Raw genomic sequence first — 288,358 nt, 5'->3', positions numbered from 1 at the left:
AGCCTTTCTTCACCAATGTTAGAGAATCTATGCCTATAATATCTATGTGATTTGTAGAAATTCAACTGGTGAAGTGATATCGCAATCTCCCGATCAGGTGAAATTGCATCTGTGGAATTTGTTTATCACTAATGTAACTCTTAAAGAAAAATATAGTGGAGGCAAATCCTGTCATGTTTTGGCATATCTGTTTCTTTCATTTGGACCAGTGTTTTAGATTGCCATACTACCTTCTAGGACTATGTGGGCAGGAACCAGGAGAAAGGAAGTTGTTCTCAGTGCAGCTCCAGACAGAGAAAGAACTTGACTTATTAAACTGTGCTCCCGTTTGAAACGATCCTGCCTCAGTTTGATGCCTAGCATTAAGGGTGCAGCGATCATCATTGAGGATTCCTTCATGGGAGAATTTCTCATATGGCGGAGCAATTGCTTAATGCATAGAGGGAAGTGGGTCTTTCTCCCTCCCTTGATCTGGAACTAAAATAACAGGATCTTATATGCAGACATGCTCTCTGAAGCTGTAGGCTTATGTGGTATGTGAAGGACTGGACAAACATTCGAAAAACTTGGAGGTAAAAAAAACAGGTTTGTCCTAGGCTTTCTCCCTCTCCTATTTTTTTTCCAGTGGAAAAACTAGGAAATTAAGGGAACACTCTGGGGGGCGGGGGGGGGGGACCCTCAAATTAAATTGTTTTCTCTTTTGGAATGAGTGAAATGTTTTAACACAAGGATTTTCTCACTCACAATGGATAGTATGGAAAAATCTGGAAATTTGGGGAAGCACCAAAACAAAATCCCATATGAAATGTTTTTTCCCCTGTTGAAATGGATGAAATGCTTTTTAATATTACTTTATGCACATTCATGTGTGTTGTTAGGTCTCAACTGACTTATAGCAACCCCAGTAGGGTCTTTCAAGGCAAGTGAGAAGCAGAAGTGGTTTGCCATCACCTTCTTCCGCAGTTAGGGTTGCCAGCTCCAGGCTGGGAAATAATTGGAGATCTGGGGGTTGGGTGAAGCTTGAGGAGGGTGGGATTTGGGGAGGAAAAGGATTTTGTCATGCCCCTCGCTATTTTCTTTGTTTAGGTCTCAGTTATACCCTTAGGTAGAATGGGCTTAATTGTTTTTGTATAGTATTCCTTGGGAGGGAACTTTAGTTAGATCCTGTCTCTTTAAGAAGCCCTCTAGACTGAGGCAAGAGCACTACAGTATTTTTTATCAGCTCGCAGTCCCTTTTTTACAATTTGTTTTAGTCTCAGGTGTCTGGAGGACTGAAGACATATCCCTGAAGTATAAGATGTTAGAGACCCATAACATTTTGAGCAATTAAGTTTCAACAGGTTCCAGGAATAACAGAGTCCAGATAGACGACACCGGGAGAACTCAGAAGAGACACAAGCAGAGCAGACTTTCTTAGAAGCAAGCAAGCAAGAATTGCTGCTTGCAAGCTCTTCAAGTGGTTTCAATCTCCAATTGTTTTCAGCAAGGCTAGTATTCCTTATTAGTCAGACTTCTTGGGAGGAGTTAGAATTCTAAATCCTCAATACTATTAAACCCTTTTTTGAACTGTTGCTCATTTGTCTTACATTCTGTTCTGGCTAAGTGCAAGGCACCTTATTCGTCCGCTTCAGGAACAGAACAGACTTCAATGGGCTATAATGGCATAGCCATGGGTGACCCACCCAGGGGGACATATGGGGTCAAATTTCCCCAAGCTGTGGCTATTTAGTCAGGAAAATCACCCCCACGCCCCTCTTCCTTTCCCCCAGGTCCATACACCGACTTCAAGACCTGGTGCAAAAAAAGTTGTTTAGTTGTAGTGGGGGAGGGTGGCCGCCATTATGGGGGGAAAGGACAGAAAACTCAGATTTTGCACCAGGCTACATTTTCTCTAGCTACATCTCTGCATAGAGCACACCTACCAAAGTGGCCATTTTCTTCAAATGAACTGATTCCTGTCGCTTGGACATCAGTTGTAATAGTGAGGTCACCAGCCACTACTTGGACGTTGGCAACCATATCTACATAATCTTCCTTGTTGGTTTCCCATCCAAGTACCAAACCAGCTTACCTGACAAGAGCTGATGATATCAGAACTTGCCTGTCTTCCTTCCCAGATAAGGTTTTAAATGCTGCAAATTTATGGCAACAGAAATTCTGAGGCCTCTGGTGGAGTGTTCTTTAAGGCAAGGGAGAATGTACAGTATATTATAGGCATGTACAGCATATTTTTTAAAGAATATGCTTATTGTTCACATGAAGAATTTTAACAATTAATGTTTTTTTTTATTTTTTATTTTTTTGTATCCCCACAGCAGTGCTCAGAGCAGCTAACCACAGATATAATATACAACAGTTTAAAACATTTCATCCTGAGCGACTACAAACCCAATCAAAGTATCCAATGTTTTAAATCTATCAATGTTATAAATACTAGCCCATTTAAAAATCATTATGTATTTAATGATGTAATACACTATTTAAAAGCTACTGTTTTCAATTGTATACAGTTTGAGTTGATATCCAGATACACTGGTAATGTTAGTTATTGTGGTTAAAATAATATACTTTATTCTGTGTAGAACAGAACTGGTTTTACACCATCTTTTTTAAAATTTATTTGATTTGATATACCGCCCTATCCCCGAAGGGCTCTGGGCGGTGTACAACATAAAAACGTCATACATAAAATCATCATAAATACAGTTATCATAAATACAATTAAAACAACGGTTATTTCATAACATAGGCATCCCACGAAACCCTTACTTAAACCCTCCCAAGGAAAAAGGAGGGGGGGAGACAGTGGGTCCTGATGATGTTAGGGAACCATGGGGCACAGGGGAGGGCACACTCAGCGGCTGGTCTCTCCAAAGGCCCGGTGGAACAACGCAGTCTTACAGGCCCTGCGGAAATCACCAAGGTCCCGCAGGGCCCGGACAGCTGGAGGGAGAGTGTTCCACCAGGCTGGCGCCAGAGCTGTAAAGGCCCTGGCCCGAGTGGAGGCCAGCCGCATCATTGAGGGGCCAGGGACCTCCAGTAAATTGGCCTCTGCTGAACGCAGAGGTCAGACCGGGACATATGGGGTAATGCGGTCCCAAAGGTACGAGGGTCCCAGGCCACGTAAGGCCTTAAAGGTCAACACCCTTGCTTTTAGATGGCCTTGCTTTTAGATGGCAAAAATTAAGATGCATGTTCTAAGGCAACATAAGACACAGGACTATGCTGCTGTCTCTCCAGTATTGGATGTATTTCCAATTTGGATGTATTTCCAATTTTTCTTATTGAAAAGAAAGACATAAATATTTAATGCTATAAATATGCCAAACAATACAATTTTATATATTAACTAAGTTATAAACAATGCATTTTGTGCTCTTAAATCAGTAAAATACGCCTTGGCTCAATGGGAAGGTAAACATTGCATTTGTGTGGCTTAAAATTTCTTCAAATTTTATATCTCTGCACAATCTGTGCACAGACCCGGGTGTCCCAGGGCAGGCCAGTCTTATCAGGTTTCAGAACCTAAGGAGGGCCAGTTGTGGTTAGTATTTAGATGGGAGACCACCAAAGAAGTCCAGTGTTGCTACACAATAGCAAAACCACATCTGAATATTTCTTACCTTGAAATCTCTCTGGAGTTGCCATAAACGGTTTGTGACTTGATACCAAAAAAGTAGTTACATACTTTTTTATCATCACAGCTTCATCATTTTTATAATCACCTTGTTTTTACTAACAAGCATGGTGTTTGTGTTCCAACACACACACACATACACACAGCCATACGCGAATGTTTTATTGTTGCTATTACTGCCACACAGATGGAAAGGAATAAGGGCCAGAATCCAACAAACTGTCCACACACTTTAGCATCAACTTAGAGAAGTTCTATGGAAACACAAAGAACAATTCTGCTTGCATAAGCCTTGCCCACTCTTTCAAGAGCATATTAAAATTGCTCTCTATGGCCCCTTCCGCACATGCAAAATAATGCGTTTTCAAACCACTTTCACAGCTGTTTGCAAGTGGATTTTGCCATTCCGCACAGCTTCAAAGAGCACTGAAAGCAGTTTGAAAGTGCATTATTCTGCATGTGCGGAATGAGCCTGTGTAATGTGGAAAGGGATGTGTCTGTGCACCATTTACCACAAACAAACAGTACTTATCAGAGATCCTTCCATCCCCATACAACCCTAATTTCCCCTCTGCTTTCTTCAGGCTTGAAAGAAGGCAAGGGCCTTAACTGGCTGCCACCACTCTGGTTTAGAGTTGCCAACTCTTGGTTGGTAACTACTAGAGATTGTGGAGGTGGAGCCTAGCGAGAGGAGGGTTGGGGAGCAGAGGGATCTCAGCAGGATATAATATCATAGAACCCACCCTCCAAAGCAACTATTTCCCTTAAGGGAACTGAACTGTGTCATCCAGAGATGAATTGTAATAGCAGGAGATCTCCAGTTGCCACCTGGAGGTTGGCAACTCTATTCTGGTTCTAGGGATTGACTGCAGAGAGCCCAGAGCAACTAAGTTTTTAGTCAGCAGGTGCCCTGATGTATGAGCAAATTTGAGCCATGAAGGACCCAGTAAGAGTAAAGAAGAAAACACCTACTTAAACAAATGCTATTAATTAAAAAGAACAGAAGTTATAACAATAAGACAGAATTAAAACCAGAGCAGTACAACAACAAAGGACAGAACTCACAAAGAAAAATCACCAGCTAGAAAACAGCAGTACTTGTGGTCTCCTTCACACTGAGTGTACATTCCCTTCAGGTTGGATTCTTGGTGATGCACATATTTCTCCCTGTGTAGCAGCCATCACACTCTCAGATTAGATAATCTCCACAGTTTCTGGAAGCTCTGAAAGTGAGACTTTTCCTCTCCCTTCACCAGGAGAATGAAAGGAATCAGCCGACACAACCCACGCAAGAGCAGTTTCTCCCATTCTTTCAGCCACCAATTCAGGAGGACTGAAAAGAATCTTTGTTTGTTTCTTTGTTTGTTTGTGTGTTTGTTTGTTGGGGGGGGGCTGAGTGTCTGTTGCTGGAATGATAGACCCTGAAGTGGACACAAAACTTACCTGCTCTAGTGAATTAATACTAGACCACAGATGTCACAAAACAAAAAGGCAACAGGCAACCTCCTGAGGTAGAGGTTGAACAAAAAGAACAAGGAAGAAGGCAAAATGGTGGCTAGGCTCAGCTAGGGATACATCACAGCAGGAGAATCCCGGGGGTAAACAAAACATTGTGGGAAGAACCCACTGCAATTCTCTTCATGAAGAAAAAATACATTTCCGCTTATGCAAAACCACATACATGCATGGAAGGGAACCCCTGGAAACAAGCCAGGATGTCTGGAAATTACTGACATAGTCTTTGCTAAATGTACATTTTATCCTCCTAATTGCTTGATTCAGTGTGGGACAGTACTTATATCAATTTAATTGCTCCGCGGTAGGGATGTTCTGTCAGCTACTGCCTCTCTCACCTCCACAGTATTATGAAAAACGTTCTCCCTGCAGAAATTCTACACAAACACACACAACTCTGGAAACATTAAGGGTATAGAACCCTTCACTTATATTGAGAGGTTCTTCCAGCAAAACTGGAGATGATCTAAGGAGCTGGAGATGAGCTGGAGATTTTCAGTTGAAGAAATTTACTTCTGTTGTGTTAAAACCCCTCTGTTGAAATATAATACAAGAGGCTACTATGGAATATCTTAAATGCAAGTTCTATATTTCAATTTCAGGCATATGGTCTGTGCTGCTGAACTGCCCATCATCCCATTGAGGCAGCATGGGCCCAGCTGGTCACCTGTGGGGGCTGAACAAGTATATTTGGGTCACTAATTGGAGCAGATCCAGGGATGGCAGAAGTAAAACAAGTTGCTCAACACAGGTCCATTCCACACAGCACAAAAAAGACATTTGTGGGACATCTTAAAAAGATGTGACTGCCTCTTTTCACTCCACACACCCAAAATAAGATGTCCAGAGGACATTTTAAAAAGAAGTGGCTTCTGGGTGGTTTCCAGGCAACAGGGGGAAAAGGCATCAGGGGGAAAAGAAGTTTTTTCCCATCCGTTTGTTTTGGTCCCTGGTCAGTCTCACCCTCAGCTTGCGCCTGACATTTTGTGTGCAGCTGAAGGGATTTTCCCTCCTGCCATTTGCTGAAAGTTGCCCCAGGACATTTGTTCTGCAGGCTCCAATCCTGGGTTCCTTTTCAGCCCCAAAAGTACATAGTTGTACTCAGCTGGTCCTGCTGATTCCAGCAATGTATAGATTTCCTTTAAAAAATCTACAGTGGCGTAGGCGTAGCAGCAGTGGCGTAGGAGGTTAAGAGCTCATGTATCTAATCTGGAGGAACCGGGTTTGATTCCCAGCTCTGCCGCCTGAGCTGTGGAGGCTTATCTGGGGAATTCAGATTAGCCTGTACACTCCCATACACGCCAGCTGGGTGACCTCGGGCTAGTCACAGCTTCTCGGAGCTCTCTCAGCCCCACCTACCTCACAGGGTGTTTGTTGTGAGGGGGGAAGGGCAAGGAGATTGCAAGCCCCTTTGAGTCTCCTGCAGGAGAGAAAGGGGGAATATAAATCCAAACTCTTCTTCTTCTTCTTCTATACAGACACACAGCTACACAGACACATATAAGAAAATCCTAGTCACTCAGAAGACAGGTTTGCTGCCCATTGGAAAGGATTGGGTTGACCTCTCCTCTGCAAGCCAACTTCTTCCTTACTGCACAGAAAAAAACCTGTTGGTCTGTGGAGGGAAGGACAACCCAATGCTTTTCAATGTACAGCAAACCAATCTTCCGAGCAGCTAAGATTCTCTTATATGTGTCTGCGTTGCTACAAAGATAGCTCCTCAAAAAATAATAAAAAATAGGTAAACTATAGATTGCCAGAATCGGCAGGACCAGCTGAATACAACTATGTACTTTTGGGGCTGAAAAGGTGCCCAGTATCAGAGCCTGCAGAGCAAACATCCTGGGACAACCTTCAGCAAATGGCAGGAGGGAGACCTTCAGCTGCACACAAAATATCAGGTGCAAGCTGAGGGTGAAACTGACTAGAGACAAAAACAAATGGATGGGAAACAAAAGCACCTCCTGAGCTCTGCATTCCATACAGCCTGGCTGGAGACATCTTGCAGGCAGCTTAGGGGGAAAAGGTGCATTTTCTTTAAAGGCATATTCAGCAGAAATAAGGATCCTAAGGACTGTGTGGAGTGTCTTCCCAGGGAGCCTTTTTTTTTTTTTTTGGCATCCTCAGGACATCTTATTTCAGCTGTGCAGAATGGAACAGTGAAACACAGGTGGAGCTAATTGGTGTGCACTCTGAGCCACTGAAGGGCTGTCCTCGAAACAGCCTATCATTCACTGGACAGCTGGGTGGGTCAGGGCACAGAACTTCCTTGGCACTATGGAATACCATCCAAACCCTTAGCTATTTGTGTGGCACATTAGGAGAAGGATATGTTCCCTGGTACCTGTCAGAACAGTCAATGTGCATGCTAGGAACAGCAAAAACAGAGAGAATGCTGGTCAAGACAGTGGCAGGGAGAAGTTGCCAAAATGCTGGTAGCCAATGGGCTGCCTACTTGCAACCCACAGTTAAGGCAGTAGTTGTGATGATAAAGATTATGATAAAACATAGTTTAAACCAAATATGCTTATCTTGCATGTTCATTTGCAAGGTGCTGGTACATTTTTTTTTATATTTTTCCAGTTCTCCTTGGAAAAATCCTTCAATTCAATTCAAACTTTGCTATCCGTGACCCTTGTTTGTTTTCTGTGATATCATTGTGGCAACAAATATATTTGATTTACATCAGCCACAGCATTGTAACATTAACCCAATTGGCTTTGTGACTAGATGAGATGTTCCATGTTATTAATCCAGGAAGAAGATGAAACAGCAGCCACGGGTTACAACAGCTGAAAACAGGGGGAAAGGCGGGCATAAATATAACTCTTTTTACAGTGAAATCTCAGTCTCAGAGGAAGACAGTGTTGTCTTCTGCGGCAAAAAAAAAATCCATCATAATTTTACTTTTGACCACATTGTATACAACAGGCATGATAAGAACATCTGTGTGCCAGGGAGCAGAGTGCTGGATCTCCTCATATTGCCATGTCCTGGCTTTCTGAGGCTGAGCTCCTGATTCCTGCTGTGTTCTAGCAGCAGGAGCTGCAGGTAAAGGCTTAGTGTTATGTGAATGTCCATGAAGCATAATCAATAAGGCCATGTTTTTTTTAAAAAAACCTTAGTATTAAACCAAGGAAACTGATTTAAAAAGTTCCCCATAACTTGAGGTTCAACACTTTTAAAAACAGAGGAGCTGCTTCCCTGACAAATGGCACTGCTTAAATCATATCTTAACTCTCAACTTGGTCCCTGTGATTGAGATAAGGTTCAAAATACAATGATTTCCACCCCCTTCCAGTAACGTTCATCATCTTATGAGGGCTCTCCACGATTCCTCCTGACAAATACAAAACTTGCTACCTGATTATAGCATCCCTTCTGAGTTTACAGACAAGAAAATAATCATGTACAAAATGTAGAATGTGCCCCTATCTGTACAGTGAAGGTAGGAGTGGAGGACACTAAGCAGAGTTGAGAAACCACTTGAAATATAATGGTGATTACAACATACTGAAAATGTGAACCAGCCAATCAATTGCTTCCAAAAAACACTTGCCATTCAACAGGGCTGAAGAAAAAGAAATAAATAACCCATCTTTAATCTGGGTCATTACATATTCAAAAGTTAGAATTGGATTCCACTTTGGAGAAGGTTGAATGGTAAGAATGTCAGCTTCTCCAACATGCCATTCCTATTGTACTCACTATTAATCAATAAGAAGAAATTATACCAGCACGAGAGATATTAGGGGAGGGGGTGCAGCCTGCAAGCAGATGTGTGGTGCATCTTTGGGCTATAGAAAAGTGAAAAGCCAGGTTTTGAAGCATGTATTTGTGTTTTATGAGGCTATTAATTGACTAAACTTTTTCCCCAATTGATCATCTGCCTTTTGCATGGTGCAATCAAATTTAAATTAATTTACATTTACATATGACCCAAACCCTGGGATAGGAGTTTTATTGGGTTCTAAACTGGACTGACTGGAATTTTCTACCAAAAATCCCAGCTCAGCGAGATAACAAGATGTTGCCTCCAACACTCCTCACTGCTCAGCATCTTCCCTTCAGTTCCTTATTTGGAAGTATTCCCAGGACCACCACATTGTTTATCTTCAGCCAATCAAGGAGCTTACCTCTTAGATGACTTGGCTCCTTCTCAGTGAGATTCCAGGAGAAGGGGGAGATCCTTGCCCTATAATTGAAGCAAGGATCTGCCCCCCAAATTTGTTCTATGTTCACGCTCTGTCATCTGCCCAAATATAGTGCCTTGTCATGCTTAGCCCTGCATGACAAACTTTTTTTGTGCTCCAGCTGGTTTTATTCCTGTGCTGCTATGGAGATTCCTAACACCAGAACACCATCACATATTTATGCCCATCTAGTTTGGAACCCCAGCAAGATTTGGCCTCTCCTGTGTTTCTCTTTGGATTTTCACTTTACGAACTATTGGCTTCCTGAATATATGGGACCTCTACCCAGGATTTAGTCCCATATGTGGGACCTGCAAGGATAGAAAGGTATAAGCCCTTGTTTTACCCTCCTACTTTCACTCTTCTTGGCCATATTCAGCAGAGGTTGCTATAAGAGGTGCCTCCAATCATACTTCAGAAGAAGATGCCACCCAGATTCTGATGCCCCTGATGTATGAGAGTGCCTGTAGATTGTAGATGATCATGTGAACTAGTCTCTTAGTGTCTATCTACTTGATATCATTTTCTGAATATTAATCTCTAGATTGCCAGTATAACGTTAGCAATTAAAAGTTCAGGGGCATTATCTGTACATTGGTATGCAGCTTCCCCATATCGTTACTACGTTTTTTAATAATCTCCACACAATGCAGCAGTCAAGTGATTTTGGAACTTTAAAAAATTAAAATGCATCTGCAGGAGGCCACTAATTTGTTTGGCGAAACAACAGGGGGAGATATCTAACCCTTTTTAATCCCTTTCCCCTTTCTTCTGGTATTAAGATCAATTAAATATGTATTAGTTGAACTGGACCGTCCCATCTTTGCTGTATCTTATTCTGTTTTAAGGCGCCATGATTTTTTACTATATGTTATGTTATTTTGCTTGGTTATTTTATTTTATTGTATTTATGAGAAGCCATGTTGTAAGTAGCTCCAAGCCTTTGCAAGTGGGGGGGGGGAGCAGTCTAATGATCAAATAAATAAATAAATTTGATCATTGTCCTCTCACAAACTATTGTTTGCAATGAAACATTATGAGAAAAAATGCAGATTTCTAAGTAGTCAAGTTAGTAAACGGGAAACGTGAACACAAACATGTAATCATATGCTTGTAAAACTAAACAAAACACTTTCTTCATTCATATCTAGGAATATATAGCCTAAGCCTCTTCAGAATCACTCTGAAGTCTGCACAAAGAATGGCAGATGTCATTCAAATGAAAATTCTGCATAGCATGGGGAACTCAGAGCTTCTACAAACATAAGAGTCTTGCTGGAGCAGATTAGTGATGTGTCTAGTCTAGTCTAATAGCATGTTTCACACAGAAGCCAACTAGAAGCAGAGGTGTACTGGGGGAAAATGGCGCCTGGGACAACACCTGCTCCAGTGCCCCCTCACGCCCCACTTACCCAAGTAGCCGGGCTGGCGGGCCAAGTCCTGGCAACTTGGCAAACCACAAGGTCCCCGCCCCAACTGGAGCAAGGCAGGCATGGCCTCCACTCCGATGGAGGTGGGGGAGGGGGCGGCAGCAGCCAGCAGCAGGTCCCGGCATTTTGGCAAGCCATGGGCTGCTGCCACCAGAATGCACTGGGGTTGTCCAAGCAACAGACTGAATGTGTCTCTTCTCTTTCAGTGTTGGGGGAGGGGGAGCAGGGTTTGAAGATCCAGACTTCTTTGTAAATGAGTAAAAGTGGGTTCTGTTTTCAGTGCACATCATCCCAAGCCCAGTCTGTAAACAAATTGCAGAAAGTTCTACTGTGGGCAGTTCTTATCAACAATATAATACCACACACAGGAGCTGGACTTTTCAATAAAGTTGGAGACTGCTTGAACATTCACTAGACAAATGGTAGCTACAGAATAACAGAATTCTGTGGCAGAATAAAGTCTCACAAATGCATTGTGACTTGAATTTTCATACACAAACACCATTTTATCAAATATATATAACAGAGAACCGATGTTGCACTTACATGTAGCAGTGGTTTATTGAGTAGACTTCTGTGCAGGCACACACTGCTTTAGCTTTAAAAGGCTTTAGCTTTAAAAGGCACTCACTCCCCCTCCTTTTAGGTGAGAACTTTCCTGTTCAATTGTAGCATTTAAAGGGAGGGGGAGGTGTGTTGCTCCCTCAGTTCTTCTTTTGTTGTCATGGAGGATAGACCTTTCCTCTGTAGCCCAGTTGTTTCAGGCCTTTTCATCATGGCTGAACCAAAGAAGGACACCACACTACTTTTAGCACGAAGATAGCTAAAACAGATCTTCATAAGACATCCCTCTTGTGCCTGGGAGAGACCTATATTCCCTTAATGTGTAAGGCCTGCTTGTCTTTGACTCCTTGGGCAAAGCAAAGTAGGGCCTCTGGCCCCAGGGTAACCTTATATGAATGGGCACTCAATCCATAGGAGGGAAATGATAACTCTTCTTCTATCTGATCAGTGCCTGCTGGCACTTAGGCCTCTGCTTCAACCCAAATGGCTAGGACTGTCTCAAAACCTCCAGCCCAAAAAGATGCAGAAAAAATGAAATGACAAGTACAATGAGTCCAAGAAGAGACCAGCACCTCAGGAACAAAGTTCACCTGACCTGAAGATGATTTGATGCCATTCCCTCGTAAGGTCTCTGCCACACCCAGTGTCTCAACCAAGGGGTGCGAGCCCCACAAGAAAACATTGTTCAAATCATTGGAATAGATGCACTCAGAACTGAGGCATTTGCTGTAGCATTCCCAATGCATTAGGACAGTCTGCCACCACCAACACCTTGGCACCAAGGATATCTGTGAAGCTACAATGACACAAATATGTGCATATTGCAGCTTCTCTTATCGTGACATCATAGTTTTGCAGACATCCCCCTCAAAACAAAAAAGGAAAAATAACATGTGTGCAGGATTGCTAGGCAAAACAAACTCGTCTACTTTTTGCACAGAAATTGCACATGGATGAGCTGCAAGCAGAGGAAACCTCCATGGGAAACCTTCCCAGAGACTCTGCTACAGCATACAAAATGACAGGCACAAACAATGAAACTGAAGGTAAGAGGTTTGGGTGGAAGAAATAAAGTGTTCCTGGCAGTGTTTGTTCACTCAGCAGGCAGGAAACACCTTCAACCCTAGTTGGGAGGAAAGATTGCTAATTTAGCGATTTTTGAAAAACCCAAGTTGAGAGAAATAAAACATTCTTAAGACTTGGGGGGGGGGGGAGCTGTGCAAACTTCTTCCCTAAAATAGTTTTAATAGTTTTAAAACATCCTCAAGATATTTTATTCCTACTGCACGAAAATTACCAATGACAAGTCATAAAAGTCATGCTGACCTTAACAGTGGCAATTATACAGTGAATTGAGATGTCATTATTTCCTCAGACAATTAAGATGATACAAAATTTCTTGTTATACAAGTTGCTGTTTCTATCTTGAGTTGGCAGGGTTTAGCACGGTAAATATTCAGCAACTACTGACTTTCCCACAATGCACAGAAATAGCCTTTAAAATCAATTACAACATGTGTGTTCTGAATCACAGATTTTATGGTAAATGGAAAAATAAGTCTAATGGCAGACTTATCAGAGACATTCTCGGTTACATCAGTTTGTTTGGGTACCACAATGTATGCTATAATCTGCAACATTAGTTTTCTGCTTGTGACTTTGGCCCTTCATCCACCATTGGACTGAAGTCAATATTTTTCTAATCCGCTTCCTCTAACAACAGAGAGGAGAGGATCAATCATCATTCTCTTCACATTAGATTTTTATTGAAGAGTTTTCTTCTCATCAATAAGAGCTATCCAGTGTAGCCCTGACTCCCTTCGTATTCTCTCTGCCTAACTTTCTTTACCTTCTTTCTGGCCCCAAATGTCCCACAAATCTCCTATCATGCAAAGGTTAGAGGTGACTGCTTTATCAAGAGTACAGCAGCTCAGCTATATTGACAAAGAGAACAGGAGAGAAACTGGAGATATATAAAGCTCCCAGGCCTTGGCCTTGTGAGCAATGCCTGTGGTTAAAGAACAGGGCTTTAAGAGGGTGACCCATCAGACTTTGTACACACAGCAATAACAGAGAATGTGATAAACTGTCACCAGAAGATGGTCTCAATTCCCTTGGTCTTAATGGTGGGATAACACAATAGGGTCAGACTAAAAAGGTTTCCTTATGAAAATTTTATCAGCAACTTTGGTAAATTGCTGTGGGAAAGGTGCTTGGCTCTCAGGCAGACCTGGAACCTGTTTTTACAAGGTACAGCTAGCAGGCATTGCATCACCCCTGCACGATATTAAGGGCACTCAAATTGAATTAACACCAAATCAGTCCGGTGCACTTAACAATACAAATGCACTTAAGGGATGCCTCAGAATGATTTGTGACTAAAGAAAGCAAAGAAGAAACAGCCTTCAAGACCACAGGGGTGGTGTTCAGTGTCATATACAGGAAAAGCCATAAGTAGAACTTAGAATACCGGAAAACCATGAACTTCAGGGGCTCTCAAATACCTTAGACCCAGCCATAAAGTAGATGGCCTATTTTGTGGTATGTAGAAAACAACTGATAAATAAATTACAGCCAATTTTCTTAGTGGTACTGTCTCCATTACCTCTGACAGCAGCAAACTGTCTTGCTAAAATGATAAGAGGCGAATAATAGAGTATCAAGTAGCAACCTAAGGAAAATCTTTCCAAGCTCTTCTTTGTGATAGCAATGACACAAAGATCATTCACAAAAGAAAATGGGATGAGATGTGGCAGCCTAAGGAGGGAGACAGGAAGACTCCTGCTAGTGAAGCCAACCCATTACTTGACTAGGGTGGTATTAAGTTCCTCTACTGCACTTCACAAAAGTTAAACTCAGATTCATGGAATCTTCTTACAACTAACAATAAGCATTAGGCTCTTTGGGACAAATCCTCACTTAGCATCCAATAGTACCAGGATCAGCATCTTTTAAAATTGCACAATGGTCGGTGGAACTGAAAGCAAACCATTCCTGATAGTCAAGATATCTCAAGATAAATTTAACATCCTTCCTGGTGAGTAAAATCACTCTGAGAACAAAACATCCATCTTTTTTTTTCTTCCTCCTCATTTTTTCTGGGGGAGACTTGCTATAGGACCACAGAAATGTATATGTAATGTTTATAGAGGCTTATATTAAAATACTAGCATTGTTTTATCTGATGGCCAACAAGTACTCTAGAATGAAATGTTTGGCTTGAATTTGAGAGGTCTGCAGCACCCTATGCGAAATAGCCCCACTGGATTATTCAATGGAACTTATTTTCAAGCAAGCATGCATAAATCTGCATCTTAAAGCTGAATCACACAAGATGCTTGAAAATCTAAATTCACTGCACTTCTCCTTCATATAGCAGACTTGTGCGAAGTGCTCTCAAGTCACTTCCAAGTTATAATTAACAGCCTTGCTCAGGTTTTGCAGACTGAGGGCCTTGGCTTCCTTTATTCAGTCAATCCACTTCATGTTGGGTCTTCCTCGTTTCCGGCTGCCTTCAACTTTTCCTAGAATTATTGTCTTTTCAGGTGATTATTGTCTTCTCGTAATGGGTCCAAAGTACGATAGCCTTAGTTCAGTCATTTTAGCTTCTAGGGGCAGATTAGGCTTGATTTGATCTAGAACCGGTGATTTGTCTTTGTGGCAGTCCATAGTACCCATTAATCTTTCCTCCAACACCACATTTTAAATAAATCAATTTGCTTCCTTTCAACTTTCTTCAGTGGACTTATGGGTAGGCCCAATTTGGATTGGCAGTATGATGTCACTGCTAAGGTTGTCTCCCTCCTTGGAGGGAGGGGGAGCTAACTTTTCTCCCAAATTCCATGCCTCATGGTAAAATTCAGTTTCTATTGACCCTGCTGATAAAAACTCAGTTTGTCTGCATGTTTCTCCAAGTGGGGTATATATGAGTTCTGAGCTCAGGGGAACAGTGCAGGGAGGCAAGATACCCCACACTCTTCTTCTGCCATCCCAGTCTGAATCTGGGCATCCTTTGACCTCTATTTATGAAGGAAAATGCATTGGAGATCCAATAACATATCTTTTGGTTTCTCATTTGGCTGGGCTCTTCAGGGTGCCTCTGGGCAAATCAGGTCCCAAATGGTAAAACAAAAATAATAGTGGTCTACTTCACAGGGAATTATGAAACTAACAGCGCAATTCTAAACAGAGCTATACACTTCAAAGACCATTAAAGTCAATTGTTGTAGAACAGTATAACTCTGCTTAGGAGCATACTATAAATAAGATAAGAGAACCTTGTTACCCAGTTTAACTATTAAAACAAGACAGTAGTAATTCTAATAGGTGACTTACCCAGTTGAAATATTTTAAAAAGTGAATGGAAAATGAATTTGAATTTTCAAAGTCAGAATACAAGGGGTTTTTTTAAATGCCTGTCTAGAGATGAAGAAGGGATTTCACTTTGTTAGGTAATTCTAATGAGTTTAATTTTGTCTAATACAGAAAGCAGCTATCATTTAGAACAGGAGAATGATGTGGGGATGATCTACTATCTTTTAAAATATAAGCCTAAACTAGTTAAATGCTGCCAACCTACATCCATGATTTGTAAAACCCAAACTAGGTTGTTTGACTGCTAATCTTGCATTCTTTGACTGTTTTACAGAAGTATTGAACAGGGAATTATGAGGCTAACAGTGCAATTCTTAACAGAGTTACAGACTTTGCAAGCCTTTTGTGTCTGAAGTGGTGAAATACTAGCCCCCTTTTGAAACAACAAAGGGATAGGAATTTTTAAAAGGTTTTGAGCCCTTGGTTGGGTCAAGGAGAGAAAGGCCGGTTGGAAGTGCAGAATTTTGAACTGGAAATACCTTTGCATGGTCCCAGAGGAGGGCACCTTCTTCACAAACACAAATACGAATGTCCCATCAGTTTAGATAAACTCCCATTAAGAGGCACAGATACACTCAAGTGAACTGGAAGGAGAATGTTCATAATGAGCATGTGGTCTGGGAAAGTAGGGTGTTGAACATGGCTTATTTTCCAAAATCAGTGTATCTTGCAAAGCCAACATGCAAGTGTTAAATCATACCATCCTCAGAGGTAAAAGAAACTTCCACCTATTCAGAAAACACCTGAGGTGAGCAGAAAAATATGATGGTAAATCAGAGGTGTAGCTCCAAGGGATGGGGGGGCCATGACCTTGCACCTTTTGAGACAGCAGCGCCCTGTAGGGGTGTGGTGAGGGCATTCTGGGGATGTGGTGGGGCGTGGTGGGGTAAGGCGGCGGCATTCCAGGGCAGGGCGGGGCGGAGAATGCATCAGTGCACTGGGCACTTTCTCCCCTTGCTACAACTCCCCTTGCTACAACTCTTGCTACAACTCCCCTTGCTACAACCCTTGCTACAACTCCCCTTGCTACAACTTATTCTATTAACTAGAATAAAAAGAAAAACCATCCTGTTGAGGACTGAATATGGTCCACAAAGTGAGAATGGTCCACAAACAGAAAAGGGGAACTGGAATATTTAAGCATTTGAAACTTAAGTTAGTGGTACTCACTTCATAATTTAAGAAGAGCCACATTCAGTTATCACTAACCAGAAGAGCCACATGACAATTGTATGTCCTGTTTGCCACCCCACAAAACATGCACATACAATGCTATAGGATAAAAGGTTTTACTTTTAGTTGCACATTTACTATTAACAGTTGTGTGTACAGTGCCTCAGATCACAGCCAGTGTCTGCTGATGGCAGTAAGGGGCTTTTAAGGCACAGGGCTTTGAGTGGCAAAGGTTGTTTGTCATTGCCCTACTCTGCAGATTTTTCCTTGGAGGTCTCCCTTCCAAGTAATGACTCTGCTTAGCTTCCAAGATATGACGAAATCAGGCTGTAACGTGCACCCACTATTCATAGTTACATAATCATTAATGTTAAATATATAACTATAAGCTTTTTAATTACCAGGTTATTTCTAAGCACGGAGGGGGGTTCTTCTCACCACTGTTGAACTTTAGCCGGTTCTTTTGAACCTGGAGTGAAGGGAATGACTTCTCTCTCTGCCTTGTTGCTCTCTCCTCAGCATGAAAAACAACAGTTCAGGAGAGCCAGTGAGACTGCCACAAGCTCATGGAGGAGAACAAGCAGGCCATGGAGAAAGGAAGGTAAAACCACCATCACTCCACTGTGGACAACTTGGTCATTTCCTACGTGACTGCCATAGTGGTGGTGATGGTTGGACTCTCCCTTTTCTGCAGCCAAGTTGTTCTGACAGCTGCCCAGGTTTTGTGATGAGACTGTAGGAACTGCAAAGAAGGCGATTGTTGTAGAAGATGGGCCCTTCACTTCCATCCATGACATAAGGCTTACAATGCACAGCTGTCCTCTAGTCTCTGTGGAAGCAGCCATTTCGGGGGGTGGGGGACTACCTGCCAACCACAAGACACATCAGAGTAGATGTGTGATATGAGATCCTCTAATTAGATCCTCATTAGAGAACAGTAATCAGATGATCACAAACCACTGAGTAAGAATCATTGAGCAAGGAATCCTAGATGGGTAGATTTTGTAGCCCAATGAAAATTTCCAAACTAATCTTCACAGGCCCCCTGCCTGTTACTATATCTAAGTATAAAACCTCAATGGCTCCCATAATTATAAGGAAAGTAGCAAAAAATAAAGGCCACCCACTGACAAAATAGGAGTTTTTAATAGGCTTACCTACTAGACTTACCTGATGATGACAGAGGATCTCATACCACCAATGGGAGCTTCATGCCCCTACTTAGCTGGCCAGCATGGGAACAAATTGTCAGGAAATCTAGGAGGGGGACATCAGCAGCATCTCAACATGCTGACATCACTCTTCATGCATTGGAAGTGGCATCAACATGTTGTTGGGGGCAGAGGCATAGCAAGGGGGGAAAGTGCCCGGTGCATCCTCCACCAGGCCCGGAAAGCCCCCACCACACCCCGGAATGCCCTTGCCACACCCCCACGGGGTGCACACCCAGTGCGTCACACACACACACACAACTCCTTGGAGCTACACCTCTGGTTGGGGGACACCAGGAATATTTTGGCATTAAGGCAGATCTCTTTGGTTAGAACACAGAGTTTAGTCAAATGCCAATGCATCCCAGGTGACGTACTGATGTCACTAAAGGACACACAGGGAGTGATATCAGCATGTCACTGGCAATAACATTATGTCACTAGTGAACGTCCTCCCATCCCGGCAAGATAATTCTCCCACTGGTTGCCAGGAGGGACCTGGGAGTTTCTGATCATACTCAAGGGATTCACTAGTAAAACAGTGTATGACTACATAAATTAACCATCTGAAAAAGAAAAAACTGAGTACTGAAAATGCTTCTAATCTAGAGGGACACAGTTAAAGACAGAAGGGGGACAAAAATCTGCCAATTCCTTATAACCCTTCATACTGTAAAGGTTTTGGTATTGAAAGGTATTGGCAAAAACAAGATCATTCTACTCTTTGGTTAGCATCAAAGTGGGGTGGGGAAGGGGGGAGAGATGGATATGCCACTGACCTGATCAAGAAAATTGATTTTTGACTAACGTCTAAAAATGTTCCAATGACCTCTGTCCTCCAGTCATTAACGTAAGGGGAAGCATTCTCAAGGAAGGATGAAACCACACTTCAACATGTGACTCAGTGCTTTGACCTCCCTCCTCTTATGTTCCACTTACTGCTTGCAATCTTTATTTATCCAGTTTCTGCACTGTGGAGTCCAGAAAGCCCAACAGATCTTTTTTCAAATCCGGTTTGCTGAGTTCAGAATGTCCATATAAGCATTGTCATAGTATGACTGGAGTATGATGTATTTGTAATGAAAGAAGTTCTCTAATAGCATGCTGGCATTTGAATGAAGAACTTCATTCACAGTTTATCAGGCTTTGTAGGCTGCCTTTCTCAAGAGAAATGTGGACTATACATGAAATGCAACCAAAAACAAGGTCATTCTTCATCATGTACAACTCTGGACTCTTGAAAAATGCTTTTACATCTCCTTTCTGCTCCGTCACTTATTATGGCAACAGTTTCAAGTTGTTCCCTTAACTAGAGCAAACAAAAAGTGCCTTTTAGGATTAAAATTGCCACAAGGTGACATATCATTGTCATTTTCTATGTAATGTACTTTTCTTCTTATTGCACCCCCATGTGGTGAGATTTGATACCAACGAACTGGATAACCAATGCTTGCTACCATGGAGGTGCTGCCAAAAACATTTATACCTCACTTTTCCCTTGGAGCTTAAGGCAGCTTACAGTTTCACTACCGATGACATCTAATCCCAAATATCTAAACAAACTCATTCAGTGGCTGTATGTAAATATTCTGGTAGGCACCATTATATGCTTGTGAATGAACATGTGCACATACATATGCACACACTTCATATTTTGTGGGTTTTCTCCTCTTTTAGATATCTTGGGAGAATAAACACCCTAAGACATATGGTATTCCAGTCCTCTCTGCCAAGTCAGCAAACAATCTAGATGCTGTTGACCTGGATTCTTATCTTATGCAATTACTAAAAGACGGTTCAGGATTTCCCTATGGATGTCTTAAAATACACAGTTCTGCCCAGATCCCAAACCATATTTAGCAAACAAACACTCTGTCCTTAATACAGCTTGTCACTCACTTGGGGCACTTAGCTTGACATCATTACTTAGACAAGTTGTACAGAAATTTGCCAGAATAAAAAGTTGGAATAATCCTAAACTGTGTTCTATAAATCAAATTTATTATGGTTTATTATCTTTGCATTTTATTCACTCCCTTGTTTCCTTTTTTTAAAATCTGCCCTTTTATCATACGTGTATTATTGGAGGGTCTGTTTTCATCTGATCTTGAATATCAACACATGTGGAATGACGATGTTATATAAATCAACAATAGACATAAGAAATAACCAGGGTTTGTTTTTATTTCTCTATGGTTGCTACTGTACCATTTCTACATAATAACAGGCAGTCCAGAGCCCTGTGACTGCCAGGGACCGTGCTACTGCAGCACTGCCTTGCCACTTGCAGAGGGCTTTTCAGTGGCACAGGGAGGCAAAATACAAAAAAAAACCCTCCTCCCCACCACCAAAAAGCTTTCCATTGGGCTTAATGGGCTTACACTACCTGAAAATACGGCATAAGTCCATGCCCAAGCCACTGCATATCCAGAGGCAAAGCCAGGGTGGAAACTGACTAAGATTGGCTCCACCCCTGGTCATGCCTCTGGAATGCCCTCAGTATGCTGGTGGGGCTGATGGCAGTGCACGGGCATCTCAGCATTTTGGTGGGCCACAATAGCCACCCACGAGCAGGTTTGCCTCTCTCCTGGGGTAAATACCCAAGGGAGGGCATTTCTGCAGGTGCAGGACCACAGTGCCTCTCAATAGCAATTCGGCCTCACTCCTTTGGATTGGGCTGTTAATCTGTTTCTGTGAGTCAGAGGCGTAGCTAGACCAGAGTGTCCCCGGTGCACACTCTGGCTTTTTCGCCCCCCCCCCACCGCGCCCCCTGTGGTGCCCCCCCGTGGTGCCCTCCGTGGCATCCCACCCCACTTACTTTGAAGAAAGGAGCAGGCCAGAGAAGAAGGCCAGAAGCCTGCCTGCGTTGCCTGGGCCTGGTGGGAACTACATTTCCTAGGAGCCCCTGGTAGTTCCCACCAGGCCCCTGGTAGTTCCCACCAGGCCCAGGCAATGCAGGCAGGCTTCTGGCCTGCTCCATTCCTAAAAGTAAGTGGCATGGTGTGCCACGGGGGGCGCGGGGGTGCTGCAGGTGGGGGAGGGGAGGGGAATTTTTACGCCCCCACGTGACTAGAAATGGTGTGCCCGGTGCGTTGCGTAACCCCCCCCCCCCCCGGTCCCCTGGTGGCTTCGCCACTGCTGTGAGTTCTACCTATCCCTAAAAGCACTGCTGTAGCATTTGGGGATTTTACAAAAATATTTGGTTTGAAGACAGAATGAATCAAGCCCTGCTACATATAAATTAAATCATCTGAGCCCATTCTGTGCACACATTAATCACTAAAACAGCTTTGGTTTTATTTTTTGATGCTGTATCTGTTATGCACACAAGCACATTGTCAATTATGAACTCCATAGAGAAAAATAGAAGACAAGTGATGCCTCCTCATAAGGAATGTGCATCACAAGAAATGGAGGATGGATCAGCTTTCCAGAACAGCAGACAGGGATAGAGGTAAAAGGCTTATACTCTCCAATGCCCCCTACAATGTCTGCCTGCTCATTCCAGGACCCAAGAAACTGCTAGAAGAGAAAAATAGCTGTAGACAAGAGAGTACAACTAATATCCACTGCGGCCACTCAGGAAAAGAGAAAGCTGGCCACAGTGGAATGATGGTGGTTTTATTCCCCTTTCTCCATGACCAGCTTGCTCTCCTCTGGGCACCTGGGCAATCTGCCTCACTTCCCTGAGTTGTTGTGCCTCATGCTGAGGAGAGAGCAAGAAGGCAGAGAGGGAAAACCTATCCTTCACTCCAGGTACACAAGGCCTGGACACAGTTCAGCAGTGGTGGGAAGAGACATTACATGGTCCAATGTAGTTTGGTGTTTTGAAAAGTAATAGTTATATCTTTGTTAATTGTAATTGTATTATTGTGTGTGCATGTTCATGATGGCACACAGGGCCACAGTCATGTTACTCTTTCAGTAATTGTGAATATGGCTTTCCAGAAGCCACAAAGTGAGTACCTCTGCTAGCGACCAATTTGAACACAAACTGATTTAAATTAACATGTCAAAATATTATTTCAATGGTGTTTTATGTTTGCTGCTGTTTCACACATTAATCAACAGAAGATCTTCAAGACACTAGAATTCCAAGATAGGTTAATAATAATATCCTTTTTTTGCCACCATTGGCCACTAGTTAAGGACATGCATTCTCCTTCTTGATCAATCAAAGCCATTGTCACCCAAGAAAGGGACCCAACCACTCAGAATGTTATGGGGAGTATGTATGTTATGGGGAGTATGTGTGCGCTTGGACTCTTGCATCCAGTGCACTGTTTGATTTTTTTCGTGGCAGTATAGCCATGCTTTGAGTTCAGTTGGACAAATTGTAAATAAGGCACACACAACAGTTTTGTAGGTAAAATGATTTGGCCATAGCCTAGAGGTATTTATTGACATACGGTGCAGGAAGCAAAAGGTGCAGCATGGGAGGAGTGATCCATGCAACTAGTCAGCCTGAGTGCTGTCCCCCAGTGATAACTTTTCCTCAGCTCACCTGCTGGAGGAAAATGACCATAGTAGCAAATTAAGGGTGGCCGGGGGGGGGGGGTCCAGTTGATGCGTCGAGTTCAGCTGGCAGTTCAGCTGGCAAAAGAGGGCCATTGTCGCGAGGTGCTGCCTTTTATAGGTGACTTCCCTGGCCCCCTGTTGACGTCGGTTTGTGCAGGCATGAAGCTCCCTTGACATCACAAACCCCCATCCGACGTGCATGCCCAGAATGGGCCTGACACTGCTGGTTTGCCCTTAGAAGAGCAAAGACCCCGAAGAGCCTTGTTTGGCCCTTTCCGGGCAGCAATGGCTGCTGTGGTGACTTGTGACAGCGCTTTACATTCAGTGTGGGTGGATATAAATCCACATTATTATCATCATCTAGGTCAGGGGTCCCCAAACTACGGCCCGGGGGCCAAATGTGGCCCCCTGAAGGCATTTATCCGGCCCGCCAGGCATGACGGCGAAGGCTCCATTCATGTGCAGTGGGGGCTCGAGGGAGAGGAGGAACCGGCCCCAAAGGCTGTTGATTGCAGTTACATGATGGCACCCCCAAATCTCCACGAATTTTCTGACCCAGAGTTGGAAACCTTACATGTGGCAATGCCTGCTCCGCCCTTCCCTCTCAGCTACTCCATGTGTTGCTCTCAGGCTTTCTGTTCCGCCTCACTCCCATTGGCATCAGCCAGGCTGGCGAATCGCTCGCTGGCTGCTAGGGAGGAAAGAACCCAGGAAGATACCTGATCCTGGGTTAGATGGAATGCTTCATTGGGAAAGTTCTGCTTTTTTTTACAGGGGAAGGAATTCCACAGCCTCCCCAACAATATTTGGAGCCAACCCTGTACTTGACATACTTTGGTCACTGTTCTAAAAATAGACCATGACAGAAAGGCTGAAAGGTGAAATCAAACATTTTACAATCATTTGTGCATAGGAATTTGTTCATAGTTTTTTTTAGTCCGGCCCTCCAACAGTCTGAGGGACAGTGAACTGGCCCCCTGTTTAAAAAGTTTGGGGACCCCTGATCTAGGTAATCAAAACTAAGGGTAAATAGCATTACTCTTTATGCAGAATATATAGGCAAATGACAACAACAGAAATTACTATCTGTGTATAACTGTTGGTACATAAGTATTGCTTTCCATAAGATTCTTATGGAGCCATTAGGAGAGGGGAAGCAAATTGAAGGAGATTTACCTGCCCAAATGCATGCTGGAATTACTCCTGATTCTCTTGGGAATTGATTTACAAAAATTGGAATTGGTTTGGGCAGTGTTCTTCCACCCATCTGTCCTCCCCCTGCATATAACAGTTGTGGAGTCAGTTTGTTTTATTCTGCAAGTTGCTTAAAAAATGAGGATTTTCAAGGGAAGGTGCTGTCATCATTGGTGTCATTATTGGTGGTGTCAGAGCACCCCCCTTGCTTCTTTTAAAAACTGTGCCAAAATATTGCTATAATGCTGAGTGTTGTAATGATAGCTCAAGCAGGTTCTCTGAATTTTCAGCTTTCATTTTTAAAAAAGTAAATTTCTAGCACCTTCCCTTGCAGATATGTACATTTTATCTTGTGTCTCTGCAATGGAATAGGCTATAGACTTACTTAAAAAAGTGAAAGCTAAGAATTCAGAGAATCTGCATAATTATCATTACAACACTATCATTACAATTATATCAATATTTTAGGTCCACTTAAAAAATTGAAATCTCTGTCTTGGGAGAGGGGTGGTGATTTAATAATAACAACCATCCTATCATTAAAACAGAGGCATGTAGGTGGATAGGATTGGGTGGGTGGTGGGAATCAATAGAAACACTACACACTAGGAAAAATAGGGCTTCCAGAAAAAGATTGGGGTAAAAGTGGTCTCTGAATTGCTGAAGGGGAAAATGGGGGGAAATTAAAATGAAGTAAAAACGAAAGGCACAAAAACACATGAGAAAATCAGAGGATAAACTGAAGCAGTATGAGGCCAAAACCAACAATAACAACAAAAAAAAGCCCATGTGGAAAGCCCCACCTCCTACATCTTCTAGACAGCCTGGAGGGAAAACTCTTTGTGGAAATTTGCCACAGTGTTTAATCAGAAAGAGACAGTTGCCTAGAGGCAATATGTATACACAAGAGCATGACAAGCTGCTGAACAGATTTTGTTCCACAGCATAGAAAAGAGAAGTCTCAAATAGTGGGGAAAATAAAATGCACAGCAAAGAAAAACATTAACTTGTGCATGAGTCAGGGTTGAAGTTACATTCTTTTTGTCACAAGCTCTCATGAGACTCATAGATTCCAGGATGTACATGTTTTTCATGACTCTGGGAAGCTGGGCGGGGGGGGGGGGGGATGATTCTAAATAGATGAATCATTTCCAAGACAAATACTTTAGTGTGTCATCAGGTTAGTTTCTGGTCAAGGGAATCAGACAGTGAGCCTAAGTTCATGAACCACCCTGATGTGATCAAAAATCAGTTTAGACAGCCATACAAAGAAATGAACAAATATCTCATGTGAGGAACCCAGGCTCAAAACACCCGATTTTATACCCTAGATAGAATCCAAATGTGGCTGGATTCAGTTTCGTACCTAGCCATTGCACGTTCTTTACAAACTTTCCCTTAGACTTATTTCTGCATTTGTTAAATGACCTCCCACAGAAAGGCTGTAGTGAAGAACAACAGATTGTTGTTCTGCCTCCATTTAGTTGGTATTAGTCTTTACACCAGGAGTGTCAAACATCCAGCCCCTTTAGAGGGCTTATCAGGCCCACAAAGCAACACCCCCCAACACCCCCCCCCAACTCCTGATCTGGTTTGGCGCATCTGATGCCAACTCACCAGTCCAAGCACCATCCCACTCCTGTTCTGTTGAGCCATCCTCATGCCAATCTGGCCTGGCAAGCCTGCTGGGAGCTTGTCAGCCAAGGCAGCCACCCTCCCTGTTGCCCGTACGGGGTCCAACAAAGTCACATTTATGTCATATCTGGTCCTTGTAATATAGATCCCTTAAAATAGAGGGTGGTAGTTAATCCAACACATTTCCCCCCAACCAGATGTTAAAACCTCAACAGTGCGTCATTGAGACTGGTATGGGGGTGGGGGTGGGGGGTAGTGAGGTAAAGGTTTCCTTTCCTTTCCTTGACTATTTTGCATAACTCTAAATCCAGCTTGGGAAGCATACCCATCCACATGACGCACACCTGATAATATGGTAACAGAAGGAATAATTTGAATTAAAAAATATATTCATCTAAAGAGGAAATAACAATACTGTTGAATGGGAGCTACTATATACAAATCAACCCATGCATTATTGTATGTAGCACCTAGAACAATCTGAGTTGTCTGCATTGAACTGGTCCCTGGGGATTTAAAAAGGTATCATGCTGCTTTTGCTTTTTCTCCTACTGGATTTTGTCTGCCTTTGACATTTCTACTACAAGCTTTTTTCCACTCTCTAGGTGAATTTTCCTTTTTTAAAATTTCAACCTTCAATAGTCAGGTGCTTGCTTTAAAAGGTTTTATTTGTGCTGAAAGAACCAAAAATATGAAACATCTACATTGCACTTTCCTTTTGTTGTGAATCTCTCCAGATAAAATACGACAAATGCAACTTAGGCTATGATCCAAAATTACTCAGTTAGATGTAATTTACTTTGAAAGGAGTGGGATTTTAAATTTTCTATACGTACCCTCTTTATGAGTGTACTAGTCTTTGGGTGAACTGTTTCTTGCATGGGCAATTAAAACTACCTTAGGATAAACTTCATTAGACTGAAGCCCTTATACATACACATTGAAAGGGTCTTGAAAACTACCAGTGGAACAGGGATGGCCACACTTGTAAAGGTACATTGTATTTCCAAACAGGAAGCATATGCAAACAGGAAGTTATATGCACTGACATACAATTATTTCAGTAGGACTTAATAAGCACATCCTTGTTTTATGTTGTATTCATGAGAAGCGAACTGGTTATACCACTGGGGTACTCTCATATTCTATAGGGAGGGAAATATATGCACAATGAGAATTAATAGGATAAGTACTAAATACACAGATGCACACATATAAGCTTGAGCAGACAGCTGGTGAACTACAAGGAAATGTTTTGCTCCTGTACAGTAAAGACTAAACCAGGGGTACACGATCTTTCTGTCCAAATACAAGTGCCCACGAAACCTCAATGCCTCCCTGTGAAGTCTTGACAAATAAGGGGGTTGGGAATTGAGGCATGTAGTATTCCAGAACCCCAGTTGTGCTGTCCCACGGAAGTTAGTTAGTAACAAAGGAGCCAGCATCTATGTAGCAATGATGAGTAAAAAAGAAGAGGCTTTGTCTTTAAGATGAAGAATTGCGGGAAATGTAGTTTAGAGGCACAGGAGTAGTATTAAGATTGGCTAATTATAGATACCTGTCCGTTTAGAATCCGCCTTTTTTCAGTCGTTACAGTTACAGTGTTGAGCTTGGTCTGATGAAGAACACGGATGTGGGTTCATGCTTTTTTCACAAAGGTTAGAAAAGATTAGACAAGATTACATAAGATGACATTTGATTAGAAAGCAAATTTACCTACATATTCATTCAAAATAAGGCAAGTAAGGTTTGAAAGCAACAGACTCAGTGGTGGGATCCAAAAATTTTAATAACAGGTTCCAATGGTGGTGGGATTCAAACAGTGGCGCTGCCGCACACAAGCACCTCCAGTCCCTATTGGACAGGGAGGTTGCTTTAGTAACCCCTTCTCGGCACTCAGAAAAAATTAGTAACCACTTCTAGAGAACTGGTGAGAACTGGTTGGATCCCACCTCTGAACAGACTACATAAGTCAGTGTGAAGTTGCACGTTTGTAGTTGTTCCATTTAATAAACTTGAATGAATATAAAGGACTGTGTTGAAATGTGTCTTGCTAAGATGTGACACTTATACCAGAAAAAGAAGACGCGAGACTGGTCTTCTTTGGACGGCTGTATACCAGTAGCAATGAAATGACCTCAAGGTCTTACCTAAAATTCAGCTGGCACCTGGTCAGGAAGGTGGTTAGAAGGATAATCCATTCCTGCTGCCTTCTTCCACACCACCATACTAGAGGAACTATTAGTACCTCAACGGCTCCCTTTGATTGCCTGGGTAGAGAACCAGCTATGTCTGCTGAGCAAGATGGTCTGGCCCTTCCATTGCCAAGCATGCGCACCTGGAATACCTGACCTGTAGTCTAGATGACTGCATGGATACCCTGTTATATCATTAATATACTCAGGATTGGATAGATCTGACCCCGAGTGAAATAGACAATTGTAGTTTTGTCTACCACACTCCCCACAATATCCACAAAAATTTGTTTATATATATATATATAAGTAGAAGAGATGCAGCAGAAGGTATGCTGTACTTGCAATGTAGCATGTTTGTCATGGCATATGGTGACAACTAAAAGAAAGATAGCTAAATCAGCTGCAATGATAAATTTGTGCATATAACCAATGCCAATGATTTAAAGAAGACGTGTGATGGGGCAAGCACAAAGAGGGAGTAATCTGCAAGTGATTCCATGCACAGCTAATCTGGTTAATGACAAAGTCATGATTATGAGGGATACATGTTGTCTTCTTCAATAATCAAGAATATTTAGTTTTGAGCTGTGCAGGCACACAAATGCCAGGAGTTACAAATGTAGGTTATTTACTAAGGCATGAGCCAACCATGATCAAGTAGGATAAGTAGCTACTGCATAAGACAAAGTTGCTGAACACAGTGTTCAAGGTGAACATCAAACAACAATAGTGAGATAGGTCATCAGCATAGGAATTTGGTCAAAGTAAACTGGCTGGAGACCACGTTTGCCTCACCTTGTGCAAGCCTTTTCAGTTCTGCGTTGATCTTCTGCCTTCTTTCCACTTGAATTCACTTCATGCCATTGCATTGTGGTCTTCCTCTGGCTCTTCTTCCTTCTGTTTTCCATTTAGACTTGTTCCTGTTCCTAACAAGATACACTGTCAGCAATCAAGCTTTGCATTAGACTAATTTTTCTATTCATTTTTCTTTTCTTTCCAGCTCGCTTTGCACACTGTTCTCCAACACTGCTTTTCAAACATTCCCATTTTCTGATTTTTCTGTAACCAACTGTTGATGCTTTACAGCAATTCAAAGCTGGTAGAGAAACAAATACTTCATGTTTTCAAGCCTGTGGATAGAAAAGGTTTTTAAAATCTTTAGGTCACTGCCTTGAGGGCTGCTTCAGACCAAATATAATTATATTTTTTATTTACTTAGAATGGTTTTATGCTGCCTTTCACAATAACCTGCCTGAGGCAATTTTAAAAATAAAACATAATACAATCACAGCACAATAAAACTGTTAACAATTAAAATCTCAATATAAAAAAAATCTAGCCAGGGTTGAAGCATAAAACAATGAGATGTAGAAAACAGGGGAAGCTGAGGCAAGGAATGATAATGGAATGATAATGTCATTACATCAAATACCCGGAAGTGTTGTCAGTGTGCTGTTGCGAGACTCTAAAATTTATCCCAAAATCTATGGTTTTACCATAGGTTTTGAGGAAATCCTGTGGTTTTACCAAAGAGTTCTGAATGAATCTGAGTGGTGGAAGGCAATGTGGCCAGAGGCCTTTGGTCTTACAAACTTAAAAACAGTGTAAATCACGTAAATGTGTATATTTATAGATCATGGAAATGTTTGGGAAAGTCCCTAAACTGATGGTTGATTTTCCCCAATAACCTTTTACTACCATAGAAGTCTGTACCATCTTCCTATTTTCAATATCTAATTTCTATTTCATATGTAAATTATTATTCTGAGATTTAATCCTAAATACACAAATTAGGAACAAAGTACACATTCTTACTGAATCAATATTGGTTTGAAGATACTAATATGTGGGCATGCAATACATATGATTCCCTTCAGTCATGATTACTGGCATTTAAGAATCTGATAATTACAACCCAAAGTTACATCTTTAGAATTACTTTATAGCTCCAAAATTCTTGATTTGGCAAAGCAGCTCTGTCAATGACACGAGGAAACTGGTAACTAAAAGTTCTTCCCTCTCCTTCAAAACACAGTGAAGAATAAAGATTAATGGACCCCCTAGTTTCAGGGTTCACAAAAGCATATTCCTCGCACTGAATTTTTTAATAAATCCACTTCATCTTAAAATACTGAATACTGCCCCCTACTACACTGGTCTAGAAAATGGGGGGAAATGTTCCCTCAATACCCATGAACCTGTCATTAAAGAAATGATGGCTTTTCTAGTTGGGGGATTACATGTTCCTTAATGCGGCAGGATGTATCACTTGCAGCAAACCTCTGCCGTTGCAGGCTAAGAAAACAACCAAAATATATTAAATAGCTGCAGTGGTTCAACCTCCATATTTCATCCTGATTTTTATTCTTCTGTGGTTTCTCACCATGGTCAGTCATGTCATGCCATTAAAATGAAACCCCCTAAGTAAATGACTGGGAGATTAAAAAACAACAACCCAGCACACACAGCTTAGAAAAAGGTAACCAAATTCCTCTGCCTGACAGGCTGTAAACAATGTCATAGAAGGACAATGTTTTTCTTTCCACTGTTCTGCCAAGTTTGAGAGGAAGCATGAGATTAGAAGAAAATATTTAAATCAAAAACTGAATCCTCAAGTGAAAGTTGCTTAGGAGTGCAATCCGAAGCAAAGTTATACCTTTCTAATCCCCCTTGATGTCAATGGATTTAGAAGGGTGTAACTTTGTTCAGGACTGCCCTGTAAATGCATCCTCCCTGTTCAGCTTGGAAAGCAGATGTGTTCTTGAGAGAAAGATATAGAATTGCTGAGTTAGAGGAAAAATTCTATTCGGAAGAAAACCACAGTTCAAGGTCCAGGCTTCATCTGACATTACTCTGCGGTGTTTTAAACAGATCCTTTCAGCCAAGGATACAACTGCCCTTAAGCACATCCTCTGTTTTTTTTAATGCAAAATTTGAGCTTCATTTTTCTTAATGGGGAAGTGCTTCAACACTCTCTTATTATTGATGGAACTATATTCTAGTCCTTTGTGGGGAAGGTGCAGGAAAAAGCAAAACATCTGCACTTTAAAATTTACAGTTGTATGTTGTAGTTTAGCAAGATCACGTTGTAACAGGTGTGAGATGGATGGAGGGTAAATATCCTCTTTATAATTAATTGAAAAATAATTATTGTTCATTCAATTTGTCCCAATTGGTACCAGACTTTTCATATTACACCCATATTTACTACTGTCATTCCAATATCGTTTGTTGTGTGTTAAGTGCTGTCAAACTGCTGCTGACTTATGGTGACTCCATTAACAACTTTGCTCAGGTCTTACAAACTAAGGGCCATGATTTTCTACCTCATCCTACTGCATTCAACTTTTTCTAGCATTATTGTCTTTTCCAGTGACTCTTTTCTTCTTATAATGTGACCAAAGAGCAACAGCCTCCTGTGATGGACAGCAACATTATAAGGAATTGTTCCAGTCATAGAACCCCAAGCAGGAAGTTTGAATATAATTCTGAGAATGGTAGTTGGGGAATTTTGACAGTTGAGAACTGATAGTTGACTGAGAGAAGAGTTAACAGACATAGCTTGGAGACAGGTATGAGCTGCAAGCTGTCTAGTAGAAGATTCTCCTCTGGAGTGAAAACCATTTTTAAGTTGTATTTCAAAAAGCCTCTTGAGTGCCAAATCTTTCTGGAAATAAGGATGCCATTGTAATTAGTGGCAATAGTGTCATAAGTTATAATTCTCGACAGAGATAGTGAGGGTTGGCGGGTGAGAGAACAAAAATTTAACAATTATTAAAACAGGAAGAGATCCATCAGACCTCCATTTAGTCATTTTAGTTTCTAGGAAGAGTTGATTTGATCTAGAACCCATTGATTTTTCTTTTTGGAATTTCACGGTGTGTAAAACTCTCCTCCTATACCATATTTCAAATAAATAAGTTTTCTTCCTGTCAGCTTTCTTCACTGTCCAACTTTCATGCCCATAGCTAGTAACAGTAAACTGTAATATGGTCTCCAGCAAGACATCATTACGCTTAAGACTCTTTTCTAGTTTCTATATGGCTGCTGAGAAATAGAAAATCTTGAACAATTTCAGTATCTTCATCATCAGGCCTATAATTCCCCAATAGTCATTATTATGATTTGGGATCCTGAAACCTTGGCAACTGTTTATTTCCACAAGAGATAAGAGTAAGAGAAAACAGGAACAAGGGTTTGGCAGGAAAATCAGTCCATTTGGCCTACCTGCAATAAACCATGGGCTAGATGCCCATGAGGGACAAGATTCCTAACTCTCAGCTGGGGCTTAGGTTTTCACCTAAGCAAGCAGAAGTTTTAAAAAGTGAACTCCTCCTTGGTTCTGGGTTCAAACACTTTATGAAGATGCTATGACTGGTGGAACCCTTAGGGGATGGGTGGGTTATTGAGTTGAATTAATAATAACAACAACAACAACAGCAACTCTTCATCCTCTGTCAACTTCAACTGACCTTTATGAGGCACATCAATAGTCATCTTCTGTCAAGAAGTCATCAGGCAGGCTGAAGTGCCTTTGATCCATTTAAAGTAACTGTCTCGTAATGTAACTTACCTAGACTTGTATTTATTTCATTTTTACTTTATTTTTATTAGATCTGTATCTCCTAACTATGATAGCTATTGTTCACATATATGTTCCAGTTTAATCTTTAGTAATAAAGCAACTTCCTGCTTAAGAAAGCAAACTCTGTGTCACATTCCTATCCACATGCTGAAGACCACCCTTACATGCTAAGGGCACACATACAGGGGGGAGCTCTATCCTGTGTACAGCTCTGCCCTTTGCAATTGCTGAGAGGCAGTCTTATCATGGAGTTGGAAAAAAGTATCGATATTTTTCAGGTTCAGGTTTATTAAACCTTTAATTTAAAAAACCCTGAAAAAGTCGATACTATATATCAACTTTTGGGGGGTTTCTGAAATTTTTGAGTTGTTAAACTCAAATCCAAAAAGTAAGCTTGCCTGTGGACTCCACATGGGTCTGGGAGGCAGCAGGCAGAATATGAATAGAATTTGAATATGAATAGATAGCCTTCTTAATGGCAGATTCTACCATAGAATAATTAAGTACATATTATAAATCAATGTTTAGATTGACTCTGTAAGTTTTACTGGGAGGGGGAAAGGAGATATTTGATATGAAGTAGGAAATTAAGAACTTCATATCTCTGCTCTTGCCTGATAGCTGGAGGATGATATCATCAAGCCAAATAGCCATGGAGCATTACTGTTATCAGTGAGTAGCAGTGTTCTCAGGATGACACACTGACAGAAAGCCTCTGAGTGCCATTTCAAATTTTAGGTTCAAAGGGAAAGACTTCTATAGAGATGGAGGCAGAGGCCTGCTCTTGGATACATTCAATGTTAAATCACAAAAAGCAGTGCATACTAAAAACAATAATTATGGGTACTTTTTAACCTGAAAATAACCAATGAATGAATGGTCGTATGAGGCTGCGAAGGCCATGGCCTTCCCATCTTTCCCTAAATTCTGTTCCTTCAGAGTTTAGGTAACATTGCAGACATTTTTTGTCACAAATGCACTGATGCTATAACCTGATTGACTGTATAACAAGAATGCACAGGAGTTCATGGACACATAACACTCCTCCAAATAACAGTAAGATAAGAGCTACATAAATGTAACGTGGGCCAGAGAATGTATGGCATCCTCTTTCTAATTCCCCATTATCCAGGAAGTCAGTAGGGCTGCCAACCTCATAAAACTGTCTGAGAGGCTACATTTGAAAACTGGCATCCATTTCCTGGTACCTACTAATGGAAACAGTTCAGGGTATTTTAATAGGATACTTTAAGAAAATCTGCCCCTTGCCTTACTGTCTCACTGGGAAGGAAGTGGTATGGAACACTGGGTGCTCCATTTCCTGGGGGTGGCATGTCAAGAGTAGTGGAAAAAATAACCTTCTGGAACAGACACAATTAGCACTTGCTTTTTTTAAAAAAGGTACTTCTTTTCTTTTCACTTATTAGAATGTACAAAGCTGCTTACCATTTCATTCATACATTGTGTGCAGGCATCAGTTTTTAATTTTATTTTTGTAATTGGCTTAAATGTATCAGAACTTTACTCTTAAGAGCCATTTATATAACCCTTTTAATGTGAAAAGTGTATAGGCTTTCTCTCACTTGTGTTACAAAAACAGTACATTGGAATGGCGATTATTTGCTCTTATATACTGCTGTGTAAGGAAAACTTGTGTCATTTGTTTACATGGGGTGATCACTAATATGTCACAGGGTCTGTTGTTTTGAACATCCACAATACATAATGAAAGCTATTGATTTTTCTCACAATATTTATTTGCATATATCGTACTGCCTCATTTAATCTTTCAAAGGACAGATATAGTGCTGAAAAGAATGTGGCTAGGGGCTTTGAACACTCTGAATAAATTATTTTGTTCCTGCCATGTTGCACCCTGCATGAATCACAAGATTCTGAATCTTTATTTTCCTTCTCTGTCCAATACGGACATTAACCCGGTCCTGTCTCATCAGAGAGTTTTGAGACTATATTAATGGAGCTAAATTTCTTTGGCATCACTGGTGAGTGGTTTTTTTAAAAACCCACAGTGAATACTATTTACTGGAAGTGAATCAATTTGGATTCCACCTGTAAATCTGCTTTCTAAAAATTCCTAAATAAATGCTGGCACTCTTATTCAAAGATGGAAATTTTAAATTTGTGAATGGATGCAACAGAAATACCATCCTGAGCACATTCTTCATTAATCTTCTGCCCCTGGTATATTCCGACATACTGAGCAGGAAGTGCTAAGTGTGGAAGGGAGAAGAGGAAAGCATGATCATCAACTGCTTTGCTGAACCCCAAAGCCCCACTATATTTATGATTTTTCCAACTGATGCAGCTTTGCTTATATAGATCAGCAACTACTCTATAAAGTCTGCACTATATAAAGCAGGACTTGAGTGTTGTGTGAAAACAAACAGCAGGGAATCATGAATGGTTTGCAGAGCACAAGCCAAAGGGCACCTTTTGGCCTCCCACTGTGCAACATTGCCATTGTCTGGGTGATCCAGTGCAGAAATCAATTGAACACTCTTAATGATGGCTTTGGAAGGAAATGTAAAGGGAAAAAAAGAGATTACAGGGATGAGAAAAGGAGCGACTGCCAGAAAATATGAGATGAATGCAAGAAGTTAATTGTACTGAGGCTCAAAACTTCTACATTAAGGATGGGGTGAACCCAACCTCCCCATATCTCCCCAGAAGACTTCCACCTTACCTCCCTCCTTTTTTCAAACCCAAACCTACTGAAGCAAGTAAGATAGAGGTGAGAAAGCTTCACTCAGCCAGGGACCTAGATGGGAAGACACCAGTTCAAATTTTACCTCTGTCACAAATTGGCTAGGTGACCTGAAACAAGTCTCTGCCTCTTAGGACGCCCTTTGTACAATATGTGGATTTTAATTACATTTATTTGCTACCTTCTCCCTCTTGGACACCTATTTGAACTTGATTTTCATGTGCTGAGAGGCATACCATACAATGCCTAGACTTTGTCAAAAGAATAGACTCCTAGCAGAGTCACTCAAGGTGGAACAATCACAGCTGAGATACCAGGCTAAGATGCATCCACGCCCTTCAGGGACCAATTACCACCTCAGCAGAAGAGAGCAGACAGTTCCAATGGTGATGGGGGAATCACTGAAAAGTAGATACTGGGCAGCAGCAGTAATAGATGATGACACTGGGAGAGGATCTTTTATAAACACCAGCACCATTTCAACTAACTCTGGTAAGTATTGCACAGAAGGTAACAATGGTACACCACTTCTGACCAACTCTTGCATTGAAAACTCTACAGTGAGACAGTCCAAAATGACAAAAGGTATAGTGTTGGAAGATGGAACCGCCAGTCAGATGGTACTCAACCAGCTACTGGGAAAAGCAGAGGACATCTACAATTAGCACTATTTTTAATGATGCGTTTACTAAATTGATATTAATTTTTTAAGTATTCAGACTTGGCAAAAACACTCTAATAATTGGAAACATGGAGTTTTTAAACATTATCTTTCTGCCTTGCAATTCATGGTAAGTGCCATGCACTGATAACTTCTTAAATTGTAGGTCCAAAAGTGGAGCTACTTTCACTTTGCCCAGCAATGTAAAGAACTCTTCTGAAGAGTGATTTGTGGCTTACATGGCATTAGACCTCTGAAGTCCAATCAATCTGGAATCAATTCAGGAACCTGCAGATAGGAGCTATCTGTTCTTGTTTATTCTCAATGATGAGAAGGGTTTAATTAATATAATACATATTGGTCAATGCTTTGCTTTTAAACTTTACCTTTTTCCCATTGGTCAATCAATAAGTATTTTAATCTTTTTCTCCTTTTAAACATGGTTTTAAAGTCTCTCTGTAAAAAGTAGCAGATTTCACAATCATTAATTGCTATTATCAGCCCTTTCATTTTCCAAACATCAGCACTTTCTATAAATTCCACTTTTATCCTTGCTCTAAATTACTTTACTCTTGTACATCACTTAGCTATGTAGGCACTTGCTAACAAATTAGAAAGGAGTCCATTAAACCAATGGCAACTGACCTTAAAAAAAATTCCAGTTGCTCTTAAACTTCCTTAATTTTGTCAATGAAAGGAAATAAGCCAAGATATACCACATGACAAATTGCACATTGCCCTTGCATAAGATTCACTTTACTCCTCCAATAGAACCCCTTTGGTAATTCAAGTCTAGTAGAATGTTGAGAGTTGGAGAGGATATGAGGGAAACTCCACAAAAAATAAGCACTTTCCCTTCTGTTTCCTTGGTTTATTATAGAATCCACTGTGGGACTCATGGATGTCCCTCTTGGTCCAGATGAGCCCCATTTTACTACACCTTATTTGCTAATAACAGAAGAGAACAAGTCTCTCTTTTGTAACCATCCATCTTGCAGCATCAACATCAGTAATTTGTATTTACCTTGAGAGATGTGAAACTAATAAGTAATCAGGGCTTTAATTAATCTAGAATCTTCAGTGCGGATGCAATCTCACCCCAGTAACTAGCCACGTTTGTTAGAAATTTTGTTTTTTAAAACCATTGTGGGGCTTCTGCATACAGCATTGGACTTGAGCCTAAATCTAAGTAACATTAAAAACAGAGTAGAGTAGTAGACAAAATGGTGGATTTTGAAGGACCATTCTTGGTTGATACGTCTGCTCATCTATGAAGCTGTTTGGGTAACCTTGGGCCTGTCTGTCTCCACCAAACCTTTTCCAACTGAGTTATGGTGAAAATAAAATGAAAAAAACCCCACCCCAAATAGGTTTCAACTCCTTGCAGAAAAGGTAGATTTCAAGTGTGATAAGATTAATCTATCTTCAAGTGAACATCTATCCAAATACTAAGCTCTTCAGTCTTTCTTCATTAATAAAAGACCAATTTAGAGTCAGTTTTTTGCTCTGTATCTCAGAATACAAGCTTGAATAGTATAGAATGATACAGTGGACTTATGAGTCCCAATACCTTCTCTGCCTTGTCTTGCTGCTGGTTTGATTTGTGTTGCTATAGCAATAGGTATGCCCTCCTTTTTGACAGTGACTTTTAGATATGGGCAGACAGAACATATTTAGATGCCCGAACTGAGTACGAGTGATGTCACAGTTTTTTATTTGGTCTATAACATAGGGATCATGAAGGAACTGAACATGGGTAATATATTCAATGATTTCACCTTTTTCACAGAGGAAAGGATTTCTGTTTACAGATTATACTTCCCTACCATCCCTATTCCACTGCAGCCTAAAATACTTCTAAAGTTTTGTCGAAAGCTTTCACGGCCGGAATCACTGGGGTGCTGTGTAAACAGTCCGGAAACCATACAGCCCGGAAACTACACAGCACCCCACTCCTAAAGTTGTTTCTGTGGGAGAGACCTTCGGGAATAACTTGGGTGGAGTCAGAGGTCTGCCACAGGGAGAGGAAATCAATAAAAATCCTCTCCAACACCACAATTAGTTATGATCCAACACTGTCTTTATTTCTTATGTCTTGTTATAGTTTCTGAGACCAATCAAGAATATTTTCTTCTGTACAATATTTGCATGACTAGTGCAGGAAGTAGAGAGATTCAAATCCAGTAGCCCCTTCACCAACAAAAGTTTCAGGGTATGTTTTTGAAAGTCAAAGCTCCTTTCATCAGACATCAGTAGGAATTAGAGAGCAATTCTTAGTGGCATAGAGATGGTAATCTAGTCCATCACAAAACTACCTAAGCTAAGAGGACTTCAAGATTTTTTTTAAAAAAAAATCTGACCTTCCATTGGCAGAGGTTATATTAAACTGGTAGATAGATATTTAAAATATGTGTAATATACTTTGGTTTTAATAGTTTTTTTTCATTTTGTTTTTTTCCCATTTTGTTTGTTCCATTTCCATTTTTTCAACTGTTTACCCATTCAAAAGCCTCCAGAGTTGTACAGATTACTTGGTGATACAGCAGCATAGATCTGATGGGCAGGGAGATAGCATCACTATAGTATAGAACAGGGGTCTGCAACCTGTGGCTCTAGAGCCGCATGCGGCTCTTTCAGCTTATACTGCGGCTCCGCGTTGCCTGGAGGTCAGAGGGTAGCGTGGGCGTGTCCCTCCAGACCTCCAGAGCAGCGCTGGAAGGAAAGGTGAGTGGACGGGCTGAACCAGAGGCAGCTCCGTGCGTGAGGGTCTGCTTTTCACGTCCCCTCCACTCACCACTCCTTCCAGCGCTGCTCTGGAGAGCTGGAGGGACATGCCCACGCTGCCCTCCGACCCCTGGAGGTAGGAGGGTAGCATGGGTGTGTCTCTCAAGAGCCTTCATCCCTCCTCTGCCATCCCCGCAGCCGCCATCCCCCCTCTGCCACACAGAGAAGGCGGATTCCTGCTCTGTCAGGCAGAGGGGGTTTCCCAGCCCAGCGACTCCACCTCCCAGCGCTGGAAGGAAAGATGAGTGCAGGGGCCGAACCGGAGGCGGCTCCCTGTGGTGACGCCTCTCCGGCTCAGTAGATCTTCGGTGTCGTGGAAAACGGGTCCAAATGGCTCTTTGGGTGGTAAAGGTTGCCGACCCCTGGAAGGACTCTATTTCTCAAACATGGTGCCTCATTCAGGACATGTTTTCAGGCTATGTACCTACTACTGGAATTGAGAGATAGGACTGGGATTATGTTGATGTTCCACCCCATCTTCCCTTTAGCATTCATACCAAGACTGTCTTGACAGTCATTGCCTTATCTCAGGTAATAACTGGTACTACATATTGTGCAGGTCACACTTGATACTTTGTTCTGGGAGGGACAAGTGTGATTTGAAGGTAGAAGGATTGATGATGGTTCCTTTGTCAGATTTTTATTTGCTCAGGCTTAGACCTACAGGCATCCCAACTCTGCAGAGGATCAGGATCTACTAAAATGACCTGGCCATGAACCGCAAAGGATCTGAATGGCTTTTTGGTTTCCCTAGGGCAGTGGTTCCCAAACTTTTTTGAGCTGCTGCCCCCTTGTCTCCCAGACCACATCCCTAGCGCCCTCCCATCTATTTCTTGATATTATCTATTGCAAATTCAAAGCAACTTCTAAAACTGTAAACAGATTTACATATTTCACAAATAAAAATGACCCAGTAAAAGTAAACCAATTTATCGAGCTGTTTCAGCAAAGGGTATGTTTTTCATCTCACTTGTTATGTCTTCACAGTTTTAATGGTATGGATGTGCTTGGGGCAGGGATATCAGCTTCTCAACATCAGGATGCAAGGAACTAAGAAGTCTTAGATGCCCACGTTCAATAATTTTCAATCTTGTTTCTCTGTTTTGCAAGAAGCTGGGTGACTGCACTGAAGCCCTGCTTTACTAAATATAATGTTGAAAAGGCAATAAAGTACATCTCAGCTTTGTCCCACAGTGCAGGATAGTGGTCAGGAAGGTCTTTTTGTAGCCAAAAGTCTTGATATGACTTTTTGAACCTTGGCCTCAGCTCAATGTCATTTGGAGTGAAAAGAGTTCTTCCTTCACCATTGCTGTCTCCTCACTGCCAATATCTATGAATGGATCAATCACCCAGTTTTGTGTTTTAAGTTAAAAAAATCCTGAAATCTGTCAGACATGCCTCTATGCAGTTCATCCAGGTGTGCACAATACACTTGAAGGCCATCATCTGGTTTGCTCTTCTCTACTTCAGAGAGACTCAAAAACTGGAAGAATTCATGACGAGCTATGTTACATTTGAATAACTGTTAACGTAGACAGAAATGTGGAAAGGACTGATTTGACTTTGGTGGATTCTGCACAGGATAATAATAACGGGTTACATCCATTGTTTTTAATCTGTTTTATTCTGTTTCTGTCCTTTCATGGGTGCCCATTTTCTGTGAAGGAAACAACCCATTTTCTTTCTGCTCCTTTGCACAAACCTGCTTTTTTTCCCCTTACAATGCAAACATGCAGGCACAAACATCCTGTTTTTCCTGAGTTCTGGCTGGCTGTTCCATTACCACTGTCCTCCTTCCCCCTGCTTCCACCCACTGCTAAGGGAATGCTTCCGATTGGTGGCGAATCTACAGCAACCCTGGGAGCCCAAGCAGGATCTTCCACTCCCATTTCTACAGTGTGGGAAAAAAGTTTAGGACTTTGAAACCACAACACATATAAACATGAAGCATGCAGCCCCCCCCCCCTTAATGTTGTGATACACATAATAATAAATTCTGTCCAAAAAGGGAACAAAGCAATACGTCCCATGCACATTCTGCTGTTGGTTATTTGGTGCTGAATAAACTCATACACCAGATATTCCACACTATATTGCCTGAACTTCTTTTTGGTTTTTCTGGAACAAAAATTGTAAGTTTCTTGTAAAAGTCATTTGCAAAATCCCCTTTGGGTCCAAAGAAAGGAGTCAGAGGTTGGCCAGGATTTTGGAAAGCATTAAATTGACCAGTCATCTCAAATAAACTTAAGTTGCTGCTCCCAGACATTCCCTTCATTGTGTTAAAAAACCCTCCATTATCTAGGGAACCAAAAAACAGCATCTACAAACATCTATGCCTTTCCTTCTACTTCACTTAGCAAAGTTTGATGCTTTCCTCCAGTCAACTTATGCAGCTCTTTCCCCAATAAAACAGTCACTTAATTTTGGGGATGATTGCTATGGGTGGAGGAACGCTCTTTGAAGGATTGGTGGATCCACCCTACTGTGCACAAGGGATAGTGCAGAATCCAACAAACCTCAAGGTTCTTTACAGAATTTACAGCTATCAGCTGGACACCACTGAATCTTGGGTGACACTAGCTACTATCTGAGTCTTTCTCAGTCAAATAACCTCTGTTTTGGATGGATTTTACTTCAGCCAGTTCTCCCTCAACCAATAGATTACCACATCCAGGCACTAGGGTAGTGTCAAGGGCCCTCCCACCAGCTGTTTATCCAGCAGGAGGAAGTGTTGAGTTTCATCAGCATATTAAAGGCACCCAACACAAACTTCTGATGATTTCAGTAATGTCAGTGAGAAGACTGAACCAAATAGCCCAGCTTCTTATCAGATTGTACCAAAAAAAATCCATCCTAAACTAGCCTTTTGCCTTCCCAATGCTGATGACACCACTTTTTCCTAATTGGACTTGAAGCACCTGCCTCTTTTGATGTACAAAAATGCCTAGAAGCTTCTTTAAAGAAATAAGTTTGTATTCTAATAGTTCACACAGTATCTACTTCATGAACTTTAAAGGAGAGGTTCTTGCAGTTTCAAGACAGTGGTGGGAGCCATTTCAGTTATTAAAAAGGATATTCTTTTGGGGGGGGAGGGTTCAACACCAATGGAGAAACTCCTCCCCTTTCAAATTATATATCTTTATAGTGCAATTCTTTCTGGCTAGCAGGAAGACTTCAGACACTTTTTCAAATAACCCCAGCTTTTTTATCTGTACCCTTCAGGGAGCCCTGCTGTGTGTATACGTGAAAGAGAAACACTTTGGTTGAAACAGGAGCATGCTTTGGATTTGGCTGGGCCTTCTCATGGCAAAAAAAGAGGACTCATTTCTTTTATATAGAGTGGCATTGCATGGCTCATGAACCTTTTCTCAGCTTGGACAGGAACTTCTCCTCACAGGGGACTGCTGGAGGAAAACACTTACAATTAGTTTTTACAAAATTAGATCTGCTAACTTGGCATTTAACTTTACTTATATAGCAAAGTGGCAGATTTCGATCCTAATTTATAGCAAACAGATCAGCCTAGGCTTTTCTTGAAAGGTCTTATTAATCACCTCCTTTTAAAATTTACTCTTAGTAACAATCTAAAACCAGATCAGTCAGGGTGTTCTCTCTTAGGGCTTGAGTAATTCGTTGGAATACCAACAAATCTAATATCCCAATTGCAGTGTCCATTGATCTCCCTACCTTACCTGGTGTGGTGACTAACCAATCAGACACGTATACAAGCACAACCTCCCATTGCATAAATACTCAGAAAACACCATGGCAGAATCAACTATGCTAAGCTAAAAAGTTTTCGTTTGAGGGGAACAATGCTCAATATAAATCAACTGTTCTCAAATTTCTTAAGTATAATATAGCCGCAGTCTCTTGGAAATGTTTGCATTTTCTATACTTTAATACAAGCACTGGAGCCAAATTGTGTGACTAGACACAATCTGAGTTATAACTTGAAAAATCAGGACACCATGTTGGATGCAACTATCACACTGTTCCTCTCAGAGCGGACAAGAATAGTTTTTCAGCACTGAAACCTGCTAACCAATATATGAGAAATGACATCACTCTACAACAACGAGAAGAATCCTGGCGTTAGGGTTAGTAAAGATCTTTGCTGGCCTTTGAATATAATGGGAAGCCACCAGTTATATTCACAGTAGTGTGTCTATATTTATAGTCTTTCATTTTTGACATCTATTCAATTCACAACCAACTATATATTTAAAACAGACTTAAAATAGTTGTCACCCATTTTTGAGAATGTTGACTCTTACTCAAATATAAATTGCTTCTTAGAAGAAGCTGACCAAGACAGACAGAGAGAGAGAGAGAGAGAGAGAGAGAGAGAGAGAGAGAGAGGTTATTTTCTGTAAGAAAAACAAGATGGAAAGCTGCAGGCATGTCCTAAGGCATGCTCAGAAAAACTACAGAAACTCATTCCTGTATTCACTTGGACTTCTAAATTTGCTATGCACTTCTCGGAGTTTATTTATTTATGTAGAAAACTCACCCATCACTGAGCCTCAGTAGAGCAACCAAACATAAAAAATGAACTCTACCTAGAAACTCTTACAATACCTGAAATGATAAGACTGCAATAACTACATATTATCTTTCTTCACTTGTTTTCATAGCCACATAGCAGCTATGGGGGAAAGAAAGAACAGTGCCATGAATGGAGAAAGGGCGGGCTCGACCCTTTTTCCCTAGCAGTTTTTTAAATGTGAGAATTGCACTGAAAGGAGAGTTATTTCACCAATTGTGCTGGTCCACATGTAGTGGTGAAATAAAACCATCTCATGCGACTTTCACACACACAAAATCTGCTTAAGAAGGAGCCTCTCCCCCTCCCCCCTATCCTCCCACACACAGTATTGTTCCAAGTTCATTTGGGCTCCCTTTTTTAAAAAAAAAACAGTTCTCAACAGCTGCTGTGTAGCTACAAGGAGTGTGGGAAAATGAGTGTAAGCAATTGACTCCTATAAGTGCCATTTTTGTGGTTCATATCAATATTCCCATTTTCAGCAACTGAATTTTCATCTTGTGTATAAGTAGTAGTGTCCCCTTCCTGCTGTCACCTACTGGGTCCTCCAAAATGTTTTTCTGAGCATCAGCGAATATACAGGAACAGAATAGGGGCTACAGCAGGGGTTTACACTGAGAGGAGAGAATTGCTGGAAATCACCTTCTCCTCTTACACAAATGAAAATGCCATGCCACAAGAGAAGCTGCATGGCTGAATGACGTAAACGCCTCTGACCAGATGAAGTATCCAAATGAGTCAATTGTCAAATATTAAAGACAGAATAATGATTGGCCACTTTTACAGTTTGTTACATGCTTCAGCCATGTCACATGAAAAAAATAATTATCCAGGGACAGAAAAACACTGGTCCCTAGGGAGCTGTACGCACAGGCAGCACTGCTGCAACGTCCTGTGTGGCCCCGAGCGGCATGAAGGTGCCACTTTCCACCTCCCTTCCCGAGGGAGGTTTTTGGAAAGCGCCGCCTTCCAATCGGCGCGGTGTGAACCACACCACGCCAAAGGCACCGCTTTCCCATCCCCCCCACTCACCTCGTCCTCCAGCGTCAGCCTGGAGGGCTACTGAGACCCACCCACACTGCCCTCCGATCCCTGGAGGCTGGAGGGCAGCATGGGCAGGTCCCTGCAGCTCTCCAGACCAATGCTGGAGGACAAGGTGAGTGGGGGGGGGGACGCAGAAGATGCGGAGCCACCTCTTCTGTGCTGGCCTCTGCGGGGGCCGCTCGCACGCTCCCGTGTGAACGGTCCCCTCTCCTCCACCAGCATAATTTCAACCGGTGGAGAGACGAAAGGGCCATCGTTAGCTTTTTATTGCTTTCTTTAAAAATAGTTACTATATTCCACTTTAAACCAAATGCATTTTCAGAGTAAATGTCAGCATGATAGATGAACTGTAAAAGAAAGAAGTAAATGGGAGTGAATAAGTTGTAGGAAGACAACTTTGGCCCATTTGGCACAACACAAATAAAACATGTTCAGAACATTAAAAAGGTATTTTGAGGTGGAATTTTGCAGCTTTCCCCCAAAAGGAAGATGTTTTATTTTTGCTCCAAACTGATTTTTTTTAAAAGCTAAACTAGCAACTTTTTTCCTAAAGTTTCTTTGAAAACATTTCATGCTTGCTGTGCAGAGAGGAGGAAATGTTTTATTTTTCCCACCTGACAATCACTTCCATTTCTGAGCAGCTCACCTCGCCCCCCCCCCCTTTTCTGCTGCTTCAGGATTATCTATGGCGCCTGCCATTTAAAGAATGTTCCCAAGGATGTTTCTTCTGCTTGCAGCTTATCCACCCATCATTTCAGTGTGTAAAGTATATTAATAAAGTTAGTTTTGACTGCCAATTCACACATCATTTGTCTTCTTTTTTTCAATGAGATACCTTTAAAGCTACGCAGACTTGTCTTTGCAGCCTTGAAGATATCTCATACCAAAAAAAGGGAAAATGACACGTGCGCAGAATTGGTAGTTAAAACTAATTTTATTCATGTATTTTACACAGTGAAATGGCGGGCAGATGAGCTGCAAGTGGAGAAAACGCCCGTAGGAGCATTCTGCAAATAGCGGGCGGCACAGAGAATCCCAAAGCAGCAGAAAATGGTGGGTGTGAGCTGCTCATAAAATGGAAGTGAGAGCCGGGGAGGGGGGGTGTACAAAAGAACCGTTCCCCCCAAAAACACTCCTCCCCAAGCTATGTGGACAAAAAAAGCCAAAACAGTTCTTTTCAAAACATCTACAAGAAGTTTTTATTTGTGTTGTATAGAATGGGCCTTTGTCTACCACAGCCAAAAAGGTCTCTTGGTGGTTCATTATCAGAAGAGGGTTCCAATTCATTCCATTTCGTCTTATGCATTTTTGATGAAGGAATACATAAGCTACATTACTGTCACATGACAAAACATTCTAGAAATTGTTTCTTGCCATAAAGGATTGGATAAGTACTTTTATCCAAATTATAATTCAAAACCACCATGGTTTATATTGAGAACATGGATATTCCTAATGATGACAACTGTTTAACTGACATATAACACAGTAGGCTACATTATACTGCGTCAAACCACAGGTCCATCAAGGGCAATATGTCCACTTAGACTGGTAGCAGCTCTCTGGAATCTCAAGTAGAGCTCTTTCACATCACCTACTACCTGATCCTTTTCACTGGAGATGGCAGGGATTGAACCAGGGATCTACTGCATGTCAAGCAGATGCTCTGCTACTGAGTCACAGCCTTCCTGGAGAGGAGGAGATGCCACACAGGATGACCCCATCCAATATATGGTATGTAGTAATGGACCAGCACAGTGAGAAGATGATAATGGTATCCAAGGGGTTGGTCAGTGAAATAGTTCCAGTTCTTCACCAGTACTGGAAATGACTCATAGATAAACCTGATTACTGGTTAAAACAAATAGATTGCAAGGAAAGAAAGAGAAAGTATCAATACCTGCCGACTGGGCTTGTTGATTCAGTAAAGCTGAATTAGCAAAAAACTTGGGAAAAAACCATATTCAGTTTTTTTCAAGATTTATCTGTAGGCAAACAAAAAATGTGAGCCAAATATTTTAAAAACCCATATCTATTTGGGTTATCGAGTTTTGGTTATTTAAAGTTTAACGAGCCTGTTTTCACAGAGAACCCTTTTAAAAAGCTTTAATTTTTTTAATGAATTGGAGAATCTTTTTCACACACACACCCCTTTACCTTGGCTGGGCCTCTTGGGTGGACTTACTGGTGGGCTCTGCGGGGATTGTTTAACCCTCCCCCCTTCTGCTTTGCTGAAGGCCTTTGTTGGGTTATCCCCACCCTCTTCATGCCCTGTGTGTGATTTCCAGGACAACTTGGAGGCATTCAGAATGGCGAATTGGAGCGCTTGCTAGAGATTCTTTGCTAGCCAACGACTGCCACGGCAGAGAGGAGGGAATGAGGAAGAAAGCTGCCAGTGGTCAATATGGTTTCAGCATAACTGCCAATACTGATCTTTAGCCAATCAGAGAAAGGTTTTATTCCCTGGGATACTTTCAAATTTCTAAAAAAAATTGGTGCCTGGTCAGAGAGCATGAGTTTCTGTGCTGGGACCTAAGCAGCCCATTCTGTTCCAGACAAAGGTTTTGAGTGATAGTTCAAGGTTTGCCTTTGGCTCCTGAGCTTGTCCTCCCTCTGCCTGGTTTCTGGCACAACTGTCATCACTGGATTACCTGCACATCGGTGTCCTACTGCCTGCACGGAGAAGACATCAAAGGGTTTGACTGAACTACTTTAATATTTGAAAAATTGTTACCTTGTTTAAATTTTTAATTGTTGTTTGTTTGATTTTCTTGCTTGGAGTTGGGGGTGGGTTGGGAGGGCCCAAGGGCCTAGGTTAGGTCTACAGTCCAGGTTTGACCTGGTTCTTTAAAAGTTTGTTTTAATTACTGCTTGTTTTTCTTTGTTCATACCCTGTTCTGGCTTTGTAAATGCTTAACAATTGGCTGTTGGTGTGTTTTCAGAATTTGATTTAGGGGTAGAGTTGTAGATACCAAGGTTGTGGGGACATCTTAAAGTTTCATAGTTGAGTCTTCCCCCCACATGGTTGTTGTTTCACTGGTGCTTTTTTGCTTGCTATGTTTTTGGGTGTGTTTGTTTGGGTGTGTTTGTTACTGGTCTTGCTGTAGCCTGGGTGGGCCTGTGGGTTTCCCCGCATTTGTTTATAGAGTTTTGCTGTTTTGCTGCAATTGCATTGTGCTGAAGATTTTTTTGCAGGGTTCTGATAGGGATGTTGTTCCAGAGAGGGGCACCAAATTTGCTGCACAGCTGCTACTGACTCTCACAGGAGCCACCCAATTTGATTGAAGTTTGGGTTGGGAGTCCAATTCTATGGACACCTAAATATAGGAAAACTTGATGCTCATAAAATTGGAACCCCCCACCCAAACTTCAACAAACTTGGGTGATTTCTGTGACGAGAGTTACCAGCAACTGTGAAACAAATTTGGTGCCCCCCTCTGGAACAACATTCCCGCCTCAGCCCCCCCTCCCCCAAAAAGATATCCAGCACAATGCAACTGGAGCAGGACAGCAAGCCCTATGTAAGTCTATGGTGGGAAAAAATAAACTTTTTACTAATGCACAGATTTTCCAATCTGAATTGACTGGGCTCCACTGTAGCTTATGGTGAACTTCTGGGGTGTCCTTAGAGGGGCATTTCTAAGTACAGAGGCCCCAAACTTGCAGGGTGGCTTTAGAATACTTTCCTGATAAGAGCACCCAAGTTTGGTGAAATTTAGTTCAAGGGGTCAATTGGTTGCATTGGCAAACTGTTTGGCAACTTGTAAACTACCACTTGTCCTTGGTTTGCAATTCTCTTATGCAAGGAAGAGTAAATAATAGTTTGCCTATTTGGCTGTAATAACAAACTATAATTGTATGGGGCCAAAGATAAACCAATTAGTTCATGACACAAAAGAATGATAGCGGAGTGTGTAATATCACAGTTCCATTCCATCATTTGGCACAGCATCTAAACTATGCTTACGTCAATCAAGGACTATAGAAATGAATACACTGATATGGGAGAGAAGGGGAGTGATTATCAATCTGCATGACAAGTACAGGAAAGACAACCTCTAGTAGAAAATTAAATTTTCCTCTTACCTTTTTGTCCAATTATTAAAGAGAACTAGGAAAGTAGTTTTCTCAAATATTATTAATTTACTGTATAAAAATGACATTAATTTACAGCATGAAAAACAACTTCAGACAGCTTGATTTTAGGCATGAAAATAGAAATATTTAAAAATTATTGTTTCCATTGAATACCAATAATTGTTCTAATTACAACATGTTTCTAAAGCCTTCACTATTTAGTGTGGTGAAGACGGTATGCTGAAATATAAATTCATGTTTCATTACAACAGGAAACAATATAGCAATCTTTGTATCTGCAGTTCCTTCACTAGTTAGCCGACTGTATGCTAAGTGTAAAAAGAAAAAGAAAAGAAAAAGGGTACACACCAATATTGAATCACATAAAACATAAGGATTTGCACATTCATTCATAGCAGTTAGACAAATTACCAAGACAAATTACACATTCTCATCATTTGGGATTTTTAAAATGTCTGAAGAACATAGAGGTTGTAATCTCTATGAAAAGGGGGGAGATTCTCATCTTCAGGAATTCCCACTGAATGAGCTCTAACCCGGGAAACTTTTTTATACCCTTTGAAAACACACTGCTAATAATCTAGGATTGCTGCCCTAGCACCTCTTCAATAGCATAGTTGTAAAAGGGTTTACAACATATAACTTAGAGATTTTTCAAGATCCGTAGTTTTCTTTTTCACCTTTTCTGAGGGCAGATGTTTTGACTACATTGAATTGCAAAAGCTATATTTCACAATTCTAAAAGTATTACAGCTGATCTACCTGTGAAAAAAGTGTTTCCCTATTCATACTTTACAAATTTCTACTTGTTCTTTGTGGAGTAGCACAAACAATTCAATATTATTCTCATTCTCCAAAGGTAATAATTTTGCAAATTCCTATAGTGCATCCCTGCTCTTTTAAATGATAAACTGTGACTCATTCATAGGGTCCTAAGGAATTGACCACAATCATCATTTAAAATTTATTGCCAAGACACAGTATGGAAGTAGATAATTAACGACACTGTCACTATAGTTTCATTTCTACAGGATAATAAAAACAAAAGCAGCCATACAAGTGGATGAGAGAACTGTTTCACATATGTGATTAGTGATGTTTTAATCTTTTTAGCAGTCATCAGTAAGACAGAAACAGCACCTTTTTATCACAAAATTTTGTCTTGAATACAAAAAAAACCACACCATGAAAAGAGATGAATTTCTTTTACTTATTCATTTGAAAGTGTATACAGTTGCTATTGCACTTGTGAAACCACCTTTAGAAACTAAATATAAAAAATACTTGAAATTTTAGAAGTTCCATAGAGTGGTTTTCAAGTACATTTCTTGGAAATTTGCATGATTTTTACTTATAGTGACATGTGTATTACATATGCAAATTTTATCTTCTAGGGCAAAGAGAACAAAGATAAATGTTAGTAGTCAGGACCCTTGGAATCAAACATTGCTCTTATCAAAGTACAAGAAATTACAAATTCTACAAAGCACAATGCTATTTTTCTAATGTATCCCTGATCCATAATGAGAAGCAATCTAACATATAGATTTTGCATTCAATATCCCTGTCAAAAACTACATCACACATCAAATGTTAATGGCACTGGGGAGTTGGGGTGATTAATACCATAACAAATGGTATATATTACAAATTTTTCTTTTGTTCTTTACTCACAATGACGCATACTGGCTAAGATTTAACCTTTAAGGGTTAAAGAGTTTAATCAATGTCAATGTCTGATCTTCTGAAGGCGATAAAGAACAGTCTGTCTAGTGATACCCAACAGAACATCACTTTGTCAAGCCACAAAGCGCCCAAAAGCTTGTCAAGTAAGTTACCAGAAACCTCTTTGTGGTTAGAACTCAGCTCCTTCCTGCTTGACCTATTATTTGATATTTGACCACTTGGTTGCAAGACACTTGCTCTTTCCAGCTGAAATGTCACTGGGGCATCTTGTCAGCTTTCCGACATCTCGGCCTGACATACAATTTTACTTTTGTGTGCTACAAGGCAGAAAATGCAGGGCAATGGCCTTGCTTTAAATTCTGTCAGCATCAAAGATGGGCGTCACTCTTGGGTCCTACCAGCAGACGCACACACGCACACTTACACGCGCGCACACACACACACACAAAAGGAGCCTACTTTGAAGGTCAAAACAGCCATTACTTTAAAGTCTTGCTGCTCAAGCGAAATATATTACCTGCAATGCCGGTTTGGGAACTGTCCTTATAAAACTACATAAACACATCATCTAAAAATCCTCCCTGCACAATTCTTTCTACTTCTCTTATCAAACACAGCCTTTGCTAAAAAGATGAGTTTGCAATGCCTGTAGGGACCAGGTTTGGCACTTAACTTGTTCAAACGGGCAAGTGGTATCATGTAGCTTTACAAGGAGCAACCTGACCTTCTCACATTGACCAGAAGTGACATTATTGTGCAGGTGGAGAAGCAGTCACATCATTTCTGTTTTGCACAACCTGCTTAAAGTTTGCAACTAAATGCTTGTCTTCAGTTGAGCTGACAAGAGAGAAGAGGGGGCTCAGTGAACCATGGCAGGGCTGCCATGAAATGACAGGAATCATTGGCATACATTTCAAATAGCTCTCTCAATCCTATTAAAGTATTGCAGCCCTGCTTTAAAACAGACAAGTATGAAACAACTTTGATAGATAGAGACCAAAATGGATTATTGATTTTTTTAAAAAAGTCTGAGGGAAAATTACCCAAAATATGTCATTCTTTAACATTTAAAAATATATTGCATAAAAATGAGCTTCTGTGTTAAATGAAACTTATTTATTGTTTAAAAATGGATGGTTTCACTATGCTGAAAGTATGAAGCAAAGAAACATATATACAGACCCACCCCCACTTTCACACACACCCCGCACTGAATAAATGCAAAATTAATGTCACAAAAATGCAGAGAGACTAAGCCACAATTCAAAGTCTACAGGCATCTTAATAAAATAGGATTTAATTAATTTAACACTTGAAAAAAAAAAAAACACACACACAACAAAACTTAATATCCATTCTGCATTGCTCGTTTGGTGCTGGCTGTAATATTTAGGGTAGAGGAGTAAGATGAAGAAGCCTGAGAATTAGGTCTATTGTGTACCACTGGAACAGATGCATCATAATCTGACTCAGCCTTCAATGGCAAGAAGTCTGAGACACCGCACTGGTCAAACTGGGATGCTGGTCTTGAAGCTGCAGGAATGTTTGTACTGTTCCGAGGTTCCTAGGAAAAAATATATATATCTCAAAATAAGCCACAGATCAAGTAAACAAAACAGATAACTATCTTTTCAGACATGTTAGTATTTTTCTAAGTAATATCGAACAATTAACCAGTCTTAAACCTCATTCACTTCAACAGGACTTCAGTATGGCTTGTTTACCTGTCTGCTGGATTTCAGCTATTAGTGCTTTTTATCAATACATTTTCCCATTGGATACATCTAAGGATATATTTTGACTACCCTTAAACTGTAAAAATAAGAACCAGAAATACTAATTTCACACTCAATCCTACAAGTATGACTGCATGTGGTCTCAGGCCTGTATGGCTGTGTTCTAGTAGCATTTTCTTCTGACGTTTTGCCTGCATCTGTGGCTGGCATCTTCAGAGGATCTGATGGTAGTAAAGCAAGATGCTTCACTTGCTTTACTACCATCAGATCCTCTGAAGATGCCAGCCACACATGCAGGTGAAAAGTCCAGAGAAAATGCTACTAGAACACGGCCATACAGCCCGGAAACCACACAACACCCCAGTGATTCCGGCCGTGAAAATCTTCGACAATACATATGACTACATGGTTTAGAATAAGAAGTCTCATACTGTAAAGGAAAACGTAGAAATCATATTGAAAGTTCACATTGATTATTATTAGAAGAAGAGAAGAAGAGTTTAGATTTATATCCCCCCTTTCTCTCCCACAGGAGACTCAAAGGGGCTTACAATCTCCTTGCCTGTCCCCCCTCACAACAAACACCCTGTGAGGTGGGTGGGGCTGAGAGAGCTCCAAAAAGCTGTGACTTGCCCAAGATCACCCAGCTGGCATGTGTGGGAGTGCACAGGCTAATCTGAATTCCCTAGATAAGCCTCCACAGCCCAAGTGGCAGAGCGGGGAATCCAACCTGGTTCCTCCAGATTAAAATGCACCTGCTCTTAACCACTACGCCACTGCTACTCTAATTATCTGCATAATTAGAAAAATTATGCTTATCTCTGATCTCCAGTTTTAAGTAGTTTTTCCCCATTCTCAGTCTGCAAGTTATTAAGAGTAGCTGGTAACTACACATCCCAGAATTGGATATGGTAATGCAATGTTTGCTATTATTTGATCCATCTCCTTTCTCAGTGATTTATGGAGCCATATGAAAATGTACCCATGTCATAGTTATAATTCCGTTTTAGCAAGATCCAGAAATCCAGCATTTGGGTTATAGTGATGCCTTATAATGGTGTGTTCTATTGATAAAGCTGGCAAAGAAATTAGAACGGGCAATTAAACAAAAATACCCAATAACAGCAACCACAGCTATCAAAGAAAATGTTACATAACATGCTACTTGCTACAGAAACACATGCAATTATACCCACTGGGATACAAATGCCACAGCTCCTGGTTTGCATTTGGTGGATTTTAAGACCATGAAATATGGGATTATGTGGGGGGAGGAGTAAAAGTTGCTGCAGGAGAATATTTGGAATTCTGCTTCTATTTGCTTCAGGTTTTTTGAGGATTCACCTCCCCTTCCCATTACTGCTACTGGGAGAGAGAAAATCAATGGCTGCATCAAACATCTAGTTCAGCAATTTTCTTTGATGTTGGCTCTTTGATTTCCTGATACACACCACAAGCTATCTTGTAGCCAGCTGCAATCATCAAGGCTTCTGATAGACCTTCAAGAACCACCAATATGGTAGCAAGTTCAAATGGTTACCCCAAAGAGATATTTAAAAAACAGTGGTACAAAGAGTTTAGATTATGAAAAGAAGTTAGACCACTGAACATATCTTCACGTACTACTACATTTTTGGCTACATTGTATTATGGCCTTGGTAATAATAATAACTTCATCATATTCATCAATAATAATGTTCTTTTCAGATTTTTGCACATCTTTTATGTGACACATAGCACATTTTAATTATTGGCATATTTATATAGGATATAATAAAACACCGGCTTACTTCAAACCCAGAAATATTACCTTGCATTAAAAAAAATACACACTGTATTTTAAATTGTGCTGAAGAAGGAAGATAAATTGGGTCATTTAAAAAAGAAGCTTCTTGCCTAAATAAATTCAGTAAACAAAACACTTGGAAAGGACAGCTCGGTTTACATATTTGTTAGCAGTCCCCCCTCCCCTCCCAAAATGGGCTTGTCATTCTGGTTAAAAATAATTTATGCTGCACACATTTTTCTTTTCCTCAAAACCTATCTTTTTTTTTTACTTTCAAAGAAAACAACTGCAAAATCCCAAGTAAGGAGATGAGAAATCAGGTTTCCTTGGAGAGTTGCACAAAAAAGTATGAAACTTAATGATTGGCAGCTAGTCAATAGAGTGTTGCACAAAAAGACTTCAGTTGTTTGGTAGAGACGATACTAGAGGGGGGCAGGCCTACTTCAGTTTTCAGGCCCACTCCACTCCACAACTCACAGGACACTAGAGTAAAATAACATCTAAATACCAGAATAGAAACTGGATTACTACCAAGCTTTGCTTAATGTAGGGGGAAACCTCTTGCTGCTATTAGTTTGAACCTAAATATGTATTTAAAGCAAATCTGAAGAAACATACCTAAGAATAATTTAAACTGTTTTCTTAGATGGTCTTCAAGATTATTTAGCTTTCTACAATGTAAATATAGCAGCAACAATAATAGCCTGAGAACTGCAAAGAGCATCCTGAATTGTGAGCCTACCATCTCTTGGTTTACGTGGGGTATTGTAAACCTGCTGTGGGTGAGGTAGGGTAAAAATCTTTTCACTGAGTACACACTAAATGTGTCTTTGATGCATTGGATTATTTCCTCAACATTTCCACTTCACATCTATGTTGCACATTGACAGAATTGTCACAGTTGACCTAAATGTGCTGAAGTATAAACGACAGTCTGAACTATAAACATGTGTTCATGCGATTCTTTTAGAAGCAGTGACTGGTTTGATATAAGAGCCCTCAGCACATTATTCCTTTACTCAGACAATTTTATTTACGCTGTAAATTGTAAATTATTCCTTTAAAAGTGTTACATCGATAAAATAAAACCAAAATCTAAAGCACAGTGCGCCTCACAATATATCTTGAGAATATTTATAGAACATTATAATTTGGCCATATCTTTCAGAATTTAAGTTGTAATATCATTATATACTTTAAAACAATATCAAAACAAAATGTGGAAAAAAATGCATTCTAAAGGAAGACCTCAACTAGACCCCTATTTTAATAGCAACAAGGTGTTTTAAAAAGACAAAGCTGCTGGAACTGGAATTTACAAAAAAAAAAAATTCAAAGAATGACAGTACAGACCAGACCATAATTTGCAATGGCATTAGCACATCTAAAATTCTATCAGAGCGTGTGCTATATCATGCCTTGGGTTTTATAAAATTCACTCATGAACTAGGAAAAGTGCGAGCAAATTAAGAAGTATTAAGAGTGGAAATTCAACATAAGCAGCATAAAGCTCTACGGATCTTAAACCAGGGACTCTGCCTGGGTTTCCAAGATAGATTACCAGGGTATCTTGGAAGCAGAAGAAACTACTGATTAGTGCAGCATAACAAAACCACTCGGCATAGTGGACCCAATGGAATACTGAAATTATAGCCAGTGGGAACCGTGAGATCTAAGGAGCCATTATGGAACTATTTTTTTTTAGTTATGCCAGCTCCAGGTGAGAAATTCTTAGAAATCTGAGGGTGAGGTTTGGGTAGGGGATGAACCTCAGTGGGATACATAGTCATAGAATCCACCCTTCAAAGCAGCCATTTTCTCCAGGAGAACTGATCTCTGTAGTCTGGAGATCGGCTGTAATTCTGGGAGATCTCCAAACTACCAGGATCTTCGTAACAGTGTTTATGAAACTGTCGAGCATAGGTGTCAAACTCGCGGCCCTCCAGATGTTCATGAACTACAATTCCCACCAGCCCTTGCCAGTATAGCCAATGCTCATGTTGGGAGGGACTGATGGGAACTGTAGTTCATGAACATCTGGAGGGCCATGAGTTTGACACCCCTGCTAGAGTATAAGCAGATCCTCACTCTCTGGAGGATGAGTGCTCACACTAAAGAAGAACTTTCTGTGACTCCAGAACATAGATTTTGAAGCCAGTGGAGAGTAGGCTAGCTGGAGTCACAGTGGAGAGTAGGCTGTTTTAGAGTCACAGAAAGTTCTTTTGCTGGAAATCTCCATAATGTAATGAGAAATAGTAAACTTTTCCAAGCCAAGCAGCAGCCAAAAATCAAACCTTTTTCTCTCATAAATTAAATTTAAAATTAAATTGTTACATAGAGATTAAACAGCCACTAGGCATTTCTCACTATTACAACTACTTAGGACTCCTTTTCCTTGACCCCACACAAAAAAACTGTTGCTGTCAGACACAACAATGCAAATTAGTCCAAACCCACATAATTCAGGCCAAGAAAAATACTGAACAACACAATAGTTTCTATGTGGTTTTTTCATTACTTTTTAATTTTCTCCAATGCCTTTTGAGCTTTACATAAGCATAAGCATAAGCATAAGCATTTTATTGTCATTGTGCACGCACAACGAAATTTACAGCAGCATTCCTCGATGCACACAATTTCAGACTCATACATCATCCTCACTTCCCCTTCCTCCACCCATCCCTACACAGCCCCAAATACATCAATATGAAGCAGCGGAGTTTAGCATAGCCACAGCTCTAGAGTAGAAGCTGTCTCTAAGCCTCTTTGTCCTAGTTCTGAGAGCCCTGTATCGTCTGCCAGATGGTAACAGTTTGAAAAGAGAGTGTGCTGGATGAGACGGGTCCCTCAGAATATTTTGGGCTTTATTTAGGCTTCGGGAATTATAGATTTCTTCCAAGGAGGGAAGAGGGCAGCCGATAATCCTTTGTGCAGTAGTGATCACCCTTTGGAGCGCCTTCCTATTCGCCACTGTGCAACTGGAGAACCATACACAGATGCAGTAGGTTAAGACACTCTCTATAGCACAGCGGTAAAAGGACACCAGAAGTTTTCCATCTAGTTGTTGCTTCCTTAAAAGTCTCAGAAAGTACAGTCTTTGCTGGGCTTTCTTAACCACCGCTGACAGTCTGTACGCCCAATGGGTCAAGTCCTCTTTAATCATAACGCCCAGAAATTTAAAACTAGCCACCCGCTCCACTTGATCTCCATTTATAGTCAAGGGCTGAATTTCTGAGCTATTCCTTCTATAGTCCACTATGAGCTCCTTTGTCTTGTTAGTGTTAAGAACCAGGTTATTTTCCCTGCACCATGAGAGCAGTCGGTCCACTTCATTCGGATAGGCAGACTCATCCCCTCCAGAGATAAGCCCCACCACCGTTGTGTCATCAGCAAATTTGATAATGGTGTTACTATGATAGACAGGAGTACAGTCATATGTATAAAGGGTGAACAGTAAAGGACTCAACACACAGCCCTGTGGCGTTCCCATATTTAGAGTAAGAACTGAGGAAACCCGATTTCCCAGTCTAACCCTCTGGGAACGCCCAGACAAGAAGTCCCTAATCCACAAACAGATTGAATGTGAGAGTCCAAGATCCACGAGTTTCGTCACCAGTCTTTGTGGCGAGATTGTATTAAATGCGGAACTAAAGTCCGCAAAAAGCATTCGCACATAATTCCCCTGATGTTCCAGATGCGTCAAAGCAGTGTGGAGGCTAATGGCAATGGCGTCCTCCGTAGATCTATTAGTCCGATATGCGAACTGATGTTTATCAAATGTATCTGGAAGGCAAGAACTAATATGCCTATGGACCAGTTTTTCAAAACACTTCATGATGATGGGGGGTGAGTGCCACTGGTCTATAATCCTGAAGATTGTCAGCAGGAAATCTCTTTGGTAGTGGAACAATGGTGGAAGCTTTCAAACAAGATGGGATGGTGGACTGGGATAGAGATCGATTAAAGATCCCAGTAAAACACCAGCCAGTTGGTTAGCGCATTCCTTTAACACCCGACCGGGAATACCATCCGGTCCAGCAGCCTTCCTTGGATTCACAGCCCTCAAAACTTGCCTCACCTCATGTTCCTCCACAGTGAGGTGTGAGCTGCAATCACCTAGTGGCTGTGTGTCATCTCCTTCTGATAAACCTGTTTCAAAGCGGGCAAAAAAGTGATTTAGCTGCTCTGCCAGAGAAGAAGAATCCCCATCTACAGAGATGTCATTGGTTGGTTTATGATTGGTGATTTGTTGAATCCCCTGCCACACCTGCCTCATGTTGTTATTATTAAAATAATCCTCAATTTTTCTCTTATAACTCATCTTGGCTTGTCTAATACCTCTCTTGAGACTGGCTCTCAAAAACAAGAGATTCTACAATATTCTGGAAACAATAATTATTACCCACATTTCCTCCTATCCCATCATTTAGTGGTAGAATTTTATATACTCTTTGGAATTAGCAGCTTGAAAGAAAAGGGGGTGATTTTATATTTTAATGAACAAAATATATGTGACCATATTGTGGATGAAGAAGGGACCCTCATCTGAATGGAGTATGTTTTCAAAAATAAAAGCTTATGAAAACTGTACATATGAGAAGAACCATATCAGTTTAATGTATGTAGTTTGTGAACGATATCCCCAGAGATCCATGTGTTGAAATTGCACACATGTGTGCATACATGACCACGATCAGTGATTCATCAGTATACAAAGCTCCACTGTCCCATGGACAGATTAATCCCCAATGATATAGCAGGGGCTATAACAAGTACCATCTCCCATGTTACTTATAGTACCCTTAGTCTGTTCTACAGACCCCAAGTGCATAAATGTCCCTTGTCTCACATGCTTACCTATTTCCAGAGCTAAGCAAGTAACTAACCCAATTTAGCTTAACCACCATTCCACATGCAGGAGTGTGTGCAGCAGGGAAGAAAGACTATAACGGGACAGTAGAGACAACTAAAGGAAATGAAAAGATTGGGAGGACACAAGAAAAAGGGCAAACCGGCTTACTAACAAAGGTTTCACCTTTCTCTGGGTGGCAGTTCTCAGGCACGGAAGGGGATGGGATAAGGTCAATTTACAGCAGTTAAGTTGTTCCTCTGACAAAACCCCTGAAGGCTCCTGAAAACAGCTATGGACCCCTCTGGAGTTGCTGGCAACTCTTGATAAAATTGTATAGAGTTTTAATACTTAGAGAGCCAAAGCAACCTATTTCCCCCTCCTTTATTTATCTTTGCTTAATGTACTCTGAAAGGAAATGAGTTACCCAAGAAAATAGAATGCATATAGACCACAAGGCAGCCCTTCCAGAGCTGCTTGAAAACTCAGTAAACATGCCATTCCTATAAAGGAGTTGTGAGTCTGAAAATTAAGAGAGGACAACAGACTAAAGGACTAGCCTCTCACAGTGAAATGAAGCTCAAGTCAATTTAGTACTAGAGAGGCTTACACAACACCAAATAGCTATTGAGATGGGGGAGGGGGGAGGAAAAGTTGACCCCTGAATTTTGGAAACTCCTATGTTGACAATTCACTACAAACAGAAAAAACTCTCCACATGAAGGAAAGAGAGAGAGAAGAACTGTGTTGTGACTGGGCTAGTTCTCTTTATGCATGGAGATTTTAAATGCAAAGGGACATTCAGAGTTGGAATCCACCAACTGCAGTCTGATTCAGAACCATCCATTTCATCACCCCAGGGCTTAGTCTCCTGTAAAGAAGCCCTTCATGGCACCAATATCCTATTGGAGATTAAGTGGGATGGGATAAAATTCCCCCCCATAGATGACTTGGGACCTTCAGAGATTTTTGCAGTTTACTAGAGCAGGAACACCTATAGCAATCCCGATGTGTATAAGTACATGTCAGGTTCTCACAGATGGGACTTCATGAACACTCTGGGCTCTCTCTTCTTCTTCACAAGCCTACAGCTTTCTTGTAAAGGAAACATGGAGCTGAATGACAAGCCCCCAATCTGGAAAATGCCATGCTTTCTTGTGTAGAATCATACGGTTGGAAGAGGCCTCAAGGGCCATCAAGTCTAACCCCCTGGCATGCAGGAACACACAAAGCACTCCTGTCAGATGGCTGTCCAGCCTCTGTTTAAAAACCTACAAAGAAAGAGACCTACAAAGAAAGAGACTCTGAGGCAGTGTATCCCACAAAGATTAAAATTGTCCCCTGACATGTACTTCCTCTCCTAGTGTAATACAATATATATCTAATATTTGCAATGAAACATCAGCTGTTAAGATGAGACTGTCTGTACAGCTTCCTCTCTTTCAAACCTGTTTGAGCTCCAAGGAGTACCTGTTCTATTTCTATCATACCGACTTATGATAAAACTAAAGCTGGTTCGAACAGCCAGCCTAATTTTAATGAGCGCACCAATTCTGAATATTTAGTTTTACATATAGTTTCTCTCTTCCAAATGCTAGCTTCAGTCGAATTAGTAAAAAGAAATAAAAAGAAGGTTCTGAAAAAGGAGATTTTGCAATAGTCTTCGAATAGTCCTTACAGGAAAACTATTCTTGTACTGATCAGTCAACATTTTTAATTTTCAGACTCGAAACTCCTTTATAGGAATGGCATGCCTACTGAGTTTCCAAGCAGCACAATTTTCGTCACAGCCTTGGAGCCTCATGAGATCCATGCTCTGGCAGAAAAGACGGGGAAAGGGGCACAGTGAGCAAGTGAGAGAGAGAGAGAGAGAGAGAGACTATATTTACATTCACTTTGCCAAACATTAGCATCTTTTTGTCCAATCATTTGAATTCAGAAGGGTTAGGAGAAAACAGCTTAGAGAACAAGGGTTGACACATACAGTGTGAAATCTTAAAGGTGCTTGAATGCAATGAGGGAGAAAGTGAGACTGAGGCGCATTTCAGCTCCCTAACTGCGCTGCAGCCCGCATGAACTTTGTGACAGGTCTCTGTCTCTCAGCCACACTCGAGTAGCTTTTGCTGACATTCAGCTGTCAGACAGCATCCCCTTACCATGCCCCTAACATGCTCTACAGCTTCACCCAATTAACTTGCTTTCACTTGACAATGCAGCAAAAAGCTTCATAATAGGTGGTCAAGGTGCATGGTGCCTGCCTGCCCTCTAACTGCTCACGCACAGCAAGATGCTTAACTATCTTCTTCTTGCCAGTTTGCTCAGAAGAGGCAGAACTATGATTTAGTCATCCCATTTTTGCTAAACTGTGCAGGGAAATCTGGGATTCAGTAAAACCCGCATTATTCTCATGCTCATTTTATTTTAAAGAAAGCGGAGAACCCAAATTTGACTGGCAGAAGCAGGTGAATTAAAATATCCGAGACAGTGAAATCTTTGGTTATTTGTAAAAATATATTAGACAGGCAGTCAAAAAAAAAGTTTCAAAGTCATTATTTCTAACCATAACGTTTTATGATAGGGAGAATAAAAGAGTTGGTTCAATTAAGGTATCTTTATGATTCAACTTTCCTACATTAGAAAAATCATTAGACATTTAGATGATTTACATACTCAGTCAAAAAGCAGGTAGTATTTTAAATAAAAATATCAAGTACACATAAAAGCACATTACAAAAAAGTGAATTAATTGCACATCTTTTAAGTGCATTAGGCATACAATTTAAGTTTCTGTTGAAATAAGTTTTTTGAATGAGATGTCACTATAAAAATTTACTAGCTATTATGGAACATCTAGGAAATTCCATTTTAACAGGGTTAACTGGTTGCAGCAATATCAATATAAATCATGGAACCATAGAAGCCAATAGATCAGTGGTGGCGAACCTATGGCACGGGTGCCAGAGGTGGCACTCAGAGCCCTCTCTGTGGGCACGCGTGCACAGAGTTCGTCATGTGTGGGGGAAATTGCCCCCCTCCCACATCTAGGCTGGCCTGGGCTGCTGGACTTGATGTGTGTGCACCTCAGCGAGCAGGGAGGACTCAGCTGCTGGGCCTGATGCCTGTGCTCCAGGTGGCTGCTGCCGGGGGGGGGAGGGGGCAGAGGCGACAGAGATGCTAGAGAGGCGCATGTGGGATTTGCTGGAGGCTACAGCAGGCTGGCCCCTGCTTGCAGGGGTTATTCAGGTTAAATTGCCGCATTGGCACTTTGCGATAAATAAGTGGGTTTTGGGTTGTAATTTGGGTACTCGGTCTTGAAAAGATTCGCCATCACTGCAATAGATGAAAGCATATAGTTCCACCCAAACTGTACACCTGTGGCAGTTTGAATAGGGTAAGGTATTGTACTGATAAGTATGCAACTCAATACACTGGAGGGGGAAAGTGCCTCTTTATTCTAGGCATTTTAGGAAAATGGTCCTGAGAAAGCAAACACCAAAATCCTGGACAGAATGAGACAGCCAATCAAAATTTGTGTATACCTATTGTCTCCTATGGGAAGAGAAATGGTTCCTTGTCTGTTCTGAAGGCAAAAAAAACTGTCTAAGCCACAGGTCCTTGCTAGAACTTTTGCAAACAGCAGGACAGAAGCAACAAATATGCTAGTGGCACCCTTTACACTTGTTAAAACAGGCAAATGGTTCTTTCTTCCACCCTGGACATTCCACAGGTATATATACTCCACTTGCTTTACTACCATCAGATCCTCTGAAGATGCCAGCTATTGATGCAGGCAAAAAGGAGAAAATGCTACCAGAACAAGACCACACAGCCTGGAAACCACACAACATCCCAACAAATATGCTCTCTTTTTTACGAACAGGACTACAAACACGGAGAGACTGGTAAGGAGGCTTTGGGAGTAGAGGCACAAACTGCAAGCCACAACTCATTTTTTTACCACAGCCTTGCTGCTCAATGAAGCTGTTCTACAATAAGTGGGGCTGTAAGTTGCAGATATTTTCTTCTTGTTCATGCCACAAAATAACGCTACGTGTGCTGTAATCCTAAACATTCACAAGGACACAAGAGATCAAGTTTATTTCAGTGTATTGTCGAAGGCTTTTACGGCCGGAATCACTGGGGTGTTGTGTGGTATCCGGGCTGTATGGCCGTGTTCTAGTATCTTTTTCTCCTGATGTTTCACCTGCATCTGTGGCTGGCAAGTTTATTTCATTCCTGAAACAAAAAACATTGAGTAATTATTTTGCACCTGAATGACTGTCTCTTTAGAGAAAGAGAGCCATAGTTGTTACACTGCGCCCTAGATAAAAAGCTGTTGTATGTAGGTAACATGTCTTGCAGCAAAGGCAATCTGGTGTATGCAAAGAAGCCAACAGGTGAGATTTCAGATGCCCTCCTAGTAGCTTTCACAGATTGGATGTTTATGCAAGCTTCAAATGCGGAAGTTTATTGGTATTCAATCTAGCAAGCAATGTAGTTCACTGGGTACCAAAAGCAAAATGGTTTTTACTCTGAGATAAGTGCCGTGTTCAGACAATTGCAGATTTACAGAAGTAGTTCGAAAAATGAGAAATAAGGCAAAATAAGAATCCCAATATTATTTTGTCCTACACGAAATATCCTGGAGGTTAATAGCAAGAACTGCTTAGTGCCAAGAGATTTCATTCAAGGCTGCAGAATGTGGGGAGGTGGGGGGTTCAGAATTTTTAATTCACTACAGTACGCTTGAGAATGCTGTCAAACATAAAAAGCTTTCTGCAAAAAACCCAGCCCCAGTTTGATTTAGATTGCATACACACAGAGAGAAAGACTTTTGGTTGAGACAGCCTCCCTTTCCTAGTGAAAATAGTGTAAGATTAATACAAATTACTTGCAAGTTGTTTAAAATCAGAAGTAAGCCAGAAAAGAGAATTTATTTTAAGATCACTGCTAAGAAAAAGATATTTGAACAACCCAAGAAGGGGAAAAGTCATACTTCAATTTCAGGTAATGTCTAACATGCATATACGTTTCAAAAGACAGACATTAAGCTTATCAGTTATAGCCATATATATATATAAAAAAACTTAAATAAAGTATCAATAATTAATTTAACAATAACCATGCACATTCAGCTCTACAGGCTGATACCAACTTTGGAATATCTTTTTCTTAAAGCTGGCAGTACAAACTGAATGCCACTAAACAGTGGAAATCAATGTTTTCTGCATACCAATTATACCCTAAGTGAACTAACATTTTAAAACAAATGGATTTTCCCCTGTTGATCTGAATGTCAAATGTTAAGATCAGAGAGAAATAATTAAAATGGGTGTGAAAGGATGTGGCTGGCAAGACAAGGAAAAACAAGTAACACTTCAGAAAGCAAAACGTGAATGTCAGGACAGTAGAACATCAATAGGTATGGTTAAAAGGCCACTTTGAAAACAGAACCTGGAGTATGCAGATGATCGTCTTTTCATATGGTAATCATCTTCAGAAAGACATAACTTGTTCTTGATAGCTTTGGGTTACTCATAATAATGATGGTTCGCTACAGTTCCCACTAGTTATTTTCTACCCCAGCCACTGGGGTAGATCCTATCTATCCTATCAATCTGCTGTACACTTTTTAAAAAAATAAACTACATCTACTTTTGGCTCAAGTCCAAATTACATGGTCCTTCCATTAGAAGAAAGAGCTCCTAAACTGAAGGAAGGTATCTTGTCAGTTCCCAGATCAGACAACAAACCACTTGAAAGTTTCCAAGGATTTTATTGCAGACATGAAAGAAACAGAAGAAGATAGTTCTGGCGAAAAGAGGCGACAAGCAGTTGATAATATGACTGGCAAGATTCCCAGCCCCACATGAGAACAGAGGGAGATAGAAAGGTCCAGCCTGGAGGCCCGTCCCAGCAGCAGAACTCCAAGGCCAGAGCTAGGAGATAGCGGTGCACCTGCAAAAGCAAAAGTCACTCCCGAACATTTCCCCTCCCAACAATGCCATACTGACATATCTTAGGTTAGAGTAAAACTATTTGAAAGATGGTGGAATCCATCCCATTGAAAGATGACAGCAATCAACTCAGCAAGGTGGCAATCTCATTAAAAACCCCTCCTTCCCGAAAGCAAGATCTTTTACTAAAACCTTCCGAAAGGACTTGCTCATTGCTCTCTTACAACCATTATTTTGAGTGTGAAACTGTGCAGTGCATGCTGTGCAATGCATACTAATTTATGTGATTATCAATCCGGTCACTTTATCAAATCTTTAAGATCAGAGCAATTGATGATACTCTTCCTGCAAAACAGCATGATTTCAAAATCTTTTCTCAAAAAGCATTTATATTAAAATGGGGTGGGGAGGGAAGCAATGAGTAGCATAGTGATTGGTGGACTTTAATCTGGTGAACTCATGAAGCCTGTTGGATGACTTTGGACTAGTCCCAGTTCTCTCAGAATTAGCTCACCTGTGGCGCAAGGTGCTTGTGGGGTGGAGGAAGGGAAGGTGATTTTTAAGCTGCTTGGAAACACCAAGGTAGAGGGAAAAGCAGGCAGAAAAACCAAGTCCTCTTTCTCTTCTATACTGTGACTTTCAAGAATGATGACTGCATGTATAAAATTAAAAAAATAATTATGAAGTTATCTGACAGTTCAGTACTCCTAATTCCCATTAGCAACCACAGAAGCAAAAACACTGGCTAACAGTGCATTCAACTTGACGCCCTTTGAACTTCCTGTCTTGTATGTTCCACCTTCACACACACTGTCAAGGTTTATTAAATTGTTCCACTTAGCTTTCCAGGATGACAACAATGAATCACTTGAGCCACATAATATATATTATACTGGACATTCTCACTTGTACTGCAATGTTGTGTGAATGTCTGTACAAAATTTTTATTGAAACTAATGCCAGATGTAGCTTTCCAAATGCAGAAGTATTTCAAGCAACAGAATAAGATTTCCTATGGGGGCTAAAAATGGCTGGGCAGTTTATCTATCAGGGATATGTAAATGATAGGCTATTAGTTTGGATCAGGGGGGCTAGATTATATTAGTAATCTTCAGACTTACCGGGCCTGAAATCCAGTGAAGTGTAAGCACATGGCTGCAAATAATGTGACAGTCATGGGGCAGGAAGAAGAAGAACCAGAATTATAACCTTACTGGTATGTAGACTGGGACACTAGGCAGCAGATCAAAAAGAATTGAGAGCAAACCAAGTACCCTGAAGTGTACCACAGTAGCAAACAATGCAAAGTCCAGAGGCATGGAGGAATCCTCTCTACCACTGAGTGACCTCATTTCCATATCCTGATGCCCAGAACCATACAAAGAGAGGAAGGGATGGCAGCTTCATTCTCTATCTCTACAAAACACATCCTCTCAAAAGATAGCAGAAGAAGACGAAGACGACGACGACGAAGACGAAGAAGAAGTTCCATATGTGCTAACAAGGAGGGGGTCCATAACCCATCTGAGGATCGTGACCAATGTGTTGGGGACATTCAGCTAATGAATCACTACAATATGGCCAATGTCCTGACCTAAAGTGGGCTGAATCAACAACAGTCTTTAATTATTTGAAGTTTAAGAGCAGAACGAAGGGCAAGGAAAGAAATTATAAATCTCATATTATACCCAGGGTTAAAATAACAGATCTGAGGTACTGAGAAATGTGAAGATCTCTGGGTTATATAGTTTCAGTGCTTCAGTGGGTGTCTTCAACATCTGCGATAAATGCTACATTTAATCACAACTTATATGTCATTCTCACCCCACTAGCTCATTTATGGAAAGTTTGTTCAGAGAAAACTGATTGAGCCAAAGGAACTGGGCTAAGCTGACCCTAAGCTGGGAAGTAAAAAAGAACCCATTCATGCAAAAGACTTGCTTTGAGAGCAGAATAATGTCTGAGGATATTCACGTAAGGTCCAGCGGCAAGAACAAGTGTTCCTCATAAATGGGAAAATAAACTAGTTCCGTATTTATTCAGACTCTTATTCAGGACAGATCCCCACATTTTCACCAGTGGATTAATTAAGAGTTTTTAATTGATTGGATGGGCATCCAAGAGCATGCTTAGGAGCCGATTGCTGCTGCCAACATGTTCATGGCATGCATGTATGCTTCAAACATGATTGAAAACATGCGGCTGACATGCATTTGCTGCACTCCTTGAAGTGGTGTATACACATTTGTACATCATACCACAGTAATCTAGAAACAGGAGAACAAAATGCAGAATGTTCAATTATATATTTTACATTATTTTTCCTTATTGAGATGCAGGAAAAAAAGAGAAAGAATCAAAGTAGCAGTAGCATGAAAGGCCATATGTATTCACTGAATTCAGATGTCACTTGAGTTTATGAACCAGTCTTTCTGAGCATGTCTAGGCTTTATTCCCCTCCAAACTGGTGCATAACCCCAGAAATTTCTGTGGTTAACCCACAGTTTAATGGATGCTTCTAGCTGTCTGTCTTGAAATAGCTTCTTCAAAAGAGGAGGAGGAAACACCTAAGTAAAAGTCTGTGACTCTGCAAAGAAGTAAATTTATCTACCTTTGCACAGAATACTTCTTTTCTTCTGCTCTGCAAAGCCAGTATAATTGCATCCATAGCTCTATTCTTTCTTTAAAAGAAAACTTTCTACATGGGGTTAAGCAGCCTGATCCAGTTTTCAGCACAATAGTTTCCTCACTTCTCATAGAGCTTTTATTCTGACTGCAGTGTAGGCAGTATTGTTGGTTCTATAGTGATGTGGCAGACACTGTCACTTGGAGACAAATGAGATGATGGTGAACTGGAAAGAAGATACAATAGACACTGCAAAGAGATAACAGAAAACTAAAAGAACTGGTGCATGGTCATGCATTTTGTCAGTACTGTGGCTGACATACACAACTACGGGACATTCTTCAATAGTTTTAATAGTCTTATTTTTACAACATTAAAAACACACTGACAAGGAAGTACCTTGTCATCATATTTACATCCAAAAGTTTTCAGACTAATGTTAGTATGTATGTTAATTGCAGAGAATTTGGTGCCAAAAGTAGCTCACTCAGAAGTGCCTTATTGCAATCCTATTTAGTTCTTCTACCACAATGAGCACAACACACCAAATAATAGGGATGAAGAGAAGAAGAGAGTTTTGGATTTATCTCCCCCCTTTCTCTCCTGTAGGAGACTCAAAGGGGCTTACAATCTCCTTGTCCTTCCCCCCTCACAACAAACACCCTGTGAGGTAGGTGGGGCTGAGAGAGCTCCGAAAAGCTGTGACTAGCTCAAGGTCACCCAGCTGGCATGTGTGGGAGTGCACAGGCTAATCTGAATTCCCCAGATAAGCCTTCACAGCACAGGCAGCAGATCCAACCTGGTTCCTCCAGATTAGAATGCACCTGCTTTTAACCACTGCGCCACTGTGCAGGATCCATTCCTGCACAGCCTAGGTAGGTGTTAATTGCTCAATTTGACCTGGGTTGGATGAGCGAGTTTCATACAGAATACTAACTATACAGTGCAATAGAAACAGACTCTCTACATTTAACATCTGCTCAGACCCTATATGGAACCATAGTTTAGTTAAGTGAAGGCGATTCTTGAAATGTGTACATTAACTGTAAGCGCAGCACTCTTTTTCACTTCAGTGACTGTTGTATCACTAATGGCAAACAAGTAATTATCAAACATCCAAATCCAAGCAGTGATTGCAATTGCAGGCTCACTGAGGCTTTGAAGCAAGGATTAGGTGAGTTCAGAAGCTAAAGAGACATCTTCATCACTCCAAGCAACTGAGCACCATTTATATTACAAGAAGATTTTAAACTGCGCTAACAACTGTTGCAGCACTCCATAAGCCCACACCAACTCTCCCTTCTACTTCCTATTATTTTCTGCCTTACTTTATCACATATCCCAGCAGCCAGTACTGCCAACTGTGTTGTCAGAGCAAAACTAAATCTAAGACCATCACATAAGGGTTTGTTAATTCAAGATCTGGTGGGGGAAAAGTTTGCCATTGGGGTGCTGTGTGGTTTCTGGGTTGTATGACCGTGTTCTAGCAGCATTCTCTCCTAATAATTCTCCATACAGCCCGGAAACCACACAGCACCCCAGTGATTCCGGCCGTGAAAGCCTTCGACAATACATAGTTTGCCATTGGTTTGTTCATTACTGTCTTAACTGTGGTTTTACACTATCTTGGCTTTATCTGGCTGTTCCTGAAAGTGCTCTCCGGCATTCCCTAACAACAGAGATTGCGGCCAAAGTGAAGGGAAGGAAACCAGCATTTGTCAAGGCAAAGCAGAATTTGAGTTCAGGATTCTGCAAATTGAATCTGGTTCCCAAAACTTACCATTGAAATGGAAAGTTCGATGAAAGTCTCAACCCCGTGTGTTTCAGCGGTGAAAAAGGCAAACTCTTTGTTAGGGATTATTAGGAAAGGGATTGAAAATAAATTGGTCAATATTATAGCCTCATGTATAGATGGATGGTGAGGCCTCATTTGGAATACTGTCTACATTTCTGGTCACTGTATTTCAAAAGGGACATAGATGGAAAAGTACAGAAGAGGGTAACCGAGGTGATTAGAGGGTTGCAGCACCTTCCTTGTGAGGAAAGCTTTTCAGTTTAGAAAAGACTTTTCAGTTTAGAAAAGAAATGACTATGGGCGAGGCGGGGGGGGGGGGGGACTGATAGAGGTTTATAACATTATGCACAAGGTGGAGACAATTGACAGAGATTTTTTTTCTCCCTCTCCCAGCATATCAGAACTCCAGGGCATTCAATGACGGGTAGTAGATTGAAGATGGACAAAAGTAAATTCTTCTTTTCACAGCAAGTGATTGCAATATGGAATTTGCTGCCAGAAGATGTAGTGATGGCCACAAGCTAAAAGGGGATCAGAAGGTTCGTGGAGGATTCGTCTATCAGTCGCTACTAGCCATGGTGACGAAAGGGAACCTCCATGTTCAGAGACAGTAAACCTCTGTAAAAAAAGTGCTGGAAGGCAAAATCAGGGGAAGCCCTCTTGAAGAGGAACTGTTTGGCCACTGGGTGAGATAGGATATTGGACTAGATGGATCACTCGTCTGATGCAGCAGAGGTCTTCTTATGTAACTAAGGTAATATTTCTAATACAAGGCTAAAGCAAGGTAGACAGAGTGATTAGCTGGTGTTGGCCTACCAGATCTAGATGGGATTAATCTTTCTTTAGTAGATCGAGTCAAAGGCTTGAGAGAGCTCTTGGATCTGACCTTGCTGGTAGATTAACAGATTGGTGCTGTTGGTGCTGTTGCTAAGACAGCCTTCTTTCTGTTACAGCTTGTTTGAAAACTGGCCCCTTATTTAGACTCTGCAGACCTAGTCATGCTGATATAAACTGCTTTAACCTCTAGATTGGATTACTGTAACAGACTCCATGTGGGGCTACATCTGAAGACAGCTCAGAAGCTTCAGTCCATACAAAATGCAGCAAGAACACTACTAGCAGAAGTCAGCCACCATTTGGAACATACCAATCCAGCACTGCATCAATTGCACAAGTTACGTATTTGCTTCTAGGGCCTATTCAAACTGCTGGTCATTATCTTTAAAACTCTTCATGGCCTTGGTCTAGGGTTGGCCGCTTCAAGTTGGGACATTCCTGGAGATTTGGAGGATAGAGTCCAAGGAGGGTGAGATTTGGGATGAAAGGGACTTCAGTGGGGTACAATGCCATAGAGTCTACCTTCCAAAGTAACCATGTTCTCCAGGGGTCCTAATCTCTGTTGCCCAGAGATCAGTTGTAATCCTATGAGATCTCCTGCCACCACCTGGAAGTTAGCAACCCTTGCTATGGCTCTCACACTTATCAAACCACATATCCCAGCATACTCCTACATGCCAGTCATGCACCTTCTCCTTGTGGGATCCAATCCCATGACTGTCCGTTCCCTGAGAGCTAGATTGCAGGCCTGATGCAATGGCCTACCAGTGAATATCTTTAGTGGCAACATTTAGGAAGCCATGGAAGACATCACTTTCAAAGGGAACTTTGAGGAAGGTGATTTTTTCAATAGATTTAGCTGTGTGTTTTCAAATCTCTCTATGTTTTGCCTATTAATGGACTTTTTATGCTTTGTGTCCACGCAGCTTGGTATTATATTGTAAAGCTGTCTTCTGTCCAAGAAAATAACGTGGTATATAAACATTGTAAATACACAAATATGCCATATTTGCTCAATGATTGCAAAAAAAGCATAAATTCAGTAGAAGGGTATCTTGTCACTGTTCAAGCAACAGCTACTATCAGCAGCAGCAGCAGCAGCCCTCATATTACTGTAGGTTATGTTGATAGCACAGTATTAGAAGAGAAACTCCAAGTTAACCTACCCATGGGATACTTTATAACCATCACCAATATGTCTATTATTTGCCATCAACCTTTGATAATTAGATTGCATCAGGCAGACTTGGGTCATTTTTAAAGCTCAGGTCATTCTGTGAGCTGAACAAAGACAAAATATAAACAACCACACAGGATTATTTGACCTGTACATACACACTCAGTGTGAAAGCTTTTAAATCAGGTACAGTGAAAAAGAATAACATTACATGCCCCTAAAAGCCAGCTAATAAAGATGGGATTTAAATCTTACAAGTGTAACCTATTAACACTATTATTAATGGCTGTTAATATAATAGCTGGAGGTACATCCTGAACTGAGAGGGCAAACTGGGTTGCCCTAGATTGGAATACTAAATAAAAATTTCTTCAAGACTCTTAACAAGAAGAACTCAAAATACAATTGGGAGGCCCTAGAAGGCTCACCAGTATGCATGATGCATCCCCAAGACTGAAACTGGGTAAAACATTTAGCTCATCTGATACACAACCATGTTTTTTTCTTGCTGTCAAGAAACAGGTAACTTATGGCGAACCCACAGGGTTTTTGAGGCAAGAAACATCTAGAGGTGGTTTGCCATTGATGCCTCTGCTACATGCCCCGGTATTCCTTGGTGGTCTCCCATCCAAAGACTAGCAAGAGTCAGGGCTGCGAGTGTGGGACTAGCTAAGGTCACCCAGCAAGCTTCCGTGGCACAAGTAGGGATGTGAACCTGTGTTTCTCAGGGTCTATTCTGACACCTGAACCCTAAGTAATAAATATGGATTTCAACTGTCCTCTACAATCCCTACTCACTTATTATGACTTCACATTTGAGACCAAATCTGTTTTCATATCCTCCTTTAACTCTGCAAAATGTTTTCCTCTTCCTTCTTATCTACCTCCTTCCAAAAATATTCTAGATAATCTCATTAACAGAGGACTTTGTTCTTCCCCAAGTACTACATGACAGTGACAAAAAGAGAAGTTTTACTGAAACTGCACTGAAAAAGTTTACATATTGGAAACAGTATAGGTACCCAAACTTTACTTCTCTGCAGGTGTAAATATGTGAGTCTGGTAATAAGTTCTTACTAAGAAAAGGGTTGTTTATATTAAAATATTAAAGCTATTTAATGAGCTTTCTCCCCCTACCCCCCAAAAAGTAAGTTAAGTGTGTGCCTTAACCTGCTTGAGGCAGAGGAAGTTTCAAACATATTGGATTTGAAACTAGCCATTATTTCCCATGTTGCAAAAATGGCAATTTTATTTCCCAACAGCAAATGAAACTGTCAGGAAAATTTAGATGCAATAAAAATGTGTGGTTAAACCAACATGCCAGATTTGGACTAAAACTGAATTAAAGGAATTAAAATTAAGCATTATGTCAGTCAAACTTTATAAAAACTATATTAAAATAGGGATTTTCACTGGGAAAACTTCGGAGTTCGGACTTGGTCAAGTCCAACAGGACCCATCCACTTCATCTCTATCAATCGTGTCACATTTTGAAATTTGCACAATGAAAAATATTTTGCATAAGTGTCTTGCTTCTGGCAACCTTTCCACCTTTATAAAAAGTTGTCAGGCAGTGTGTGACTTTCACAGTGCAGAGTTTTAAAATGGTGGCTTCAGTCCAAGGATAGCTAATAACGGCTGACATGCACTGGAATCTTGAGGCCTAAATCAACATTGTTTTCACAGCTGTAATTAAGCCACCTAATCAGAAGCACATTTTGACGGGACAGTTTCTGGAAGCCAGACATTACAATTTCTTATGCCTGGAGCGCAGTGGCTCATGAGAGGTCCTCATTTAATTTCAGTGCTTAAAAAAAAAAAGGAGGCAGTAAAAAGGGAAGTTAAAAAAAAGTACTGTACAACTGTTGAAATGAAGCAGGCCTATGTGTTCATGCCTTGACCATCTTTGCATCCCACCCTCCTTCAGCTCTCTGCAGAGTCCCCATCTCTCCAGTGGCAGCTGCACACAGTGAGAATAAGGAACCTCGCCAAGATCAACAGATGAGCTGGTCTGAATTGGCTCTCTGTGTGTTCCGATTGTAAATTGTGCTGGTGATGATTAGAGAACTCCAACACAGGATGTTGACTATTAAAACTATCCAGAGAAAATAAGGGCTTTTTAAAATTTCAAAAACATATTTTTAAACACTATTGGTACACAGTGCTGTGCCTATGGTTTTCAGACAACGTAAAAAAAAAAACCAACTCAGGAATTAACTAAATTTATACACACACACAAACACACTAACTTTTTCTCATCAGGACCCTCCTTCCCTGTTTTTATACAAGAGTACTGATGTTGTTGTGAGTTGTTCTTCAAGCAGCATACACAAGTGTTGTTAAGCCTCACTCCCTGTTAAAAGAAGACTGTCCTTAGACCCTAAGAATCTGGAAGTTTATTGCTGCTTGTTCTCACTTCACTACCTTGCATTTAAAAAAATAAAAACCCCGCTGAAGTGCCGTCTCAGTCTTGTGCTGTGGCACTGTTGGAGTTGGTAACTTGAACATAAACTTTCAACCTCAGTGGCTCTTTGTAAGACTACCAAAATGAAGTTCCTAGTCACTGGGGTCTGATTACATTTAGTTCTGCATTTTAATTGCATATGGATTCTATTAACTCAGACTTTTGCCTTATAGGCAGCATTTTAATCAAATTACTATAATTTTCAAATATGTTACCAAAGCTTGACAAGGTAAAAGTTCACATACCTATCATATATTGAATATATAAAACAACTTTTATATAGAAAGAGAAATATTCTTTGACTAAAAGGGGAAAGCAAATATATTGTCAGATTACTCTGAGTTTTTTTTCACACCTTGGTCTAACTAGCGCTTCCTGACTTAAATGACTCTTGTATTTTATTCCCGTTGGCTTAGATCCAAAGGGCCACGGCTTCTTCCTCTTGAGTTAGCCTGCCCACACTACTTTACACACCATTTGAAAGTGTGGCTCCCAGTCCTCTACAAAAAGTTGGGGGGGGGGGGGCTTTAGTTTTTAAAAAGGGAAGACAGGAACTCTGCTTGCAGTACTCCGGACACATCAGTTCCTCTATTTAATAAAGTGATCAGATAATTTTAGTACACTAGAACAATTAATTATGTAACTGACACATTAGGGTCAAGTAAAATGTCTATGCTGACTGAGGTTTTAAAAAGCCTGTTTCTTATTCCCATCTAAATGCATGGCTTTCTGACTAAATAGGCAACTTGAATAACCATACTGGCATGGATCTAACCATCCAAATACCTTGCAAGGCAAGATTTCCCTGCTCCCCTCTTCCACCCTCGGGCACAGCTTGGAGGAAAGGTGGTTGAAGCAATTGGCATAAATTGCAGCCTCCCCCCATTCCGAAGATGTTAAAATGCCCTTAAGTCTGCAGAACTGCACATTTGCCCTTGTTTTCTACCTGGGACGTTCTAAACATAGCAGCTTTGCTTCAAAGGCAGAAAACATACCTCTACAGCCCACAGGGAACGTATTCAATACAGTCTCAAATAGAACTTGTTTGAATTGTTTGCTTAAATTTTGCATTTCCTCCAGTGGAAGAGAAGACCACACAGACAAGGAAGACAATATCCTGAAGAAGATTGAAATCTTGGCAGCAATACGGAAAGGGAACCTTCTTCTTGAATAAGCAGCTTTCAACTCACTAGTTTGCAGAAGGATGATGCAAAGAGATTACTGCCAACAGGTGATTGCATTACCTGGCTGAGAAGTTTCAACCAGTTGCCAGAGTCTATGCTGAAAACACTTAGAATTGTATTTGAAAGAGTCCCAACACAATGCCAATGATGTCATATCCCACTCCTCAGGGCTCACTGTGATTTGATTCATTAGATTTGCATACCACCCCGACCTGATCCTTGATGCTATTTTCTTCTTTTTGTAGAAAGTAGGAGAATAGGTATGCCCAGGCTAGAGGGAGACAACACTTTCAACATAATGGTATATTGCACTGGAAGGAAAAAATAACTGAACTAGATTAGTGTAGCCATGCTTCAATAGCACAAAACCATGTAAGTGATAAGAGCCTAAATAGTAAAATGATGTTCATTTAAAAAAAGTATTGGCATGAAGAGGGTGGTGCTCACCAACCAGCATGATGCTCATACACACACAGTTAATGCAGGGATCATGAGTTCTAGACATGTGCCATGAGACATTTTCCAGCAATATAATATTGCAGTTTGAATACTGGAAAAATGAGATATGCCAACCACAGAACTACTAGAGGAAAAAGAGAAGAGTTTGGATTTATATCCCCGCCTTCTCCCCTGTAAGTAGAAGCAAAGGGGCTTACAATCTTCTTTCCCTTCCCCCCTCATAACAAACACCCTGTGAGGTAGGTGGTTCTGAGAGACCTCCGAAGAACTGTGACTAGCCCAAGGTCACCCAGCTGGCATATGTTGGAGTACACAAGCTAATCTGATTCCCCAGATAAGCCGCCATAGCTCAAGTGGCAGAGCAGGGAACCAAACCCGGTTCTCCAGATTAGAGTGCACCTGCTCTTAACCACTATACCATGCTGACTCTAAAGGGAGAAATTATGTCCAAACCCTTGCAGCAATGAGTAACAATTGCATTTATTACGCTTAAAATGCTCTTGCTGCTTTTTAATAGCTTGGTTATTTCAAATAGACTCATACTATTTTTCAAGTCTCTATACTGCCTGTTGAAAAGTCTGCTGAATTATGTCATCTCCATTTGCACACATTGCCTCAGCGTGTGGTATTTCATCACAATGACGCATCATTGAAATAAATGAAATATCACACATAATACCACATAAAAGTACTAACAGAAATGTTGGTTGGATTACAACATCAATTAAGACATTAATCCAAGAGCAACAACTTTTGGCATTTCTAGTGGTAAAATGACAGCCTGACTCTTTCTCCAGCTGTTATCTCACTTGTAGCTGTCCTCTCCTGAGGTTCATTACTCTTTTCCCCCCTTCATCTGAAACTGTAGTCCTGACCCCAGCAAATTTCCATCTCCTCTTCAACCATGCGGTCCCCTGCTCCTCAGGTTCTCTTACACATTCCTTCTCCTAATGCTTTTTTCTCCATTTCCTTTTTCCTTTATTTCCTCATACAATCAAGATTCCAAAGGGTTGAGTAATTGCTGGGAATTCCTCCTGATATGCAATAAGCTTGAATAATTCTGTTGCAGCCAAGTGGACATTCTTCATACTGCATGCATACTGACTTCACTGTTCTGTCTTTTCCTTTGGCCTTTGGCCTTTCCAGATGTTTATGACTAAAACTCTTTAGTAGTTACAGCAGACCTATCTTCCAGCACCAAAAGGAGGATTTTCTTGCTTTGAGAGCGAGGAAACAGTCCCACTTCATGTTGGCTGATGTGAGTGCTGGTTAGATTTTCAGAAAGTGAATATACCTACTATAGTACTAAACCTTGAGGGAGGATACGTGCACTATGTGCACCCTGTGCAAATGCACACAGAGCCAAATTCAAGAAAAAGCAATCATAATATGGACATTATTGATGTTTATATATGTAATTCGATTCAAGCTTGAAAAACTATACCCCTTCCTTCTCTCCTGTAAGGGGCTTACAAACTCCTTCCTTTCCCCACAACAGACACCTTGTGAGGCAGATGGGGCTGAGAGAGTTCCAAAGAACGGTGACTAGTTCAAAGTCATCCAGCAGGAATGTAGGAGTGGGGAAACAAATTTGGTTCACCAAATAAGAGTCCACCACTCATGTGGAGGAGTAGGGAATAAAACCCACCTGCTCTTCATCACTATACCACGCTGGCACTCAAAGAGCTGAATATGGGAACAATGGCTGTTTCTGACTTCTGCTGTGTTTGTATTGGTACTGGTAAATAAACGTTGTAGTCCAAAATAACAAATACATCATCCCAAATGCGACTGAAAATTCACTCAGGTTGTGTGAAAGGACAATGGAATAAAATAAACATTGTCAGAAAACGAGTTGAAAACTCTGAGTTTGGGGAAGTAATACAGACAGATTCAACAAGCTGCGTATATTACAAGATGCATTGTGCACAAGCAATGACATGAATATAATACACGTAATTTATTGTATATCAATAACACATACTGAATACTGTAACATTTCCTGTTGTACCCCCAAATTCACTTGTACTAGCCAAAACCTTTCCCTTTATGCTTACATAGATTTGACTAGTTCACAGGAAATTCTTATGTTTAATCAGATGAATAGTCTTAGCTTTTTCCTTAGCAAAGTAAACTACAATACTTTAAACAGCTACTTTGTGGTCAAAGAATAACTGTTCCCTGTTTTAGTGTGTGTGCTTGGCAGGATGCCCAATCCATTGTTCAAAAGTGGAGGAAGAGGTATTGGAGGGACAACTTTCCTAGATGTCTTGCTGAGGATTTGCTTTTCCCCTTCTGTTCACCTACCAGAGGTGTGAGCCCTTGGGCATGAGCTGAAGGGCGAGGTATCAAACAAGTCTAGTAGTTCATTGTTTTGCTGTTTATTGATATATAATTTTTTTATGTGACACTTTGGGTCCCTTTGGGAAGCAAAGTGGGGTAGAAATAAATGGTCATCTTCACTTGTTCAATGGCAGCAACAAAAAAGTCAAAAGAACAGCTCACACATAAATCAAGCAAGATAACCAAATAGTTTAGTTCTTTTTCAAATCAGTGGATTCTAACTAAAGCAATATCTTTGGATTTAAATAGATTTAGACTCTGCTTCTAAACATTTGCACCATGTTTTACAATCCTAAACAAGTCTATTACAGGGCTAATCATGCTGTTTGAAGTCAGTAGGATTAAATCGTGTTATTCCAAGTACTGCAGTTTAAGAAAAATACAGCAGCAAGATGCTATTGAACGATCTAGTTTATGTTACTGTCACTCTTAAATCGGAACAACAGAAAGGATCTTAAGGTAATAATGAAATCAACTGGAGGAAATCAGATTAATTCAAAATACTGAATTGCTTAGTAGACTGAACTCTTGGAAAACTTGTAGAAGCTCTCAAAGTGACAATTGTGTTAGAACCTTCATTGGGAGATCTTCAATAATGCAGAAATGCAGTTAATTATATTATTGCTCTCCAAATCTATTTAATTTAATTGCATGGAAATGCCAAGTGATCTATCCGCCTTATGCTTATAAGGGAATAATCATACCACGTTATTTTAGGAGAGAATATAGTGGGTCTAGGTAAGGATGACTTACAAGTCTAGCAGCACGTTCTAATTATCAGTTTGATTAAACATATGAGAATGGATTCTAAGAACTGTGAGCAGAGCTTCTGTTGCACAACAGATCTTTCCTGCCTCTCTTTCTGCATTCTCCTATGACCATGAAGGTAACATTATAGAATGAACGGGTGTGTGTGTGTGTGTGTGTGTGTGTGTGTCTGTCTGTCTGTCTGTCTGTCTGTCTGTCTGTCTGTCTGTAGTGGGAAAGCATCACCAAATGTTGCTTCCTTCTCTTCCATGAGACGAAACACATCCTTGTGTTTTTGAAAGAGAAAAAAATTAATTGAAAACGTTGTATGTTGATGTGAGACAGTGTATTTTTTTAAAAGTTGTTTATTTCCAACTGGGGGCTTTGTTGCTGAACGTAGAAAAATTTTGAAGCTATGTTTTTCATATTGTCAGTCCTGCACACTTTTTTAGTGCAAGACAGAATGACAAACCTCAGTTCTCCCTCCTGCTCTATATCAAAACTTTGAGGTAGTAATCATTTTACATTGCTGCTCTGAAACATAAAATTAAGTTACTGATAATGTCTACATAATAAATACAAACACTCTGGTGCCATTAACATCCCACTAATTATAAGCAAACTGAGGGGTCTGCAGACAGTCATGCGGTAAGGTAAAAATTCCAAGAAGAAAACAAAAAAATTAAACCAGACACTTACTGAGTGCAAGCTTTCATTTTCACGAAGACATGCGGTTTGGAGTTCTGATTTCAAATCTGCAATGTGATGCCGATGGGATGCTATTTCTCTTTCTAGTGTGGCAACTCTTGAGCTTGCTAGTTGATAGATGTCCATAAAACTTACCATCATAGCCTTAATAAAAAAGCAAAGGGAATATTGTTACCAATAAATGTTCTCTAAGTTTGTACCCTATTCTATGCCAATGCCAAATCATGTTTCCAATGTACACTATTCTTTGAAATAATATCCAAAGTTAGAAAAGATTTCTAAACAGTCCCTCAATACTGACCTCTTAAAATAAATAACATTGAGTGTATTTCTGCCAGTACTGTCAGTATTAACGACTCCCCTCACATATACAGTATTTGAAAATGTGTTTTGGTTTGTAAACAGCACTTCTGGACTGTATCTGAACACATCCCTCAGTTAATTTCAGTCTAAGTCAGCTGAGGAGAAAGCCAGAGTAAGTATGAACATTTTCAAAATGAATGGAGTTGCTAATTCTCCCAACTCACCTTTAAAGAGAATTAGATTTAATTTGGCATGAAACTAAAGAAAGTTACAGACCTCTGAAAGGAAATAATCCGATTACAATATAACTGGGAAAATAATTCTGTTCAGGTATATAGTAGAGGAATGTCCCAGCCGTGTAATATTGATCAGACCGATAATAAAGTTAACTGCACAGGAGAGTATAAATGATTTGGCAGTGCTGGTAACTTGATATCTGACCTAAATAGTATAACACAGTTGGGATTATTGGACTTCTTTACAACTGGTTAATCACATTTTATAGATTATAGTTTCCCTTTGAAGTGACCTGTACTGATTTTTTTGAATCTAAGAACAGAATTAAGCTTGATAAAAATTCTACTTCTTCATTCAATAAACTAAGACTTAAACAATGTATGATGACCTCTTTACCATCTTCAGATTTTTATGCAGCAAAACATTTCCCATTTTAAAATTTTCAGTGGTAACCAGGAAGAATATATTTCTGCTACCATGTCCTGATCCAGCATATCCAGGCAGAGGTGCTTCTCGAACATTTTTTCAAGCTTCAATAAGATCCTGAGAGCAAAGTTTGTCAGCAGGCAAAAGTGGGAACAATATCATTTTGACGGAGATAATTGCTCTGACCAAGGTGAAAATAAGCAAAGAGTTTTGGTGAAGGAGTGATTGAAGTAATATCGCCCATCTTCTGATTCAAGATCTCTTCTCTTCAAGCCAGTATTAGTAAGAAGTTTAAGTTACTTTCACCCCTGACCCTGATCAACTTCAAGGGCAGAATGCATATGGAAACTGCTTCAATGCACAGGTTCCCTTGGTGTACTGGGAACCTTACACACATACTCCCTGTGAATAAGCATCTGCATTGAGCTCTGCATTCAAACGTGAGGCTACCATTACAGATTTCATTCACACAACTCATTCCCAGCCATTGTCTTGGGGACACAACTATATCTGGATTTGAGGGAGAAGAATGAACTGGGCACAACTCTGACACTGCTGTGCAAGATGACATGAAAGGCTGCTACCAGAGAGAATTTTGCTCTCTGCAACCAGATTATTATTAAGTCTTACAGTGTTTTTGCAAGTGGGACTAATAATGTCTTTTAGTATGAAATGCATCACTTGTTAATGCCTAGGAGAGAGCCGTATAGTTGAACACACATTAAAGCCATGTAGCTTTTCAATTTGGAGAAACATGAAGAGATTTGCCACATGTGAAAAAAGTCCAAGGCTATTTTTTTAAAAGCATCTTGACATTTCATGTGGGGTGTCACTCAAACACCTTGCAAAAAGTTATCTACACTATCATAGGAAAATAAAAAAATCACTCCCTCACCTACTTCACAGTATTTTCTTTTTGTTCTCAAGTTACAGCAAGGCAATGTTTTAAAAAATGGGGGGAGGGAGGTATACAACCATTCCATTACACTGCAATTATCTGACAGTTAGACAAGAACAAATGACTAGATAGAACAACATCTTGTGTAATAATAAAAAAACTGTAGTCATTATGAATCCTGCTCCAATCCAGTTTAACATCCCAAGTGACTTTTAGACAAGGCCACATACATTTTAATTTGGACAGGTTCTTTGGGGTAACATTTCCTTCTTTCCCCTAAAGGAACCTTGGAATTTTCATGTATCAAGTGTTCTGAGCCTCATATTTAAATCTCAGTGGAAAGATGGTATTTCCAGTAGTCTCCTGTATTTATTAGTGTGCTGTCAAGACTCGATTTATTGCTGACTCAACCTAAAGTATTCTGTGGAATGATTAAGAAAAATCAAGATCTCTGAACGGGGAGAAGGGGGGAAAGAACACTTTACTTATATAGGATGAAGTCTAAAAAGGCTTTCACACCATGTAGCTGCCCTGTTTGAAAAAGAAAGGTAGGTGTCCAACAACTTAAGCTTTTGGAAATTAATTTTAAAAAATAGTACCTTAACATTTAAGACTGAAAATCAGCAATTCCCTAAGCAGTAACTTCTCTGACAACATGACAGGAGATTTCCGCAGGGCCTGTAAGACTGAGTTGTTCCACCAGGCCTTTGGAGAGACCAGTTGCTGAATTGTGCCCCCTCTGTTCCTCTATGAGGGTCCCTTTACATCTTTGGGACCCACCGTGCCCCCCCCCTTCCCTTGTTAGGAGAATTTTTAAGTAAGGGTTTTGCGGGATGCCAATTTCATGTACCCTGTTTCTCCTAATATAAGACATCCCCGAAAAATAAGACATAGTAGAGGTTTTGCTGAAGTGCGAAATATAAGGCATCCCCCGAAAGTAAGACATAGCAAAGTTTTTGTTTGGAAGCATGCCCGACGAACAGAACACAGGAAAAATAAGACATCCCCTGAAAATAAGACATAGCACATCTTTGGGAGCAAAAATTAATATAAGACACTGTCTTATATTCGGGGAAACACGGTAGCAATTGCTGTTTTAAATAAATTAATATTTTAGAGTTTATGGGGCTGAGTTCTTATTGTTAGGTATTTATTGGTTGTTATTTACTTGCCTCTCTTGTTATTGTATTTTATGTTGAATAGAATAGAATAGAATAGAATAGAATAGAATAGAATAGAATAGAATAGAATAGAATAGAATAGAATAGAATAGAATCTTTATTGGCCAAGTGTGATTGGACACACAAGGAATTTGTCTCCGGTGCATATGCTCTCAGTGTACATAAAAGAAAAATACATTTGTCAAGAATCATAAGGTACAGCACTTAATCATAAGGTACAGCACTTAATGATTGTCATATAGGTCTAGTAAGCAATCAGGAAACAATCAGTAGTAATGAAAACATAAAATGTAAAATCATAAAATAAAATAAAATAAAATGTCAGCACAGGCTATAGTTATACAGTCATAAGTGGGAGGAGATGGGTAATAGGAATGATGAAAAAAGTAGTGCAGTAATTATATAATAAGTATATAATAAATAGTTTAACATTATCGAGGGAATTATTTGTTTAACAGAGTGATGGCATTCCGAGGAAAAAAGCTGTTCTTATGTCTAGTTGCCTTGGTGTGCAGTGCTCTGTAGCGTGGCGTTTAGAGGGTAAGAGATTGGGGAAACAGTTTATGTCCAGGATCGCGAGGGTCAGTAAATATTTTTCACAGCCCTTTTTTTTGACCCGTGCAGTATACAGGTCCCTCAACAATGGAGAGGACAGGTGCTTAGCAGCAATTGTTTTTTCTGCAGTTCTGATTATTCTCTGAAGTCTGTGTCGATCTTGTTGGGTTGCAGAACCAAACCACACAGTTATAGAGGTGCAGATGACACCTCAATCTGCACCTCTATAGAGTCTACAGACTCAATGATTCCTCTGTAGAACTGTATCAGCAGCTCCTTGGGCAGTTTGAGCTTCCTGAGTTGGCGCAGAAAGAACATTCTTTGTTGTGCTTTTTTGATGACATTTTTGATATTAGGTGACCATTTTAGGTCATGAGATATGATGGAGCCTAGAAATTTAAAGGTCTCTACTATTGATACTGTGTTGTCTAGTATTGTGAGGAAGGAGGTAGGATGGGAGTGGTTTCTCCTGGGAAATCTACCACCACCATTTCTCACGGTTTTAAGTGTGTTTCAAGTTCTAGATTGTTCCGAGTGGCACCCACGAGGCTAGAAGTTGTTCAACCTCCCAAGGTCTGTATGTGGTTTCATCGTTGTGTCTCGAATGGAAGGACCAATCACTGTTGTATCATCTGCAAATTTCAAAGTATTTTTTTAACAGATGGATCGGATTTGAGATGCAGTCATTGGGTGTATACACAGAGAGAAGAGAAGTGGTGAAAGTACACAGCCCTTGAGGGGAGCCCCTGTGTGCTCATTCTTACAGGTGTGTCTGATGTAATTTTTTCCTAGCTTCAACCATGCTGCTTTCCTATCCTGTTAGGAAGCTTGTGAATCCACTTACAAATATGCTCCAAGGTACTGCTAGCTGATTTTGTAGTTTGGTTAGAAGAATGTCGGTCTGATAGTATTGAATGCTGAACTAAAGAGTCAACAAAGAGGACTCCCTTGCATAGGTCTTTGGCGATTCAAGATGCTGTAGGATATAGTGCAAAGCCATATTAACAGCATCGTCTGTCGATCTGTTTGCTTTCGGTATGCAAATTGCAAAGGGGAGTCCAACAGTGGATCCGTGATGGTTTTCAAATGGTACATCACTAGCCTTTCAAAAGTTTTCATAACTACAGAATGTGTTAAAAGAGCAACTTGCTGGTCTGTAAGTCGATTCAGTTCCCTTGATGGGAAGGCTTCTTCGGCACTGGGACGATATAGTGGAGTGTTTGAAGCAGGAAGGAACATAGCACATCTCTAGTGATTTGTTGAAGATTTGGGTGAAAAATGGGGGGCCAATTGGACAGCACAGACTTTTAAGCAAGAAGGTGTTATCTTGTCTGGGCCTGGTGCTTTTCCAGGCTTCTGTCTGTGAAATAGATCTTGCACTTCCTTTTCTGAGATCACCAGGGGTTGTAAACCCAATGAAATGGGTTCAGTTGTAGGAAGTTTGGCTATTGTTGGTGCGTCTGAGATGTTGTACACTGCCCAGAGCCCTCCGGGGATGGGGCGGAATACCAAATTGAATAAATGAATGAATAAATAAAAACTAAATAATAATAATATAATAATAATAATAATAATAATAATATTTACTGATTGACAACTCTTCCTATTGGAAAGAAAGGCACAAACACAGATGCCAGGGATAAGAAAAGCCATGCCTGGATGTTACTATACAAATGTTTAGTAGTCCAAGATGATAGTGTGGTTTGTAATCTGATTGTATTTGGCTGTAGTGGTGTTGTTAACATGAGGGAGGGTGGAGGAGTACTTTTTCACAGCCTGTCTGTTAGCTTCGGGGTGACATTCAGCATGCTTTTTTGCAGCCTGTTTGTTGAAGCTGGTGGTGTTTAACGGTCACCCTTATAATGTTTGTGCAGCATGTCTGTGGCCTGAGGGGCCGGTTTGCCCTTAGAATGTTCGCAAAGATGGCCAGAGATGAGCAGTTAAAACAGTAAATGTGTAATAACTTGAGTAAAACTGAATATTTTGAAAAATCCTATAATGAACCAGTGTGCCAAATGAACCAGTGTGCCAAATTTCAACACTGTAGATTCGGTGGTTTTTGAGTTCTGTGCATGAGTCAGTCAGTGAGTCAGTGAGTGGTATTTCGCGTTTATAGATATAGATTGATTTCTGATTCTGTGTCACTTAAGACTTGAATGAGCTTGTGGACAGTTCCCCATCTTACATTTAAGAAGGGTTAGGGTTAGGAGACTGTCATCTTTGAAGTCATCGCAGCATATGAGACCATGCGAACATATGATGACGAAAGAATATTATATCTGTTTCAGAGAGAAAATGCATGAATGCAACACCCTTTCCTGAAACTCACTGCACTTACGACTTCTCCTCAAAAACAAAACCTGCATTTTAAGATATATAGGTATGACTCTTTAGAAAATGCTCACACTCCTTTAAAGTTGCATAAAAAGAAGTGCAACATCTGTGCTATATGCTGTCCATTATAATTTCATCTCCTTTCCAGTCTAAACTTTTTCCTTACGATTTGATAGGAAACAATCTGAAAGGCAGTGAAGATCATTCAATACTTATATGTGGTAGATCACCACTGCAAACGCCAGCAAATAATCTGTGTACCATTTTTTCAAAAACCAATTGCAGTTTCTGAACACTTTTCCTAGGCAGTAACTCACTGTGGTTGTCTCACCGAGATATTTCTAACACACAGGTAACTGAAAAGGACATATTTCCCACAAAAGGCTTCTAGGCTCAGGAGTTCAGTAAGCAATATTACACAGAAAAATGTTCTAGTTACCTTAAAAATGTGGAGATGTGACAGGTACTGCATGAAATTTTGGTGCTTCTTTATTGATTCAAGGATCTTAGATATGTTCTCGTAGGCACAATTGATATTTACAAACCATACCGTGTTCATATCACTACCCACCCCTAACCATTCCTGTCTACTCAACAGTTAAGGGAGTATCAGTTCTGGAACAGGTTCCAAACACAGCCCACAAGCATACAACAGCAGCTCAACAAAATCATCTTCGGTTGATATACCAACTATGGCTGTTCCTCAAAGAGCATGAACTGGCTGCAGTGATCCATGCTCTGATTACTATACCTTAGATTACTGTAAAATGATTTGCATAACCCTTTTCGAGACTGAGTGCCCAAATTGCAACCCAAAACCCACTTATTTATTGCAAAGTGCCAACATGGCAATTTAACCTGAATACTGAGGTTTTAGTCCTGTGCGCACCCGCCGCTCTGCCCTGCGCTGCTCCAGTGCCTCCACCCCACCCCTCTGCCTCCACCCCACCCGCTTGAGCAGGGGCCAGCCTGCTCTAGTCCCCAGCAAGTCTAGCGCGCACTGTCTGTGCCTCTGTATCATCTCCGCCTCCTCTGCCTCTGCCCCCACTCGGGCAGCACCAGGCCTGCCAACCGAGTCCTCTCTGCTCTCCGCAGGGCGTCGTGCCTAACAGCCCAAGCCAGCCTAGATGTGTGTGTGTGTGGGGGGGATTTTCTGCCCCACCGCATGATGAACCCTGTGCGTGCATGCCCACAGAGAGGGCTCTCTGCCATAGGTTCGCCATCACTGCTTTAACACATAACAACAGCTTCTGAACATAGGGCTGATTAAATAAAATTTGAGCAGAGGAACCTCTTCTTTGGTTTTTTAAATTGTATTCTGTGGGAATCTAGCAAAGTCCTCACGTGACGGGAAAGCTCTTCCACACACGTTAAATGCGTGTGTATGATTTCCTCTGATCTCCCTGCTAGATAAAGATCACCAACTTCCATCCCAAGCCATTTGATGGCTTTTAGGATTGATGGTGGAGGAGGGGGTCACAAGAATATGCTGGGGGAGAGAAGAGATGAAAAAGCCTCACTGCATGAGCGGAATGCCACTGGAAGTTCTCTAGATGCTACCACCAATTTCAACATGGAAATTAGGCTGATCTTTTTTTTAAAGGCGAAACAATTGGAAAATAAGTTCACAATGTATTTTCTTGCTGAACTGGCAGGACCAACAATTCACCACTAGAAATTAATCACCCATCATTGCTAATAAGAAAAAAAATTGACATGTAGGTTAAACTATTCTTTATTAGGAAACAGTCATGTCTAAGGATTCCTGGGAAGCAGATTTTACCACCCAGACGGATTCATATGGCACATTTATTTTAAAACCGAAATCCCCTTCCAGACTGAGGAGTATTGTAAGAATGTCAATGGGGCAGGAAACCTAGCCACAGCAATTTTGGAGACTGAAGAATTTTAATTTTAAGCATTAAAAAGCCATTTTAAATTGAAATACAGGATGTAAGTTAATAAAACCTAGAATAAGCAGAAGTCTGCCAATTTTAGAACAGAAATGGTAATGAATTACTCAGGAATAACCAAACTCAAAGAGGTAATGAGAGAACAAATCTGTTTTCTCAATGACCTCCTCCCCTTCCTTTTAACCTTCCTGCCTTTCCACAATGTGCCACATACCCTCTTATCTAAATATCTTATAGTGATAGTAACACGGAACAGCACACTGGTCTCCCAGGGAATTTGCCAGTTTCAAAAACACTTTACGTACTAAAGCTGATTTCCACAACAATGTAGTTTACTGGTTGCAAATGATAAAGCACAGTAGGAATGGAAGAAATCAGCATTGGAAGAAACTTCAAGGAAACTCCCAAGCAAAGAACAACTACTATCCCATCTGTCTCCAGGAGGAGGTAATACAGACAAAATATCTAGTTTTGTTCCAGGCATTTGTGTCATCTTTGAATGTGAAAGACTTTACATTTTGCATCCCAGTAGTGGAAACTGTGACTTTTTTGCTACATAGTATGAGAGATCTGACAATTAAAAGTATGAAATGTTCACAAAACATCCTTCATATTAAATACACTAAATCAAAAAATTCACTCCTGGAATTATCAAGTTGAAAACAGCTTCAGTGGAACATTTTAAGAAATCTATAGATTAGAGTGTAGCAGTTACTAACTGACTTCTTGTTAAGGTGTTAATGTGTCGATTATAATTTAATTCAGCCCTGTGGAATTACAGCTAATATTCTTTGCTATACCTACTGGAGATTTTCTCAACAATTGCTTACAAGACTTGGAAACAGAGAATAATCCAAACTTACAGCAATGAGTAAACACATTTATGTATTCCAGAAACTACAGCCAATATTTACCAATAAAATTAAGTTTCTACACCTTTTTCAGGTGTACCAAATTGAGAATTCAGGTGTACCAAATTTGAGAATTCATCTGCCATTTCCTGGAACATCTTTGTTCTAGAATGCTCCACTTGTGTCCTAGTAGTGCCTTGGGGACAGAACTAGGCAGGCTCCAGGACCAAGTGGAGCATTCTGGACCAAAGATGGGTCAGGAAATGGTAGATAAATGTTCCAATCTGTTTCATCTTTATCCTGAAAAAGATATAGAACAGTTGAAGAGAGACCTTTACCCAAAAAGGATAAACTGCCCAAAGATGTGTTTCTGGACGCATACTTGCTTCTATAATTGAAAGTCAGGTTTTAAGTAGTTTGACTTTAAAATAACTAAGCTTTCCATACAGGGACAGACTTGTGTAGTCGTTCCATGTTGCTGTTGATTCCCAGTAGCTTCCCTGCCCTTCCCCTAACAGCACTCAACCAGTCCATCAAGCGATAATCAGCAAATGAATAACAATGCTCTAGCCCTTTTGTTATGGAAACACAAGAGGAAAGGCATTTTTCTGCAGGAAAAGGAACTAGACATTTTCTAAAAATGAAAGCTGGGAATCCACAGAAAATGACACACCGATTGTGATAATGTTGTATCAACAACACAATATCGGCATTCTAATTTTAAAAGTCATACAGTGGTGGGACAAATGGCTGCTCTGCAGGGGGGACTGGGGAAATCCAAGCTTTCCCGTCCATGCAGCATTCACCCAGACTTTTGTTGAAATCTTTAACAAAATTTTGCAGCAAGGCTTATTTGGCCAATACAATAGAAAATGCAAGACAATTCCAGGAGATACATGAATGCAATGGTGTGGGGAAGCATGAAAAAAAATTCCCCAACAGCATCAAACTCAGGGCAAATAACCTATGTGAGTATGGCTTAAAAATGATTTTACTAAAGCTCTTCACTATGTTGTAACATTGGCCTTCAAATTTACAGCAAGCAATATTGGTCTCAATGAAGTCCAAAGTTCTAGCCTCTACTTAGCAATGTACTGACACTAGGGCCCTTTCCGCATGGGCCAAAAGCTGCGGCGGCGGGCCAGTAAAACAGCATTTTGGCAGGGACTGCTCGCACAGGCGCCGCTGCCAAATTGCTGCAGCGGCGCCCGGCTCCCACCAAAACAATGTTTTTGAATCTCGCCCAGGGAGTGAGATATTTTGGAAACGCCAGCTTCCATTCGATGCCATGCGAATGGCACCGTGTGGAAGCTGGCGTTTCTCTCCCAGCCCTCCCAAACGCTCCTTACCTCCGGTCGCCTTCTGTCGCGTTGTGCAGGGCAGGAGACACGCCCCCTGGCCTCATTCTCCAGCGTCGTCGTTCTGGCAAGGGGGGGCGTGTCCCCTGGCCTCCACAATGCGAAAGAAGGCGACCGGAGGTAAGGAGCGTTTGGGAGCGGCGCAGCCTGTGCGAAGGCTGCGCCGCCGCTTCCAGCAGGACTGTCCATGCGAACGGTCCCGCGGAGGTGCGCCAGCATAAACTATGCCGACGCACCTCCCTCAGTGCCCGTGCGGAAAGGGCCTAGGATACGCTTCCATCTAGAGACAGACGCTGGAAAAAATTGCAAGTATAAAACCTCAGAACAAGGTGACACACACAGCATTATATTTTAAGCAGACCAATAAGTAGATATCAGAAAAACAAATCAAAGGTCACATCTAAAAATTAGAAAACTACTTTACAAAGCATAGGTTCATCTTGTTTTCATGTACGAAAAAGAAGGAAAAATCAAAATTAATACCAGTCTTTTAGGCTTTCAGCCTTCAGGAAATTCCTGAACTAAAAAGAACATTAGTATATAATAAATTTACTTAAGGGCAAAATACACAAAGAGATGAAAAGAAACAAGAGAGGGAATAATAAATATACTAGAGAATAAGTCTAACTTTAGTATAGCAAACTGGTAGCAATGAAAATCTGGAGAGACTATAAACTGTATTATCAGTTTAGAGTTTGGCCTAAAAAATGACACAGGCAAAGACTGTCTTTTGTAGATATATAAAATAAATGTACACTAGGAGTTCTGCATAATGACAGGTTCATTCCAGTCATAGGCCAGCATTACAATTCCCTTGCTAGTTTGGATTGGAGGGAGGCTGTCGGGTGTGGTGCTCCCTATCAAGCATAGAAATAAGCAAGCACGGGACAGTTAGTACAACCAATTTTAATGTCCAATTTCAATTTATAAATCCAGTGGAGTTCTGCAACTTAAAAAAAATCCCACAAATGTAGTCACATTTTGCACATGTGCCATGTGCATACAGACCTCAGTGGGGGAAAGATGTACAGGGCTGATGCAGATTAGAACAGATTAAGGGAGCCACAAGCACAAAAAGCCTCTACAAATCATTTTATCCGGGAGTAGGGGGACAGAGTGGATTGCGCTGAGTGAGCTAGTTCAGGGTACTTATAAAATCCCACGAAGGTTTCCTCTGCCCAAGATGCCTTATGGCAGCTACAGAAGAGGCTGTAAACAGTAAGGTGTTCTCAGGCATCACAAGAGGCCACACGGGAGAACACATTCAGCGGAACATTTCTTTTACAGTTGTTTGGTACTTGCCTTAATGATCTCCTCTCTGTGGATCTTGCTCTGGGCCTCATTTAAGCATAGCACACAGAATTTAAAGACACTGAAAAGAAAGGCAACTCTGTTCTATTTTTCCCTCCTCTCCAAAATTTCACAGCTTGGGACCTTTGGGCCAACTCTGCCCTCTCAGTTTCAGTATCAGTTATGTTTTCTATCTCTTCCTCCCAAGGTACCAAAGCTCTCAATAAAATGCTCAACTTACAGCAAATAAAAATGGCATGGTTTCCTATGGAAAAAAAGATAACCGAGGAGTGTTTTAACTGACAACAGATGAAATGATTTCCACTGTAGGATGGCATTTATTGCAAAATATTAACTGTCCCAAGCACAGCATTTTAAATTATGAAGTGGGGGGTTTGCGAGAACTACCCGCCCGGCTGCTGCAAGTGCTGTGCTTCATGTTGCCCCTCACCCACGTTAAAACCTTTGTCCCTCCTCCTCTGTCACTGCAGGTTCCTTTCTGAACCCCCCAATTCTCTCCCTCCCTCCCAGCCAAGCCTCTTTCTCTAGGCATTGATCACCTTGAGCACTCCCTATTGGAAAGACAATCAGGAATTTGCCTGACTTTTCAGGCACGGAGCCACAGTAAAGAGAAATAAGGAAAGGGAAGAGACAAATGACCAGGAGTAACCATCTCTCCTTCTCTCTCAGTGCCTTTTGCCTCTTTACCAACTGGCACTTTTCTTGCCCACCAAGTTCAGCAGACAGGCACATATGCGCTCAAAGGTCTCAGGCAGTTAGATAGGCTGGAGTTTGCTTGGCAGGCTCAACCAGGATGAGCAGAAGAGAGGCAGGAGGGGTATGAAATGGAGCAAAGGAAATGTGAGTCGCTTGCTCATCCACATTCAGGTTTTGTCCCCTAAGCTCCTTCCTTATGGCCTGCAAAGATCCAGGGACTTGTCTGGGATTGGTCCTACTTGGAGAGACAAAGCCCAGAGAAGGGGTGTTCAGTAGCCTTGCTGCCCATTTGCCAGTTTGCTTGGACTGGGGCAAATGAGGATGCCTTCCTGTCTCTTCTAGAATGAGGCTAAAGAGCAGCCTGAGCAGTGTGGCTGGCCAGAGGCTGGCTGATGGCCAGCCTGGGCATGGTTTGAGAGAGCCTGGGCCACCCCGACCCTCCTCTTGCAGCTGCCTGGCCTTAAAAACATATTTTACTGTTTTAAACTGTAAAGTGTATTACCTTCTAATTGTTAGGTAGATGGATGGATATTGCTGAAAACAGTAGGCTGAATCAAAACAGAAAAGAAATTCTTATGTTTACACTACAATTGATAGGTGCAGCATTAGGCTATTGGAACAACCTGGCTATTGCCACTTCCAAAGACAAAATGACTACAGGTGCTTCCTCCATTCACACAAGTGTGGTGATGTGAACAACAAGGAATTTATTACAGAGTTGCAGAAATGTTGCAGAAATGAAATTTGGGATGGCCTGAACATAAAGCAGAACAAGAAGCAAGCTAGCCAACAGACTGATTTTCTTACAGTATGACACAAAACATTGTTTCCAGAGAAGACAAAGCAGAATATATTGTACTAGATCAACTCTATTGGAAAATACACAAAGCCAATTAAAAAGGCCAATTTCATCATGTGAGGTTCATAAAATAATGCATGAAAAGTTCCTGTAGTAATTGTGTGGGTGAACCCAAACAGTCACTGAGACCATAAACAAACTAAATACAAAAATGACTAGGGACAGTCCAGAGTAATTAACTTACTTGGCCAATTTTGACACATTCACTCTCTTTCCTTTTGCCTGGGACAAGGTGGACTAAAAAGGAAAAAAATGGGCACAGTCTCAGAAAAATGTATGACTTCCCCAGGGAAGGACCAAACCTAGGGATGTGATAAAAGTATAAGCAGTATATGGTAGGAAGGACTCAACTGGTGTGTGGACTGATAACAAAATAGCTTCCAGTTTATCTAGCCCTAAATCTCCTCAATTAGTACAACAGGAGGAGTTCACTATAGTACTGGACTGCTGAAGTTCAAGGTAAGGGCAAACAAATTATTAATCTATCCAAGGAGTTTCGCTGTCTTGTACTGTTACACTGAGGATAGAGGCTCTTTCAGCTGTTGACCCTCCCCCCCTCCACTTCCTAATGATAACATTTCCATGCCACTGAACCAAAGCTTGACCACCTTAAGTTATTTGCCAGGTCCTTAAACTGTTATCAATGCCCAATATACTGAACATTTACTTCAGACAACTTAAATGAGGAAATGCAAGCACACATTTTTTTTCCACAACCAGACAAGATTACTATCTGCTATTAAGATATTCTATTAAAAAAAATCTTTGTTGGAAAAAAGTTTTGTGAGGCACAATGCACAATTCTATTTCACCAACAGCATCTGGTCCAATTAAAAAGTTGCCACCTTAGATCTTATTTGTACAACCATTTACATGTTAGAAAAAAGTATCTTTGCCCTGTTTACACACAGCAACGAGCACCAGTGAGAACAGCTGTACTTGTTAGCAAGCTTCCAAAGGTTTAACTCTGAAATGCTAAGTTGTGACAATGGCTTTTCAAACCATGGTTTGAGTTATAAACATTGTTTTGCACAATATAGTTTCTTGCATGGTGACTGTGGCAGCAATGAGGGCCTTTGCCATTCTCCTTTAACTATTTTACTGTGTGGGTTGACCCAGGAACTCAGAGCAACACAGGGATTAGAAGTTTTTTTTAAGTTTTATTTTAAAAGAAAAGAAAACTTGGTAGTGAACAAATCAAGTCAGTTAAAAACACAGTAAAGAAAACAGCTCAGTTAGCTGAACACAAACAAAAAAATAAAGCTAAGTTAACCCATACTTAATAATGCCCTAATACAGACGAATAGCTACTCTTTTCAGCATAAAGAACCAAGGAGATGCATGAATAAAACTACCACATCTTCCTGGATCTTCTTTATGTTGAATGCTCTGCCGGGTGCCAGCAGCTGCTGTCCGCCTCCCCCTTCTGATTCTCTGTTCGTGACAGAGAAATGTATTTGCGTGCCGCTTGTGTCGAAGTCATTATTGCCTGCACTGATAAACACTGATCTTTGTAATATGATCATTTATATTGCCCCAATCGGATATTAGCAAGACTTTCCTTTTTGTAAAGTTTGCCTGCCATTTTTGGAGGGCACACTTTACAAAAAAGGAAGTCTTGCTAATAGCTGTCAGGAGCAATATAAATGATCATTTTACAAAGACTGATGTTTACCATTGAAAGCAATAATGGCTTTGACACAAGTGGCACTTAAATATGATTCTCTGATGTGAACAGAGGATCAGGGCTATGTGCAGGAGCAGAAACAAGTTGCTGAACCTCCACCTAAGGATGCAAGGACTGCACTTAGTTCTTTATGTTGAACGGAGTATAGTAGTAACTGGAAACAGGTAAATGGAGCATATACAAAGTTTGGACAAACAGGGATTTGTGGAGCAAGCATAAAAAATAAGGAGGTACTGATACACTCATAAGCATTAACTAAATAGAGATCCTACACAGACCCTGGAGACCTAAATGACCCAATCAGCAATGGACACATGGCAAAACCTTCTAGTATGTGAGCAAATATTCTGCTCCTAAAAGGTAGCCTCCCACCATTGGAATTATCTCAGCTGAATTCAAGTTTTAATTAAAAGAAGAGGACCCTGTAACCTTGAGTTAGATACGCAACACTTGGACTGCCATGGCAATGCCGGGTGAAGGAATTCACTACACTTAGAAACAAGATTCTTTCCCCACAGTGGCTGAACTAAGCACTCATGTTTTTTTATTTGCTAACTGTTAATAGCTAGGTGCACACATACAATAAAACCAAGAATTATTTCAAAACTCTGACTAGTTTATGGAACCAGGTTTCAGCTTGCAGGCAATCATTCAGATCCTGGACAAAGGCTTGTTTTCATCACATGCTCTCATCCCTGTATACAGCCAGGAAGCATGCAAAGTCCAACAAGCCAGGACTGTCAGGATAACTTCAAAAGCATATCATGCAAAACCAACAGTTAAGGCTTTGGCCTGTGAAGCAGAATGATAAGCTGAAGAACTGCAAAGTTCTGCTCACAATTTGAGTTTGATCCTGACAGAAGTTGGTTTCAGAAGCAGAATTCACCAGGTTAGGGAGATTCTGTGCTCAAATAACCACTTTCCAATTAATCCAGGACAGTCAGCTAACGAGTGATGGGCAGTGCAGTAAGCAGTAATCCTCAGGACCAATTTTCAAGCTGAATCTTTGATGTTCTTTCAATCATGCTTTGTCCAACTCTGCCATATTTGTATTATGTTGTTAGTTAGCTTCACTTCAGTTTCCTATCTGCAGCAGGACCAGACACCATATGTAATGCCACACTTAAAATGAGTTTTTTTTCTTCTTTGAACCCCAAAGTAACAAATTACACAATCTAAAGACTAATGCTGCAAACTGCTAATAAATAGTGCTGGGACTTTAATCTTCCATCTTATCAGCAATTTATTTCCATAAGCCCAGCAATCAGTTCTGTAGACCAGAAACAATACGTGCCACCTATTTAAGCACTAGGAGAGCATGAAAGCAAAAGGAAATTCTCCAAGGACTTTATAAGATTTGAAATTCATGCACTTCCAAAAATCTACACCTCTCTAACACAGCAAACATTTAGAAGAACTCAGGAATTTAGGTTAGCTTTTAATTTCCTCAATTTCTTTTCTCTTTGAATTTTAATTTAGTATATCACTTGGGATACAACAATGGCCTATTTCCTCAATACAGAAGATGTGTGGAATTAGCAGACTAGCCTGTTCCTTATACAGTTTTATATTCTGAAGCGTTTACACAGCATTTTCCTAAATACTACAGTTGCATATTCATTGCTGTATTTTCCTTTAACTGCTGTCACTTAAATTGTCATGCAGAACAGGGTAAATCAGGGTCAGTTTATGTAAGCAAGATCACTCTGAAGAACTTCATCAGTCTTTATTTCAATGCATTATGCAAAAAACTTGACATTAAGAGAGCCTTAACTGACAGGAAATGAAATCAATCAGCAAATCACTAAGCCATAATAAACTCACTCTAGTTGTAGATAACCCTTCCTTTTCCAGCCCTTCACCTAAGCAACCCATCAAATGATATCCTTTATCCCCTGAAAAGCTGACAATTGCATTACAAAAGTTTAGTATGAATATGGTGTAATGTTTCATAGCTGTTGACCTTCAAAGCTATCTACAAGGATAAAAAACCCCAAGAAAGTCATTGTGAAGGGTAGCCATTGGAAGAACAAGCTGTTTATAGTGATGGAAACTGTATGATGGGGCATTTTTAAAACTAGGTTTCAGAAAGTATAGTTCACAAATAAATCTAAATCATTCCTGAATTCAGTGGCAAAACTGAGCCAGCTCTGCCAGAACAGACTTCTTGAATTAAGGTTTGGGGAAATGACACTTTTGGGTTTAAAGTCTTAAAGAACAAATCACTCATTTGCTTTTAATGTGGTTTAAGTCTTCAGTCTTAAATCATCTCCCTCAATTTAAAAAGTCAAAAGAAAAACACCCCAAAGCTAATGTTTTCATTGAGGTAACTTCTGATGAGTTTTGTTTTGCTGTCCCAAGTGAACTGTTTTACACAAAGTGTTCCCCATGTAAAAATGTGGTAAAGTTGACAAACATAATCTTTCACACCCCTGCAAACACTAGAAATAAACATTTAAAGATTAATGACAGATAATTTTCAGCACAGTAGCAATCCTATGGTTCAAATTTACTAATGTTTTGGTCACAACATTTGATGGGACATACGACATAACTCACATTAAATGTTCATACTTTTCACATTAAGTATGAAAACTAAAATTAAGTATGAAAACTAAAATTCCTGAGCAGGATTTGTCAGCATATTTACAGGGTTTTTGAACAGTCATCTGACCATAATGTCATGATACTATGCATAGCAATGTAAAATATCACACTGGGAAATTTTTGTTCCTTTGACTGTGGGAAAGAAAACAGCCTTTTATGTTGATAAAGCTAAAATGCACATTTCTCTGAAAGTCACAAATAAATTCACAACACTTTTTTTGAGAGTAAGGCTTTCTCCAAGCAAATGGAAGAGACAAGTACTGAAAAGTAATCCTATTTAGTTTATTATACAGTGCCCTTGACCAAGAGTCCCCAGTGTGGTGCCCGTGGGTGCCACAGTACCTGCCAACACCTTTCCTGGTGCCCGTTGAGTGTTATTAGAATGGGGGTGGGGCCTGGGGGATTTTGCCTAGCACAGATTCTGACTGGAAGGTTTGCTTCAGCAGCAGCTATGCCTTACCAAATTAACAAGAATTATCTTCTACTCGCTCTGTGCACTCGAAATGTGGGCTTTGAACTCTGTATGCAATAAATTATTTTTAAATAACATGTTTATTTTTAAAGAAAGCCCACTTAACAGAGCATCAGCCTGAAACGTTGAAGAGTTACTTTTATAGTTATGCATGACATCATTCCTGGACAGCTTGTGGCTAGCTTAATTCCTTGTGGAAGCCATTTTGGTACTTGCATCGCATCACCATGTGTCAAAATTCAAAATGTGTCCACAGTCTCAAAAAGATTGTGGATCCCAGCTCTACATGGTTCTTCATTTTATTGTCATAACAATCCCATTAGGTAGGACAAGAGAGAATAACTGGCACTTCCAAATCCAGCATACTAACTCTCTTGTATAATCTTCTTATCAGTTTTCTGCTGGTAGAAACAAATTACTTCCTGCGTTTCCCCCTTCTCCTAAATCAGCTCCTTTGACCCCCAAAAATGCTATGGTGAGAACGGTGGGACTCACATGGAAAATATCATGCAAGACAGGAGACAACAGTGAAGAGAACTGAGAGTAACTGCACCTTCTCCTTGTGCCAACCAAGAATAGTTAGGAACCAGTCCACAGAAATTGCTCTTATGAACCCACTTGCACCATCTAAAACCCACAGAGTTTAGGGTTTTCCAACTGACATAAAAGACTTGTCTTCTGGTGGTATAAAAAGAATCACAGATAAATTGAGGTATTCATATGAAAAGAAAAAAAACTGCATGTGAAACTGTGTGCAAGAGGTAACGGTGGGGAAGCAGAGATAAAGTAGCAGTTGACCAGGAAGAGATAAACTAAGAATATTAAAATGGGATTTTGGAAAGAAGGAAGGGAGACAGGGGATGGACTGGGGTAGAGCAAAAAGCCATCAGATAAGAGGTTCTGGTGTGGTTTCCGGGCTGTGTGGCCATGGTCTGGTGGATCTTGTTCCTAATGTTTCGCCTGCATCTGTAGCTGGCATCTTCAGAGATAAGATGCCAGCCACAGATGCAGGCAAAATGTTAAGAACAAGATCCACCAGACCACGGCCAGACAGCCCAGAAAACACACCAGAACCAGTTGAATCCGGCCATGAAAGCCTTCGACCATCAGATAAGGCTTAGAAAAAAAGGAAGTATAAAGGATTAGGGTTTAAAGGGTTAGGGTTAGGTTTGAAAGAACTGGGGTTTCTCTGTATTGATGGCTTAAACCCACTGAGGGCGCATGGTCAAAACGCACCTTGTGCAACCTGGGCTATACAACCCAAGAACTCTTGACAAAACCTTCTCTACAGAGAACTCTGAATTTCAATAAACAGGGATAGATTTGTAAGACCAACTAAACACAGAGCTATCTGAGGCATTTCTCTGAATTACAGATCACCTGTGACATTTAAATAAAATATACTGAGTGCCATTCTAAGATATCAAGTAGGTGATGCCTACAAGAGGCTGTCCCTGTCTCTCTTCCACCAACACTGGAGCTAACTGCATTTCAGGGAAGCATAGTTATTTAGTTTGAGGAAAATTACTAAACAATCCCCTTCTAAGTACCATTTTCCAACTCTACAAAATGGCTGCTCTAGACTGCTAATGGAGTGGAAACTGTTTTAAGAAAGAGCATGGATATCTATTGTGGCCCTGACTTGATTTATTAATCTGTTAGAAGTTTTGTTGTATTTATTTCAGCCTATGAAATGGGGAATTTAAGAAATCCATCAGGAATGTGGGCCCTACCACTGTCCTTACTAAGTGACTAATAATTTGCATGCAAATCCGAAAAACAAAGATTTTATATTGTCTTCATGTAGTTAGTTAAGCTTTGGGTCTTTGCTGATTTCTTTGCTCATGCGATCTTCCCAAGGAGGACTACTGAGGAATTTCCCTCTTCAGAAAAAAAGGGCTCACAAGTTTCATTTCAGCTGAAACAGATACCAACATGCTAGAATACAACAGAAAACTCCAAATAGCTATTTGAACAAAGCAAAACAAAAACACCACCCCATTATTTTAAACTTGTTCCTTTCTCTTCCATGAACATAGATTGTGCATGCCCTGTTTCTCGAATGAACAGTAGTTCACAAAATGTGGGTTTTTTTGGAGGAATTTTTTAAAAAATATTTAAATCCCTCTTTCCTGCTAAAAGCATCTATATAAAAACCAGCTTAAATAAGAATACAATAATCAAACACTAGTATATCAAATTAAACGTTTATAAAAATTAAATGTTTAGAAAAAAATCATAAGCAAAACAGCAACTTAAAAGTTTTTTGTATTTCTCAATTCCTCAGCCAAACAATTCTGCCTGTGCTAATCACCTGGAGAAGAGAACCATGGGCACATTACATATCACCAGGTAGGGAGCAGCACGTTGGGGTATGAACATTGGGAAGGCTCTGTCCATCACCCTTTATTTAACTTGCAATAGGAGAGGCACTCAAACTGGGTTTACACAGGAGAGAGACTAAAGCGGTAGAATGGAAGGCATCTCTTTGGACTGCTGGTGGATTCCATCTTTGGACGTTCCTCCCCATGAAAACTCTAAGCTAACAGAAAATCAACATAGCAGGTAGAAAACTTCCATGCCTTTCACAGGGTTGACAGCCTCCACCTGGAGCCTGGAGGTCTCTATGGATTACAACCCATCTCCAGACGATGGATAAATAGCCGCTTTGGAGACTGAACTCAATGGCCTCACATCCCAGCTGAGTTTACTCGCCAAAATCTGCTCTCCCCAAAATCTCCAGCTATTTCCCATTACAGCGTTGACAAACCTAGAACCGAAGTTTTGTTTTAACAACTTGGCTATTACACTCATTTAGTATGATTCATAATGCAAAAGTAATACACGAATCATGAATACTCTGGTTTCTGTACAAACTTCTCACAATACAAATTTGTCAAGAAAAATCACATTTACAAGGATCCAGATGAACCAATCAGCTGTCTTCCAATATTGTTTCAAAGTGCTGATAATGAAAACCTGTGTGTTTTATACGCATATGCAGAACCACAGTTTGAATGAGAAATAATTAGGAGTTCTGCTGCCTTTTAGTTTTCAAAAAGCATTCTAAACAATACTTTTTCTAAGATGCAATATTTGCTTTAACATTCTGAACAGACAAGAAACAACACAATTATCTCAGTATTTGTAGATAGATATTTTCCCTTGGGTCCTGAATGCTTATTTTCACAGAGCTACCAGTGCTGTTGAAAGAAGCAAAAAAATATAGCTGGATCCTAAACATTAAGCTACATTTATCTTTGCCCAACTGATTAGACGAGCAGGCTTTTGCTGCTGTATATAATACAATATGATAAGCCATGACTACATCATACATGGATGCATAATTTACATAAAATAAATGGAGGACATAAGCCCTTTATAAATTTATAATGATTATACTCTATCACTCAGAAACGATGTCAACACTCTACTATACTACTATGTAACTAATAATACCGCTCTTACATTTGTATAGTAGTTTGCAAACAAAAGAATGTCAGAATATTTCAGCAGCTGTAAATTTAAGATAATTTGTATGTAGCCTATCAGCACCTGTATGCATACAACTCCCAACTCCTGAGGTAAGGAGAATGAAGCGCTAGAATGATCCATTATCTCTACTTTCATCCACTTTCCCCCAGACCGCAATTCCTTTAAAACATATATCGAGAAACCCAGCATCTTCTGTTTCTGAAGTAGATCACTGAGAGCCGAGCACACACACAAAATCACAACCAAATTCAGGAAATGAGGTGGATCCTGCTGCATCCAGATAAAGCTGTGCAGGATTTGCAGCTCTTGGTGTTTATTCTGCAATTCAGAAGATTACAACAGACAATAGTAAACATTCAAGTACAGAACAGAATGCTTCTCAAAATGCAGCACACCACAGTTTATGTTATTGGCTACATTACCTTATAGCAGCGGGAACCTTTAAAAAATGGTTCATTATCCTACAAGTCTCATTTCTGCATTCTAGTTTTAATCCAGAAAACATACCAGGATTATTTACAAAAACTGGCTGCCCTGCTAAAATGACAGATTTAAGGATTTGATAGTCAACAGAAAAATAATTTCATATGACCAAGTTATCCAAAAATACCAGCGAGTAACAGAATTTCTATTTCCAATACCCAGATTACATACACCTCTTTCTACAAAACAGAATTTTGTGAGAACCATCTGAACTTTAAAAGTGGTAAAAAAAATTGAAAAGGATTACTTATTTTTTGGTTTATGGTGTTTTAATACAATTTGCTCACTTAGGGAATAACCAATTTAAGCAATAATGGGAAGGAACTGGAAGTAATCTGGAAGTAATCAGATAGTAGGGATCAGAGATCACAGCTTGGATCCTAAATAGTGCAAGTGAAGTCTTGCTGGAGGAAGACAATTTCCCCACCTTCCTGCTTTCATTGCAGCCTTTGTGCCCCTTAAGATACAGCGTGGGGAGCAAATTGAGAGTCTATAGCAAGAAGGGAGAATTGGGAAAAAAATGCCTTCCCCTCATACAATTGGAGAAGTTGTCCTGCCATATCTGCGTGTGTCAAGGTCTATGAATTTTCAAACACTGGATCAGTTCCATGAACCGAACATATAAAACATTGGACCAGTGTAGCTGAGAACATGAAATTAAACTGAAACACAGACTTTTAACATGTGTGATGCATTTGTTCTAGAGTTTCAAGATTACAGGATGGGGATATACAATATTATTTATTTAGAAAATTCATATGCTACCTTTGCAAAATACTTGCTTCAGGTGGCTTACAAAACAAAGACACAGCACATTAAACTGAACAATCAAAAACTCAGCCAGGGCATAAAAATAGCTAAAATTAATGAGCAGTTTAAAAAGAATCTCGAAACAGTTTTCAATCTAAAAAGCAGACTATAAAAATGGTAAAATATCAACCCTTTAATTAAAAATGTGAAGAAGAAGAAGAAATATTTGCTCTTGTGTGTAAAGGAGAGTAAGGTAAGTATTAGGCAAACTTTGAGGGGCAAGCCATACCACAGGTAAGATGCCACTACTAGAAACCTCAGGCTGCCGTCCACGTCACCTCTGAAGGTACAGAGAGTAGGACTTGAAAGGAAGATCTTAACTGCTGGGTAGGACTGCATGGGAAGAGGTGGTCCTTCTTATTACATATGACAGTGTACTTAGCAAAAATCAGAATTAATTTTCATTGGGAGTGCTGCCTGATAAACAAAAAAAAAGGAATTAATCTACATATATAAAAATCTAACAGTGTGTTTGTCCCTGATGGTCTCCCTCAGAAGCTGCTGGACGGATCGCCCCCAAATTTTCACAGGACATCCATCCCTGTTGCGGGCAGGTAATCAGACATTCAAATCGCCAAAAGTCCATACCTGAGCCAGGTAAAACGTCTTTTTCCTGGCGTACCAGGCCATGAAGCTGGCTGTGTTTAACTGTCACTCTTAGAATATTCATGCAGCCTGTCTGTCTGTGGCCTGAGGAGCTGGTATGAGGGCTTAGAATGTTCACGCAGATGGCCAGAGATGAGCAGTGAAAACAGTAAATAGGTAATATTGTTAGGTAATACGAGTGGAAGTGAAACACATACACACTTTGCCGTGTGAGACGTCAGGTGGGGTTCCCCCTCCCCCACGCAGGTAACTTTCACTCTCTGTGCCTCACCCACTGCTACCACACAATACACATCCAGCTCATCCTCACACACCTCACTCTGCCCACCCTCACATCCAACCACCACTTACCCACTTCCTCACCCATATTCGCCACAGCTCTCTTTTACTAAAAGCAAGCTGGAGTTTGCCTTTTTCTTCTAAGAAAATCCACGGGGTGGGGGCGAACCAACACTACTGCCTCCGCTTCTTTTGCACGTGGCCCTTTAAGAACCCAGGGAGCTGGCCTTGATCTGAGCGCCTCACCACCCTGCCTCTGCTGCCTGACTGGGATAGCCTCCTTGCCCCAGTTCTGCCTTACCCAAGCCAGGTCTGTGTGTGTCAACCAGCCTCATGGACAGCGGGATTCGCACTCTGGACAGTTCCGTTGTGGAATGGAAAGGGTTACCTTATACTAAAAAAACAAGACAGCACCATATAACAATGTGCATTGAAAAGTGAAAGAGGGATTCCATTTGACCACCCCAAAAGGCTATGCTGAGGATCATTGGACCTGCATGGACATCTGTGTGGGTTGTGGACTGTGATGAGAAGGACAATTGCCACAGCAATGCATGGCCGGGCCTGCTAGTTTATTATAAATGTTTTAAGCACAAGAAAAAAAATGTGTATGCTAGATACTGGCAACAGTACCAGGGGAAAAGGGTAAACGGATGAAGATTCTTGAGGCTTTTATAGGGATGGAAAATTATATCAACCTCCGCAGCAGCTATTTGAAAAGTTATGGGGATGATATACCCTGTATACAATATAAATCACAACATATGTCTCATTCACAATGTTTCTGAATGTAAATATCAGCACACTCATTTTAAAAGTCAGTTGAATTCTACCAACTTTTCCACTCAATGTCTTCTGAGTCCCTCTTTCATTGCAGCCACTGGCTTTTCTCCATATAGACACCACGAACCTTAATGCAGCCTTTTTGATGGTCAAGTGATTCCCTTCTCCTTCGTCAGTGGAAACGATGGGAGGTAGCACTCAAAGAGCCCAAAACACATCAGAAGTGGTGCTTAGGCCTTAGCATCTAACACACTGCATCAAAAGTGCTCTACATCAACAGCACTTGTGACATTCTCAGAAAAAAAAGTACAGCAATTGTCTTTAGTGGTTGCTCACATTTCATCTCCCACAATATCCTCTACATTTCTATCTGACCTAAGCTTTCAGTCCTGATATATCCATAAAGAACATTCTCAAGCAGTCATTCAGCTTTTTAGGTGCACAGCTGGTGACCACTGCTATCATAAAATATTCTGAACAGATGTTATCATAGCTTCTATTAGAACCCCTTCCCCCAACATAGAAGCAATCATTCCCCTATAACAGTGGTGGCGAACCTATGGCACTCCAGATGTTCATGGACTACAATTCCCACCATCTCCTGCCCAATTGGCCATGCTGGCAGGGGCTGATGGGAATTGTAGTCCATGAACATCTGGAGTGCCATAGGTTCACCACCACGACCCTATAATCATACTAGACAGTCAGGCCACTGACTTAATAATAGAATAGAATAGAATAGAATAGAATAACTTTAATGTCATTGTGCACACACATTGTGCCTTGTGTCCACATAACGAAAATACAAAACAGCGAAAATACAAAAATACAAAACATCCCCCGATGAACATCTCTGCAATCTGCACTAGGCATTGGGGGGGCTCCAATCCGCACACCCCCAACTTACAGCCATCCCTACACAACATTCTCTACGCAGCCACCACCACGTCAACACATAGCCACAGATCTAGGATAAAAGCTGTCTCTAAGTCTAGTTGTCCTGGTCTTCATGATCCTGTATCTTCTGCCAGATGGTAATAGTTCAAAAAAAGAAAAAGCAGGGTATACTGAACTTTTTTTTAGCAGCGGGAGTTATAAAGTTCTTCTAAAGAGGGGAGAGGGCATCCAATAATGATCATAGATGCATAATTCTCCTCATTCTGTGGATCCTTCGACATTTGTATTTACTCAAGAGGGCAGCATCACTACATTAACTGCAACAAAAGCATTTTTGTTCCATTTTGGGGGTGGGGTTTTTTGGGGGGGGTATTGATGTGTTGTCTCCCTCTCGGTTTCCATCCCCCCCCCCGGCCCCGATCCTATTTTTCCTTTTTTACAACAGATATTTTTTCCTGTTTTACAACAGATCCTTTCACTTACACTCTGGCAAAACTGGAAGGTTAGCTAGCTGGCTGGCTGGCTGGCTTCAACAGGCTGAAAAACTTGGCACCAATTGCACCAACACTATTTATGGGCCTCTAAGAGCCACCAATCTAGTCAGAAAGAGGAAGTGGTACCAATAACAAGTCATTTGGTGCTGCATTTAATTATGGAGGGACCACAAGTGATCCAGTGCATTATTTTATATTGACTGATACAGATTACAGCCCAGAGACATTTCTACCAGTCTCAGAGATAAACAAGAGAGGGTAGGAAACTTGGTGCATTTCTTTCAGCAATCACATTTTAACATTCAAGTAGTGTCAAAACAGTTGGTCACTATGACATTTATGAGCATCCTCTTCGTCACATGCATATATGACAGTGTTAAAGACGTGACATTCACTTTCTGAATGATTCTCATTGCAGGTCCTTTTTCATATAAAACATTTTGCAGTTGTTATGGGAATAGGCTTTATATGGACTTTACAGCAACATACTGGAGGACTGAGATAGCTACTTGGTCTAACTGCACAACTTTGAAACCCACACATGGTTATGCTCAAGCACATCAGGAGTAACAACAACTGGTACCTACATCATTATGACTAAAAGCTATAGTCCTCAGATGCTTTTGACATGATCAAATAAAGCAAATAGGGATGGATCCAGACTAAATTTTCAATTTCTACCAATTCCCTCTTCCTGCCACAATCTCCTCTCATGTCATTCCTCAAGGTCCCACAGTCGGGGAAACATCATCTTCGGGAGATTAGTAGGCTGTAGTAGTAGGGAGAGGCAGGAAAATCCCATTCCACTAATGGAAAATGTAGTTTGGATTCAATCACTCATCCGTAACATGAAATTTAAAATCATGGTGAAATTATAAATAATACAATAAAGAATGGGACAAACAGCCACATAGTGATAGTGCATCATATTTGTACTAGATGAAGAGATTCCAAGTTATGGGTACTTCAGATACTGATCTGTAATTGAGAAACTGAGAATGAAACCATTCTATCAGTTGACATTTGGGAACGTTACAATATCCCACAATTCAGAGACTAACTGAATTGTTAACTTCTTGCTTTCCACTTCTGATTTATTTTTAAAATACATATGCAGGTGTCTATGTGGGGATCTTGGAAGGAAAACAAAATGCTTGTTGTCTGTTCTGACTGGATTGTAATCATTAAAGAAGGGTCCCTTTTACTTTTAAATGGACAGTGTTTGCTCCTGGAATGAATCTGGAACTTAAGCAATAAATTAAATAAATAATCCAAACCGCAATGAATTGCTTTGCAATTTCTAAACACGCCAATGAAACCTTTCCCCACAGTAGTGCCCCAGCCATCCATCCTCATTAAGCTTGCTCCCAAAAAAATATTTTTGCACTCCTGTTTCCCAACTACAATCAAAATCTTAGTAAAGTAAGAGGACTCATGCCTAAGAACTTTTAAAAGCAAGGAACAATACTTCACTGTACAAAATCTGGTCCTTCCACAGAAAGTTTTTTAAACACATTTGTTGGACCATTCATTTTAAAGGGCAAGATAAATCAAGGGTTTCAGTCAACACAAAATGGTTCTTCTCCAAAGCAGATATCTTGATAACTATATTCATTCTCTGTTTCACTTGTCAGAGTGCTCTGTCATCCATCAGAAGGTGTCAGTCATCAAGCCCCTAAAGAGATCAATGACCCTAAAACCTTTCCCCAGCATTTAATTCATCCCACAGTATGAAACTAAGGATCCCTACGTACTTCATCCTGCATCCACTTTTTGTCACTGACCCAATCCTTATCCAAATGCTTACATATTGATTTTTTTAGAATTGTGCCTCCCTGATATAGCTCTCTGAAAACAAATGTTAAGGAAAAAAAATAGTTTTCTGAGCCAAACTGGAAAAAGAAAGATACATGGACAAATACTGTTTTTATGCACAGTGTGTGCATCTTTCTTCAGTTAACTCAGGATGTCACTATTTCAGTCAAATGCTTTCATTAGAAAGCCAACATTTTTAATTGCTGACCACTACATTATTGAAGCTTGTTGTCCTTCCAATTAACTGTGCTATTTGTGTCTTTAAACAATTTTGGGGGTAAAGAAAGGTTATTTAGGATTCTAACCTGGAATGCTATCACCTCAGGCCCGCCCTTCAGGCCTTCCATTGCGAAGGTCTCCAGGTGCAGCTTAGGTAGCTGCAGGGTGAAGTCATTCCTGGTTGCCGCAGTCCGTGACAGCGAGATCTGATCTCTGACCTAAAAGGAAAAAAAACAGTATCAATGGTAATTCCCCTTCAGACACATTAACTGGGATGAAGTGGGTCCCCTTGAGTCCACTGAGTGGACTTGCATTGATCGCTGGACCTGAAATCCATGAATAAATTTAGGACTAATTGATTTTTCGTTGCAAATAAATCTCTAATTCAGAGTGCTGGGAGAGAATGTTAAGAAGAAAAAGCATCCTTTCCCCTAGACTGAAACAAGATGGGAAGGAAAGTCACTAAAGGCTTCTTTCTTGTCCAAGCAGTGAAACAAAAATTCTACAAATACACAGTAGAAAGGGGCTCAAGAAATGAAAATGTAAAACTTGTTCACAACTGTGCATACACCAATAATTGCCTGTTTTATTAACATAGAATTGTGTGTAATGTACTCTAGTATGGCTATGTATACCAAAAATAGTTCTTAAAACACAACTGTTCATAAATAATATTATTTTGAGGACTCTTTTTAAAAAGTCTTACACAGTTTTTAAATAGTCAGATTTTAAAATTCTAAAATATATTTGAGTATTACAGTATTTTTTTAAAAAGAAACTTAAGTTGATTGAACAGCTTCTTATCCCTTTCCTGAACACTCCAAACTGTCATCTAATTTGACAGTAAGTCTTCTGAAGAAGGTAGCTCTGAAGAGAAAATTGGTATTTCCCCCCCAAACCCAAATAGTTAGGATTTAAAATATTTAAAATATTCAAAGAGGCAGAGTTTAAAGAAACAATAACAAAACACTCAACACTGTTAAATATACAGTTTTTGTAGACAAATATAACCTTATGCAGTTGGTATTGTACTGCCATCTTCTGTTAAGGTGAGAAATCCCTTTATTCATGACATGTTCCAAAATATAGAAAATACAACCATGCTATTATTTTTTTTAGTCAGTTTCCAAGCCCATATGTGTTTTGCATCAAACCAAACTTATTTACTCAATTAAAAGTAACAGCCCTTCACATAATTATAGTATATTGCTTCACATTTTAATTCTATTCCCAAATTTTGTTCCATATGTATTACGTAATATGCATTTTACTAATGTTCTCGCCCCAAAGTGAATAATATGTGTATCCCACAAATGATAGTATCAATGTGCATCTGCCAAATTAAAATTATTTCCTTGCATCAACTGATAATTGTTTGTGATAAATCACTAGGCTAACAATGGAAAAATAAAAACAAGAAAAAGATAACACCACAAATAATTCTGGAAGTTTCTGTGCATCTATAAACACACACACACACACACACACACACACACACACACACACCACTGGATGTTCTGGATGCTTTACATGGATGTGCTAATATTATAAAATTCAATTTTGGCTCTGTTTAAAATTCAGTTTAGGCTCAATTTAAATCCTATATTTCGGTCTTCCTTCTATATACCATCTCACTTTATGAGCAGTTTTAATTTGGGTGGATTAAGGTCCTGAACATTTTGCCTGCAAATCTGTAAATGTTTTAAAAAATCTGGTTCAATATTCCTTCACTGTCTATACACACATACACATAAACTCATTTTACATCTCTAATGTCTATGTATTATTTTACAGAATTACAAAACTATAGATACAGATATTTATAAATTCAGTGCTAGAGTGTATGGGAATAGGAAGCCTTCTATTTCCCAAGCTGACCTAAAGAATTCTTGTCAATACTTGCGGCTGACAAACTTATGCACTATAATGCAATTTTTATAACAAGCATAGGTCCTCCACACATTTCTACACAGACTGTTCTAGGTTCAGGTAAGAGAGTCCAGTGGAACGAACACCGTCTCCAGGGCCTTTCATCAGCATGTGTAATTTTGTTCAGATGTTAACCTTTTCTGATGTAATACAAACATGTTATTTTAACTATATCTACAATAATACATATTTCACTTGATATGTGAAAGTGTATATATGCTAATGTTTTAAGCCAATATGCACACAGATAAAAGAAAACATTAATGTGGATTAAGGTACTAAGAATTTATCAACATCAAACCACCAGAGTTTTGCCTTCTACCCTTCTGAACCATAGTCAATAGATCTAAATATTTTACTGCACCCTGGCCAATTCATTGTTTGATGTTTAAAAACGCACCCAGAATCAAAGAAAATTTATTAAATTTGAGCCCCCAAATGAGATACTATTAGCTTTGAAAGTCAAGTTTAACTGTGATATTGATGATTCTCTTTTTTCTGTGACAAAATTCACCAGGGAAATCCCTGATGTCAAAGTACCAAAGCAGATTGCTAATACTGAAGAGGGAGGGGAGGAAGTGAGCAGAGGGAGAGAAAGGGAAGGCAAGAGTGTAGGAGGAAAACAATGTACATCCTAAGTAACTATAACACTGAACATAGAAGAGACAGCAAAAAGGTACTTTAATCCTGTCTCCATCTCATTCTGTTACCTGCCATGATAGTCTAAAGTTCAGTTTCCGAAACAAAGCCGGTAACATGAAAATAAATATATAGTAGTAGATCTCAGAAAGGAATGTAATCGTTCCCTGCAATACAAGCCACTGGAAACCAAAAGACTCAAGAAAATGGGTAAAAGCCTCTTGATTACGTTACATGCAAATATCTATATTCCTTTCATTCATATAAACAACACTTTGTTTTAGACACTTAAAAAAGGAATTTCTTTCTGATGGCAATCTGGGTGTATGCTGAGGGTCAAAACGAGTACAGAAAAGAAAAAAATTAACAGATAACTTCAACCCCAGGCAAACCTTGCAATTTCATTGTGACACAGTTTTCGATGGAGTGGTGAAGCTGCACCTGACTTACACCACTTCAAATGCTATGCAGAGGTTCAACCTGATTCCTCCATACAATTTTTCTATGCACATGGAAGTCTAGTAGGTCAGGGAGAAGAGATCTTGCCTCACCCTCTCCATGATACTTGTTTTCCAAGTGCTGTATGGAGCAGCATCACTTATGGTATCCTTAGACATTTTTGTCTATACAACATTGCTTTTTCACAGTGTTGATGTTTCAGTGTGGCACTACATTGAAAGCAAGGGGAAAGCATGTTATACCAGCCCCTGAAACCATATGCAAACTAAAGCAGCTTAGGCAAACACTTTGGCCCCTAAGGGCAGAAAAAAATCTGCAGTGTCTACTTATGAAATGATGCCCATGGTCATGTTAATATTTGACTGGAGACTCAGAGCAAGATGAGTCACAGAAGTGCTGCTGATGCCTCTTGGGTTTACCTCAGTCTTTTGGGCAGAGAATTGGCTCTGTTTGGCATGTGTGGCAGAGGATGCCATTCCCTGGATTATACCTTTTCACGAATTTTAAAGCTCTATATGATCTACTGTTGACCACCTACCAACTATAAATTTTACCAGGTCCTTACTGACTCATCACAACGTTTACTAGGCAGACTATATAAACATGGTAGTTTGCCATTGCCTTCCCCAGTCATTTACACTTAGCCCTCAGCAGTTGAATCCCCATTTTACCAACTTTGGAAGGATAAAAGGCTGAGTGAACCTTGAGCCGGTTACCTGAAACCGACTTCTGCTGGGATTGAACTCAGGTTATGAGCAGAAATTTGACTAAAGTACTGCAGCTTACCACTCTGAGTCATAGGGCTCTTAATTTTATCACTACTAGAAGAAATTTAGTTGTGTGTACTTCAAGAACTCATAAATCTTGTTTGATGAAATGCAATGGCAAGGCAGAAAATTAATACTGTTCCTGCAGGCAATCGTGGATCTGTCAGGCATACCTTAAGCCTCTGCAAGTCTAAATATAAATCTAAAATATTTTTTAAAAAATAAAAAAATCTCTTAAACAAGGGAGAAACCTTTGGAAACACTATACTGGTGGTGCAAATTGTGCAGTCTGATCAGATACCAGTCTACTCCCAGAAGATTTTCAGGAATATGGAAGAAATCAGTACCTCCATCTCTAAGCTGGGCAGAGTTTGCAAATGTACAAAATGCACTTTCAAAACCACAGAGCAGATAATCTGTAGGAAAAGAGCCAATGTATTGCAGAGTATTATACCTTGGATTTGGAAGATCTGGATTCCAGGATCCCACAGGGTCAGTAACAAGCTTTCAGATCAACCTATATCACAGGGCTGTTTGAAGATACTTTGGGAAAGAAAGAACCATATGGGTCACCATGAGCTTCTTGCAGGACAGTAGGAATAAAAATAGCTAGACCTACAGTGATAAACCTACCTTGAAGTCCTGCTATTTTAACCCAAAAGCCTTTTTGATCATTCTATATGATTGGACGGTCTCTGGCATTACTCGGGCAAAGACACATATACTAAGAAACATTACTTTGCTGTATAACATATACATGGTATGGCTGGGTAAGGCCATACAGAGATTTCATCTAGATTGACACCAATATTACTATGGTGTTCAGCCCTTTCTCACACAATTTCCAGATAAATGATGGATGAAGTAACAATAAGGAAGATTTTGTCTGATATACAGCTATAGAAATTTTGCATATGAAAAGCAATTTTATATATATTAAAATCATTATTTTTACATTTGAGAGGAAGGACTATCTATACTGAACTGCTATCATTTACTTTTTTGAAGCAAGGTATATAAAACACAGCATGGAATTTAAATAACAGGAAGAGGAATCAGATTGAAAATCCCCATATCTGGACAAGTGGACCATACTACGACAACCAGAAGGAGTTCCAACTGCATCCCAAATAACCTTGTGGTTTAAACTTCAGTGAAGCAGCATGGGAATCTATCACAGGGAAGCAGCAACCACACAGGTAATGTAAAATAAGAAGTGGGCCTCTCTTTATAAAGGTCTCAGTCAAAATGGACAGAAACCCTACATTTTATCTGGGAAGGAAAGACAGATCATTAAAATTATTTTATTCTCATTACTTTATCTCACAAAGCTTCATTAGCCTTATTTTTTTATACTTGCACTCTAAACAGTGAGTTTGTTGTCTGGCCTTTCTTGAAAAAGCAATGAAATGTATGAGGAAAACTAGAACCAATATATTTGCATGCAAGTACAGGCTTATATCTACCATACTTCATGTCAATCCATGTCTTCCTTGCTGGGAGAATACTCATGTGAGCAACCGCTAATGCCCAGGCAACTACAGATTAAATCTGGATTGCTAACAGCTCTTTTCAAATTAGGAACTGGCCAAATTAAAAAAAAAAGTGGCATTGTGCAAGTATCCAAGAAATAGGTTTCAATGTTTTCCAGGATGAGTTTACATAATTAACAAAACTTTTTCCATGATGGTACATCATGTTCCATGATGGTACAAAATCGTAAATTTTGTAAAAAGTTACTACCACCTGAAATATAAGACAAGAATACCAGCCACTATCATATATTGTACTATTGTACTGTGACAGCTTGCATGTGGGTACTATCAGAACAATCTCCCAACCACGTTTTGAATGAGATAGAATAAAAACAGGGACTTCTAGAAATTAATAGTTTTGTATTTGTAAGTCTAATATTTTAAACCATTTATCATGGGAGTAGCTGCATATGCATAAATCTATATCATAAAGTATCAGCTTTAGATTCAAGCAGCAGCTAAATACTCAGTTTTAAAGGCATGAAATGGTCCCAGGTCTCAAACTCATTTTGTCCACCAAACACTAACCAAATTCATTTCTTCATAACAGCAACAATTGAAAAACCCTCTGCTTTACACTACTAATTTCAGGCCACTAATATAAATCAATGTTCTGGACCAGTGGTTTCCAACCTTTTCTCACTTGCAAATCTCCGGTAATCCATTTTCCTGAAATTGTACCCCCATATTAGCAAAATGTTTTTAATTAATAGAGTGCTCGGCTATGGCCTCCACCAAGCCCGGCAGGGCCAGCCAAGGGGGGAAGGGGTATGGGGGGGGGCAATTTTCCGCCCCTACATGACTGAACAGGGGCCCGCCCGGGGCATTTGTCCCCACCCAGCCCTGCGGTAGCTACGCCACTGGAGGCAGGCAATGGCAAACCATGACTGAATGTCGCATTTCTTGATAACCCTGCAGGGTAGCCAGCTATGACTTGATGGCAAAAACACACACACATTCAGCAGCAACCTCTTCTGTTTGCTTCTTCAAATATGACCCAACTGTTGGGACTGTGTGTCCCAGAACACCACAGATTAAAATTCCTTGACTATACCAAATTAACTTACAGGCAGTAGATAACCACTTAAAAATCAGTTTAGGTACCCACACTTATAAAAATTTCTGGAAACACCCATGTACCATAGCTATCATTTTGGCATATCACATTACTAAATCAAGCCCTTAGCTCCTTATTTGTCACAGACACTGGAGGCATGTCACTGCTATACTTATTCCACAAATCTCAAATTGAGCTGGAAATATTGTGATGGCTAAAGCTACTCTGTAAACCTGTTAATGAGTATTTGAGTTTAGTCATTCAATACACTCTAGGATTCAACAACTGATGGGGGAAAAACACACAAATTTTCAACCACAGTTCATGCTAAATTGAAAATAACTGTATATTTTAGTTCTTACCCAGCATATATTTTCATATGCCTTATCTAGCATGATAATCATTGGGGTTGATCCTACCCTCATCCTACCACTACCCTCATACTCCACTGAGCAAAGTTTGAAGCTTTCTCCAGCCAAAAGACCCTTCCTTCAACTTAACTTGATCTTCTGTTGGGAGGATTCCCTTGGATCCAACCTAAGGAGCCTTCCACCAACTTCCAAGTGTTGAACAAAGATTCCCCGGACAATAGTTGGATCCGCTCCAGTAATTCTATGCAGCAGTACCATCCTTCTCAGTCAGGAAACTCTGATAACCATAACTTTGCAATTTGTAAATAGATTGATCTAATATAGACGACCTTTCCAAATCATGTCAGGTGTACACTTTTACCATTTATTTCTTTAGAAGTTTCAGCATAGAGATTTTCAGCATAATCTCTCTCTCTCAATGTAATCTTGGACACTGATGATCTTTACTCTCTTTTAGCCTTACAATCATAAAATCCTTACTAACATAACTCAGTTAATGTCCTGAAACAATGCACCAGCACATTTGTTCATTGCATTGGCAGGCTGGGCACCCATGCTGGCGCAGCCTGCATTAGATCCAGAAATGGGCTCACTCCCCATTTGGATTGGTAAGGTTGGGCAGCCAGAGGATTAAAACCTAAAATATGAATTGACAAAAACCTAGATTTTAAAAAAAGAGGACTGTGAATTTCTATCAGGTGTTTTTGTCATGTGCAATATTAGAAGCTGGCCAGCAGGTTTATCTTTCTTAAGAAACAATCTTAGAGCAGATATAACTAAATCCTAAATTCATCAAAAGAATTAGCATACTACAGGAGAAACTGTATATGAATGAGTGTAAACCCAATCTGATCAACTGTAGTTCATTCGCCTGCAGAATGATGACAAAGTTAAAAATCAGTAATAGAAACAGGGTGGGGCTTGACCTGCATAAATCTCACAATGTGTGTAATCCCCATGGAGAGATCTTGGAGGAGAGAGGGTGATTTCCAAGTAGTTCCCTCCACAATGATTTCTCACAGGCCCCAAGCTCTGAGTCAAACTGGATGTCATTTCTTTTGGCTGTTCCCCTATTCATATACCTTGCAGCATGTGTGAGCTCGCTTGCAGAAGACAACCATATTACTCTGTGGCAAAACCATATCAAGATGGCATCTCTGTCAACATGAACCTTTGCCATACGTGCTCCCAAACTGTGGGACACCATCAAGATGAAGCAAATGAATGTGCAAGCAATTTTTGGCATACAGATAGGATGTTGAAACCTGAAAGTTGTTGCCAATGGGCCGAAGTTTAACTGGACGATCTTGGGTCTCACTCTCTTCCAAACCTCTGATTCACTGAAGTACATTCATATATTGAACAAAGAATATCAATATTCACCCATTTTGTACATTGCAATTAAGAAGCGGTACAGCGGTAAATAAATAAAAAAATAAAATAAGCTTAACATAATCATAACTAGCTCTCTTAAATACAATAGTGTTTTTTTAATGTTCAATCAGGAAGAAACATGGCTTCATGTTTTTTAAAAACCAGTATAGGATAATTCTCTGAAAAACACCAGAGCAATTAAAAAGCACACTCACACACGTAAGCACACTTAAAATCCCTCAAAAAAACCCAAAAGAATGTATTTGATCTAGGCCTTTAAAGCAAATACTAATCACTATGGCAAGGCTATTCTGTACTTGTGTGATATGCACATTAACACATCCTTTATGAACCAATTTTATTGACCTTGAGCTGGAAGTGAACCCATGTCTGGAGAAAATAACAGCTAACACACTTATTTCACATAAAAGAATATTTATTTACTTAAGGCAAAGTAAACACGTAAACATACCAAAAAAACAAAAAAAGGCACCCTTCAAAGTTCATAAAGAATGAAAGTGGTCAGGCTCTGGCATTAGTTACTTCGATACGTCTAAGGTAAAAACAGTTAAACACATGGATATGACATTCTGCTATGTCTTATCTTTAGTTTGTCAAGGTTTTTAAAATCCCTCTTGAGCTGGAGTACCATTTTTAGCTTGGCTAGGTCAGAATGACACCGAACACTATGAGTGATGACACACTAGACAGCTATATGGACAGAGATGTCATCAGCAAGCCAGCTGTGCTAACACCTGCATGTCCTGCACAATTGATCTTTAGGAATATGGATCAAGAAATTCAGGTTAATGGGGGGATAAAACAAAAATGATATGTAACAGATTTGCAAAACAGCAGCATGAAAAGCAGGAAGGATCACTGAATGGAATAACAAAGCAAGGTGTACATTTAATTTTATTTCAATTTTACATGCACCAGTCGTCTTTCATGCCACAAGCCCACTAATATAAAAAATGGCATGTCATACTTTATGTGATTTTGAAAACAAAAATAGATACTTATAGCAGTTTTAAAAAATCTTTGTTCTTTTTCCTGTTGATTTCTTTTCTATGTGTCTACTCGTCCGTTTCACCTGTGGCAGGTGCCAAATTGATAGACAAAAGCCAAGAATAGACACGGCACACACAATAGCAGTCTCAGATTCCTGTCACTGTCTTGCCAGTGTATATGAGCTCTATGTGCTATATTTCCAACTCAGAGGAAAAGAGCTGCAACTTTCTACCATATGAATATATAAATGGAGGGATCTTAATTACACACTGATTTTCACACAGCACAGAGCTAACGATATGATGTATCATCAGAATGCATACACAGTGTTATTGGGAAACTCAGGTTACCTAGAAGAGCTGGTTTTTATTCCCACTTTTCACTACCATATGGAGTCTCAAATCGGCTTACAACTGCCTTCCCCTTTTCTCACCACAACAAGCACCTTGTGAGGTAGATAGGACTGAGAGAGTTCTGAGAGAACTAGGACTAGCCCAAGGTCACCCAACAGGCTGAATGTGGAGGAATGGGAAAACAAACATGGTTCTCCAGATTACAGTCTGCCGCTCTTAATCACTTTACCACACTGGCCCTTTCTGTTTAAAAGCTATTTAAACAGGTGATGATCCCAAAAGGGAGGAGATTGAACAGGGTGAGGTGGGAGGAAGCAACTAAGGGAGACCTGATCGCAAATTTGGATTAGCCATTGTACAAAAAGATCATGAAATATAGCTTGTTGCTCAAATATGGTATATATATTTATTAATATGAAAACATAAAAAATACAGTATATTTTTGTTTAGCATTAATATGGGAAACTAACATTTTATGTTTGGGAGCAGTTAAGAAAGATGCAGGTACTTTGCAAGTAGGTTCCAAAAAGTAAATTTAAGATGCTGTTCCCACTTCAAAAAATTCAAGAACCTGTCCCTTAGGAAAATACTGTTATTGAATACTGTTATTCTCCAAACTCCCAGGCACATGCATTGATTGAGCCAACGTGGTATAGTGGTCAGAGTGTGGGATTAGTTTCTAGGAGTCCCAGATTCAAATTTTCACACTGCCATGACATTCACTGGGTAACCTTGCATCAGTCACCTTTACCTAACTTATATCTCAGGGGTGTTGAGGACAAAATTGAAAGGAGAATGATGCAACTGCTTTGGGTCCCCACTGAACACAAATGTGGAGTGCAAGTATCTAAATAAGTAATTATTGTGCTATGAAGTGAAGGCAAGAGGAATGTGTGTGGTTTTCTACTTATTGCAGAGTTGGCTAACAGCACCTAAAGACAGAAAGGACAATTCTGCTTCATTAAGTCAACCCATCATAATTGGCTGATGATACCTGAAGAATTCTGCTTTATTAAGCCAGCCTCATCTAGACTCAGATTACATGACAGGCCTTGTAGTATTTTTTCCAAGTATAATCAACTGGAGGAATTCCTAACATTATTTTTCCAAATACAGGCTGTAATGCCTTAATTGAGAAAAAATGCTTTTCAAATGAAATTTCAGAATGGCTTGCGTGTGTCTGTATCTCTCCCAACACATGCATCAGGAAGCTGGGTCTCAGCATATAAGCATCAGGAGATGAAACATAGACATCCCGATGCTATATTTTACTTATTTGTCCTCATTCCTTCCCAACCCCAACAGATGCACTGTGAGAGACAATCCTCAAGCAAAACACAAGATGAGGTGTATTTGTCAAAGTTATTTTAAATAATATATGCACCAAAAATTGAAGGGAAACCTCAGTTTGCTACAGGCCATAATCCCACTAAGATAGGGTAATACAAACCAGGCTGCGCTAATCACTACCAAACGAATTCTGACAATTTCACTCCATCCCTTATCCAATGCACAACTTAGTTGGGACAAAGTCTCCTATATTTCCATGGACTGCTGTTCTTAAGTAAATCTACATAACATTGGGCTGCCCACATATGCAAAGTAGAACAATGAAGAATGAGTATCTGAAATCGACAGCATATGGAAACAGCAGAAAAACATAGCAACTGTCAAGAGCCCCTAGGGGATGGGGCGGTTTAAAAATCGAAAAAATAAATAAATAAATAAATAAATAAATAAATAAATAAATAAAAAAGGGTTAATTGGGAAAATGCATCTTTAGGAAGTTCAGCATTAAAAGCTGTCTACTCACCAGGTTAGGTAAAAGGAAACAGTTTAAATTAGGGAGGATGAGGATCGTGGGAGTAAAACGTTCTTAGAAATATCTGAATGAGTAAGATAGGCAAAATGGATTTTCTTGTGGATTTTTTAAAACTGAAATGAGATGAACAACCTTTGTTTTAGTGACCATCTTTTCAGATAGCAGGAATTGTGATGCATATGGACATTTTCCCACATGCACTGCATGTCATCGATTTTTCTGGTTCCAGTGGCACTTGATGGACCAAAGTTACCAAAAGTATCTGCTTTCTTATATAAATATTAAATAGAGTATTTATTTGTGAAAACCACAAACCATTAAGGAAAAAATATTAAGGAAAAAATATTTTCCCGAAAAGAAGAAATCGAGTATCAAAAAAAAAATTAGATGAGGATGGGATGGCATGCCACCCTACTGTCAAGTTTGCCGAAAGCATGGCTACATATTACTCATGCCACGTGAAAAAGAACCAGGCTCTGACTGTTGAGAACTCAAAAAGGCAACTGACAGCTCATCTCCCAAAGCAGCTGAGAAACAAGGGAGGTTAGCTGTGTGAGATAACTAGAGACGAAAGCTCACAGGACAGCAATGCTTTCTGCCCTCTCAACAGGGGTGGTGTGAGGCAAATACCTCCAGCTTTCCTCATCTATCAACTGAAGGGTCCTTCCCAACAGATTCCTCAGCAGTCAGAGCCTGCTTTTCATGTGATGAATATAAAGTGTAACCTGCAGGCAAAGGGTTCAGAACACAGTGACTTGAACAACACAGGCCTTTAGGTCCCTAGGCAGCTGACCCTATTAGTCAGATGGTGGTAAGCCTAAGGAGATGATAATTATAGTTCTAAGAATTTCTACCCAAAGTGTTACATTTTCAGGTCAAAACCAAAAACTTATTTATTTATAAAATGTATAGGCCACCTCTCCAGAGACATGCTTGAGGCAGCTCCTAATAAAGCAAACTAATACAATAAAATCATTAAACGAGAATAAGTAACCACTACCATAAAACCAAGTCATTAAAAACAAACTAAAGACCATCGAAGAACCACTGAGCACTTTAAAATATATCTACAAAAATCAAATTTCATGCTAGAATCAGACCATAAACAACTAAAACTCCTTAGTTAAAATCCTGGGTAAAGAGAAATAGATTGGTCTGGCACCTAAAGGTGAGTACGGTAGGGTACCAGGTGAGCTTTAGGGGAGAGGATGTTCCAAAGGCAAGGTACCAACAATGAAAAAGCCTAGTCACCACTGCCTGCTGTCTGCACATATTGGAGGGGGGGGGGGGCTGACAGTTATTAGTCAGGAATAAAATGAGATTAAAGACAATGGGAGGACAACATTTTAAATAACTGGATTCAAAGCTGGGGAAAAGGAGAAGGAATGGAGTTCAAGGCATTTTGCTGTTCAAAGTACATTGTAAAATACAAAGAACCCATTGCAAGCACCTTGCCACACATCCCCCAGCGTCACTGCTGAGTGGTACAAAGATAAAGACAACCCACTACAAAGCAGAGTACCTTATCAGTAGATACTAATAGACTGATCATGCATAAGTTTGTAGATTCCTGCCCAAGTTTCCCAAGTTCACTTTGGACGATAGCAATAACATATCTGGGTTATAAAACTGATATATACACAATATACTTTAGCCCTTAGCACTGCACTTAGAAATTAAGCACCCTACTTATAATCTCAATTTGAACAGCATTCTTCCCTGCCCATATGTTGCTGCTGCTGTTAAATTAGCCTTATGTATAAACTTTGTTACAACCAATATAGGCCTGTTCCTACATTGGAAGGTCTTAAGAGTAAACTATCTTGTCTTTCTCCATTATTGTGGCATTGCTCTCCCACTGTTATAAAAAAAGAAGAAGTCAAAAGCATCGTATGCATTAATATTTTAGGCTAGCAGTTACCTTTCTGGCCTGATTTTTCAGACTGCTCACAAGAAAGCAACTACCAAATATAATATTTATTTTTATCTATTTCACGAAAAAATCCACATCCTAGGTTCAGAGCACTCTGATAAGTTATTTAATCCACCAAACAAAAGAAAAGGCATGAACAACAATACTTTCTATACACATACACAAAGCAACAACAAAGAAGATGATTCATCTGATCTACAGAAAAAAGTAACAAAGAGCTCTTAGCTGGTTCTATTGTTTTCAGGACAGGCAGGTAAACACATTAACCATACCTAAATCAACTAACTCGACAAAATAAAACTCTGAAAATTAGCAACTACTTTGTACTATGATAACACAAAGAAACGAAACACTATAAACTCTAAAACAGTGGTTCTCAACCTTCCTAATGCCGTGACCCTTTAATACAGTTCCTCATGTTGTGGTGACCCCCAACCCTAACATTTATCCATTTTACAGATGGAGAACACTGATGCAGAGAGTCTTAGGCGACCCCTGTGAAAGGGTCATTCGACCCCCAAAGGAGTCGTGACCCACAGGTTGAGAACCGCTGCTCTAAACTAACAAACTATAATGCCTTTCTCAGGAGGAAGAATACCAGAGTCTGCTGGAAAACATCCGTGGTGGCAAAAAGCGAACTAGAGGGAGAGTGCTCCCCCACCCTCAGTCAAGTGCACTGAAGGGAAAAAACTAGCCCGACTAGATGGCTGGGAGAGGTGAGCACTCGTTAATCACCTGGAGTTTCAAAAAAGCTGGAAAAAAATCTTCTGTGGTTAGCTGGCACGTGTGGGACTGCACAAAAGCCGTGGAGACCAACTTTGATGTTACTGAAATTTTTCTCACATGTATTGTCAAAGGCTTTCATGGCCGGATTCAACTGGTTCTGGTGGGTTTTCCGGGCTGTGTGGCTGTGGTCAGGTGGATCTTGTTCCTTAACATTTCACCTGTATCTCTGGCTGGTTACGTAACAGACTTCCCTCTATGATACACCTCTGAAGATGCCAGCCACAGATGCAGGCGAAACATTAGGAACAAGCTCCACCAAACCACGGCCACACAGCCTGGAAAACCCACCAGATCCAGTTTTTTCACATGGTTTGGAGGATGACAGTTCAGCAGATTTCTGTCTCTTGTGACTGAGAAAAACATGTCAGAAAATAAGCAACGGCTTCATGTATGTGAATTAGTCCTCTAAGATTTGTGAACACAGCTATTCTCATCTTATGATCTGAATGACCTTGTTATCAAATGACCTGGACCCCAAGCTGCAAAGCAAAAAATCAGTTATTAAAAAAAACCTTAGCAAAAGAACAATTTAAGGTAGCGTATAAAGGACGTTTCTTTTAGTAAAGAATTGCCATATTTTAGTGATTCCAAGTACAGAATTTCTAAAGTCAAACATTACAGTCTTTTGATAATGTATGAATGTCAGACTAGGCATAAAGCACAGCCAGAAGAGTCAAGTCAGTAAAATATAACTTCCCCATCTCTACTCTCTTCCTCTGGCTGCAGCCCAATAAGTCCCCCTTCAAACTCTACTCCTTGGAGATCTGTAGAGATATGGTCAAACTGGAAAAAAGTATCCCCTCCCACATCAATAGAAGTGCCATTCTGCTGCTGGAACTGCCAACACACCAGCTGAACAATACCTTTATTTCCAACCCATTACGGGTAAGACAATACTATTTCTATTGTTTTATGTACTTCATTTATACTCCAGCTTTCAACCCAGTCAAGACCCAAAGTAGCTTACGTCGTTCTACTCTCCTCTGTTTTACTGTCACAACTATCCTGTGAGGTAGGTTTGTCAGAGAGTTTATGATTGGCTGAAAGTCACACAGCCAGCTTCCATGGCAAAGAGAGGATGTGAACCTGGGTCTCCTGCTTTATATATAAACCACACTGGTTCTCTTTTAATTTTATTCTTGAGGGCAAATAATATTCCAACACAATTCCTGAGATAGATATGATGGAGAGGGGAGAACTGAGCATGTTACTTGCAGAATTAAAACAATTAAAAATATTTTATGGTATGATGTCACTATGCCAATAAAGGTTTGTTTGTTTGATTGATATTACTTACCTTCTGAAGTGTGCTTTCCACTGACTTCATATGAGTAGCAATTAATTCTTTTTCTCTGTTAAAATGAGAATAGAAGGTATTCTTAGTACAAGCCACACAAATGACTACAATCAGCACTATTAAATGTCCCAAGATTTGTCATCTTTGAATCACCTCACTACCAACATAACATGGATAGCTTACATAACTATAAAGAGATTGCCACAGGCAGCATTCTCCCCTCTTTTTGAGCTGACTGAAGGTCAAGCATATGGTATGTCTTACAAATAGCTGATTAATGCTGGTGGACATCAATTCCACCTTGGATGCCATGCCGGACAATGTGACACAGGTGTTGAGCTGTTATAGTACTTGTTAATGAAAGGCTTTGCCCTCATTTAGAATACTTTACAAGTGGCTCAGAACTGTGATACACAAGTCATATCATGGTGATGGGAGAGGCCCTCAGGATCCTTCCCCACACACATCTCCCTACTTTCACTCTTAGCCTCACAGTGTGTTTGAAGGAACTCAAGATGAATACATGGTACATGATTACATTGGCAAATTCTCTTAAGATGACAGATATAATCAGTATAATGTCCTGTACTCCGCTATCACTACATCACATCCCTACATTTTTCATCCCACCCTTTCACCAAAGAACTCAGATCACTGTATGTCACTGTCCTACTCAGTCACATTATCCTCCCAACAGACCTAAGATGTCAGATAGGCTAAGACTGGGTTCTGCAACCTGTGGCTCTCCAGATGCTCATGGACTACAATTCCCATCAGCCCCAGGGGCTGATGGAAATTGTAGTCCATTAACATCTGGAGAGCCACAGGTTGCAGACCCCTGGGCTAGGAGAAAGCGACCAGTCCAAGATCAGCCAGTGAGCATAACTGAAGAGTGGGAGATTTGCACCTGGATCTCCCCAGCTCTAGAATGATACTCAATGAATGGAGTTACTCGAAACCCTTGGACCAGTTGCTACTGCTCTCAGCCCACATCATAGGCCTTCTTTGGGGGAAAACTGGGAGAAAGAGGGTATATGACTGCATGCATGGTTCCATGAGATCCTTGCGGAAGAGGCAGGAGGAAATGCAATAAACAAAAAAGACTGCATTGATCCCTTGCCAATCATTATCCTCGAATTCTTTGTCAGCTGGTGCTGAGTATAGTTATCTGCATACGTATCCACCTATGTTATGCCTCTGCTTATGAGTATAAGCCAGTGGCAGCTTCACCTCACTTTGCACTACATCTTAAAAATCCTCTTCTGTCTTCCCGTCCCAAGTGCATTGAGTCATAAAGGCATACATTAGGGTGTCTGATCTAGAGTTCTGTGCCTTGAGGAGGGATACATAGACGGTTTCATCTGAAACAAAAACAAACAAAGGTGTTTGCTTTGTTCAGTGTGAAAGGTACAGTGGATATATGCTGTTCTGCAGAAGGGTGGAAGTGTGTAAGAGGGATGTTTACGTGTTTGCACATAAACATCAGAAACTTCTCACAGCTGCAAGAATATGCCATGTGAACTCCTTTTTGCTGCTGCTCCTTCCAACATCCTGAGCCCTGGTTCAATGGATGACCATGCTTGTGCATCCCTGTTGTGATTTATGCTGTGTGCGTTTTGCTTTCCAGCTCCTGTAGATCTGGCACACTGATTGTCAGATGCTCTCTGGTCCAGCATGTGCTTTCTATCAAACTCTTTGCTCCTTTGCTTGGACAGCTGCACAACTACTAGTGGGGGAGGAAAGGGGGGGGCTCAATCACAGTACAGTAGGCACACACATTTGTGCTACAACAACCCCTTCCCTAAATGTCTGAAATGGGCCATTAGTATGTTGAACTAAGTTTTCTTTCTTCAAGAGGATCTTGCAGTAAATTTCAAAGAAAGGCAGCTGTACTTTTGTTTTCCAGGGCTGCATTATCCAGGCCTAAAACCCTTTGCATGAAAGTAAGAATTGATCTTTTGTCTGTTTCAAGTGATCTCCCCAAGGCCCCAGTGCTCACTTTGCTGCCATGCGGAGGGCACTCTCTGCATCGCGGATGCTCTCTTCCAGTCGACGCTTGTCCTGCTCCAGCTGGGTAAGATGTCTATTGAGCTGACGCAGAGATTGATCTTTTCTTCTCAGCTCCATCTTTGCCTCGGAGAGACTCTGAGAGCAGACAGAAAACAGAGTTACTTGTCAACTCCGATAATTAACTTCAATTTATGCCATAGGCTATTAAACAAAGAAGAGTACAGACGGACTGTGAAATAGATTGAGGCTATTTTCTAATAAAAATAGTTCCTATTTACCTGTTCAAACATTCAGAGCACTATGAAGCAAACAAAAATCCCATCCTCAGACTAGAATTTTAAAAGATGTTACAAGATGTGTGTATCAAAAATGTTCTATGATTTCATGGCAATATCCCTTTTCAAGGTGAAAATGAGCTCAATAAAATATTTTGAAAGAAAAGTCCACAGTTTATGAAATCACTGGTGGTAGTTACAGACATAGGTAAAACTAATAAAAACAGAAGGGAAACATCCCTATAGTTCTCCGAATATGCTGTATTAGTGTTCAATTACTACTAACAAGCAAGCATAATATACTTCATTGAATCATATGACTGTTGTGATTTTCAAACGCTATTGCATGATTTCTGTCCCTTGAAGGCTGCCCCAGGTTCTCTTCAACATAAATGTTTCTAATAAAGCATTAGTTCAGATTAACATAATATACAATTCTCAAAGGATCAACATTTATTTACCATTTATACCTCTCGTTTCTTCCTAGTAGGTACCCAAAGTGGTTTACATTGTTCTGCTCTCCTCTATTTTACTCTCTCAACAATTTGTGAGGTACATTAGGCTGAGTATATGTGACTGTGATCGGGGTCTTCCAAATGCCTGTGCAACACTCTAATCCAGAGGTGTCCAACTCTGGCGCTTCAGATGTTCATGAACTACAATTCCCATCATCCCCTGCCAGCAGCAGGGGTTGATGGGAATTGTAGTCCATGGACATCTGAAGTGCCAGAGTTGGACACCCCTGCTCTAACATCTATGTAGAAATGGCATATATGGAAACTGCAATCAAGGGCTCTTTTTGTTGTAATATTTTCAAAGGATGTCAACTTGCTGAGACCAATTTTTAATTTACAGTTTGAGTGTTCCTCTTTAGCTGCCTTTTCCCATTGAGGAAAGATCTCACAATTGTTATGGACAGAGTGCCAGAACTATATTAGATTTTTGGTAATATACTGGTTCTGCAGTTTTGTTTACACTCACATGCATTCAGATGTTGTTACTTAAAAAAACTAATTTTGAAAGTGTGCCTTTTAAAAAGAGTTTACATTTGGCTGGTATGTTTACTGCAAATGGATTTAAACTGGGCTGTTTCAGAACAAAATTCTTATATGCTACTCTGACAAATTAAGAAGTTATAGCCTTCACAATGCAGCCAGGAATTTTAAGTATCCACATAACACTTTAAACACATTTCTAACAGTATCCATCTGATGAGTGAAAACATTGAGCACCAGAGGAATTTGGGAAGGGCTGAGAAACCCCACTTAGCCCATGTCAATGGAAACTCCAATGGAAGCACAAGAGATTCATACCACACAATCCAAGATTAGATTAACACTTGTAGATCAGAGAGTCATTTGTCACTTAATTTTTTTTGAAAAATAAAGACTCGCATTTGGGAGGGTGCCATATTTCCAAATTCATGAAAAAAAGAACTATTAAACATGCAGACACTAGAATTGGCTTCGAAATTCTTGTGTATGTAATTTCCCTGAAGTCGCTGTATTCTGTATGTACTGTATTCTGTACAGAGCTCTGAAATAACCAGTGGGAAGATATGTGTGCCTGCACAGAAGACCATTCTATGAACAACAGTTACAGAAGTGCAATATTGTTCCTCCTATTCATGGTCTTCTGTACAGAGAGAAGCAAGAGAGAACAGCAAGTTAAACCAGCAGGAGGTGGGGTGCAAATGTTTTGCAAAGAGAAAACCACATTGCCCACAAATGGACAGGTTAGTGGAAATTTTATTAATGTTTACTTGAACGTGGGCTGTAACACTGCTTTCCCCACTGCAGATTCTCTTCCATATGCATTGCATAATGATGAACAAAGAAGAGGATGAAGACCACATCACTGCCTTGCAGATGTCTTCAATGCTGATCCTCTCCAAAAAGGCAGCAGAGGAGGCTTGTGACATGGTAGAGGAGGGCCTTGACCTTCACAGGACAGCCCACCTTCACCAAGACATAAGCTTTTAGGATAGTCTTAGTGACCCAATGTGCCTGAGTGGAATGCCTTTCCCTTTGTGAGATCCCAAAAAAGAAATAAACAAGGAACTATCTTGCCTAAAGTGTCTCATACATTCTGTATAAAACAGGAGTGCTCTCCAGAGGTCTAGGAAATAGAGAGTCCTTTCAAAATAGTTAGAAGGGTTGGAAAAATAGGTAGGTAGGACAATGTTCTGGGAAAAGTAGAAGGAAGAAACCACCTAGGTGGGTACTGTAAGATAGGGTGAAACACCGCCTTGTCTGGATGGAGCTTAAGAAAACGAGGGCCAGCAATCAATCCCCTAAGGTCACTAACTTTCCTTGCAGAGATGATGGCGACCAAACTACTACTTCATAGGAGAGAAGAGCCATATCGCATGGGGCCATAGGTTCGAAAGGCTTCCCCATAAGACCGGATAGCACCCATGACAAATTCCATTGTGGCACAGGTTCTTTAACTTGAGGGGAAAAGATTACCAGGGCCCTTCAAAAATTTAATGCAGAAGGGAGGTGAGAAAATAACCCACATGAAAAGTCAAAATAGTGGCCAAGTGCACCTTAACAGATGAGTTGGTCAAATCACAGTCTTTTAATGACAATAGATATTCAAATACCAACTGAAGGGGACAAGTCACAGGCAGTGGCGAAGCCACCAGGGGAAGGGGGATGCGTGACGCACTGGGTGCACCATTTCTAGTCACATGGGGGGCGGAAAAATCCCCTCCCCCTCCCCCCGTGGCCCCCCTGTGGTCCCTCCGCGGCAGCGCACTACCCCACTTACTTTTTGGAATGGAGCAGGCCGGAAGCCTGCTTGCGTTGCCTGGGTCTGGTGGGAACTACATTTCCCAGGGGCTCCTGGGAAATGTAGTTCCCACCAGGCCCAGCCAACGCAGACAGGCTTCCAGCCTTCTTCTCCAGCCTGCTCCTTTCCTAAAAGTAAGTGGGGGGGCGCTGGGGCAACCTGCCAGCTTTGCAGCAAAGCCAGATTGTGCACCGGGCGCACTCTGGGCTAGATACGGCTCTGGTCACAGGATTAACATTTCTGGCATCTGCCCAATCACAAAAATGCCTCCACTAAGCCTCATAAAACCTGCGAGTAGAATGTTTCCTAGTGGAAACTGGAACCTCCTTAACCCTGTTAGGCCAACTGCTCACTGAAGGATCAACCAGGCGGCCAAATCAAGGGGAAAAATATCATGATGGTGAACTCAGAAGCAGATCCTCTGTTTCTGGAATGAAGTACACCCTCCCTTTGGCCAACCAGTGCAGCAGAGGGAACCAAGGTCTCTTGTTCCAATATGCAGGAACACGGTCTCCTGTTCCAATATGCAGGAAGATGCAGGATGACCAGTCCTCCCTGATCTTGGCCACCGTCCAATGCACCAGAGAAAATAGGGGGAATATATATAGAAACATCCCGTTCCATATGAACTAAAATGCATCACCCCATGACCCCTTGCCCAGCCCCGCTCTGGAATATTAGGTCTGGCACTTTGCATAGTGAGGCAAAGCAAACAGACCAATGCCTGGAGTCCTCCAAGTGGTAAAGACTGGGTTTAAATAATATTGGTCACCCAGCTGGCAATTGTTGGAGTGCACAGGCTAATCTAGTTCCCCAGATAAGCTTCCACAGCTCAGGCAGCAGAGCGGGAAGTCAAACCCGGTTTCTCCAGATTAGAGCACACCTGCTCTTAACCACTACGCCACTGCTACTAAAGGGCTGTATCACCAAATTGATGTGATGTTCACTTCAGGAGCCAAGGAATAGGGGCACTCCACTTCACCATTACCTAATCCCCTTCCCTCAGATAAAATAATGAAGTTGGCATTTTTGGATATTGTTTTCAGGTTTTTTTAAAGAGATGTTAACCTGGCTAGAATGTGCAGAATCTCCACCACAACTCTTTAAAAGGAAAAACAAACAAAAAAGACAAGAAATCTCTTCAAGTCAAAGTAAAGAACAACTAATAGCATCAAAACACTGGCCATTCCTTTTGCCCTTCCATATCTAGTTTTTAAGTTCAACCAACACTTTCAAGAGAAAGTTGTCTTCTATACTTTAAAAAAACCCTTGGTCTTTGTAGGTTAGATCAACCTTTTAAATGGTTTGAATCACAGTCTGGGATGCTTTAAAGTAATATACTTTCAGCTGCTAAGGCTCTTCTCCCCCCTTCACAATTTCTTCAGATTGATCTAATTAAAACCCCTGATAAACTTTATGGACTCTAATATTTCCAGCTGAATGACTGAAACCAAGAGGGTGTGCCTCAAGGCAGCAAGGCAACAATGATAAGCAGCAGGTTAGCCACTAATTTCTCAACCAGGGTAGATTGTAAAAGTGTGATGTTCTGATATCCAAGAAACTGTTCAGGAGAGAATAGGATAAATCAAGTTTAATAACTCTGGTCCTAATTGTTCCCCCAATGCTCAACTCTAATTACTTGAAGAACTCTCCTGACTGTCACCTGATATTAAGTTGTTGGAGGCTGAGTGTGGAACAGTGAGATAATCAATAAACATTGAGAGGGGAGAAGAATGAAGATCCCCGTTAAGCAGTGGGAACCGGCAGCACCCAAAGCCCTTCTGCTCATGAGAAAGCCTATGGGAGAACCACAGTGATTGCAAAGCAATAATCCAAAAGCACTCTTTTTAGGCCTTGAGGCCTTTAGGCAGGAGTACATCTGAGAAAAAGAGGTTAACACGGTCACCCTAATTACAGCCCACTTTCACATGCTTCATATATAAGCGAAGACAAGCCAATTAGGTAGAAAGGAAGATAAGAGAAGTTTTATTTGTATACTAATTAAACCCCTGATGAAATTAAAGGAAAAACATACAGCTCTGTAATTGTGTCTGAGAAAGGTCACTTCAGGTTCAGTTATCAGAAAAGCACAGCCTTGAGATATTTCACTTAATCCACAATATAGCCCCTTTTATTTTGCTCCCTGAGCCTTAATATTTACAAAAATAAGAAAATTTCAGAGTCTGATATAGGGCATTTATCTCAACATGTTGCAATGGGCAAGACTGACTAGTTAGAAAGTTAAAGCTGAACAAGGAGAGGATAGCAACAACAAAAGGAAACCACACAAACCCACATATCGTTAGTACACATCATTTTGAGCCGCAAAGAGCTTTAAGATGTATTTTAATAAACTGACCCCAATTATTTTTTACCTTTAGATAGTTGGTCCTTCAGACCTTTAAACTGGCATATGGTCATTTGCTAACACCGTTATGTCTATCCATCTAAAGAGAAATCACACTCTCATAAGTGAGCAATGTTCCACTATGGAACTCTAGAAGACTAATCCAACACCAAGTGCAGCTTGATTCTTGCATTTGCTACACAAAACACAAGTGCCTTTGTCTTTTGAGATTTGGTCTATTAAGAGCAAAGAATACATATCCTTGAACTCACCTGTGCAACCCCAATGCAATTCCACGATCCGGGGAAGGGGGGGGGGTTGCAAAGGGGCAAAAGGAGACTTGAGCGCAGAATGATGTTATTTGACATCTTATGCCAGATAAACAAAGTAGATCCATGCAGGTGTGTCACACTTATCCATGACCTTTCCAAAAGGCAGAATGAGGTGAGTAAATTGGGCTCCATTAGTATCTTTTCAATCACCAGAAGGAAAAGGTGTCATTTAGAGAGTGTGGTATGGCGACCCATAGGAGAAAGGAAATTTTTTCAGTGTGCAGACCAGCTGAGGAGGGAGCATGCACTATCCCCACCACCCAGTCCTTTTACTATGGCAGTATCTTTGAGCAAGGTCGAACAGAATTAGAACAGGTTTTAATCCCAGCTTCATAGTACTAAGGCATCCAATGTCACTTCTATTATCACAGCCATTACAGTATTCGCTTAAGTATGAGTTTCAATACGGTAAGTTTAAAAAAAAAAACTTCATAGACGCAACCTTCACACAAAAAGAAGAGATCATGGGAAAAGTCGGTTGAGGTTAATAAAGACACCCACAGGATAAGTCTTATAAGAATAACTCCCTGGTCTAACACAACAAAAATCCTAACTATAAGGGACTTGGATATCAGAAGTCAGAGAAAAGTCTTATGCATTGATATTCAAGCTACCAGGAAAAATAGGGTTTAGAACATTAAAAAAATGCATGCAACTTTATAGGTCTATTGATTCCCTCTGCTCAGCTCAAGGTAACATAGTTACTTTGTAGTTGATTCAATGCTATAACAAAAGATCTCTCAGGAAAGTGGATTTAACAAGAAGCCTTCCTGTATTTTTGAATGAAAACTTAAAGATACATTAAAGCTTTAAACTAACCAGGATAAATGGTATGCAAGTACACGTGCTTAACACCTTTGCATTATACTTGTGCAATAATCCCATTTTTTTTCTTCCAACATACCTGTCAATAAATCTTTCCCACTGCACTCTAAACTCCAAGGTCACAGACAGAAGTGTTTATTAGTATAATTACAAAAAGCAATAATACCATTAAAGCCTTCAGTGGCACATTTTTAAAAACCCTTTGGTAGATGTGATTTTTTTCCCCTTCAACAAAACTGCACAAGACCATCAGAAGAACCAGTTTTACTCCTTCGATTAATAACATTTTAAAGATGGCTCTTTATGTAATATTTTACTTAACTGAAAATATTTTTTCAGGGAGTGAAACCCAGCACAAAATGAATACTTAAAGATACTTTACATTGATTCAGATCTTCTAGCCCTGCAACTGTTTGAGTAGTCCTTCTTCCTGCTGCTCCTGCTATCAGAGAGGGGACTTTTTAAAGTAAAAAGGAAGAGACTGGACCTGAGATGTTCCAAATCCAAATCCAAATCCAAAACCTTTATTAGGCATAAAACTGGTGTGTGTCATGAATTCCAAATATAGTAAAAAGATCATTATTACACAACTTGCAGTACACAGAGTAAAAATGTAGCAACAGCTTCAGAGATTTCAGCATTAGAGTTATTTAGAAGCTTAGCCATTTTTACCTTATCAGAAAGAAGCATAAATCCTGTTGGTAGTACGACCTGAGATGTTCAACAAACAAAGCATACGCAAATAGGCACATTCAAACTTTTCACTGGTAGATGAAAATGAAGGATTTTTAGAAGCTTGCAATTTAAATCCAGCCACAGACATATTGCACATAACTGAATAGTTACAAAGAAGATTCTGTATGAAATAAGTTATTGTAAGTTATGCAAGTTGTATGATGCCACAAGTGTCTTTGGGTAGAGAAGGAACTATGAAATGAAATCCGCACACTGGGTAGTGAGCTCCTTCAAAAAACAACTCACTGAAGAAGAGGGGAAGGGAAGAGAATGGATAGCCCTCTTGGGAAAAAAATGAACATTTTGTGCATAAAGTTTGATACTTTTCTCCCTGCAGAAAGGCTTAGAGTACCTATGCAGTGCACATAAGGCAAAATTCAGTTTCTAACTGATCTAATTGATCTAACAGTCAAGGGGTCTACAAAATGGTGCCCGCAAGTGTTTTAGAAAATGGAAGGGGCTTTTGCCCAGCAAAGGTTCAGATTGAGTAAAATTTTAAAAACATTGCTTTGATAGCAGCTACCATCACTACACAAGGACTTTCACTTTGTGACTGAAGGTAAGCCATGCTAGTATTTTGTGGGTGGTTCCGCCTCCTACAGCGGCCATTTTGTGTCTGCATCACTCCACTGTATTACCCACAGGCCCAAAAGGGTTGGGCACCTCTATAATAAGCGTTCCATCTATGAAACAAAGCATAAATTGATATCCTGATGGCCCAACAATGAAAGCGGACAAAATGCGCTTTCATGACTCTTGCATGTGCAGTGTGGATTTTTCTTACAAGATGAAATTTATGTGCAATCCCTTCTAAGTCCACTTACTTCATTTGTGTACCAAGATCTTTTTGAGCTGATCCATTTGATCAGTTACATTTACTGCTATGTTTCTACCTTGTGGACCCTGATGGGGTGGAAGCAGCATAAACATGTTTCAAATAAAATAAATAAATAAATGGGAGACCCATCTGGGAGACTGGCAGCCAGCCAGCAGTTTGCACAACTATCTGAGTTTATGGGACCTTTCCACAGAAGTACAATGATGGTAATTTCCACAATTGCCCTAAAAGACCTCCAGTTGGTGATCAGTGGCAATCTTGAGTTTTTCTCACCCTAATGACAATTTCTGTAGAGAAACTAAAAGTTACAAACAGAGAGGCAAAACATTACGTCAAAATACTGTTGATATCTGACATGGGAGGACGTGCTCTGAATAGAACAAATATTACTTCTCTAGCAGCACTCTGAAAGACTATGCTGTTGGCCAAGTATTCAAAGCAAAGTTAGTAGTATCAGAGTTAGCACAGATGCTGAAATCACAAATAGGATATCTATCCATTATCTATCTGGATAAGTAAGAGAGAAGTCATTGTGAAAAAGCATGCCTTTGAAGGGGTTTTTATGTTGTACTTTAAGGGTTTTTTGTGAATGAAGAATCGGTAGTGATGCATGAATGGCTTCTACTGAGAGCAAGGCAGGTAGAAATTGGAATTTAAAATTCAGTCTCAATAAATTATTTAGTTACTGAGAATATGCATTATACAAAACTTTTAAACAACTAAAGCCTTTAACTAATTAATGAATTATGAAATTTAGTCTCCAAAGAATTCAGAGGGGATCTTGCTCTCTCCCTCTCTCTTGCTTGCTTTAACATGATAAATTTGATTAACAGAGTTTACTATTAACTTGTACACTAATGAATAATCAGCTACATTATGTTCTTTAATGAACAGCTTTTAATTTAATAGATACAGTGTTTAGAATGGCTCCTTCTTGCCAAAGTGACAACAGAGTTACTGGCAATCAACAACATCCCTGTGAGCATTCTAAATCCTGTCTATTTCTCTAGAGGAAAGAGAAAGGAAAAAGCTTATGAGAGGCTAGGAGTGAACATCCCAAATTTATTTTATGAATTTACAGTGAATGTGCTCATAATTATTCTACTTGGGTATTTGGTTTTTATCAAACCTCTTCAAAAGGGATACATAAAACATTATTATTTTTTAAAATGCTGCAGTAGTCTGTAGAATCCAACCTGTTCAATCGCAAATATATTTGGTGACAGATTGAACAGTCTTAAGTTATATAATCTTCCTAGCAAATTAATATTCTATAATAATTTCCAGGCTATATTACTCGGCAGATGTTTCAAGGAGTGGGTTTATGGAGAAGAATTGTAATCTATCAAGCACTGGTTTAGAAACTATGGAAGTGCAGTATTTCCCTCAAGCGTTCTCCTCTCACATCACTGTGTTTCACCCCTTAGACTTAGTGTTTATCACTATGTCACACATGACTATTGTTAAGCAAGCTGAAGTGATATAATCTGCAATGCCTCAGATGGCAACAAGTACAGAGAAGAGAGTTTCACTCACATGAACCTCAAATGCTGAAAGTTGCGCTCCAAATAGATTATTATGATTACTTAGTGAAAGGAATGGTTTCCCCTTAGGTTTGTACGATGAGTTGTTTTGTTTATTTTGCTCCTAATCTCTATTAACATGCTGGATTACTCCATTTTTTATTGTTTTATGCGCTGTTTCAGATTACTAGCTTATTGTTTTCAATTATAGGGACATTCTTGTGTTGTTTTAAATCTTATTAACTGTCTTAGAAGAAACACATCTAAAAACAACTTCAAAAAAATAAAGGGCACCAAACATATCTGCTGCTGGATATAAAAAAACCTAGTTATAAATTCAGAAAGTACAAAAGTACAACCAAAGACTTTTGCAGATCACAACCTGTTAGCAGCAACTTGGCAACCAAACAGAGGCAGAGGGATACATGGAGATGAAATGACAATCTTTTATTACAAGAAAAAGTGTTTGTTCATTTTTTAGATTAACTACACAGCTGATATCCCTACTGCAACAAATTGGGAAACCAAACCAGTAAGACTTCTATGAGAGGAAACTCAATAGTGAGAGAGACAGGGAGAGAGAATAATAAAAGCAATTTTAACTGAGATTAAGCAGTTAAGAAACAAGCTAGATATGCTAGGAACTGAGACAATAGATTTTTAAGGCAGAAGCACTGTGAGCACACTCTGGAAGGTATCTGGCAAATTTTAAAGGAAAGAATGTGAAAAAAGAACAACAGGAATGAAGGAAGAAGACTGAATTAATCATGTAGAAAAAGGGAATACAGGAACAGTCTGCTCTCTTTTTTTAGAATAGATGAGCAGGAAATCCTACTCTCATAAGGAGTTAGTCAGCAGCTCATCTTCTAGTGAGTCATCCTCAGATTAGGATACAGCACATTGTGATGGCAATTCCTGGAGAGATGGGATGGCTATCCTAAGGATGCCTTCACTGCTGTGTAGGCAGGGGACAAAGGGTACCTTCCAGCATGACAGAATGTGGCATAATCTGGGACAACTGGGTTCTGTTCTGGTGTGACAAATCAGGTGGTAATCAGAATCATTACTAATCTGACATCATGCTCTGAATGGGTCATGCATCTGGTATGCAAGTTTGTGGTTACATGCCTGGTTACTAACATTTCTTTCTCAGCACATTACATTGCAGACATCTGTAACGGCATTGCAGATGCCTTATCTCGCTTCCAGAAGCAAAGATTCCAAGCCCTAGACCCCACCATGAAACTACCTTCCTGGAGGACCTTTGGAGACTCGAAAGCAAATAATCATACAGGGAGTCTTAGGCAGATTCTGCATGGACCAAAAACAGCGGTGTGAAAATGGTGTACAATGGTTTAAAACGGTGTAAAAGGGTTCACACCACTTTCACACCGTTTTCACGTGGCTGTTTTTGGCCCATGCGGAATCAGCCTTAGGGTCCCTTGCTTCTACTTGTCGGGCCTATGAGCGGGTGATTTTGGCTTTACAGTCTTTTGCAGTGTCTGTGAGTGTAACTAATCCTTTGCTGGGTTTATATAGAAAGTTCTGGAAAATGGGCTGGGATCCTGCAAGAGCTCAATCCAACTGCAGATGCCTTCATCTGGCAGAGCCTTCTACCACAACTTGCAGCAATGCGAGCACTTCAGCTTTGACTCTGCAGCTGTAGCCTCTGTCTTTGCCTCCTTTGAGCAGCTGGCTGGTTACTCAGCTCTGCTGAGATTCCTGAAGGCTCTACCAACTGCACGACATCAGGTTCGGCCTGAGCTTGCAAGGGAAGGCTTGGAACTGGCTCTGCTGCCTGAATTTCCTCGCGAGGAGCCAGCTCTGAATGCACAGTGTCTTCAGGCTCAGAGTCCTCAATTCCCAGGCCAGTGCCCAGGGGCTGGCTCATGACAGGGGCTTTGGCAGGAGCAGGGCTTTGGCAAACTTAGCTCTTTGACAGATTGAGATATTGGGATAGATTCTTTTGGGGCAGGGGTAGGGAACCTGCGGCTCTCCAGATGTTCAGGAACTACAATTCCCATCAGCCCCTACTAGCATGGCCAATTGGCCATGCTGACAGAGGCTGATGGGAATTGTAGTTCCTGAACATCTGGAGAGCCGCAGGTTCCCTACCCCTGTTTTGGGGGGAGACTGTGCCTGCATGCCTTGGAGTGTGTAGCCACTCAGCCACATTCCCAGGCAGAGGCAGCCAGCTGTACTAAACCACCAGGTAGAAAAGGAACAATCAAGAGGCTGGCGCCTGCATGGCTCCTAATTATCTGCCATTCCATGCTTCTCCCCCAACAGGCAGATTGGGGAGGAGGTTCACAGGGAAACAGGCGGGTCACCCAAAGCCAGGATCAGTCCCCATTCTGTGCCTTTGCTCCTTTCCTGGTTTTAATCAATAAGTTATGGCCGAATAGTTTTCCAAAGAAAATTGCATGGGTGTGTATTTTTCCTATGCCTCACCACCTATCCCTCCTCAGATCTGCAATATATAATAGAACAAACTGAAAAATTTGGATCTTTTTTAGGTTACAAAATCAATAGGAAAATGATGAAAATATTTTTTAAAAATTTAATGAAGTAGGAAAAGGAAGATATCATGATTACACGATGTGCAGTAGTGTCAGATCCAGTTAAATATTTGGGAATTACACAACTTAATTATTTGTTGAATTTCACCTACTTCCATGGAATTGATGTCAAAAAATGATGGATTTTCCCTATTGATTTGTCAGTCATATTTTACTTTTTAAATGTGATTTCTTATTCAACATGAACAAACATCTCATTAAAAAGTATGACTTTAGTATTTGTGCATGGGGAAAACTCATTTTTTGTGTTTGAAACTGCCATGTAGTTTTTTACTAATACAGTATAGATTCCGCTCCCATAAGCACAAACTCTTTTCTTTGCAAAGGGAAATGGTTGGGCTACTATCTTGTCTCACCTAATAAAAGCAATAGTATAAGAACAGTGCTTAGCTCTGACTGACCTTGAAACATAATTGGCTAGCATATGAGTCTCTGTGGTATATGCCACTGGGCAGATAAAAATATATGGGATTATAATCAAAACCGATAAAGCTCCAAAATTAATCAACAGTGTTTTCATACAGGAGGTTTAAAATAACAGAAGGTTATAATGCCTAATTTCTAATGTATGTTGCATGATTTCCAAGTCAAAGTCTCCAATGTACAAGTGTCAATTATTTTCTTTGATGCCTTTATTAGAGTTTCTTTTTAAATTGTGAACAGAAATGTAAAGCCTGCTTTAAAATCAGTGCAAAACTTTCAAGATTATTTTGAAAAAAATGTATTTTGCATGCAGTGTTGAAACCAAAGTTTCTTCATATTGATGGATTCTGATGGTTTGTGTATTGCACTCAGCTATCCTAAATATAGTTACATATAATAAAGTTGCCTTGTTCTAATTTTGTCCATGTGTGTTTGTGTCTTGGTGTGCATTCAATAAAAATGTTGCGTACTTGGTTAGTTGGCACTCAATTAAAGATTAGAATCACTGGATCTTATTATCATTTACAATTGCTTTTTGTATGTTAAAAGAATATAATTTGTATGTATTGTTAATTAAAAATTTTTAATCAGATGGACTGAATAAGATTTAAAGTAGTCTACACATCTTCATCCACATGATTCTCCCTTTTTCATTTTATGTCATAGAATCATAGAGTTGTAAGGGGCCATAAAGGCCATGTAGTCCAACACCCTGCTCAAAGCAGAATAAGCCTAGAGCCATGGTGGCGAACCTTTGGCACTCCAGATGTTATGGACTACAATTCCCATCAGCCCCTGCCAGCAGGGCCAATTTTAGGGGCTGATGGGAATTGTAGTCCATAACATCTGGAGTGCCAAAGGTTCGCCACCACTGGCCTAGAGGATATCAGACAAGTGCTTGTCCAGCTGCTTCTGAAGACTGCCCATGAGGGGAACTTACCACCTCCATAGCTGTGGAATTACACAACTCTTACTGTAATTTTCCCCCTAATATCCAGTTGGAGCCTTTCTGCCCACAATTAAAAGTCCTATCCTCTGCTACCAACAGGAACAGCTCCCTGGCCTCTTAAGTGACAGCCCTTCAAATACTTAAAGAATGCTATGATGTCCCTCCTCAATCTCCTCTTCTCCACATTCCCAAGTCCCTCGGTCTTTCCTCATAGAGCTTGGTCTCCAGGCCCCGATCATCATCATTGATCTCCTGTGCACCTGCTCCATTCTATCTACGTCCTTTTTGAAGTGAGGCATCCAGAACTGTACACAATACACCAGGTTAGGCCTGACCAATGCAGTGTACAGTGGGAGTACAGTGTATATAACAGTATAAAAGTCACTTTGCTAGAGCTTTTATTTGCTTCCTTTATATCCCATTTTTCTCCCCAACAAGACCACAAAGTCCTCCTCCATTTTATCCTTACAACCACTCAAAGGTTAGGCTAAATGTGTGTAACTGGCCCAAGGTTATGAAATAAGCATTCATGGCAGAGTGAGAACTTGAACCTACAACTCCCAAATCCTAGTATGACACTCTAACCAGTACACCACAATGGCTTCTTTGTTTGTTTAGTTAAGGCTGCTTTAAGAACATTCTGGAAAGATAGAATGAACAATTCTTAGAGATTTGCTTATTTAGCCAATAGTGGAAAAGGGGAATGGGACCAACATCTAGACCGACTTTTACAACCCTTCTCCAAGTAACTCTACCACATAAAAAAACAGTCTGTTTTATGTGAAGCTGAGGCAATGTACATCATTTTGTATTGATTAATGCAAACTAAGTAACTTATGCATCTTCCAGTGAAAAGTAATAAAGGTCCATCTTTCATCATATCACATTCTGAACCTGGTCCCTATGCATATCAGAAAGCCCAGGGAACAAGGCCAGGTACAGATGGGAGACATTTTTCTACAGGCTGGGGGAGCTTCCAGGTTGATAGAAAAATTCTAAAAGTTTAAAGGGGAAACATTTCTTCATACAATGCATGATTGGTGTTTTGAATATGCTGCCACAAGAGGTGGTGATAGCCACTAACCTGGATAGTTTTAAAAGGGGCTTGGACAGATTTATGGAGGAGAAGTCAATCTATGTCTACCAATCTTGATCCTCCTTGATCTGAGATTGCAAATGTCTTAGCAGACCAGGTGCTCGGCAGCAGCAGCAGCAGAAGGCCATTGCTTTCACATCCTGCGTGTGAGCTCCCAAAGGGATCTTGTGGGCCACTGTGAGTAGCAGAGTGCTGGACGAGATGGATTCTTGTCTGATCCAGCAGGCTCTTTCTTACGTTCTTATGTTCTCCTTGAGCCTGATGTCATTTCCTGTGACCAGTGCTGGTCACTGTCTCTCACCCCCTCGGATCTCTCTGGATTAGTAAATATTGCCCTTCTCTCAATGCCCTCTCCTATTCCCACTATCAATCCTCTCTCTTTATATTGTAGGCCTGTCAAAACTCTGTATGAATTTGCAATGTGCATGCACATTATTATTATTGAATCCCTTAATAAAATTGTAACCTTTCTCTTTTAATTCTGGTCTTTGAACAGATTTCTTGGGGGGGGGAGTAACATCTGTATAAAAATTGGTGTAGATCAGGGGTAGGGAACCTGCGGCTCTCCAGATGTTCAGGAACTACAATTCCCATCAGCCCCTACCAGCATGGCCAATTGGCCATGCTGACAGAGGCTGATGGGAATTGTAGTTCCTGAACATCTGGAGAGCCGCAGGTTCCCTACCCCTGGTGTAGATTTTATTACCTGCCTCTTGCATTACAGGTCTGTTTCCAGCAAATTTCCTCCAAATAAAGGGAATAGACCATACTAATTTGGCCAACAATGAAACCACCACTGAGGAAATTGGAAATAAGAAGCTTGATAGACAAGCAACAAACCAATAGCATCTTCTTTTCCTCCCTAAGTTGTTTCTCCCTAAAAGCTCAGGACAGATGGCAATGCAGCAGCTAGGAAGATGAGGATATGGCAGCACCTTTGTTGATGTTTTTTCCTTCCTCCTGCTCCATTTTCTGAGAGAGAAGGTGAAGAAGTGGTAGAGACACTGACCAGGAGGATGAGAAGGCTGTGGTACCTCCCCTTCTCACTCAAGCAAGGTCCACAGTAGAGATGATGGGGGACAGGGAGAAGGAGAAAGGAGGGTGGGTGAATCAGGCAGGCAAAAGGAGTAATGCTGTTAGTGAGCTGGCAGGTGCAGCAGGAAATGGAAAAGCAGAATGAAATGAAAGAGGAGTTCATGGGGAGGACAAAATACAGGCCTCTTCTAGGTGAGCCAATGAGGAGGAGGAGAAGGCAGCAGGGCAAAGGAAAAGTAAGAAAAAATAGAGAGGGGGAAGGGAGGGAAAGGGTTGGCTCATGAGGGTTGCAGGGGAAAAAAGATAAAAGATGGGATTCCACCTCTGTGAGTCTCATGGCTCTCTGCTGCCCAGTCTCTATTTTTTCAATATGCCTGCCAAAAGCCAGTGAATACATCTGGAATGCACATGGGAGCCAGAAGAATAAGAAGAAATAGTTGTCTAACTACTTGAAGTAGCTGGTCTAAATCCAGGGAATTAATTAAGTTTACTTTCTTTCTGGCCCTGGATAGGTGGTGTGGGGCTTAAGAATGGGTTGTAGAATTCTTTACCACCTTCTTCTGCCTCTCCCATTTTTGATGTTTTCATTCTATCCACATGTATGTTATTTACAGTCCACCTTCCTCTCTGAGACTCAAGGCAGAGTTACAGTCAAGTTATGTTCAACAATTTCCAGTCCAGAGTAAAGGGAAGCTTGGAACATACCTAAATTAAGTGGGCAGTATCCTACTACTTCATATGTGGAAGAGGTAGTTTTATACCTTCCTCTCAAATGCCGCAGCTTCTAATGCTTCTAACCTGGAAAGAAAGATCTAAATAATGCTACATTATTGCAGAATGTATAAATCTAAACATTAACACTTCATGGGTATCTTTGAAGATGTGTTTTCTTAACTCAGTATGTAGGAGCTTGGCAAACACCAGTGCCAAAGACAAGTCTATGCTCTTTTGGAGTCAGATGTCTTCCCTTCATGGAAAGGCTCCTTCTGACTCCAGGAGAGATCAATTCTGAGGTCACAAGAGCTCAGAGTCTGAAACATAGGGAGCCAAGGAGTTGAAATCATTTTCTGTGCTGTTTTGCACATGCAGCTCCATTGAGGGGAGGGGCAATTTCATGTCAACAGCTTTTTAAGGGATCAGAAGGAACTGTAGTGATGGGAAGGGATATGAGCAAACTCATTGCTAAGGTGCTGACCATTATATCCATGGAGTTTTTTTCCCCTGCAGGCAGATGACATGGTTCTGCTCCTCTGATTTGCCAATTATGGGAACAAACTATCATCTTCTAGCACTAATCACTCAGTCCCAAAGAGCAAGTTACACCAAAATGCTTTAAAGAAAATAAGAGGATAATGTGTTGTCAAAGGCTTTCATGGCCGGATTCAACTGGTTCTGGTGGGTTTTCTGGGCTGTGTGACCGTGGTCTGGTGGATCTTGTTCCTAAAGTTTCGCCTGCATCTGTGGCTGGCATCTTCAGAGGTGTATCACAGAGGGAAGTGTGTAACAGACTTCCCTATGTGATACATCTCTGAAGATGCCAGGCGAAACGTTAGGAACAAGATCAACCAAACCACAGTCATACAGCCTGGGAAAACCCACTAGAACGAATGGCCTAAATGGTTTCCATACAAGTCATTTTTCTGAAGCGTCCAAAACTGAAGACCAACATGATGCAAGACTTACATCTCTGTTTTTAAAGAAATACTGGCCTACCTTCACAGCTTCACTTAGGGTTTGGTTTTTGTCTGCTTCTTCACTGGAATGCAATTCCAGTTTATACTGCAACTCCTGGAGCTGTTGTGCCTGCTCATTCAAAAGCATTTGTGCCTGCTGCTCCCGAAGTAATGCATTATTCAGTTCTTCGCATGCACTTTCAAACCTCTCGTGGGTGATCAATTTCTGATAAAGGGAATAAATTGTGTTCTGTCATGGAACTGCGGCATTGTTCATATACACTTGACTTTCAGGATCCCACTTGCCAATGTGGAACATTCTAATGCAAACGTTTTAAAAAACACTGAGTATATCTGCTCAAGGGTCTCTCTTTTCTAAGGCGAGACCATTAAACAATGCTAATGCCTGTGGAATTTTATTCACCCAACTTCCTCAAAAACCTGCAGCACATGATGACCTTAAAAATCCCTTTTATTTCAAACTACTGGGGATCAAAGAGCTTGTATCTCTGAATGAGGAAATCAGTTTTTACAACAGGAGTTAATTTTAGCAGAGGCACCACTTAAGAAGTACTGCGTGCAATGTGTAAAATGTTTTAGAGGGAGAAAAAAAATGAGAAGCCAACCTGTTGAACTTTTCTACCCCACTCCTGTTGCCTAAAGACAGTCAAGCCAATTGAAGCTGGAAGAGACAATTACTAGGCTGGTTAATTAAAAATAGTCAGTTCCAGTACAACACTTCAGTTGGAACAAGAGCCAAATTCCAAGGTAAAATTACAAAAACATTGATTTTCCATCTCTATCTGCTGGCAGGAAGCTCCGTACACATGTGCATGTACTGCTAGAGATAAAAATGAATTTTCAAAGTCAGCTTCATCAGAAATTAATAGGTAGGGGGAAATATAAAGATTGGGAAAAGGAAATTAATATGCTGAATGTATTTTATCCTTTTTCCTTTCTCCCCCACCCTCCAATCCTTCAAAATTTCCCTTCTCTTTTTATTGAGAAATGAGACTATTTGCTGCAAGGAGAGGGAAGTGGCCATTTTCTCAGATAACTAAGGTACTGATGGTATTAAAATGTAAACCTTCAGAAGACCAAGAAAGTAGTAAACCACCAGGTGCCACAGGGCTTCTTCACACACTGTAGAATTCCAATATAGAAGGCACTTCTATGTACATATGATGTTGCAACCTGCAACAGGTGTTCCTTGCCCAAGTGGACTTCTTGCTGCATGTATACATGCCAGGAATCCACAGATGGCCCCAGTTCCCCACTGCTTATACAACACTAGCTTGGCACAGCAAAACAAACCCACCTGTAAAAGTTGTCACACATGATGGTCTACATTAGAATTCCACATTGTCAAACATGGAAGTGCCTTCCATGTAGAAATTTTGTGATGTGTGAAACACCCCTTACTTTGTTCAACAACATATCACCAGTGGTACAGCTGGAAAGGAAAGCAAACAGGTATACACAAATCATACTGCAAAACCTGAGCAAGGCTGTTAACAATAGGGTGTTCTGGAGGACATTAATTCGTAGGGTCACCATAGGTCAGAAGCATCACGGCACTTAACACACAGGCACATGCAAATGATGTTAACACACAACATGTTTCAGCTCAGGGTTCTCCATCCGCAAAACCATAATTTAAGATATTAGGGAGGGGGGATCACTGTTGAAGATCAAAAACTTTATTCAATTTTTATCATATGCCGCAATATAAAAAACAAAACATATTGAAAGAACCATGTGCTCCTTTTTTAATGTACCTGGCACGTAGCTGGGTAACATTTACAAAGCATAGTTATCGGTGAAGAATGTCACAAAAGATTGACTTTGTTACTTGGTTTCCTAAGGAATACTGAATCAAAATGGGGTGAAAGGATCTCTCTTTTTTAGGTTCTGTATATCAAATGTACTTACAGATTGCTTAAATGCATTTAATTGCTCTTGCAGACCTTGGGCTTTGTCAGCCTCTTTCTTCATCTCATTCACATTCCGCTTGAATTCTGTGAGCTCTAAGCGTAGTGACCGCCGTTCTACTTCTGCTGTATGCAGCCTTTGTGTAAATTCAAATATTTGCTTCTGCAAGGATGCTATGCTTTTCTGGTAGTAAAATGGAAACAATGTTGTTAGCTATAAAATGTGCTGATCAGGCAATAAATCAATGGTCTTTAATGCCTGAGCAAATCAAAATGAAGCTTATTTGCTGGATTCACACACAAAAGTGAAGCATTCTAAATCTACTCCTGCATGTTAGTAAAACACACACACACAAAGAGGATATTAGGGCAGGGGGATAGCAAGAAAGACAAATAGTGGCAACATTTACCATATCAACACTCAGTAATTATAGTACTTTTTAAATTAAAATGGTAAGTACAGAAGGGTTTTAAAGAAAGATTGTACTTTGGGTTGAGTGCCAAATTGCTGAGAAAACTAAGAAATAAAATAAAGAAGTACTAGAGTAATACAAAAGTTAGCTATGTTTTAAATATTCTTACCTTCTCTTTCCATTTTTTAGCTTTATTTAAGAGTCGAAAAATTTGATAAAAGCTACATAAACTACATCTTTTTTAAAAAATCTAACAATTTGAAAGCAAATTCAGCATACACAGTACTTATTGCAAGCTAATCTCATTCGTACAAACCGTAACAGGGACTCTGTCATTTATGCCTGCTTTGAGGGCCTGCGCATTTATTTTATGTAGTCCACGAGCCAGTCTCTGAACTAATGAGTCTTTCTCTATGTAGGTGATGCTCCTGCTGCTGTCTGTAGGGGTAACTTCCATCATTATGAAAAGTTTGTCCATAAGTTTTGAAAAAGAATTCCTTGCTGCGCTTACAAGTAAATGTCTGGAAAGCCAGGAATTCAGATCTTTGGAAGAGAAAAACAAACAAACATAATTAGAAAATCCATAAATCAAGTATGCTTGGGATTGTTGGATTTTATCTTCTTTAAGTACATAAATATGATAATATCTGACACTAAGAACATGGAACAGGTTGCTCTAGAGAATTTGTCATATATTGCAGACCAAAGAGCAATATGAAAATAACCTAGTAACCTTAGTAGGAAATAGTTACATTTTAAGCATCCCTGACTTCTGATTAAATAAGTCTAAGTCAGATCACAGTATAGTAGTGCTTCACATGAAAAGTTTCAGCAGAAAACTTCCCTGAACTGTTCTTCAGTAGAAACCAACTAACCTCACAAAACTTTAAGAGATGTATTGTAGATCCTTAGCGAAAAAATATTTTTCATGGAACTGTTTTGGGTGTTAGGAAAAACCAACTGTGACTTTCTTCAGGAATTGTTATGGATGCTATAAAAGGAGCTAATGCTTGGATCCTATACTCTCCACAGTTAAGAGGCAGACCTCCACTGTTAATGGTTTTACTAAACAAAATGTTTTTTCCCCTTGTAGTCTAATACTGCATCTTTTCCCCCCAATCATTAATCTACAGGTTGCAACACTTTACTCCAAAGACCTGTTGTGTAAGCATACGAAACATGTTTATAAATATCAGTAAATGTGCTACACATTCAAAAGCAGAAGGTAAGTCACAGTTATAAAAGCATAACTATTTTCCTTTCTTTCCTGACAGCTTAGATGTCTAAATCATTTGCTGCTTAAAACTACTGAGGCTTGGTACCTTAATGCCATACTATTTATATTCCAAGACAAGAGAATATAATTTACCTTATTCCAAGGCAATTAAAATTTTACAACTACAATTACTTATTTCCCCATAGGATTTTGGTAATCATCCTTCTCATATAATGGACTTAAGGCCCCAGCACACCCAACATGTTCTGCTTACTGCTAGATTCGTCAAGTCTGTAATTAATAATTGTGTTTAATGTTGATAAATAAAATTGTCAGTGCTCCTTCTACTAATTGGTATTCCAGATAACGGTTAATAGGTTTATTTATGCCTTAATAAAAGTCTTGTAATTTAGTTTTCCCTCTGCAAGTCAGGTCTTAATCTGTCATTACTTGTCTTATGATACTATCAGGGTAAGATGACAACCATGGCGGAACTCATTTACATTCAGGAGAACACAAGATCTCCTGTTGCAGGAGTGAATTAAAATATTTGTTCAGAAAGTTTAAAGAAGAAAAGCTCTCAAGGAAGGGGTTGTTTTTTTTAAAAAAAGAATGCCATCTTTCTTCCCCTCTTTGGTAAGAAAAACCAAAAGGTTTCAGGCAAACAGGAATACAACTCCCAGAAAATTCTTTCCATCTGGAACTGAAGGATTATCTAAAGATTTTAAAATGATCTAAACTAAATAGAGTAAAGGTCTATTTCATAATACATCTAATCAAAACACTTTCTGCAGAACAAGAAGACCAACACTCTCCTCTAGTTTTTGTTTCATTTATATGGAGACCTTGCATGTGAAAAATAATCTGTTCGGATTTCACTTTACATTGGTAGAAATCCAAAGAGCCACTTCAGGTGCACCCAGGTGCTTGGGCATCTCCATGTTTTTTTAAGCTTATTTTCTTTGAACAGCAGGACCAAAATGCCTGCGAGAGTCCTTCTTTCCTTTGCTGTCACAACCCACCTCTTTGGAGCTTCCCAAGCCTCAGTGAAGGAAATAAGAATAAGGGCTACAGGACCCAAGTCTGTCTTCTTCTTAGCTCCTTTAGCCAAGGCAAGCAATTCCTCTTTCCTCCCTGACCCTCCTAAACACACCATCCTAAGACTTCAATTAGTCTCAGCCCCACCTCCCTGGGTTAGGGGCCAGAGTACTGACTTAAAATTGCCTTCTCCAACCTAGCTGGCCCTCTTCCTTGTCTTCTTGACCCACTCCCTGTAGGATGTTTTGCAGGCCATTGCCTTCGGATGGGACTCAGTCTTGGCTACATGTAGCTAGGTCTTGGCTATATGGAGCAAGGGCTGCTGCATTGACAGGTGGCCTATATAAAGGATTCTCTTCCTCCTGCTGCCATAAGGGTCTTCCTTTCTGACCAGGATGTTTGCCATGAGAGTGGGGCGGCTCATGCAATATTGGACCTGGTGGCAGAAGAGTGCAATGCTACTGTAATGCTGCTGGAATTGCTGTGGAAGCCACAAAGAGGCCACATGTGAGAGGCCACATCGTGAGCAGCCAACTCCCAAAAATAACATATTAGAACTGGATTTTGATAGTCTCCTTTGGTTTGCAACATGGCACAAGGAAAGGGTACCTTTTGAGGGTAAACAAGTAAAAAGTCTTACTGGTGATACACAAGAGTTCTTTGGATCCTGGCATTAGGTAGAATCTGCTCCTCTTTTATGTTCACTGATGCAACATAACCATGTTTTTTATTTTGTTTTAATCTAATTTTTTGCCAAGATAATTTTATCGATGTACCAGGTACTATTGGTATTAGAATATTTGACAGAAGTACTGTTTTTCGATTCAAAATAAGATGTCTGAAGTTTATATTTATATGTTTATAAAAATATACATACATATACTTTTTAGTCCTTCACTGTACAAGTTTCATTTTTGAAGAACTACCACAGAGATAAAAAATCCCAAGGATAGGGAAAGCACACAGTTTCTAAAAGCAAAGCATCACCTCTGGTTAATTTTTAATGAATAATGGTTTTGACTAAAACAAAGAAATGTGTGGCTTAGAATCATTCATGCTTTGAAAGGTGAAATGAAAATACAATGCAATTCCACAAGGTACTGTGCTCGACCGTATCCATAACCAGAGGGAAAAGAATATATACACTTTAAGTACCTGGCCACAGACTATCAAGGAATTACAGTAAAAGCACTAAATAATTTATGTTGTGATGAGTGTGTGAGAAATGTCTTACACAAATACAGTTATAGTACAAAGAGCAACCAAGTCCTTATTAAACAAATGAAGCAAAAGCCAATGAAAAGTGACAAACATTACTCTAGTGACATGGGGAAGATGGTCTCTGTTTCGCTTTTTATTTTTATTTTTTTTAGGGAAAAACACAAGGGGAGAGCTGATCTCCTAACTAATGCATAAGTGTCAAAAAGTTCACACTGAGCTTTAGAAACTCAGCTATAACTGCAAATGATCACAATCAGTCTGTCAAATAACTAGCTTTCTTTAAGAAACACTGCTAGAGGTTTTGGCTTAAAAAAGATCTGACCTGCATATGAATGGAAATATTGGGGTGTGGAGCCAAAGTACTACCTTATATGTACCCAACTTTGTTTTGCAGAGCATGTCTAATAGCCTCTCATAGCACTTCGAAAGTACAGGGGTCAACCACAGAGGTCAGCTGTTCAAGCAACATGTCAGAAATGTACTTGATATGCACGACACTGGTTGTGTTGTTCTTATGATGCTGGCCTACCAAGAGTTAGTTCAAAATCTTTAGTGCTGTTAACAATAACATAAAAGCAATACTGGAGACCAGTATTGCTTTTGCAGGTGCACCACACTAATTCTTGGATTATGTCCTTGGCATATTAGGAATAATAACCATCAGTGGAATCAATTGAACAGCTATGGGCATGTTGCACACATAGAAGTACATCCTGGTCAAAGCATAAGCAATATGCCAGGACAACCGTGGATGCACTTATGGGACTGGCTGCCTTTCATAGGAATACCAGGATTGAGAAGTGTCTTTTTCCTAAGAATGCCTGACCAAGACCACGTCTTCCCATCTGTTGCACGTTGAATATGCCATAGGGAAACTGGCTGCGAGAAGTGGCCAGCTGGTCAGAATGTCGGCTGTGGAAAATTATCATAAATTATGTGTCCTTGGTGGTCTCCAGGATATGTTACTCAATCGTGGGCATGTGATCTTGATACAAATTCTCAGCAGCAAGTTGTCTTTGCTGGACAGGGAAACATGGTTGCCTGGAACTTCGCTGATATATACCTCATGAGCTGTTTCCTTCTTTCTAAGTTTTTACTGCAGGCAAGAGCACATTACCAAGTGCTGGATTAATGACTGCTGCATAGATAGCCTGCACCATTTCCCTAAAATCTTATATGCTTCATAAGCCAACTGTATCATCTCTTGTAGTAACCTTCTCTTTTCTAATCCACCAGTGAATTAAAAATGGGAACATCAAAATAATTCAACTTTTTACCCAAGACCATTCGGTGACTTTGCAGAAACAGCCACACAGTTTTGTGTCCTTAATTTCATGGTTCAGTTTAATCTGCAGCATTTTCACCAACAGAAATTTGACCTTGTTTCTGGCAACGGTGGAACAGAAAGGAAAATATTTCTCTCATACTCATTTTTGTCACTGGAACTTTCTGTTGTCTGCGCTGCATAAGAAGGTGCACAAGCGTTGCTTGGCCCCAAGTTGGAAAAAACCCACATACACTGACTAAATTAATTTTGGGTTAATTTACAGATTAATAGTCAGCAATAATCTGTGTTACTCACCATGTGTTCACAGGGAATCGTTTGAAAATACTGACATGATTCCTATATAGCAACAGACAACAGAATCCCATTACAGAAATAAGCCTGGAAAAAAATATTATCTCAGACACTCCGTCCCCTTTATCCTCATGCACAGTTCACTTTCCCTCTCCTGAAACAAAACCATGGTTTGTAATGACATCCAAACCCCAAATTATGACTCATAAACACTACCTGTCTTGCTAAGAACTTCTTGCAGCTCTACCATAGAACTCAGGACTGATGTGAGAAGGTCAGAACTAGTAAACCAGTTCAATGCTTGAAGAGAATAGATATGTTCTTTTTCTTGCCCTATAAAAAAAATTGTTAAAAACAGCAGCGTGTCATAGAAGTAGGTTTTCAAAACACTTCTCAGAAAAGTATTATGAAGCAGATTTGTGGCCCAATCCAAGGAGAGAGGCAGTGTGGGCCTATGCCAGTGAATGCCCTTCCTGGGGCACTCCCTTTACTGGGTCACTCCCTGGGGTGGGTCTGCTGGTGGGTGGCTGCTGCAGTCCACTGAAATGGTGGGACACAGTGGCTCATGCCACACCATTGCTCCTGCGCCCTACTGCCTATGCCAGTGTCGCATAGGCATTCCAATTGCGTAAGTCCATGGGAACGCTATGGAGGGCATTCTGCTTGCAGGGGTTTTTGTTTGCCTGTTTGGTTCCCTGCACTGCCAGAAAACCCTCCTGGGAATGGTGGGGCAGTGCCATGTCCAGGTGCCCGACCAGTTGGATGGGGCTGCCAAAAACCTAACTCTATGGATAAAACAGACAATAACCTATAATTAGTCTAAGATGCTTTCAGCTGCGTTATCACTTTAAAATGCTTCTGCTTCTAATAAAATGCTAATAATTTTCAGATTGCCACTCTACTGCAATTGGAAGAAAATGAGTTGGTGCATTTTTCTTGTATTCTGTGACCAGCAACCTCATAAACACAATGCATTTATTTCTGCAGTGGAATTCATGTTAGAAACTTGGCCATCACATTCCCAGGGTTTGAACTGAACTTCAAATGTATTCCTACAAGTCCTAAAAATCTACTTTTCCATTTAAAAAAAAATATGGCTGGACTTTCTCAGAATTCTGACAGATTCTACACACAAAAATCATAATGCAGCAAGCAACTGATCTACCCAAAATACAAAGATACTTGGTAGTTACCTTTAGCATTTAATGTATTCAAACAGCTTAACAAAAAGTCTCAGGAACGCTTGTACATATTATAGAAGTAAATAAGCATTGTTGAGAATACAAGGGAATCTAGTTAGTATTTTTTTTTATTTATTTATTATTTAGATTTCTATACCGCCCTATCCCCAAGGGGCTCCCATTAACCATGGTCCATGTCAATGCAGATGTAATTCTACAGCAGTTCAGTGGTGGAAGGGAGGGTAAACCAAGGAAGAATGGGTGGAATGCCTGCACACTGCCCAATTAGTAAGCATGGTTATATCTGTACTAGTCTAGAGTAATTCAGTTTCAGTTTACGAAAGATTCAAATAAAGGGTGTTCATGTGCATTTAATACCACCTCTGGGGATTAGTAGTTTTAATTAATGTATTAGATTTAGCTTAACAGCTCAAACACTTTTCCATCAAATTGTGAAGCCAAAGGCCCCCTCCCATTACCTTGGCATAATATAATTGTTATTTAAGTACTGAAAGTGCAGTTTGACACAAAACATATCAATCACTTGCTGATTATCTTACTTGACATATTCTGTGCATCCTTAGAGTCTCCTATGCAGACCAAAATTCCTGTGCCTTCTCTAAAACCATCCACCCAGGAGAAAAGAATACTGCATGACTGGCTCAACATTTGAAGTCTATTGGCCGCCAGCACTGCAATTACGCCTTTACGGAAGAGACGTATAAGATCTCTGCAATGCCTTTTCTTCTGCACGTTGTCCCCACAGTGCTTCTTTTCTTCTGAATTAGTCAGCGCATTGGCCAAAGTCCTAATCTCATGCTTCAAAACTTCACAGGTGTTGAACTGATCCTGAAGAAAGTCTCTTTGTGTGGATAAGGCACAGGACCGGCAATAGAGAGGATACAAGGCACCAGAGAGCAAGGCACAAGCTGCCAGCAAAGTGCTATGCTCCTTTTTCGACTGTGTCAATACATTTTTCAGGTGCGAATTTTCGAGGAGCAATTGCTCCTGTATTTTTTCTGTTGCAGCAAATTTCTCACTGGCTTTTTCGGCCACTTCCTGATATTTCTGCAATGAAAAAACAATTAAATACAAGAAGCACAACCAACTCCAGTATACATCTATTGGAGTTAAACAATTATATATGTGGCTGAATCATTACTATCAAACCCTGATATGACAAAAAGCACTGCCTCTAAACCCAACACCTACAGAAGCAAATTCAAAAGACAGTGAAAGCAAAACACCCCTAACCTTCTCCAAATCTTCAATTTGTTGCACAATTCCACAATGATCAAGTTCTCACTGAAAAGAATCTGAGGGCCTTAGCACAATTACATAGGGTTATTCCTCTAAAGCATAAGTGTCAAACTCGCAGCCCTCCAGATGTTATGGACTGCCGTTCCCATCATCCCTTGCCAGCATGATGGGAACGGTAGTCTATAACATCTGGAGGGCCGTGAGTTTGACACCTATACTCTAAAGGTTCACACCCTAGTAAAAATACTATGTTCAACAAGCCCAGCATCATGCATTCCTATCATCTAATCATCACCCACCCACAATTTTGAATGATGCCACCATGAAACAGTGCCATTGGTCTCACTCACATGACAGCAGGCTTTTAAAAATTACAGCATTATCATGAGTTGTACCACAGTCTGCGGATGAATCAAAGAAAGCATTGCATAGAAAAGTAGGGATGGAAGACAGGAGATGAAGCAAGTAGAGGGTATAAAGTTGTGTGTGGGTATTTGACCTCTGCAGGTGCTCCAAGCACGTCCAAGTCTCTAGTGATCAAGACACTTGTCACCTTATTTGAAATTACAGATATCCTGGACCCAAGCTACACAATTAGAAAGCCCTGTTTTATTAACCACCTACTACTTAGGCACCTAATATTTAGTGAGGCTTGTTCTGCAGAATAGTTAGCACAGTGGCTAATACAGGTCAACAGTGCAGTAATTCTTAAACATCTCATCTACAAGCCACAGGAAATGGGGATGGTGATTCAGAAAGAACAATCAGGCTGGTTTGCCATGCAGAAGACACAAGACTGGGATAAGTTAGTTTAGCAAAAGAGAGTAGTAAACCAGGGAAAACCTGGGGAGACAAAAATAGATCGGCGGCAGCTGGGAAGAGGAGACTAAAGGTGATCTTTTAATTACTTTGTAAATCAACCCCCTACTTATATATTCACAGATTAATTATGTCTCAGGCAGAATTGTATTTTCAAGAGAACACTCTTTGTTTTATTTGATCCAACGCTTACTGTTTTATTTTTACATACATAAAACCTGCAACTCCAAGAAAGTCTAAAATGGATACATAACAAGTTAAAAAGCAGTGAAGTACGGTAACTAATAATTTAATTATCAAAAGTGCCTCACAATTCATAGACTGTAAACAAACTGTTAAGAGTGTGATCGTTTTTTAAAAAGCTGTATAGCTAATTTCCTTCCCAACTGCAACATGGTTAGTACCTCTGCTTGGATACATAGTTAGATCAACACATATGTAAACTATTGCAAAGCTCAGATAAAGATCTATTGCATACCCCTCGCAGTTCTGAGAAATATTCACCAAGCTCAGAATAGTCTGGATCCAGTCTTTCCAAGCCACTCATTGTCACATATTCAACATCATCATCCCCATCATAATCATTAAAAAGCTTGCTGCAGGATGGGGGGAAGCATTTGAGATTTCTTAACTCCATTAAAAACCTAACAGCTTTTCTATATAAAGGGAAGTATTGAATTGAAACAATATACCTCAACAGTTATAACAAGGTGCTTTCCCCTCCCAATCAGCACCCATAATCTAACCACACAAAATGAAGTAACAATGGACACAATCTATACAGTACTATATAATTTCACAGCAATTTTCTGTAATTGTTCAGCACAGGCCTTATTCAAAGATGTATTTTATACGGAAGAAGAAGGTGTTATTTGTTATTTGAAGAAAATAAATAAGCAAATTTTTGCTAAGATTTTCTGACAAGCATGATCAGGAATGCATAAACAAATTAATAAAATATAGTGTGAAGGGTGTATAAATCCAAAACCTGAATCTACATGGCTTTATGTACAATGACTAAAATAAAGCAATAATATATAGTTTGGATATTAGTACTTTCCACTAGCTTGAAATCCAGTGGCTAAATAATCTATTTTTGTAAATATGTTTTACAATATTTCTCATGCTGCAATTTTATTTTGAAATAAAATTTCAGTATCTGAACAGGACTCCAGAACTATGCATATCTGTCTGGATAAAGTTAGTTTAAATACAACATGCAAAATGTGCTAAAATGCAATCAAGATTTATTTTAAAAATCAATACTTTTTGGACCTTAGAGGTCAAGAGTTGGGGTTTCATTTCAACATTTTACTTGTAGTAATTTTTGCTGCTGATGCTTTTCTATGTTGATGGTTCCTATGTTTCTATAGTTCTACTGAGTTTAATTGCCGCTTTATAGGTTTTATTTGGAAGGCACTTTGGGTTCGTTTTCACAAAAAAGACAAGCATATCAATTACCTCAGTAAGTAAACAATCATAATTTTAGAAAAGAGCAACTAACCTCTTCTAAAATCTGAACAGACACTTAAAACAGAAAAGCCCTTTAAGCCCTTAAAATAGAAAAATCACCAGCATCACCAGTTTTTAGAAGTATGGTCATTCTGCTTCTATTGTGATATAGGTTTAGAAGGGTCAACTGCATTTATTCTCTTTAACAGGTTTGTAATTGTTTTCTGCCCAAACCTATATTGTTTCTAATATTTCTTCAGAACGTTAAAAGTACAACTTCTTGAAAGGAACAGCAAGGTTCCCACTTTAAAAAGACTGGCAGCCTGACTTCCTGGAGTGGAGAAGCTTTGAGAGGTGGCTTACCAGGTTACAGCACTCTGTGGACTTCAAGAATCCTGCAAAAAAAATTAGTCACTCCCCTGGAGAGTACAACTCTATTTTATCCCGTTTCATGCTGGGTCTTTATCCTTTATATTGGCAAAAAGACAAGACTGCAAACTGGAGACTTAATGACACTTGGACTTCAAAAGACTCCACTTTATTCCAGCTATTTTCTTTTTTTTCCCCCACTTACAATGGTCACTTTTATTCCACTGAACACATGATAGTCTCTAATTCACCTGTTCTCATGATAACAGTGCTGCTCTTTAGTAAAACAAGCCATCTCTTCAAAGAGGAGGGGGAAATACTCCCTAGACCTAGAGAATCCCCCTTGCCTTTGTATTTAGGAAGCCTTGTCATTTTTCTTAATGGATTTAATCATTACCACATATTAGCCTGAACATGGCTAGATTTTTGCTTCTGTGGCAGACCTTTGATTCTATCATTACTAACTGGATTACATAGGTGCCAGTAGTGTAATACAGCAACAGTTAGTATTTTAAAAGCACTTTTCCTACGATCCTTCACATGACTGACAGGGCTAAGGGCACTTTCGGTGCCAACCTAAGCAGGATTATATCCTTCTACATCCATTGAAGTCAATGGGCTTAGAAGGGTAAAACTCTGGATAGGATTGCACTGTCACAGTCAGTGTACTGCAGAGATGAATTTCCAGTACTCAACCACTATACCAGCTGTTCTCAAACTACAGATTTGATCCAAAAGCAAATTGTAACTCTCTTGCCGACAAGCTGTGAGGCCAGGATGGAAGTGTCAGCTGTGGAAGCCAAATTTTAATTTGCCTTTGACATTAGCCTATAGCTCAGTAATAATTAATATTAATAAACATGAAAATATAAAGTTCAGGGTTAACAGATATAAGGGTGGTTTGTTTGTTTTTTGCTTTATAAGAATTGTTTGCTTTATGATGGGGACAGGGATACTACTGCAGAGTTCACTGCAAGTGGGTCCCAAACCAAATAATAAGTTTGGAATTGGATCCTGCTGCAAGGAAAAGCACTACTGAAGCCTAGAGTACAGTCTGTATTGCTCATCAAGATTGATGTACTTTCTCAATATGCAATGGGCATCTGGACAAACACCAGAATTCAAAGAACTCTGAGGACCCTTCCGCAGATGCAGAATAATGCACTTTCAATCCACTTTCAATGCAGTTTGAAGCTGTGCGGAATGGCAAAATTCACTTGCAAACAATTGTGAAAGTGGATTGAAAGTGCATTATTCTGCATGTGAGGAAGGGGCCAGACATTAGACAGGGACATAACTCTTCAAACACAAAATACCAACTATAGTTCTTATTTTTAAACTCATACATATCATGCTACATAGCAAGCATCTTCATTAGCTTGTTCTTCATCAGCAAGAACTGTGGGTATAACATGCTACTTCACTGCCAGGAAGTATAAACCAGGTTGTCGTTCTAACACAGCAAGTGTAAGCCAACAGACAAGGAGGATTCAGAGAGAATAGGGTGGCTGATATAGACAAAGATGGAATCAATAGTTGATAAGGTGACAAGTAAAAAATTGTTAGGAGCAACCAAAGCTGAATAGGTTAGATTCATCTTTCTAGACAGATAGCTTAAAACATTCTAAGAAATTCAAGAATACATACATACATTTCACGTTTCCATGATGAATACTATTTAGTTGATTTTATGATCCTGGCCTAAATCATTTTCTTTAAAAAGCCTACATTAGAAACTGAACCACTTCAAAACCACGGTATGGAAATTTAAGGTGTGAATGCTTCCCCATATCAAAAAGTCAACATATACCTTGTTTTCCCGAAAATAAAACATCCCCTGAAAATAAGACATAGTAGAGGTTTTGCTCAAGTGCTAAATATAAGGCCTCCCCCAAAAGTAAGACGTAGCAAAGTTTTTGTTTGGAAGCATGCCCACCGAACAGAACACCAGAGCACCATGAATTCTTCTTCATGGAAAAATAAGACATCCCCTGAAAATAAGACATAGCGCATCTTTGGGAGCAAAAATTAATATAAGACACTGTCTTATTTTCCGGGAAACACGGTATTAAAAACTTACACGTCATGAGAAGGCAAGAATAAAACACTTATATGCCTTCCAAACTCTGCAGCAAGCTTTCGCGAAGCATTCAAACACAGTTTTCCACCTGAATGCTGCTGTTGACAAGAGAGGCCAGGCTACAAACTTTTTTCGAAACATCTGAATTAAGATACTTCAGAAATGCATTGCTTAAATGAATCTCACAGCAATTCCTCTCTTTCAATAAGACAAATCATATCATGGCCAACACCTTCCATCAGAATCCATACTAACTATACCTTTCTCATAAACCTTATCAAGCACACAGGTAAGGTCACACAGAAATGTGTTTTTCCAGCCTTAAAACAGGAGGAAGAACTGGACACAGCAATACCTGTATCTCAATGACTACACAGAAAGATGAAATATAGAAAGCCCAGGGAGTGGGTGAGGAAGTTATAAGACTGGACTACATTATGTTTAGGATAAACCATCCTGGCTTGGAGAAAAATGACTACCAGTCCTCCCCAAAGGTTGCCCCCGCCCCGGAACCATGGTTATAACATACAGATAGGAGTATGCATCTGGATATGTTTGAGCTAAAATATACATCTGAAAAATACCTTGTTGGTATTTTTAAAATTATACAGGGGGTCCCAAATGTATCCTGGATTTTGGGGAAATGGTGCCAAAAAATCCTAATGATATTCAGAATTTACCAAAAAGATCAAGAGACAGTTTTTGCAGGTTTGTGGCCACTGTTTTTAACTCTTCTCCGCCTCTAGTTTCTTCCCCTTGCTTTTGTGTTTGGGGAGAGTTCTATGGTTGCTTCTGTCAGTTTCAGGGTTTTTTGTCAGTTTAAAGTAAAGTATTCTTTAAAGTAAAGGTTTTTTGTCAGTTTAAAGTAAAGTATTCTTTTCAATAGTTGTTTGTTTTTGCCTTTCTGTTCTTTACAGTGTTGCTTGCAAAATTTGGAATTGTTCTTCTGTGGTTTGACATTAGTCTTTTTTGATTACACACCTACAATGGCAGTGGGTTCTACCGGGCAATCCATACATTGCTATTCACTCTACTAGCCTGGCAAACTCCTCCTCGTGTCCCTGGCTTGGAGCGGTTCTGCTGTGATACCTTGGTTTGATATTAGCCCTGTTGATCTTGCACTGCTATAGTGGCAGTGGGTTCTGCTGGGCATTCTGTACATTACCAGATGTTGTGCTGGACTTGCAACCCCCCCCCCCCCCAATTACTTGCTTGGATTTTTTCTGCTGTGATTCTCTGGTTTAACATTAGTTCTGTTGAGATTGCACCGTCAGAATAGCAATGGGTTCTATTGGGCATTCTGTACATTGCCATTGGTTCTTCTGGGCTTGCAAAAGTGTCCCCATTTGGAGTTTCTACTGCAGAGATTATCTGGTTTGGTTCCATTTGGTACATTGGCTTGTTGTTCTAGGATTACTAAGATCTGCAGTGGTTCTGTTAGGCTTGTTGTGTTGGTTCTGCAATGGGAGACATGATTTGACCATTAATTGCTGATTACAGCCATGGCTTTTGCCTGGAAGCACCTTGGAGGCTTTTTCTTTTCTTTTTTTCCCGGCCTCAGGAAATAGCGGAAGACAGCTGGGGGCACCCTGTTCAGGAGTCCATAGAATTGGTTCCTTTGGTCCAATCTACTTAGAATTTTGGGGTTATTTAAAGGACAAGCACCAGCATTTCCACCTCAGTTTTGGTATCTGCCCTTTCAACCCCCCTACTGGCCATCCAGAAAGTTTTCCCGTAGGGAATAATGAACCTGAAAAAAATCAGATTACTTAAAATCCCAATTCTGAATACCTTATTGGCTTTAGAATTTGGGAATATTGGGAATACCAATAATTTTCAAGGTCAACACACTGAATCTGAAAAATAATTTTTTCACACCCCTATATACAGAGGAGAAAGGCAGAGACAAGTGACAGCCCACTGGAAAGAGAAAGATTGATCATGCTGAAGTTATTCAGGCTGTACCTATACTTTCTGTCTGCAAGAAAATATGGGTATCATACTGTCTCAACTATAACATTTCTGCAGTAATCCACTTTGTGAAATGTAAAATACTAAAAGAACTATAAACACTAGAAGCTCAACAGAGGATTATACATTAATTTTTGATAGAGTAGAGTAGAGAGATCATGCTGGTTAGTCTTTTGAGCTTCAGAACAAAGACTATAAATTCCAGGACAAGGACTGCAAAGTAGCCTTTCAATGCTCATAATCTCAGGAGAAATGTAGTGGATGATAGTGCCACCATCTCTAGCTAAAATAAATAGCATGTAGCAAACTAATTCAACTTGCTGCCTCATTCAAGACAGTATAGATTTCTACAGTTCAAATGCTCTTTATTACTGCCACTGACTTGCCAAGAAACCTATGCCAGATACAAAGGTTCAGCATAAACTGAATTTCAATAACTTTAATTCTACAAACCCATAGGAAGAGTAGTCATCATGAGGGAAAAGCATCTGGTACTGAATGTAATAATGCAAAGAAACCAATGTTTGTACTCTGTAGGTAACCTTCACATAGCAACTAAAATGCGAAACACAACTGCAGGATCCAATTAAGTCACCGACGTTCTGGAATGCCTTCCCACAAATTCATATACTTCCCTAAGAAAGTAAAAAGTTAATGGTAAAAAAAATCATTTCTTTAAGTGTACTGAAATTCCCAAGCAGTTTAAAATTGGTTTGGAAAAAACCCCACTGAAATAATATACTAAATATTTAAAGAATACATTTAGAAGTTTATGGTTCCTGGCAGAAATATTGTACCTGTGCCCTTGCGTGAACTTCGCGGAGGAGTACAGAATATTGCTGTTCCAAGTCTTTCTTCTGCTTCAGCCAACAGCTTTCTTGTGCTTTCATCTGCTCGGCTACTTTGTTAAATGTGTCTTCTTGAGTCTGCTGAAGCTCCTTCATGGTATCTGACTTGTTCTTACAAACATATTCAAGGTGAGATATCTGTATGATCAACATCAAGGAAGTCCTTCAGTTAACTCTTTTAAAAGGCATTTTCAGTCCTAATTTAAACCAGGGTACATGGAGCATGTTTTAGGATCTTGTGTGGCTGATTTAAACAACAGAAAGGGAAATTAAGCACTAATTGACAGAAGCCAGTAATCCAAATTTGTGAAGCATACAACAAAGAATAATCAGAGATCTTTGAAACAGTTGACATGTGAGTGCTCTGAGCAGCTCAGTGGAATCTGGGATTTACCATCCCTTCTAATTTCAAAAAAATATTCAGTATCAAGCACAAAATGATTGTCCTGCTGGGTAAATTATTCTGTTCTCATTAAAATGTTATTGTTTTCAGAAAAGGAGTTTCGCATGTTTACTACATCATGATTTGTTGAGAACATGATCAACGTTTTACATTATTTTGGCCTGGAAGGTTTGGTTTATTTACAACAGATTCAGGACTGTAGTCACAACAATTACAACAGATTCAGAACTGTAGTCACAAGTTGAAACTTTAGCTAATCAAGTTCAGTGGAAGTTAAAAGGTGGTGTGCACCCAGCGAAGAAAATATACCTAAATAGGCGTATGCTGTGCTTGTTAAAAGGTAGAATATAGGACAAGAGCGGCATTTTATACTCTTGATGAAAATGTTTATCATTTCAAGAGGAGTTTGGATACATTGGCTTGGATCCTGTTTAGAATTTCAGTAGGTACATGGGAGGTGGGGTGCAAGTTCCCCCCAGAAAGCTGCTCCTGAGAAACAAGCCCCGCCCAGGAATAACTGGAAGGAAACTGGAGCTCTCCTATGGAAGAGAGGGAGCAGTTTCACTGCTCTCCAATGTGCTTGTAGACATTCTAGGTGGGATCCAAGCCAGTACCTATTTAAGCGAAGATTATATTGTTCCTTTTTTAATTGCATACTTGGGTCTGATTTATAAGTGGTCATAGAAGTAACAAGGATTTTCATCAGTGTTTAGGAGCAAATGAGATTCCTTGCACATTCTGGAAGGGAAAGTAAAGCAGCTCTCCATCCATTGCCATAAAAATGGTGGTAGTGCCTTCCTATCCTGGCTACCTTTAATGTATTGCAAGGTCCCATTTAGGAAATTGAATCTAATATAGTTGCAGTCTATGGATGAGATACAGTTAGTTTACATTTCACAGTAACTCCAACTTTAATCAAGCCATGCACTTCCATTGTGCCTACTGGGCTTACTTGGGTCAATGGATTTACATGGGTGTACCTCTGCTTAGGATTGCACTATTAATCAGTTGGATGATCAGGCTTCTGTCCATCAATTTCCATGGTTATTCATCCTGAATAGAGGTAATTGTAATATTTTCTATCAATTTGTAATACCGCCATCTTTAGAAAATATGTTTCAAACATCAGTGAATTGTATTGGCTAGCTGGCCAGTCTCAAACTAATACCAGTAAGGAGCTGTGTTGCTGAACTTAAGATGTGGAATCCACTATTCCTAAATATTTCCCCTTCTTTTCCTTGAAGGGCAAATGGAGCCAAAAATCTGGCATTTTGCTACTTGACCACAAAACACAATGCAAAATCTGTCCACAAACCCGGGTGCCAACTTTTTCTATAGTAGCATTACAAGTTGGGCTGTGGAGCTGCTCTCTCACAATAAATGTGGGGCTTTTAATGTTGACAAGACTGAATCTTATGCCTTAGTAAGGAATGTTACTGTTGAGCCTCCCTTGAAGAAAATATTTATCTTTTTAAAATTCATGATGTATTTATAAACTACGCTCCATATTATATTTACAAATGTAAATATCAAAGAGCAACCACCATTTCTTGGGAACACTTTTTTTTCCTTCTGCAAATAATTCTTCCTGTTCACAAGCAAATGTTTTAAAGATGACTGTCCTTGAGTCGGTGCATTTTGTTTCTGTTTTATGCTGAGATAAAGAGTTGGTTTATTAGTGTAAATGACTAAGTTCTTTGAATAGCTTCATCAGTAAGATTAATTTATTTTCTTTTAATTAGGTCCCTGTGGCTAACACTGGCTAGTAGTATTAGCAAGTCCTGCACAGAAGCTGGAGCTTGGAGACTTCATACAGACTTCAGTCACATTTACATGCCCACAGCAATGGCATCAAACTGAGCTGTAGACAAGTCATAATTAACGGTATTGAATTATTAACACCCAAATTCTTTTTGAAATAAGATGAATGTCAGCCCTTTTTAACGATACTGTGATGTGGACAAATGTCACTGGATTTAATAGAGGCAGCTGGTGCCTGAGGACAGTACCTTCTCATTAGCCTTGCTGAGGTCCAAGATCAGGGCATCCACATTCTCCTGCAAGACTGTGCAAAGCTCTGGCCAGGAGAATTTATCCAGCATGCCTTCTGGTTGTTTCAGAAGCACGCAGCCTGCTACCAAGTGCTGATATAAAGTATGGAGGAATGTTAGCTTCTCCTGTGAGACGGGATTTTAAAGGAAGTGGTGGGGAGGCAGAGAGAGAGAGAGTTAACAGCAAATATTGCTCGAGTCCAATAAAATATGTCATGTAAACAATAATGTGTGTGTGTTTCAAAGGAATATATGACCTATGCTCAAATCATTAGTCAAAAACTCAGAAAAAAGATAATTGCCCATTATACATACACACAAGGACTGATCCTGCAGACAGCTTATTAGCCAGGAAGCCTGCTTTTTAATCTTTGGTTCAAGGTCAGAGTGCTGACTGTTTAAAAGGAATCAGGATCGGCCCTTCAATTCTTACATGGATCAGAGCCAAATATTTTGTAGCTATGAATGGGAAAGTAACTGCAGCTGTCTAATGAAAAAAAAAAGGGGGGGGGCATATTAGAGTTTTGAATAAGGGCCAAACTAAACATTATATCAAGTTCAACTAGACATTACAAAACGGGAGGAGGTAACCATTTTTCGGGTGCAGCAGCTTGTTTAAGATAATGACTAGTTTGGCTCTGAGATACACATCCTTCAAAAATGGTGGGCCACGTGTAAGTTCATACAGATCCATAAGAGGGTCAACTATACATTTGTATAAGAGAAATCCATTTGGGGGGGACAAAGATCCCCACGGTCTTGACTGGAAGAAGTTGAGGAAAGGGGGAAAAGATAGCTGCCTTTTCAGAAGGATGCAACAATGATGTGACCCTTTAAGAGCTTTTCATCTGCCACACAGGAGAGAGGCAGCAACAAGGGGGTCAGAGGGATCTGGCCAGGAAACAGCTAGCCAAAGAAGTAAACTCTATGTCCTGAGACAGGAGGAATTCTTCATCTGGTAAGCCAGGAGCCCAAATGGGACATGTATCTCTGGCATAACCACTTCCATACGAGTCTGAAAGGAACCCAACCAGTGAAGAAGTGTAGGCTCCTTGTGCTTAAGTTTACAGGACAAGAGCTGCAGAGAGGACAAGGATGCCCATTCCCTTCTGCTCCAAGGTCACTGAGTTCCCTTCCTATTGAACTTGGAAAACATGAATTATTTTGACATTACCTTTATTCAGGACTTAATGTGCAGTATCAATTTGAAAATGAAATGGCCCATCATTTCGCTATAGAGTTCATTAGGTAGACTAAACCAGGAGTCCCTAACCCTGCTGAGCCTGCAGGCTCTTTTGGAATTCTGACATTAGGTAGTGGGCACCAACCATAAAATGTCGCAGAAAGAGGTTGTGCATAATTCTTTATTAATAACTCCCCCAACATTTCAGGCAAAAGCACTGTTTAACCGGATGTTCTTTAGAAAGATCATGTTGCATTAAAAAAAATTTTTCCTGCATACATACAGCTTATCATCAGTCACTCAGTGAACAACCTTATGCTGCTGAAACAACTTTGTAACAATCTGCACAACTAATCAGATCTCCAGCAGCAAAAGTCCCACCTGACCCCGCTTACTTTCTAAAAGTCCAACCTGCATTGTTTCTCTCAATACATTTTTTAACAGACCTAAGACCTAAAACTGGAGCCCTAATCCAAAACTCACCCGGGAAGATCCAAAACTCAATGAAAAGGAATTCTACTATGTTTAATGTGCATTTTTACAGTCCAGTGCAAAGCATTTCCAAACAGATCTTACAAAGACACAGAGTGGAATTACTACTGCGATTTTTCCAACCATAGTCCTGTGTTTAAATATCTCATGACAAGCAACCAACAAAGTATTAACAAAAGCATTTCTACCCAATCTTTTGCTTCCCCCCTTGTTAATTTAATCTGTCGCCATTGTGTCCTTTTTGCTTGGGCTGTGATAAACCAAGCATGGTAATCATCCATTTGGCCTGTAAAAAAGAATCCAAGGACCCAGAATCAATTCACACATGTAGAACCCAACCACAACATTGTAGACATGCTGACTTTACAATATAGGCAGGCTTCTAGTTTCCTCTACTTTAATCACTATCTGATGAGCAGAACAATTCCAACTGATTCATATGGACATAATTTAAATCCCAGACTGCAAGAAGGGTGGAAAGAATGTTTCCTTTTTACTCACTTGGCATTCTTGCTCATATTTGTTCGAGTAATGAGCTCAATATGCAGCATAATTTAGATAAAGAATAATACAGTGGATGTACCTAGAGCAGAAAAATTGTGTGTGCAAAAAAAATAAACCTCTAAATGCAATCAAAATATGTATTTTTAAAGTAATATTGTTTGGTGGAAAGCATCTTTCAAAATAACACTTCATGAAGTAATCACTGACCAACATACCATAATCAGCTTCTATCCTGAGAAGAGGAAAAAAATTCTGCTTCATTGGTAGGTGTGGTACAATGATTTGGGTTCCACTTGTCTGTTAACATTTTTGGTTGTCATTTGAAACAATTAATATCAATTACTGCCTAGGGATCAGTGTGCAGTGTGCAGATATATTCCAAATGTGTATGTTTACATCCAGTTAAGCAGCAGCTACAAAAAAAACCCTAAATATCTTTCTTTAAATACACTGATGTCTCTATGGTCCTCCCAAGAGCATCATCATTTAAAAAGCCAGATGAGTTCAAGCAGCTAAAGCTGCTTTTATTTTTATTAAAGAAGAATGAAAAATTTAAAAAACCTTTGATGTTAACTGAACACAGGTATTGCAAAACACTCATCTTAAAATAATGATATTGGGGGTTCTAAATCTACAGACTAACCATCTGATATCTGTAAATGTAAAAAAATTAAAATTAAAGATTCTTTTTTACAGTCATCGTGTTTCTGATAATACCTCCGTATCCTTCTGGTAAGCCTGGGTAAGCCTCTGGATTTCATTTTCAGATTCTGTGGCATGTACTTTCTCCTTTTCCCAGCAGTGTAATACATTCTGCAATTCCACTTTTAAAGTACCTATTAGAGAATCTCTATCTGCACACTTAGCATGCAGATAATTTAACTCCTTATGGACCTCAGCAAGTTTATCTTCAGCCTCCTGAAAATGACACACAAAAACAACACATAACTAATTCATACCATAAAGAATAACTTTTGGTGATCAACAGATGGCCTGTAGAATGAAGAATCAGAAATTATAAATTCTAAACAATCTGGAATTAACACCATTTTGTAAAATGACAAACCATTTCAACAGCAAGGATCATAACATTTACCCATAGGATGTGGTAACAAGAAGAGGTTCTCTATAAACCAAGGACTCCCAATTGTTAGTATTTTAATTGAAATCATATCTGTAACTAGTTCTTCTTTAAAACTTGCAAAAATGTTCTATTTTCCAAAAAGCTAGAATGTTTACTATCCCCTTGGGGGATAGTAGCCCTTGGGGATGGGGCGGTATAAAAATTTAAATAAATAATAAATAAATAAATAAACACAATATTTTAGCAAATAATGGCAGGTGGGGGGGGAGGGGTCGCCAGCCTAACCTATACAATAAGTTTCATTTGAGGGGATAAATGAAAGACCCAGAGTTGCCCACCAAAAATTACAATGACCAACTGAAAAATGAAGGTTAATTTAAGGGTCTATATAGAGTATTTTTAATAGAACGAGCAAAATTGTAGCTTTGGCCTCTATTTATTCTATATGGCACAAATAGAAAAGCTTTATGTTATCTTGTCTCCAGCTGGGAGGCAATGGATTCACATAATCTATGTAACCCACTTTTGTGTGTGTGTGTATGCGCGCGCGCGCGTGCATGGGTGGGTGCGTGCGTAAAGTGCAATCAAGTAGCCACAAGTAGCCCATTGGGTTTTCAAGGCAAGTGATTAAGCAGAGGTAGTTTGCCACTGCCTTGCTCTACAAAGTCTTCTTTGGTGATGTCCCATCCAAGTTCCCACCTAGCCTAGCTTCCAAGATCTGATGAAATCAGGGCCATACTATCCCATTGCACAATTCCAATCCCAATTTTACACCATCCTACAATTCAGGCAACCAAGTGAATTTGGAAAGAAATTGGGTTAACCTAGCAATGTGATTCATTTACCCATGTAATATTGTCACTGTGGGACAACCCTAATATTAAAATTACAGGCAAATCTTACAGCTGATATTGACTGAATCTGGTATCATTTAATTAACACAGCTGTTCCTAACGTTTCGCCTGCATCTGTGGCTGGCATCCTCAGAGGTGTATTACAGAGGGAAGTCTGTTACATGCTAGGAACAAGATCTACCAGACCACGGCCATATAGCCCAGAAAACCCACAACAACCAGTTGAATCCAGCCGTGAAAGCCTTCGACAAACTCTATTTATGTTTAAGAGAAAACAACTGTCTTATTTTGAGTAAGGCTCTCCCTTTTACCTCACAAGCATCCCCACATGCTAACTGTTCTGTAATTCTACTATTTATAACTAAGCCTCCTGCTCTTTATGCTCAATTAAGAATTCCAAGACAAGAGTATTTGATGGCAGCAAAAATAAGTAGAAAGGATGGCAAGGAGGCAGCATAACACACATCATCCCAAATAGGTGCCTTTACAGAGGTTACATAAAAGGGATTTCACAGAAAAGAAGTAAACCATTACTCTATGAAATTCTCTGGCTGTTTCAGGGCCAAGGAAGAATTTTGGGTACTGTCTAATTGACTGTGAAAAAGTCCCCGTCCCCCCCGGCCTTCCCATCTCATACTTTTTAGGGAGCTTAAGCTTATTAAAGTAGGCTAATAATGTCCAAACTGAGGAGGCAGGTATGAAGCAGGCAGTAGAGCTGACCAGTTCTGGAGAAGGATGGACTCACCAAGAGCTTTGGTAGGTCACTTGTTGGAAAGCAACTCACCACCAGAATTATGGCTATTCATTGGAAAATAAATAAATAAATAAATAAAAAAGAACCTGAATCCATGTCTGATAACTTTTTAAGGAATTTTAAAACAAATGGAAAAAGGCCTTTACTTTACTTCTAGCTCCAAGGAAATAGCTTATATAAATAAATGACATTAAGAATTTAAATTTAAAAATGGAATCAAAATTAAAATATGCATGGAAACTCGCAAAGACTGTGAGGTCTTCAGGGATGGCTTACAGGACAAACCTTATCAAGTAACTGTACCATCCAGCTGTTGGAGAGAGATGTTATCCTGCTTGTCCAATGTCACTATCTTTCCCCTTCCATCTCCCTGCTGCCTGCCCAGTGTCTCTATCTACCCGCACATCCTGCCTCCACCTGCATTCTCCATGCTGTCCCCATAGCAGTCCACCATTCCCTAGTAACGTCCCTGTTCCCCACCTTACCTGCAGCTCCTCTTGTGTGTTTTTTTGTTGTATAAGCAACTCAAAATGGCCCCCAAGATCTTGTGTTTCTTGCTGCCACATCCGTATATGGGGTCTGGAGTGGTAAACCACGCCCTTTTACTTTTCCAAAGTTGTCAATTTTTTAAAAAGGGAGGGAGTATTCCCCCTGGTTTGCTAAACTATCTCCCCTATTTATATGGGGCTCCATTTTAAAATCATACCCTAGAGAAAAGTTCTGCCCCATATTTGAATGGGTAATTGCTAAATATCTATCAACTCCCAGTCATTCCTAGCACCATTTTCATCCAGCTCTGTAGAATAAAAAACATATTCAAAGTAGAGCATATAGGTAAGCCTTTTTAGGAATCAACAGGAGATATGTGATATAAATTCTTTACATCAAACTCTTTGTAAAAGACCTCATTCCAACATGTAACAGTAACTTGTCACAAAACCAATTTATCTATTAAAAGATTAGACATGGAAAACAAGAAAAACTACAAAAATAGTATGTTTGGAATATTTTAGTTCAAACAGAAAAATGTTGGGGAATAGACCACTCTGACAGCATGTAATATAGTTAAAGTAACTGATCTGCTAACATAATACCACAGTAAAATATTGCTATAGGTCATCTTCAAAGTATTTTCTGGAATCTAAACTTACTGAAATTCTAATTGAAGTTTCATGATTCCAAGCAAAATTTCATCGAAACTCAACAAAAAAATTACTTCATATTGAGTCAGAGCATTTGTCTATCTCAGGGGTAGGGAACCTGCGGCTCTCCAGATGTTCAGGAACTACAATTCCCATCAGCCCCTGTCAGCATGGCCAATTGGCCATGCTGACAGGGGCTGATGGGAATTGTAGTTCCTGAACATCTGGAGAGCCGCAGGTTCCCTACCCCTGGTCTATCTAAATCAGTATTATCTACTTTGACTGCCAGTGGCTGCCCAAGGTCTCAGGTACAGAGTTTTCACATCACCTAGTGCCTTAACCGGAGATGATGGGTTTGAAACTGGGATTTTCTAAATGCAAAGCAGATGCCTTCTACCACTGAATCACAGTCTTGTACATAATGCAATAATTTTTAGGTCATACCTGAAGTTCTTGCATTTGAGATATTAGCTGCTGTTTGGAAGAATCAAATTCTTTTGTTATCTTCTCAGATAAAATCATCATTTTCTTTTGCTATGCAAAAATACAGCACACAAGAGATTAATTACAAGGCTTACCAATAGGATGATTTAGAGACAAATGTTACAAACCTAGGCACATTTAGCTAACAGTAAATCCTGGTAAACCCAGTGAGATTTACTTCTGATCACACATACATACAATCAGCCAGCAAGATGGATCAAACCAAATCCCCAAATTTTCTTTTTTCTCTAATGCATCAGAAAGAGAAGCTTGTTACAAGCCTCACCTGCATAACTTTGCTTTCCCTCACAGAATGTCCTTTCCTGATGGGATTTATGGAATTCATAGTATACTAGCATTCTATTGTTGCACAGATACATGGCCATGGAGTTTATGGGAAACTGTAAAGCTATTTGTGGAGCTGGATTCTAGGGTCTGTATGAAGGGTCTGGGAGTTAGAAGAATGAAAAAAAACCCGTGCTCCAGCAACTTGAGACTTCTTCTGCAACTCCTTTAATCTCAGAACACTGATTTATATTATTGCAATCATGGGGCCAGTAATGGCACCCTCCCCTCATGGTAAATCAAATAACAATAGTGGAAGCCAAATATTTCAGTTCATGGCATGGCCATACTGCGAAATACACTTTAATATCTCTGAATACAATAGGTACAGTTTAACATGCTTTCTGTCTTATTTCATCACAATTTCTTTCCATTACTGTGTTTCCTATAGCCAGTCTCAATATTAGCTACATAACCTATATTTTCTATCTAAAAACAGAAAATGACTTCTTCAAGAAAACTGCCAGGTTCCAAGTCTTGCTTTAAAAATATACAAGTTAAAGGGTTATTATTGTATGAATCTGAAGTACATTAATACATTATGATTTTACATTTTATGTTTTTATTACTATTGATTGTTTCCTGATTGCTTACTAGACCTATATGACAATCATTAAGTGCTGTACCTTATGATTCTTGACAAATGTATTTTCTTTTATGTACACTGAGAGCATATGCACCGGAGACAAATTCCTTGTGTGTCCAATCACACTTGGCCAATAAAGATTCTATTCTATTCTATTCTATTCTATTCTATTCTATTCTATTCTATTCTATTAAGAATCTACTCTGACCATTTGCATGATTTTTAAACAGTTCTACAAAACAAAAAAAACTATGTGATAAACCAAAATAGCTGTGCCACAGATTCTTTGATTTTTCATTGTATCAAATTCAGTTATTAAATACATTAAAGGAGGAGATAACCAGAAGACAGCAGGGCTATCGACAAGGAAAAGCAAGAAGGGCATAGAACTATCCCATCTGCATATCATGAGGGCATGCAGTAGTCTCTAGCTCCATATGACAATTTCAGGGTCAGGCACATGCAGTCCTACTGGGAAGTCCTGTGGCAGGTCATCAGTTGGTCCTGCAGAGCTTGCGATTTATTTTCCTTGACAGTTCATTCTTCTTGCTGACAGAACACACTTTTTGCTTTTTTAACAGCCACCCTCTTGGTCTCCCCACTGCTGTCTCTGGCATCCTTTCACAACAAAACACATTCCTCAGCCAAAGCCTGCTGAGTTGACTTTTCAGTTGTGCTGAAGATCAGGTGACATTCATCCTCTCAAACAACAACGCACAGGGGGTACTGCATGCCTAGTCACTCTGCTGTTCGCAGACTAAGGGCCTCGGAAGGCTACTAAACACATAGGTACCCAATGGGACAAACCATACAGTGGAAGCTGTGTACAGAAATATATAATTATTTCCATATACTTGTTTTTGTGCCCTCCAACAGTAAATCAAAGGGCACAAAATACTTTTGAAAGTGATTTTTTGCTTTTTAAAAAACATTTAAAAAGTCAATTTAAAATGTTACATTGGACAAAATATTTCTAAAAATTTATTATTTTAGGTAATTTAGCATTTACCCAAAAAACTGGAACCAAGCTATTTTGATGTTGTCTTTTTCCAGTAGTAATTGACTGTCTTAGTTTCTTATAATTAATTGCTTACTGTCACCTTCTAAACACCATAAAATGAAACATTTTAAACCTCAGGCTAGAAACAAAGGCAACCTAGCTTGACAGCTGTGGTAAATGGGCAGGATACTTCATAACCCAAACCCAGCCTAATAAAACTGTTATTCTTAAATTTAAACTATATTTTCTCCCATTATAGTTATCCAAAGCAAAATGGATGTAAATTCAACTATATCTACTAATTGAATGCCAACCATCAAACTATAGTTCATTTTAAATCCTAACCATCAATCTAAAGCATAGTTAATTTTAAAACCAAACTGGATTTTTTACAACTTTGGTAACTTTCAGAAAGGAACAATAGCAAGTATTTTCCTTCAGCAAGGAATAAAAATAAAAATCAGCACTGACCACTTGAAGCAATCCAATAGGATCTTACTTTGTAGTTCCCCTCCCAGAACATGAAGATTTATTAATCTGATATCAATTCATTCTGGGTTTTGAACACACACACACACATACAGAGAGAGAGAGAGAGATTAAGGTGTTTTTGTAAAATCTTATTACATATTTATGCCAAGGAGATCAGCAACAGATAATAAATATCAGATACATATGTATATCCCTAGAAAGTAATTGGGAACCATAAGACTTCAATATATACTTTTTAAAATCACGAACAGCCCAACAGTTACTCAAACTTAAGTGAACCATGGCCACAGGGCAAGCTTGGAGGGAGAACAGCGACAAAAGATTATTTCTTTTCTTATTTGTGAAGCTGTCAACTCAACATTCCCAGTGTTTTGACCTCTGTAACAAGCAAGGAATATCTCGTACTGGGGGCCGAAGGCTATGTGTGTGGAGCCAAACAGTGCAAGTGTTACCTCATTAAATGCATCTTCCAACTTGTTCTGGTAATCTGTCAAGGTATGCCTCAAAGTCTCAAGGACAAGAGTGAAGCTCAGAGGTTTATCTTTGTCCTTGTGAGTGCCTGAAGAAAAATACAGAATCAAAACAAAGCCCTTAGAGTTGGAGAGACACAGAAAACTTCACCAACAGCAACAGAGATATTTAAATTAGTTAGGGTCCAGTGACAATACAGAATGTTGAACAACCACTGTGTTTTCTCTAAGGCACACTGGTGTATCTGTTCTTTAAAACCAACGTGAGCTGAAGAGAATTCTTAAACTATGGCTGTAGATCACCGCATAAAAAATGATAACTCAAGTTTGTTTTCGTATACATCATGAAGTATCTCTCTAAAAGATTTCTAATGATTGCAAGTCTACATGCATTTTAAAAAGCTCACCCTGCAAAGGAAACAAGCACTTTTAAAAGTATGCTGCATTCATGTTTTTGTTGCTTCATGATCAACTGTGCATTTTGTACCAAAATATTTTCATTTCATTGTGGCAAGCAACACATGATTTCCTATTTTGTCTGGATGCATCTTAAAAGCAGTTGAATACCAATCCGTAACATTTTTCTTCTTTATCTCGCATACAAAATTGGAAAAAGAAACCTGATTGATGACAGAAGCCATTTTAAATTCATGGCTACAGTGTCACAAACACCACATTCCCTTCTTGTCTTCTCTTCCCAATTCAAATTCCAGTTTTCCCACTGCGCTCATAAATAAAGTTGTCTTTTAGAATTTCTGGCACTGGCTCTGATGACAGTTTGGCATGCCATCACTCAATCCACTTTCTGAAGCTGTGTGTCAGAACAGTCACCTCATCAGATGCAATATGTACAAAATAAATCATTGATTAGGGGGTAGGGCACAGAGAGAAACAGAAGTAGTTTCTCACAAGCCACTGAGCCCAAATATTTGTCCTAATGAAACAGTTTAAAAATAAATAACAGGACTAAGAATGGAATTAGCTTACATGAATATCCATGATTTTTTAAAATCAAAATACAACCACTGGGGGCTGCGATTCAAGGTAGGTGTAGGAGGGACTATTAAGCTCTTTTCCCTGACTCTTGTCAAGTTTGTAAATTCACGGGAAGCTCTCCATTCCTGTTCTGTCCTTAAGTTCTGTCTACACAAATAATTTAAAGGGGGACAATCGGAATAGCAGCAAGACTGTACTTCCAGTTTGTGTGAACAGGATACATACTGCTGAGGCAGTGCTGGTTTTAAATGAAGACAGGTCCTAGGCTATTCCACTTGTGAGGCCCCTCCCAATCCCCTACCCTCATGACTAGAGGAAGATGGGGTCTACAAAAGGGGATGCATTTGAGTGAAGTCCTGGAACAACAAAATCAAATATCTGAGAAAGTAGTGGAAGGAAGCAGAAGGCAGCTTAATAGAGAGCAAAATATGAATTTGGTTTTCGGGGGGATTATCTTTAAAAGCTAAATCTTTAACTGCATATGTTTTTGAGGGGTTGTGTGTTGTTTTTTGAGGGCTTGTGAGGGCTTTTGTTTGTGTGTCCGTGTCTTCGCTTTTGGCCTTGCCTCAGGCTTCTGAGAGGTGAGGCTTCTGGTGAGTCACCAGCTCTATTTAACTGCTATCCAGCTCTTTTGAGTAAACTCTGAAGGGAGTAAACAGCAGAAGGGAGCAGAAGGGAGCTGAACAAAAAGTAAAAGATGACCTTAAAGCTAAATCTTTAACTGTGTGTTTTTGAGGACGTGTGTGTGTGTGTGTGTGTGTGTGTGTGGTGTGTGTGTGTGTGTGTGTGTGTGTGTGTGTGTGTGTGTGTGTGTGTGTGTGTGTGTGTGTGTGTGTGTGTGTGTGTGTGTGTGTGTGTGTGTGTCCCCGCCCAGTCAATCTGATACCAATACTAAGAAAGATTCCAGAGCAGATTATTGGACAGTATGTAGGCACTTAGAAGAGAATACTATAATCACTAAAAGTAAATATGGGTTTCTCAAAAACCACTCATACCAGACTAATCTTATCTCTTTTTGCAGTAGAGTGAAAAGTTTGGTAGACGAAGGGAATGATGTGGATGTAATATACCTTGATTTTAGAAAAGCTTTTGGCATGATATTCTTGCAAGCAAACTAGTAAAATGTGGGCTAGGCAATGGATTTGTAATTGGTTGAGTGACCAAACTCAAAGAGTGCTCACCAATATCTCATCTCCATACAGGAAAGAAGAAACTCGTGGGATGCCACAAAGTTCTGTCCTGGGCCCAGTACTATTCAATATTTTTGTGGGTGATACAATAGAGAGCATGCTAATCAAATTTTCAGATGGCACAAAATTAGGAGGGGTAGCTCATACCCCAGAGAACAGAGTCAAAATGACCTGGACAAATTAGAGAACTTGGACAAAACTAACAAAATGAATTTCAACAGAGATAAATTTAAGATACTACACTTAGGCAGAAAAAAGGAAATGCGTACATATAGGTGGCACGTGGCTTGACAACAGTACATGTGAAAAGGATCTGGGAGTATTAGTATACCACAAACTGAACATGAGTCAGCAGTGTGATGCAGCAGCCAAGAAAGCCAATGAGATTCTAGTCAGCATCAATTAAAGTATAATGTCTAGATCGAGGGACGCAATAATACCAGTCTATTCTACATTGGTCAGACCTCACCTGGAACACTGTGTCCCAGAGGCGTTTCTAAAAGGATGCCCAGGGCAACAACTGCCCTGGGCACTGTCCCATGCTTTCCCTACACCCCACTTACCTCAGCGGTGAGGTAAGTGGGGTGCGGGGAGCGGTCGGCGCCGCCAGCCGGCTCAAGAGGCCTCGGCGCCTGACCTGCCCGCAGCCGAGCCACGGCCTCAGGCTAGCTCCTGCCATGTGGGCAGGAGTGGCCTACGGCTGCCCACCACACAGGGAGCCGCTGGGCAGCCATCCTCTCCTCCCCCATGCCAACCCAGCTGAGACAGCCCAGCTGGGATGAGCCGTGGCAGCACGGGGAGGCATGGGGGGGCGCAAGATTGCGCCATCCCCTCCTCCCGTGCGCCGACCCAGCCCAGACAACCCAGCTGGGATGAGTTGGGGCAGTGCAGGGGAGGCATGGGGGGCACAAGATTGCACCATCCAGTCCTCCCCCGCACCGACCCAGCTCAGGCGATCCAGGTAGGACAAGCTGGGTCGGCACAGAGGAGAGGTGTGGGGGCAATTTTGCACACACCCACACACACATGACAGGATGGCGTGTGCCTAGGGTCATGTGACTCCCACATGTCCCTGTGGCAGATCCACCCCTGCTGTGTCCAGTTATGGGCACCACAATTCAAGAAGGATATTGACAAACTGGAATGGGTCCAGAGGAGGGCAAGCAAAATGGTAAAAGGTTTGGAAAAAGTCTACCCTAAAAGGAGAGACTTAGGGAGCTGTGTATGTTTAGTCTGGAGAAGATAAAGGTAAGGGGTGATATGATAGCTGTGCTGCAGGCAGGCAGGGTGTGGTCAGGTCCAGTCCAACTGGTCATGGGACAGGAGATCAGGCAAACAGGCTGGAGCTCAGCAGCAGACCAGGCACGCAGAAGCAACAGGAAACACACTTGTTGCACCCAGGCAGAAGCAGGCTCACAGCAAGGCTTATATAGAGAGCCTTGTCCCAGGGGCTGGGATTCTGCAAGGAGTTAATCCTCATCAGATGTAGATACTTCTATTCTCCCATATCTTTCTGCCATACAGGCACTCCTTCTTTGCTTCTGAAGCAGCTGCCTCTGCTTCTGCCTCCTGTGCACAGCTGGCTCATCACTAGGTTCCCTAGAAGGATCTGCAGGCTCCTCCACCTGCATGACATCAAGCAGGGAAGGGCTGGAAGTTGGCTCTGCTGCCAGGTCTTCATCTGGAGCAGCCTCCTCTGGCTGCACTGTGTCCTCAACTTCTGCCTCAGAGTCCTCTGTGTCCTGGTAGATATCCAGGGGCTGGCTCATGACACCAGCCATGTTTAAATATTTGAAGGGATGTCATGTTAAAGATGGAACAAGCTTGTTTTCTTTTGGTCCAGAGACTAGGACAAGGAGTAATAGATTCATGGTACAGGAGAAGAGATTCCCCCTAAACAACAGGAAGAACTTCCTGACAGTAAGGGCTGTTCGACAGTTGAATACACTGCCTCAGAGTGTAGTGGAGTCTCCTTTGGAGGCTTTTAAACAGACACTGGATGGCCATCTGTCAGCTTTGATTGTGCATCCCTGCATGGGATAGGGTTGGACTTGATAACTCTTGTGGTCTAGAAATCTAGAAATCTTGTGGTCTAGAAATCAATGCTAGTATGGAGCTATCAGCTTGACAGTATTATTCTGAGATTGAGTGCAAGGAAAATTACTGAAGGGTTATTTAGAAACTACAGTGCATTATGACAGCATGTGTAAGAACAGCCTATGACAGTTTCAAAAATATTATACCTTGGCCCTCTAGATTTTGAGGCCCTAGTCTTCAACCTGTCAAGCCTATAGGTAAATCCGGCACTGGACTGAGGCCTTGTCTGAATATCATATACAAGGAGGATAAGGCAATGTATGTCAACCTACAGGAAAGCTCAACCACACAGACAGAAGTTTTATACTTTAGAGACAGCAGGTACCAAGTCAACCCAGGTGCATGTAACAGCTGGTGTATCTTTGACTGATCAGAAAGGCCTAAGGGATGTGCCGCAAGCAGTTTCTGTCAGAAAAAGAATAATGTGTTAAAGAACCTGAATACATGCAACAATAGGTTTCAGCTTACAAGAAAACAATTAAAACTAATCAAGTCTCAGCCAGGATAAAAAGACTACTTCAGGGCCCCTTGAAATCCACTCTGAGCTCCTTGAAGGAAAAGCAAGATATAAGTGTAACTGGTCATTATAAGGATTAGCAAAAGCATATCGGTTGATGTAGTCTTTTCCCTTGGACATTCTTCTGGATTACATGATATTTTAGGTGCAGAGTATTTTCCTATAAGGTCAGGAATTGGCTAAACAAACCAAGAGTTCTACTCTAGTACCATGCTGCTCATGTTCTGTTTAAACCAATTCCTTCTGGTCTTACTTATGTCTTCATAAGAGGACTAATAAGACTGCTATCCTTATTTCTCTCATTCATATTATTTTACATGGATGGTCAACCTGTGGCACAGTTGCTACCATGGGCACAGGAAAAGGGCATGTGTCATCTGACTGGATAAGAGTAGGCATTCCATGGGTCAGCTCTGTCAGCTCTCCCAGTTCAATTAACCAAACGGCTCATGTACATGGCTAGTTTTTTAAAACTCTTGAAATACATATATTTGCATTATTTTATAAGCTGTGTTGGACTACTGGGTTGTTCCCTCCCCAAAGGAAAGGTGAGGTATAACAATTTTAAATAAATAAAAACACCAGCATATATTGTAAAAAGTGCCACTCAATGGTTCAGAAGCCACATGTGGTTCTCTGAGATCCTCATTGTGGTCTTCTGAGCACTATTCTTCAGTGAGGTATGTTTCAGGAAAGTAGGCAAGGCTACTACCTAGTATGGCTTCTGGTTGGCAATTGGTTCCCACCTTCAAACAGCTGCTATTAGAGGAATGGGTAAATTGAGAGCCTCCCTGAGCTTTCATGACAGGGTTTGAAGTAAATGTGACAATTTTATTGATATGGGGTTCTCTGTGAATCGTGTAATGGGGTTCTCTGTGAATCGTGTAATGGTTTTCATACTGTTGAGTTAACTTGCGACACAGTTGCCAAAAAGATTGTCTTCCACAATATGTAATTTTTAGCCACCGCTCATTAGATTCCTTGTTTGTAAAATGACTACGCAAGTACTACACATCCTGTGATGGAACAGTACTGTAAAACTAGCAAAGTCACATATGACTGTGAAAAGCATCTTTGCCTTTTGATCTCCTGAAGGGAGGACAGGAAACTATGCAGAGGTGCTAGGATGAAACTTCAAAGGCCTAAGTTACCTCATGGCCTGAACAGAGTTTTCCTGAGAAGGGGAAAACAAAGGATTTTGAATTCCATCTTGAGACGTGGTCAGAGAAACATCTCTGGGCCATGGGTCCCCGGATCGGGGACAAAGAACCAAAAGGGACGTAACTACCTAAGCAATCCCTTAACCGCAACCATGTTTTATTTCTTTGATTTCTGTTTTTCAATAAAAATCGTTGAGACCTCAGCTGGTTGGAGTTATTGGAGAAAAGAACCCAGGTTTTAATGAAACAAGTGTGGCTCTCCCAGGCTTGCTTTCATGATATGGTGGCAGCCCAGCTATCCTCACTTTCCGGGAACTGCTCTGGTGGGGCCACCTGCTCAAGCCTAGAGCCCTGGTCCCTCCGCTTTCCCCCGTAGGATGCTGCTGGCTCGCCTCCTCTCCAAGCATTCATGCTGTCCTGGTAATCCATCCCGGCCTCTGAACGACCCTCAGAGCCTCTGGTTACCAGCTTGCACACCGGAGTATTGAAGATCCCTCAAAAAGCTGCCACCATATCATGAAAGCAAGCCTGCCGCAAATCCACGAAGGTGTTTACCCTGGAGTATCGGAGACCACAAAAGCTGCCACCATATCATGAAAGCAAGCCTGGGAGAGCCACGCTTGTTTCATTAAAACCTGGGTTCTTTTCTCCAATAACTCCAACCAGCTGAGGTCTCAACGATTTTTATTGAAAAACAGAAATCAAAGAAATAAAACATGGTTGCGGTTAAGGGATTGCTTAGGTAGTTACGTCCCTTTTGGTTCTTTGTCCCCGATCCGGGGACCCATGGCCCAGAGATGTTTCTCTGACCACGTTCAGATGAATCTTTCGTCCGCTTCTCAGGAAAACTCTGTTGAGGCTATGAGTAACAAACCTTTAATTTTATCCAGCTCAGCACCTCTACCTTTCAATCTCAGAAGATCAAAACTCTTCCCCGCACAGTCATATGTGACTTTGCTAGTTTTACAGTACTGTTCCATCACACATCCATATTGACAGTGTGTCACCTTCTCAGTTTAATCTACTAAAGCAACTGTTGAGGGGCTGTCAGTCTGGGGGGGCTGTCAATCTAGTTCACAAAATCAACGTTAACCATGCCTGGGCTGCTGGAACAATGAAAATAACAACCCCATGGTGGAGGCTTGAGGGTGAAGAATAATCATAAGACATTAACATATGGCATATTTCTCACTGTCATCTCTTCCCTCATGACCACAAGCATATAAGCAACTGCAAAATTGAAAACAAAGATACAAAAAGGCATATGTTCCCTCTCAGTAATTATTCTCACATTTTAGTTGTACTGTTCTGGCTTTTTTTTCTTTAGGCAGCCAAACTCCTACGTCAAAACCTCTATTCTAACCAAGTCATTCCAGAATGCTCAGTTCAAAACCTTACCTAGCAAGACAATGAGGAGGGGGAGATTCTAGCCAGCTTCATCAAATTGTTCTGCAGTTTCCAAAGCCACACAACACTTTGTCCCTCAGCCTCCACACCTCCTCAGAGGCAAAAGAAATTCTGTTTACAAATCCAAAATGCTTTACTGTGCTGTTCTATGATCACTAACTATTCATGGTAATTTCATTAACATATAGGAAAAGTCAGAATGCAACAGGAAACTGCCTGCAGGTCCCCAGTGTCTTTAAGGCAGAAAACAAACATCAAAAAGTAGTGGAAAAATCACAGCTTCCAAACAGTTTTGTCTGTACCTGTGCACCTTGTAACCTAAGGCAGAACCATAGATGGGTGCTTATGGGCAGAACCATGGGTGGGCATTTCCATGTGTTACTCCAAAATAAGGCACATTTTCATCACTCACAACAAGAGTTCGCATGGGCTGTGGACTCTGATTAAACCCAAAATTTACCCTGATGAATGGGAAAATACTTTGCAAAAGTATTGGGGGGAGGGGGACCAAAACTAAAGGATTCCCAGAAGGGAAATAATGGTAAAAAAAAACACCCTGAGAATTGGTAAGAACAAAACATATCTATTTTTATTTAAAAATAATAAAGCCAAGGTGTTTCTGCACAGGGCCGAAAGAACAGAGGTGGATTGAGATCACACCAGATGTCTGTGACCAGCCTTGGTCAGCACTTAAAACAACACTTAAGAGAACAGGGGTAACTTTTCTGAATATTGAAGATGTTATGAAATTTGAAAATATTTGAAATATAAGCCACAAAGGAGAAGACTAAATGTTTAAAGATCTTTGTACAATTTTATCTTGAACCTTTAACAGCACTTGTGACCATTTTCATCTTATACTAAAATCTTTTCTGACACACACAGCAGAGAACAATAAGGGGAAAAAAGAGCTGATATACAGAAAACCACAAGTTCAATCCTTGGTAACTCTAGGTTTCTTTTTAAGGAGGGTCATGTAGTCCTCTGAAGATGCCAGCCACAGATGCAGGCGAAACGTCAGGAGAAAATCCTGAACACAGCCATACAGCCCAGAAACCACACAACACCCCAGCGATTCCGGCTGTGAAAGCCTTCGACAATTAAAAAAAAAGAGCAGTTTTGCAAGAGAATGTATTACTATGGGCTTCAAAAGTCTCCAAAAAATTAAAAAAGAAAAAGTAGCATCAAAGCACCCCACTCCCATTGTTAAACAATATTCCTTCCTTTTCATATTATCATGAAAATGAAAAGAAAACAGTATCTGGAAGGTCATTTTTACATACCAGTCGACTTAAAACTTTGTAATCATTAAAACAAATGTAATCATTATCCCTCAGTTGACTTCAAAGCAGCACAATAAAGAGTGATGTGTTACATTCTGTGTCCTACCTAACCTTTTTTTGAATAGATGACCTTTAAGTAGCTGAAGGTTGTCTCTGAATTTGGCTTAGTTCAAATCAAAACATCTGTTCCCCTTGTAGGGTTACTGTAAGGACTTCTTTTCTCTGTTGGATTTTGAGCACAGTAAGTGAGCCCTTTCCTGACCGATCACACAGAACCCAACACTTGTAAATCACGTTCTGAGCTGACAACAGCAGATCCACCTTCAGTCACCCTCTCCCAGCTAGCAAGGCCACTCGACTGCTGTGAGAACTGCTCTTATCATGTCATCAAATCAAAGCATGTCGAGAAGAGATAATACAAGAGAAATCCCAGAATGTAGTGACTTTGGAACACTGACAGATGCATCTGTCATTTTATACCTTCAACTAACCTGCTGTTCGCTGACTTGACACAGAAAAGCTGTCCAAGAGTAACTCCAGCGCTCTCGTGTTGTTTTCGCACGTCTCTGTTTGGAAGGCCTGCCGCTTCTTGGCCTTTATTTGACAGGGTTGGGAGAAAAGGCAAAAAGTTGACATACTAAAACACTACATTAGGAGGGCATTGTATGGCATCATGGGTAAAAATAAAAAGTAACCAACCAACACCCCTCTTCCCAAGGCTGCTGCATCAACCAGAACACCAACTGCAAGAAGACCCAGATTCTATTCCAAAAAGCAGTTCACATCTCCCGCATGTTAACAATACGGTTTTCCCACCTGTCAAGGCAACATCCAAAACCTCATTCTGGATCAAAGTATAGGCAGCCTCTTATAGCAAAGTCCTTCTATGCCCACAGGAAAGAACACTTTACAACAGAAAAATAAGGCAGAAAAGTGTGCTTTGACCCCACCAGTGTTCCAGATCCATGTTTATCTTGCCTAAGGTTGTCAACTTTGAATTGGGAAATTCCTGGAGATTTGGGGGAGGGCAGTGTTTGAGGGACCTCAGAAGAAGAGAATGCTATAGAGTCCACCCTCTTGGTTCTCAACCTTCCTAATGCCGCGACCCTTTAATACAGTTCTTCATGTTGTGGTGACCCCCAACCCTAACATTTATCCATTTTACAGCTGGAGAACACTGATGCAGAGAGTCTTAGGCGACCTCTGTGAAATGGTCATTCGACCCCCAAAGAGGTTGCGACCCACAGGCTGAGAACCACTAAAGTATCTATTTTCTCCAGGGGGACTTATTTTTGTTCTAGCGTTACCAGGTAGTGCCCGGCAGCCAGTGGGAGGGTTGTGGGGGAGGGAACACCCGGGGGGGGGATTAAGAGGACCAATAAGGCCATGCCTACTTGCAGGAAGTTCTTGACAAAGAATTTGCAGCAATTCCTATGGCTACCCCTTTGTTTCTTCCAGATAGCTCTAGGAATCACCAGAACTCAATGATAAAAAATTTCTGTAAGTAGACAAGGCCTTGTTTTTCTTCTTAATGTTTCTCCTGCCACTGCTTCCACTAGTGCCAGGCAATAGGACCTGAGGCAAGGGATCTCCCACCTCCACCCAGGTCTTCACAGCTCTATCTTGTACATGTAGGACTGGAAAGCCACAACGGTAAAAAGAAAGGTGGCGGAAGATGAAGGGAAGAGCTGAGTACTCCTTTTCCTTTGCTCCCACAGAGTGCCCTCACTTTGGGCACTTTGTGTATACAATGAAAGCCCTCCTCTGTTCCTCAGAACATACTTGGGGCCAGTGCAATCGATACTCAAATGTACACTCATTCCCAGTCCAAAAGAATTAGGACCATTTGTCAACTGCTTTGATAACCTGGGAAAACGTTAAGAAAAAAATAAACTCAATTTATACTACTCTCTCCACATTTCTGTGTGAAAAGAAAGTTTTAGTCAGACAGGAAGATGAGCAACATTAATTGTTCTTATTTCTCCTTTTTAGGTAGAGGGTCTGAAGGACATCTTAACTTTTGACTATACACCACTTTCTAAGAAGTCTGCCACCAAGATTTAAAGACACTGTTTTTTTATTGAGCAAGAAACATCTTTTCTCTATAAAATTGAGCTCCATTATGAGCCAACTGTGTATCATGACTGGCTAGAAGATAAGCAATGTATGTGAATCTCTGCTGTGTTCTCCACCATTCAGTTTAAATATTTTATAAATTTGCTCTACTATTTCAATTTTAATTATATGTTCTGTATATCTACTAATATATTATTCATATACATTTCAGTGTTTGATCCCTGGTAGCATTTACATGGGTTTCCCTGTGTGATGGTTAATACTATACTTCACAAAGAATTTCAGTGCCAACGGAATTCTCAGCCAGTGTTTTTGTTTCTAAAACAACAATATTCCAAAAATTAAGATGCTTGTCATTCTTACTGGATAGAATCAAACTAGAATGATAGCCTTCATCACTGCTTCCACATTACTTTACATTGCTTGTACAGTGCTGGGGGGGAAGCACATATAGCAAACCTATATCACTAAGATAAATATGTCAATATAGTATGAGCATTTGGAGTACCAGATACTCAAACTGTAGTGAAATCTCTTGCCACACAACAGACCTACACAATATGCTCTGCAGTGCAGGGTATTTTTCTCTTTTCTAGATATTTCATTTTTAATTTGCCACATGTTTTTGTTCTGTTTTTGTTTTGATAGTGCTATTTCCTTCTATTTACATATGTTTATTGCAATATCTGTGTCTTAATTTTGCCAGTTTATTTTTCTAGCTTCCAGCCAGACTTTTCCAGCTTCAAGATTTCGGAGCATTGATTTTATATTCTGGCTACTTTCACACCATATTCAATCATCCTAGGGATGAGATTATAGAATGATAACCTATGACTACCTGATGAATAGACTGCTTGGGAAAGGAAGAGTGTGAGTGCCCTTGAACCACCGAGTAATATTACTCAGTTCTACTTCTATTGACTTTAACTAGAACCCTGCTAACAGAATGACTACCCCACTTTCTCTAACTTCTGCTGTAAGAGGGTCTAATATGTTCAGTAGAGGCTGATCTATGCCAAATTATTGCTGACTTTTATCTTCACAGGGAGAACAGCCATTTCTTGCTTCTCTGTCACAGTACCATTTATTTAAATCCTATAATGGCCTAACCTAATTCAGATCAAAATCACACATGTAATATGAAGTGCAGAAAGATGGAAATGAGATCGATAATCAGTCTCCCTGTAATGCTAATACATTTAAAACATTTGTACAAGTGCTGTTTACAAGTACAAAGAACTGCCTGTTATTCAAACACCAGAAACCATGTACCCACACACTTAGAATTGCCATTAATTTTATTATAACTGTATATTCAATCACAGAAGAAGGGCCAAATACCATTGGGTGGCATGTATGAATGGATCTTATTTCTGCAAAACACTTCCAGTACTCATCTTAAGACTGTTACAAACAAACTGAAGATTGTGGAGTTCTCCTATCATGATCTGAACCATCCCTCCACATTCTTTAATTTGCTATTTCTTCAGTATCTTCATGCATCTGATGAATCAGGATTTAGTTTACTAAAGTTTAAGATGACACTAAACCTTCTTTTTGGTTTTGCTGCAGTGTACTAACCCAGCTCTTCTCTGAAATAATTCCACCAATCCCTTCTCCACAAGTTTCTGAGACAATAAAATTAGAAGCCTGAGTTTACTGGAATAAGAATGGGATAAATATAATAAAAATTTCTTCTAAGCACATACCAAACTTCTGATTCCATCTTCAAGGAATTAGCCACCTCTGTTAGCAGTATGTGGGCAGTTGGCAGTCAACAATAGGGCTACTGCTAATGGGTGAAATGTATTGTTCTGATGAGTGACCTATGAATGATCCAAAATGTTCAGCAAGGGTGTGGCTAGAATGCTCAGGAACGCTTTGGAAATGATTCTTAAAAATGCATACATAACCTATGAAATGCACACCATGATCCTATACAGGTGTATTTTGAGTTAAGCCCCACAGTGATGAATGAACTTTGATCTAAAAACAAATGTGAATTGACTGCAGTTTTAATTGTGTAAGCAAGACACAATTCATACACATACACTGAAAAAACATGGCGTTGTGAGCTCTGTACATGTTCACAGAATCATAGAATAGAATCACAGAGTTGGAAGAGACTACAAGGCCCATCAAGTCCCCCATGCCATGCAGAATACACAATGAAAGCACTCCTGACAGATGGCCATCCAGCATCTGTTTAAAAACCTCCACGGAAAGAGAGTCCACCACACTCAAAGGCAGTGTATTTTACTGTCGAACAGTCCTTAACGTTGGGAAGTTCTTCCTAATGTTTAGGTGAAATCTCTTTTCATGTACTTTGAATCCCATATTACTTGTTCTAGTCTCTGGAGCAGAAGGGGACAAGCTTGTTTCATTTTCAACATGACATCCCTTCAATACTTAAACATGGATATCATGTCACCCCCTACCTAGCCTGGTTCTAGGACACAAGAACATTGCTAGTTTTTGTTCTGTCCCTGTAACATATTCTACTGGTATGGACTTTGGTTGATTGCTAACAGTGGCCTACCTTTTCTTGAGTTAAAATCCTGCCCTTGGAGCAATATAGCTTACTTCTGTCAGGGAGCAAGTTCCAAACAGGAGTACAGGTTTGAAACCCAGTATGTCACATTAGTAACCAACACAATTAAATTGCTGCAAAAACTGAGTAAATTAAACTCAGCGTCATTCTGATTATATACTATTGTACCTAGCCCTCAGAGACTCTCCATATGAGGAGACTGAACAACTAGAGAACTTATTTCAATAAACGCACTATCAGTGATTCTTTTTTTACTATAAATTTTCCCTAGGTGATTCTCATTCTGTTGCAAAGTGACTTTCAAATTCAGTAGCTCATTAAAAATCTTGCCTCCCACCCACTTAAAAAGTCATTTATTTCCCAACTAGAATTCTTCTGATTAAACACAGTTGGGCGGAATAGCTAAAATACTTAATGCAACTAACTGGAACTTCTATTTCAGTCACTCGATCTTACCAGTTTGAATGCATTTTTATAATTAAGGTGAAAATTAGCAATAATATAACTGCATCAGACTTCATTCATTTTTTAAAATCACTTGTTCCATTCAAAATCTGGCCAGAATCTCTCTTTCTTTCTCACTGTACACATATACAAGAAGCTCTCACTAGCCCTTCAGTAAAACAATCACTTTTACAAGTAAAAAGTGCAAGTTACAAATCAGTGTGCTCATGAGAGAAGGGTTCATGTATGAATAGCCAGGAAAAGAAGCATTTCCTTCCTTTTGCTTAAGTGTGTTAGATGCTTGCAAAATAAAGACAGATTCTGCCAGAGGAGGATTTCTTAGCCACCTCAATATGTATACACATTTTGTCTGCACACAAGATAATATTTTAAACGGTGTATTAAAAGGCATTCCCAATTAAATTGAGCTTCTGACTGAAGTACTGAAAAGCTGCTATCAGAGTAATGTATAACCCTACTTCCTTGACAATCTGTGGTCAGTTCTATTACTTGTAACAGTCATTTTTGATTGATCCCATCACTTTATATCAGAATGCAAAGTGTCCAAGGGCTCAAAAGGGTTGCATGTAGGGGGAAACGGCTCATATATCTAGATTAATACTTACAGAAGGTGACCCACCTCACCCTTCTAGATGGATAATTTAAGTATGTAAAATTCCCATATCCCATATTTATGCCTCCCACACCTGCAGCTGTCAGCAAAGCTCCAACTTTCCCCATCTCCTCCTTATTCTTCCTTCCAGCCTGCTATCTCCTTTTCACCAAAATATGTGCAACTGAAATGGTGAAAGCATATTCTTCTGCCGTTCCCCATTCCTTCACATCCTTTTCTTTGTTGTTCTTTTTTAGTAAGATCTGCAGGACAAGGACCTATCATTTTTGTTCTCTAAAAAACTATGCACACTGCTAGGGCTATTGAAATATGATTATTATTAACACAGCTGAAAGGGTCAATTGCTATGAAAAGGAGGCCAAAGCGCCACAGAACTATAGAATTTGGCCGTTTGGCGCCCTCTATAGGCCTGAAGCCCAGAGCACATTCCCATCTACTAAATCCATAGGCTGCCCCTATATTTTCTGTATGTTACGAACTCCTGCCTCACCGGCTAACAAAACATTTAGCAAACCGGTTGCCACTCCATATGGCTGTCACTATGGAGAGAAGAGACAGCAAGTAATCTTGCAAGAACAGATTTTATGGGGTAGGTTACCACAACTAAAATGTGATACTGCAACAGCTTCTGGAAGATTATCAGCAGTTCACCGGCAGAACTGTGTAAAGTAGCTTAAATTCACGGAGCAATGTAAAAAACTCCAGGAGAGCCAACGAAACAATAAAAAGCAGTTCATAATCTCAGACACCAGACTATGTAATTACAAAGACAGGTTCTTAAACATTTTTATTTATTTGTTTGCTGAGAAGCACCCATTTGTATCTCCTTCTGAGGCAGTCAGAGACACAATACATTCTATTTAGGAAAACACCACACTGAAAATTAGAAGTCATTGCCTCTCCAGTCGGAACAGGGATTGGCAGTTAACAGCTATGTTATTCCTAAGCCACATGGTGGCACCACAGAGAAACAGCTGGAATTTCCGCCGCTGTTAACAGCAAACGTGCAATATTTCATTAGTGGGTCAAACAAAGTAAGATGGACCAAAAAAAATCTGCCAAGTATTACAACTGAAAGCAAGTTTAAGAGTTTGTTCATAATTTTGTGTGTTCATCCAGAGGCTTCATTTCATAGCTCTCCCAAAGTTTGTATTTCACCTACTACTTGCTTTTTTGCGAGTTGACCTTTTAGTAAACAGTCACCAACTGTGTTTAAGTACAATAATAATTATATTAGTGTAGCAAATATTCGTTCTTGTAAATACCATAGACTATGTAATATTTCGTATAGTGCTTTTAGTACTCTTATTATAGATTATGTAACATTTGAATAGTGTTTCTAGTACTCTTTTGTCTATATATATACTATGGTAATGGTACCTTGAAACTGATGTACCCTGATTTTGTATTACTGGTCACTGACTGTAAATAAAATGACTTACGACTTGCTTAGTTGTACCACCTTTTCACACCACTACACTTGGCTAGAAAAGGGCCAGATGGCTGTTGGAAAACAGATCCATGTCTGCAGTTTTCTCATGGTTCTACTAATGCAGATTCATTCAGACTGAATCTGCCTATAAATGCTTCTCGGTTAGTCCTGAGGTCCTTGCCTGGACAAAAATCAGACTCTAGCCTTGCCTATGTCCCTGCCAACCTACCGCCCTCCATAGTCTATCACTGTTGTTATCCAATTGCCTGCCTTCCTGTCTGTTGCCTTGCTACATCCGCATTCCAGTCCCTTTTGCTTCTTCATTTCATACCCTTGCCTGCAGTCTGCTTGTTAAACTTTCCTCTGCTGCTTCTATGGGGGTCTGCTTCTTGGGTCTGCAGAAAGCCTCCAGTGCACAAGTGCACATCCTGACCTTGGTTTGAATCTAGCTTGGAGCTGAACTTTTTGTTCTTCGTGGACTCAGCTGCCTGATGACACAGTGCTGGCATGCTGTCTATGGTACCATGATCTCCAGGTCCAGTCCTAGCTTCTTCACTGTACTCAGAAACAGAGTCCTACACACCCCGAAGTCAAAATCTTAAGTATTTCCACATACCATAATCCTTGACACTCAAAAATCTCTCACACGGGGTAACTCTTCCCTAAACCACATTTGGATCTCCAGATTCCAACCAATCCACATCTGACTAGCTAACACTTTTTCTTCTAACTGTACAGGCAATACAATGAGGGCCTGGTGTATGCTGTTAGGGTGTTTTTCTTACAAAAGCTAACAAGTGCTTGAGGGGCCCCAAGAGAGCTCCCCATCTACAGTCTGTAATCACAGTTTCCTTGCCTTTGTGTTTATTAAAACTGGTAGCTTTAATCAGTTTCGTGGGCAATGGAAATGCATCAGTTCAGATGAAGGAAGAAATTGCCTATTTGAACATGACAGGCAAATTTTAAAAACCAAGAAAAAAAATCTTTCAAAAATAGTTTGCCAGTGTCAAAATTGCATGATTTCTGCTCTTTTCTTCCTATGTCACTTCTAGAAAACTACAAAAGAATGACTTCAACATGAACAAATGAGCTTTAAAATAATAGTGCACTGCAGCCCCACTGGGGGATTTTAATTTTTCATATTTGAACAAAGAATAATTTCTCCAGCTTCCACTTTCTACACATACATACAAATTAGTCAACCAGAGAACATCATGGTCACAGCTAAGAGCAGCAAAAAACAAACAAAAACCCTGTATCAAGGCTAGCTTTCATTTTGAGGGCTCATTTAAGGAATGTTGTATAGCATGCACTGTATTCTTTGTATAGCATGCACTGTATTCTGGAGGGGAAATTGAGGGATGGAAAAACAACGTTTTCCAAAGTATTTTTATGCTAATCAAACGTCATCATTCTATCAGTTTGTTTCATCTAAAATGCTGTAGTTGGACAATTTGTTTTGTTTGTCATCCTCCTGCAACAAAACTGCTGAGGAATTTTCTTGAAGCATTGGGGCTAAATCAGGGGTCTGCAACCGGCGGCTCTCCAGATGTTCATGGACTACAATTCCCATCCCATTCTTATCTTCTTAAAAATAACTCTCAATAGTCACTGTGTTGCTAATTAAAAGACAATACAAATACCATTAAGGGTTGGATTACCTGATCTTTTGTACCATACCATACAATTTGAGGCATTATATTCTTTGCAGTGAGTAAATGTTAGCTGAGCAAGGGCAGTTATCAATGTGTCACACAGACACAGACACACACACACACACACACACACACACACACACACACACACACACCCGCTCACCATTACCATGACTTCTAGCCAGAACGTGAACATTCATTATACTAATCGCAGCAGGTGAACAACCATTTACTGAAACATCCATGCCATTTCATTGGTTAGATATTGGTTAGATAATAATGTGACAGTGTCCCATTCTGACCTCTGACCTTCAAGAAGAAATATAAGACAAGCTAAAGGTAATATAAAACCTTTGCTGGTATGGTATTTCTGCAATGCAATTGCTAGTAGTGTGATAACAAGACTATCTCAAAAAGGCTTCTGGATTGATTCTGTCCTTTAGAACAGACAAAACAACCATTTAATAGTCGCATTATGCAACACCCCCCCCCCCAAAAAAAAGAACTGAGGATACATTTACAAACTAGGAGTCTGTTTTGCAAAGAAGCTTATTAGAAAAGGGCTTAGAACGCTTTCAGACAGAAGATTTTTCAAATGTCATTGAGCATGAATCAATATATCTAATGCCTAGGGGAAAGATGGGGATTAGGCCAGGGCCCAGTGCTGATATCCACTAGTAGTTCAAAGAAAAGTCTGGGAACCATCCAGACAAACTGCAAGTGATACAATCCTAAACAGCAACTATTATGCAAAACTTCTATGCTACTTGATTTCTTTCTCAGGAGTCTTCTAACTCCATCATTTCTAATATCATGCTAAGCCAGTCATGTCAGAGGATAGAAAAATAATGGAGCAGTCACAAGAAGGAAAAGAAAGTTGTGGCTTAAAACATGCCACAGGATGCTCATATATTAAGCACCATTCTTGAAATAATATAGGATTTGGCTGTGAGATTCTAATTCTAGGCAAACGTGCATAAAAGTAAATTAATTTTAGGTCCCCAAGTCTTATTTCTAAGTTGACACATGAAGTAGGGCCTTTAATACTCTGAGCCTAAATCTACTGAACATACTAGCAATTTGGATGACTGTGGATTAAATGGATTTTTAGACGTGGTGCGGATTTAATGAAGTCTGTTCCTTAACTATAGTTAGGTAATGGGGATTGTACAAGACAATGGAAATATAAAAAGGTTTTGATGCAATTACAAACTATTGTTTGTTGCAAATGAGGAAGTCTTCAATTCCCATGCTCAGGCTTAACGCGGTGGATGTCAGTGCAAACATACAGTAATTCTAAACTGTGGGTAAAGAGAAAGTACCCAATCCCACAGTCCACTTAGATTCCTTTACTATTAAGGGAAGGGTCACATTATTTCTACAGTTCTTAATGATGCAACAAACATAAAATGTGTTCTAATAACTGAAGGCAAAAGTTAAAAACAAAGAAGAGATCTAACTTTCTAGTACTGAGGATAATTACACAGAACCACTTAAGAAACAAGGTAGCTCGATTCAGGGCTTCATGGAGTTTTAAATTGAAATGAGAAATCTCTCTGAAAGATATGCTTTAATCCAACCAGGATGAATTCTACGGCCTGTGTGCACAGGAGGTCAGACTAGATAATTGTAATGGTCCCCCTCTGGTCTTAAAAATGTGTGAATTTAAATTGCTTCCACACTTAATAGTCTAGAAGAAGCTAAAGAGTAACTATTCCTTTGAGACTATCCAAATTATGGTCAGTGAGTGAGACCACAGATAGGTTTAATACCATATTGAGCAGATAAAATAAGAAGTACATAAAATTCTGATACACAGAAGGTTCTCACCAGAGAAGAACAATCAGAGAAGTGCATTTAACTCTAATAAATCTTCTTTTGGCTTACTGTTTAGTTAAAAGTTTTTTTTCCAAAACCCTTTTCCAGGAAGTCATTTGGTCCAGTAAAAATAAAAATGCTAAAATGCTAACAAATGTTAGACACTGTATATTTTCACATAGGATAGCAAAGTTAAAAACATGATCAATTTTGTGAAGGGGTAGACTATTAGCAGCCTAATGACTGGCTGGGTGCAGTGTGCATTTTTTCTCCTTTATGCTTTGAAATGTGGTGTTGGAGGATAATTTTATGGATATTGTAGGTCAACAAAAAGACAAATAAGTGGATTCTAGAATGATTATATCAAGTCTGAATTATCCCTAGAAGCTAAAATGACCAAAATGAGGCTATCGTACTTTGGTCACATTATGAGAAGACCAGAGGCACTGGAAAAGACAATAATGCTAGGAACAGCTGAATGCACTAGGAAGCAAAGAAGATCCAACATGAGATTGAGTCAATCTATCAAGGTAGTCGTGACTCTCAGTTTGCAAGACTGGACTAAGCCTGTTAATGATAGGATGTTTTGAAGGGCATTAATTCACAGGGTCACTGTAAGTCAGAAGTGACTTGATGGCACATAATACACACATAGCAACCCTACGTTGAAGGCACACAAACACAAACATTAGTTCTGCAAGAGACCTCAGAGATATGTCAACTGGTTGATTAGTCCAACATATCAGAGGTGTAAAAATTGGGAGTTTCAAACCTGTCTCATACAGAAAAGTCATTAGCTTAAATCCATTTTAATTGGATAATGTGGCATGGGGGGAACACTATATAATTTGTAATAACCAGTCATTCCATTGGGAAGCAATCTATGCCCCTCTTTCCCCTCAAGATGCAACCCATACCTGATTGCCATTGCACATCATGTTCATCAAGCTGTCAACCCTTTCATTGCCTAGGCTCCACACCTAGCATTTATCACAACAGCATCATATATACAAAGCTTAATATAGTAATGAAGCAAAGGTCTCCGCAGTCAGAATATGCCTACAACAAAACACTCATATGAAATAGCGGCTCAGTTGTCTGCTCCACCCATCACATACACCACCCATATAGGCTTACTCTAAGCAAAAAGAGCAGAAATGGGTAGTGCCAATAATTGCCAGCCCCCACCCCCATCCCCAAAAAGTTTATTTCTCTTGGCAGCACACATAGCATCTTTTGGACCAATAAAGAAAATGCCTCATGGCTATTCTCTTACCAGTAGAAGCTCATCCTCTAATTCTTTGCAACTTTTTTCATTATCCTGTAGTCTCTGTGCGAGCTCTGTAATTGCTTTCTTTTTTTCTTCTACCTCTTCCTTTAGCTGCTTGTTTATGGAGAGGTAGTCCCTTTCCAGTCTGAAAGGAGGTGGGGGGGGGGGGAATTTGCAAAAAGTTCTTTTAGGCAACTAACATTTTAGATGCTGACAACTGCTGTACCTGATATGTTTCTGTAACATGCAATTTCAGAGCAAAGTATTACCAATTTCTAATTTTAGCAAAATATGACCAACTCCTCAGAAAATAATAACATACCAATTCTAACAGTCATTTAAGAGTTTGGGTTTGGCATAAAACTCAGATTATATAAATTACACAGAGTACCACTATTAACTTAAATCTATAAATTTCTACAACATAGAAGTTTCTTGGATTAACCACACTAGTGTTATTGAACATGCTGAGTACAACCAGAAAAATGTGTCACTTTCCAGAATAGATTTTAATAATTTGATAATATACTATACCTGAACCTAAAAAAGTAAAAAATCTGGAAGTACCATTAGATACAACCTCCTCAGCCTCTAAAACATTGTTTAGCAATTAGGAATGTGGTGGAAGCTTGTGGGCTTTTTCAGACCACTCACTCTTCCTGTTGTATGTAAATTTACCTCTGTCATACCACAAGGTGTCCCAGCCTTGGGGGAGAAGAAGTGAAACATGGGCACTCCCATTTGCATGCCAGCAGCACAATAATGGGGCAGAAGGCAAGGGCGGGGGCATTATGCCAGTCTGCTGCATTTTCCCAATCTTTATCTGCAGCCTGCAGATTGTAACAGTTAACTCTGAAGAACTGTATGAGTAATGTATTGTCGAAGGCTTTCACGGCCGGAATCACTTGGGTGCTGTGTGGTTTCCGGGCTGTATGGCCGTGTTCTAGCAGCATTCTCTCCTGACGTTTCGCCTGCATCTGTGGCTGGCATCTTCAGAGGATCTGATGTAGGGAAAGCAAGTGGAGTATATATCTGTTGGCGTGTCCAGGGTGGGTGGGGAAACCTTGTCTGTGAGTCACAAAGGAGGCAACCAGGTCAATAGTTGAGGGCATCTGAATAGAAGTATGAGTAACAATGAAGACTATAGCCTGGGAGTAACCCTGTAGATAGCAAGGTCACTGGTGGGAGCATCTGAATAGAAGTATCCTGGCCTTTGTTTCTTTTGTCTATGGTCATCCTGTGTTCGTGTGACAAAAAGAAACAAAGACAAAAGAAACAAAGGCCAGGATACTTCTATTCAGATGCTCCCACCAGTGACCTTGCTATCTACAGGGTTACTCCCAGGCTACAGTCTTCATTGTTACTCATACTTCTATTCAGATGTCCTCAACTATTGACCTGGTTGCCTCCTTTGTGACTCACAGACAAGGTTTCCCCACCCACCCTGGACACGCCAACAGATATATACTCCACTTGCTTTCCCTACATCAGATCCTCTGAAGATGCCAGCCACAGATGCAGGCGAAACGTCAGGAGAGAATGCTGCTAGAACACGGCCATACAGCCCGGAAACCACACAGCACCCAACTGTATGAGTAATTCACCTCTTCTGTTTAAAAATAGCTTCAACTCAGAGAATTTTATTCCAGGATCATTAAGCCCCTAACTGAACCATAATTTTCAGGGATTTAGGGGATCTACCCCTTTAGCGTTGGTGTTTACATTTGCCCTCAAAAACACACAAACTGTTGTTTTACAAAACTAAACACTGTCATTCTAAAAACTGTATTTTTCACGAGCATCTGCTCAATGACAGAGATATTTTTTCCTGTAATGCCTAGAGGAAAAGATCAGTTATCATTAATAGTGAAGAGAGTGTTAATTATAACAATAACAAAAAACAGTATGAAGACAAAGGAAAACATGAACCTTCCCAAAGAGAATTCTTATAAGGAGACACAACAACAGTAAATATGGCTGCCAAATTAAGATTGTTGCTAACCACATCAAAGGACAGCAGCACAGTAGGAAGGTAATACAATTTTATGCTAAGTGACATAAGAATTACCTGAAAGAGACAGTGGGTTATGGCCACAGAAGTTTCATTCATACCACAATATAATGGGGAAAAAACTAACATCCAATATTTAAATAAAATAAATTCAAATTATGGCAAACTTGAATGGCAAAGGGTCTGTACCCTAACTCTACCAATCTACTGGACTGCTGCAAAAAAAGAGAGCATCTCAACTGTTTCTTCTGTGTCTAGAGAAAAAAATTGAATTTGGGGATCACTGTTCAAAGCCTTCTCTATTATCTCACCAGGGCATACAGGATGCTTGATTCGGTGATCAAATATTTTCACACATATTATAGACCCTATCTATATTGTAATAAGACCAAATTCTCAAATGTTTTGCTGGTAAAACAATTAGTATGGCAATTCCCTAAAAATCTAACTTTTTGTTTTATTGTATTCATAAAGCCTCCATGTCTAACCATGAACAATTGCTCAGCTTTATGCATTACACTTTTTCCTGTCCTGTCACCAAAGAGCTCAAGTTAGCATTCACTGTCACCTCAAGTCAGTCCTATGAGGTAGGTCTGGCTAACCAAAAGTGAGACCCCCCCAAGGTCACCCAGAAGGGAACTTTAAGTAACACATTCTCGCCCACCACAATGCAACAAGAAATGGTTACCAAGCTAAAAAAGATTTCATGGCCAAGAGAATAAATAAGAAGCAACTCCAAGTATTGCACATTCACCTTTTAAGTATCTCAACCATGATGATTACATCTAAGATTGATTTAGGAACTGGAAGAAATAACTGTCAACTGTTTATTCACATATCGTATGCTACATCTACTAGCAAAAAGAGTAGAATATATAATATGATATGATATATAATATCCAAGTTGAGCAAAGACATGTGGATTCTGATTAACAACATACACATTGAGTTTTTCATAGCTGTCGTGTGCATTTCGTCTCTCTCTCTCATAGGCGTTTTCTACTTCTTTGAATTTGCTTTTGACAATGTCCAAATCAGAAAGTGCTTCTGCTTGGCTGGCCTTCTCTACTTGCAAAGCTCCTTCCAGGTCTCGAATTCTTAACTGCAAGATGTGATAACATACCAATCAGAACTCAGAAAGTACTGTTAATCTATTAGATTACTAGATAAAGCAGTAATGTGAGGGCAGACAGCATTCTACACATTCCAAGAGACACTGACACACAGAAGGCTGGTGCAGACTTAACTTTGTCAATACAGTACCATGATTAGGTCAGTAACTAATATGGGTTACCGATAATCCCTAATGTAGGCTCAGTCAGTGAACTAAAGCATGGTTAAATGTAGGTATGAATTCAGCTACGGGAACATGTATTCCCTTCTATTAAATAACCTCTTCTTCAGTGCAGATTCTGCCTTGTGACCATGATTATGAGGTTAGCCGCCATTACCATTTAAAAATATCAATTCCTCCAAAGTTAACCATCATTACCATTTAACAATATTCCCTCCTCACCAAGACTCAATCGAAGGATTAGATATTGGTTAGGAGTGAAACGTGGATAGCAAACAATACACAAACCACAGTTAGCAGGGGAAGAAAGGTGTGGTAAATTAATCTAGTATACTTGGCCTAGGATTTGGGCAACCCATATTCAAATCCCCACTCTGAATGACAACCTACTGGATGACTTTGGATCACTCACTTTCTCTGCCTAATCTATCTCACAAAGGTTATTTGTGGGGGATAACAGAGGAAGGGAGAAATAAGTTATCCCCACTGGAGTAAAAAGCAGAGTATAAATATCTAAATTTATCCTGTAGAGTGAAGATTATAAAAGGGAAGTATATAACCCTGAAGTCTATTCTCTGTACCTAAAATCATAGTTAAGAATCTGGGAATTAAAGTTAAGGTAAGAAACTACTGTGAAGTTACAGCACTGTAACTTGCAGCCTGCGTATGCTGACAATCTGGGTCAGTGCACAATGCTAAATGCCTGCAGGAGCTTAGGTTAATACTGGGATGCCAGCAAAAGTACAAAGTTAATGTATTATTTTGGGTACCCATTGCGTATTTGTTTTGCAAACAACCTTATTTAATTAAGCTGTTACAAGCCAGTAGTCGAGGACCCTTCAATATAGAAGCTTATATTGCATCCTCTGCAAAGGCTATTCTCTGTTATGTGTTGTTATATAGCATTAGGCAAACTATTAAGCATATGTCAATTATCCAGTTGCATGCTAATCTGGTATAATTTGTCAGTTTACCTGAATTATTTCAGAATTAAATTTTGATTCTAGATGGGCTGCTCTTTCTGCTTCAACATTTTCTTCCAATTTCTTTACTCTTGCTGTAGCTGCCTAAGAAGAAGAATTAACTTAAAAATCAACTCAACATGATGGCAAGTATCTAATGTGACCCCTTGAATATATTACTACAATGCACTCAGTTTGGAACTCTCTTGAAGAAGGCCTGTTATTTCCATCTGCACAGAATTATGTTTCTTAATACAGTTCCAATGTAAAGCAACACTCACTGTTTAATAAGGGTGACTTCACTTTTTGCAAAGCAACAAAAAATTGGTTTTCAAAACTAATGACTGGTTTACACAGACTATTAAATCCATCTCTCCTTCTCCTCCATAAAATGTTAAAATACAATTTCCATCCAATTTTTAGATACCTTTTCGTTAATTTTTTATTTTATTTTAACCAAAAACAAGAGAGTGCCAAGCATATTTATGGGAGCATATGTAACCTTGGACAAATACACAATCCAGTGGTAAAGTTATGTGGTTGTTGTACACTCCATCAAGCAAGTCTATAGAATGGCAGCATTTGAAGTCTAAAAAATAAAATAAATGATTCTAAGTGTGCTCAGGCTGGGAAAGGGTGTGGTAAAGGACCCAAGAATATATAAACTTCCACCCACTCCATATGACATACACAAGGTGATTGCTTGTAGTTACAATAAAATGGCACTGTTTTAAACAATACTGTATTAGTTACCCAATTGTGCATATATTTATGAATGTTACGGTTAACACCAGCATAAGAGGAACAGTCCCTCGAAGTTCTCTAACCCCATCGCAGAGAAAGTCAGACATGCTGAAATCAATTAGTCCCACATATTTCCATGGGACTTAAAACACAGCCAACATCCTCTGGGCTGGAGCCATCATTTATAAGGGGTTCTTAAGTTTGAGAATCCAAATTGTAAAACAGAAATCCCACATAACATCTTGAAACCTCTTTTAAACAATATTAAACACCCAGATTTCACATGCGAGAACAGGAGAAAGGAAAGGGAGTGTGTTTTTCTGAGGACTTTGCAGAGTGAGCTTCTTCTGCTTTGTGTGCTGGAGAACCCGAGGCATATCCTTGTGGAGAAACAATATCATGAAATATCCATAAAAATGCCGTGAAGGAAAGCAGCTGTGGGGGAAGAAGCTTTCAGTATAGTAGAAAGCTAATTTGGTATCACTTTTTAAAACACTGCAGACATTCTTTCGTTACAGCAGGCTCTCTTTTGCTGATTTACTCGAGCCAATATTTTGTTTCAACTTCTCCTGCATTGTATTGAAAATTTCTCTTTATTATTGTACATGTAGGCATGCTTTTATTGTTCACAAGCTGTTTTGATGTTCTTGTAAGAAAAGCAGGATGAAAATTCTTAAACAGAAGTAATGCAAAAAGCTCTTGGAACAAGTTAGCAAAATTTCATGGTATTATCCACCAGAGGGCACTACAGGAACAGCACAAATCTTACTGAGAGAAAAGCAGCTTTTTTGAGCATAGCTTAAGTATCTACCAAATTGCTAAACTAAAACCATCTTGTGGAGATTTTTTTTACCGCAGTTACCATTACTTGCAGTGCATTCCCTTTTTCTATTTAAATTGGTGAATGATAGTGATAGAAATATAAATTTGTCCATAACATGAAATATTTTTTCTGTCCTGACAGCTGCTTAAACAGTGCCTTCTTTGTTTCATAGTTCGTTTTGTACGAACACATGCCCAAAAATCAGCCCTACTGATGTGAATACCACATCTCCTTACCATCCACAGATCCCTGAATAAAAGTATATCCTTGAAGTTTGGGGAAGTACGTGCAGCTGATGTGGTAGCTCCTTAGAAAAAGACTCTAATTTTTGGACTACCATTGTGACCATTTAGTTGTTAATTTACAATTTCTATGGTTTTCCCCCCAGCAACTTCTCTGGGTGGCAGTAAAGTAGAGCTCTCTAGGAAGGAAGCTGAACATGGAATATGATGGGTATTCCACTGTAGGCAGTTATCTCACACCAACACCCAAAACATTGATGGAGGAGGGCAGGAAAAGATGGCACTTACGTCCAGTTCTTTTTTAAGTCGAGCTTCCCGTTCAGCACTGAACTCAAGTTCGCTGTTTTGCCGCCTTATCACTTCAGAGCAGTTACTGTGTTCTAGTTCCAGATCCTGCAGCTTCTGGCGAATACTCTGAACAGCGCTGTTTTTTTCCTGATAATATAACATTGTTATTAGCACAAACACCAACACAAAGTGATTCTTTGAAAAATGCTTTCTAGTGTTTAAGCAATTCATACTCCAGATCACCAATACATAGATGGGTAGTCTGCAGTAGAAAATCAAGATTCAAGTCCAGTAGCATCTTAAAGAGAACAAGATTTCCAGGATATAAGCTTTTGAAGGTCCTCAGAAACTAAAGGACTTTTGAAAACTTATACCCTGGAAATCTCGTTCGTCTTTAAGGTGCTGCTGAACCAATATCAGTACATGGCACTGCATAAAATGTCAGTACACATCACCATAATGCTGCACTCAGACATCCAGTTTAATCTTGGTTAAATCAAAATAGGCACAAACCCAGCTTGTGATATACTTAGAACAGACTACTGCTTCTCTCCCTGTCACATCCTTTTGCAGACAGGACAGTGAACGAATGATCACTGAAGGCTCTCTGGGTTACTCATACTCTACAAAAACCAGAGTTTTCCTCCCATGGACCAAACAGTACACCTATACTCACACATTACATGTAACTAGAGTTAGTTTGATGGTTCCGCTGGTGAAAAAGGGAGACTGAGGAACCAGGCAAATACAAATCTGTATAATTTATCTATTTTATTCTAACCATTTATCAGTCGCATTTCTCCCTTTAGGAACTTTGGGCAGCTTACAATATGAATAAAACATTTTAAAAAGAAGGGGGGGGGAGTTATAAAACCGTGAAAGTTATGGTATAGAAACTCCAAATAGGACTGAACAATACAAACTAAATCATTCTTGCTTGGAATTCTCTGCCAATGGCACTCCAACTGCTGTCTTTTCCTTTTCATCACCCTCAGTTCTTCAGTGAATCAGGGAAACTGCTTGACTGTCTCCAGTTAAATGGAATGTCTGAATTCAACCAAAGGTCCAAGTTCACAGTTTCTGAGGCCTATTTCTAATTGTACTCCTTCAGAAATGTATTCCCTATGATCAGAAGATTTTCTATGTGAGCACATTTAAGACTGAGGTGATCAGTATCACCACTTTTCATAGAACCTAGAAAACATCAACATTCAGATCTAAGGCTTCAAACAGAAGAAATGTAAATAAGGCTTTCACAATATAATTTTAAGTGTTTCCATGGATTTGTGGTACTCTTCCATAGCATTGCTGAATAAGAGAGTTGTACATCTGGGAGTTCTTCCATTTAAAGAGTTATTTCTTATAACCTTCCAAATATATAGCAAGTTTGCCACACAGTTACACCATTTACTGCATCAGGTTGAAGAGTCATTTAACAAAAACAACTGCAAATGTAATTTACAGTTCTCAAGTTCAGCATTTTATGTGTGTGCAATCATTCTCTCTATACCCAAAGCAGAGTTATATCTTTCTACATCTACTGAAGTCAATAAGTTTAGAAGGGAGTCACCAAAATCACCACTGTACTATTATACTTTACAAATAATGGCGTTGGAAAAGCGGATTGTGTTCTAAAGATGCTACAAGCCTTCAAGGCAGCCACAAACACAAAACTGGGCAAAACTACTGAAGATAGGTAACACAGTATAGAATTAGAAAAAGTTTTACAGTTAAAAGTGGACTCACTGAGAGCAGGTTTTCCACAGGAAATTTCAAACTTGCAATCTCTTATCACTACGCGCTATCATCATTTGTAAAACTCATTAGTTATTAGTCCAACTGCATCCTCAGTATGTGCCATTACTACACGAGCATAGAAAAACCTCTTTGGGACATGTATTTACTGCTGCAGCTTAACTATCCAATACAATACCTTCTTACTCATTAATTTTCAAACATGTTGCTCTTGTTTTAGCACAGATGTACATAGCTCCTCTGTGAGGGGAGAATATATATATAATTAGCTTGTTTGCCTGATAAGAATTCAGCTGCAGAATCAGGGTATTTTAAAAAAGCACTTACAGCTACCAATTTAAGTTCCCCTCACAGCACCACTTCACCGTCTTAATCTCAGACTTAAAGCAGCTAAAGGAAAGGTTACTGTAGGGTCACAGCCAAAAAAACTGCAATTCATTAAAACGAACATATTAGTAGGCTGCTTGTGCTGTTAATGACAACAGGCTTTCTGATTCCACCTCTATCAGCATGAGCACCAGGGTGAGCATCCTGACCTCTTACTAATAAACAAAACATTTTTGACGCCAAAGCAGCCTTTTCTGATCTCACAGTACTTAGTCCTGACAACAGACCAAAACTAACAGGAATTCTGTGTGATCCACATCAAAAATACCATATTCTTCAGTGAATGAATCAGGAAATCAAACAACACACACACCCCAGCAGATGAAATGGCCACCTATTGGATATAGTGAAAGCGTACTCTGGTGAATGCCAGAAGGGGTTCACCACACTACCAAGTCCAAATGACTATACCCCAAATTTAGATTTATGTCTCTCACCACTTTGTGGGGATTTAAGATTGTGAACAGAACAATCTGCAGTTATCAAGCAAGGCCAACTCTCACACAAAATGGCCAGTGGATTCTCTGCCCCCAGAGACAGCAAAAGACAACATTAAAGTAAGACCAGAGTGAACGCTAAATCACACTAAGTTCAGTACAGCTCTCCAGTGCACTTTTTGGAAGTGAACAATAACTAAAGTAATTGCTTTACCCCAAGGGTGTAATGCCCATTGGGCAAAGTGGGCAGTTGCCCAGGGAGCTCCCTTGTGGCGGGCGCCAAAAATGCAGGGTTCGTTTGTGGGGGTTTTTTTTGGTATTTTAATGACTTTGGACCCCCTGAACCAAACCTGGGTGGTATCATTAGGAGAGTCTCCTAAAGATACCCTGAAATTTTGGTGCTGCTAGCTTAACAATTGCACCCCTGACAGCAGACACCCCCCAAATTTCCCCAGATTTTCCTTTTAACCCCCCCCCCTTTTGGCATGGATTTAAAAGGAGAATCTGAGGTCCCCAGTTTAAACATTGAAAGTGATGCTATTTCAGGGTGGGGGAGAATCAACCCCAAAATAGCATCATTTTCAATGCTGTTTAAACTGGGAACCCCAGATTCTCCCTTTAAAGGTGGATTTAAAAGGCAAATCTGGGCTCCCTAATTTAAACACTATTGAAAATGATGCTGTTTGGGGGTGGATTCCAGCAACACTTGTTTAAACTAGGGAGCCCAGATTCTCCTTTTAAATCTACCTTAAAGGGAGAATCTGGGGTTCCCAGTTTAAATAACATTGAAAGTGATGCTGTTTCCAATTGGGGGGACTGGATACAACACCATAAAATGTTTTCATGGCAGTAATAAAACATTTTGAAAGCATTTTGAAAATGTTTTTTTAAAAAATATTTCTGCTGTGTGGCATGGCCTATTGGTGTGTTCATATTTCAGTGAGTTAAAGATAAATGGGCCTAGGAGGTGCATAGCCAGATAAAATCAGGAACCTGCGTTTTCAGAATTCCATCAGTTTCTGCCAGCTAATTGGCCAATTGGCCATGCTGATAGGGGCTGATGGGAATTGTAGTTCCTGAACATCTGGAGAGCCGCAGGTTCCCTACCCCTGTTCTATAATATGATGGCAACTTTGAAACGACCTGGTGTAAAAAATCATTGCTTGGTCACGGTGGGGGAGGGCGGCTGCCCATGGGGGGCACCAAACTTCAGTTTGCCTATATACGCCACTGGGCGTAGCTACAAGGGGGCCGGGGGGTGCACGTTGCACTGGGCACGCGCCTGGGGGGCATCAAGCTCAGGTTTTGCCCAGGGCTCCAGTTTGCCTAGTTACGCCACTGCTTTACCCAAATGACCATGAATGAAAGAGATAAGTAGGTGCTGATGAGCAGATTCTAATCATGTTTCCAGGTTGAACTTTTCAACCAACAAGTCAAATTTTTGATTCCAAACCAGGCATAGTTTATAGTCCTAACATGACTACTAGGGTTAGGGGCACTTTAGCTAAACTCAAGCTCCTCATATACATTGTGAGACTTGGGATTACAATCATATACCATACCACTACAACTTCTCACAAAGGTCATAAGACCAGGAGCATGCATAGTCAAGCAAATGCACCAGAGATCTAAAAACTTGGGAACTTGATTAGAAACCCATAATTGCTGTAAGAATAGCTTTTGAAACAGCCAGAGACAATATCAAAAGTGTGCAGTATTCAGTATTAGCAGCATCAGATAACAGGGTATCAGAGGTGAGATAATAAAGCAGGTACAAAAATTCCCATGACACAAAACTAGCTGGGGGGGTGGAGCGGAGAGAAACAATTAAATGCCTGGGGAAAACAGAGATGTTTTGAGCTCACAACATCAGATGTATGGTTGGGGATAAACCATTCCACAGGGATGCTTAACCAACAGAACCTTGTAAAAATGAAGATGTACTACTAACCATGTGCTGGGGTCAAACATGATGCAAAACCATGATCAGTTTATGAAACCAGAACTCAGTTTTCCTGTGACCATCTGACTCAACAAAATGCTAATTTTATCACCTTCTTTCCCAAATCTTCCCTGAAGAGAGCCAGCCTAGTATGCCACCCTGCAGTGCAGCAAGGGTGGTATCAGGGAAGAAGCCAGGATATTTGTGATTGCATGTCACATGATATTATGGGTGTTTAAGCCACAGTTATTAGTTAATAATTTCAGATAACTATTTTCAGATCCTCATGTAAAAAGTCAGCATATTGCAGTGGTCAGACTAGGACAGTGGTGGCGAACCTATGGCACTCAAGATGCTCATGGACTACAATTCCCATCAGCCCCAATTGGCCGTGCTGGCAGGGGCTGATGGGAATTGTAGTCCATGAACATTTGGAGTGCCGTAGGTTCGCCACCACGGGACTAGGATTTGGCTCAAATCTCCACTCTGACATCAAGTTTATTAGGTGTCCTGAGTATTTTTCACAGCCTAATCTAGTTAACAGATTTGAGCATATAACAGATGAAGAATTTCCTCAATGTTATCTATCCCATATTCTGAAATAATATTGAAACAAAGTGACATACCAGATCCATGATTTTCTAGAAACTGGACACTTACATAAAGCCCTGCATGCACATACATGCGCATACACACTAACTGAAGAGTTTGGAAAATAAATTACAACTGTGTGAGGTACCAGGTTGTATCTAAGAGGACCAGGTTAAGGAATAAATCACAACATTATACAATGGGGGTTGTAGCCACGTACCAGGCTACAACAGCATTTGGGAACTTCATACCTGCCCTCTGTGGCAAGGAGGCTGTGCTTCAGCCTGATGGAAATTGCTGTGTCCCAATTGAGGCACGCCATTTAAATGCTTGGGTTGCTATAGTAAATCAGCCAGTTCTATGGAGGCCCAGATATTTCATGGAAGAAGCCTCCTCCTCCTCCATCTAGAGTGCTCACTGGAGCCAGCTAAGACACTGCAGTTGTTATGGTGACAAAACTTCAGATTTAGATCAGTGCTAGTGTTTTCTACTCTGAAAAATAGCACTTCAGGCTCAGACCAGGAAGTGGGGACGGGGTGAGATTATATGTGCAGGCTTTGGACTGTTGAAGACCCACAGATTTCTTGACTTGGATGCAAACACGGCTACTAAATGATGGTATGTGCAGGGGGCCATTCTGGTAGTCCAGATTGCAAGGCATTATCGGTCCTTGGTGCAGACTATAGCCCTTTTCAGGGATAGTGACTGGTTCTCCTTGTTCCCTGAACAGTTGGGTGGATGCAGCTTGGGACTTGACCACATATAGGACCTGGCAACACTGAAGCCGAAAAAGAGAGGTTGGGATACAGTACATGTAGGAAGCGCTGAAAGGGCATGGGAAAACAAGAAAAAGACTGTGGGGGCCTGGGATTCCAAGCCATGCCTACTTGTATCCTTGGAGCAGACTTGAGTATTAACCTTCTCCAGACAATGATGCTCATTGTCCTGGGAGGTAGAAATCTGGCCCAAATCTTACCTACAAAGGAAACACTCACACACATTAGTCCTGGTCTTTTTGCAGTAAATAAATTTTCTTTGTGCTGGGGAGTAGTTGCTTAAATTAATGGAATTTGCCCAATTTCTGACATTTTGTGTACCCCAAATTTAAGACTTTACAAACAATTTGCTGTAAAAGGACAAAAAAGGAGCACCATAAAAACTTTGGTAGATCGCGCAAACAGAATTTGTGAACCCCACCTCCTTCAAGATGAATTGAATCACCTAAACAGGGCTCTACAGGCTAATGGTTACTCTAATAAAGACATCAGAAGGGCTGCAAGACCAAGAACAAGACACATGAACAAAGATAAAGAGCCATCTAGAGGGAAAGTGTTCTTACCATACATCAAGGGAACTACTGACCGCATAGGAAAACTGATGAAGTAACATAACCTACAAACAATCTACAGACCCACTAAGAAAATTCAACAGATGCTACGTTCAGCAAAGGATAAGAGGAATCCTCTAGCTACTGCAGGAGTCTACAGCATACCATGCAGCTGTGGAAAGCTCTACATAGGAACCACCAAACACAGCGCTCAGACACGTATCAAAGAACAACCTAAAGTTGAACTGCAGACTATTTCAGCCAGAAAAATCAGCAATAGCAGAACACATGATAAACCAACCTGGACATAGAATATTATTTGAAAACAAAGAAATTCTGGACCACTTCATGACAACCACTACTAGCCAGACTACACAGAGAAGCCGTATTGAAATCCACAAGCTAATACGGACAAATTTCAACAGAAAGGAAAGAAACCATGAAAATGAACAGAACTTTGGCTATTGCCAGTGTGTTGAAAAATACATAGTCAAGGATAGTTAGTGGACTAATCAGCTCCTAATTAATAAACATAGGATGACTATAGACAAAGGAAAAAAAGGCCAGGATACTTCTATTCAGATGCTCCCACCTATCGACCTTGCTATCTTCATTGTTACTCCCATGCTATAGACTTCATTGTTACTCATACTTCTATTCAGATGCCCTCACCTATTGACCTGGCTGTCTTCTTTGTTATTCACAGACAAGGTTTCTTCACCCACCCTGGACACTCCAACAGGTATATATACTTCACTTGCTTTCCCAACATCAGATCCTCTGAAGATGCCAGCCACAGATGCAGGGGAAACATCAGGAGAGAATGCTGCTAGAACACGGCCATACAGCTCGGAAACCACACAGCACCCAAGTGATTCTGGCCGTGAAAGCCTTTGACAATACAATTTGCTGTAAGTCATACCCTGATTGAGAGATGAAGTAAAGCACAGACCCTTCTAGGGCATACTGACCTATAGGAGCACGATTTTGGTGTACAAAGAAGGCTGCAATTGAAGGGGGAAAAGCTGCTTTCTTCAAGCACAATTCTACTTCTGCTGCTTAGGATTAAAGTCAAAGTTTATAACAGCCACAGTAGTAGTTTAGCCAAACAGGCTATATATGGTGGATGACCTACATTAACATTAAGCTGAAATGAATTTTAGGAAACCTGTATAGTGTAGAATCCACAGAAATTTAAATACCATAACATTACTAGCTAAGGATTTATATAATTCGATAACTTTATGGTAAGATTCACCAGCAGATGAATAATCCAACATATGTTGCCATTGCTGAGATTCATGAATTGGATGATCCTGTACATTCAAGGTTTGTTCTACATTTTGCACAGCCTGTATTTCTGCGATTCTCACTGTAAAACAATTAAAAATGCAACTGCATGAGTAAATCCCATGGGTTAAGCAGTAGCTTAACCATCCACTCCTGGCCAGCGAGCTTCAGAAACAGGACATGAATCCAGCAATTTACATGGAGATTCACTGGAGACTCAATTTGCTAAAACAGCTTTCTGTTCAGAGAAATAGATAGATTACACTAAGTCTTCACATAGCTTACTCCTTACAAGACCATCACAAGGGGCACTTAGCAAAAAGACCATCAAAGTGTTTTGAATTTGGTCAAACTGTGCTCCTAAAAAATTGCCACTGGACTGATGTTATCTCATACCAGTCAAAACAATGGGGGGGGGGGGGGGGGCGGCATGGAAATGGCTAGATGCAGAAAGTTAGATGTAGAAAGCGGCTTTATACAATACAGCCTTTGTACATTGTCCAAGCTTGTCGTATTCTTCTGCTGTAATCAAAGAAAAGTTGTAAAGAAAGATGTTTAAACCACCAGTCAGCTTTTAACATCACACGTAAATATCTTCGCAGGTTTTAGCAGGGTAGCTATATTGCAATTTGCTGCAGATTGTGGTTTGGAAATTTTACATTAAATTTTACATTAAATTGCTGGCAAGCTGATATTCAACATTTGCCATCAGGTATCTGCTTTGTGATCTGCTAAAGAGACTCCTCCATGTAACGTCCTCATTTAAGATTGTCCAAATGCTGTCAGAACTTCCTCTGTCATGGTGCCCAGTCTTCCGCATTCCTGGGGAAGGCCATCTGGCTAATCACTTCAGTAAAAATCTATTTTAACAATATTTTGATTCAAGTGGGAATCTTAGAACTTCTGCAGCCAAGCTGCTAGTACTTTTGGTACTTTTGGAGCACATGGAAAATAAAACAGAAATTAACATTTAACATGTAAAATATTATTGCTTACCACTGAATAAAAATGTGTTGCTCTCTTTCAAATTGATTCCATTCTAAAAATTCAGTGCACAGAAGGAAGTTTGTGGCTTGTGAATGGCTTCCCAGCCTTCCTTCTCCTGGAAACTATAAATTGCCCTCCCAAGTGCTGTTTCTGGTGGTTGCAGGGACCTCTAATAGCAACATGAAGCAGGGGGGTAGAAGGCTACTGTCAGAAGGAGAAATCAGAGGAAATTCCTCCATCTTGCACATGGGACATTGTTTGGTGGGATTCAGCACATGATTAGGTACACAGCAAATACCTAATAAAATGATTATCCAACAGGTGGTGTTGGAGAAGGAGTAAATCCAGCAGTGGGATTCAGCAGGTTCGCACCACTTTGGCAGAACAGGTTGTTAACATGATGCTTGTAAACAACCAGTTGTTAAATTATTTGAATCCCACCACCGGAACTGGTTGTTAAATTATTTGAATCCCACTACTGAGTAAATCCCTTATCTTATTCCAGGTTTCTTGGGATCTTTTATAGGTATGGTATCAGCACTATCCCAACAGGTTTAGTAAACAGTTTGTGTCACATATAATATCAGTAATCACATTTCAACAAAATTTCTTTGATTTCTCATGTGATTTTTGTTTTGGTTGATACATACATTTTATACCATTGCAATTCAATTCCTTTCCGTTCAGCACTACACTTTAAATAGTTATTCAAATATTCAATAAGTCTAGAAACAGGAACTGGATTGAAAAACATTATCATGTCTAAATTTTTTTAAAAACACAATGAGAGTGGGAATGGGGAAAATAAATAGCAGAACCATCTGCTGGCATTAAAATATAAAAGGTAAGAAGAAAACACCATATGAAATTCTTTGTGAATTTCAGTGAAAGCCAAACAGTGCAAGTGGACTGTGAATTTCAGTGAAAGCCAAACAGTGCAAGTGGACTTAACTGAACTGCAGACCATACTGTTCACAGATAAATTTAAAAATGACAGTGCAACACTAGCCACAAGATGATGCTGTTGTATTGTTCTGAAACCTCTGCTCTTGCTTTAGTCAGAGTGCGTCAGGCAGATAGGCACCTCAGAGGAGGACCAAACTGCAGCATCTGCTACGAAAATCAAATTGGATTGTTCTATTCAAATGGTTTATGGATGCATTCATTTTCTGTGACCCATTACAGACAAAAATTCCAAGCCTGAACTCCAAAGATCTCATAACTCAGGTTTTCATACTAAAACTGCCAGCACACTTTTATGAAAGTGATAAAAGGACCTCAAATTAAGTCTTCAATCTGAAGCTTGTGATTTTACTGCCACAGCACAACAGAGGGCAAGTATTTTCAGCATATAATTCAAGAGACTCTGGCATTTGTCTATAAGCATGTGTCCTATTTTAACATATAATTAAGACTGTCTACCCCCCAAAAAATCAACACTCACACCATAAGAAGTTACCAAGACACAGCTGAAAAAACCATGCTAATGTAACATGTATTTGGTCACAGTAAGTCTCTGAATATGGAAGATATTCAAGTTGGGTGGTGTCTGTGTGTTATATATATCAATACGCAAGGAGTTGGCAAATGTGTAGAAAATATTCTGTTGAAAAAAGATGGCTGATTTTGCATTAAAATTATAGTAACCATTACCAACAATCCCTGTTGAAATCAAAATGTGTCAGATTTTAATTAACATGTTCTTTAGCTCTTGAGAAATTTTTTTGGAGTTAGTTAAGAACACAATGGGTTGGGTCCTGATATCGGTTGGCCCAAGGGTTGTCTTTCTCGTGTCATCTTCTGTTTCTGTAGAAGACCCTTCTGATTCCAAGAAAGGCTATTCCAAGGTATCCAAATAGCCCCACAGATTGGATATACCACTGCCTCCCCTATCACTAAATGGCAATTAGTTTATGTGAGTCCTGTGACCCTAGAATAAACTTTCCTGAAGTCAGAAAGAACTGCTGAGGTAAGGGGAACATGGGAAAGCTCACAGTCTCCAGGACCTTCTGCTGACAAGCCACTGGATCCAATCCAAGAATTACTGCATTTATTCAGAGACATATAACATAGACACAACAGCTACTTTTTCATACAAGAAAAGAATACCTGCAACAGAAAGTGGAGTTCACTTCTTTCTGCTTTCCACCACTCTGACTGACACCTAAACTCTTCTCCTGTCACTTCCCTTATCTCTGACTCTATCAAGCTCTTCTGCTGTTCCTGGTACTCCAAGGTGTCCTTGACATGGATACAGTTTAACTTTTATTAATAAAATAGTTAAGCACTACAGGTCTAACTCTTGAAATTAAACCTACTGAGCAGAAATTCACAAGACAGTAAAATCCTGTTTTTTTTCTTTTGGCCAGCAAGTGCCACTTCACTAGGTCTAGTTTCCTTCACAAGTATCAGTCAGTTTGCACAATTAATCATATGGGTGTTAAGCATTGCATTTAGACATTTTGAACTGTCCACCAGTAAGCAAATGTCCTATGCTGAACATATAAGAGCCAAGAAACAACATAGTACTTCTTACTTGCAGAAAGAGCTTTTTCCCTTATACAGTGAACTATGAGTAGACCCTGCTTGATTTACCTTGTGATCAAAGTCTTTCAAAGTCCTTGTGCATCAAGACACTATGTGGTGTCTAAGTTTGATGGTTTGCCCTAATAAGCTGATCTCAAAGCAGAAGCAGCAGAGAAAAAGGGTCAATCCTCGGTTTAGCAAAGCAAGATTCGTGTGATGAATCAATAAAATTTGTCAATATTTTAACAGAGGAGTGCTTTATAAGAAGCACTAGGTTGTTCCTGTAAAGAACTGTACATATCTACAGCATCAGGTTCAAACTGTAACTCGTGAGGAACATTTCCAAACAACTTCCAAGTTGTGGAAACAGTCCTTACAGCAGCAGTACCCAGATTTCAACAATATTTCCACTGTTATAGAGGATTCAATAACCAGTCGCTCAGTTTACATGCAACATCAAACTATGGGCTGCACATTAAAAAAAATGTGCCTGGCTCACATGCTCCCTCCTGCCAATATCCCTCCATCTTCCCCTTGAATGCTGCAGTCCCCTCTCTTTTCTCGTTTTGAGACAGACCAATAGCTGGCAGTTACATCATAACTAGCAAACTACTGCTTGCACTTTGCTACCCCAACTGGAACTGCAGACCAACAGGGCTCAGATGCAAAGACAAGCAATGCCTGGCCTCACTCACAATAGGGAAGGAGGAAGTCATGCAACAAAAGAGGCAGTCTATGATTCTGGGTCGATTTCCTGCAATGCCAAATCTCAGTTTAATATTTCATCTGAACTACCTTGAAGTGTTTAAGATATGTTGCAGAGGACTGTAGCAACAAGCAGCATTACCCTGAATAAGAAAGGAATATTCCCAGTATTAGTGAGTTTATAGTGAACTGCTTTGATTATTTAACCATTCTTTACCAATTCCAAATTAGTATCTGTCTTTCTGTAAAACCATTGAAATATAAGAAACTACATTTTTTCCATAGCTCACCACCCCACCCCAAGTGCTTGGACAATTTGAACAAAAATATACCTTCAACACATTTTCCAGTTTAGTCCTCTCTTTCAACAACAATTCATATTCGCTATTGCAAGACTTGATAATAAGATCTTTCTCGGTTATGTCATTTAGAAGTCTTTGCTGTTTGTCATCCCAGTGCTGCTGAGAAGCATGAAAAGCTCTCTCGGTCTCATTCAACTTCTGCTGAAAAGCTGTAATTGTAGCTATTGAGAAAAGGAAACAAGATGATATGCTCATCAAACTTAAAGTACTGTGAACACATTATTAAAACCAGCAGAAGCTATTTTCGTTCCCTTCCATCTAACAATATAATGGAAAAGTAACCGAGGAACAATGAAATTTTGGAACGGGAGATTTCTTTGCATCTGTATTTGGACTGGAGATTTATTACCATTAAAAACACACAAAAATCCACACAAAGTTCCCGCTTCAGAGGAGAGAAGCACAATGAGTTGAAGAACAGGATGGGAATCTTTTTAACAAATCAGTGTAAATACATACATTTGTTTCTCCCACTTCACCACATTGCAGGGGTTAGGGGCATGACACCCCCCATGATGGGAAAACTGTGGAAACAGTTTTTGCCCTCCCCAATCCCTTCCCCCACTTCTGGCCCAAGCCCCACCCCCGAGGCCAGGCTCTTCCTCGCTCTGGTCCTTTAAGGCCTTGCTCCTCCCCCAGCCAGGCTTTGCCCATCCTGGCTTCTGACCGCAGTCTGGGCGGGGGGAAAGGTGCTGCTGGCCTAACTGTGCTTCCCCCCCTCCCCTGTTGGCTGCAGTTTCACACCAGCTGCGGCTCACCCTAGCTCTAGGCCAGCACTGCTTCTCCACCTGCTTCCATCGGCTCCCAGCTCCTGCTGATCACCTGGGGCTTGCAGCTGGCTTTCTGCTTCCCACCTGGCCTGCTGCCCCCTCTCCCCTGCCCCAGGTCTCCAGAAGTGCAGGCAGAGAGCCTGGGGTGAGTTACAACTGCCATGAAGCCGTGGATGCCAGAGGAGGGGAGGAAGCTCAGTTGAGCAGCTCCGAAGTTGTGTTGGGCAGCAACTTTCCATTCACAATGTGGAAAGTCGCAATGCGGAAAGTTGTGATGTGGGACGGACAGTATAACGAGTTTTTTTGGTTTCTTTTTGGTTTGGTACAAAACTTATCACACCAAACCTGTGTCAGTCTTGTAAACAAATCCTGAACTAATTATAAATCCACAATCGTTTGTGGCCTGAAAGAACCAAGTCTGTCAAGGGTAACCTGGCTGGTCTTCAGAAAGGTCTCCTTAACCTCCCTTGAGTCTTCACTACAGTAACCCAGTAACGCTACCTCCATTGCAGAGTGTCAAGATTGTGCAGAGTGCAAAATTAGTTTAGTGTTTGTTTTTTAATCTGCCTCCTTTAAAATGCTGTGGAGTCCACTGTGGGCAGTGAGTGTGTCTCCATAAGCAAGGAGAGCAAAAGGCAAAAAAAAAATCCTCCTGCAGAGCCCCTTTTTTGCTCATGCTGTTAGTTTTATCTAAACCGAAAACAGACAAAGTTCAAGCAGATTCTAGTTACCTCAAACTTGGAGGACTCAGTTGGGAAAAAAAAGAAAATCATGCATTTGAAATAAGGGAGAAGTGAGACACAATTAACATTTTGTCCAAGTCAGTCTTATGAGAAATGGCGAGCTGGGATTATGCACACATTATTTATAAAGATCACCACTAACATGACGCTTTACATAATTTCAAACCAAAACAAGCAGACGAACCACCGAGGAGGAATAAAAAAGTTGGTTTTTATACCCCGCTTTCCCTTTACCATAAGCATTCTTTACAATTGACAATTGCCTTCTCACCCACCCACCCCCCCCAAAAAAGGAACCTGGTGAGGTAACCGAGACTGAGAGTTTTTTGAGAGAACTGTGACTAGTCCAAGGTCACCCAGCAGGCTGCAAGTGAAAGAGCTGGGAATCAAACCTAGCTCTCCAGATTGGAGTCTGCTTCTCTTAGCTACTACACCACACTGGAGTAGGAGCATGCAATCTAAATCTGATAGCCAGAAGGATAAGAGCAGAAATTTCCTTTGCATTCCGCCATAATGTGAATGAGATATATTTAAATCTGTTATTATGATTACATCAATACATGCAGTTATAATTAAAAAATCGTGCAGCTTAGAAGCAAGGGACAATTTCCCCCTGATCTTGCAGCAGCCCTATAAGGTCTGCAGAGAAATAACAGAACTGAGGAATATGTTTCCCATAAAAATGAAGAGAAAGGTCTGGAGTCGTGTACCATATTTCTTGTACTGTTTTCATCTAGAAGAATTGTGCACTTTTTGTAATTTTAAACAGTGGCATAGTGCTAACGGGGCGGGGGGCGTGATGCCCTGGGCAAAGCCATGGCAGACGTGTGGCCGGGCTGTGGAGGGGGCATAGCAGGGGTGTTCCAGGGCAGGGTGGGGGGTGGGCGCCGCAGCAGCAAGATGCGCGCACACCCTGAGTGCAGTTTCCCCTTGCTCCACCTCTGATTGTAAACCATTTTGAAGAGCAACTTGATAAAATACAAGGGTATCAATCTTTAAAATAAGTGGTTCTGTTAGGCAACACAGTATTAAATTTCATTTCACCACACTGCTATTCGTGCTAACGGTAACAAAAAAGGAGGTTAAAATGAAGAATAAACCGGGGAGAGGTACTTCTAACATCACAATCCAAACATATTTCTAAAGAGGTTAAAGAAAGATGAGGGCCACAAAAACCTACAAGGGGAGCATTCAGACAGTGCGTCTCACTGTACCACAAAGCAGACATTAAAGCACCAATTCCAGGGAATCAAAGAAAGAATAGAAGTCTCTAAGCAACTATAGAGCAAAAGCATTAATTAAGCCACAACCTAGAAGAAACAAGAGAAGCAACGAGCTCAGGATTCAGCACTGAGAAAAGCGCCAATATCTACAGCACCTAACCAACAAAATAACTTTTTAAAGCTATATTTCAAGTTATCACTCTACACAATAGTAAAATAAGATTAAGAAACCCCAAAGCTTTCCTGTGTGTAAAATCCAATTGAAGCTTTTTGAATGCAATATTCGAAGGTAGTTAGAAATAAATGTCCTACCCTTTAGAATATTTGTGATGTTATGCTGCTGGGTGTCACAAAGGCAGATCAAACATTTAATATGGTTCTAAGGAGTTTGAAAGTGATATCTTGTTTCCAAAAATAGGAACACGGGTTTTGAAGATGTAGGGTGATTGAAATCTCACCACCGTTCTTGTTTTGCCCCCCCCCCCTTTCTCTCTCTCTCTTTGAAATCACACTACCCTTTGAAGGTAACAAAATTGAGAAAAGCATAAAAGACTACAAGCAGTGAGATAGAAAGGAAGCTGTGAAAAACATTCTGGAGAATAAAAAAACTTTTGAGCTGTAGTTTTATCAAATAAGATACTAGTTTTGCAGAACAGCAGGTGGGAAAAGGATGAAGATGGGTGAAGGAACCAGGGAAGGCCTGAAATGCAACAGCTATATCCTCTCTGTAAACTACACTGAAAGCTTTGTAATTCTACATCATTTTATTGACTTGGGGTCATGCATTATGTTGGGTGTGAAGTCATAAGCAGGAGAGGAACAAAGGAACCAAAGCAAGATGAGATCGAAATACTGTACCAACTCATCACACAAAGGTTCTGTTCTACCACAGTTCAGTATGGCTTTAACTCTTACCTCGAAGCTGTTCAATTTGCTTGTTTGCTTCACATAACTTGTCTTCTGCTGAACACCGTTCCAGACCAACTTCTTTCCTTGCAACAGCAAGATCATACTCCAGACTCTGTCTAATAGCCTCACCTTTCTCAACTTCAGCTCGCAACTTTGCAATCTGACTTAGGTATTTTGATAGCTGTGAAAGAAATGTGTACATACATTTAGGTGGGATAGCTTTTCTTGTAGGTACGAATGACAATGGCGTGGACCACAATCTCATCTGCTGCTGGAAGAAGGGGAGATATTTTCACTAAACCCACCCCCACATACAGGCCCATTACACATGGAATGCTTACCTCGGAACTCTCAGCTGTGCAGTGGGACTACAGTGTGGTTTCCTTATGTTCCTCTGCCCGCCCCACAGCTGCTTACTGAAGCCTGCTGGGCCCCTCCTTACCCTGGTTCTCTTAACTCCACCAACCAAGTCAGCCTTAGTCTCAAGACGGCTATGTTAAAGCCCTTTAAATTGCTATTATATCAATATATCTGTGATGGCTGTTATATCAATATTGTAGCCTGCCCAAAAATAATCCACCCAAAAATAAAAGAGACAGCTACAGCTGATATCCCCCCCCCCCCCACACACACACACACTTTGCCACATGAGAAGAGTAAGGTTTGGTTTAAAACAGAGGGTTGTGTGAAACAAAGTTTTTAAAAATAGAGCTGGGGTGGTGGGATGGAGTCAAAAAAGGGATGCTGCTTATACTGCACCTTGGAAAAACAGTCTCTGTTATTACAGTGAGATATTGATTTCTCAATAGGAGCCCACAGAGAAGCAGGAAAGAGTGGGAACCATGGAAGGGGGCAAGGGGAAAGGGAGAGATGGCAGGGTGAAGCTAGGTAGGCTGGCAGTGGGTGGAGGGAAGATATCCGAGGCAAAGCTGTGCTCACTGGCAAATCTTCCTGCTCTGGCAGCAAAGCAAATTATAAGTCCCACTAGAAGTGGCCACAGAAAGAATGGAAAGTGATAGCGGAGCACCAGGAAAAATGTCCATTTAAGAAATCTTGCTGCTATGGACATTTCCCACCATCATGCAGCAGATACCTTGTCCATGATTGACCATACACACATTGCAAAGTGCACTGTTTCTGAAGGTTTGCTGTACCTAGGGATCTTGTTTCATAGTGTACAAAGGCCTGCAGCAGGATGGAGAGGCATGAAGTTCCTTTCACAGAGCTCCATTTATGCTACTTTAGATAGAAGGCCAGTGTTTCAAAGAACACCTTATTGAAAAAGTAAATTGTCAACTCTTACAATTAAATGTTAGATTGAATTAATTTGCTTATGCATTACAAACTAAATGCTTTTAAAATAAAGGGTAAATGCTTAATGCTTTTAAAATATAGGGTAAATGCTTTATCAGAACATTTTTGATGAATCAGGTTAAATTCTACAATTTGTTTGCCTCCTCTCCTTCTCCATTTGCAAGCAGTCATAAACCGTTAATTATGGAGCCCTGACCTGGATAGCCCAGGTTAGCCCGATCTTGTCAAATTTCAGAAGTGAAGAAAGGCAAGAGACCATCAAAGAATATCAAGGTTGGGACACTGTAGAAGGCAATGGCAAACCACCTCTGAATGACTCTTGCCTTGAAAACCCCACCAAGAGTTGTGTCAGCTGTGACTGGATAGCAAACAATAATAATAATGGAACATTTAAAATAAACTAGAAAATATTTTAAACATATAAATACAGGGTATCTGCTGCTGCTCTGTCCTCGCTCTAATCCCGAACCAACTAATCAAGGAAACCTTTGCCTCTTGAGTGCCCCTCTTGTTCACAAACCGAGATAATTCTTTTGCCCCTCAGTCTCACTTTGTACACCTTCTCCAACAGACACTCATTGCAAGATTACTGCTGCCCATGAACAAAGTGCCAGCATCCCTTTAGAATGCTTTGATGACTTTAGAAGGCTCAGAAAGTGGCTAGTGCCAGAGGCATGCTGGGAACAAGCAAGGAATGGGAACCATCCAGCTGAAAACATAACCAGTATCTCATCAAATGTGTTTCTCAGGTCAGGGCCTTCTAGAGCCCAAAAACTTATTCACCTACCAGTACTTAAAATTCAATTCAGCTGATGCAAAACAACATTGTAGTGGCCCCTTGTGGAGAAATTGCATTTGTCGCTTTAATTCTATTCTGTTTGAGCTGGGAGTCACACCCCAGCTGAAAGTATTTTTTCTAGTTAGGACTTTAACGACCTTCCTTAAGCATTAAACCTGGTGGTAACCATGTCTTTACACTATGCTGACTTTGTAAATTGGTGTGAGAGTTTGATTGGTTTGTTTATGCTAACTCAGCAATAATTTTATATAATTGCTTTCAATGCTCTCCCTCTAGATCAGGGGTAGGGAACCTGCGGCTCAAGAGCCGCATGCGGCTCTTCTGCCCTTGCACTGCGGCTCTACGAGCCGAGCCGCTGGCCCCATCCTTGCCCGCCCTGCAGGCAGCAGGGCGGGCGCACCAACTGCCCGCGGCCAGTTGGGCTGCGCCGCGGGCTTCCCCTCTCTCCCGCCCTGTTGGAGCGGGGCAGGCGCTTTCCCGGTGGCCAGCAAGGCCGAGCCACTGGCCCCATCCTTGCCCGCCCTGCAGGCAGCAGAGCAGACACATCCATGCGCTTCTCAGAATGAACGTAGTAAAAGGTTAAAAAACCCAATATATACAGTGTTATCTTTATTTTAAATGTCAAAAATTATTTGCGGCTCCAAGTGATTTCTTTTCCCAAGGAAAACGGGTCCAAATGGCTCTTTGAGTGTTAAAGGTTCCCTACCCCTGCTCTAGATCTACCTTTCTTTTCATTCTGTTTCTGTTGCTTGTTACTCTGTACTGCCTGAGCGTATCTTTGTTTTTTTGTATGTTATCATAGTTGTTTTGAATAACTTTTTAATAACTGCCAGTTTAAACTTGGCTTATCTGAAAATCTGCCAGTCCCTTCCCGGGGTTTTACTGGACGTCATCCACCTAATTTATTAATTATGGAAGGTAATTGCTGCTACTGTTTTTATTGGGATTATTCAATTGTTTTAGTTGCAATGTATTGTGTCTGGTTGCTTGTAAACTACCCAGAGCCCTTCGGGGGTAGGGCGGTTTAATAACTTGAATTAATAATAGTAATAGTACAACCTAAAACTTCAAGGTTCTTTTCCCTCCAGTTGAAATGCCCTGGTCTTTATTAACCAAAATCTGATATTCCCAAAGTAGATTAAAAACAAATAAAAAGCAACCATGCTAGTCCACAGCAAAATCCAAAAACAAAAGCCATGCAGTATTTTGTATTAAGACCAGTCACAAAATGCAATATGCAAGTTTAAGAGTCCTCAAGAACTTCATCAGGCTAAAAACAGCTAAAAGGTGTTTGTGTGTGAAAGAGTTCCAGCTTTCATGATGCAGGAGCCTAATCAGTAAATATAAAACTAGTTATCTAAAACAGGACTCCACATTCAGTTAAGAACCTTGATTTTATAAAATTTAATCAGTACAGCAATATGTTCATTAAACAAGTCAATACTGGCATTCTTATCAGTCCTCATAGAGCATTCTTTGTTGTGCACACTTGTTTAACGCAAAGTGCCAACACGGCAATTTAACCTGAATACTGAGGTTTTAGTTTAGAAAAAACAGTTGGCTCTGGGGCATGTGTTACACAGGCTGCGGCAATGCAGAGCTAAATTGTGATATTAACTTTGGATTTTATGTATTTTATGTATACTATTTTATTTATTCAATCTACATGGTAAAGCGCTTTGAGCTCCATAAGGAAGACAAGCAGCTAATAAACGTTTTAAATAGATTAACAAATAAGTTAACAAATACACAAGCACAACATATTAAGTGAAAAGTTTTATACAAAGATGAAGCACTTACCTCTTCGTTGTATTCAGCAGTTACATCCAATTTTTCTTTTGTGGCTTGATGGAGTTTCCTTCTCAAAACTTCCTTCGTATCCATGTCTCGTTCTCTGCTGTTGGGCAGAAAAGTCCTTCTACCATCCCTGCTTCAAAACACAAGCATTTAAACACCATTTTATTAGTTCTAAACTTCAGGAGTTCAGCCTTAATAAGTACAGGCAAGTCCCACACAGCTTTCCAAAGAATTATGGTTGATGACTTTAGAGGGCATAAAAGACAAGCAGAAAATAGACATCAATACAAATAAATATTAAAAATTAAAATAATAACCATAAAGAAATAAAATCAGTCAACCTTGCATAATTTCCATAAGAAAGTTTGCTGCCAAATGAGAAAAAACAGAATCTTGGTTATCTAAAAGCAGTAATAATCTACACAGATCTGTTAGCTCTATTTGAAACAGGGAAGATTCTAAAATCTAGCTCTAATTCCTGTAAACCTAGAGCAGTGTAGCAATTGATTGGCTAAGCAATTGATGGGCTAAGGCAGTGATGGCGAACCTTTTTGAGACTGAGTGCCCAAATTGCAACCCAAAACCCACTTGTTTAACGCAAAGTGCCAACACGGCAATTTAACCTGAATACTGAGGTTTTAGTTTAGAAAAAACAGTTGGCTCTGGGGCATGTGTTACTCGGGAGTAAGCTTTGTGGTAGTCGGTGGCTCTGCTTTGAAGCATCCATGCAACTCTTCCAATGGGTGAATCATGACCCTAGGAGGGTTTACTCAGAAGTAAGCCCCATTGCCAGCAACCAAGCTTGCTCCCAGGTAAAGGATCACGCTTTAGTTCTTCACATGAAAATTAGTGGAGTTTAACAGGACTTATCAGGGTCACCTACACTGCTTCCTCAAAACTAGGTCTTAGGTTTAATGCTAATAATCAAGCCCAGAGGCCCAGGCCAGCCTAGATATGCGGGCCGGGGCGGGGGGGGGGGCAACTCGTGCCTACAGAGTTGCACGTGCCCACAGAGAGGGCTCTGAGTGCCACTTCTGGCACCCGTGCCATAGGTTCGACACCACTGGGCTAAGGTTTTCACATCTCAAAAAGGATATAGAAGAGATAGAAAAAGTGCAGAGAAGGGCAACGAGGATGATTGAAGGATTGGAGCACCTTTCTTATGAGGAGAGGCTGAAGCGTTTGGGACACTTTAGTTTGGAGAGGAGTTATGATAGAAATCTATAAAATTATGCATGGAGTAGAAAATGTTGACAGAGAGAAAATTTTCTCTCTTTCTCACAATACTAGAAACAGGGGGCATACATTGAAAATACTGGGGGGAAGAATTAGACTAATAAAAGGAAACATTTCTTCACGCAATGCGTGATTGGTGTTTGGAATATGCTGCCACAGGAGGTGGTGATGGCTGCTAACCTGGATAGCTTTAAAAGGGGCTTGGACAGATTTATAGAGGAGAAGTTGATCTATATGGCTACCAATCTTGATCCTCCTTGATCTGAGATTGCAAATGCCTTAAAAGACCAGGTGCTTGGGAGCAGCAACAGCAGAAGGCCATTGCTTTCACATCCTGCACGTGAGCTCCCAAAGGCATCTTGTGGGCCACTGCGAGTAGCAGAGTGCTGGACTAGATGGACTCTGGTCTGATCCAGCAGGCTTGTTCTTATGTCTTGTTCTACATTACAGCAGCATAATCTGTCAGACTTTTCTAATTTATTGAACCTCCCCTGGAGGAGGGCAGAAGGAAAAACATTGAGTCTTGCAAGTGTGCGTCTTCAACCTGGCTTAGTTTAAAAAGTACAGATAATGAGCCATCTGTCCCTGATCAAATGAGATGGAGAAACGTAAGGGTGAACAGGTTTTCATAGCTGCTGTGTATAAACTAGGATCTTTTGTTGTTCTCATCTTTATTACTTTAAACTGGTTATTATAATACTTCTGTATGTCTCTACATGGACCTTTAGCAAAATCCAAGCCCAAGTCTTTGAGAAGGATGTGGCAAGTGATCCAGCAAGCCAAATATTCTTTGTGGTATCCTAGATTTAAATGTAATAGATCCTGTTCTAGATACCTAATGGATTTGGTTAATCCCATCCTAAGGATGGGATTCCAATATTTTCCACTCTGCATATCTACAGGGGAGGCTCAGTAAGTTGGCTGCAGTTGATGGCTCCTGGGAGGGGAATAAAGTGGGCAAAATGCTCCCCATGTGACCTACTGATGTGGCACCTGGGGCTCTCACCCACAATGCCCCCCTAGTGGTTATTGCAACCTACAAGAAAAATTCACAAGAACAGCTTTTGACTGTGGAGATTATGAAAAGTTATGGCTAGTTTTAAAAGACTTTGGTGTGCCACAACATCTGACAGTCTTGATGCATATGCTGTACTGTGGTCAAGAGGTTACTGTTTGGACAGAATATGGAAAAACAGAATGGCAGAAAATAGCCAAGACCTGAAACAACTACTGGTGAAAGTTAAAGGAAAAAGTGCCAAAGCAGGACAATTAATTAAATTTTTAAAACTTCAATAAAATGGGAGAGGGGAAATTTGAAATCTGGAAGTAAGAATGAGAGAATGGTGCTGAGAAACAGCTATACCAGTGAAGTCCATGTGTAGATATGAGCACCAAAGAAACAGAAGAAAAGTATTTGGAGGGTTGGAAAAGAGGCAGGCAATTGCAAGCCATCTCAAAACATTTCTTGCCTTGAAAATCCAATGGGATTGCCATACATCAGCAATGACTTGACAACAACAACAAAAGAGGATCAAGTAACAACAGGAACCAAATATAGATTTGCACAAAAAATATCCAAGACTACTACTGTAATAAGAATAACGATTTGCTTTTTCCAAATGTGAGATCAAAGGGAGTATTTTAAAATATTAAATTGATGCATATGTAGGCTGTTAAAACTAGGACTTTGCCTAAAGATTAAATGTACCAAACTTGCCATCTTGGTACAAGGCATAAAGTTCTTGCCATCCACAAAGCCAAATCACCAGGCATGGGGAGATGTTATAACTTCCTTTTTTTGGTACTCTAATAGCACAAAACTTTCACAAACAAAAAATCCCATGACCATTTATCATTATTGTTCTGGTGTCAATTTCTTCCCCTTGTTATTTCATCAGAAGTTTCTCTTGAAGAAAAATACCTTTTCTATTTGGTGTAAACTGCCCAGCCTTTGGATCCCAAACATTTACGCCTATATATCTGACTGTAATACTGAAACTGTATAGTTTGTGACAGTCTACTCATGAAGGGATGAGCATATCCCAATCTAAGTAAGACCATAATGTAATGTGACTGGTCTTGCAGACATTGCTTTTCCTCTAACATCTATAGTTATAACCACATGCATTCTAGTAATGTTTTTATGCTTAAGGGAGCTGAAAGCACTATCTATGTTACATATATTTTTCAGAACTGACAGAACAATTGCACTTTCAGTCTGATCTTCTGTCAATTTATTCAGAATTAATCCCTAATGAACTCAGTTGTACATTTTGCTAATTAAACTTAAACTTGATACAGCAGCTTATAAAGCTATAGCTACTTTTCCTCCTGCATGTTTTGTGACTTTTTAAAAAATGGAAATGTTTTGCTATTTGACATGATAACACCACCAGTGAGATACACATGGAGCAGCAGTAGATTAACTATAAACTTAAACTTTCACCCAGCAATCAAACTATTGCATAATTCAGCCCTGTAGGCCAATTCAGATTTTTATTCTATTTTTAAATCAATAAAACTTTTCCAAGCCAGAAAGAACTAAAGGCTATGTGGCATACAAGCTGTACTCCAGGAATTCTAGAGCTCCCAGAAAGCTTATTATGTGCTCCTCAAGGAGATATTCAGTGGCAATGGTGCTGTGTCCAGTGTGGTATGTAGTCGATAAGAGTACTGGATTACGATCTGAGGAGGAACCTTGTTTGAATCCTCACTGTGCCATGGAAGCTTGCTAGGAGACCTTGGACCAAGCACAATGCTCTCAACCTAACCTACCTAACAGGGCTGTTGTAAAAATAAAATGGAGAAGGGAATATCGTTGTAAGCAGGAGGTTAGGACAAGACAGAAAAACTGTCAAAGTCACCCAGTGGGCTTCATGGAAGAGTCCAAATGTATTTTCTGTCCGTGCAGGTAACATCTTTACCAATGGTGTGCCTCAGCATTTAAGGCAATAAAAGAGTAATACATTTGAAAACCACTGGTTTAAATTATCAGAACACACATAGCTTTGATTTGATTCAAATGACCCAATAGGATGCTCCATTAATGGCATGGTAAAATGAGCCTTCTGCATAAGATACCATTGGAAGCAGTGGCATAACTCTTAACTAGTCTTCTTTTGTACAGCTTTCTGCTTTTAAACGAATCATTGTTCTACAAAGCCATTTTACATCACAAGTAGTTTGGACATTGCCCATCACTGAACTGGTCAGGGCTGAGCTGAGCTGGTCAGGGCAGGCCTTACTGTCCTGAACTCTTTAAACTATTTAAACCCCACAGCACAAGCAAATCATTTTCTTGGCAGTACACAAAATTAAATCCTCAATACAAAAAAAAATATCAAATCCTCATTACAAAAATCAGTGGACCAACAATGCTGCACAAACAATAAAACACAGTCATTCTTAAGCATATACACTTGAAGAAAAAATCCACTCACACATTATGCCGGCGGCGGGCGGGGGGGGGATAGCACACATTCAATAGGCACTGTGGTTAAAGGGCCATATCTCTTATTACTTGCAATCACAGCAATCCACATCTGGGTTTGTTTGTGCGTGTGTGCTCAGACTGGCTGCCAGATGGCCAACTCCACTGTTTTAAATAAACTAAACAGGTTGGACATCCAACTGTACGAATGACTATCAGAAATCCTGGCTGGATACTCTAGGAATCTACAGTCTGAATTAATTATGCATGGACGCAGGTGTCTAAGACCCACTCAGCTACAGTTATGCATCTTTGTGTGGAGAGATCTGTGTTTTCCAAACAATAAAGAAACACCGTCGTGAAGCAAAACGTTTCAAAACGCTTGGCAGGTGAGGGATGACGATAGTATACAGGGTAGATGAGTTTTCGTCATACTTAGTTTTCATCATCGCCGCTTTCTTATGACACGCCCCCTTCAACTGTAAACAGTTACAGCAGGCAGCTGTTCAACAGACAAAGCTTTCCACTCTGAGCTCGGAAAGACTGCATTTTAAAAAACCTTCTGTCTATCATACAAATATTGGGAAAGCCTGTCAGAAAAAAAGGTAATAGTATTAAATTATCATGTTTCTCCCTCATTCTAAAACTGTTGTTCCTACTTACATAGCAGAAGCGTTTCAGGGCGACGTAGGGAACATCACACGTTTTAACTCCTGACAAACTCCCTTGCTGGACTTATAATACTCTACGCCCCAAAGGGCTGAACTCAACTTCCTTTCCAGCGTCTGCACTCTCCAAAAGAGCGCAGCCACCTCCATCAAGCGGTATCATTCGTTAAGCAAAACCTGTCACTTCCCACCCTCGTCGGTCCTTTCTCCATACCTTCCTGCCGTGCCTACAGTTGAGAGCAATCAGGTCAAATAAAATCACCACCAAGAGTAATGCAAATAGCCCAGCGAGCACCAGTCGGGCACTAGGACCCAGGAATCAACCTAAGCCTCCCCCGAGTGATTTTGCAACGGCTACTTCCGGTAACAGCTCGGAATCGGCCTTAGAAGCGACAACCAACTCCGTGACTTCGTCCCGCCTTCCGGAGCTAGATCACGGCTCCTCATTGGAAGAACCGGTGATTGTGACGTGAAACATTCTAAATGGGCGGAGAATCGATGAATTGCCCTACCTTCTTCGGCTTCAAGTTTACGAACAGAGCATGTGCAATCAACAGGGCGTACTATTTTCGTTCCCGCTTACTTTGCCGCTCTACCCAAGTATCCAAGTCAAGATTTAAAGTGCTGGCAACGATAGTGAAAGAAACGTGCGTAAAAAAGACTACGTTTGCAGTCTTTTCTAGCTGGTATAAATGTAATGAATTCCTGTCTAAACAGCCCGATCCTGAGCGTGTTTACTTAGAAATAAATCCCAATGGACTAAATGGCTCTTATTCCCAAACAAGTCCATTTTAGATGGCAAGCAAAATATTAGCATTTAACAACTGAGTGCCCAAACTGAAATGTTATTTTGCAGTGCTTATTAATACTGGCAATGCAATCCTACACACAGTAACACCATTCTAAGCCCACTGACCATAGTGGTTCAGAGAGGATTCCCGGTAATACAATACCTGGAAGTTACAAAATGTTAAAAGACAGAACGATAGAATTAGAAAGCAAATTTAAGTGTGATGCAAAGGTTTGACTTTTCATGTGTCCTTTTAGGAATGCAAGCAGGCAATTAGCTTGAACTTATTACTGACTGGTATACTTAGGGCTGCACTCTCAATCAATTTTAAATGAGTTTGTTTAACTAGAAATTCATTGACTTTGAGCTATGAAATCTGATTCAAAGCAATAAATCTATTCTGTAGATGCAGGTGTCATCTGCAAATCCATGTATAAATAAATGGACTCAAATTACAAGGATTAAGAGAAGAGAATGACAAATATGAAAGCAATAGGATTTACTAGACAAACTGCAACAGTAATTAGTACTCTGCAAAATTCCCAGACTCCTGAAATTCAGCCATGTGTCTTTCTTTCACTAAGTTGGCCATATTTCTAATAATAAAATAACAACTTATTCATTTAGAAGATTTGTCTTTCTGCCATATAGATAACACATTATTAAATTACATTTTTAGCCTCCCCCTCCTCCAGAAAGCTCAAGATTGTGCATATCGTGTACTTTTATCCGAACAACTCTCTGACATTTCTCTCAGACCTCTCTCAGTCCATGCAGAGCCAAGCAACAGCAAATCACCTCTTAACATCTCTTACCTTGAAAACCCTATGGGGTTGCCGTAAGTCAGCTTTGACTTGACAGCACACACACTCATCTAACTATAGTGCAGCATGTGATACCCTTTTATCACTATACAAAATCTTCAGCTGCTATGCACTGTATGGCTCATTCTGCAAGTATTCATTTTTGTTACCCCTCTAAAGGCCAGTTCATGGTTAAAACAATAAAAAATTAAAAACCAGAATAAAAACAACCAACTTTGGAACTAGCTATAAAACAAGCAGTGAGACTGCAAGAGAAATAAAAGATACAAAAAATATTCTGAAACACAAAAAGACAATTTTAGAAAGGAACATAAAATAGTATTAATAAAACAGCCCTCAAGCTAAAGCAAGGCCATAAAAACAGCATATTTAAAAGATGCATGATCCTTCAATTAAAGTTCTAGTTATATGGAAATATTTTGCCTTTGGCAAAAAAAGATAATAAACTGGCACAAAGTAAGTCTAATAGAAGAGAGCAAAGATGAGGCTCCGCAACTGAAAAGGCTCTATCTCTGATTGTTACCCATCTTAACCCCGCAGGCAGAAGCATAAAGAGCAGGCTTGAGTGGAGGATCAACTGATATGCTGGACAGGATGGAAGAAGGCAGTTCTGCAAATCATTTAGGGTCCTTAAAGTTTTGAAGCAATAATTGCCATTGTGCCTGGAATGAAACAAAAGTAGTTCCAACAATAGCCTCACCAACACATTTGGTGACACCTGAAGCTTCTGGGTAGAAACATTTCTAAAGGAGTAGCAGTTGCATAGTGGTTACGAGCAGGTGCATTCTAATCTGGAGAACCAGGTTTGATTCCCCGCTCTGCCGCTTGAGCTGTGGAGGCTTATCTGGGTAATTCAGATTAGCTTGTGCACTCCCACACATGTCAGCTGGGTGACCTTGGGCTAGTCACAGCTTTTCTGAGCTCTCTCAGTCCCACCCACCTCACAGGGTGAGGGGGGAAGGGCAAGGAGATTGTAAGTGAGGGGGAGATATAAATCCAAACTCTTCTTCTTAAAGATAGCTCCAAATAAAGTCCATTACAAAATTCTCACCTGGCATATGGTCACAGCATGGAGATGGGTAAAACTGTTCAAGGCTTGTAGCTAGGCTATCAGCCAAATATGATGAAAGGCACGAAATGTGCCAAGGGAAAACTGAACCTCCCAACCTTAATTAATCTATTTTATTTTATTAAGCTTTTATGCTGCCCTCCCCTTGTGGACTCAGGGCGGCTCACAGCATATAAAAATAACAGTATAAAACATGGGACCAAAAGGGCTGCATACAATTCAATATAAAACAAAATAATTCATAAAAACCCAGGTGGTGATATGATTGTTTACTATTATACCATACTACCCTGATAGAACTCCACCGAGGGGACAAAGAGAAGGGAGACCGATTTAGATAGTAACCACCACAGCTGTGTTAACCATATGCCTGGTGGAACAGCTCCAGCTTACAGACCCTGTGGATCTGCATCATGTTCCAAGTCTCATCAGAAACAACGTTCCGCCAGGAAGGGACCTAGGCTGAGAAAGTCCTGGCTCTGGTCAAGGCCAGCTGGATATCTTTCAGGCCAGGGACCACCACTAAGTTATTATTCTCTGAAAACAGCCCCTCATCATGGGACATGTTGTGAGAGGCAGTCCTGCATGAAAAATGGCCCCAGACCATTTAGGGCTCTGAAGGTAGACACCAAAACCTTGAATATGATTCAGTACTCCACCCAAAGCCCATGCAGCTGGCAAAGCACCAGTTAAGTCCAGATCAAGCAGCATTCCCAGACTATGAATCTGCTCCTTAAGGAGTACAATCCCATTTAAGACAAACTGACTCCTCAGACCTCAACAGGCTTGGTTATTGACCAACAGCACCTCTATCTTCTTTGAACTTAGAATCAGTTTATTGGCACTCATTACTTCTCATAAGCATTCAGGACTTCATGGAGAAATATTGAGTTGCATGCTGCTACGGTATTTAAGGGGATGCAGAGAGCCACATTTGCAATTACCATAAGCCAAAAGAGCCACATGACTTCTGCATACCAGCCACACCCCAAACACAATACATACAGTAATATAAAAGATAACTACATAGAACCCTAGCTGCATCTACATAATTATTTTACTTCTATCCCTAGTTTAGGGGCCTGCAGCTCATCCTTCCTCCATCAGTGACCATTTCAAAGTGGAAACCACATGCCGCTCTGGGAAATGGACTTGTCCTTCTTCCTGAAACATGGTACAAGAGCTATACTGGGTAATGGTGCTCAAGAGAGCTATTAGATTGATGATCTGCTACTAATCTAGGGTGATCAGCTGACATTTCATCAGTGGAACCCAATGTCAAATGTTCTTCCAATAGTTGAGAATCTCTTTCCACATTTTGGAACATAATATCTTTGGAATTTGAGGAAGCAACTCCTATCACCTAGCACAAAAAAAAAGCAAAACCATTTGATTCTGGTTTACATTAATAGAGAATGAGAGAACTTTAACTTATCCAGGCAGCCTTGAATAGCAACTACTGTCTTTGGGAGACCTCATGAAGATTAGATATTGTGGTCTGAAAAAGGAATCTATTTGCTTCCAATGTGCTGTTTGTATAATTGTAAAATAAAATAAATATCACACAGATATGTACGTCTCCAGTCCGCTCCATGACAGAGAAAATTAAGCCTTACAGTACTGGAATCTTTCTGCACACAAGGACATGCTTCAGGTAAACCACAGTGTACATACATGATTGTAGAATGCTAGCAATATTATTCACTAAACTCCCATTTGCTTTATAAGATTTTGATTTAGTTCAGTCATGTTCCAGTGAGAAAGCCAGAAGTTTAAATACTGTAATAAAGTTCATTAAATAGCACAGCAATACTACACTTTATCCTATGCAGGGGTTGCGATCTGACTGAATTTACTTGCACTTAAGTTCTGTTGAAATCAGTGGGATAAATAAGATGCAGCTAGTTTTAAACCCCATTGACTTAAACCTGACTAACTTGAAGGATGGGGCCTGTGTCTACATATATAGCTCTACAAACTGGACAGGCACAAAACATTTCTATTTCCTTTTTGTCTTCTCCTGAAAATCTCCAGAAGACACAGTCCTGTATGGCACGAAAGCCAGTATTTTAACAGTAGTTGGACAAAATAGAAGTACAGTTTAGTGGGACCTTGACCTATTTTAACTAGTTTTAACTTCATCTTCTTTCTCCTCTATGGTGTTAGGGATAGTATTGTAGGTAGTATAGTTGGGGAAAACATTCAAGACAGAACTTAAGCAAAGTATGGCAACTGACAAAATCCAATGAAGATATTTTATTTATTTTCCAGCTTGTTCCATTGCCACAGTTTCCATTTAGCCCTAGCATTTGAGGCACAGTATATTATATTCCAATCTTGGGAATTGTTCACCTCCTAGCATCAACTACATTTGTCAGTGTTGCAAAGCTGGTTGCAGCAGAATTATTTTTAAAAAGCTGAATGGAAACAACTTTGACTTTTCTAAAACTATTTTACCACTTTTCTAAAACTATTTAATTCAAATGCCTCTGGGAAAGCATCCAGGGGAAGTGAGAACCATTATACGTATTCTGCACTTAATTTACATTTGAATCTATAGAATAGAAAGACAATTTACGGTATTGTCCCAGGCTAAGCAACAGTTTTCTTTTTCAGATTGTCATCCCACAGATACCAGCAATAGTGATGATGATGTTCTTTTAACAACCCAAAGGTCAGAAAAGTACAAAGAGCTGTGCCTAGTAAGTAATGTGAGTCATGGCTCTAAAATCTGTTTTCAGTGTCCTGAACTGGCACATGTTAATGCAGATTGCAGAATTATCTGAGTAACAGAGTAACATCTGGCTAGATAGCCAACTGTACCAGCTTCCTTTCTAAAAATTAACACTGACTGCACTATCCTGCATGAAGCATATGTTTGGGGGCAAAAGCACATAATCACTAAGGGCACTTAATAGCCATTTAAAATATTAATACATGCCAGCTCTTTATCAGTGATCACACCATTATGTGCACCTCTTTGTATGCTACTCAGACCACTGTTTCCCTTTTGGGGCATACACACAGCACTTAAAACAGTATACACTGGTACCTGCAAATAGGGAGAGAGAGAGAGCTGTCACTCAGAAATTTTAAGCAGTTACCACATGCATTCAGGACTGACTGATATAATTATTTTTAATTAGGTAGGAAAACAGGTAGATTTATTTATTAAAGGTATATTTTAGCACATCTTCATTCAGTAATACCAAGGGCAGTATTGCAGCCTTACAACAAGTATGAAACTGGGAGAATATAACAATAATGAATCTCCTGGTTAAGTAGGGATTTGACTCTTGGCTGACTGCATTTATAGGCAAACAAGAACTGCCTTGCTGGATCAGGCCACAATTCAGTATTGTTTCCAGCAGGAGTCAGAAAGTTACTGTGGATACTTACAAGCACGGCATAACTGTGATAAACCTTCATCCCCAGGAACTGAAATTTATGAGATATAGTTTCTCTGCACATAAAGGTTTGATTTTGCTATCATTGGTTCATAGCAACCAACTTAATGTTCCATGCCTTATCTAAAAGAAATAATAAAAAGGTACATGTCCAAGCTACCTTTTGACATGGAAGAATGTAGGATTTGGACCCACAGCCACAACCTAAACAAAAGGACACAGCTATATCACAGCCAAACTAGTAGTTACCCATTTTCATAAAGAATGAAGAGAAAATAGGAGTTTGGATTACTGCACCTTTTCTACTGACAGAAAAGGCATTTCAGGAAATGCAACTATTTTCAACCAGTAAAATAAACTGCATCCATCAATATTTCTTCTTCCTTATTAAATGTACAGGAATCCAGGCCCACAGCACTACAGGCCCCTGGGCAAAGCAGTTAGTGGGTCCCTACCGACATAACTACTCACAGGAATAAAAATATAAAAATATAAATCGTCAACACATTCATAACCTTGAATAACTACTACATACTTACCCTATGAGTGTTCCTCATGAATCTCAGATTCGATTTCTAATAACCAATGGCATATAACCAATACCATTGGAATTAACTGTCAAGAAAGTTGACATTAACATATATGCTTTTACGTTATGTAGTGCGTGAGATACATATACATACATGCACGTGTACATGCGTGAGATACATATACATACATGCACCATGATACTAGATGTGAATATTTGTTATCATAAAAATCAACATTAACATAATTCATTATCTTTACTAAAACACATGCTAAATATGCGTTTTCCAGTAGCAAATATTTGTGATTTAGTACAGTATGGTATTTAATTGTTGACAGCAAGTCACAACATACATAGATTAGCACGGGGCTTGATGGTTAGCTGCCCAGCACACCCATGTGTTAAAGTGGCCCCGCCTGGGCCTCCTTTGTTCATCCTGTCTCTCAGTATGTGAGCCCTAAACTCTATTTTAAAAAAGAATGACAACTGCATTTCTATAGGTGTTTTACAGTGACTCCTAATATTTTCCTGGGAGTAAGCCCAATAAATCTGAGCAGAATACTCAATATACCTGTTTAGGATTGCTCTTCCAGATTTGCAGCTCAAGGCTGCAGTCCATAGTATAAAGTGGAGCAAGGGAGATGTTCTGATAAGGTCTAAAACCAATGTTATGAGAGGTCATCTTATTCCAAACTCTGGCCTTTATGCTGTTAGCCCTTCATAACCCCCAAGCGAGTGTTTTGCCACAATCCTCGATACGATCACTTTTAAGCAGAAATACCACCCAACAGGGCTTCCAATGAAACAAACCAGCCGTCTTCTATTATAACTGTAATCCTAAACACCTTTCTTTTGGAGAAAGCGCAATTGAACAGAATGGGAGTGGCCTGCGAGTAAACACACAGAAGATCAGGCTGCAGGCGAGAATCTTGCTTTGCTTCCTTATCTGGGTCGTTGTCCTCCCCCACCCCCCCCAGAAGATGCGCACACGCCCAAGGTAGGGGGTCGGCGCAGGATATATAGGACCAGCCAGGTAAACACCCCTCATTCATGAACCATCATTCTAAAGAGGAGCAGCGCTCATTTTCCTTCCAGAAGTCTAAGGCAGTGGGACGAACCATTCCGGCTTCATAAGCGGGGGGAGGAAGAAATTTCTGCCACAGACTTTTTGCGGACCAAAACAGCTATCTTCGTGCGGTGGCCCCAACACACCTTCCTCGGCGTCAGCGACACTAGGACGCAAACGAGGGTTAGGTTGAAAACAGGTTCGTATAGCCGCTGACGCGAGAGCGCGCATCTTCCCTTTCCCCCTTTAGCGGGTCTCTTTGGTGCCCGCCTCGAACCGGTCGCGCGCGTGCTCTTCGGCGGCGCAAGGAGGCCGGCGCGCGAGCCGCTTTTAGCCTGCAGCGGCCGCTGTTTCGCTTTTGCTGAAGGCGGCGACGGGGTGGGGGGGAAGAGGCGGAGGGAGAGCGCGAGAAGCGGGCAGCAGCTGTGCTGTGGGGTTGGGGGGCTCGCGCGCCTGCGCGGGAGGGGGCAGGTAAGCGGGGTTCGGGGGTACGAAATCCCCAACGGTGGCGTTGATGTGGGAAGGGAGAGGGAGGACTGCCCTTGCGACAGAGAAACACTGAGCAGAAGATTTCTTCCCGCCAAAACGGGGGAGATGAAGGGTCGGAGGAGCGGGGAAGGAACTGTGCTGGCCTGACAGGGCTGAGAAAGGGGCGGTTTGGGCGGTATATGTGGAAAGGGGTCTCGGTACGGGGGGAGACGGGTAAGGAGATAAGAAGGGGGATCCGTGTGTGTTGCTCATGTATTTTGGTTCGGTTCCCTTACCTTGCCCCACCTCCACCCTCCTTTCTCCTCCGTTTCAGAGCTCGTCCTGAGAACAACGCTTGCAAGCTCCCAGTGGGTCCCCTGCAGCCCGCAACAACATGACCCGCGATTTCAAACCCGGAGACTTGATCTTCGCCAAGATGAAAGGCTATCCCCATTGGCCAGCCCGAGTAAGGCACTCTTTCCTTCCTTCCATCACCTGCTTTGCCGTCTGCTTTGCCCTGCTTACAGAAGCACACGTTTCCTCTGCACTTGGAGACCAGTCTTTCGCAGCATCCTCCTGAAATCTCTTTTCTTAACAGGAATAGCCTTCCCAAGTGGCGCAGGTGTTGCTTTCCTGCTTGCTTGCTGGAAGGGGGCGTTTTAGTGAAAGTGACTTCTGAATCACGTTGTGGATCCCATAGAGAGAGGCCTTTTTGATGTTTTAGAAGGATTGTGCTTTTATGCAAGCAAACTGGACCACCTCTCTCCAGTTCTTGCAATCATTGTTGCACAGTGCTTTTAATATTTAGTATATGGGGCTTCAAACTTTTGCTTTAAAAGGGAGACTTATCAAAATCAAGTAACTTGTTGATTACAAACCTGCAAGCACATAGTGTTTTAAATTTTGAGGCTAGAGAAATGTTGGAAATGTGATATATAACTTATTCTTTTAAATTTTATGAGGCCTAACAATGGTCAGCTGAGAAATTAGGACATTAGATGATTATATAAACTTTTATCCAGATGCACATAAAATCAATTTGTTATAAATAGCTACTCTTAACTAAAAAGGTAAAGTTTTCCCTTCAGTCCTATCCGACCCTGGAGTACCACAGCAAGCAGTGGTTTTATAGGCAAGCTGTTTTTGTGTGGTAGTTTGCCATTGCTTTCCCCGGCTATTCTTTACCCCCTAGCTATGTGCTAGGTATTCATTTACTGACCAAGGAATGGAAGGCTTAGTTGACCATGAGCCAGCTGCCAGGATATCTGACCCACAGCAGGCTCGAACTCCTGACCGCGTGAGTGGCAGTGCAAGCACTTAGCCACTATGCCACGCAGCTCAACTACTGGATTTTTTAAAATGAATGTATAATATAAAGCAAATTTGGATCAGGGCTCAGATATCATGATTCTATACACTCAACTTTTAATCATATTTTAATTTCTTGTGGATTACAGTATAAAACTAAAGGACACTCAAAATGAATGTTTTTCTCTGCTGGTTCTTCTTTGCTGATTCTTCTTGCATACCTAATCTTACCATACACATTTCATACACAGCAATATTTCATTGTGAAGTTTTTAAAAAATCTAAGGTCATCACATATCCTTTGAAATTTTTCAAACCTGCATCCTGAATTATAACTATTATTTGGCATGACCACAGAAATCACTGATCAACCACCAGTTGTCCTGGACTATGGCTCCTCCTGGAATCTCATAGGCCCCTTCGGCACAAGCAGAATAATCCACTTTCAGTGCACTTTGAAGCTGGATTTTATTGTGCAGGATTGCAAAATCCACTTTCAAAAAATTGTGAAAGTGGATTGCATGTGCATCATTCTGCATGTGCTGAAGAAGAAGAGTTGGATTTATATCCCCCTTTTTCTCCTGTAAGTAGACTCAAAAGGGGCTCACAGACTCCTTTCCCTTCCCCCTCACAACAAACACCCTGTGAGGTAGGTGGGGCTGAGAGAGCTCAGAAGAACTGTGACTAGCCCAAGGTCACCCAGCTGGCATGTGTTGGAGTGCACAGGCTAATTTGAATTCCCCAGATAAGCCTCCACAGCTCAAGTGGCAGAGTGGGGAATCAAACCTAGTTCCTCCGGATTAGAGTATACCTGCTTTTAACCACTACGTTACTACTGCTTCCTGGAAGGGGCCATAGTTCTTGCATGGTTTCCCTATTCAATAGAAAACATTAACATTAGTATTTTACCTTTATATCATGTTCTGGTACTACAAAATTTTCAGTTCTTAACACTTCATGTCCAGGTTCTTTCAAGATTATCTTGATTTTTAACTGAAGGTTCATCCAGTCAGTTTATAGCTAATTGAATCATGGTGCTGGTTACCAGAAACAAAGCAATTGTAAAATGTGGAACGAAATATCGCAATACTTCAATGTTACAACGTTAACTCAGCTTGGCAGTAATAACTAGGAAATAACTTGCAGTGTGAAGTACTGGGACTGATCCTGTAGAAGAGGTACTACTTCCTTTTAGCAGTCAATCAGTGATAACAGTGGCAGAATAACTAGGCAGTTATTCCCTCATTAATCCTTAATGGCTCTCTTTGGTGGTCAGGGTTCCAAATACTGTAAACGTGTTTTACAAGTCTTACTTTCTATTCTTAGACCTAGTTTGCTAACCAGTGTTTATTTGTTTCTCTAAGTGCTGTTGTATGATCTGGTAACATTACAGATTGGTATTGGGAGAGTGAAGCAGCTTCCTCTGCCCCCCAGCAACCTTTTGGTGCTATTAAGGAGACAATAATTTGTCAAATTGTTTAGTTTTTTAATTTGCTTTGGCCGATAGGGAACAACAGGTTTGGATTTTCTGCCTCTGGTGCCAAAGCATCTCAGGTTGACTATGCAAATTATGCAAATGAAGGTCTGTAGTATCTCGTACAAAGAGTAACAAGTACAGTTCCATAAAGAAAGAGATCCCACAGTTATCCACCTGTGTCATCCTCCACTGCCTGCAGTTTTCAATTCTGGTGGTTTACCATTTATATAGAGAGATGGTCAGCTTTGTTAGCCTGTAGCAGCAAAATAAATTGTGGAGTCTGCATTCACATATAATCTGCCTTGAGTCCCAGTGAGAAAAGCAGACTCTAAATAATGTTAATAAATGTACATCTGTTAGGACAATTAATTTATTTTAAAGTGTCAAAATAATAATCTAAATATGGCATCCAACCTGTTAAGCCTACTCACAGCAACAAGGCTTTTGAGGTGCAGGGGTCTTTTTAAATCAGCAGTTGAAAATATTACTGTATTAGAAAAATCTATGTTCCAAGTTCCTTAAATTCCTATCTATTTCTTTAGTCAGTCTCCTCTCCCCCACCCCGTTATTATAGAGGTACTTGGAGAAATGTATGTCTGTACAATGGAAGGTGCTATCGATTTACTTTGTTAATATGGAGGCTTCAAAGAACCTGAAGCAGCAATTGTTATAACAATACTTGATTGCTATTTTTAAAAAACTCTGCCCCAGTGTTTGGAAACTCCCATTGTGGGGACAAGGAAAATGGGTGCTGTGGGTGGGACTGGGAAATAACAAGTTATGGATAATTTTATATAGCTTTAATCTATAAACTATCAGAATCTGTGTAGATATCCTTGTCTAGAACTATTTATATGTACTTGTATAAGCATTAAGACCTCAATCCTATCCTTTATTTCTTAAAGCTTTCAGCCTCTGCACACTTGTTCAGAGTAAACTATCTTAGACTCAAGCTCATTTAGTCTTTTTTCCAAATGCTGTTTCTGTATAACTCATATTGTGCCAAGTATATTGAGGGATTCCGGTTCCGGCAGGCGTGAGGGAAGCATGCCTTTAACTTCTCCGCAAGTCTTTTATCAAATATTTATTAACTTTTAATCATATTGAAACAGAATGTACCACATCAGATCTCTCTACCTCCATAGTACTTGTCTTAAAGTATTTTGTTTAGCCTGCCCATCTTTTAAGTGCTTTGCTTTATTTCAGATTTTTTTCCCTGTTCTTAGGTTGATGAAGTTCCTGATGGAGCAGTTAAGCCACCTACCAATAAAATGCCTATATTCTTTTTTGGCACTCATGAAACGTAAGTCATAGGAATTCACAGCTGTATTGGCTATAAAATTATAGATTGTGCTAAAAGACTTTGCCAGCTGAGATCTTCATTTTAAACTGTATTAGAGGGTTTTAACTGTACTAGAGGGTGAGTGTTGGACTAGTATCTGGGAGATCCAGGTTCGAATCCCTGTTCATTCTGTGGAAACTCGCTGGGTGACCTTAGGCCAGTCCCACTGCCAGCCTATCTCACAGAGCTGTTGTGAGGATTAAATGAAAGGAAGAAGAATGATATAAGCCACTTTGGGTCTCCATGGGGGAAAAAGGCAGGAAATAAAATTAAATAGATAGATTGACCTGATCTCTTTTCAGACGTTCAGACTGGCCCTTTCCGCACGGGCGTTGTATGGCGCCCTGGGATGGCAAAAACGCGCCGCCCGACCGGCGCCAAGCCGGCGTTTCCAGAGTGCGCTTGGAAGCACACTTTCCTGGAAACACCGGCTGGGAGCCGCTGCCATGCGAACGGCAGCGGCTTCCAGGCGCTTCCCCCACCCCCACCCCACCCCACTCCCTCCCTTCACTTACCTTGTCCCCGGCTCTTTGGCGTGTCGCCAAGGCCTGGGGACACGCCCCCCTGCCCTGCGATGCTGCAGCAGGCGCGCAGGGCAGGGGAGGTGTGTCCCCAGGCCCCGGTGACGTGCCGGAGGGCCGGAGACCAGGTAAGTCCACCGGACCAGGTAAGTCCCGGTTCTTTCTGGGACCGTCCATGCGGAAGCGGCCAGACTCTTTTTTCCTAGGTGCAGAACCCAGTTTGTTATCCTGTATTGCAAATGTGGTGGTAAAATTACAGTGGTGTAGTGGTTAAGAGCAGCGGACTCTGGGTGATCTTGGGTTATTGGGAGAGGAAGGGAAAGGAGCTTATAAGTCACTTTGAGATTTCTTACATAAGAGAAAGGCAGGGGTATAAACCCAAACTCTTCTAAAGTCTCACTAAGAAAACAATTCATGCCTCAGATGGTCAATGGGAGGAAGTAAAAATGCATGGTAATCAGAAGTAGCATGATTGATTCCACAGCTGGGGTAACATCTTGACGCTTATCACAATGGGAGGGACCTGCCATGATTTGCCCTAAGTGATGGCTGCTGAAGTTTAAAAGTTAGGTGCATTAAAACAGCTGGTCTAGAAGAAGGGTGCAAGACAAGCAAATTGTTCTGCCCCTCATGCTGGTTCTCTGTCTTGAGAAACTATCCAGCCCAGCCTTCTCCCTCCATGCTTCTGTTAAGCAAAAGGAGCCATAAAATACATGGGTGAGAGGAAAGAAAGAGCATGGATAGGGTAGTAGGAAAGGGCCACTAAGTAACTTGATACATATGTGGCAGAATTGCAAGTGCTGGGATGTGGTAGTCAATGTGTTTCACTGCAGTGCTTTCCTCTATAGTTACTCTTTTATTCATTCTGCTTGTACCTCTGGGTTTTCTCAAAGCTGTTTTGTTTCTGTAAATAGAAAACACAAACAGGACCAGCAAGACTTGGGGGCGGGGATTTTATCTTCCTCTCCCCTGTTGCATCTTCTTTCCCTTTCCTGGTACTTCTCATAGCCTTTTCACTTTTCCTTCTTAATTCTCTGCAGCCCATCTGCCAGACATCCTACCTTAATCAGCACTCCTGTCCTCAGGTTTTTCCCCCCTCCACCCCAGCTATCCCTTGGGAAATCTATGGCCAACTTGTGAGGTGCCAGTTCCTGCAGTGGGTCTAGTTGTGGGAAACCTGCAAGGACTTGAGTGGTAACACAACCCTTTCTCTTGTATTCACCTTCCCATATTGTCTCCCCAAAGCCAAAACATCTCCAGAAAGGGCATAATCTCCCCCTGCTTTTGATGATAAAATCAAAGTTTGAACACTGGCGATACTGTTCTGGCTGCCTAACAATGGTCACTGAGGGCAAGTGTTTCTCGAAGTTGCAGGTGTTCATTTTATCAATTAAGGAGGATTTAGCCCCCCTCTCTCTCTCTTTTTGAGTTTTTTGGGGGAAGTTAGCTCTTGTCTCGAGTTTGTAAAAAGATCTCTTCTGTTTGTAGAAAGATTGGTCTCTGGATTTAAGTATCCACAGATGAGGACCATAGTGAGAATTAGATATAAATTCAAAAAACTGTTGCATTGAGTTGTTGCAGCAAGAATAGGAGTAGAACATTAAAGAAGAAAGTCAGAATTTGTAATCCAGAATTGAAGCCTGTCTTCATAGTAGTTTTTTTACTCCTGTCCTCCTTCAGTTTCTTTGTTGTACCTTGTTCTGGTCTATGATTTTTTAAAGATAACTGCTTGTTTTTCAAATGGTGGTGCAACATGGACAACTGTTAGTGGTAATGCGATCTAGCTACCTAATTATGAATTGACTGGCTTTGCATGAATGACTAACCTACTGAAAACCTAAAAAAAACTACCAAAAAACCCCTCAAAACAAAAAAAACCCTATTTAAAGACAAGGTCATAGTATCTGTCTGTTTGGGGGACTCCCTGGAACACAGGAAACTGCTACTTGTAAAAAAGTTAAAATTTTGAAAATATTGGGAAACTTAACTTTTAAAAAGTCTGAAAAATACCAGATGAGGGCTGGAAAAGATGAAAAATGAGTAGGCATGAGCGAGTTGAGTTGAAAAAAGAGGATATTCTCGTTCTCCCACCCCCAGTAATTCCTTGTAGTTATCTTGCTTGTTAGCCATTTGTTTGCACTTACTTTCTCAATAATTCCCACCATTGGATTTTTTTCACTGCCACAGCATTGTTGGAAAACAAAAATCTGCTCCATCTTTTTAAAAACAGAAATATAGTTTCACAGTTTTATAAATGAAAGGGAACTTTTGACTACAGTTCCAAATTCTAAAAGAATAAAATTTAAAACAGACCTTCTCCAGATCAGCAGCCGTGATAAGAAAGGCTGATTCCGCATGGGCCAAAAACAGCGGTGTGAAAACAGTATAAACCCTTTTACACTATTTAAAACCCTTTTACACCATTTTCACTGTTTTCACACTGCTGTTTTTGGCCCATGCGGAATCAGCCAAACATTTTAGTACATTGAACTCAGTGTGGATACATTTACAGTGGTTCTCAACATTTCCTAATGCCGCGATCCTTTAATACAGTTCCTCATGTTGTGGTGACTGCCAACCCTCACATTTATCCATTTTACAGATGGAGAACACTGATGCAGAGAGTCTTAGGCGACCCCTGTGAAAGGGCCGTTCGACCCCCAAAGGGATCGCGACCCCCAGGTTGATAACCACTGGGATAAAGTGTCCAAATGTTTTACTTTCTTTGCAGAGCATTTTTGGGACCAAAAGACATATTCCCCTATGCTGAAAACAAAGAGAAGTATGGGAAACCAAACAAACGAAAAGGCTTTAATGAAGGACTGTGGGAAATTGACAATAACCCCAAAGTTAAGTTTTCCAGTCAGCAGGTAAGTGAAGCCCTGGCAACTTGATCCAATACTTCCACTGTCTCTTTCAGCCCCACGCAGGGGGAGAGATTGAAACAGCCAATGGAAGCAGCACAAGCGTTCACCGCAGAAATACCCTCTCTGGGGCATTTACAGTGGCAGGAGGGCGATCCTGCTACTATGTGGGCACCACTGCCCTCTCCTGGCACTAGACACTGCACCAGTATCACAGGGCCATCGCCAGTGTAGCAGGGACATGGCTGGGGGAGGAGCTAACATTAGTTAACTTCCTCCCATCCAGTTGGTACATAAATCTGGCGGCTGGGACTTAGCTGGTGGTGTAAGGCGGGTGTGGAGCAATGGGGCTTGTCGGCGGTGCCATCAGGAAGCCCCTTTGGGAGCAGCAGCAGCATAGCTTGCCACCCATCCTATGGATGGGCTGCCTGGCATTCAAGCTTTCTTGAGGGGCTCTATACCAGCATATTGATATGGTTAACACTAGGTCATAAACTCTCAGAAACCTCCTGCAGTTTAGCGCGTTATGTTTCTGCATATAACTAGATGAATGTTATGTTACCTGTTGCTTTTAACTTTCCAATCCTGATGTAACCCAGCAGGTATTGGTCTTTTTAGAGGGGTGGGAGGAGGGAATCTGTATTCCACCATCAGCCAATGCAAGTGGTGGAGGTAGGAAGGACAAGTGCTTGTATACTGCTAATTCTCACCAACTTTTCCCTATGTTTCTTGTGGCTCTTTTTATCCTCTGGCAGCATGAAGGGTTTTTTTGACAAATTTATGGACAACCATTCATTGAAAGCTTAGAATGGGTTTGGAGAAGGGGGGTTGCCTATTTGCTAAGGGAAGAAAAGACCCTGACAGAATAAAAAGGGAGCACACCCAATGTGGAATGGGTGAGTGGCATTGGTTGGGGACATCATCTTGCCAAGAGTACTGAATAAGACAGAAAGTGAGCTAAGTTCTGGAAGCATTCAATAGCCAGTGAAATTTCCCATCTGGAAGAGAAAAGAACAGCTTTTCACCATGTTTGATTATAGTTCGCGTTGTTGTCTTGATGGCCTGAAAGCAGACCATGCTTACATATTTTACGGCATATTTGCCTGTCCTAGGGAAACTTGCATTGCAGATTTTTACCTAGCTGCCTTATTATGTCACTGCCTGGAGTATCACTCCAGATCTAGCCTTGAAAAGAAAATCTGTTTACCCTGGCAGTCAGTTGGCATGCTGGCAGTTCTGCAATCCAAGACAATCTGTAATAGCTCAGCCAGCACTGTTTGAAAGTCACTGAAACAGCAAAGTCAATGTCGGCAGTAATAGAAGACCAATTGGGGCACTTTATTCTGTCCTCCTAAGATCTGTCAAGGTTGAAAAACTGTTGTACACTTTCTAGCTAATCTGCAGAGAAAATGTTACATTAGGCCAGGAACACTGCCCCAGTGTGAGTAACCTGGGCCTTGGTTCTTGATTCAAGACCTCCACCACTTCCAGACTTTGCCCTTCTCTATTCTGGTGATTTTGCTGAATGTGTGGTCTAATAACGTTCAATGCACTGTTAAAATTTTCAGTGGAAATGTTTTCATTGGGCATTTATTAAACACAAACTCTGTAATTGTTCTTAACCTTGAGATTATAAAATACATTTCCTGACTACAAAAGAATTTATCAGTTAAATTACTGTTGTTCTAATTGATTAGGGTTTTTTTGGGTATTGAATCTGTCAAAATTCATTTGGAATTTCCTTACCTTGAAATTGATTACAATTTTAACATAATTATTTATTTTTAATTTATTTACATGCTGGTAACTATCCATAGCCCCATCCTGCTATTGATGCTACAGTTAGTAAAGAGACAGCTCAAGAAAGCAATCCAGATGATACAGAGGAAAATGAAAAGATGGGTCCTAAACGAAGAAAGTCTACATCTCTGAAAGTAAGTGATTATGAATACATGGTATAAAAGGGCATGTTTGTGATAGGGTTCTGTGCTGCACTTTAAAATTCCTACATCTCTTCCCCCTTAATATGAAACGAAAACAACTTGAATTCTGGTATATGGGTTGGTCACCATCAGGTCCTTTGTAGTTATGAGTGACCTTTGTCTACAATTCAGCTTTATTTTAATACAGTAGTGAGAAGTGAATAGCTTGCCTTGGATTGTCAGTGTTTAGCCTATGAGTTCTTACCATATATCAGAAACTAATCTTCTGTATATTTTGTAGCACTGTAATATGTTCAGAATGTTGAAGATGTTAACTTCTCCAAGTGATGTGGGTGGTTCTGCCAGTCTGCCCTATTCCTTTCTTGTTGTATGCTTTTAAAATTTGTTTTGTTCTGGATATTTCTATGCTGCCACTTCAGTGCAAATTACAACTGAAACCATCTAACGATATAAAACAAGCCATTGAACATATACAGAATAAAAACCATCTGTAGAACAGAAGCAGATCTTTCAAAAAAACTAAGATAAAGCCTGGGTAAAATAGAAAGTAAAGTGGATGCCAGGTGAACTGAAGGGGGGCAGCATTCCAGAGGCAAACTTGCCACCACAGAAAATTCTCTTTCTCTAGTAGCCACCTACCTCACCTCTAAAAGCAGAGTTGCAGGGAGAAGGGTTTGAGAGGCAGATCTTAACTAGCAGATTGGATTGTATAGGTAGAGTTGGTCTTTTTAAACACTGCAGGAGTTGAGAGGAAAGAAGAATTAAAAGTGTGGAATGCAGTACAGACTAACAGTTTTAAAATGACCATTCTCTGGTTATTGGTTATGTATATGTGTCTGAATATTTCCTTCATGCTGAACTAGGCCTACACCCATTGGTCACCTAGTTAGACCTTGTATAGATGTACGTAGAACACAGTGATATTGATTTTTCGTTAGGAATCTACTAAACAGGATATTATACCTGCTGAGGTTGAAATGGAAGAAAAAGAGATGGATGTTCCAAAAGAAGAAGATCCTTCAGAAAAACCAAACAGTGAAGTAAGTGGATTGGAATAACATAAATTTGTTCTTCTGTATTATTTGTGACTTGCACTTAACATTGAAGCTGGGAATTTTAAGCTCTTATCACCACCACCACCACCCCTCTTAATCATCTACTCATTTTCATACGAATCCCTTCCACACGTGTGTGTTGCCATTCTAGTCTGAAATGACACTGTTTATGTTCCTGCATGCACTTTGAGTACCAGATTTGATTACAGTTTGTTAACATGACAGAGTACATTTTATCTTGAATTAACAACAGTCACAACAACTCTCAGGTATTTTCAGGAGTTTTACATAAAATGTGGAAGACATGACCACAGATTCATGTGATACCACAGTCTGCCCCATCTGTAAAACCAGAAAAAAATTGAATCCAGTGACAACCTTTTAAGACCAACAAAGTTTTATTCTTCGTATAAGCTTTTGTGTGCATGCACACATCATCTGGTTATCTGCATTGCTCTTGTGGCTGTGCTGTGGCCAGGATCCTGCATATAAGTATAAACTACACTAACTGAGATGGTGTTAACGGGCAGCCAGTCTGGCATTGGCCTCCTCTGAGCCACTTCAGCCCAGGCTTTGTGTCCCCACCCTTCCAGGGATTAGGTCCCAAGGGATCTATGGGCCCGGATTTGAGACTTGTGCAGTGGAGGCATGGTAGCTATTTTAGGGGCCAATGGAGAGGTTTCATTTGTAGATTCCCACAGTGTGCCCTATAGCACATGGACTAATGGTGCCTGTGCCACATCGAGCCTTTCCTGGTCCCAGTGGTCCCAGTCAGCTGGTGTCCTGGGTTTCTCATGCTCTTTGCCTGAGTCCAGACCTCTGGGCTGGTTGGAGGAGTCATGACACTCAGGAGAAAGATAGGCATATACATATCTTAAATAATATAATACATTTAAATGATAAATGATGTAATAAATAAATGATGTAAGCTTTCATAAGTGATGGTGGTGGTACCTGCCCATTTTCCCACCCTCCCACTTCAGCCCCTTCCCTAAAATTTTCTTCTGGGTGACCAAACCCATAAGTGCATCATGAATGCAAAAGTGGAGATTTTTAGTATGAGTTGGGAAACATGCAAATATTGTTGCCTTTTAAGAAAGTACAACTGCTCTTGAGTCTCGGAAATGTCTTTTGGATTCAGGCCGCTATGATTATTCACCTTCCTTTCCCCTGTATACCCCATTGTATTTCAAGGTTAGACGGTGTTCATAAAAATGCTGCTACTTTTCCTGTTTCTAGGAGATAGAGAAGACAAGTGATGTACCTGTTCCAAAAGTTGCTAGAAGGGGGAGAAAAAGAAAGGTAATACTTCCATCTTGATACAGCATTTTAAAATTTATATTGTTTAAAAATACAGCTTGCCTTCATGTCTTTCACTGAAGAATTTATTATGAAAACTTCATTACATTAAATTAGATTTCTAATGTCCATGGTGGCCATATTTAAGATAGTTGGGCTCTCTTTTCTGTAGTATTTTTAATTGATATTTTGCCCTTGAAGCACAGAATTTTTTTATCCTCTTAACAACTCAGAGAGTTTGAGGGTGACTGACTGAGCATATCGACTAGGGGGAATTGCCACCCTTGTCTTCTCAATCCAGTTCAATAAGTGAACTCAACACAACTGGCTTTGTGAAAATGTATTTGGTGAACGTTCCTGTGAACAGTGAGAGCTCTGAATTTCACTGATATTTATCTTGAGAAGCAAGCCCAACTAAACTGGACTGTTATGCCATCTTTCCATGTAACGTATCTTGGGAAGATCAGAATGACTCCAAGACATAAATATAGCTCTCCTTTATAAAATATAGGCTTTTAGTAACATTTGGATCATTAGTATTATTATTTATATAATGAAATTCCTTTCATGCAGATCGAAAAACAAGCAGAAGCTGAAGAAGAGGCGGCAGTGGCAGCGGCGGCAGCAGTAGTAGTAACAGCAGCAGTGGCTGTGACTGCGGCTCCCAAAGCAAGTCCCAAAAGAGGAAGACCAGCTGGTATGTTATAGAAACGGCCATTACCTGTTAACTTTTAATGTGTTCCCTAATGCATACAGTCAACTGAATCAAGTGATGAAGTTTTCCCCCAGACTTCTTCCGTTGAAACATTCAGCCTAGAAGTTAGATAACTTTAAAAATTAAATAACTTTAAATAATTTTTAAGAACTTAAAGGATCGTTTATATATTTAAAACATTTTTATGCCACCTTTTTACCGAGTGCACGGCAGCAATCATTCAAAACATTAAAACCTATTCAAAACTGTTTATATCAAAAGAAAAGAGTTCCAACAAAATACAAACACATAAACAGGAAGGAGGAGACAGTGCCAACCGACACGGAAAATTCTTGACCTACTGACGGGAGACTGGGGATCAAACACATGTCCCTGCGGAGGGAATGCCACAATTTTGGTACCACAACTGGAAAGGCCTATTCTGTGGTTGCTCCCTGCCTAACCTCAGATTGATGGAGGCACCCAAAGCATTGGCTACACATACTTATTTGGCAGGGGAGACACCATGATCACATTGGCTACAAAAATGATTGTAATGGGCAGGTCAATTCATATGGGAGTAGGCACAGTCCTGGAAGTCCTTATTGTGGCGCAAGCTTTTGTGATGTAGATACATTGATAAAGTGAGGTGTACGCCACAAAAGCTTATTCCACAAAAAGGTTAGTCAGCTGTATAAACCCCACCCCAAAAAACATTGTGCACTTGAAAAATATCATGGCTGCTCTGCAGTTTAGGTACAAGTACTTTACATACAAGCCTTTACATATTAGATATTATTGAGCCTTGGCCCTCCTTGAAAATATTTCCAGCTCTCCTTTTGTATGTATATCAACTGTTTTTCTTCAAACATGACATTCTGGGTTTGACACTGCAGTACTCCAATGCAAACATTTAAAAGTGTTATGTAGATCAGAGGTCCCTGACTTTTCTAAGCCTCTGGGCAGCTTTGAAATATTGAGAGGTTGTAAAGGAGCCAACAGTAATTCTTCCTCACTTTTACAAAAGAATCACAGCAGGAATAAAAAGAAATGAAAGAGGAATATGAGAGGGCAAGGGATAGGGAAAGGAAGCCTGAAAGGGGAATATAATCATGAGCCTGGGTGCTTAGCGCTCCTCCTGGTCTTCTGGTCTTCTAGTGGCTGCGGCTGAAGTTGCTAATGTAGAAAACACTTTCAATTGCATGAGAGTATCCAGTAACAATCCCTTCCTTATACTGAGCTTTGCCGCTCTCTATAAAGCTCAACAGGTTCCAGAGTAAGTACTGGAAGAAGCCATGGCATCCATAGGTTCTACATTAGAGAGCCCCGCAATTAAAGGGAAGATGGGTACTTCTGTGTTTGAAGAATGTAGGCACTGATTGAAACGAAAGTTCAAAAATTTGAACACAATTATATATACCACTAGGTCATATATAAACCATTTGTTGATATCTGTCTTTGAGTCTATTGTTCAGTATGTTTCTGTGAAGAAATTAAAATTTGATATGACTTCAGGAGGTAAACTTTCTTCTGCCTTAATATAAAAATACTGCCTTCATTCTCAAAGGAATATAATTGAAAGTCTTAAATAGAATATGATATGAAATTAAATATATAATTATTGCAGAATTACGTTGTAGCAGGCAGAAACTAAAGGTTATTCTGTCTGCATCCTTAATAGGGGCTTTGAAATCAACCATGGTTTTTGCCCATGAGTTGCAGTTTATGTTCTTAGTTTGATTATATCATCCTGTAGTCAAAGATATAGTTAAACATGCTGTCAATAGCAACAAAAGGAAGCAGCAATATTTTGTCGTAGATCTACAGTGCAGAGAACTTTTAAGTTATTCTATTATTCAGTTATAGAATGCAAATGTTAATAGAACTAGGTACTATATATATTTTATCCATGTGAACATGTAGAATATTAAACTTGTTGACCACATTGGGTTGTCCTTAAGTGGAGAAACACAAACCAGCTCAGTAGGTGTTCTCTAATGCATTATTAGTAGTGATGATCCCTGAATCCAATGAAATTAAATTTTATCAGGCTTGATGTAGGAATATTCTGAGTAAATGACTCTTTCACACTAAAATTAAGTACAAGTATTATACACTTGTATTTATTCAAATAACCGTGTTGATTGTATAATGGTTAACCCTAAACTGTCGGCAACTAAGTTTTAATTGAAATCGTATTAATTAGAATAATTAAACTAACTGTTTCTTCATGGAATTAGCTACTGAAGTGAAGGTTCCAAAACCTAGAGGGAGACCCAAATTGGTGAAGACACCTTGTCCTCCTGAGAGTGACATGTAAGTTTATTGCTAAGCCTTGATATTGTTTTTCTTGTGACAGGCATTTTCTTGAGACTCTACATTTGTTTTCTTGCAGCCCATTAATACAGGCAGCTGATGAATTCGTTGTTAAACATTTACTTAAATATCCTGTATTTACAGACTTTAGAATTTGCTTCCAATTTGCTGTAGTCTATTTGCTGTAGTCTACTCTGAAATTCTCATTTTTTTCCCCACACAGGAACTAGCTTTGTATGATTTCCTCGTGCTCTTGCAGCTGCTGAGACAGTAGCAGCAGACCCTCCAAATTGTAGGTTTCTCCACGGTAGCTGTGTCCAAAGCTTTTTTAAATTGACAGTTACATATTAACACAGCATTCTATCTACTACTTCTCAGCTTTTTTAAAAAAAAAAGTCTACGTGCCCTTTCATTGAGGTGCTATAAGGGAAAAGGTGTTTTAAGCTATGAGCTTTAGAAGGGAGACAGGAGACCTCCCATTGTTTATGTGTGTGTACATTTGTAAAGCAACAGATAGGGGATCTATTTTTAAACAGCATGGAGCAAAGGTGTGAAGGGAGCTAAGCCACGTCCTGTTCTATGTCTTATTGCAGTCACTGATAACTTTTTTCTCCCAGCCCAGTTATCTTCTGCTATTGAAACCTAGCTGAGAGAAAAAAAATGTTTTAATCTCCAGAACACAAAGAGGTAAGGAATAAGAGAAAGACTCTGGCTCCCCTCACTCGTGTGCTTTATTGTTGTTCAGAAATAGACTGTGCCTAATCCCCCATCTGGGGATCTTTCCTGGAAAGGTGTAAAAGCTCACACCATATCTCATTTTACTTACTGTACAAGTGAGAATTTTAGTACCTCTAATTCTCCTGTTGGTCTGAAACGGGGAGATTCCTTGGATAGCAGCACTCTTTTTGTCCTTGCAGTACTCAGCCCCTTTTCAAGTCCTGAGGGGGAAATGGGTGGAATTCGGTGCAACCTTTTATATATATGAGTACTGGCACTTAAAAGAAGAACTGAACAGCAGCAAAACCTATAGTAATTTCATCCTATTTGGCTAGAAAACAAAAGTATAACCAGATTTGTTTCTCATGGAACCCAACAGAAACAGCAAAAAGAAATATTCCTTTTTTGCCTATCCCTAGTTTTTAAGAGTTGCTGCAGTGACTCTACTCTTTCTCATGAAAAGATGACAGGAGGTGAGGGATCAAACGCCACAACTTCCTCCCCCCCCCCCATTCTCTTTTAAGATTAAAGAATCTTACTTACACGCCAGCTTTGTCAAAGCTAGTATTGTCTGCACCAATAAACATAGTATATTGATTTGAAAAGCATTTTTCTGGCTCTGGACAGTTATTAGCAACACTTTTGCTTTTCTACAATTGCGCCCAGCATGTTGTAGACTCTGCTGCTGCAGGAAACAAAATGGCGGGTGCAACTATGGAAAAGTGAAAGTGTTACTAATAGCCATCCAGAGCCATAAAAATGCTTTTTTAAATCAATGTGCTATGTTTACTGGCGCAGACAATAGTGGTTTTGACAAAGCCTGCATGTAAGTAAGATTCTTTTATCTTAAAAGAGAACCTGCACTCCTTTACGATGCAGTCGGTGAGCTTCTGAAACCTCCACAGCAGCATGCACGACCACATTGTCATCTTTTCATGAGAAAGACTATAGGGTTCTTTCATCCAACTGGTTTCCTGCATATAATCATCTGCAGGATTGTGTGTATTTTCTACCCAGCAGGAATTGTAATGAGGTTCCAGTTGAATAAAAGTGTGCTTACAAGTGTGGACTGTATGCAACTTGCCCAGTTCCCAAGGTCCAATTTTGAGAACCAGTAATAACACACATCATGAGGTTTGTTCATACAGCTCTTACGTTACGATTCCAGTTCGTAACAACTCGTGGTGCAGTCCCTCCTCGGCTGGCTAACATGTTAACCAGCAGCCCCATGCTTTCCTGGAGAGGGTCTGCATAGGGTGAGCAGAGGTGCTGCCAGCTGTATGAACCGACTTTTAACTATGTGGGTAACGACTCTCTTAAAAGCATTTATTTATTTACATTTATGAGTTTTTTCACATTGCAAAGAAGAGATTTGAGACTGGCTTCCAGGGAAAATAAATCATATTTTTTGGGATTATTTTAGTGTTCATGAAGAAGATAAGAATAAAAGAAAGGGAGCTGAAGAAAAACCACCCAAAAAACAGCAGAAAAGGGATGAGGAAAGTAATAGGGAAGAAGAAAAACTAAGAAAAGAAGTGGACAAAAAAGAGGGCAAAAAGGAAGTTGAGACAAAAAGGAAAAATGCCACTAAAGTGGGATCAGCATCTGCCTCTGATTCTGAAGAAGATGGCGAAGAGCAGGAAGGAAATAAAGTATGTATTGTTCTGTTTGCGTGTGTTTCAGTTAAGGAGGAAAATCTGTACAGTTGTAGGCATGTGAAGCTATATTAAATTACTGCATCTGGAACACAGTCTTCATTCAGACATCTCAGTCAACTTTAATCAGAAATTTGTCAGTGTTTGAAATAACTACATCTTGATTGGAGTGTTTGCAGTCATAATAGCAGAGCGGAGCTTAATCAAAACTCCCATGTCCTTGAGGAGGTATGAGGGGGAGCACTAGAGCTCAGCAGACGAGCTATGATACTGTCAAACACTATGCTTCAGCTGAGTCTACTCTCATGGATTTCGGGAGCAAAGTTGTCTGCGTGTGTTGTATAAATCACATTTTTGAATATGCATTCTGAGGTACTTCATGATGTTGAACCTTTGGGAATTTGATTTCAACATATTGAAGTAAAAGTTTGAAAACCAATGCAGTAGTGGCACCAAGAATGCAAAATACATAGTGCTTGAGATTGCACTATATTTTTTCCCTGCTTAATTCTGAAAGCTTTATACTGCTTTCAACATGTTTTCCCATGTGCCATCAGTACCATTGATTGATCAAAATTGCTAAAAGGTATCTTGACTGGGGAATGTTTTCTAACATCTTTAAAAAGAAAGTTATGTGACATTTTAGTTTGCTTGTTACTTTCATATTAGATTACATTTTTGTTTCCTTATGCATGTCTCTCACAATACTATTGAACAATAAATATCGCACAATGAAGGATTAAACTCTTGCTCATAGGTATTCATAAGTCTTCAGCTCCTTACATGTAGTTGACTTAAGTGTCTAAAATACTATTTTCTCTTCCATTCAAAACCATAATGAACTAGAAGAAAAAAGGAAGAAATGTTCAAGGGACTTATAGAAGGAATATTTTAAAAGCTCAACATGAGCGTGAAGCCGCAGAAAGAAAACGTAAGCAGGAAGAGCAAATGGAAACAGAGTTGTGAGTATAACTTCAGTAATTGTGCAGTTATTTAACAGTTATTATGTGACTAAGGTGGTATTAAGTGAAGGGCTACGTCTTCATATTTTACCTGGTTGTAGCTTTGCCAGCATTTGGTCTTTTGAAAAATGTTATGTACACGACTGTCTTACAGTTCTTCTTTAACTGTAACTGTGTTAGTTAATTTTAAAAAAACGCATTTCATATGAATTATTCAGTAGTTAATTAGAAAAAAATGGAAAATGAAGCTCCTTCCAGCAAATCCTAAACGACAACAAAACCCAGGTCACACCTCTTTCCTGAACCAGACAGAATCCAAATTCCCACAAGTCTTTGAAGACAGAATCACAATGGAAGAATAAAAGTACAAGTAGCCAATTTAGAATAAAAGTTGAACTAAATAAAAACCTGATGTGGCAAACACTTACTGGTCAAACCAAAATTTAATTCTGACAATGTAAAACCAGTATAGCAAATGAATGAGAAATATAGCCAGTTATAGAAGTCAAACTAGTTGGAGGACTCATGGAAGCTTATGGTGGCATAAAGCTTGTTAGCCTTGAAAGTGCCATTAGCCTCCTGTTTTATTTTGCTGGTATAGATTATAACATAGCTACCCTTCTGGAATTATTCCCAAATAAGTGTTCACAGTATTGCAGATGTGAACATCTGAAGTTGCCTTCTTCTGAGTCAGACCATGAGTCTAGCCAACTTAGCATAGTTTATTCTAAAAGCTATGAGCTTTGAGGGTCTTCATGCCATACTCCCCTATGGGCCTGCTCCCCACACTGATGCTGCACGGCTAGACTCAGAAAGCTGGGAAGGATTTGTATCCATTCAATTTACCAATAATACTAGTCTTGGTGAGATCTTCCAACAAGCCCCCTTTGCAGTTTTTCTTTTCTTATATAGGTGTCACAGATAGACTCCTGCCAGCATGGTGTAGTGGCTTAGAATTAAAGATCTAAGTATATAATTAACAGTACCCTAACCCCAGGTAGGCTACAGCATTTTATTAGTTAATCAACACCCTATCTTACTGGAAGAAATGTGGAAAAACTGGCTCCTATTTTCATACCTGGCTGTAATATGTCAAGACACAATGCTTTCAACCACCAATCAGATATCATATCAGTAAAATAACAAGGTTGTTACATTTCCTTACAACCCACATTAATTTCATTGGGAGTTTTAAACTATAAAACAATCCCTCAGAGCAAAAGGCAATTAGCGGTATTGTAAATTAACAACAACCCAACTCCTAATTGCAAAAAAAATGGAAGTGGAACAAAATCATTTACTTTTAGAAGTAAAATATTGTAAATGGTGAAAATGGACAAGATCCTAACTGAAAAGTATGGAGAGTCCCAAGTTATACCTCAAATGTCTATGCCTATTTATTTCATATGCAGAATCAGTGAAAGAATGTAGTATAACAACTTAAATTTAAAACCAAAATAAATATACGGGAAGAAACAACGTGATAGTTTCGTGGTATGTTTATTTTTAAATTGTCATATTGTATAACAATTCAATGTACTGTATAATTGTCAGATTTCACTTGCCATCTTTATAATAAAAGAAGGCAAAAGATCCATGTCTTTTTAAAATAGGCTCTCCCTCTTTATTTCACAGTCTGATTTGTGTGAAAAAAATCAGATTTAAAAATAGAAAGTTAAAATAATTTGAGATCTAAAAAGGCCCACTCCAAATTTGATGGTAGGATAGACCACCCCATCAACCTTGGCAATCTAGATTGTGCTACTAGAGTGGGTATCATGTACCACAGGCGGCCAATCAATTAAATATGATATGAACAAGGTATTCGGAAGGAATTTTGAAAGATTACGGTCACACACTTTGTCCTTGTTACTTGGACATATTTTCAGGAATAATTCTTCCATTTGCCTTTTGAATCTCCTGTTGGGTTTGTCCAGTTGGAAGATTTTTATAATGGAAGTGTGGTACACTGAAACAGATTTGCAAGTTTCTGGGTTGCCATTTCTGATAGCAGCATTACTAAGTACTTGTAATGACAGCCATAGTCAAACTACAGTAGATAAAGTAGATTTAAGTAGCAGTAAGGGCTAGGCATCTGGAGTAGTTTTGCTGGACCCAGACTGTGGAGTGGCTACTGTTGAGGCAGCAACAGATATTTAAAATGAAAACTACTGCAACAGGTTATTTCTATAAAGGTGGGATACATAAGGCATCATCAGTTTGGGGAGCACTCAGTTACTATTTCAATTGGTTATAATTGGGGGGTTGTTTGTTATAATCATTGAGGGGCTGCGATAGTGTACAGAGTAGTGAGAGAGTATGGCATTTCTTCCATTTTAGACAGGGTGGCAAAAGATGGTGGGAGATCAGTGAGCCAGATAACTGAAAGGGCCTTGAGGCAAGTAGTTCTGTCTCCACTTTTTGGTCTTTGTGTATTTTCTTGGTCTAAGTTTCCATTTTGAATGTACATACCTAGTATTGGGGCAGGGTAGGAATTTTGCACTGCTGCCGAACAATGTTTAAAATTATCCATGTAACCTGATCTGTGTATTCTGTATCATAATCCTTACTGCCTATGTTATTCAGACTGTCAGCATGCAAGTCTGTTTTGAGATGTCATGTTAATTGTCATGTTTGGCATCTTACCATTTTATGTTCGTAATTATAAACTAGGATCTGATTTAAACTGTGTGCTTTTGATAGACAAAGCAAAGAAGAAAGCAAGAAACCAGAAGCTAAGAAGATGGAGAAAAAGCGAGGTCAGTATTGCAAACTTGCTCTTTATTTCACTTTGAAATTGTATTTAGACAGTTAACAAGTTCTTACCAATCTGCACCTGAGTATTATCATACAGAAGATAATACCATCATTTCAGGGTCCTTGGAACAAGTATAGCATTAGAAAAGTTTATGTGTGAATTTAAACTAATAGCTGAGGTGGATAAAAAGTGGGGTGAGTGGGGGATGAGAGAGTGATATGACTGGTTGATTCTAGAGTGTGCGTGTGTGAAGGCCATGCTGAACTGGCAGAAGGTGACAGGATTTTAGAGTGAAAGGACTGGGAGTGTTAACACTGTAGTCAAAGAGAGTTAAAGCTCTGTGTGAGCATGACAGAATGTGTTAGGGCTTCTGAGTGAAAAGGCTGAATGAGTAAAATTTTGTTTGAAGAAACATTTGAATCCCACCCTATTTTCATTAGGGCCATGTAGGCCCTCCTTCGCCTTATAAGCTTGTACTCACTATTAAAAGGAGATAAAGGATTTTTGAGGAATGTTTATTCCTGGTGGCTCTACAACATGGGGAATAATTAAGGGAACAAATATTAGTTGGTGCTTATTATATCCTTTTATTTAGAAAGAAAAAATAGTGAACATCTCTTTTGATGGCCGCTGGTGGAAACGTCACCACAGTAACCATTTCATACATTGAAATGTTTTTCTGTGTCTCTCTTGATGTGTGAGTGACATAGAAAAAACACTTTGAAAACCCTAGGACATTCATTCCCCATGGGCACACATCATCTACAATATATAATTGGCTAAGGGTTCAAATGAAACGACCACGAACCCACAGGGACAAAAGCCCTGGGTGTTGTGCACCCCATTGGCCAGCCAGGCATACTAGTGCCCAGTTAAGCCTTTACTTCACCCACCCTTCAAAGCCAGCCAGCCAGCCAGCCCCTTCCATCCTGACCCCCAGCCACACCGGACCTTGCCTGGCAAAACACTCCCTCACCCCCTTGCCACCCTCCCTCCACTCCTTGCCACCTTCCCCAACCCCTAGCCATCCCTTCCACCCTTTCAAACTCCCATCCATCCCTTGCCATCCTCTCCAACCCCCACCCACTCCTTGTCACCCTCCCCCACCCGTGGCCACACCATTCAACCCTCCCTCCACCCCAACACTCACCTTGCCGCCCTCCCACCAAAACCACTCCTTCACCCTCCTGTATCCTCCCCACCCCGAGCCAGACCTAGATGAATGGCGCATTGTGAGGAAGGATGGGGTGGCCACCACTCCAACCCCAGTAAAGCCCATTACAGGGGGAGATGCTTCCCCTCAACCGTTTGCTAGTGCCCATTGCATCTCCCCCACAATGGGCTTTGCTGCTAGTCTAATATAATTTGTCTTTTGAGTGGTTTGCTACAAAAATTGCTGGTTATTATTATAATTTTTTTATGAGAGTGTTTCTGCCATATATTTAACATCTGACTACTAGTCTTCTTTTGTGTGTGTGTAAGTGTCATGGCACCCTATGAATCAGGTCTTTCAAAATGTTCTGTTGGTAACAGCCTTGCTTAGGTCTTGCCAACTGAGGGTCGTGGTTCCTTTATAGAGTCAATCCAAATAACTTTATATTGTCAGGATTATTAATGTTTCTAGCTTTTCAATTCCCCCTGTAGAACACAGACTAATGACATCTTAAAAATTAACAAACTGCATTTTATCATAAGCTTCTGCACACCAGGCCTTGCTTCATCACATGTATTGAAGTGTCGATCCATTAGGCTGATGTTTTATACTTGCAGTAGACTAGCTGGTGGCAGGCAGAAGAAATGATACAGAGAGACCAATTTAAAGCAAGATTCAATAATAAGCAAACAAATTCAGAGTAAATGTAAGCTATTACCTATTGTTACATAAGGCAAAGTAGGATTAATCTGAAATCTAGTACAAGACAAACTGATACATTAAGAAGCTGAACTAACTGATCTTCCATTAGTCTTTCATTGGATCTTGTTCTCTCTTTAAAGCATCTGTTTTTTCCCCGCCTTTCTGTTGCAAATATAAAAACAGCAGCATAACAGATGTTATTCTCTTGTGCATCTGAAGAAGTGAGCTCTGACTCATGACAGCTTGTACTGGAAAAATTATGGTAATTTTTAAGGTGCCATGAGATTCTTGTTTTACTTTGTTGCTAAAGACCTATTTTAAATTATCAATTATGCTATATTTTACTTTGTCACTCAGAGGTGTTTAAATTTTTCTTCTAATTTAAATTAACTATCCTTAAAGGTATTATTTTGCTATTTTAGAAACATCAATGGATTCTCGTCTTCAAAGGATACATGCAGAAATAAAAAATTCACTCAAAATTGACCATCTTGTGAGTATTAAATTACATCCATGAGTATATTGATAGAGAGAGAGTCTTACATTTCCTATTAATTGTAACTTCGAAAACGTTTGTGATTTTACCTGAAGATGATGTTTTGTGATTGCTTCAGGGATTGTTGTGTCTTATGAGATATGAACTAAAGCTGTTTTTGCCTAAAATACATTTGAGATAACCCTTTTCATCAACACCTGAAGAGGACTTTAAAGTTTGTCTGGTGAATTGCCAGCTAGTATTAAATGTGACTTATGATAGTTAATAAGTTTTATTTTTGCAAACTTTTAAATATATCTGCTTGATTGAAAACAGGGCTTTTCTAAGAAAATCATCTACCACAATTCTTAGAATTAAAGGCTAAAAGTAGAGTTGTTACTGGCTGAAAAGAATTTATTTCCAGACTTGTAGCTAAAGACTTTCCCACATTTAATCTCAAGGACTCATTCATGTTGAAAACTATCATATTTTTGCAGACAAGTTCCTCTGAATATTTTACATGTGTATTACTGCATAATAAGTCATATTGAAGTAGAAAAAGATCTCCCATTGTATTTTTCTTAGTGCCGCCTTTAAGAGAAAAGATACATTTGCGAAAACTAAAATACCATCCCATGCAGCTCTCCCAGCCTAGATCCACTGATTTATTTACATTTAAACAAAAGTGTTATTGAAATTGGTGACTATGCCTAGAGTTGAACTAGGAATTATCATTATGATACTGTAGATTTGTCTTATATAAAGAAGATCAAATATACTTTGAAGAAAACCTTGTCTTGCACTCATTCCAAAGGGGGTAGAATCAGGAATTCGTTCAGCATCCTCCAAAATTTCTCAATTTTTTCATTAGAAAAATGGGACAGAGTCCTCAGACTTTTCATTCCTTTTAAAAGAGAAAATATTGTGTTTTTTCAGCACTCTGCAAAGTTTCCAAATTTCTGGTTGAAAAAATGAAAAAGATTTTTTTTTGAGGGGCGGGGGGGATAGATCCTAACCTTTTCCAGCATTCTTCTAGGCCTTTGCATTTCTACCATTAATACCGCAAGAGGGGGGAAATCTGTGCATCCCAGAATAGTGGTACAGATTCTAGCCAATAAAATCTTTCTCGTGTGGATTATTAAACTTGTTTTCAATATAATTGTTTGCAGAATTCATGTTGAATAATACAGTATTTACTCAAAAACATGACTAGGATTTTAGGTGTTCCATCTGAAAAGGGGGGTTGTCTTAAATTTGTATACAAGTTATAATAACACCCAATAAACATGTTCTGTGCTTTAGGGGATTGTCTTCCATTCAGGGTTGTTGTCTTCCTAAGTAAATATGATATCAGTTAAGCATATGAGTTATTTTGATATCACAGTTATTTTGCTGATTGAATATTTGCAAGTTTTTGCAGCCTGCTCCAGAGGTTTCAGCTCATGTCCATTATTGCTGACACCTGTCAACTAGGTACCCTGATCTGATTTTTTTTGTAAATGTTTACACAAAGATTCTGGCAGGGAAACAGTACTGTGGTACCCATGCCTAGGCGATGAGTGGTCTGCAGCACTCTCAAATCATTACAGACATCTGAAAATCAGCCTAGATTGGCCAAAGAGAATTTCTGGAAAGGGCATGTCCAAGTTTTTATTATGTATTACATCTGAAGAAAAGAGTAGTAAAAAGTTGGTGCTTGTCAAATACTGCCACGTGCTGTTCTTGAAATTTTTATTCTGTCTATAAGTTCTGTTACATGTATTCACAGTTCATATCCCCTAGCACCAACAGGGGTTTTCTCCGTTGCTTGAAAATCCTGAACTTGGGTGTGGCCAGACAGTGAGCTAAAAAGCAAGACCATATCTGCCTGTGTTAGACAGCCACATGGATCAGAACCAGCCCAAGAGATATTCATTATCTTTATTAAAAAATTTAAAATTGTTTTTGGTATTTTTCTGTAAGCCACTTCAGATACATTTGGAGAAGGGGCATAATGATGCCGAAATAAATAATTGTTACATATTTTTGTCAGTTTTATATTTTAAAATGGCGGGATCAATTCAGTCCTAATATTGTATCTTTACTGGGTCATAATACGTCCCCCACCTCCAGTATCTTCTCTCATTTTCTTATATTCCTGTTTGCTAAAGGGAAATAAAATGTTAAAGAGTTTTTTCTTGTGCAGCTGGAGTGATTCTTAGTTCAGCTTCTGATTTTTAAAATTTCTGTGACCAACTTGAGGGAGATCCATTTGACCCACATGCGGGATACTTTATTTCTGTTAATACTTGCAAGCCCACGTTTCACTGTAGTAAAGTACCATGTTTGTTGTCAGGGTTTTGGATACATTGGATTAATTTTTTTAAATTAGGCTTCAGGGTTTTTTGTGCAAGATTAAATTTTTGGGTTCTGTTGTATTCAGGATGTAAACAGGTGCATTGAGGCTTTGGATGAACTTGCTTCACTTCAAGTAACAATGCAGCAAGCTCAGAAGCACACAGAGATGATTTTGACCCTCAAGAAAGTAAGATTAGCAGTTCTGTTCTTAAAGCAATATAGAAGTTTAATTTGTATTTCACCCTTATTGTTCATGAATCTTGAATTATAAAACTTACTCTTTGCAAAACTGGAATTCCGTGTTCTGAATGTGAAACTATAATTTGAAATAGAATAGATTATTTCACTAACTATTGAATGGTTTTGAGCATCTCGGGTCCTGTAGCAGAAATAGATGCGTCTCCTTTTTTTCCAAATATTTCTTCAGATACGAAAATTCAAGGTCAGCCAAGTTATCATGGAGAAGTCCACTATGCTCTATAACAAATTCAAGACCATGTTTCTTGTTGGAGAAGGAGACTCTGTTCTTTCACAAGTGCTGAATAAGTCCCTTGCTGAGCAGAAGCAACATGAGGAAGCAAACAAAACCAAAGAACAGTGGAAGAAAGGGCCAAACAAGAAAACCGAAAAGGATAAAGAGCAAACAGGTATGTGAAGTGTCCTGAGGACTATTTAATTGTGTCTATATATATTAACTTCCAATTAGGATAAGATTTAGGTGTCTGAATTCAGTATGAAGTGCTACGTTGACCAGCTATACAGGTCTATGTTTAAAAATTCTGTCCCATTATGTCTCGCCACAAGTTGGGCACACTTTGTTTTGCCAAAAACAGATTAATGGGAACATTATTTAACTTTTACAGTTAATTCCTTTTAACTGAAAATGAGCTTTGAAACTTGGTTTAAATCATTGTTTCTACCTGAATACAGGATGCAGAAATTGAACCCTCAGTGTAGACAGAAGTAACATAAGGACATCTAATCATGCAGCAGATCAGATACTAGTTTCTAGTGCAGGGGAGGAAGATAGGATCATTCTGTGTCCCATGAATGGGTAGAAAATATGCAAACCTTTGTGAGAGGTAGCTTTTCAGATCGTTCCTTGCAGGGTTTTTTCTTTTGGGGTGGGGGATTGTTTTTGCAGTCTTATCTCGCCTCCGAAGTGATAAACAGATTTCAAAGCTGCCAATCTACTGCAGCAAAAGGACATCCAGAGTCGTGTGTGTGTGTCTCCTGCACATGATTGTATTTTCATGTCGTTTCTGTTCACATTTCTGTGTCATTGCTTTTTCACTGCCATAAAATACTGTTTCTACTGTGCTATTTACATTTATGTATAACCTTGTGTATGGGGGGGGGGGGTTACCTTACCACAGTTTTTTAAAGAAAACTTTCTCCAAGCCAACTTCCCTTGAGTATGCAATCATGCTGAAGCAGTCTTTATTTGTCCATCTCACCAAATACCTGGCCTTTATCCATGCCCTCTTGTAGCTGCCCAGCCACCTCTTCACCCATTTTCCCATTTTCCTTCCTCTTCCATTTTCAAAAGGATTTTTTCCCTCTTTGTCATAGCAAACTAGTAATGTAATATTGAGGCAGAGATACAAAGAAGCAGAGTGGATTAGATCAGCTTTGTCTATGTCACATAGAACTCATGTTAATTTTCAAAGAACAATTTTGAAGTGTGAGGTGATTGCATCAGCAATAGAACATTGAGACAGTGGGGTGATTAAAAAGAGTAAAGAATAATTGCTGCATGTAATTGGGCCTTTGCAATAATTACTGAAGCTCTAATTTGGCCAAAAAATGTGGGGGAGGGGGCGCTATATGTTTCTGTTGCTTCAGGTAAAGGTGCCTGCTCCAGTAGTAGTTTTGGCTTCCATTTTGGGTTGGTAGTTCTCAGTAGTGGAAATGGAGGTTAAGACATTTTTGAATTGCCACTTCAAAATATAACTGCTTGGTGACACTAAACTGCCTGTACAAAAGAGAAAAAAAGGAGAGGGTTGTTTGTCTGCATCATGGATGACATTCAATCACCATCAGAAATACTACATTTTCAGCAGTAGCTTGTAGAATGAATGCAATTGAAGAGACACAAGAACACAAGAACTAGCCTGCTGGATCAGACCAGAGTCCATCTAGTCCAGCATTCTGCTACTCGCAGTGGCCCACCAGGTGTGAGGAATAATTTCACAGAGAATATTTCAAATAGACAATGTTAGATCACTGAGAAAATGTGTAGTAAGCTGTTCTTACAGAAAAGACCACTAATGAGTTAGTTAAAAATGCAGTCTGCTGGGCTATATTACTTGGTAATCAGTAAAAAACTGTTTCAGAACTCATGTTTAGTACTATTCTGGTTTTTTTTAAATGAGAAATTGGTTTTTCTATTTTAAAGGCACAAAAATAGTTAATGGTGGTTCTGATGTTCAAGATGCAAACCAGTCACAACAGAATGGAGGTGGCACAGAGGAAAAAAGAGAGAAGCTTGACGCAGGCAATAAGAAAAAGTAAGGAGTGGCAATAAAAGAAGCAATAAGAAATGCGTTGTTCTTCATTGGCCCTCTGAAACCAGTTTTATAAGGGCTAAGGGAAGTTTTTGAAAGGTTTTTTATGTTATTTATGGGGGAACAGAAAGTGCCCAGTTATGTTCAGTGTTCAAGTAAATGATATTTCAGTGTCATATGATCTTGGATCACCAAAATCAATATTTTAATGTTAAATCCATTCACCTGAACTGACAAACTGGCCTATTTCGTGCATTTCACTATTTTCTGTTGTTCTCGCTAAACAAATGAATAGTGATTTTAATATTCTAACAACTGTTCTTTACATGATGTACCAAGGTGGTATTTGAAAGTTGAATGTTTGGCTGTTGTAGTGTCCATTTCAAGAATAGAGGAGAACTAACTAAATTTGTATGGTTTTTGAGGCCTGGTATTTAGCATGTGATAAAGAACTAGCCCAGGGGTAGGGAACCTTTAATACTCAAAGAGCCATTTGGACCCATTTTCCACGGGAAAAGAAAACACTTGGAGCCGCAAATAATTTTTGACATTTAAAATAAAGATAACACTGTATATATTGGGGGTTTTTTACCTTTTACTCCACTCATTCTGAGAAGCACATGGATGCGTCCGCCCTGCTGTCTGCAGGGCGGGCAAGGATGGGGCCAGCAGCTCGGCCTTGCCGGCCGCCGGGAAAGCGCCCGCCCCGCTCCAATGGGGCGGGCGAGAGGGGAAGCCCGCAGTGTGGCCCAGCCGGCCGCGGGCAGTTGGTGCGCCCGCCCTGCTGCCTGCAGGGCGGGCAAGGATGAAGCTGGCTGCTCGGCCTCGGCGGCCGCTGGGAATACACCTGACCCCGCTCCAATGGGGTGGGCGAGAGGGGAAGTCCGTGGCGCGGCCCAGCCGGCCATGGGCAATTGGTGCACCCGCCCTGCTGTCTGCAGGGCGGGCAAGGATGAAGCCGGCGGCTCAGCTTTGCCGGCTGCCGGGAAAGCGCCCGCCCCGCTCCAATGGGGCGGGCAAGAGGGGAAGCCCGCGGCGCGGCCCAGCCGGCGTGGGCAGTTGGTGCACCTGCCCTGCTGCCTGCAGGGCGGGCATGGATGGGGCCGGCGGCGCGGCTCATGGAGCCACAGTGCAAGGGCAGAAGAGCCGCATGCGGCTCTCGAGCCGCAGGTTCCCTACCCCTGAACTAGCCACACATCATGTTTAGTGGGATTTGTTTCTGGATTGCAGCTGGATTGTGCTTGGATAAACTAAGGTAAACGTGATAAACTAAGTATACTTCCCTAAGACAGCAAAGTGTGTCCCGTCAGTATGAGAAAACTGTAAAAAATAACCAAACTGACAAGTTTCCTGTGAGCCCAAAGGACTTCCTGTAGAGGTGGAGGCAAGCTTCAGTGCTAAGGCCTCGCCAACTATCAGTAATCCTCCACAGGGAGTACTAAAGCACATCCATTATACAAAGGTCCTTGGCGTTCCCCCAGGGAGCACACTCTAATAGACTGCTGAAGTTATTAAACAGGTGCAGCCAATTAGCTCACAAAACCAGGAAAGATCCAGATAAGAATTCAGTCCTCCTGGAGAAACTGTGCAAAGTCTATGAATGAAGTAACTTTCCAGTTTCCATAAACGAAGAGAAGCATCAGGTAGTTCCCCATCCATGATTTCAAGGACCCCAAATCACAAGGAATTAGGTGGGTGCTGAGCCAAACGAAAATGTTCCACAAACACTGGACAAGTTATAGCCAGTCTCAAGTGTGATAAGTGTTCATAAATGAGACTCTTGTGAGCCTGTGGGCCTTTTGTCCAATATACATGAGACCGCAGAAACATTTTATATGAGAAATTACATATGAGGAGTCACTATGAAAATTCAGTTTTTTCAAATAGTTAACATTGGGGAAGTTCACCTCCCTCCCTTCAATTGATAATGCACATGCAGCACATCTGCCACATCAAAAGTGGCCTGTGATGTCAGAGGCATTTTCAGCAACATTGTTTGGTGGCAAAACATCAGTCCATACCAGCAAAATGTTTCTAGTTCTTCTAAACCCCCACAAAGGTGGGGAAAAACAACCTGGTAGGTCATGAATTGGAACCTTTGGAGCTGTAGGCTCAAGGTCATGTAGTATTTATGTTTCTCTTGGGGTGTACTATTCCCCAATTCACTTATTAATATATAAAAAGATATCAGGCAAAATCAAATTAAAATAATCCACTATTTTTTTTTCTCCAGAATGCCTGGTGATGGAAGAGAACAAGAGAAGACAACAGTTACCACCTCTGAAAGTGAATGAATACAGCCTAATTTCTGTAAATCATATATTAAAGAGGACTATAAGGGTTTGAATTTGAGAATTAGGTTGTTGAAAATTTTAAATTTTATAACCATAGTATTTTAATGTGTACAATTTCATGGGAACTGCAAATACTCCCCTTTTTAACCTTTATTTTAAAAGTATTTAAACATCCTAAAACATTTGCCCAGTATTAACATAACATGCAGTTCAGTTGTAAAGACCAAGTCAGTTTAGAGACTGAAAAGTGTTTGTATGTTTAATGACTATCCCTGTACTCTCTGTTCATTTTGGTCAGTGACAGGAAAAAAGTTCTTTTAAAGTTGCCAAACTGCTCCACTTGTATAAATATATTTTCTTTCTGTTGTTTGTGCATAGTTTTCAGAGTTGTTGTTTGCCAAAGTGTTTGTTCACTGTGTTTTGTAAGAAGCTGGAAGCCTTTTTGTAGCAGCAGTACATGTATAATCAGTGAGTCCTTTATACAGAAGTTAGTTTTGTTCTTGAAAGCTAATTGTGCCAATTTAATATGCTCTGACTTTCTGTGGTATGCTTTTGGTATTCTAGATATACTAAGGAAACTGGTGTTTCCATTGAGACATTGAGATTGATGCACATTAGTCAAAAAACACTGTCTTGAAGCAATTTTGTTTTTAAAAGAATTAAAGTTATGTAAAAAACAACAAATTTGTACATGTTCATTGAAAACTTCATAAACTAAGCACTGCTATGGCCAGTACTGTTTCTCAGACCGAACAGAAGTGTATATGTGACAGTTCTCTTATTCTCTGTGATGATTATGAAATTGCAAAGAGAAGGAGGGTAATTGTTCAATGAGTTTATGTAAGTACAATGAAGACTTTGTGTATAGGAGTGTTAGTTGAGCTCCTCAACTGGAAGTTAGAAAGCTGGCTGTTGTGAATACAGTTCAATGTATCTCTGCGGTTCTGCACAATCTGCTTGCAAGGTGCGCCCACAGGCATGTCCTATTGCAGGCCCTCAGCGTGCATCCATTGCATCGTGCCCCACCCCCTTGGCACTACGCCACTGCAGGCCTTTCATACTAGACCTCTGAAATTGTTTTAGTGGGACCTGCCTCTTCCATGACCCTATGGAAATCATGCTTACAATGATAATAGAATGTTCCATTTAAGAATTAAAAGGCAGAATTGTGTACGTCATGATTTTGATAACAATCAGAGGCAGAAGTCCTCTGTGGGTAAACGCAAACACTTGGTACTACATACAAACCAAAACCTTGATGTATGCAATTTTTAAGTTTTAAGGAGGGGCAGAATGCAGTTAAATTGCTAAAGCCAAGCTGGCTTTAGCTGCCTTGGAAGGTCACCATGTATCACATCTAGAGTTTCATGAATATGGCATACAAATAGGATGAAGTGTACTTGCCATTCCTTTTCCTGCCTACCTTGTATATATGTTAGCATTACTAAGACAGCAGGTGGCACCATTGCACTGTAAGACTGTATTCCTCTCAAGATGCTGCCAGCATCTAGCAGAATATTTATGAATCTGTTTTCCAAAATTCTTTGTCGAGATCATAAGAAAAAGGACACAGGGCTGGCATACAGGGTGAACTGTATCTCTGTCTTGTACACCAACACGTTATGTATGACCATGGTAGCCAAATCCACAAGCACATGGACAATTTCAACAGAAAGGAAGAAACCATGAAAATGAACAAAATGTGGCTACCACTACTTAAAAACACTAGAATCAAGACAATGGTTAGTAAACACCAGCCATACACAGGTGTCTCCAGGCAGGAAGCAATCAAATGGATTAAAGTGCCAGGCAACTACTATACAGATACCCTTACTAACCGATTATGCAATTTCATTGTTACATATGCTACAATGGGTGGATTCCACTCAACACATGCAATCAGTGGCGTAGGAGGTTAAGAGCTCGTGTATCTAATCTGGAGGAACCGGGTTTGATTCCCAGCTCTGCCACCTGAGCTGTGGAGGCTTATTTGGGGAATTCAGATTAGCCTGTACACTCCCACACACGCCAGCTGGGTGACCTTGGGCTAGTCACAGCTTCTCGGAGCTCTCTCAGCCCCACCTACCTCACAGGGTGTTTGTTGTGAGGGGGGAAGGGCAAGGAGATTGTAAGTCCCTTTGAGTCTCCTGCAGGAGAGAAAGGGGGGATATAAATCCAAACTCTTCTTCTTATTGCACCTTTTACATTTGTTAACCAATGCAAATGGTTCTTTCTCCCACTCCGGACATTCCACAGGTATATATACTCCACTTGCTTGACTACTATCAGATCCTCTGAAGATGCCAGCCACAGATGCAAGCGAAATGTCAGGAGAAAATGCTACTGGAACCCGGAAACCCCACAACACCCCCAAAAATATTCTGTCCAAATATTGCTGGCTCAAACCTAATTTGCACATCTTCATGTTTTATACATCTAACAATTTGTATTAATTTGGTGCATATCAAGGCAATGCCCTGAGAAGAGGGCAAAGCCAGGTAGCTTATTGAAGAAGCCACTGACCTGGTTGCAAGTCCAGCACTGTAGTATGATCTGTATGTCCACTCCACAATTAGAGCTGGGTGCCGAATCAGATTTTATTTTTTTACTAAGGAGTGCCCAGTCTCATGAACAACCACTGGGCACTAGAAGCGAAGTCTTGTGACCCTGCCATTTTAATTGACTTGGCCTGAAAAATAAAAACATGTACTTCTTGCTTATTTATTCTCCAAGGGCAATGCATCAGCTTTGATGCTGTGACCACTTTAATGCTAACAGCATTAAACAAGTAGCCAAAACACAAATATCCAGCTGGTGTGAGGAATTTAATTAGAAAGTGACAGCTGGGTCCAATACTGAGTTTGGCACAGAGGACTCATTCAAAAGAGAATTCTGAACTGAAAACATACCCAGCTGTCCTGTTGCAGCTCCTGGGACTCGTGGAATTAAGGATGTAATTTTCCCTATAATTTACTGTTCATTGGGCAAACTCAATATACCACTGAAGGTCAACGTATTTGGGATGCAACAGGACAAGCACAGAATACAATTTAAGAAACACAATCAACTGCCCTTCAGGAAATGGATGCATTTGGTGCCATGTTTTCCAAAACAGAAAACACCAGCCCGCAAAGGCAGAGTCCTCTCCTGATCTGGTTTTTGTGCTATACCTCACCTAAACGGAATAGTAATTTCCAGGGCAACTTAAGCCATCTTCTTTCTCAGGCTCTTTCCTTACAGACTCCATCCCTGACACTTTACTGCAAACCCCAAAAACACAATGCAGGCCTTTCTTTCCAGTCTGCTGACCCCCACCTATGAGATGAAAATTATCAGAGTCAGACAACCCAGCTGTTTAGCTTTGTTTTAACATGAAAGTGATTTAAACAGCTTTTTAAAATCATAATGTTGCTTTCTGTATTTACACAATATAACATGCTGAAGGTTATATACTGAAGAACTGCACCTTGTTTGTACAATGTGATGCATATAGTTTAAGAAGATTCTAATTGTATTTGGACACCAAAGAATCCAAAGAGGTGGTCTAATCACCAGTTCCTCTTCCTCCTCAGCCAGAGAAATGTTGCCATAGCTCCACATACCAACTTACATTTACTTGACAGCAGAGGTGAATTTGCGGGGGGATGGCAGCCGGGGACCACACCTGCTCCGGGCGTCCCCGCCCCCCCAGTGCTCAGGGGTGGGGCTCAGGGACAGCTCAGACAGGTACTGCAGCAGCAGGCTGCCTCTTCTCCTCCCCAGGTCCTGTAGGGGGGGGGCAGGGCGCTGCGGCAAATACCCAGTGGGGGAAAGGTCTCCTTCCTGCAGCACACGAGGCCTCTCCCCCACCAAGGAATTGTGCCAGAGCATGAGGCCGGGCGCAGGAAGCCAGCCGATGCCTGGCACCCCCCCATGTGACCAAAAGGCGTGCACTCGGGGACATGGGTTAACCCATGTCCCTATAGGTGGTACACCACTGGTTGGCAGCAAAAAAGGAGAGGTTTTGAAGCACAGGAGGGTCTTTGAAGCACAATTGTAAACACTTATTTACCACAGTATTTAAGGGGACTTATAAGAATGCAACTGTAAAGTTCAAATCAGTTAGAACATCCTAGGGACAATCCAGTTGATTCTCTTTACTCACCTGATGCTCCATGGCAATGGGTATAACTAAGCTAAGTGATAATGCAGTTGTTCCATCCATTCCTTGGTTGGTAAATGAGTACCTAGCACATTGGTGGTGAACCTATGGCACGGGTGCCAGAGGTGGCACTCAGAGCCTTCTTTGTGGGCACGTAAGCTGTCGCCCCAGTTGGACATAGCGCCAAGGGGGCAAGGGGTGCGTGACGTACTGGATGCGCACCCCTGCAGGGGTGTGGTGAGGGTGTTTTGGGGGTGGGGCAGGGGTGTTTCGGGACATTCTGGGGACATTCCAGGGCAGGGGCGTGGAAGGGGCACAGGGCGCACGCGTGCCCCAGGTGCAGTTTCCCCTCGCTCTGCCCTTGGCACTCAGTCTCTAAAAGGTTCGCCATCACTGACCTAGCACATAGCGAGGGAGTAAAAGAATAGCCGGGGAAAGCAATGGCAAACTGCCCCACAAAAACGGCTTGCTATGAAATCACTGCTTGCAGTGGTACCCAAGGGTCGAACACGACTGAAGGGGAAACTTTACCTTTTTAATGCAGTTGTTGGGGAAAGGATTTTTAAAAAATTAGTTGCTCTTCCTTTTGCAAAGGGTTGCAAGTGGTTTCATTCAATCTTGCAACTTGATACATTGTTGGACAATTCAACCATAATGCATTCTGGAGATATCCATGTATATTCTAAGTACTGTGATAAGGTAAGCAAAACCATTATCCTCTCCCTCGCCTGACACAGCTATTAGTTGAGCTGCTATGATAGCACAAAATATTTACAAATATTTTATAAGGAAACCTTTTATACTATCTTGCTCCAGCAAGAACTCAAAGTGGCGACAGAAGGGGAGAAACCTGTACATAGAATGATGACTCACACAATTTCAAAGCTTTGGCTTGGAAAGACTTCACACAGAATCTAAGGTCAGGGAATCCATTTGTTTATAGCCAGTCAAATCTTTGGCTACAGCTCTACTATAAATTAATACTGTTAAGTCACAACTCTGAATGCAATTTTTATTTTTATCTATATACATACACATCCAAAACATTAAGTATAAAACAGGACCATGTATAGTTAAATAAACCAAAATGTAACCTTTGAAACACTTTATTCAGTTTTTAATTTATCATTTTAGAGGATTTATATGCTATTTTATAAATTTGTACCTTTTTAAAGTATGTATTATTCTTGTTATCTGAATGCCATTAAAGGTTTCAGTTCAGTTCATAAGCCAAAACCCATCAATACAATAAATGCAACTGTGAAACAATGAAATGCTTAATACCTATTATGTTATTAATTCAGTTACAAAGGATGCACACAGATGCAGACAAATTTAAGAACAGGCAAAATTAAATGTGGTATACTGACTGCATCCCATTTTATTTGCAGATGCCTGATCTCACTCACACAGAGAAAAACCACTCTTAGTTACTGAATCCAGAGAACTGGTGTTATTCCAGATAATCCTGTAACAAACATTCAAGACAGTTTTGTAGCACACCCTAATATGCAGAGGATAATATAAGTGAGAGTTTCTAGGTGGTGTATCTAGAATGCAAACTTCAAAGAGCCTGATGATTCCTTTTGTTCCTCTTCTCTCATGGGAAACACCTAGCAGTAAACCAACACTCAACACTTGGGGTGGCAGCGAAGAGGACAAGATTATCTTGTTAGACTAGGACTTCCCACCACTTTTTCTTCCTACTCATTATAATTCTCGAAGAACTAGAAAAACTAGTACATGGAAAGGAATTAATAAAAGAGCAGGTATATATTAAATGACACCCACCCAGCAGCATGTAAGGACCAAACTAGATGTGGTAGAGGCAGGGATCAATTAGTCAGTGCTGTTTACATCTAGAGACAAATAAAAAATTGAGTGTGTGGCTAAAGGAAGCTAACCCTGCTGCTCCTTGCCTCACTGTGTTCTACAGCTTTCTTTGATTTTCTTCAGACTTTTCAGACTTCCAGCGTCTACGTTTGAAGTAAAACCCTTAAAAAAGAATTCAACAAGGTAGTAAAAGGGAAGGATTTAACTGCCCTTAAACATTTTGCTTTTTTAAAGTTCATGCTTTAGACGTGAATTAGTGAAAATGTAGACCCTCATTACATTTACTCGGCAAAAAGGCAAAATAGCTTTCATTTAAATCCAACTAAGACAAGAATAAAACACACATACAATTTGGTCAAGATCACTCTTAAGAATGTTCATGAGAACACAACTATATGCATCTTTTAAATTAACATGGTCTGCATTTTGGAGGATGTTGCCATTTGAATGACTTGCAAAAGCAAAAACATCAAATATACTGAAGACATGATATTCTGAAAAAGACAAAAAAGGCCACTGCATAGTTGTACTATTTGATGTTTCGCATTCCAGCAACTACTGAAGCAGATTATAGAACAGTCTTGTTGTCTTGCTCTTTGACAGTCTCAGTTGAAAATCCCTGGATCGACATACGGGTAGGCAAGAAACTGTCCTAATTTGTTGCCATCTGCATCATAGTGGAGCATTTGGAAACAAGTGTCACAAAAGAATGAAGGGTCTTGCGGAGCAAGGCTGTCATCGTTGGTCACCCATCTGTAAATTTCAAAGCAGTGGTGCTTCACGTTAGAATGACATTTGCCAACCTTGTGCTCACTTTAGTTTCTGAACAAACTGAAAAGCACGAATACTTACTACAATCTGTTGAGTTTTGCTCAGTGCCATTCCCCGATAATTGACTTTACTATCAGGTTTAGAATCTTACTATTTCAACAGTGGGGTTTAAAAAAGTATATTGTGGCCTTTGTGTGTGTGACAACTAAATAACACATAGGATTAACCACCTACTTGGCAGCCAAATCAAACACATGCACAGGTGTCAAACTCGCAGCCCTCCAAATGTTGTGAACTACAGTTCTCATCATCCCCTGCCAGCATCATGCAAGTTTGACACCTATGCTTCAAGAAAAGGGAGAGGGTGGAACACCTTAAAAAACAGCAGGCCTCTAAATTAAAGACCAGAAAGTACAAAACCACACTGTTATTGAAGGAGAGAAGATTACGACGTACTTTTTTTCAAAGGAAATTTCCGAAGTATCTTGAGTTCAAAACTTGCACTGTTTTAAGCTTTGTTTGAAAATTAAGCTTTACCCAATATTATCTGGCATTTATTTAGCATGTTCAAGATTCAAACTACTTTATGTTGTGGTATTACGGTAATGTTCACTGTAGAAATGTCAGCATTATTATTCTAGTATCACAAATGGAGGACTGAGGTAGGTAGAGCGACTTTAAGGTCGTCTAGTGACTTTTTGGTTGAAACTTAAACTGAAAACTTCCCAAATCATAGCTCACAAAAGGTGTAAAATTTCTGGAAATGTTGAAACTATAGGAAAAAAGTATTCTCATTTTTTTCTGGGAATAAAGTGGAAGTGTGGGGCTTGGGGTGGAATTGAAATACAAACAGTAGTTTCCTATCAAACAGTACGTTCCTATCTTTTACTGTGTGGGGAAAAACCCATTTGTAACTTAGCTGGCACATAAAATTGTACTATTTGAAAGATTTAATATTTATGAATTAAAAAGTACACATATCTTTATCTTCTATAGAAAAAAATCCACTTATACCCAATAAGGAGCTGTGAAATGCAGTACCCTATACGCTACCACAGCACATACACCTTTAATATTTGCTATTTGAGAGGTGAGAAAATATACAAGTTGAAAGCACTCACGTAGCTTCTGAACTTCTCTCCCTGTTGCTCGCACACTACCCCAAGATAAGAACTGTGATCTCCATTCCAGGAAACAATTCATCGTTCTTCTCAAAGAGCACAGATTTTTTAAGTAACTGTTGTTACCTTGTAAAAATTTCACTTAAATGATCACCAAAAGAAAAAAAACAAAATTGTTACTTCATTTGCCACATGCTGGACTGTCCTTGTTTTAGAATGCTCTTTTTGGGTCCTAGTGTCTTCCTAGTTCTGTAACGTAGGCACTAGGATCCAAATGAAGAATTCTAAAACAAAGACAGTCCAGCATGTGGCAAATGAAGTAACAATTTTGTTTTTTTCTCTTGGTGATACAGAGTATAGTTGTCTTCAACCCAGTTCTCACTGGTGGACCTGTGTCTGGGTTAACTGCAGGTGAGGGTTCACACAACATAGACAAAAAAATCCAGAGACCTAGCAAATCAGTATATCAGGAATAAAGTTAAGAAAGGATCCACATTCCTGATATGCTAGTTTTCTGTATGAGGATTAACCCCTCCCCCCAAATCAGTCAATTGTCATGTGAGCTCCATCTGCAGCCTTCTATGAAGTCATTTGTGAAGTAATGCTACTTCAGTGAAAACTAAGCTGATGAAACATTAGCAGTGAGGGGTTACAGAGAACACAATTCTTGCTGTTTTAATGCAGGAAAACATTTTTTTATAAACAAGATGTCATGGGAGGAAAGATTGTTCACAGCCAACCTTAGCCCACCAAGCTGACATGGTAGAGATGCACCATATCTTGCGGCCCATAGCAAGACCAACACTACAGCTCCCAGTTACCAAACCAAATGATCAAAATATGTTTGTGTATCTGTCATATGTCGGAGGCCCACAACCATAACAATCTGCAGCAAAGCTATTTTATTATTTGCTTGTTCAGAGGCACAGAGATAAAAACCTAGTACATCAAGGTGACTCACCTGGCCGTGTACATTTTGCATACAAAGCATTTCTTGGTTGACAGCCAATGTTTCTTGATTAACAAGGGATAAAGCCTCCTATCTAGACAGTCATCCCGATGAATTAGCCTTGCGCAAAGATAGAATAAAAAACTAATTAGACTACACTGATCTGTTACGAAAAATAGTTGGGTTCCAGTGAGAACTGAAACTGGCTCAAGGTCACCCAGCAAGTTTCATGTGGAGGAGTAGGGAATTGAATCTGATTCTCCTAAATAGAGTCTCCCACTGTTAACCATTACACCTCCCACTGTTAACCATTACACCATTACACTACACCATTTACTCAGTGTTTTTTGTCATGAGGCAAACTAGAAGCCAGCTCCTACCATATGCACCGGAGACAAATTCCTTGTGTGTCCAATCACACTTGGCCAATAAAGATTCTATTCTATTCTATTCTATTCTATTCTTATGACATTATGCACTACCTACAGAAAGAGGCTGCTGGTGGATTTGAGACTTTCCTGTCGATTGGCTCCTCTTCAGCCAAATTTGGAAAAGCACTACCTGAACAAGTTTGTGAAACTCCCAGAAGTGAGCAGAGCTTTAAGCAGGTGGTGACCACTTCTATATTTTCTACAAGACCCACGTAAGTTAAATGCCTCTAACAAGGAACTCTCTGACCCCCTTTTGATTTATGGCCATGACTACATCCCCAGAGCCCCATCTCCAAACTGACACACAAAGGAAAGAACTATTATTGGGAGCTGCCTTGAACAAAGAGAAATAGCAGGATATAAATATTTTAATAAATAAACTCCGCTGATTTGTTCAGTGTATATGGTTTGATGATGGGAATGGGTTAATATAATTATTCTTATTCTGACATCAGTGTCATATTTATGCCAAGCCTATAGGCTTATGTATGCAACCCATAATTGCACATGCAAAACTAAGAACAACCACCAGTAGAATGCCTTTTGGACAGATTGGAAGGGTGAAAGGGACAGTATGTTTTAAACAGAGACATAAATTCAAAGACTGAGCAGCCCAGGGCAATAAATAGCTATTTACCTGATATCTGTGATAATAACTATGTGCTCACAGTCTCCTTGGTGGCAGTAAAGGTATGGGAAGCCAACTTTGATGTTCAAATCGTTAAATGTGTAGTCTTCCATTTTAGCAGCTTGAAGATTAGCGTAACCTCTCTCACGAGATTCTGCCCACTCAGTAATTGTCCTGAAATTATTAGCAATGTTACTGTTATTTCTGTATATTATAATCTCCTTGATAATGGTGTAAAGATTGAGAAAACACAAAGAAACAAATGTCAAAACTGGATCTCGAATGTGCCAATGTCGACAGCAGAAGTATTTTATCTCAAGTTCCAGGTAGGCTGTCAGAATATACTCCAATTCTATACAAGCCCAAACCTAAAATCACAAAAACTCTGAGGAATGGGGAAGAGGGAAATATTTATATTGGCAGTTTCGCTGCATGTTTCACGAGGGAAAAATGCGGTTGATTCAGAGGGTGGTAACAAAATATGCAGTAGGTGTCTCTAGGATACTTTACATAAGTACAGGCAAAGTTAAATGTTATAAAGGAAACCGAGTTCCCCAACACAGGTTTCTCTCATAATCTTAACGTGGGGATTAAAGAATTTGTAAGGTACACCACTGAGAAGAACTGTGATGTTTAATCCTTATTCTGTAACCATCCATTGAGTCATATTTTTTTAAAACCCATTCTTCCTCCAGGTGAGCAACATAATCAGAAATTAGCACAGCTGCAGTGAAAAATAAGCCTGGAAAGGAGGGGGATTCCTCCTCTGTTAAGGTTCTCTCAACACCTTTCTGTCATCTGTGGTGGAGTCTCCTTCTTTGGAGGTTTTTAAAGAGAGGCTGGATGGCCATCTTTCAGGAGTGCTTTGATTGTTTCTTCCTGCATGGCAGGGGGTTGGACTTGATGGCTATTGAGATCTCTTCCAACTCTATGATTCTATGATCTCATATAATGAAGTTACATCCGAGTCTATCCTCACCCAGAAAAAAATCCAATTCATGGAATATTTGCAGGCAACCAGGCAGCTGTTCTAACTGCAGCTGTACCTTGTTGAAGATTGGGATCTGAATATACAAATGGGAATTCTTTTTTACCTGCTCAGGTCTCTACAGTCTGGGTACCTCATATCATTGTAAAAAATGCCCTCAAAATAGAAAAAGGCAGACTTGTAAAGATCCTAAGGGAGACAGAAGAGAACAGAAAGAAGTTGTTAGCATGGAAATTAATATTTAAAAAGACTATATCTTCCCCTCGACCCACAAATACGCTACAAAAAACTTCAACAAACATTAGTCATATTTTCCAAGTTAGAACACACTGCATTTACATTTTCATTCTCTAATTATCCATGAAGAGTCTGTTAGTATAGCTAATTGCTGTTGTATTCTTATGGGCATTTTCTGCATAGATCCAGAACTGAAGGATAATTTTTTTCAGCTTTGGCACAGTGACACAGTCAGAGTATAGCAATACCTCACTGAGCATATTGTGTGCTGGAGCAGATTAGTGTGATCTAATTGACAGTTCACCTGGCTGATGCAAGAGGCAGTGAGCTGGACCAAACCAGATCATACCGGTTTCTACAGGACTCTTCAGATGTCATGGAGAATGAAGGTCTTCAGATGTCATGGAGAATGAAGGTCTTGGGGACGGAGGGTGCCAGTCTGAGGTGGGGGAAGATGCTCCCTTAGATGGGATCCCTTCCTTAGCTGGTGATCAGCTATCCTCTCGCACTAAGGATACCCCTCGGGGAGGTGGGGGGCTCCTCGTAGTGGGTGATTCGATCATCAGAAATGTAGAGAGTTGGGTTTGTGAGAGGCGTGATGACCGCATGGTGACTTGCCTGCCTGGTGCGAAGGTTGCGGATGTCACGCTTCATCTAGATAGGCTTTTAGACAGTGCTGGGGTGGAGTCAGCAGTTGTGGTCCACATTGGCACCAACGACATTGGGAAATGTAGCCGGGAGGTTCTGGAAGCTAAATTTAGGCTGCTAGGAAACAGGTTGAAATCCAGAACCCCCAAGGTGGCATTCTCAGAAATGCTACCCGTTCCACGCGCAGGGCGAGCTAGGCAAGCGGAGATACAAGGTCTCAATGCATGGATGAGAAGGTGGTGTAAGGCAGAGGGTTTCAGATTTGTCAGGAACTGGGGAACCTTTTGGGACAAGGCAGGCCTGTACAAAAAGGACGGGCTTCATCTTAACCAAAGAGGAACCAGGCTGCTGACGCTCAACATTAAAAAGGTGGCAGAACAGCTTTTAAACTGATCCCTGGGGGAAAGCCGACAGGAGCTGAGGTGACTTCAGTTCGGAATACAGTATCTATGGGGATGCAGACAGAGAGGGAGGTTTTTCTAAATCAACCACATACAAGCGAGGAACATAGCAATGTGCATGTGACAAGGGGTAGTGTCTGCAAAAGACTTGAGGGTAAAGCACATACATCCCAGGTTAAGGACAGAGGCAGGGTATACAGGTGTCTCTATGCTAATAGTAGAAGCCTTCGACCTAAAATGGGGGAACTGGAGTACAGAGTTTTGAAGGAGGACTTTGATATAGTGGGCATTACAGGGACATGGTGGAATGAGGAGAACCAGTGGGATGCTGTTATACCAGGCTACAAGCTCTATAGGAAGGATAGGACAGGGCGCATTGGGGGTGGAGTTGCCCTTTACATCAAAGAGAGCATAGTGTCACATAAAATAGACAATGGCAGGAGCTGGTTCCCCAGAATCACTGTGGATATCAATACCAGGGGTGAAGGACAGTTTAATATTAGGGAATATATTATCGCCCCTGACCAAAGTGCACAAGAGAGATTCTGGAGATGGAAAAGAAATTAGAGAGAGCCAACAAAACAAAATGTAGTGGTAATGGGTGATTTTAACTATCCCCATATAAACTGGAAAAAATGCATGTTCAGGTCATAGTAAGGAGAGAGCATTCCTGGATATGCTAAATGACTGTGGCTTAGAACAGATGGTTGTGGAACCAACCAGGGGAGAGGTGATCCTAGATCTAATTCTATGTGGGACCCAGGACCTGGTGCAGGAAGTCAGTGTTGTTGAGCCAATAGGGAACAGCAACCACAATGCTGTCAGATTCAGTATCTCTGCATGCGAACAAGTGACAACTACTAATGTAGTTACATCCGCCTTCAGAAAGGGAAATTTCTCAAAGATGAGAGGGATAGTGCGCAAGAAGCTGAAAGGGAAAATCAAAAGAGTCAAAACTGTCCAAGATGCTTGGAGGTTATTTAAAAACACAGTAATAAAAGCTCAGCTGGAATGTGTTCCGCAGGTTAGGAAAGGCAGCACCCAGTCCAAAAGAAAGCCACCATGGTTAACCAGAGAGGTTGAGGAAATTATCAGAAAAAAGAAACTGTCTTTTAGAAAATGGAAGTCCAGTTTGACTGATGAAGAATATGAGAAGGAACACAAATGGTGGCAAAAGAGAAGCAAGTTAGCTGTAAGGGAGGCAAAAAAGGATTATGAGGAACGCATGGCTGCGAACATCAAGACCAGCAACAAACAGTTCTTCAAGTATATCAAAAGCAGGGAAGCCAGCTAGGTGCGCTGTAGGCCCATTAGATGACAAAGGAGCAAAGGTGTTAAACTGGACTCGGCTTCTCAGATGTCAGAACTATAATTCCATCAGTTTCTACCAGCATGGCCAATTGGCCATGCTGACAGAGGCTGATGGGAATTGTAGTTCCTGAACATCTGGAGAGCCGCAGGTTCCCTACCCCTGTGCTAAACGATGACAGGGAGATTGCAGAGAAGCTGAATGAATTATTTGCATCTGTCTTCACCCAAGAGGAGGTGAGGAAAATTCCTGCACCTGAACCATGCTTCTTGGGAGGCGAATCCAAGGAACTAGCTAAGATAGTGGTAGAAAAGGAAGAAGTTCTGGCAGCCGTTGATAAACTAAATGCTACCAAATCCCCTGGCCCAGATTGCATTCACCCAAGAGTTCTTAAAGAGCTCAAGCATGAAATTGCTGATCTTCTCACTTTAATATGCAACTTATCCCTGAAATCTGCCTCCACCCCTGAAGACTGGAAGATGGCCAATGCCACACCAATCTTTAAGAAAGGATCTAGGGGGGACCCGGGAAATTACAGGCAAGTCAGTTTGACATCTGTTCCTGGTAAATTAGTAGAATCTATCATTAAAGATAAAATTATTAAACATGTTGAAAAGCAAGACCTGCTGAGAAAGAGTCAACATGGCTTTTGCAGAGGCAAATCCTGTATTACAAACTTACTAGAGTTCTTTGAAGGTGTAAACAGGCATGTGGATAAGGGGGAACCAGTGGACATTGTCTACTTGGACTTCCAAAAGGCTTTTGACAAAGTTCCTCACCAGAGACTGTTGAGAAAACTCAGCAATCAAGAAATAAGAGGGGAAGTCCTCCTATGGATTAAAAAACTGGTTGAGAAACAGGAAGCAAAGAGTGGGTGTAAATGGGAAATTCTCACAATGGAGAGATGTAGGGAGTGGTGTCCCCCAAGGATCCATTTTGGGACCAGTGCTCTTTAACCTATTCATAAATGACCTGGAAGTAGGGGTGGGTAGCGTGGTGGCCAAGTTTGCAGATGATACCAAATTATGTAGGGTGGTGAGAACCACAAAGGATTGTGAAGAGCTCCAAGCGGACCTTGATAAATTAGGTGAGTGGGCTCAGAAATGGCAAATGCAGTTCAATGTAGCAAAATCCAAAGTGATGCACATAGGGGCAAAAAATCCAAACTTCACATACACGCTACAGGGGTCAGTGCTATCAGTCACGGACCAGGAAAGGGATTTGGGCGTCTTAGTTGAAAGTTCCATGGGAATGTCAACTCAATGCATGGCAGCTGTGAAAAAAGGCAAACTCTATGCTGGGGATCATTAGGAAAGGAATTGATAATAAAACTGCAAAGATTGTCATGCCCTTTATATAAAGCAGTGGTGCTGATCAAGACTGGAGTACTGTGTCCAGTTCTGGTCGCACGATCTCAAAAAAAGGATATTGGAGGAGATAGGAAAAAAGTGCAGAGAAGGGCTTATTTGGGATGATTGAGGGACTGGAGCACCTTCCCTATGAGGAGAGGCTGCAGCGTTTAGGACTCCTTAGTTTGGAGAGGAGACAGCTGAGGGGGGATATGATTGAAGTCTATAAAACTATGCATGGGGTAGAAAATGTTGACAGAGAGAATTTTTTCTCTCTTTCTCACAATACTAGAACCAGGGGGCATTCATTGAAAATGCTGGGGGGAAGAATTAGGACTAATAAAAGGAAACACTTCTTCACGCAACGTGTGATTGGTGTTTGGACTATGCTGCCACAGGAGGTGGTGATGGCCACTAACCTGGATAGCTTTAAAAGGGCTTGGACAGATTTATGGAGGAGAAGTTTCGATTTCTGGCTACCAATCTTGATCCTCCTTGATCTGAGATTGCAAATGCCTTTAACAGACCAGGGTGATCGGGAGCAACAGCCGCGAGAAGGCCGCTCCTTTCACATCCTGCATGTGAGCTCCCAAAGGCACCTGGTGGGCCACTGCGAGTAGCAGAGAGCTGGACTAGATGGACTCTGGTCTGATCCAGCTGGCTTGTTCTTATGTTCTTATGACTATGTGACCTTTTCAGTATCTCTCAGATTGGTCAATCTCAGATTGGTCAATGCTTGTATATATACTGAACAGATGTGACTGTGTATTACTGGTTAGGGTATTCTATGTTGGCGTAGCATGCTGTCCGTTTGTTCCTTTCTTCTGTAAATACTTGTATATAGCTGCACTATACACAAACTGCACTTCACTGAAGAGTAACTGCTTCTTGTGTTGTTTTGCTATCATGGTGTTGCAGCTGAGTGCCAAAGCTGTTTACTCCTACTCTCGGTAACAGGCCTACCGCTGTGCCATGGGTCTACTCACTAACAGACACTCAGCCTTTAGACTGGGATCCTCAACAAGGAGCTCATCAACACCTTTCCCAGTGCTCACCAAGAATTTGCAGAAAGTGGGTACAGCCAAGAGAGGCTCTTGACCAGCAGGGTTTCTGACAGACCATGGGAGATTCAAGTAGACATGCAGATTAAATAAACATAACTACAGTGGCAGCTGCCACCACAATGTTTGTTTTATTCTGTTCGACTTCTTTTTCCCATTGTAGTTTTTACACTGCCCCTCTAGTCCCTGCACTTGGGCTTCCTCTGAGTAGCTGTCTCTACATCCTATGGCAGCCATTTTGTGGTGAACTGAAAATTAGAAATTCCAATTCATGAACAAAGATGAATTAAAATACCAAGTACCCACTGGTATTTTGTCCTCCAGATAACTGAAATTAAAGTAGAAAACTGCAACAAAATATATTCTTATCTTCACATATGGTCCAAATAATTTAAGACATATTTTAGATCAGAAATTCTTCAGATAGCCTAGAATACTACAATTCCCATCAGCCTCTGTCAGCATGGCCAATTGGCCATGCTGGTAGGGGCTGATGGGAATTGTAGTTCCTGAACATCTGGAGATCCGCAGGTTCCCTACCCCTGTTCTAGACAATGTAAAGATCACTGCATGAGATTCTATTTTCTTTCTCCCAGAAATTGCTGAATCTAGACTTTAAACTATTCATAACCAAAATATATCCCAGAACTCACTAAACACATTTTCAAAAGGCAAGTCATTCCACACAATAAATTCCAGTTAAATATTTTAGACCAAAACAACATACAAGCCAGCCCTAAGCATATTAAAAATTAAAGTTACAATACCTTACTGATATGTTCTGGTGCCAAGTCAGGACAACTGCTAAACTCCCCACCAATCTGAAGATCACTGACACAGGAAATAGAATCTCTGACCTCAGTAAGTTTTTGGCTGCCTAGAACCAGCATTGTCTGATATGGCTTGCGGATCTTATGCTGCAGAGGAAAATAGCTAGAATCAACCATAACCCAATGCAAAGCATTTCAGACTCTGACACTGAACACCCATACGTGCTGAAGGCAGTAATCCACCATACCCAGCACTTGGAACTTTTGCCAGACAGAAATAGTAAGCTTTCCCTTAGTTTCTCCAGCAGTACATATGATATAGAACACAAGGCTTTTTCCTCCTAGGGTGCATGGGGGAACCACAGCTGACCCTAAACAATACAATCAGTGTGTTTCAATAGCAAGAGGGCATGACTGGCAATGGTTCACCATGGTAGGGTACAGGAAGGATTTCTACTACTGAAGTGGGAGAGGGATGCAGTGCCTTCACAGAGGGAATTCAAGAGGCAGTGATAAAAATGCCAAGACCACAGCACCAGCATCATGCAGGCACAGAGGAACAGCTAGCAGGACCCAGCGCGTGCAAATGAAGTCACCAGACAGCATCCTAACCATTCTGTTGTCTGTATAGTTAGTACAGTACAGTTAGTCTGTACAGTGTGGCAGTGGCAGGAGGCTCAGCAGCTAAAGAAGCATGACTTCTCAAAATGAAGTCTCACTCCCATCAGAGAAACTTGCTCCGCCTAGGACAGGCGGTGGTGTCCAATTCTGGAGCGTCAGATGTTCATGGACTACAATTCTCATTAGGCCCTGCTGGCATGGTCAATTGGCCCTGCCAGCAGGGGTTGATGGGAATTGTAGTCCATGAACATGTGAAAGAGTTGGACACCCGTGGCCTAGGACTAGCCCTCCTTCCCTACCCATCATCAAGAAGCTCTATTTGGGATAAACAGCCCTCTAGCAGAAATTTGTTTTCCTCCATACCTTCTGAAGAGACAGTTGGCCTTACAAGGAAAAAGACCCAGTCTTCTCTTAGTTCAGAAGCGCACTGCTGTTCTGTTTATCTAGAAGTTGTTCTAATCTTTTTTCTCCACTAGAGGTTCAACAGCTACAGCTGGTACTTAAGGGTTTTTCATAAGATCCTAAGAAGAGCCATGCTATAATAGAACTGACCAGCTTTTTCTCTTTAATCATCATGATCAATAGTCATTCAGACACCTAGCCTCCATTAATCAGTTTAATTTTTCACATGGTTTAAAAGTGCTATTTAATACTGGGTTGTATCAGTTTCCTGCTTTAGTCTTTTCCTCCCTTTTCCAGTCAATCCAGTTATCTCTTCAGTATGAGTCCCACTTGGATGGCTTAACATGCTTTAAATAAAACTGAACGTTTAAACACAGTGGAGTCTGTTCAAAATTAATACTCCCTTCCACTGGAAACTAATTAAACCTAAAGTTTTGAGGAAGCACCGTAAGATTTTACTTTGACTGCTTGGTAGTTAAAAACAGTTCAGTTGCACCCAGCCTGCTTAACTGACTTATTCTCACGTATAGCTTTCCTCTGACTCAAAGCCACCCAAGAGTCATACCTCTTGGAGCACAATTGAACACAGCTCCCCAGTACTTCCTCACCCAGAGTTGCACAAAAAAGATCAGGACTAACTGTGAACAAGCTACTATAAGAGAAGTCGACCATCTACAATCCAAACTTTTTTTTTTAAAAAAAAGCATCACTAACCTTCTGAAATATAACTGGATAGAAAATATTGAGGGTTAAAACAAGCTCTCCCTCACTGACTAGGTTTACGGGATCCTTGGGTCTCTTTCCAATTGAATGAGATTCCTAAAAAGGAAAGAATACAGAACATTTTAATGGTCATTGAACAACAATCCACCAAAACTTTTTATTGTCTTGCAGTCCTCAAAATAAAGCTATAAGTATGATGACCATAGTTATCTATTTTTGTTTGCGACACTATCTTATTCTTCCTCCAAGGAGGTCAAGGCTATATTAATAGGCCTCCATTCCTATGTTTACTATCAGAACAAACCTGTGAGGGAAATCAAGCTAAGAGAGGGTGATAGGCCCAAGTCATCCAGCAAGCTTCATGGCACAATGGGAATCTGACCTGGGTTTCCCAGATCCTAGTCCAACACTTTAGCCACTGCACCAAGGTGTCTTTCAGATATTGCAGATGGAAGAGTGGAAAGAACAGGTTATCTGAGATCATCTGCTGGCAGAGAGACAAGTTTCAAACAAGGGACTTCTTGACTCATATCTCTTTTTTTGACCAGCTCCAAAATCCAAACACAAAACTGAAGCACCATCATCACTAGCCTATCTTTTCTCTGAAGCAGCCCTTCAAAACACCACCAAACCACCTCTATCCATAACACATTACATCCCTCAATTAAGGACAGAAATTTGCACTTTGATCTTTTTTAAACCAAGTTCTGATCTCTCAGTTCACAGGGCAGTCCATGGCACTCATTGTAGTTTCGCACAAACTCTCTCCCATGAGTGTTTCACTGTACACTGTCTCCAGATAATCTGGCCAAATGTCACTGACTGTTATGTCATGTGAGAACACCTGCATGTCACCTGCAGGGACCATACAATCCACATTAAGAGACTATCCACAAAGAGAGACAGAGCCAAAGGGTTATGATTAGAATATGTCAAAATTGGAAATAGTTTAATGCAATTATGTTCTCTCATTTTCTTAAATTAAGATAGGAAGAGGTTGAGAGGTAGCTGATGAGAGCAACATTGGCCAGCTATACTATTAATAGGTACTGCAATGTACTTCAAGGGTCAGGGAACTATTCCACTCAGCTTCCTATCAATAGCATTACAGCATTGGATTCAAAAAGAGATTTTAAAGCAAAGAAGTTCTGAACTGGGATAAATAAAACCTACTTTTAAAAAGGGTCCTCAAGCTAGCTTTGCAACCCTTTTTAACACTATAATGCATAATTATTAATATTTAAGTCATGTTTTCGGTCCAAGGGGCACTCATTAGAACTTTCCATCTATGAAGCTATAGCTGCAAATAAATTGGAATGTCCATGATTTCTACAGAAGAATTTTCATCTGTGAAAGCCAACAACCCTCACCCCTGGCATCCAAAATGCCCCCCAAATGCTCCTCCTGGGACATGGAAATTCTGGCAAGAATATACTGCTGACAGAGGGGAAATCAGCATTAAAAAATATCTCCCCTGCTATGTAGGCAGAAGTTTTAGGTAGGATGGAACCCAAGGAGTAGAGAGATTAAGCCCCAGGAATGCCAGACTGCACCAATGTGAAACTCTCAGTTGAAACTGAAAACTCTTGGGGGTTTCTGTTGTCCATCACTGATCTCTGTATACCATCAAGAACAAATATCTTTGCAGCTAAGCCTTATGCAGGATACTTACTACAGATTATGTTTAATGCTAGAATCATTTACATTATCATCCTCCTAACCAAGCCAGACATAGAAGGAAAAACGCTCTCCCGATAAAGAACAGTGGGTTAGGATTCTCACATGGGTTGAAGACCCCCTCCTCTTGGGCCTTTTTCCCCCCTACTGTTCTTTGGAAGGACCTGAAGCATGGATGGCATCCCACCTTGCTTTGCATGCATGATAAGAAGTACAGCAAGACAGATACATGATTCAAGTGGTAGAACAGATTCCTCTATGGCAGGCATGTCAAACATGTGGCTTGGGGGCTGGATGAAGCCCCTTCAGAGGAAATATCAGGCCTGCAAGGCAGCTAAAGAACTCCCCCCCCCATCAGATCTTGGGAGTCTACTGGGGGCTTGCCAGTCCAGGCACCCACCCCGCACTCCCAATCTGCCCAACCTAGCTTGGAGAGCCATTCCCCTTCCCAATCTGGGCTAGTGAGCCTGTAAGCTTGCAGTGGGCTCACAAGCTGAGGCAAGCTCCCCTAATGCTTATCTGGGCCAGCGAGCCTGCAGCGGGCTCACCAGATGAGGCAGCCATGCCCCCAGGTCCTGACCACCTCCTCGCCAGCCAAGATAATCACCCCCCTCCCCCCCAATAATGTGGATCTGGGCTGGTGACTTTGCTGTGAGTTCGCAAGCCAAGGCAGTCAGTCCCCACCCCCCAGGCCCAACCAAGTCATATTTATTTCATAGCGGACCCTTGTAACAAGAGCATGATACTCCTGTTCTATGGCTTTTTCGTCACTAGCATACATCTCCTGGCTTGTGTTTCCTATTCTTGGTTTCAGGTCTGTTGTCCATGGCGCTGCCACTGGCAACAGTGATTTCCCCCCTCTTCCCATAATTTGCTTACAGCTCAGTTGATCCTAAGCCTGGAAAGGTGGAACATCACTAGTGTAAAATAATTCTCAACTAAAAGCCAAAGGAGATGCAACATTTGTTTGTTTTTAAAAGCAACTGCTGGGCTCTGAAAATTAAATTACTACACGAAGAATGAATGAGAATTTTCACTTTTTAAAAATCCCTTTCTCTCTATTTTTCCCAGCCTGAATTGTCTTCCAAACCAATCCCGATAACAGTTAAAATGAAGATTAATAATACTGAGAATATATCGAAGTTGGAATGACAACCATCCAGAATCATGGCCTTAATTAAAAAAAAAACAAATCCGTACTTCGATTAGCTTTACTTGTCATATTGACTATGTACGAAAGACAGAGGTAGAGAGGAAAACACCTCACCATCTCATAAATGAATGTTTCTAGTCTACATGCACGATCTATAACGATCGATTCTTCTCTCCTTTCCAGGGCCTTCTTCCTCATTCTATAAAAGAAAGGAGGAAAAGATGGGGAACATTTTAGGGAAAATGTCTAAAGGCTCAAAAATCAGGACTTTAAAAACCACACAAAGACTCAAGCGTTTTACAATACAAAACAAACTAATTTATACAACATAGCTAGATTCACACATTTCCCCAGAAAGATTGGCATAGAAAAGTAGATCCCACATTGGACAATGTTGGTACCTGGGGGAGGGTGTGTTTGTGTGTGTTAAGAAGAAGAAGAAGAGTTTGGATTTATATCCCCCTTTTCTCTCCTATAGGAGACTTAAAGGGGCTTACAATCTCCTTGCCCTTCCCCCCTCACAACAAACACCCTGTAAGGTGGGTGGGGCTGAGAGAGCTCCGAAAAGCTGTGACTAGCCCAAGATCACCCAGCTGGCGTGTGTGGGAGTGCACAGGCTAATCTGAATTCCCCAGATAAGCCTCCACAACTCAAGCAGCAGAGCTGAGAATCAAACCCGGTTCCTCCAGATCAGAGTGCACCTGCTTTTAACTTCCTACGGCACTGCTGCTCTCAGCACTGTTTCTCTCAGCAAAAACCAGAAAATGGGAAGTACCACTTTTGGCCACTTCCTGATCAATATTCCTAACTTGACTTGTACCAACTGTGTTTAAAAGAGCCCTGACTGATAATTTGCCAGAGAAAAACTTTAGCCACAAAAACTGTGTCCTTCCAAGTATGCAACCTTTCAACAGCCAAGCAATTGTGCTTCTTGAAGAGTTTCTACATCCACCCCCCACCCCCACCAGGAATCTCTATTTGTTCTGTTTACTATCAAGCATGTTAGTTTCTGAATAAAGCTTTCTCTACTATTTAACCAGCCCACAGGGTAATTGCTGCATAATTTCTCTGCCAAAATGGAATGAGGCTGAAGTAGTAGATTCTGAGTAGGGAGACTCCCAATATCTCTATTTCCACTCCACATGGCCATTTTTCTCTGGGAGGAGAGGGTGACTTCCCTGGCCACCCTTGCAATTCACCTCACCATCTTGGGTGTTAAGCCATCCTCTTCCAAAGGCTAGAGCCAGGAGGAATGAGATCAGGGAAATGGAGCTGGCAACTGTCCCAGGAAACAAATCTGTAAAGTCAGCATGCTTGGGTGAGCCTGCATTGCTGACAGAATAATTGGAAACCATTGCTGTTTCTGGTTGTTGTGGGCTTTCTGGGCTGTGTGACTGTAGTCTGGTAGATCTTGTTCCTAACGTTTCACCTGCATCTGCAGCTGGCATCTTCAGAGGTGTATCCCAGCCACAGATGCAGGCAAAACATTAGGAACAAGATCTACCAAACCACAGCCACACAGCCTGAAAAGTCCACAACAGCCAGTTGAGTCCGGCTGTGAAAGCCTTCGACAACACATTGCTGTTTCTCTTTCCTAGGCTTGCAGACAACAGATATTTGAACAAAATTGCAAAGCACTGCTCCTTTTTATACTGCATTCTCTGGCAGGGATAGCTTGAGGCCACTGGATTTTTACATTTAGCTCCTTCTTCCTGCCCCACAGTGGGAGATGACTATGAACCACTGAAAGAAGAAGCAACCAAGGGAAGGGTAGCACTCAATCTCCCCTGACGACAAAATGTCACACTACTGCAAGTAGCTCCTTCCAGTTGAAAAACAGGATGACAAAGAAGGAGGCAGAAGAACCCTCAGTAGCTTTCTTTTCAGACAGCAGTAAAGCTGAAGACTGGAGGATCTCAGGAAAGATACTCCTCATCTGTAGGCAGTTCAGTCTTTAACCAGAGGATACAAGTCAATCCTTCATTGGCTGCTCTAGCAAACTACAACTAAGAATGTGCTAGCGAAACACAATAGTAGTGAAATTAAAAAACTGATTTGGATTCAAATAAAATGCAACATACGTGAGAGTGACCAGATTGGTGTCTTCAGGTATTTCTTCAGTGTCTTCTTTACCAGGGCTCTTTAATGCATCTATACTGAAACAAAGCAAACATACAATTCCTGGGTAAAGTCATTATGTACATTCACACAACAGCTAGACAAAAGAACACAACATAGACTTTCTGATATACAGCCCTGCTCTTATGTGTGTTGCATTCACATTTTACTGGAACAAGAATGGGTGTCATTTACATGTCATTGTGTGGAATGGAAAGGATCAGAATATAGTAAGAGGAACTACACCCACATAGCAACATTCAGTAGACCATAACTAGCTGCAGCTCCCTGACACATTTACAAATGCACATTCCCTGCTTGATTTAATGTCTAAACACTTAAGAGTATGTACAAACATTCTTGCTTTTCATAGTGCAATTCCATTTGAAAAGACCCTCTGCACCCGCACACCCCAGAGGAACTTTAAGACCCCACAAGCTGGAAAAAATCCAGGAAGCAAGAGAAAGAGAATTCCATCAACAGTAGGTCAAGTGATGCTGAGCACCATCTGTAACAAGGGACAACAGGCCCAACAGGTCTCTCTGCAGACAGGGTACTGCACAAGTCCCAGGGAAAGAATTCTAGTACTCTTCCGATAAATCTGCAGCACAACTGCCTTTCTATCTGATCAACCCGCCCCCCGCCCCCCCAAAAAAGTTGTTTTCTGATAAGCATGTAATTCTATTTCTGAAGGTACCCTTATAAGTAAGCACCAACGAAGCATGCTTCGAAGAAATATAGAGGATCAAGTTCCCGATTCCCTTAGGACTGCAGCTTAACACGCTGTCCTTATTTGTGCTTATTCAGATATTACTCACTGAATTAAATTGAATTTATTCCCAGTGTGCATGGCATCTCCGTACGAATGGATGGGCAGAAGCGAGGGTTTTTTTCCCCCTTTAAATCTCTGAGCAAAATGTGCACCGGAAGGCATCTTAAACTAGTTGAGATGTAAACAAACTCACTGAGAGAAAAGCCTCTGCAAGCACTGCAGCAGCGGGACGTGGTCAACAGGCAGGGGTTTTCTTTTCACCTACCTGCACGCAGCCTTCAGCTCGGACACGATGTCCGGCGGGCAGCTGAACTCCTGGGCTATGGCGGCATCCTCGTCTTCAGACACCCGTTCTTGTAGAGCCAGGTCTTGCGGGCGCAGCGCCTCCTTCCAAGCGGCCCCAAAAGAAGCTACGTGAAAGACCTGAGTATTCATCTCCAACGCTGCCTCTTCGTAGTGGGGGATGTGACTGAGGTAACTGCCATCGCGGCTGCCACTTGCCGCCATTTTCGACGCGAGTAGAAGTCACGAGGTATACGCGTTGAATTGTGGGATTTGTAGTTTTGTTGTCCGCCATTTACAGGCAGCTGCATTCCTGAGACGTCCTCGTTTGCTTGCTTTTTGGCACTGCCTTGAGTCATTAACCGGCAATTCGGCACATCTTCCGGCTATAGAAGCAAGGTTACAGGAAGTGACGCTAAAACGCCGTGCGCTGTCTGTGACTTAAAATAGTTCCGGTTTCCTTGTTTTTTTTAGGGAAAGTAAGCTTTATCTCTGGGGATAGCAGTGTTTGAAAAACATTGATGTAAGCCTAAACTGCATTTCAAGCCAGGAGGTGGAGATAGAAAAATGAAACACAAATAATGCTAAAACAAGAGTTAATTGGGGTTAATGAGGGCCTTCCCGGCTTCAGGCGATGAAGAGTTGGTTTTTATATCTACTCTTCCCTACCTTTAAGGAGTCTCAAAGTGGCTTAAAAGTTCCTTTCCCTTTCTCTCCCCACAACAGGCCCCTTGTAAGGTAGGTGGGGCTGAAAGAGTTTCAAAGAACTGTGACTGGCGCAATGTCACCCCGCAGGCTTTGTGTGGAGGAGTGCAGAAACAAAAAGGATGTAGTTTGGAGAATCCGTGGAACCTTAGAATAAATATAAATAAATAAACCTTAGAAAAATAAATACAGTTTGGAGCTCTATTGTTCCATCTCTGTTTGTTAAAAATGCCTGTTTGTGAATAAAATCTCTGATTTTTCACACCGGGCACCTGAACTTTCAGAATCCTTGCCTCGTATGTCTGTTTCTACAAAGATTGGGTTGGATAGAATAGAAAACAAACTATAAAAATACATTTGTTATACAATTTATAATTCCTAAAATTAACCCATATTCCTAACAATTCAAAGGTTTATAGCACTCTGGAGGAAACTAGCTACCCTCTCACACAGATCTATGGAAGGGCTATTTAATTAAAAAAATGTCAAAGCTGCAACAGAAGAGCCGGTTCTCAGTGCAAGTACAGGGGCTAAGAAGTTGGCTCAAATCTCCTCTTAGAATGAGCAGAAGAATAAAGTATGTTGTATTGTTTCAATAGTTCCTGAATCACAAGGGCAGACTCTTTCACAAGGGCATATGGTACTCTCTGGAGTCTTCTTGGGAGCATAGCATTAAAGCAAGCAGGAACGTAAGCTCTGTGCTGTCTATGCCCAATAATTTTCGCAAATATTGCTTTCTTAAAACAAATGTGAGATTATGATGTTAAGAAAACAGGTAGGAATACAAAATAAAGAGAAAAGAAGATGATGAAACCAGAAGTCTCTTGCATAAACAAATATGGAGGAGGTAAACATTTTTTAATAGTAGGATGGGGTACAGAACTGGAGCAAACAGAACTGACACTTTCTAATTTGGAGCTACTTGGAAATATATGCCAATAACTGGCATGAGGCTTTTGGAGGCAGAGGAGATTGAGAAAGAAACAAAGTTGGCAAGGAGCATGACTATTCAAAATGGGGTTGGGTTTTTTTTGAGCTTATTGCCTAAGAAAGTGCCGTTATGGAAATGTGTGTGTGTGTTAAGTGCTGTCCAATCACTACCCATTTATGGCAAACCTATGAATTAATGATCTCCAAAACATCTTACCATGAACAGCATTGCTCAGGTCTTCCAAATCGAAGGCTGTGTCTTCCTTGTTGGAGTCAATCCATCTCATACTGGGTCTTCTTTTTTTTCCTGCTGACTTCCATTTCTCCTAGCATTATTGTCTTTTCCAGTGACTCTTGTCTTCTCATAATGTGACCAAAGTACACTAGCCCCAGTTTAGTCATTTTAGCTTCCAAGAGGAGTATGTAGAAGCTCTGAATGTATGTGAAATTGATAGGTGGAATAGACAGTACAATGGAACACAGGAACAAATCTTGTTCTTGGGATATCTGGGAAAGTGCTTTTTTGAACAAGAATCTGGAAAGAGGAATTTGCCAAATAAAAGTAGGGGAAAATGTTAGAATTTGGTGGAGAGGAGAATGGGTGACAATTGCACTTCAGAAGAGATTATCTTCATGCATTTTTTTAAAAAGAAAAATATTCAGGTCTTAAGGAAAAGAATTCCTTGGATACAACTGAAATGAAAATACTTAAACAATTGCTGATCTGTGTTTTTCAAAAGATAATAATCCAACAGGAGCAAAACAAAATAGCAAATTGATGTCTACCCCATAGAATAATTTTTTTTGCCAAGAATTCCTGAAGATGAAAGTTTGGAGAATATAATGAGGCAACCACTAATTTCCTCAGTGAGGGGAAGGGTGTCTCACACACACAAGCATCTACCAACTGCCTGTGCCCTGAGGGAAAATTTCCCTTTAAAATCTCTGACAGAACAGCTCTGACTGAGCAACTTTTTATTGTCAAAACAAACATTTTAATAATGTGGGGAGTATGTTTAAGAGTTCATATTTCTCTTTCAGTTTTCCCACATATATTTTTTCTAAGAAGCCATCTAAATAGTTGTTAGCTACTCTTCTAGGGCATTTGCCTGTTAGGCAGGGCAGTATCTGTGAAAGAAAACCACAACAACCTGTTGTCTTTCTGTCATGAACTAAATAAAGAAATGGCACCAGAGGCTTGTAAACTTGAAACCAGAAATTGAAAGATTTTATATACAGGATTAATAATAAATATATATGCGCACATACATATGCACAAACACATATGGGTACAAAGGAAGCTGGTTTTAGACAGGCTACTATGTACAAGATTTTGTTTAATAACTTTTTCAGTTGATACAAATCACAGACAGGACACTATTGTTGTGCCTTCCTGATGATACTGTCACTTTGATATTAGACAAAATAAATCTGTTACTTCAATATAGTTAACAGAGTTCTGTTTGGCTATTTAACCTTTTTCCTAAAAATCTTACTTTTTACCCTCAGGTAAGTACTACATACATACACACAGTTCTTTGGACACTTAACACAAGGACAAACTCTTCCTTGGAGTGTCTCTCTCACATGGTGCTTATCATGGAAGGATGACCACTTTCCTTGAGGAAGCTCCAACCCTCTCTATATAACTCCCCTTCTCTTAGAAGCTTCACTGCTTGATATATAAATGGGGCTCACCTCAGAGGGAAAAAAAATAAC

At 40.3% G+C, this 288,358-nt stretch overlaps 3 protein-coding genes and 1 long non-coding RNA gene across 15 annotated transcripts; 1 reads left to right on the top strand and 3 right to left on the bottom strand.

Annotated features, from left to right (window-relative positions):
• Positions 1-12,235: 12,235 nt before the first annotated feature.
• On the bottom strand, positions 12,236-28,758 carry LOC125437126. Its single transcript, XR_007245139.1, has 2 exons — positions 28,438-28,758; positions 12,236-12,462 (listed from the first exon to the last, which is right to left on the bottom strand). It is a non-coding gene; the product is annotated as an uncharacterized LOC125437126 (long non-coding RNA).
• Positions 28,759-49,145: 20,387 nt separating this feature from the next.
• On the bottom strand, positions 49,146-230,638 carry CCDC171 (coiled-coil domain containing 171). 7 transcript variants are annotated; one of them, XM_048502903.1, is made up of 24 exons: positions 230,537-230,638; positions 216,757-216,883; positions 212,850-213,024; positions 209,169-209,359; positions 196,890-197,036; positions 194,805-194,897; positions 193,478-193,638; positions 190,532-190,670; positions 179,137-179,239; positions 169,978-170,084; positions 167,064-167,153; positions 163,503-163,703; positions 160,565-160,732; positions 158,102-158,290; positions 149,914-150,421; positions 148,389-148,505; positions 143,435-143,661; positions 142,707-142,889; positions 140,815-141,000; positions 123,341-123,486; positions 121,342-121,396; positions 106,095-106,226; positions 78,431-78,583; positions 49,146-51,335 (listed from the first exon to the last, which is right to left on the bottom strand). In XM_048502903.1, the coding sequence occupies exons 2-24, from the start codon at positions 216,838-216,840 to the stop codon at positions 51,117-51,119; spliced, it is 3,774 nt and encodes a 1,257-aa protein (XP_048358860.1). In that variant the 5' UTR covers positions 216,841-216,883; positions 230,537-230,638; the 3' UTR covers positions 49,146-51,116. The 7 variants fall into 7 exon arrangements, with proteins under 7 accessions (XP_048358860.1, XP_048358859.1, XP_048358856.1 ...); XM_048502902.1 differs by lacking the exon at positions 230,537-230,638 and adding an exon at positions 229,278-229,751 and having other exon boundaries at positions 216,757-216,886; XM_048502899.1 differs by lacking the exon at positions 230,537-230,638 and adding an exon at positions 222,083-222,402 and having other exon boundaries at positions 216,757-216,886.
• On the top strand, positions 229,838-261,299 carry PSIP1 (PC4 and SFRS1 interacting protein 1). 5 transcript variants are annotated; one of them, XM_048502906.1, is made up of 17 exons: positions 229,838-229,971; positions 230,575-230,706; positions 234,252-234,328; positions 237,620-237,758; positions 239,570-239,686; positions 240,634-240,735; positions 241,990-242,052; positions 242,623-242,746; positions 244,984-245,059; positions 247,200-247,428; positions 248,278-248,393; positions 251,097-251,152; positions 253,429-253,499; positions 255,904-256,005; positions 256,246-256,465; positions 258,217-258,328; positions 260,559-261,299. In XM_048502906.1, exons 2-17 carry the CDS (start codon positions 230,635-230,637, stop codon positions 260,617-260,619), a joined length of 1,737 nt encoding a protein of 578 aa, XP_048358863.1. In that variant the 5' UTR covers positions 229,838-229,971; positions 230,575-230,634; the 3' UTR covers positions 260,620-261,299. The 5 variants fall into 5 exon arrangements, with proteins under 5 accessions (XP_048358863.1, XP_048358864.1, XP_048358865.1 ...); XM_048502907.1 differs by lacking the exon at positions 229,838-229,971 and adding an exon at positions 230,138-230,243 and having other exon boundaries at positions 248,281-248,393; XM_048502908.1 differs by lacking the exon at positions 229,838-229,971 and adding an exon at positions 230,140-230,243 and having other exon boundaries at positions 240,649-240,735.
• Positions 261,300-265,680: 4,381 nt separating this feature from the next.
• On the bottom strand, positions 265,681-285,341 carry SNAPC3 (small nuclear RNA activating complex polypeptide 3). 2 transcript variants are annotated; one of them, XM_048504261.1, is made up of 9 exons: positions 284,988-285,341; positions 283,914-283,988; positions 281,947-282,031; positions 278,994-279,098; positions 277,254-277,403; positions 271,588-271,670; positions 270,503-270,667; positions 269,447-269,554; positions 265,681-267,346 (listed from the first exon to the last, which is right to left on the bottom strand). In XM_048504261.1, exons 1-9 carry the CDS (start codon positions 285,227-285,229, stop codon positions 267,199-267,201), a joined length of 1,161 nt encoding a protein of 386 aa, XP_048360218.1. In that variant the 5' UTR covers positions 285,230-285,341; the 3' UTR covers positions 265,681-267,198. The 2 variants fall into 2 exon arrangements, 1 of the variants encoding a protein (XP_048360218.1); XR_007245132.1 differs by lacking the exons at positions 265,681-267,346; positions 269,447-269,554 and adding an exon at positions 269,597-270,310 and having other exon boundaries at positions 270,406-270,667.
• Positions 285,342-288,358: the final 3,017 nt, after the last annotated feature.

This window comes from Sphaerodactylus townsendi, linkage group LG07 (genome assembly GCF_021028975.2).
Source record: "Sphaerodactylus townsendi isolate TG3544 linkage group LG07, MPM_Stown_v2.3, whole genome shotgun sequence".
Classification (NCBI taxonomy): Eukaryota; Metazoa; Chordata; class Lepidosauria; order Squamata; family Sphaerodactylidae; genus Sphaerodactylus; species Sphaerodactylus townsendi.
This window is presented reverse-complemented; position numbering and strand designations above follow the sequence as displayed.

Bases quoted from the DNA above. Each gene is read 5' to 3' on its own strand.
- CCDC171 (XM_048502898.1), bottom strand. The intron at 141,001-142,706 runs GTAAGTACATTT...TCCCTTTATCAG, and splicing joins TAAATGCATTTAAGCAATCT to AAATTGATCACCCACGAGAG. The intron at 121,397-123,340 runs GTGAGCACTGGG...TCATTTTAACAG, and splicing joins GCCCTCCGCATGGCAGCAAA to AGAAAAAGAATTAATTGCTA.
- PSIP1 (XM_048502906.1), top strand. From the start codon at position 230,635: ATGACCCGCGATTTCAAACCCGGAGACTTGATCTTCGCCAAGATGAAA. The intron at 230,707-234,251 runs GTAAGGCACTCT...CCCTGTTCTTAG, and splicing joins ATCCCCATTGGCCAGCCCGA to GTTGATGAAGTTCCTGATGG. The intron at 239,687-240,633 runs GTAAGTGATTAT...ATTTTTCGTTAG, and splicing joins GAAAGTCTACATCTCTGAAA to GAATCTACTAAACAGGATAT.
- SNAPC3 (XM_048504261.1), bottom strand. From the start codon at position 285,229: ATGGCGGCAAGTGGCAGCCGCGATGGCAGTTACCTCAGTCACATCCCC. The intron at 279,099-281,946 runs GTGAGGTGTTTT...TTTCCTTTTTAG, and splicing joins AAACATTCATTTATGAGATG to GAATCTCATTCAATTGGAAA. The intron at 277,404-278,993 runs GTTAGTGATGCT...TTTCCTCTGCAG, and splicing joins ATCCAGTTATATTTCAGAAG to CATAAGATCCGCAAGCCATA.